The 288,358-nt window shown below is 41.4% G+C and overlaps 3 protein-coding genes, 1 long non-coding RNA gene, 1 other non-coding gene and 1 pseudogene across 18 annotated transcripts; 3 read left to right on the plus strand and 3 right to left on the minus strand.

The window, feature by feature from the left end:
* Nucleotides 1–2,686: 2,686 nt before the first annotated feature.
* On the minus strand, nt 2,687–128,550 carry SETD2 (SET domain containing 2, histone lysine methyltransferase). Of its 5 annotated transcripts, none has more exons than XM_041761325.1 (22): nt 128,307–128,546; nt 95,507–95,522; nt 89,249–93,609; nt 85,568–85,699; nt 84,078–84,206; nt 82,225–82,348; nt 81,104–81,181; nt 79,376–79,473; nt 76,261–76,387; nt 68,672–68,806; nt 67,701–67,820; nt 65,721–66,383; nt 43,256–43,304; nt 40,219–40,402; nt 33,863–34,532; nt 26,766–26,900; nt 24,383–24,522; nt 21,918–22,029; nt 5,740–5,820; nt 3,854–3,955; nt 3,337–3,524; nt 2,687–2,904 (listed from the first exon to the last, which is right to left on the minus strand). In XM_041761325.1, exons 1-21 carry the CDS (start codon nt 128,375–128,377, stop codon nt 3,363–3,365), a joined length of 7,689 nt encoding a protein of 2,562 aa, XP_041617259.1. In that variant the 5' UTR covers nt 128,378–128,546; the 3' UTR covers nt 2,687–2,904; nt 3,337–3,362. The 5 variants fall into 5 exon arrangements, 3 of the variants coding, with proteins under 3 accessions (XP_041617259.1, XP_041617260.1, XP_041617258.1); XM_041761326.1 differs by adding an exon at nt 127,475–127,657 and having other exon boundaries at nt 2,687–3,524; XM_041761324.1 differs by having other exon boundaries at nt 2,687–3,524.
* Nucleotides 56,198–59,543, plus strand: LOC121494654 (annotated as a pseudogene).
* Nucleotides 111,472–111,544, minus strand: TRNAK-CUU. Its single transcript has one exon. It is a non-coding gene; the product is annotated as a tRNA-Lys (tRNA).
* Nucleotides 127,642–136,980, plus strand: LOC121494655. The gene is made up of 4 exons (XR_005988837.1): nt 127,642–127,759; nt 128,984–129,180; nt 132,901–132,976; nt 136,607–136,980. It is a non-coding gene; the product is annotated as an uncharacterized LOC121494655 (long non-coding RNA).
* A 26,660-nt stretch (nt 136,981–163,640) lies between these two features.
* Nucleotides 163,641–218,196, minus strand: KIF9 (kinesin family member 9). 7 transcript variants are annotated; one of them, XM_041761330.1, is made up of 21 exons: nt 218,102–218,196; nt 212,796–212,893; nt 210,529–210,694; nt 208,253–208,359; nt 205,644–205,868; nt 199,498–199,581; nt 199,295–199,387; nt 198,191–198,338; nt 197,086–197,150; nt 194,507–194,584; nt 187,875–187,943; nt 187,019–187,123; nt 185,469–185,524; nt 184,636–184,726; nt 184,009–184,142; nt 182,496–182,687; nt 180,450–180,664; nt 176,700–176,876; nt 176,286–176,401; nt 175,780–175,884; nt 163,641–167,925 (listed from the first exon to the last, which is right to left on the minus strand). In XM_041761330.1, exons 2-21 carry the CDS (start codon nt 212,886–212,888, stop codon nt 167,875–167,877), a joined length of 2,370 nt encoding a protein of 789 aa, XP_041617264.1. In that variant the 5' UTR covers nt 212,889–212,893; nt 218,102–218,196; the 3' UTR covers nt 163,641–167,874. The 7 variants fall into 7 exon arrangements, with proteins under 7 accessions (XP_041617264.1, XP_041617262.1, XP_041617261.1 ...); XM_041761328.1 differs by lacking the exon at nt 218,102–218,196 and adding an exon at nt 217,329–217,450; XM_041761327.1 differs by lacking the exon at nt 218,102–218,196 and having other exon boundaries at nt 212,796–213,474.
* A 798-nt stretch (nt 218,197–218,994) lies between these two features.
* Nucleotides 218,995–272,826, plus strand: KLHL18 (kelch like family member 18). 4 transcript variants are annotated; one of them, XM_041761337.1, is made up of 11 exons: nt 219,003–219,137; nt 225,735–225,839; nt 251,471–251,601; nt 254,079–254,219; nt 258,458–258,656; nt 260,428–260,588; nt 261,799–261,935; nt 263,403–263,640; nt 267,009–267,113; nt 268,568–268,679; nt 269,635–272,826. In XM_041761337.1, exons 3-11 carry the CDS (start codon nt 251,537–251,539, stop codon nt 270,019–270,021), a joined length of 1,545 nt encoding a protein of 514 aa, XP_041617271.1. In that variant the 5' UTR covers nt 219,003–219,137; nt 225,735–225,839; nt 251,471–251,536; the 3' UTR covers nt 270,022–272,826. The 4 variants fall into 4 exon arrangements, with proteins under 4 accessions (XP_041617269.1, XP_041617270.1, XP_041617271.1 ...); XM_041761335.1 differs by lacking the exon at nt 225,735–225,839 and having other exon boundaries at nt 218,995–219,137; XM_041761336.1 differs by lacking the exon at nt 225,735–225,839 and having other exon boundaries at nt 218,995–219,137; nt 263,418–263,640.
* The last annotated feature ends 15,532 nt before the right edge of the window (nt 272,827–288,358 follow it).

Below are 288,358 nucleotides of genomic sequence, written 5' to 3' on the forward strand. Positions count from 1 at the left end.
ACTCATAGCTTCCTTAGCTGGAGAACGATAAATAGAATGGCACATTCAGTAGGTCCCCCACCCATTACACTTTCAGGCACTTTGGGGCCCTGGGATTGAGATCATTTTTGTGACTTCTGCTGTGACCAATGTCAAGGGGAGGCTGGAGGCAGACACCCCGGGGAGTTAGCTTCCAAGGGCCTTGGGACTCTAGATTAAAAAAAGGAAGAAAGGGGATCCCTGGGTGGCGCAGCGGTTTGGCGCCTGCCTTTGGCCCAGGGCGCGATCCGGGATCGAATCCCACATCAGGCTCCCGGTGCATGGAGCCTGCTTCTTCCTCTGCCTGTGTCTCTGCCCCTCTCTCTCTCTCTGTGACTATCATAAATAAATAAAAATTTAAAAAAAAAAAAAAAAAAGGAAGAAAGACTGTCCTTACAAGACTCACGTTCCAGACTCAGGAAGGAGTTCCAAACATGCTTCCACAGCTGCTTATGTGATTTCCACACAAGCCAAGGGCAAGTGGGCCATCCCACCCACCTGAGGGGCAGCTGAGGGCAGAGCAGCTGTAGCCAAACTACCCGTACCCCACGCATCTGTCCGCCCTGAAGGGAGAAGCAGGCAGGCTGGTTACCTCCTTTGGAAGGGGTTGCTACAGTGGACAGGCCCCTGTCCAGGAAGGAACAGTGGCCACCATCCAGGCATCCACGACAGGCAGAGCACTTCAGCAACATAGCCACCCAAACTCAGGAGTTGTGGGATCCAGTGCTGGCCCAGGGAGGCTTCAGGTAGACCCTGTCCTCCGCCAACAGATGTGACTGAGATTAGCTGCTCAGTGAGTGCCAGATGTCAGACTGCTGCTCCCCAGAAACTGTTTTGCCAGGACTGCTTAACCCTGGAAATCTTGTCCTGCAGGAAGGGCAGGTTTACAGCTCCCTCAATCTGGAGATGACTTTTGGGCAATAACCAAGGAGAAAGAGCAGGAGAGGCACAGCATTCAGTCAGCCAAAATCAGACCAGTACACTTGGTAGACCTCATAGCTGCCTGGGCAGCAAGTCAGCCACAGGGCAATCGAGGACTGGGCTGGCACAGAACGTAGAAGCGTGTGCTGAGTGGCACCCAACAGCTTCTGGATTGGCTGGCACCCCTATGACAACGGAGGGACTGGAGTCTGAAGATGTCAAGGGGTGTGTGGAATGGGAAAAGATTTTGAAAAAACTCCATAGGGAGCTGAGATAACACAATCCCTCTTCAAAGGTGTCCTGTCTGAAACTCTACAGCTCCCCGGTCACCACCTTTAATGGACCACCACCCTAAATTTCCTTGGAAAATCTGAAACCTGGAGCCTGGGGTCAAACCACGAGTTTGACTTGGTGGCAAGCAGAAGCAGAGCATGGGACCACATCCCTGCACCACAAACCCACCCAAAGAGAGACATTCCCTTTCAATGTGTACAGGAACGGAGATACTCTCTGTAACAACTCTCAAAAGTTAAGAGGGTGTAGTTAGTCCATTCATTTGATATAATGTATTTTAAAGTTTTGAAGGTTGCAGCAGCATGGGAAAACACTATGGCTACATTGTTAAATGGCATGTCCAATGAGTAGGACTTTAAAATAGGTGTTTTTCTCTTTTAACAATGAGGATATGAGTTCCTGAGCCTCTCTGAGCCTGAATTTCCTCATCCAACCCTGCCAACTCTGTCCCCAGGGTTGTAAGTATCAAATGAGCACTACTGGAGCTCTAGGTGCCCAGCGCAGCACCCAGCAGGCAAGCATTCTGCCATCCACCACCTGCCTAAGACTCAGTGGGCCACAGCTTCTTACCTGAGGGTGCTGCTGCAGGCAGCAAATTAGCCCTGGTGAGGAAGAAAGGGGACCAATCTCTTTGCTAGGATGGCTCCAGACTGGCCTAAAGCCTCACAGCCCAGACAACTGGTCCATCAAAGGGTGGTGGGGAGGAGGGTCACGCCACAGCCCTGCCTCTTCCAGGATATGTCCATTCTCTCTCTTTTTTTTTTTTTTAATTTTTATTTTATTCATGAGAGACACATAGAAAGAGAGAGGGAGAGACACAGAGGGAGAAGCAGGCTCTATGTAGGAAGCCTGACGTGGGACTCAATCCCGGGTCTCCAGGATCAGGCCCTGGGCTGAAGGTGGCGCTAAACCACTGAGCCACCCGGGCTGCTCAAGATGTCCATTCTCATGAGAGCCTGTGCACCGTACCCCTTTACAGGCATCCTCCCTCTAGTGTCCAAGCCCAGTGTCAGGGTAGGTAGTGGGAGGGGTCTTTTAACCTGCAAGTTAAAAGAGCAATCCAGGGAGCTTGGGGAACTCAAGTTCTGGAGGGAAGAGGGTCAGTGCCTCTCCCTACAGCCAGGAGATGTAAAGGGGAAGACTTGTACCTTTCTCCTGCCTGACCTATGAACCAAAGTACAGAGAAGCCCAGGGCCGACGAGGCCCTCAGGCTACTTTTTTTGCTCTGGAATACATGTAGTACAAGTTGACTCCACCCTGAACACAGGCATAAGATCCTAAGGCCACAAGTGTCAGTCGCAGTGGGACCTTCAGGAACAAGGCCTGTGATGAACTCCAAGTTCCAGGATTAACTCTGGACTTCCTACATCTGTGGCCATTTCTCCTTTCTCTTGCCGGTGACACCACTATATACAAACATGCTTGACTAGCTTTTAGGGAACACACATGCCAAGTTCTTTAATTGATTTTATTTTTTACATAAAAAGTTCAGTAAAAATTGGATAAAGTAAAGTGATTTTAAGCAGTAAATCAATCTTATCAACATAGCACAAGGCTGGCCAAAACCACAAGGCAGCCTGCTTTGGAATATTTACATGATAACAAATTAAACCTTGCAGGAGAACTTAAAACCGTCCTTACAAAGTCTTCCTGTGATCTAGCACGTAGAGGCTAAAAGCAAAACGAAAAACAAACAAAACCAGGAAAAAACAAATTATTTTCAATATATTCACATATACATTAAAATATAATACAGATCGTCAGGGTGAAGGGTTATGGGTGGGGATGCGCATGGGTCTGTGCGCTGACAGCACCGCCAAGGAGGAGACCCAGGTTTGGGAGTGGGGCTAGGCCTGGCCAGGATCTTAGCGGGGTCCTTCCCTAAGCCCTTGCCTCTGACGGGCCTCCAACCACACCCCAACAACTCCTGACCAGGGATCGCCTGTTGCAGATGGAGCTCGATTTCGTGGCTTTCAGTTGAAATCTGCAGGTCTGAAATCCCCAGGGCGATGTGTCACCAGTAGCACAGCCCTGACAGAGGGGGAGGGAAGGGGGCAGCGGGCCCACGGGGTTTCTTCTCCCGAGTCGGTCCTACCTGCTCACCTGTCCTCCCACCCTGGCCCCACAAGTCACTCTAATTCAGTGTCCTCTTTGGGTTTGTACACAGCCCCAAACTTCTGCATGTACTTCTTAATATACTCCTTGGTTTTGTGTTTCACATTCTCATTGCACTCCAGGTCCTCAGGGTTCTTACAGTACTTCAGCTCCTTATTCATAACGCCGTGCGTCAGCTGTCCAGGACACAGGAAGAGAGACCAGAGTGGAAAGGATTTCAGGGGTTAAGGCCAGCCTGGTGCCTCAGGGCTCTTCTCACCAAGACTGGGGTCTAATAGAGAGAGACTGGGGCAGGCTGGTGCTGGGGTCACCAGAAAGGGGAGGCTCAGCTCTGTAAGTCTTTTTAGAGGACCACCAACCCTACCCTCAAGTGGGGTGCCCTGCATTCCCTAACCTTCCCTCCCCCTCTTCCTGGGTCCCCAGCCAAGCCTGTGGCAAGGAAAACCCACTTTCTAGGATGAAAGGTACATGGTTTGCCCAGAACATCTTCAGAACAGAGGGATACCTTGCGAGCCAGGTGTTTGAAGTCTTCTGTTGTGGTGATTCTTCCCACCTTGCAGTCAGGTTTCCGGTAAGGGTTCAGGCACTGGACGATGAACTGGGACATCTGTAGGCGGGAGAAAGAGCACACACCACTCAGAAGTCCGGAGAGGGCAAAGGATTGCACTGAGGAAATAACGAGATAGCCAATCCTTCCCTTTTTGCCACTCAGGTTGGCTGGTTTGGATAAAAGAACACTACTAGGCCAGTGGGATAGGAGAGATAAGGATCTTAGGTCAGCTCCGAGGGGGGGGGGGGAGCTGTCTTGGGTAGACAAGCAAGCCTGACTTAGAGCAGAAGAGGAGACCCACCAGCAAGACTTCACTGCTGAGTCTCATGGCAGCCCATGTGTTCAGCTAACAAATCTCATGTTCTTGGCATGAAGAGCCTGTAGCCTTGGAGGCAGAGTAGAGAGAACATTCCAGTGCTACCAGGAGGCTCAGCAACCCCAGAAACACAGGCATTTTGTTATGGAAGATCACTTAGATTCTGTGTCACACTCCATTGGATCCATCCCACAGCAACGTGAAGCACATGCAGGCATGGTATGCTAGCTGGTGGGAGAAGCCCCAGGGTAGGACACTTTCTGATACACAACTTCCAGTGTCCTCCTAAACTGTCTCTGTAGTGCCTGTTCTACCAGTGGCTTTCAAGAGAGACTCCCCTGGCATGGAACCTCTGAAAGTATCTGTGGTGCTAAGGTCTAGGGTACAAAGGAAGCAAAGAGGTCAACAATCGCCATTTTGTCAAAAGACATTGAACAGAGTCTACCCATCCCTGAAACTCCAGGCAGCTCCCGACATTCAAAGGTCAAGTATCACAGGCAGGCACTCAAACAGCTGCTGGTTGGCTGAGCTGAAATACCAGTAATTTCAGAAGGAGAGAGCAAGAAACTAAGTTTCTTTTTTTTTTTAGAAACTAAGTTTCTTGATTTAAAGCTAAAGCCCTGGAAAGGGCATTTATTCAATTTTTCTATCTGGCCTTCATAGAGCCTCGTTACAATCTGCTTCCCCAAATACCGTCAGGGGATTCCTTCTACCTAGCTTCAAGTCCTTATCATGGCACCTGATAACTGCCAGACACACAACACTGTTTGGCCTCATCTTCCAACACCCCTCACATACCTTGTGCTACGTACGGCCAATGGACTACTTACAATTGCCTAGGAGGGATGAGGATTTCTTTTGCTTCTGTACATTCTACTGCCTGAAGTTATACCCCTCCTGATCTACCTGGCCCATTCCTACCCCCAACTCAACAGCCCTGCCTGACACCTTGAACAGTGGCCTCCAGCCCTAAGATGGCATATTCCACATACAGCTGCCATTACTCATTTACAGGTCTGTTTCTTCCAACAGTTGGTGAATCAAGACCGGAGTTTAGAATCTAGATGCCCTGAGGCAGACAAGGTCAGTGTCCTGACAGCTGGAAACACACTTCCAGCATCATGAAGAGGAGCTACTTTCTCCAATCCCGTGAGGATAAGGCTGCCACTGAATAAGACATCACCAAAACAGAACACTAGACTTTGAGCTAGGGGGCCTGAGTTCAGGCCTTCTGTCTAGAACTTCTGAACCTTAAGAGCACCTCCACCTACATAAGAAGAATGACAGTTCTGTCTTGCCTACCTCAAGAGCAGTTACAGGAATGAAGTGATAATGGATATGAAAGTGCTTATTACCCACCTGTAAAGGACCATTCCAATGGGCCCTCCTCACATGACAACTATACAGTCATAGCACAGAAGCAAAGGAACACCCAAAGGCAGGGCAGCCTACCACTTAGGACAAGAAAAGAAAGGGCTTAGGCTTGAGCCTGCAGAGCTTAGGGCCCATACCCACCAAACCTTACCTCTTTTCTGAATACTTCTTTGCTTTTCTTAGCCAGTTCACTGGAGGTGTCTGCTTCTGCTGTCTTAGGCTTTTTTGAGGTCTAGAAATGCAAAAGAAAACAAACAGTGCTGGCATGAGAGGTCAGGTCAGTGATGCCCTGCTCTTCCAAAACCTTCCTTTCTTTCCCCCAGATGGGACACCTGACTCCTAATACTTTAGGATCCATTAGGATTAGAGTAAGCCAATCCTAAGTGGGCATGGCTTAGATTCAGCTGGCTGCTGTTACCAGTCTCACCTCATGTTTCAATCCTGTCACCTCCTTCCTGTAAACCAAGTTCTATGCTTAAGTTAAAGTTACATCCTTGATGTACTAAACATTTCCAGTTGTTTCAGAGTCACCTTCCCTGCAGAGGAACACGCTGTGTGATGGACCACTGAGGTCCCTGTTCGGAGCTTCAGTACCCACACTGCCAAGTGAGGCCTGGACTCAGTGAGCTCCACCTCTCCTGACTCCTGACATTCTAGGATTCCAAGACAAAGGCGAAATGCTCTGTTCTCTAGACCTTTCACCACAAAACTGGAAGGTCAGACCACACCACAGTCCTTATCCAGGCCCCTCTACTCCCCTTGTGAACTCATCATCTTTTCTCTAAAGGCAGAACTGTCTGGACTGTACAAAACTGTCTCAATATACAGGAGAGGCTCCTTGGAGGTTGGTATCTCCAGCTCAGGAATGTAAAGACTAAAGACATGTCGCAGTATAGGGGGAAGGAGACGAGGGTCATCCAAGTAGTGAGCAGATGAATAGATGCTAAGACACAGAAGATATTCTGTCCCAAGCTGGTAAGATGATGACAAACCTAAAAATACTCCCTTCCAGCTGTGCTAGAGGGGAAGCTGCTAAGTTCCCCCTAGCCAGACACTGCCGAGAGGTAAGGGGCTTGCAGCCCTGGCATTCAGAGCACCTGCCCAAGGCCATTTCCCCAGACCTTTGTCCACCCCCAACCATCAAGCCCCTCAGGAGTAAACCTGCTTTTCCACAGAAAAGATTTATAAGCATTCTCTTCTGAAAGAGTTCAGACGGACGTAGAAACTGCAGTTGTTATTACAGATACTTCATATTTTTGCTAGCCGCTGAGAGCAGAGAATTTTTCTGTTCCCAACCCATCCCCCCAGTGCTGATTCCTCCATTTCCATAAACAGTCTGAAGGCGCTGGTGATGAAGGAGCTGTTCAACTCCCTTTGCTCTGGACTGGCTCCAAAGAAAGGTGGCACTCCCTTGGCTTTGGGCTGCTACAAATCTGCTTTCTCTGATTTGTTATAAAAGCTTTACATATTTTCCATTTTTCCACTTTCTGCTGCTGTGGGAGCAGGAGAGGGAGGGCAGAATAGAAAGAATATACAGAGTCAACCTGTTCTCAGGAAACAAGACCAAAAAGCACACTGAAACTCAAATTTCTGATGTTTTGCTTTGGGATCTTGCGGTTATTTTTCCAGCAGTAGAGTGTGTGGCTATGCTTCACAACAAGACCTCAGGCAGCAAGGGACCAAAGACGGTCTGAATAAGCCAGGGAGACTGCAACACACCCTCAGCTGTTCTCTCAGAGAACTCAGAAATGAGCAGCAACAGCAACAGCTACAAAAAGCCCCGTGAGGTATGGCAACCATCTCAAGGCTCCTGATCCTGCAGAAGAGGCCAGGCTCTCAGTGAGGGCACTGTGTAAAGAGGAATGTTCTGCTTCCCTCTGAATGGGGTATGTGTTCAGAAAGCTAAATAAATCTAGTGCATATTTAATTGCTTTCTAATTTAATCTCTGACTTGGTGAGGTTGGTAGGGCTTTAAAAACACAGTTACAGAGCACAGTCCACTGAGCTCTGTCTAGCAGCTTTCATGGTCCTTTTGAGTGCTGAGCAATTGGGATTGAGAAAGGAAATGTTAAAATGAAGGGTGCCTAGACTTGCATCATGGAAATCATAAACCAAAATGAAGCACTCTAGAGAGTACTAAAATTCATGTACCTCTCTTGGTCTGTGGTCCACAAATGGCATAACAAAGGATTTCAGAAACTGGTTAACGCTTACTCAGGTCCAATGCCAAACAATACCTGGAGCCGGAGTCAGAGCTGAGGACAGCACTTGATGGACACGGATATGAAAAACTTCTCTGATTCCAGAAAACTCCCATTTAAAATGTTAGCATCTCTACAATAGGTAAGGTGTTAAAACCAGGGTTAACCTTCTCAAATGCTGACTGCTAATTAAAAATCCTTTAGCACCACAAAAGATCATTAGCCTGGACCAATGGTCCTGAAAAATTAAGCTATTTCATGGGGTAGAGAATATCTACCTGTCCTGCAAGTGGTCTCACTGAGACCACTAGGAACCATCAGAGAGGTGGAAAGCACTCTGCTAGGTGAGAAAGCAATGTTTTCCTAGGGCCTCAGCAATCATCAGGTTGCCTTTTCCTGGGGCAGCATCAGCCAATGGAGGATTCTGGCGGGAACCTATGTGAACAGTGGCCGATGAGAGCACACAATGAAATGTGGGGAGAGGACTTAGTATATAGCCAGAGCTTACTGCCTTTAGCAGATCATCCTGCTGTCAGCCTTCATTTGGGGCATGTCTGGATTCCAGGGAGTCTGGTTAGAATATGATCAGATATAAATATAATAGAGAAGGCCTCAGTACCTTCACATTATCCAAGGTGAGGTTTCAAGTTTTTTGGCTTAGCAAAGGAATGACTTTAAGCTTATTGGATGGCTCTGGTAACCACACACTGGGTGTGTAACAAAACACATGCAAGCTCAATCCTTTATTATATAGGCAGAAATAACCAAAGCACAAAGCCCATGTGCCCTGGGACTCAGGATCAGAAGCTGGCTGAAAGGAGTCCTGACAAAGAGAGCAGGATATACCAGCCTAATGCTTCTCCCTGAATTTAATTAAATACCCTTTGGAACTGGAGATGTAAAATATTATTGAAGGAGGAACTTTATCTTTCAGGGCAGCATGAATCCAGAAGCAGAATTTGAGCTTATCAGAAACTACACAATTCAACCTAAATTCTGCAATGCACAAGACTGTATACATCAATTAAAAGGTTAAATGAGAAGGAGCCTTGAAAATAAAAGCTCAGTATATTGTGTTTTGGAGTTGTGACCCTTTGGTAGCAGAAAAAGCAAAAATATTTCAGTGTTTGGGTTCTAAATAAGGCACCACACTTTATTCTGTCAAGAAAAAAAAAAAAGGTGGAGATTGGGGAAGGAAGGACTGGACAGGAACAAAAAGATCTCATGGCGATTTCTAGAAATAGTGTTTCAAAAGCCTGACTAGATTACACACAGGCTCTATCTATTTCCCAGGGCTGATAAACCCGAACTGAGGTCCTAAAGATACTGCTAAGAACCAGAAGGCCTCCTCCTCTTCCCATCTGGCCTAGAGTGTAGTGCAGCCCTGGAAGTTTCTCTCTGGTCCCCCCTCTATCCATCAGGCCATGCTTACTGGGCAACTTCACCATCTGCTCTGCAGAGATCTGGGCTCTGGTTTCTGACAATACTCTCTCAAATCTGATTTCCTGGTTCTCTCCTCCATTTTTTTTTTTTTTTTAATAAATCTGGATTTTTTTTTTTTTAATTTTTATTTATTTATGATAGTCACAGAGAGAGAGAGAGGCAGAGACATAGGCAGAGGGAGAGAAGCAGGCTCCATGCGCTGGGAGCCCGACGTGGGATTCGATCCCAGGTCTCCAGGATCGCGCCCTGGGCCAAAGGCAGGCGCCAAACCGCTGCGCCACCCAGGGATCCCAGGTTCTCTCCTCCATTGCTGGGAAGTGATTTCATATGGAATCCTTTTGCAAATTACCCCAATGCCAAAGATGAGACCATCAATTGAAAAGACTCTTGGCCTCGGATCCCATCCTCCTCCAATTCCCTCAATACAACAAACACTTTACAACCACTATTTTAACACAACATAGTTACACTTAGGACATCTACTACACTTGTGTCTGAATGTTAATTAAAAGCCAAAAACCAGTAGTAAAAACTGCTGCCTTTCGATCACATAAGCAGTCAGGAATGATTCACGTCTGGGATCCTCAAAGGGAAGGCTTGACTTTACACTCACCACATGACGGATGATGGAAGAGAGCACAAGATGACCAAGAGGAGGGAACAACACTGGAGGAAAACAGAGAAGGAGGGCTCTCACAGATGCTTAGTCTCAGCATCAAAAACTTTCAAAACCACCCATCCAGCACCACATAGCACCTTCAAAGAATTCTCTGCCCATTACACACCTTCCCCGTGCAGGTACCATATCCCCCTAATGTTTCGAATAAAAAACCCACCAATTTAATGATGGCTCAAATCTAGATTTAACTGCCTACCAGTCATTCCTACCCTGAATCCTGTAAAGGAGCTCAAATTCCACACTGAATATATTTCCAAACCTCCTCCTGATCTTTCCTTCAACCCCTAGACTGAATAATGGGATCTTATCTCCCCCCAAACTACAAATGAGGATGGTGGGTCATCCCTGCCTCTTCCACACATACTTGTTTGTGAAGCCCTGATGATGATGCCTCTCAAATGTCTTTGCAGGAGTCCCTAACATCTCCACTCTTAGTTTCTCACTTTGCCTAAACTGTTATAATACTCTCCAACCTTATCTCCCTGCTACCAATCTCATTTTTTTCACCTGTTTTGCTTAAGGCAAACACATCTGATTCCTTTACTTTAAAAGCACTCACTGACTCCCAAGTACCTTTCATACAATAATCACATTAGTAGGACACCAAGATCTTAGACAATTTAAATATGACCTACATTTCCATATTTTTGTCTTGTTCACTACCCCATATGCACCAAACTCTCACTGTACCAAATTATATTATTTCCTATATACATTCTGTCTTATCCTGACTTTACACCTTTGCCAAAACTGTTTTATCTACCTAGAATGTTCTTTCCTGCCCACCTTGGCTATAGGTAAAATCATGTCTTCTGTGACATAGCACATCTTCTCAGACCATTAATCACTGTGCTCCCATAGAATTTTGTACATACTTCTAATATAGCAATTATCCCACTGGGTTCTTGATTTATAGATGGGGCTCACTCTTTCTTTCTTTCTCTCTCCCTCTCGTTCCTTTTTTCAGAGAGAGAGAATCTTAAGCAGGCTCCTCACCCAGCATAAAGTCTGACTCGGGGCTCCATCTTACAACCCTAAGATCATGACCTGAGCTGAAATCAAGAGTTGGACGCTTAACCAAGTCACCTAGGAGCCCTGATGTGGCTCTTTACTTAAAATGAACTTCATGAAGACTGTATTCAGTTTTATTTCTTTTTCTATCCCTAATACCTCATACAAGGCCTATAAATCAATGGTACAATCTGTACCCCCAAGGGGATTAAAACTTACATGAAAGCCTAAAGATGAAAAACAGCTGGACAAAAGGAATAAAAACATACTCCTCAGCATCCTTCTCCTGCCTTTTGAGATGCTAATGAGATGAGTACAGTCATAAAAACCGATTAGGAAGGCTGGACCCAAGTAAGTCCCTCACTATCCAAGTAAGAGTAGATATGGATATTAGAGACTATGTTCTGGAAAGGGATCCAAAGACTGACATCTCAAGCCTTTGACTTGTGCTTCAGGGCAAGTTTGGCTGGAAAATCAAAACTCATTTGTTCTTTCATTGGTTATATCCAGATCAAAGGGTTAATAACAGAATAGATGCCTTTTGTTTGGATTTTCTTTTTTTTTTAATTTTTTTTTTTTTAATTTATTTATGATAGTCACACAGAGAGAGAGAGAGAGGCAGAGACACAGGCAGAGGGAGAAGCAGGCTCCATGCACCGGGAGCCCGATGTGGGACTCGATCCTGGGTCTCCAGGATCGCGCCCTGGGCCAAAGGCAGGCGCCAAACCGCTGCGCCACCCAGGGATCCCTTGTTTGGATTTTCTCATAGAAATATAAGAAAAGGTAAAGCTGACAATCAGAGATAAAAGGCTAAGAAGCTAAATACAGAGTGAATGTCCAGAGTTTTTTGCTGGAAGCACATGACACTTAGCGGCCTTTCCCCTTGAATACCTGTTTCTACAAAAACTCCTACAGAACCTTCATACACTGCTGGAGTAGAAATGTACGATGATACAGCTACTTTTTTTTTTTTTTAGTATTTTATTTATTTATTTGAGAGAGAGTGAACAAGTGAGAGAGAGCACAAGTAGGGTGAGGAGGAGCAGAGGGAGAAGAACAAGCAGACTCCCCACTGAGCAGGGAGCCCGGCACAATCCCAGGACCCTGAGATCATGACCCAAGCCAAAGGCAGATGCTTAACTGACTAAGCCACCCAGGCACCCCTCATATAGCTACTTTAGAAAATCATTTGGCAGTTTCTTAAAAGTCAAACATAAATTAGTCCCATCATCCAGCAATTCATTCCTAAATATTCACCCAAGAGAACTGAAAATGCATGTCCAAAGACTCACAACACAAATGTCCATATACCCTTATACATAACAGCCAATGAGTGGAAACAACCCAAATGTCCATTAACTGGTGCTGGTAAATGGAGAAACAAAATATGGTTACATTTATTCAAGGGAGTATTATTCGGCCATAAAAATGAAATTTGAATATATGCTATAACAAGGATTATAGGGTATCCCTGGGTGGCTCAGCAGTTTGGTGCCTGCCTTTGGCCCAGGGCGTGATCCTGGAGACCCGGGATCGAGTCCCGCATCGGGCTCCCTGCAAGGAGCCTGCTTCTCCCTCTGCCTCTCTCTCTGGTGTCTGTCTCTCATGAATAAATAAATATTTTTTAAAAAGCCATTAAATTGTAAACATAAAAGAACTACAAATTTTATGGTAGGTATGTTATACTCAATAAAGTTCTTTTGTTTTTTCTTTTCTTTTTTATTTTTTTAAAGATTTTATTTATTTATTCATGAAAGACAACCGAGAGAGGCAGAGACATAAGCAAAGGGAGAAGCAAGCTCCCTGAGGGGAGCCTGATGCAGGACTCGATCCCAGGACCCTGGGATCACGAGCTGAGCCAAAGGCAGACGCTCAACCACTGAGCCACCCAGGCACCCCTGTTCTGTTTTTTTCAAAGCCCTTTCATAGACTTGTGCTTTTTGCCATGACAAGTTAACTGTTAACAAGCTATCTCTCTCACTGTAAACAACCAAAACACTAGACAAAATACATGAAACAACAGTTGCCATAGGACATTAAGCAGCACTGGATTACAATCCCAGAAACAAGGGGGGGAAAAGGTGGTATGCCCTGAGTATCCTGGCTCTCTTTGTGTGCCAAAACCCAGAGTAGGGAGGAAAACCTAAGTAGAACATAGCATGCTGGTATCAGTGAGCTAAAGAGATAAGACTGGAGTTCAAAGTGTCTGAGATGAGCTATAAACTAACAATTTCCAGAGCTCACAGAAGGCTGGGAAACATTCAAGTTTCTACCAGTTGGAGTGAAGAGACCTTGGTATTAACCCAAGGCATTCAGTGGAAATCCCAGGAAGACTAGGTAGTAGTAGTTGTTCCAAGAGAAAAGACTACTCTGGAACCAACCTAACAAAGATTAAGAAGAAATTTCTAAAGAATCAAACATCCATAGATTAACTGGCTGCCAGAACAAAACTTATCAGTCTTTAATGGAAAATAAAACTCTGAAACTCAATGACATAACAATCACAATGTCCAATGTTCAAATGACAATTAATGGATGCACATGAAGCAGGAAAATTTTAATCTGATAACCACAAGAAAAATTAATCACTAGAAACATGACCAGAAATGAAAGTGAAGCTGCACATTATAAACATTCAAAGATATAAAGGAATACATAAATAGCAAAGAAATCAGTAGTATTAAAAATAGCCAACTGAAACTTTAGAGCTGAAAAAATGTAACTGACATAAAATAATCTATTTCCATATTTAATGAAAAATACTAATCCATAGATCCAAAAAGCTCAAAAAACCACAGAAGTTGAACACAAGAGAACATCAAGGTATATCACAAACAAATTCTTCAAAACCAGTTATGAGGAGAAGATTAAGATTTCTCTCCATGCAGACAGAAAGGAAGAAAGACATATTTAGGGGAACAAAGATAAGTATAGTCTTATTAGAAATAATTTTAAGTAAGGAAAAAATGGAATAACACCCTTTAAAGTGGTGAAAGGGGGAAATAAAATATCAATTTAGAATTCTCTATCCAGTGAAAATATCCCTCAAAAATAAAGTTAGGTGGCTCAGCAGTTTAGTGCCACCTTCAGCCCGGGCCTGATACTGGGGTCCTGGGATTGAGTCCCGCATCGGGCTCCCTGCATGGAGCCTGCTTCTCACTCTGCCTATGTCTGTGTGTCTCCCTCCCTCCCTCTCTTTCTCTCTCTCATGAATAAATAAATAAAATCTTTAAAAATAAAAATAAAAATAAAAAAAAGTTAGGAGTCTGGCAGTTTCTTGCAAAACAAAACATACTCTGAGTGGAAAATTTATGCCCGTAAAGAACTTGCACAAACTTGGAAGCAACCAGGATGTCCTTTAGTAGCTAGAGGACAAATATTTCTGTGATTGATCCAAACATTGGAATATTATTCAGTGCTAAAAAGAAATGAGCTAGCAAGTCACGAAAAGGTATGAAGGTACCTTAAATGCAGAATGCTAAGTGAACGACGTCAATCTGAAAAGGACAAATACTACATGAATCCAACTACACGACATTTTGTAAAAAGCAAAACTACAGAGACAGTAAAAAGATCAGTGGTTGTCAGGGATAGGGATGAGGGAGGTAGAAAAGAAGGGAGGGACAAACGGGGAGCACAGAGGATATTTATGGCAGTGAAACTACTCTGTCTGATGCTATAATGGTGGCTACATACCATTACACATTTGTTAAACCCAAAGAGTATACAACATTAAGAATCCTAATGCAAACTATAGACTTAAGTAATAATGATAAGTCAGTGTAGGTCCACTGGACTGCTCTGGCAGGTTGTTGACAGTGGGGGTAAGCTATGCATGTGTGGTGACAGAGGGGCATATGGAAACTCTGCACTTTCTGCTCAATTTTGACATGAACCTAAAATTGCTTTTAAAAATAGTCTAGTAAAAAAAAAGAAAAGAGGAAAAAGACAAGGAACTTTTTTTCAGACAAACAAAAATTGAGAGAATTCATCACCATTAGACCTAAATAACTAAAAATGTTCAGTCTAAATTCTTCAGTCTAAAGGAAAATGAATTCAGAAAAAAAGCTCAAATCTACATCAAAGAATAAAGAATACAAGAAATGGTAAATATGCTAGTAAATATAAGATTCTGCTCCCAAGTTTAAAAACATTTCATTAACTTATAACAAACTGTTTAAAAAAAATAATACTGAATTCTGGGGTATGAAAGAATAAAAAAAAGTACGGCAGCACAATGGACAAGAGCAGACAAAATGTAAGTAGGTTCCTACTATTATCAATAAAATAGTATTTGATACAACAGAAGACTATAACAAGATAAATATTCATATTATAGCAAACTGTAGAGCAGTAGTTCTCAAACTTTTATGTCTCAATATTCCCTTTTGCTTTCCATATACTGAGGACCCCAGAGAGCTTTTGTTCATATGGGTTCTATCTATCCAAATTTACCATATTAGAAATTAAACAGGAAAAAAATATTAATTTATTTTAAAATTATTAACAAACTCATCATGTGAATATAATTTTTTTTGTGAAAAGATAACTTTCTTTTCCAAAACTGAAGAAATTAGTAAGAGTGGCATAGTTTTACATTTTGGAAATCTCTTTAATGTAAGGCTTAACAGAAGACAGCTGGATTCTTATTTCCTTCTTCATTCAATCATGCCATTGTATCCTTTGGAAAATTCCACAGTGTACTTGTGAATGGATGAGAGTGGCAAAAGCATATGATATTTTAGTATTACTATGAAAAAAGTTTTGACCTCATGGCTCCCTTGAAACAGTCTTAAAATCCCTAAGGTCCCCACACTACACTCGGATAACCACTCCTTAGGGCAACTACTAAAAACAAAGAGGAATGGCTAATAAGCCAATAGAAAAGCCAATGAAATACTTTAGGGAAAAATATAAATTAATCCAAAAGAAAGCAGGAAAATCCCCACAGAAGATAGATGAAAATGAGAAAATAGTAAGGGGATAGACCTTAAGCTCAATCTTATTGACACATTTACTAAATGTACACAGATTAAACATACCAATTAAAAGGCAGAGACTGTCAGAGTCATGGGTAATGAAAAGGTATGTTATAAAACCATCCATAAAAGTCTGAATTGCTTTGCAGTGGTGCTTACAAATTCCTCTTGTTGTAGCTCCATTACGAACTTTAGGGTTGTGACAGAAGCCTTGAGACATAAACACTGTAGAAATCAAGGAAGTCCTCAGCTACTTTCCTGACAGATTCATTCAATAAATATTTCATTCAGTACCTCTATGTCATAGATAGGCTGAATAAACCTCTTTCTTTTGTTCTTGATAAAGAACCTAAAACCAAAATCTGTACAAAACCGTAAATGTTTAACCTGTGAAAATGTCATATACAGTTACTTTTTCTCTGTGAGTAGATTTTGAAAATCTCTAAAGAACAGCTCTCCTACGTCACCAAAAGTGCCCTTCACCAAGTAATGCCAACGTTCCTAAAGTCAGGCAGTTCACCCCATCACTGCCAACAAGGGGTTTCCTGTGTGGAGGTGGCTGTTCTGCTGCAGGTGCTCATTAGCCTTCTCCCCAGCTTCCACCAGTCCACACCACTTGCATGGACTTAACAAGTACTCTCTTCTACCTTCTGTGATAACTGACCAAAACAATGCCAAAATCTTGCTTACTATTCACACTCAAAGATCATTAAAATCTTATTTCACAAGAGCTGAGGGTGACTCAGCTCCCAACTATCTAGAAACTAATCTATCTGTGAATCACTGACTGAAAATCAAGGACTGTTAACACAGGAGTCACTGTGATAACCCCATGACCAGGTAAGCTACTGGAGCATTGGGGTCTCAGATCATATCACTATCATCCCCTTACCCTCACCCACAGCACACGGTGCTTTATATAGGACTCCCAATAATTACTGAGCTGTTCTTCTTAAAAGAATTTCCAGATTTGATGCTTGCCATGTTTACACACAGAAGCAGAATCAAAGACTGTAATCTTTGACTCCCAAGTTATACAGGCCAACATGTCTCTTTTTATGTTTATGCTGGTTTGAGTTTCATTTTTGTTATTTACAGCTGAAAGAGCATTTGCAAATACAAGGATGTGATATTAAATATGCCACAAACAACAAAGTATTTTATGTGCAAGAATAAGGTAGAAAAAATTTAGACAAAAACAAATGGCCATAGAAAGTTTTGTTTTCCTCTCCTTCTGAATTACATAGCTAGAATGTTTCAAGCTGGTAACGGTATCATTTTCATAAAATTGAACATTAGGTGTAAAACCTCCCCAAATTGATTTTTGTTTTCTGCTCAAGTAGAAATGATACAACTACTTTACAGTCAAATGCACTCAAGGAACTGAAGTTGTAAAAGCCCTATTTTGGTTTGATTCTGATTCCATGTGGGAGAGAAGACACCTCTAACCTATCACTATTTATTCACAGTAAGAACTACATTTGGCAGCCTTATTACTCTGTGCATTCTCATCATTATAATTTGAATTCCAAGATAGAGCTATGTATTATGGCAAAGGAAGAAGAATGGAAAAGCTTCTCCTATTTTCTCTGAAAGATGACATCTTTGAATCTCCATTAGAAGTCTCATTCTGTAACCCCTCTCAGGCAATTAAGAGGTTCCCTCTTTATAACTTCCCAACTCCTCATCTTTACACGTGCAACAACCCCTTCTCCCTACATAGAGGAGCATAGTGACATAGGAGAGTTATTTTTGAGTTAAGCACTGGATTTATATTTGCTTTTGCAGACCCCTGAATAGACTCCTTGTTGTCTGTTGCTTAACATTCCTGGAATAATTTAATGATATAATTGAAACAAATGTCAGGAGGCTAGCCTTTAAGAAATGCTAAAGAATGCTACACTATGTGGATTGGAGAAAATTCTAGTACTCTTATAAATATACATTATAGTCCTTTAGTCAAACACCTCTCTAGTATAAATGCAAATGTGCTTATTTTTGAACTTTCCTGTCCATCCTTCCACAACAAATGAAGCAGACCTTGAGGGACGTAATACATGCTCATGTATTAAACAGAAAGGTAACAATATATAGTTAAAATATCTTATTCTTTCAGAAACCTATTACCAGGCTTCAAAAAAAAGTATTAAAAATACATAAAATTCTTTGTGGCCTCTTACATTGGTGTTAAATTTAAGCTAGCTTTTTAAATAATGCTAAATGAGTGTGTAGTACAGTTATTTGAAAACAGAAAATCTTCCCACTCATCGCTGGCATTTTATGTATGTATGCATGTAATTTAAAAGCGGGCAGCAGGCAGCCCGGGTGGTTCAGGGGTTTAGCGCCACCTTCGGCCCAGGGTGTGATCCTAGAGACCTGGGATGGAGTGCCATGTTGGGCTCCCTGCATGGAGCCTGCTTCTCCCTCTGCCTGTGTCTCTGCCTCTCTCTCTCTCTCTCTCTCTCTCTCTCATGAATAGATATATAAAATCTTATAAATAAATAAATAAATAAATAAATAAATAAATAATAAATAAATAAATAAATAAATAAATAAATAAATAAATAAATAAATAAATAAAAATTAAAAAATAAAAGCGGGCGGTGGGAGGCATGGGGAGAGTGAATCTTAAGTGGGTTCTATGCCCAGCCCTTACTCGGGCTCAATCTCACAACCCCAAGATCATGACCGGAGCTGAAATCAAGAGCCAGATGTTCAGCCAACTAAGCCACGCAGGTACCCCTATCGCTGACATTTTAGAAGAGCACCAAGGAACACTCTTCCATTAGACAGGGGAAATCCCACCATCTTCGTCATTCCCAAGTGGAATTTCATCTTGGGGTAATCTCATTATCTCACTACACAATGAAAACAAAAATTGTAATTTTTAGTTGGTTCTTTAAACCCCTAAGTAGAGACCCTGTGAGAAAACACTTCTCTGTAGCCACAGAAAACTTTTTTTTTTTTCCTTCTGAAGTTCCTTAATCATAGTCAAGTTATATCCACCATACTCTGACCAACTTCCTGGCTGAGGTTTAGCCCTTCAAATTTCACATATGCTTTCACAACGTAAGCAGGCAGTAAGAGCTTCATGTTCAGAATTCATGAAAAGGATATATGCATCCCTACACAGTCTACCTGTGGACTATTCTCTACCAACTTTTAAATCTGATCAAATTAACAGTGTGTTTACTTTGCCTTCCATTAAGAACAACTAGTATTAATTCTAGTCCTAATTTTGAACTGATACTCCAGTATTGTTTAGATTATAAATTAGGGGCAGCCCGGGTGGCTCAGCAGTTTACTGCTGCCTTCAGCCCAGGGCCTGATCCCAAACACCCGTGATCGAGTCCCACGTCAGGCTCCCTGCGTGGAGCCTGCTTCCCCCTCTGCCTATCTCTGTCTCATTCTCTCTCTCTCTCTCTCTCTCTCTCTCTCTCTCTCTCTGTGTCTCATGAATAAATAAATAAAATTAATTTTTAAAAATAAAAAATAAAAAAAATAGATTATAAATTAGTTTTCCACTACAACCTAATGATACACCCACATATTTTTCTACTGTTGTCACTGTGAATATCATGTGAATTTAGGGCATTGTAACTTTTCTGGAATTCAGTGTATGTATTTAGTGTAACTAATCTAGGGCAGGAGTTGAGAACCCACAGCCTTGACTAGAACATGTTACTTACTTTCTCTGTATGTTATCAGATACAACCTGATAAATATACTCATCTAGAGTAATATGTATACTTCATTTTGAGTAATGTGAGCTTTCAAGATTATACTTCTCCTACAGTCAATCAAACAGTATTCTACAGACCAAAAGACTGAATCATGATTAATGGTTAATGTGAGATGGTAAGATCTCTTGATATGCTTGATAAACTTGGGTCTCAGAGCTTACCTATATTCCTGCACCAGAGATCTCTTCTCAAACCTTCTGTTTATTTTTCAAAAGATATAACCAACATAGATACAGAAGTCTGGGAAGAGGGAGTTACTGTGGTTTTCGTGTGTTTGTAAGCTTCTGGATATTTTAAATGGCAGTTGCCTAACAATCCTGGGCACATTCTTACACTTAAGATTCAAGAAAATGTGACAATATCATAGCTACAGTGATGTGGTTAAGTAACTCAAATTATTCACTTGAAATTTAGCAAGCTCCATATGGATTTTAACTTAAGTGCATACTTTTTTGGCAAATGCCAAATATATGGTGAAAGAAGAAAAACGTTTCTCCCAAAGTGAATAAAACATGAAAAAGGTATGTTGTTTCTACTTTAATTCTCTCACTCCAGTTCCTTCCTTTCTGCCCTCTTCCCTCTCCTTACCTCTGCAATGACTTAACTAGTAAAATGACTTTTCCTGTTTAAGAAAAAAAAAAACAAAACTATTCAGATCTTAGGACATAGAAATATGGTCTTTTATTTCACTCAAGACACCTCACCCTAGGAGATAGCAAGTCCTATTACAAATAGCAACAAAAATGATTATAATTCAGTCACTGAGTATTTAATTTACTTGGATCTCTAATCCTAATTACTGTCTTGTCAGAGAGAGAGAATAGGCTTTTTGCCTTCTCTGTTCTAAAATATTATCTCCATAGTAAAATGTTTCTGTCCCAACTCTTTTTTTTTTTTAAGATTTTATTTATTTATTCATGAGAGATAGAGAGAGAGAGAGAGAGAGAGAGAGAGAGAGAGAGAGAGAGGCAAAGACATAGAGAGAGAAGCAGGCTTCATGCAGGGAGCCCGATGTGGGACTCGATCCTGAGACTCCAGGATCATGCCCTGGGCTGAAGGTAGACATTCAACCACTGAGCCACTCAGGTGTCCCTGTTCCAACTCTTTAAAAAAAAAAAGTGTGTATGTGGGGTGGAACACTCCTGGTAAGGTTTTTTTGTTTTAGTTTTTTTAAGATTTTTATTTATTCATTCATGACAGAGAGAGAGAGAGAGAGAGAGAGGCAGAGACACAGGCAGAGGGAGAGGGAGAGAAGCAGCCTCCACAAAGGGAGCCCAATGCGGGACCCGATCCCGGGTCTCCAGCATCACACCCCAGGGCCGAGGATGGCGTCAAACTGCTGGGCCACCGGGGCTGCCCTCCTGGTAAAGTTTTAATGTAAATAGTTTACTTTTTTCCAGACCCATCAATCCCAAAATGTTCATGGCAGGACAATGAACCACACCATCTATGTAAGATATCATTAATGAGCTAAAATACATTTTAAAAGAAAACATAGAGCATCAAGAAGAATGGAGCAGATCTACAAGGAAAGATCTAAGATAGGTATTTTTAAGATTTTATTTTTAAGTAAGTTCTATGCCCAATGTGGAGCTTGAATTCACAATCCTAAGATCAAGAGTTGCATGCTCCACTGACTGAGCCAGCCAAGTGCCCAAAGAGCTGAGATACATTAAAGGAGGTTATAATGGAGAATAAATACCATGATTGTATGTGCTTAAAATGAAAAAACAAAAAAAACAAACAAAAAAACCCACAACACTTTGTGCATTTTCCAGAAAGGCCTTGAAGAATGTATGCCAAAGAAAGGTTTCACAGCCTTGGCACTACTGACATTTTGGGCCAGTTCTTTGTTGTGGGGGACTGTTCTGTGAACTGTAAGATATTTCATGACTTCCCTGGCCTCTACCTACTAGAAGCCCATAGCATCCCCTAAGTTGTTAACAACCAAAAATGTCTCAGATATTATCAAATATCCTCTGGGGAGCAAAATTGCTCCCGGTTGAGAACTCCTGCATTAGTTAACAGTATTTATCTCCACAGAGGGAAGATGACAGGAGAGCAGCTGAAAAGAAAGGGCTTTTATTTTTTGCTCCTACATACCATACTTCTGTATTGTTTGGATGTCTCAGCCCTCTCCAGCATTTATTACATGTGTTAATTCTCTAGACAAGAAGATAAAGAGAATCACAAGACTACATGGCTACTGGCCCAGGAAAATGACAGAGCACAGAGTCCCAAATGATCAGGAAATACGTGTAAGCCACACTCACCTTCATGGGATTTTCATCATATGTTGGGGTTCCCAGGTCCATCTCAGCTTCATGCTCAAGGCTGGCATCATCTCCTGGGCTTTCCCAAGTAGGAGGATCCCACTGAGTCTGCCTAGAAGAAGGTTAAGAAGAGCCACACGGTCATGGCCAGAAAACAGAGAACTCTGGCACAGGTATCTCTGCTCAGATACACATAAAACACAGCTTACATAATGAGACATAGGATAAGTCAGCTTCATAAAAAAATTCTTTTGCTATCTTTCCAGCAGCATGATTCTATCCCAAAGACATACATCATTTTGCCCACTGTACTTCTCTAGCCAATGAGGTGGCAATGTCTACTGGGTGTTGAAGAGAGCAATAAAACCAAACATCCTATTTCTCACCTGGTTCTTAATATTCTGGAAAGAGGATTCAGCAAAATCTAAAAGTACACGGAGTCAGTGCTTGCCTCTGCCTTGCCTCTGCCTCCCCTCTGCAGATGAACAGATCAATAGTGATTGTACCTAGCATGTACTTGGAGCAAAACAAAATAAATCACAACACACTCCTTATAATCCTTGGCCATGTGAGAAAAACTGTTCCTTGTTTTAGGAGCCTTCTTGTCTGCGGCTTTGCCCCTTTAATGACTGATAGCATGGAAAAGACTTCAGGTCAAAAACTTGTCCCCTTGGCTCAAAATATTCTCAACTGACTGCAAGAAGGGGTCTACCACGTTAACTCAAAGCATGTTTATAGTTGCTTTGAAAATACACAAGCATAGATTTTTTTTTTTTTAAAGCTAGATCTTTTTTAAGCTAGATAACAACTAGAAGAAAGTTCATGTTCAAGAGTCTGAAGTCAGCTGCCACAGGGAATGCTATAGGGAAAGTCACTTAAGATGTCAAAAGCCTCAGAGAACTAGCAGCCTATCTGTCAGGCCAGTCCTCCTGCGGTCTTCTGCTCTCCTACCACACCATCTTTAGTTGGCAACATCACAGGCACTTGATAAAGCATAAAGGAAAATATGGGACTATATGAAATTCTTAAACATTACAAAGACATTTGCAATACTCTTGATAAAGAGATCTAACAATAATGGCAGAAAATGGGTAGATGTCCCTCCCAAACAAGCAATTCACAAAAGATGTAAGTGGCCAATAATTTAATGAAGACAGTTCACTTCAACCACAAAAGAATTAGAAATGAAAATAAAACTTTTCATCTATTAGACTTAAAAGATTAGAAGAAACTACATGAAGGCAATATTGTATGTATACTTTTTGTGGGAGTCTACATTGGTACAATTTTTTTTAACGGTTAAGCTGACAATAATTATCAGTTTAAAATGTTGATCTCTTTTGACCAACAACTTCACCTCTAGAAATCTACTCAAGAAGGTAGGAAGATTAGTGTCTCTAAGAATGTCCAGGGTTGGAGTTATATATAAAACAGTGAAAATCCAATAATGAGGGTGGGGTTAAATAAAATTTTGTACAGCCATACAAGATAGCAGGAGTTGGCAGATTTTTTTTTTCTATAAATGATCAGAGTTATGTATCTTTGACTTTGTCAGCCATATGGTTTCTGTCACAACTACTCTACTCTGCCACTTTGGTGTGAAAGCAGCCACAAACAACTTCTAAATAAACAGGGGTGGCTGTGTTCCCCAAAAAATTTTATTTACAAATACAAGAACCTATGGGCATAGTTTGCTAACCCCAGAAACAGTATAAGTATGAACTAAAAATATTGTAGTTCTATATTAACTGATAAAGTTCTATACATATTGGTAACAAGATTATAAAACATGTACCCCAACAACTCACGTAAGATTATACACCGATGAGTATACACATGCACACGCACGCAGACACAGAGAGAAAGCACATATACTCACATAAAGTCATCCATCTAAAAGATATATGTATTTTTTAAACTTCTAAGTAAAAGATAAATTGGGCTTCTTACATATAATAGGGGTCATCAAACCATGGCTCATAGACCAAATCTGGCCTACTGCCTATTTTGTAAATCAAGTTTTGCTGGAAAAAGACATGACCATTCATTTATGTATGGTCTATGGATTGTTTGCACAACAGTGGCAGAATTTAGTAGCTGTAATAGAGACTGTTTGGCTGGCAAAGCCTAAAATATTTATTATATCCGGGCTTGTACAGAAGAGGTTTGTTCATGACCTCTGATACCTACACAATGTTAGATGGAAGTCATTATCTTTTTAAATTCTAGTTTTCTCCAAAGAGTCTTACAGATTAAAAATACACCAAAATATATCTATCTAAAAAGGACTAAAATCTAAGGTATGACATAACATTTAAGATGTGATTCTGGAAATCTTAGCAGCCCTCAAGCACAGTGAACAACAGCCAGTGACACCAAGCCAATATTCAGAAATCTCCCCTTATGATGGCAGCTTCTTTGACCAACTGAAAGCTGACTTGGGATGCCCACACACCCCTTCTTACCTTGTGATCACATGGTAGTAATAAATCTTCCCTTCTGGATCTCGGGCTGTCTTCCAGTTGGGAGGTAAGACAATGGTTTTTGGTTTGGGAGGAGAAGGGGGTGGCAGATCCAGAAGATTATTTGTCACTACCATTTCAGGCTAAAAAGAAACACACAAATTCTTGTTCAGTGACTTCTAATCTAGCTGAAGAGGACAAAATAGCCTACTTAAGCAATATGTAAAAACATACATCCACCTCTTCTTTAAAAAAAAAAAAAAAAAAAAAAGATAAAGCAAATGTCCAATCTGGGAAATGATCAGAGGTGGCATATATGAAGAGCTATAGGGGACCTATCAGAAAATTGACAGTTGGCTCCATGTTCACCATCCAAGAGATCACACTGAAAAATATTCAGCAGCTCACTACCTAGCGCAGTATCTTTCAACCTTAATAAAACCAAAGCTAGGGGCACCTTGGTGGCTCAGTGGTTGCTTTGTCAGCTTGTGATCCTGGAATCCTGGGATTGAGCCCCACATCAGGATCCCCGCAGGGAGCCTCCTTCTCCCTCTGCCTATACCTATAAATAAAATCTTAAAAAACAACAACAAGAAAACAAAGCTAAATGGCATATACCAACTACAAGATACTGATTAGCTGAATTAGCTTTAGATTTTTTTTTTAAGAAAAAAATCTGAAAAGCAAGTATGACAGAATATTAACATTTATTCATTATCTATTTTTCTGTATGTTTGAAACTTGATATTTATATTTTTTAAATTTAACATCACATTTCAAAAAGCTTAAAAACTTTACAATCACTGTTAGGGACTGAATTGTTTCCCCCAAATTCATATGTTGGAGCCCTAACTCCCAATGTGACCATTTGAAGAGAGCATCTTTAAAGAGGGAATTAAAGTTAAATGAGGTCATAACCCAACAGGACTGATACCCTCATAAGAGGAAGAGACATTAAGGAACGGGGGCAGAGAAAAAGCCATGTTCTTCACAGTGAGAAGGAAGTCATTTGCAAGGCCAAGGAGAGGCCTCAGGAGACACAAAGTCTGCCAACACCTTGATCTTACAGACTTCCAGTCTCTAGAATGGTGAGAAAATAAATTGTTATGTAAGCTACTGGGTTTGTGGTATTTTGTAATAGTAGCTCTAGCAGACTATTAATTGATTGCTATAAGAATATATGCCCTTAACTGTTCATTCTATGTAAGCCAGTTAACATAGAATAATTTTTCAGCTTTACTAAATTTTGCTTGGGCAGTCAAAGAGGAACCCAAGATCCTAGGCTCAGATAAAATGTGACCACTTTCAAGCAAACACAGGCCTTTGAGCATCACTGCTTTGTGTATACCACTAATCCCTGTTTCATGTAGCTGCTTTTGGTGTCCTGCTTCAGTTCCACTTCATTCCTGTAGTCCTCTAGCCTAAAAAGTGACCTCTTTTCCCTAAGCTTCTGTGTTACTTTAGAATACTTCAAACCATTCAGAACTTACTAGATTACTAATCCTTCCCATTCTTGGGAATGATTCTTTCCGTACCTGCATCTTTTGTGACACTAATCTCTACTCTTAGTATTATTCACTGTGATTCTCAACTCTCTTAGTGGAATGTCAGCTTCTAAGGATAGGAATGGAAGCTTAGGTTTGTACTGAGAATTCCTAGAAGGGCCTAACTCACAGCAAGCCCTCAAATATCTGCTGAAAGTGTATAAGGTTTTAGCCCCCAACTGTTTCAGCACTGTCTTTACACCGCATCTCCACTAACTGTCCTACCTGTCTAAAGCCGCCATCACCCAATGGATTGCTGCAGGAGCCTTCTCCAGAACTGTCAGAGTTCCAAAGTGCTAATGTGGAAGTTATTCTGCTCGGAAGCTCAGCTGCTTCCAATGCCAGCCTCCTATTTCCCACTTCATCAAGACTGCACCACATCCTTCTTCATATGTGCCAGAATACCAAGGTTTCTCACACTACACACTGTACATGTATAGTGAGTGATGTATGTCATTCTATACCCCTAGTCCGTGACGTCTAGTGTAGGATCATGTTCTAGTGCTCCATAAGATAAAAACAGCTACTGGGAAAATTGTTACGTTAGAAATTCATAGCAAAGTATAAAAATACAAGATCAGTTAGTTGAAATTATAAATAAAAAGGATACCAGGTGCAAAATACCTATCAACACTGCTGTAAATTTCATAGAATTTTTTAAAAAATGGGTGAGTAATGCTTCCTCAGGGACATAAGGAAACTGAAACTGAAACTTGACTGAAACTGAGGACTACAAAAGTTAAAAAAACAAAGTGGAAAAAAAAAAAAAGCCCAAAACCAAAAGTAACCTTCTAAAGATGAGATACACAGCCAATGAACATTTTAACTGAAATATTTCTTACTGGCTGTAAGGGCTGAGGCTGCCCTGGCGCGACTATTGTCGTCACGGCCGTGGCTGGCTGGACCACCACTCCTTGTGGATGAGCTGTGAAAATCTGTTGTCCCTGGATGTACTGGAGACTTGGCTGGGCATAACTCTAAAAGATAAAATGAAAAAAATCCACAATTTAGGTTTTCTAGCTCTAATATAACAGTAATTGACTTCAAAGTTGGCACGATCTTATTGGAATACATTAATTTTTGAAAACTTTCAGTAAAGAATATTTGCATACAAATGTTTAAATTCTTTTGTTGCAAACACAGAAGTTTCTTTTTTAAAATAATTCCCTAGTCATTTATTTACTTTGTTTTTATTATTAAAAAAAAAAGACAGATAAAAATTAGGGGGCAGTGGGGGGTTCAGTTCCTAAGAGCTGTCCGAGGCTATAGTACCAACTGGAGTGCAGGACTTAGGATATCCAGGAGACCGCTCCCTAGGGCTCTTTGCAGAGAACCTTTTTACTACCAACTCCTATAAAAACTACCAGGTTGTTCTGACCAGAAAATATCAAAGAGAGTGAGGGATTTGTAGCAGGGAAGTAAGATGGGGATCAAATTTTAAACTTTTTTTGGAGGTAGCTTTTTGTAGTCTTCAATAATACAACTCCTTCCAAAGAAGAGAGCAGAATTCATTTCATCCAAAATTCTTACCACACATGGATTCATATACTGTGCTTTATGGAGCTTAGAAAACCCTTTCGCATACATTGTCTCATTTAGTCCTGGTCAACATCAGAGGTGGGTATCTCCCACACCTGGAGTTATCTAAGAAAGTAAATGCCATGGCCGCAACTCTGGAATTAGTTCTCATCGAGAGAAAAACTGCTTTTAAAAAAGGTAACAACAAGCCCCCAAAACAGCTCTGTCATCTTAAGAGGTGATGACTACCAAGAGATGAAAAACAGATATCCTGTACGTAACGACAGATTTTGATTCTACAGAGACTCTACCACATAAAATAACTTCAGAGGCATATATAGATAAATACCCCCAAATAGAAAATACAATCATTTCAAATGATACCAGTAAAAAACCAAGGAGTCTGAAGAGGCCAATGAAGCTAACAAGGAGATTTCTGGATGAGTAAGTACTGAGAGGGCACAGAGAAAAAGAGGAAGAATACAACAGAGCTGACCCTTGAACAACATGGATTTGAACTGCATGGGGCCATTTATAACATGGATTTTCAAGAGTATAGTACTTGTAAATGTATTTTCTCTTTTTTTAAAGATTTTATTCATTTATTTGACAGAGACAGAGCACAGGGAGTGGTGAAGGGAGAGGAAAAAGTGGGATCTCCAACGAGCAAAGACCCTGGGAACACGAACAGAGCCAAAGGCAGATCCCCAGTGACTGGGCCATGCAGGTGTCCCTATAAATGTATTTTCCTTATGATTTTCTTAATGTTATTTTTCTCTAGCTTACTTTACTATAAGAATATAAAACATAATACATGTAACACACAAAATATGTGTTAATCAAGCATTTATGTTATTGGTAAGGTTTTCACTCAACAGTAGTTAAGTTCTGAAAGAGTTAAAAGTCATATGCAAATTTTGACTGGGAGGGGGGGACTGGTGCCCCTAATGCCTGCATTGTTCAAATGTCAACAGTACTTGATTCAGTGTTCTAGAGCAGCTTAATCTACACAGATCATAAACCAGACTCAATGTTAATTGTCAAAGTAGAATTATCAGAATATCACAAAACAGAAATGCTTTCATCTTTAGATATTTGGATATAAGATGGGAAACTGGTGCAACATCAAAGATTTTGTAGAAACAATTTTTTTTTTTTTTTTTTTTTTTTTGTAGAAACAAATATCATCTCCCAGCCTAATTCTGGTCCCAAGCCTAAAATCTGGTTAAACTAAAAAGACTTTTTAATGCTGATGCATACCCAGACAATACTGAATCAGAGTTCATACAAAAGGATACCAGCAAAAAAGGTGATCAAATACTATTTAAGAAATTTAAAAGTATAATCTCAAAGGTGAAGTATAAATAATTCTTTAAGTTCAACTCCAACTTTGCTAAAAATAAGCCATAAAACAAAACATATCTGAGTTCTAGTGTATGATCACCCATTATTTGCAAAGTAAATTTCTAAGGGCCCTAATTACTAATTAGTAGGAAGTGCCCTGAAGAATGGATACAAGAGGCAAATTTACTGTGACACAAAGGGTTTATATGTGCTGGTAAATCTGATTTTTTTTAAGATTTTATTTATTTATTCATGAGAGACACACAGAGAGTGAAAGAGAGAGAGAGAGAGAGGCAGAGACACAGGCAGAGAGAGAAGAAGGCTCCATGCTGAGAGCCTGACGCGGAACTCGATCTCGGGTCTCCAGGATCACACCCTGGGCTGAAGGCGGTGCTAAACCGCTGAGCCACCCGGGCTGCCCTGGTAAATCTGATTCTGAGTAAAAACAGTTTCTGGGAGTTACCTGGGTGGCTCAGTAGGTTAAGGGTCTGTTCGACTCTTGGTTTTAGCTTAGGTCATGATCTCATGGGTGTTGAGATCAAGCCCACCTTGGGCTCTGTGTTCTGTGGGAGTCTGCTTAGGATTCTCTCCCTTTGCCCCTCCCCCTACTTGTGCATGTGCCTGTGCACCCATGCTCTCCTCTCAAATCAATCAATCTTAAAAAAAAAAAAAAAAAAAAAAAAAACAGTTTCTGGGAGGCTGAAGAGGCAGTAAATTGATAAACGTGTTATCTCCAGAGTGACCAGGAGGTTAAGCACCCAAATCTACACAGAAAAATGCTACTATTTCAGAGGCTAAAAATTCTTTTGACCATCAATGAAACTTTGCTCCTAGAGAATTTGACAAGATCAGAGTTAGTAAGGCTCATCAATGGAGATACTTTAAAGGACCTGATTAATGTGAAGTCAAGCTATAGATTCTTTAGCCTGGCTCCAAATGCTGGCTGTGTGTTAACTTCTGAACTGAAATGGCTTTATCTAGCTTGATTATTCCCTATATTTACCAGATGAGACTCCAGACAAATTTCACCTGTTTCTAAAATGCAAACATATATTTAAAGGATAATAACTGATCATCAGGAAAGAATGTAATAACACATACTGGAAAGAGCTTCCAAAGGAAACACCAAAAATATCTGAATAGTATCAGCCATGCTGGACTAAAAAAAAAAAAAAAGGTCATCCAATATAGCAATAATCATTTAGAAGTAAAGTGTTCAAAACTCAGACTGTCAAGAAGGAAGAGGAAAATGAACATTTTTCAGGGTTCTATAGAATCTATCCAAACCACCTGATAATCACATGCCAATGCCAAAACTAACAACAGCAATAAAAAGGGGAAATAGGTTTGCAGTACCACTGAGGTTCATATGAAAGATGTACACATTTGTGAAACAAACAGCATATGCCGATCAAATTCTCTATCTGCAGGGAGAAAATCTGTAGGAGATTGGCTCTCCCCTTCAAGAGACCTGAAATTACACAAAAGCTAATCTCTCAAACATAAATCCAGTCTACAAATGTCTTTAAAATGGAATTTCTCATGGAAATTACAAGAGAAATCTAAGAAGGTTGAAAATGTTACAGAATGGAAACAATTATTCTGCCTTCACTTCTAGAGAGGGGAAAAAAAATCCCTATTACTTTATATCTGAGTTACTTCACTCTGTGATGTGAAAAATTATAGTCCTTAACACTGCATTTTTCGAGATGTGACTTAGTATGACTTTGTAAGAATAGGTCACTTTGTAATGTCACAAAACCACTATAAATCACGTGGCCTCAGATGAAATTGAGCTTTTATGTTTAATAAGCAATTGTGGCAAAAAGTGAAAGTCACCTTCTGATCACACATCTGTTCCAAATGTCAAAGATATTGCATAAATACACACAAATCTGTATTGTATCACATCACATACTACCTTCACTGTCGAAGTTATCATATCTTGCAAACCTCTCAGTAGCCCAATTCTGGTACGATCAATACCACACTAGAACACAGACCTCAAGGCCTCATATCCTAGAGGTCAGATCTTTAGACCAAACATCAGAGACAGGACCATGAGTAGGAGCATTTCACACCCCACTAATGTCCATACTCTCTCAGTATCACTAAGGTAACTGAATATAATTAAACCTTCAAGGTACATTGTGCTTTAAATCTATCATTATTAGTATCCATTATCCATGCAAACTTCAACCACTCTGAGGCATTCAGCTGATTTCATAGATATGAAAACTAAAACCAAAGAATATAAACTAAGTGCCCATCTCCAAGACATACATTAAATGATGGACAGGGAGTCAAAACACATACACACTAACATGTTCTACGTTTCTCATCACCCAAAGCCCAGCATCATCTCTGATAACTAATCTCACAGAGAAGAAATGACAGTCTGGACCATCTGAGTCCATTTATCTACCACTCTAGCACACACAAAATAGATTAGGGAGCAGTAAATGACTCCTTGGTATGAACAGATGGAAAACTGTAAGCAAGCAAAATCGTGACGCTTGAGTCTTAAGGTTGTGACTAAACCTGAGAGAAATCTTTTTCTTGGTGGGATGGAAAAAATAAATCCCATTTTAGAAGGATGGCCAAATGACCAATGACCTTTCTCCTGGGAAGTCTTTAATAGGTATCCTCCACTGCTGTTGCTTTGTCTCTAAAACCTAGGTTAAGAACATACTTCAGAATAGAAATGGGACAGAAATAGACTATGTTTTGATATCTGATACACATTCTCAGGAAAAAAAAAAATCAAAATGAATGGCTTGGTCCAAGAAAGAATACAACAAGACAGCAGAAGTTAGAATATTAAGAAATTAGGGGATCCCTGGGTGGCGCAGCGGTTTGGCGCCTGCCTTTGACCCAGGGCGCGATCCTGGAGACCCGGGATCGAATCCCACGTCGGGCTCCCGGTGCATGGAGCCTGCTTCTCCCTCTGCCTGTGTCTCTGCTTCTCTCTCTCTCTGACTATCATAAACAAATTTAAAAAAAAAATAAAAAAAATAGAATATTAAGAAATTAGGGATCCCTGGGTGGCGCAGCGGTTTGGCGCCTGCCTTTGGCCCAGGGCGCGATCCTGGAGACCCGGGATCGAGTCCCACATCAGGCTCCCGGTGCATGGAGCCTGCTTCTCCCTCCGCCTGTGTCTCTGCCTCTCTCTCTCTCCCTCTGTGACTATCATAAATAAATAAAAAAAAAATTAAAAAAAAATTAAAAAAAAAAAAGAAGCAATGTGCATTTAAAAAAAAAAAAAAAAAGAAAAAAAAAAAAAAAGAAATTAAAGAGGGGCAGCCCTGGTGGCTCAGCAGTTTAGCGCTGCCTTTAGCCCAGGGCCTGATCCTGGAGACCCAGGATTGAGTCCCACGTCGGGCTCCCTGCATGGAGCCTGCACTCCCTCTGCTCTGCTTCTCTCTCTTTCTCTCTCTGTGTCTCATGAATAAATAAATAAAATCTTTTTTAAAAATGTTAAAAAAAAAAGAAATTAAAGATACTTAAAGCATTTTGTAGAAGGCAAAATTAAACACATAAAAAGAAAAACAATACTTAAAAAATTGATACTTGATGGCCAATAACACCCATTTTCTTTCTTAAGATTTTTAAGTAATCTCTACACCCAACATGGGGCTCGAACTCACAACCCCAAGATCAAGAGTCGCATGCTCTTACTAGCTTAATTTAGCACTGTAACATTCATTTTAAGCCAAACATGAAACAAAACAAAACAAATCTAAGGATGTTCAGTGCAGTGCTATTTATAATTACGAAAAGAACTTTTAAATGACTATCATCCCCTGGAAATGGTAAGCAATGATTTGATAAGCAAATGGGATATTATATAGCCATTAAAATGTGTAGGTACACACACACATAAAAATACAGAGTACTTTCGAAAAATGGTTAAGAATCATGTTAAGTAGAAACACATAGGATAGTTTCAAGTCTTCAAAACTATAAATACATAAACTATATAATCATGTGGATAAAGAGATCATACAAAATGAAAGTAGTTAACACAGTTAAAATTTTAGGAATTAAAAATGGATACTTTATCACAGCCTTGCAAACCTAATTTTGATGCAGTTTCATCACAAAAATAGTAACAGAAATAACATAACTGATCAGTACTAAGTAATGTGTGCAGGAAATATCCTTGGAAGTCTCCCCCATCCACAGTAATTCACCTTTAAGGAGTGATAAGGAGTGATGTGAGAGATGATGGGGAATGTAGTGAGGATGATGCTTTATACAGTCTTCTTTTTTTTTTTTTTTGTTCTTTTAAAGCTTAAAATGTATTGCTATATTCTACAGAAAAGAAACTTGATTAAAAAGCACAAAAATACACCTTGAAAAATAAGATCAGTACACTCAACTTTAAATTTAACATTACTATTTCCTACCATAGTGATATCCTTAGGCTCAGTGCATCAGAGACATTCTGGCAAATCTTGTGATGATAAACATATAGACGGTAAAAAAATAATATACACGCTGGGTCTAAGAAGAAAAGGATAAGCCCTCTCCTGACTCAATGACCATGACAAAGGGTTCTCCCATCATAGGGATATAAAAGCATAAACTGTATATTATTCACTGCCCATAAGCAAAAAGGAAAGGAGTACCAAAAGCCTCTCTCTGATCTTGCTTTGGGGGAAGTCAGCTGGAATGTTGTAAGACGTCCTGCTGAGAGGTCCATGTGATGATAGAAAACCAAATTAACAACCATGTGAGTGAGGCTGAAAGTGAATCTTCTTCCATCCTCTGCCTAACCTCAGATGACTACAGCTCTGGTTAACAGCTAGACTGTTATTTCATGAAAGACTCTGAGCCCAAACCAGCCAACCAGCCAACCTGCCTCTGAATTTCTGACTCACAAAGATTGTGAGATAGTAATTACTAGTTGTCTTCAGCTGCTAAGTTCTGGAGTAATCTGTTACACAATAGTAGATAGTTAATATATATACAATTGATTAATATATAAAAGCAAACAGTGGCAGGAATTCCCCTTTGCATCAGATTTAACAGACTCTCTTGTAAGACAGGCAAGAGAGATACCAAAATTAGTTACCTGTACAATTGGTGGAGTTGTCTGTGAATAGGGTGATGTCACACCATAGACAGTTGGACAAGTCTGTCCTTGATAATATATGGTTGCTTGAGACTGTGCAGGAGAATACTGCTGCTGGACACTGACAGACTGTTGGTTTGAATCCCAAACACCATAATTTTGTCCTTGGACTGGGCCTGGGGCTGGCACTGGCAAGACAGTGACGCTGGAGTCTTGGTGTACCACACCATCATTTTGGGCCACATACTGTGAACTGGAAACTTCCACAGGGGCTGCCACATGTGGCACCACTGGCACAGGTGGAGGGGCAGCAAGGGGTTCTGTAGAATGTCCCACCAAGGGTTGAGAATGATCGTAAGGAGCAGGAGAACACACAGGGTCCATGCTGGGTGTGGGGAGGAGCACCTTTCCAGCATTAGGGTTGCTGGGATCCACATAGGCCTGCATGGGATAACCTGGTGGGTAGCCAGCGAAGGGGTGATGAGGGGCATTGTAGCCAAGAGAGTCATAGGGCAGTGGAGACGTCATTCCCAGGGTCTGCATCTGCTGCTGTTGTTTCTGAGCCTCCCGCTGAGCCACCTCTTGCTCAAACAACTTCCGACGCTCCTCTGTAGAAAGTTTATTGCGGTCTTTAATTCGTACTTTCTTTTTAGAAGTTGGTGTATCATATCTAGAAAGAAAATAGGAAGAGCATCACAAATGTTCTTCCCTAAATCAAGAACACAATAATAAATCTTATGTCACTCAATACTAAGTCATTAATCACACCAACTCTAATTTGATATTGGTTAAAAATCAGTCAAAATTACTTAAGGAGTCTTGCAGATAAAAGAGAATCCCAAGGAAATATTTAGATGAAAATAATAACTTTATCTTTATTTCAGATTCTAGAACTTCAAATTAAAGATATGTATAATATTCTAAACAGATTCTTCTTTATAGTTTTATAGTCTTCTATACAGTTCTAAGTCCACATATTCTGAAATTAAAACAAAATACACTAATAAAAGCTATAGAATTTGAGTCTGTCTGACCACATACATTTATGACAAATTCAACAGAGGGCAGTTAAGTGAAGGATGAGAATGCACACATAAAAGTATGGGGAGTTATATTCACCTCCTCTTCTCTGTGTAATACCAAACATAATATTTTACTGCTAAGCCTAATGCCCTGTGATGCTTCTGACAAGGCCCACTGGAATCCATCAGCTCTAACATTCACAAGAAGAGAATAGAGGGCTTAAAAGAGTCTGTTGTGAAGTTCTACGGAGTGAATCAAACTTAGGAGAAAGTGCTCTTGGCAAAAATTTTAAAATGACAACTAATTTCAAGAAGTCTCATTGCAAAGAAATATCTAAGAACAGCTTCACAGACAACGACATAACATTTATCCAAACTACAAAAAACATATGGTCTAAAAAACTCTTAAGCTGAAAATTTCCCTTGAAGTGTTAATGGGATGGTAGTATCCTTAGTTGCCTGGCAGAAACAAATGCAAACAGTCTATAGAACAAAACACCTTAAATCCAAGCTTCAGGGAATTCCCACAGATCAAATTTTAAGGAGCATGATGAGTTCATCAGAAAATAAAATTATACATGTATACATATAAACAAATGAGAGGAAGAAACCCACAAAAACTACTGGTACTGGAACTGTCTAATACAGACTACAAGAGACATTTAGTATGTTTAAAAAAAATAAGAGTCTATTAAAAATATCACTAAGGAAAAAAAAAATATCATTAAGGAATGGGACCATAAAAAACAATCAGGTAGATTTGAAAAAGAACCCCATGAAACACCTAGAAAGGAAAAAGAATGGAAATTAAAACCCAATTATCATATAAAATTGAGCATGCACATATCTGCCAATCCAACAATTCTACTCATATGCCCAAGAGACTCTGCTGCATATGTACATCATAATTAGATAATAGCACTATGCTTATTAGAAAAAGCTTTACAATAAATGTTACACACAGCCATGAAAACGAATAAACTGACACATACAATTGTGGATAAATCTTAACAATATCAAGTGAAAACAAAGTACCCTCAGATTAAATGCAAAAGAGCAGCCTTTTTCATAAAGTTAAAAACTAATATATTATTCTAAAGTATATATTAGATGACATAAAATGCTATTTTTTAAAAGGCCAGGGTATATTGAAGACAGGATGCAAGGTAGTGTCATGTCAAGTAGTGAAGACAAGGGATAGTATAGAAAGAAACGGCTTAGCTAGATTTATAGGATGGCTAAAATCACAGCACAAAAGCATTGTATCATACGGAGAAGTTGATGCACAGAAATGATAAGTGTTATAAACCAAGAAATAATCCAATATTCAATTCAAAGTCCCTAAGATCCATGGTATGGTTAAGCAAGAGATCAGCTCTGAAGAGAATTAGTACCAGAGAAGATGATCTTCAAATTCAAAAAGCCCAACGAATTTCAATCAATGAAAAAGAAATCCTCATATAAACATAGGGTAGGGATACTACAGAACACCGAAATATGAAGAGAACATCTAAAAGCAGACCAAGAGAAAAAAAGCTAGATTACTTAAAGAATGACAACTGGACCAAGAAATTTCACAAAAGCAATAAGGGAAGTCAGACGACAGAAGAATAACAGCTTCAAAGTGTTCAGAAAAACTTGTAAATTCAGCGAACCTTCCTTTTAAGAATGAGAGTTCACGTTCACATAAAGACTCATGCCGGGATGCCTGGGTGGCTCAGCGGTTTGGCACCTGCCTTCGGCCCAGGGTGTGATCCTGAAGACCCAGGATCGAGTCCCACGTTAGGCTCCCTGCATGGAGCCTGCTTCTCTCTCTGCCTGTGTCTCTGCCTTTCTCTGTTTCTCATGAATAAATAAATAAAATTTAAAAAAAAAAAAAAAAGACTCATACACATACAAGTCTTACAAGTTGCAGCAGTTACCTGGAAACAATCTAAATGCCTATCATAATGAATCCATAAACAAACTCTGGTATACCTATCCAATGGACTCAATAATAAAGAGGAACTATGGGGACACATAATACCATGAATGGCTCTCAAATGCAATCTGCTAAGTGAAAGACACATCAAATCCTATCTAGAGTACAATGCCATATAGATATCTATCTATCTACATAGCATTCTGGAAAAGACAAAATCAGAGGGTCAGAAAGCAGAGCAGAGGCTGACTGCCAGGAACTAGGGGTAATAGAAGAAAGGGACCACCTACAAAGAGCTCAAGAGAATTTTCTGAGATGACAGAACTATACATATATCATGACTGTGGTGGTGGTTACTTAACTGCATGCATTTGACAAAACACATTGAATTATATACTTAAAATTGACTATTTCTGTAAGTAATTTATATCTATTGATTAAATAAAACTGATTTTTAAAACTGAGGGTGAGGGCAGCCCCTGTGGCGCAGCGGTTTGGCGCCGCTTGCAGCCCGGGGCATGATCCTGGAGACCCGAGATCGAGTCCCACGTCGGGCTCCCTGCATGGAGCCTGCTTGTGTCTCTGCCTCTCTGTCTCTCTGTGTTGCTCATGAATAAATAAATAAAATCTTTAAAAAAAATAAAAATAAAAAAAAAATAAAACTGAGGGTGAGCAACGCAAACAAAAAAAGATTTTTTAGATAAAAACTGAAAAATAAGATGAACAAAACGTCACCAAATGAAATCTTTTAAAGGAAGGTCTGAGGAGAAAGAAGAACAAAGAAACTGATAAATGTAAACAAATTTGTAAGTCAGTTTGTGTACATATAAAAAATTGACAGTAACTGATGGGTAAGAAGGAGCAACAAGAAATTATAATACTGGACAGTAACAGCATATAAATTGGGAAGGCTGAATGATTAAAGTATCCTAAAGTACCTATGTTGTTCAGGATATTGATAGGCTTTAGATTTTATTAAAGTGAAACAACCAGTTAAAGAAATGCCACAAAGAATTTTTAAAAATCAATCAGCTATGAGCTATTTATCAGATGCAGAAAAGTTGAAAGTAAAAGGAAGGAAAAAATACATATTGGTTAAATCCCACCAACAGGAAAATAGCGTACTTCTACTAACATCAAATGAAATAGACTCTAAAGAAAGTCTCAATAAAATTCTAAGAACTGGTATAATACAAACTGATTAACAGCAATTAAATTTGAAATTAAAAAAAAGAAATTTAATGAAACCATAATAGTATTTAGAACCAGATTATGATAAAACTGCACTAGTTCAAATAGTACTTATCGAGAAATTTAAATCCTTACTTTCCTTTGAAGGGAAAAATGCTAAAAATTAATGAGCTAAGTATCCAACTATTCTAATTAAAAAATGTAAAGCAATGTATAATAAGCCCAAAAAAAGAAGAAAATAAAACATGACCAGAAATCAATTTCCAAAATAAAAAACTGTTATTCTGTGATTTATACTGAAGGAACTGCTAGGTACTGCTAGCAAAATAGCAAGACTAAGGCAAAAGGATTAGAAAGGAAGGAAAAACAAAAATTTACATGATGTGGACTACTGACAAAGAAAAAAAGATAAAGGGCAAAACTCCCTATACTTTTTAAGTATCAGTGAAGGGTTCTGTATGGTCACCGAACACGAGATCAATATACAAAAGTCAACTGCATATCTACACACCAGCAACAAGCTGAAAATGTAACAAAAATTAAGGCTTTCAGAAATGAATATATCAAGATACCAATGTCTTTCTGGAGGAAACTATAAACAAGGAGATAATGAAAAACTTAATCTCTATTTAAAATATAATATTTTATATATATATTTATGTATAAATATATATTTATATAAAATATAAAAACCTAATTAGAGAATGTCTGAATACTCAATTTGAACATAGGAACAGGAATACTCAACACTGTAAGGATGTCAAGTCTCCTCAGAATCATCTTGGGGCAGGCAGGTGGAGGGAGTGGGAGAAACCTAACAAGCAGATCCTAAGGAGAACAAGTCTGAGAAAAGAGAGGACATCCCAGAAGACTAAGTAGGGGTTTGCCCTACTTGCTATATCAAGACTTAATATAAGCTATAGTCACATTATGAGCCCCAAAACAGATCCTCCCACATATGAAAACTTACTGGAGATGGTACTGCAGATCAAGGAGAAAGGATGCATTTTCAAGTAAATGGTGCAGACAACTGGGTATTCACTCAGAAAAAAAAAAAAAATGAAACCATATCTCTATCTCACAACACATACAAAAATTAAGTCCCAATAAATTAAGGACAAGGAAAAAATAAGTATCATCACCTCAAGGATAGGGAAGACTTTCTTAAAACAGCACTAACCATGAGGAAACATACCATGCATGTGATATATTCAATTACACCGTAATTAATAAATTCTGTATATCAAAAGACACAGAAGAGTCAAAATACAAGTCACAAACTGGGAAAAGATACTTGCAAAAAATACTGCCCAAGCAGAATTATATTTAGAATATAAAGAATCCCTAAAAAATAAATACTAAATGAACAGCACATATAAAAAGACACTTCACAGAAGAGAAAACAGGACTGGCCAATAAAAAATGACAAGATTATTAAATAATCTATTTAGCAATTAGGGTAATACAATTTAAAATTACAAAGAATTTACTATTATAAACCCTGACAACTCCAAATAAAAAATTCTGATAACTCCATTATATGAATGCAACATTTCATTTTTTTCAAAAAATGAATTTAACTTCAATTTTTTAAAGATTTTTTTGAGAGTGAGAGAGGGAGCACATGAGCAGGGGGAGTCACAGAGGGAAAAGCAGGGAGCCTGACATAGGACTTGATCCCAGGACCCTAGAACCATGATCTGAGCTGAAAGTAGACACTTAATCGAATAAGCGACCCAGGTGCCCTCAAAAATAATGTTAAAAGAACTTCTCTGGATAAATGTTTTCTAGTCCCCAGTGGGTGATCATGTGGCTTATTTTTCTACAAGTACTGACAAAGACAGCCTCTGACACAGGAATCAATTAGCATTTTGACTGGTGTGGCACAAGATTCACTAGAAAACAACGTACTGGCTTTAGAAGATTTACCATTATCTTTGAAGAGTTGTCTCCCACCAACCTCTACTCCCCTTTAAAGAACATACCTTTGGCTCCTCAAATAGTATTTAAATGTTATCAAGTAGAAAACATTCAAGTACTAAAAATCCCCTAGTCTTCACTGTCAAAAGAGATTCTATCTCAATATTTATCAGTAAAACTTTATACTCATTCATTAAGAGAATATATTTACTCCAAAACCCTTTGGTGTCCAAAATCAGAATAATTGACTTGGGAACTTTCTGATTGGCTCAGAAAAGAGATAACTCACACAGGCCACTTACCTGTCATCTGGCCTTTTTGTTCCCCTCTCATAGGCAGAAGAAGGTGGTGAGAGAGAGCCCCTTCGTTTCCTTTTCTCTTTATTTTGAGTTTGCTTGTCTGGGTCTCTCTCTCTTGACCTGTTAGGAGTCTTTGGGGCAGCTGTTTGATCTCTGAAGCCAACAGCATCCCTTCCTCGTTCAGTTACTAAGGGAAAAGGGTTTTTAAAAATTTACTTGGCAGACTCTTCTCCATCATGATAGCATGTCAACTGTATAATACAATTTCTATCCAACAAATGGATCTATGGACTCCTCCCTCATAGACCCATCCTGAATTTGGATGAGACACAAGGTTTTATGTGTATGTGCACTCTACTTCCTGAAAGTCTCTGCCATGAATTCTCTTTTCCACCTTTCCCAACCAACTGTCAAGCCTTCAATGCTTCTAACAAGTTCTATGGAACACACATACGCAAAATATTCCCATTACCTTTAACAAGGCAGTCTGCTTGCAGTTCAAAATATAAAAGCCTTCTATTGCCCCTGTAACTCTGTATATTTACAATTTATAGAAGAGCAACATGGCATGCTAAGCTTAAAAATCTCAAAGGGAAACAGTCTCTTTAATTTAAAAAAGGTGGGGGGAGGAATTAGACAATATTTTAAGAACTATCATTTCAAAAGGAAAATATTTCAAACACAGATGATAATAGGTAATAATTCAGGAAGTTATTAAGGCCAGAGAGCTCCATCTTAAAAAAAAAAAAATAAGAATGCCATCTTCCTACTGAAAGAAAATACTATTAACTTTTTCTATTCAGCCTCTTTACTTAGACTGGTCCTCACCCAATTCCATTGTCACTGCTCCCAAAAGCTGTGTTAGGTATCACTTTTCAATGACCACACCTCCTACTTTCTCATCTCCATAAGAAGTCTAAATCTCACCACTGAATATTTCAACATAAATTAACTGGTACTACATGCTGCTTTGTGTTTGTTAGCACTGCTACCTGATTAATCAGATTGCTCTCTTCTAGAAAGTATTTCTTATAAAATATCTCTCGTAGCACAAAGCAGATTCATGATAAATATTAATGGCTTTTTCTTTTTCTCACCTCAGAAAAACATGCTATTAATTGTTTTCTTCCCTAGTAGCAGGATTAGGTTTACATATACCATTCTTGGTGTTCTTCTGTTAGTAGGTCAAAAACTCCATTTATTTGCAAAATGGTTGATCAATGGCCATGTCCGAGCATTTGTCAGTGAGATGCTAACAGAACTCATCTATTCCACAAACTGGTAGAAAATGCTATACAATTAAAACAACTGTTCCAGCTCATAAGGAATTAGCACAACATCCTTTTGTGAAATACTACTACCTAGTTTCATCTGAGTCTGCCCATGACTATTCTATTTCCTTCTTAAAACAAGGTTCCTTGCACTGGTATTAACTTCCTTAAAATGTAGCTATTTCTTCACTATATCCTGGTAAAACAAGAAAAGGAATCATACTATTAGTTCATATTCTGACTCTGCATCTTAGAATATGTGAGGTACAGAAGTTATATCTCATTTATTCAGGCCAATTTTTCTCCTATTATAAAATGACAGTAACGCTAGACTATATATTTCCCAAAATATTTTACAGTTCTTAGGAATTTTAAAAGTTCTAAGTTCTTTAATTGCTTGACATTGAGGGGTAACATAGAAGCCAGGCTTTAACTCTAAGTATTTCTTTAAAAAGCCTAACTACTGTGGGGAGGGGGGCACATAAAGGGAGAGGGAGGGACTAAAGTTAGCACACAAAAGATTCCTGAAAAGATTCCTGTTTCCTGAGAAGATTACAGTCACCCATTATAAACAATTTTCAGAAGGCATCTCTCAGAGGGCATACCAGACTAGGTATTTGCAATACACAGGGGTGGGGGGGGCACCCTTATAGGTATTTAAGTTTTGCCCATGATGGCTAATGCTTTCAACCCACTGAACCCAGAAAAGCTAGCCTCTGATTATCAAGTTTACAGTGGTGCCACTGGTTTTGACAACCTGCACTACTCAACACTGCCTTCTTTCTTATGGGAAAAATTCTCTGCACTGAATGGATGTTTGGCTATGAAAAGACTAAACCAAATAGAGTTAAAAATATTCAAAACAAAAATAAAACCCGAACAATGATGCAAAGTACACCTCACAGGGCTTTAACCTATAAGATTATTTAACCAATAAGATTTAAGATTATGAAAAGCTCATGTCAAAAATACAGAAAAAAGACCAAAAACAAAACAAAGAAATAAAAAGGAAAAAAAAAAAAAAAAAGCCAAAAATATGACCACACTGGCTCCTTCCCTCTATTTATATTGGGTCAATACTGGAGGGCTCAAGAGATTGATAATAGCCACAATAATTGACCTATTGTTTTCATCTTTAAAGAAGCATATTGATATTGGAAACATAACTAAGTGGTAAAAAAACAGAAACCAGACTACCATGGCCTCCCTGTTATCTTTTCTGTAATGATTCTTTTTCTTTTTTTTTTCCTCCAAGATCTTTAAGTAATCTCTACACCCAATGTGGGACTCAAATCCACAGCCCTGAGATCAAAAGTCACACGTTCTACCAATCTACCCAGTCAGGTACCCCTGTAATAATGATTCTTAACTTTGTGAGGGATCAATGACTTCCTGAGAATCTGATGAAAGTTTTGTATTTTCCCCATAATGTAAATAAAGGATTTTGCATATAAACATCTACAAGTAAAGACACAAACATCTAAGAATACAGGTTTAACAATGCCTGCTCTAGAGAAACAAATAAATGGAAGAAAAGCTACTAAAAGCCATGACTTCAAGGAAAGCAACAACACAGGTAGTATAAAGGGACATCTCCTTTGGCAAAAATTCACTAAGAAAGTATAAAAAAGCAAGTTTCCAAACTTTTACACCAAATATTTCATTTACCTAATTACATACTGTCTGCTAAAGTTCTTATCATTTACCTCTGCATATTTCCAAAAGAGTATTTGTAAAGCCATATACACAGAGTACCTCTGAATACCTACTTGTGTTCTCCTTTTCAGTTTGACTTTTCTTTGGAATTCGATACACCTCCTGGAAAAATAAACCAAGAGAAGGGTTATTGGTGTGGAGTAGAAGCAGAGATTGTGTTGAAGCTGCTTAATTTCACATGGCAACAAAGGAATAGGAATGGGCTGGTATTTAATTATTCTCCAAAATTTGACTTACATCTAGCTTTAAATAAGAATAGATTCTGATTTAAAAAAAAGAAAAGATGGATTTCTTAAAAATAAGTAAAAATTTGTAGCATAGAGGTTACACACACACACACTTTTATCATGTATATTTATGTTTTTTTAAATATTTATTTATTTATTTATTTATGATAGAGAGAGAGACAGAGGCAGAGACACAGGAGGAGGGAGAAGCAGGCTCCATGCCATGAGCCTGACGTGGGACTCGAGACCCGAACTCCAGGATCGCGCCCTGGGCCAAAGGCAGGCGCCAAACCACTGAGCCAACCAGGGATCCTCATGTTTTGTTTTTTAAACATCAAAAGACTTGTATGATTTCATTAGCCAAATAGAATAAATAACTGGGACATTATATTTCTAGCAGAAATATACTTCCTGATAATCTTCACTTCTGTATGCTTTCTGCCTATAAAATGAAGTCATCTATAGTTTCTTTACTGAGAGTATTCATAAGAACAATTCTAATTTCTCACTTGCCATCCCTACTTAAGGGAAGAAGGGTTAGTAATACTCAGCTATATAAAAAACATCTCAGAAAAACTGTATGTGTAAAGACAATGCCTCTTATTTATATTTTTCTATAAATGCAAAACCAACTTGGCTAATGACCAAATGTAACATTTACTTTCATTTTTTTTTTTTAATTTTTTTTTTTTTTTTTTTTTTATTTATGATAGTCACAGAGAGAGAGAGAGGCAGAGACACAGGCGGAGGGAGAAGCAGGCTCCATGCACCGGGAGCCTGATGTGGGATTCGATCCCGGGTCTCCAGGATCGCGCCCCGGGCCAAAGGCAGGCGCCAAACCGCTGCGCCACCCAGGGATCCCCTACTTTCATATTTTTAAAAAAGAAAAGCATTAGATCATCATTGCTCTTGAAACAGCCATCTAATAGTATACCAAAATTGTTCTTGACAAATGTAAACTACGTTTTTAAACCCTGACTACCTTTTCTCATGTATAAAATCTAAGGCTTAGAACATGTTCTGTTTCCTGACAATTCCTCACTGTTCTAGTCATCAAGTAGCTCAACATTTACTTATCCAGTCACTTTAGTAAGTGGGCAAATGGCAAATCCACACATCCTCAACAGTATCTATCACGATACTCCTCCTTTAGAGTAATCTCATAATATAGACCATACCTGTATGATTTGGTAATTCCATTTTTTTAGCAATTGTACTCCAAGAAAATCAAAGAATTCCTCTTTCCACATGATTGTTGGCTCTAGCATATTTGTGGAAAATAAATAATCCACATGCCATACAACTGACGAAGGGTCAAGATTTAATATTCAGTTGCAATTACAGATGACAAATACAAACCAGATACTGGGGCAATCTATATGAATATAGGTTTTTTTTTTTTTAATTTTTTTTTTTAATTTTTATTTATTTATGATAGTCACAGAGAGATAGAGAGAGAGGCAGAGACACAGGCAGAGGGAGAAGCAGGCTCCATGCACCGGGAGCCCGACGTGGGACTCGATCCCGGGTCTCCAGGATTGCGCCCTGGGCCAAAGGCAGGCGCCAAACCGCTACGCCACCCAGGGATCCCATGAATATAGGTTTTTAAGAAAAAAATCCTTCAACTCTGCAGGCATGCTTATAAATCACCTAATAAAGATGATTATCGTAACTAGATGTGCACCTGTGTGCTAGGTATCATATTAAGCATTTCAAAGCATTACCTTTTCTGAGCTTCAAAACACCTCTATGAGGTAAGTACTATTATCTCCATTTTACAAATGGGAAAACCTACTTAAAAAACTTGGCAAAAAAAAAAAAAAAAAACTTGGCAATCTGTCCAAGGTTATGAGGCTATCAGATAGTATGACTCCACAACAATTTTATCTTCTGTACAAGATGACACAGGATATGGTGAACAGTCAGCACTATTTGGGAAGAAGTACTACTTAAGGAAATTATGCATAAATGTAGGTGGCATCCTCTATTCCCCTAGCCCCTCTTTCCTATGCAGGACTTCCATTAGAACTGTGATTCTCAACTCTGGGTGCACAATTAGATCATTCCAGGAAACTTTCATAGAAATACTGTCCCTGACAAATAAACTCTAAAATTCCGGGCATGAGTCCCAGGCATCTCTAATTTTTTTTGAAGCTCTCCAGATGATTCTGATGCCTACAGAAGGTTGAGAACCATTGAACTACTAGCTTCTCTTAGCAGCCTTCACTCATTCCTCGTTACAGAGGAGAATGAGAATGAATTGTGTATGCCTGTCCTCAGCTCAAAGACACCTGGGGGCGCTCCTTAGAGGGATGTCTGAAGTGGTCCAGCTATCAGTGTTCAGCTGTGGGTCATACTGAATCATGGATAAATACAGTAAGGAAAAGCTGACACTCTTAGTTAGCTCTGACTCCTCTGTTCACCCCCCAGAGAGGTTACCAAACTTGGGGAAAAAGTAAGAATGCCACTTATCAGCACCTACCCACACCGTAACAAAAAAAACAGTATTCTATTAATTTTTAAAGGCTGTTGCATTAGGTGCACTGTAAATCTAGGTACTCCAAAAGGTAACACGTTCATTCATAAAGAGTACTTAGAACATATAGATACACAGTTGACATGTCTGTGTCAAACAACGATTACACAATTTTTACCTAGTTTCTTTGGTCTAAGTTCATTACAAGTGTTTATTACAATAATTTATTACACAGATCTCAAGTTGGGACCCATTCTATGGTGGCAACTAATGTACCAGCTGAAATGTTTCTCAAAAATATATTCTTAACTCCATTCAAAAGTTTAGAGCAACTGGGGGCTCCTGGATGGCTCAATCAGGCATCCAAGTCTTGATTTCGGCTCAGGTCATGATCTCAGGGTCATGGGATTGTGGAGGCTACTTGAGATTCTCTCTTCTCCTCTTCTTCCCTTCCCCCACTGCCCCCTCTAAAAATAAAGTTTAGAGCAAGTGCTAAGTAGAAAATGTATTCTGATGTTCATAAAATGGATGACTGGGCAGCCCCGGTGGCCCAGTGGTTTTAGTGCAGCCTTCGGCCCGGGGCATGATCCTGGAGACTCGGGATCGAGTCCCACATCAGGCTCCCTGCACAGAGCCTGCTTCTCCCTCTGCCTCTCTCTCTCTGTCATGAATAAATAAAATCTTTAAAAAACTAAAAAACTAAAAAATAAATAAAATGGATGATTATTACTGACTTGTGACCAAGAGCTCTTGACTTTTACTCTGTGTCTAACACTATGGGGAACAAGTTCCATCAACATGCACCCAAGTGCTTGGGAGCTACTAACTTGATCCTCCTCTTCATACAGTTAAAAGCTATTTATAAAATTTAAACTGGAGGGATGCCTGGGTGGCTCAGTGGTTGAGTGCCTGCCTTTGGCCCAGGGCATGATCCTGGAATCCCGGGATTGAGTCCCACATCGGGCTCCCTGCCTGGAGCCTGCTTCTCTCTCTGCTTATGTCTCTGCCTCTCTCTCACTCTCTCTGTCTCACATGAATAAATAAAATCTTTAAAAAAAAATTTTAAACTGGAAACTCAGATAATCTACTTTGAGGTCCTGAATTTCTCCAAAGTTCCACAATAACGCAAACTGAGAAGGAAACAGTCATGCGAAGATTACTATAATATTTCTTAAAATCATTCTATCCTGTGAATAAATAGCAATAAGGTTAACTTACATGATATGGAACTCTGGAATACTGTCAGATCTCCAGACCATTACAGAAAAATGTTTATCTGAATCGGCTTCACTTATATTTACCCTCCATGTAAAATCACTTTAGTCTGCTAAAAATTTTACTCAAGAGACTGGTATGTTATGAAAGAACTCTAAAACTGTGAGTCAGGAGGCCTGGGTTTGGGGACTATCCTTACCCTCAGAGGGGTCTAAAAGAGTCTGACCCTAGGTCACTCCACCTAATATTTTTTACCTAACACCCTGTTTTTACTTCTTTGGTGTCTAGGTGCTGATCCTAAGTAACACACATTCACATGCACTCAAAGCTATAATTCATAAGGGCCAAGACTGTCTTCTTACTCTTTGCTGTATCTCTAGCACCAAGAAAATGTCTGGCACACAGGCAATACCCAATCACTGTTGCATGGACCAATAAGTGAAATTCTACTCATAATTTGCAGAAATCAAAACCACACAGTGCTAAATAACTTCAAGTATTGCACAAGCTCATTTAAAAAAAAATCACTAAATTTATACCTTCACTCTCTTTCATCGCTGGTAAGAATGCTGTTTATAGGCCTCACATATAGCCACAAACATATTTGCGGGGTTGTATTTCCAGGGTCAGATTAATAAGCATGCATCTGCAACATTTTGAACTCTTATCAATGCTTAGAACAGCCTATGCTTGGGTCAATTAATCATTACTCTTCAGTCAAAGGCTCAGAATCAATCTTCAGAAATTGTTTGATAATCACTGATAAGCTCATGCGCAAACACTGCATCCAACATCCCTTTATAAAAGTACATAAATATGCATGTTGTTTTTAATTTGTAGACACAAAGATAGCACGAGTTCTTTGATAGCTATATGTGGAAATCTGGTTTGCTCATTTATATAACAAGTCTTCAGGTAGAAACTAGGTATAAAAAGCACATATCAAAGGTCTCCTATGTTTAAAGGGTACTGAAGATACACAGTACCAGTCACCAAGAGATTCACAGGCTAACAATCGTGGCTGACAATTCTTATTATGTGCCATGTCCTTTAACTGCATTCTCATATATTCTTACACTGCTATAAGAAGTACCTCTGCTGTATCTACATCACATAGAAAACAGGTTCAGAGAGGCTAAATATACTAGGGTCATATGGTGCCACAGTGAGCTATATATTAGACCCAGGATCTAGGCCTAGATTTGTCTCTGTCCAAAGCATACACTTAACCACTACTGCTACCTCCTGACCATTCAAGGAAAAGAGAAAGTAAATGTACACTATCTTATACTAAAACTGGCCTTAAGGGGATCCCTGGGTGGCACACCGGTTTAGCGCCTGCCTTTGGCCCAGGGCGCGATCCTGGAGACCCGGGATCGAATCCCACGTCGGGCTCCCGGTGCATGGAGCCTGCTCCTCCCTCTGCCTGTGTCTCTGCCTCTCTCTCTCTCTCTCTCTCTGTGACTATAATACATAAATAAATAAAAATTTAAAAAAAATAAAAAAATAAAACTGGCCTTAAGAGAGAGGACTGGAAAAAGCATCCTGAAGGAAATAAGTATTTGAATTATACTGAAGAATGATGACTAGGAGTTGTATATAGAAAAAAAGAGGCAGAGAATAAAAACATGGTATACTGAACACATGTGTTTATTCCAACTCCATCCTGAAGTCCTAGAAAGTGACAGTGGAAGAACAAAAAAGGTATAAACTCATCTGTATTATCTTTTCTTTCTAAGAAATCAGTACTGAATGAACATGTATACTTAAATTTCTTTCTACTCCATACATTCTCTTTCATGTTCTTTCATTTGATGATTCACAAAGAAAAAAAATACCGTACCCATGAAATAAGATGCTCTTTAAAAAGAAAAGAAAACATAAGAATAAGAACTATGCTAGAAAAAAGAGTTGAATGTTACCCAGAAGGCAGAACCAAAGTCAAGAAAGAAAATGGGAGATCAAAAAATAAAATTAGAGGGTAAGTGCTATATAGATAACTTACATCTTATAGGTATACCAGAAAGCAAGGAGAAAGAAAACTGAGGGAAGTAGTAAAAAAAGAAAAAAGGGGAAAAAATAAAAAGAAAAAAAAAGAAAATTTTTTAGAACTTAAAGATATGGCGCAGCCCGGGTAGCTCAGCAGTTTAGCGCCACTTTCAGCCCAGAATGTGATCCTGGAGACCCAGGATCGAGTCCCACGTGAGGCTCCCTGTGGAGCCTGCTTCTCCCTCTGCCTATATCTCTGCCTCTCTCTGTGTCTCTCATGAATAAATAAATAAAATCTTTAAAAAAAAAAAAAAAAAAGGAAACTTAAAGATATGAGTCACCAGATGGTTATCAAGGCACCTACAAAGGAACTGAAATGGCATCAGACTTCAATAGATAGCAACATTATAAGTAGAAAATGATACGTCTTAAACATTTTAAAGAAAGATTTATTCCCAAATGATAGTTATATGATCTCCCAAACATGCAAGAATAAAATAAAGGCATTTTTCAGATCTATAGGCCTCAAAATTTTATTTCCCAGAAGAGAATGTTGAAAATAAAGACCTTGGGGGGTCTAAAATTCACGATTCTCAGTTCAGTGTCACACATTTCATAAATTATCTACAGTGCAAATAGTACCATACTAGAACTTTAAAAAAATTCCTGATAGGAAAACGCTGGAAAGTTAATGTAAATGAATTATTTAGCATATAGAATATGACACAGACATATTAATACATATTATATATAAATTCAACAACTAGGCATTCAATTATCCAAGCTCTACTTTTGCACAAATAACCAGGAAGTAGTGGCTACTTAAAATAACACTTGCAAAAGACCTAAAGATGTCATTCAAATCCATCATAATTTTATAAAAAGTTCTCTTCCAACAATACAGTCCCTAACAGAAAATTTTAGTTACTTAGAAACTGCATTTTTAGAATGACTGCTATAATTAGAAATTGCAATTTTTGAAAGATTTTGAGAGAATGTGAGAACATGTGCACGTGCCGTGCTCACTCACCTGAGCAGAGGGGAGGGGAAGAGGGGGAGAGGGATAGGCAGACTCTATACCCCACAAGGGGGCTCAATCCCACCACCAGGAGACCATAATCCAAGGCAAAATCAAGAGTTCCACGCCCAACTGACTGAGTCACACAGGCACCCTGATCATTTTTTTTTATTTAATAAAGAGAGATGGAGGTTTTGGATATGGGTTACTGAGAAAATGATGATGCTATTAATAAAAACGTACAACAGAGAATGATGAATCAGCTTGCAAGAGAAGATTATGTACTTGCGTCTGAAAGGCAAAGAGTCAACAGCTGAAAAATACAGATTAGAAATTTAGGAAAGAGGCTAAGGAAAGAGATCCACATTTTGGGAAAATCTTAAGAGATAACTTATATTGATTGTGGTACGCAGGAGATTGCCAAGAGAGAAAGTACATACAGAAAAATAGGATGACTTGAAAGAAAATAAAACTTAAAGGTGGAAGGTCTTTCTACTTGATTCATACAGTATTTTCCTATTTTTTAATGAACACTTGCCAACCATCCTGTTCTGAGCATATATCCAAAGAGAATGAAAGCAGGATCTCTGAAAGAGCTGCACTCCCATATTCACAGCCGCATCACTCACACTAGCCAAGATACGGAAACAATCTAAGTGTCTGTCAATAGTTGAATAGAGAAGATATAGCGTACAATTACATGATACAATATTATTCAGTCATGAGAAAAAAAAGATACCTTGCCATTTATGACAACATGGATGAACGCTGAGGATATTATGCAAAGTGAAATAGAATGTAGAAAAATTGAAAACTTTATGCATTGCTGGTAGGAATGTGAAACGGTACAGCTATCATGGAAAAGTGACTGGCAATTCCTTAAAAGTTAAATATAGAGTTACCATGACTCAAACTCTCCACTTCTAGGTATATACCCAAGAGAAATGAAAACCAGTGTTCACATAAATATTCACAAAATAAACCAGGGCTGTACATAAATATTCATTGTTAACTGTATTCCTAACAGGCAAAAAGTAGAAACAACACAAAGGTCCATAAGCTGATAAATGGATAACAAAAATATCCATACAAGGGAATATTATTCACCTATAAAATGGAATTAAGTATTGATAAATGCCACAACATGGATGAATCCTAAAAATGTTACGCTAAGTAAAAACCAAACACAAAAAGCATTATATGATTCCATTTATCCTTGTTCACAGATTGTGCAAATTCACCAACTCACTAAAATTTATTTGTAATCTTCAAATTAGTAAGTTAGAGAAAACATCACTAATTCTTCCCCAAGAAGTTAAGACCACCACTGATGTTTTTTGGTATACTTTTCCCAAATAATGGACTGATAACATGATGCTGCACTATTCCTTTTTTTTTTTTTTTGCACTATTCCTTAGTCTCTCAGAATCCTTTCATTACTCTTTCTGAAAATCAATGCATTTTTTATTTTGTAACAGGTCTGCATTGTATTTGTACTGCATTGCCCAATTCTTAATAACAACGTGACTTTAGCTAAGACAGACAACAACCCTTTAGACAAAGACAGATGCTAATGTCAGCAGAGATGGGATGTTTGGATGAATATTAACGTTTTTTTGTCATAATGTTTTGTTTCTCTAAGCAATTTTGAAAATGTGAAGATTAAGATACTGAGAACACCATATATTTGTGTATCTGCTTGTATATATATAAATGAATGTAGTTTTATGTATTTAATTAACTGTGAGAAGTTTTTCCAAGGTAATTGAATGTATTTGAAAATGATTTCAAAAAACCCCATCATATCCCAGGATTTTAAGGCATTTGTGAAGTTTTAGTATCAAAAGCAAACATACTAAATACTTATCTGGATTTACTGAATACTGAAAACTTAGAAAAAGAGATAAGAACTCAGAGAAACACACAACAACTTTGGGTAAGATATGACCAGTGACGGAACCTGATCCACAGGTTCTATACACTAGTTCAAAGATTAAAAATCGAGGCACCTGGGTGACCAAGTCCACTGAGCATCTGATTCTTGGTTTTGGCTCAGGTCAAGATCTTGGAGTCATGGAACTGAGCCCTGCATTGGGCTCTGCACTTAGCCAGCAGTCTGGTTGGTATTGTCTCTCTCCTCCTCTCTCCGCCCCTCCCCCTGGCTCATGTGAGCTCTCATAAATAAATGAATGAATGAATAAATGAGTGAATGAATAGAAAATAAACATCCATTTTCTTAATTAACAGCAAAATAAAAAATGAACATATAACCTCAATATCTATGGCCCTACACTACCCCAAGGCCCAATCAAAGAAAAAAAAATTACTGGACAAATACTGCTATGTACCCTAGTTCCTCTTCCCTCAGCACAAATTCTGTGAAATACCTTCGATGGTAATGGTTCTGTGAGCTCCCTTTAACAGAAGGAAGAATTGTTAACTCCTATCAGCATGTCCTGGTACAGCACAAGAGTGTGGTTTTTACCTCACAAACTGTATTACAAATAGTGGGAATAGAGGGATCTCCATTAGGTCACAGAAGTCTTAAGATCTGACTACAAAGAAAATTTAAGGAGAGCATAAATGTCTGGAGAGTTCATAAAATCACACACATAAGAGGGGCAGAGGAAGAGAGTGAGGAAAAAGGGGAGTAGAATAATTTTATTTATTCTTTTAAGCCCCTGAAGATACTCTTCTAATTTCAGACAACTGGGTCCCCACAAAATGGGAGGTAATAAAATTGAATTTCAGTTTTCAGCCACTCAGACAAATGGGCAACACATATGGTCATAGTTCTCAAAATAGAAACTACAAATGTAAAGATGCTCAATACTTCATGCATAAGAGACATGCAAATTAAAACTACAATAACATTCTATTTTTGCCTATCAGTTCAACCAAGATAAAGTCAGACAATAATTGTGTTGGCCAAGGTGTATGAAATAGACACCCTTATGCATATACTTTGCTGATGAGCGTTAAATTGATATAACTGTAAAGATCAATTTGGCAAGACCTATTAAAATTACAGATAACACAGGACTCAGATATACTACTCTTAGTAATTTATCCAACAGGTATATGTGAATGTGCTTGAAATGACTTCTATAAAAAGTCCATGCTAAGCTAAAGAAAGGAATCAACTTGGGACGCCTGGGTGGCATAGTGGTTTAGCGCCTGCCTTTGGCCTAGGGCGTGATCCTGGAGTCCTAGGATGGAGTCCCACATGGGGCTTCCTGCCTGGAGTCTGCTTCTCCCTCTGCTTATGTCTCTGCCTCTCTCTCTGCCTTATTCTCTCATGAATAAATAAAATCTTAAAAAAAAAAAAACAAGGAGCTAAATAGTGCTACCAGCTTTATAAAAAAGAAGATACATGCACATAATAGACACAAATTATCCCTGGAAGGATACACAAGAAGTTGATTGTGCTGACTGCCTTCAGGAAACAGGACAGGGGGCAAGGGTAGGAGCAAAACATTTCACTGTATGCCTTTTGAACTTTGTATCATGTACTGGAATGGCCTATTTAAAAATTAAAATGAAAAGAAGAGAAAAAGATAATATGCCTCAGAAGAAGCCCTCAACAAAGTACCAAAAGACTTTTGGGACATTATGGCTATATTCATAGGAAAGATGACCACCTGAGGGTCGTGAAGTCTCAGGCAGAGGCCTAAGGAACCAACGACTCTCAGGGCAACTTCTAAATGTTGCTTGCTCTTCAGCAAGTGTCAATACCTTAAAAAAAAAAAAAAAAAAAACCCTAGTTCACTGCTGTTCACTTTAAACATGTCCCCCAGCCCTTCCTTCTTCTCCAGTCTTACCCAGCTCGACTTTAATTCAAAGAATCTTAGCAATGCTCAGTTTTATTCAACACAGACCTAAATGTGCTGGGTTTACGCTAAGTACTAAAGCACAAGTAAGGACAGCAGACACAGGGATCCCTGGGTGGCGCAGCGGTTTGGCGCCTGCCTTTGGCCCAGGGCGCGATCCTGGAGACCCGGGATCGAATCCCACATCAGGCTTCCGGTGCATGGGGCCTGCTTCTCCCTCCGCCTGTGTCTCTGCCTCTCTCTCTCTCTCTCTCTCTCTCTGTGACTATCATAAAAAAAAAAAAAAAAAAAAAAAAAAAAAAAGGACAGCAGACACAAGTCCTTACTTTCAAGGCCTCTCTAGCCCAATAGTAAATATGTGTGTAGAAAAGTAATTGTTTTCATGCTGGTAAATAAATTGAAGAATAATCAAGGTCATGATGATTAAATGTTTCTTAATTTCAGAGTTCTGTTTTCAAGGCAAATTAATTCCAAATCTAAGATTTTGTTTCCTTATACCTTTCAAATTTAACTACTTCATGATTTTTCTAATCAAAACTTAAAAATCACCACAGCCCCCCAGGTGATTGTACTGAAGTTATATGTTGCACTGATCAACCCAGCGCTGCAGGGGGTCATTATTTAACACAGTACTGGAAGTCCTAGTCACAATAATCAGACAAGAGGAATAAGTAAAAGGCATCCAAATTGGTAAAGAAGAATTAAAACTTTCACTATTTATAGATGACATGGTACTATATATAGAAAACCCTGAAGACTCCACCAAAAAACTACTAGAATGATAAATGAATTCAGTAAGGTTGCAGGATACAAGATCAACATACAGAAATCCATGGCATTTTTTATATACTAATAACGAAACAACAGAAAGAGAAATTAAGAAAGCAATTTCATTTATAATTGCACCAAAGATAATAAAATATCCAGTGATAAACTTACTAACCAAGGAAGTCAAAGACCTGTACTCTGAACACTATAAAAACATCAATGAAAGATACTGAAGACAACACAAACAATAGCAGGAACCCTCTTGGGGTCCAAATCATCTAGATAATACTATCTGGACCACAGTTCATTCCTTTCCTAACTCACACATAGACACATCCTTGAGAAGCGGTTCATATTTATGGACATTTGCCCCACAAAAATCCCAGTTTTGCATATGATTTCAGGGGTTCTGAAAACCCCCTTAAGTTCAATCAGAGATCACAGGTTGAAAATCTCTTCATCATTAAGGGAAAAAAGATACTTGAACACACTAAAATGGTAGCTCCTATGATTTCAGAATGAATTTGGACTTATTACAGTTTCTAAATCAGAAGGAAATTAAGAGAACTCTGAAGTATTCACCAAAGGTACATAATTATATATGAACTGCCTAGCAACGATACAGAAATCACTATTAACTGGAACAGAAAAAGGAATGAAGAGAATAGGGGATTTAAATCAAAAGATTTGAATTGATTTTCAGCTCTGTCACTTAAAAGCTAAGTCACAAGCTCACAGGCCTGGTTCTTTACATTTTACAGGGGATAAAAACACCACCACTTACTTCACAGAGTTGTAAAGATTATATGACACTGAAATATTTTCTGATAATCTACCAAATAAAATATACACACCACAGATTCAATAAGCAGCATCATACAGTGGAAAAAGATGGATATTCTTCACGTCTTCATTCAAAGATTTATGAAATGCCAAAGGCCATACCAGGCCCTCATGGTACCCTGGGGAGACCTGAGTGACCAAGACAGAAGTACTCCCTGCTCTCACACTGTACAAGCATGAAATGTTATGGGCTATGGCTGGAAAGGATGTTATAAGGCATATAGAAAGGGCAGAGTACTGTCTCAGAGGAATGAGAATGGCTTTCCCAGGGAAAGGATGAAACTTAAACAAGAAGGGACATCTAAACAAGACAGTGTTTTCAGGAATGAGTGAAAGTGTGTTTGTGTGTATATGGACCTTAGTAGCACAGACCCATTGGTGAACCAGAATGGCTTGAGGTGACACAGCATAAAGGATTAAAGACCGGACTATGCCACGGTATGCAAGCCTCATGAAGAAAAACGGATTTCACTCTAACAGTGTAATGAGGAACCATTTAGAAGTTTTGTTTGTTTATTTATTTATTTAAAGATTGTACTTATTTATTCATGAAAGACAGAAAAATAGAGACAGACACAGGCAGAGGGAGAAGCAGGCTCCCTGCAAGGAGCCCCATGCGGGACTCAATCCTGGGACTCCAGGATCACGCCCTGGGCTGAAGGCAGATGCTCAACCACTGAGCCACACAGGCGTCCCCATTTAAAAGTTTTAAAAAGGACAGTGACATGAACAGATCTGCAGTTCCAAAAGGTCACTCTGGCTACTGGTTGTAGGGGGCACATACTAGTCATTCACTATTATTAAGAGGTATTATTATAACCACTATTTAAAGATACCATAATAAAAGTAACCCTTACTATATAAAAATCAAGAAATGGTCCTTGCTCTGGAAGATGTCATGTGATGGGAAATAAGCATCTAAGCAACTAATTTTAGTAATCTGTTAAGAGTTCTATCACTGTATAGAAATACAGAAAAGGACAAGCATCACAAAGGATAAACTGCAACTGCAATTCCAGATAAAGGACGATTTTAAAAGGAAAGAAAAAAAGACGACATTCCAACCAAAGTGAACATCATGTACAAGGACATGTAAGAGCGTGTATGTATGAATAGGCTGATGTGACTCATGCACTAAATGTGTAAGAAACACTGCTGGGCAAGAGAGTTACATAAACACAGAAGTACTTCCCATGCCATACCCTAAAGGCTCTATTCTTAAATTAATGGAAATCTCTGTGATGCTACTAGAGGTTCCTGTTGATCACATGTGTTTTTAAAAAGAGAACACCAAAGTGTAATAAAGGATAACATGAAGGGGGAAAGAATGGGAGCAACATGGACAAACAGGAGGTTGTTGCAACAGTCCTAGCAAGAAATGACAGGAGCCTAAATTAAAAACAGCAAAGAGGAGACAACGTGACCTATTTAACATGCAGGACAAAAGAAATCTCAGGCGCTCCAAGAAATACCACCTTTCAAGGGACAGGCGTAATAAGAACCATCAGTGAGAGTCACAGGGAAATTCAAATGATTCAAAAGAGGGTGTGGTCTCAGACTAAAAGAAGGAAAGACAAGGAAATGACAGGCCAAGTACATTATGTATTCACACATTTACTCATCTAGAAACACACATATATGTGTATATATGTAAATATATTCCTATGTATATGCATGTATTTATAAATATGTGTATTTTTAATGTGTATATATTTATATACATACAAGTATATAAATATGGATATGTTTACAGTCTGCTGACAGCTCCAACAAGCAATGCCCCAGTAGCAAGGACTTCATCTAAAGCCCAGATCTTGGTTTCTAAATATCATTTCCCATTACAAGAGAACCAGAGCTTCTTAGACAAATGGCCAGTTCCAGGGCTGGGTAAAGGGAAAGTACAGAGAAACCTGAAATAGCATATTGTACCAGGTTAAAAAAGTAATGCTGACATGTTAAAATCACATAGAAGGGGAACTGAAAAGGTCTCACACTGGCCAAACAAGGGACAATTTATGCAAATAAATGAACTTAATGGGTCATAATTTAGTGTATAAACCAAGAATCCATGAGGCTCTGCAGCATAATTTAGTATTGGGGCAAGAGTGGTTGTCACATCTACAAGATGGGTTTCCCTGAAGCTGCCAGTTCTTTTAGAATTCATCAAATTGAGGCTGCTCCAGCCAGAGCTGTAGTTAGTAGATTTAAGGCAAAGGAGACAGAGAAGAAGTCTGAAGAGGAATGGGAAAAGTTTGTGAAGTAATTAGTAATATTTTTGCCTTCAAGGTGAAGGATGGCCCGGGGGTAAAAAAGCCACCAGGGTGGTGGATATGAAGAACAGTAAAGGATCAGTGTTTCTTAACTTGAATAAGAAGGCTGAATATACTCACAATGGCTGGCCCAGACTTGCTGGCTTTAAAGACCAGCAGAATGAATACTCAGTGGGCCTTCTTTGAAGACAAATTGAAAATCACTTGCAACATGACTCTGGCTATGAAGTTACAAAGTCTTCAGCTTCAGCCAGGCAAAGCTAGGCTATGAAGAATTCATTTTGTCTACCTTTGAAAATTAAGATGAGGTATGTACATATGTACCCATATATTTGATTGTCAGAACTTAGAAACTACACATTGACAAACAATATGAAATTTGTTTTTAATTTTTTTTTCTAAGTAGGCTCCACTCCTAACATGGGGCCTGAGTTCACGACCCTGAGATTAAGAGTTGCATGCTCCACCAACTGAGTCAGCCAGGTGTCCTGAGATTTGTTTTTAAACAGTTGTGACCAATTCTGTTCTTCCTAAACTCTAGGTGAAAAGAGCCTGCTGGCATACTACTTGCTTTGTTGAACTGCATACAAGAGTGCATTACAATGCTAATATGGTAATTACGGTTTGGGGTAAAATTGAGTTTCAGAATAAAACTAGGAAAAGCAAAATCTAAAAGCTATGTAAACAAAAGCTCTCATTTTGCTTCTAAAGTATAAAGATCATTCTGCTGATGATTCAATTTAACTTCTCCTTGAAAGAACTAGGGAAGAAACAGAACACCCATAGCTGGTCAGTAATTAGTACAGTGCACTTAATATTCTTCATCTACTTTCCACTAATAGTCTTAAAAATTCTGTACTGGGATGTTTAAAAAAAAAAAAAAAAAAGCTTTTAAATTTTGCATTTCATGCCATCAAATGGTATTTTCTTCCCAAATCAAAATAAATCTCACTGCAGTTTGGGGAAAAATATCTACAGCTGAATGCAGGCCTATTTTTAAAATAAAAATAGTTTCTAAATGAGTTTCCTTATTGAAAAATAAGTGTATTTTTGTTGTTAAAAATAAATGAACAGGGGCGCCTGAGTGGCTCAGTCAGTTGAGCGTCCAACTCCTGATCTCAACTCAGGTCTTGATGTCAGGGTTGTGGGTTTGAGCCCCCATGCTGGGCTCCACGCTGTGCACAGAGCCTACTAAAAAAACATGAACTGAACAAATGAAGTTTGCTCTCAGATGCAGTTTACAAATTATAATTTCATATTTAATTAAATGTGTAGAGCTCTCAGTCCTTTGTTATAATTTTCTTTCTTCGTATAAGTTTAATTATCCACATTTATCTCCCCTTTTTAAAAAAAAATTTTTTAAGAGACTTTAAAAAATATTTTATTTATTTGAGAGAGAGTAGTGAAAGATAAAGCACAAACAGGGGGAGGAGCAAAGGGAGAGGGAGAAACAGGCTCCCCAGTGAGCAGAGAGCCTGAAGTGGGGCTCAATCCCAGGACCCTGGGATCATAACCTGAGCTGAAGGCAGACGCCCAACCAACCCAGCCAAGCAGGTACCCCCCTTCCGAGTTTTTCTAATGTTAATATAATACTTAATAACTCAGTAAAATATAGGGTAAAATAATGCTTTTGGAAGAAATAGAATAGAATAATAGAAAAGTAAAATAGAAAAAAACAAAAAAAAAAAAACCAAAAAACTAAGAACCATGAATCTCAAGAATCCAGGAGTCTAAAGTGATATTAATCAATGAATACAGAACTACATGAGAAAGCAGGGAAAGCTCTTGCTTACAAGGTCAACCAAAACACACAAGTAAAAGGAATGATGGGTTAGAAAATCACCACTTGGCAACCATAGTCGTTAGTGATTCAGGCAAATTTGCCAGATGTTGAAACGAATAAATAAATTGATAAAAAACAGAGTATTTTCATATGTCCAAAGGTGCTCCTCTATGATTTTTATTTTAAAGACTTCATTCATTCATGAGACCCAGAGAGAGAGAGAGGCAGAGACAGGCAGAGGGAGAAGCAGGCTCCCTATGGGGAACCTGATGCAGGACTCGATCCCAGGACCCCAGGATCACCACTTGAGGCAAAGGCAGACACTCAACCACTGAGCCACCCAGGAACCCCTATGACACTTTTTAATTGTAAGGAGACAACAGTAACTTTACAGCAGAAAAACCTGGCAGACACCTCCATAACCAAGTGATCAAACTTGGTGATACCAGTAACAGGACAAATCACCATCAAATAAAGGACACTAATAATCTTGACAAAATGTATAACCTGAATCCAAAAGAAAACTTCAGACAAGCCCAAACTGAGGAAAATTTTAATAACTTCAAAAATATTTTAAAAACTGGAAGTTTATAAAAGGCAAAGAAAGACTGAGGAATTATTCCAGATTAAAGGATACTAATGAGATACAACTCAATGTAACATTTAGCTCAGATTCTACATCAGATTTTTTTTTCCCATAGAGGACATTATGTGTATAACTGGCAAAATCTGAATGAGATCTGCTGCTCAGATAATCAACAGTATTATGTCATTGTACCTTGCTGGGTTTGATAAATATACTGCAGTCATACAGAAGAATGTCCTTGTTTTTACCAAATATATACTAAAATATCTTAGGGGCAATAGGCATCTTATCTGTAACTTACTCCTTCAAAGTAAAAAAAAATTAAGAGAAAATGACTAAGCAAATTTGGTAAAATGTTAACTTTGGGGAATCTGGGTGAAGGGATAAGAGGAACTTTTAGCTGACTTTTTTCTGTGTTTGTCACTAGAATGTATCACATGCAGAATGCACAGAATAGTATTCTTGCAGTTTTCCTATAAGTCTGGAATTACCTCAGAAGTAAGAGTTAACAGTATTAAGAAGAAAAACTTATTATGCATTTTTTATGGTTATTTTTTTATTGTTTTTTTTTATTTTGGTTATGGTTATTATTTTGGTTACATATTTTTTATTTTTTATTATGGTTACATATAAGACTAGATTATACCAATTTATTTATATTCAAAAAATCCTTAAGTTTCCAACTAACCTGATCATGGTCCTGAGGGGAAAAACGACATTCCTTAAAGGTCTTTTCTAGCCCAGCAGTTCTATCATGGATATCCTCTCCCACTTCTCAGTCTTACATCCAAATTATTTAAAGTGGCTTTTCCAAGACACCTGAGTGGCTCAGTGGTTGAGCATCTGCCTTTGGCGCAGGTCATGATCCCAGGATCCTGGGGGGAGCCTACTTTTCCTTCTGCCTATGTCTCTCCCTCTGTCTCTCATGAATAAATAAATAAAATCTTAAAAAAAAAAAAGTAACTTTTCCTAACCAGAGTCAAGCCTTTTTTTTTTTTTTTTTTAACTTCATGAGCTATTGAAACATGATCATTATGTCTTTAGGGAAACAAATTAAGAGTACATCTAAAAGAATAAAGTGTCAAAAAGACTTCACTCAAAATCAGACTGTTTGAAGCAGCCAGCATCTGAACTTTACCATTTAGATCAATTACTGGCAAACTTTTTCTGTAAAGGACAAGACAGTAAATATCTTAAGGCTTTGCCGGCCATTCAGACTCTGAAGCAACTACTCAACTCTACCCTTGCAGTGCAGAAGCAGCCATTCTGTAAACGAATGAGTATGGTTCTGTTCCAAAAAAACTTTACAAAAACAAGCAATGGGGCAGATGTGGCCCCTATTTAGATGAAAGGATTTATCTGATAATAACAAAAGGGACTACCAGTAAGTTGTAGATGAGGTTTATCTTTTACCAAGTCTGATACTTATAAAAAAAAAAAAATTTCAACATAGCAGTATTTGAGACCAATTTTAGGGGCAATTCTGAATTTTAAAGAAAAGGATAAAAAAAAATTAAAAAAAAAATAAAGAAAAGGATAATATTGATCCTTATGGATACAGAATCATCTCAATGAAGGATTTGGAAATTTATCACAGAAATCCAGGGCACATAATTTCATTTTGAAATGTTGCATAGCATATTCCACATACAGTATTGGTTACAGACCAAAACTCATGTAGTGACTCAAAACCTCAGTTGGGTAACTGTGTTTTCTTTAAACTTTCTATAAAGACTTTAACACTTAACTGTCCAGGCAAATAATATGTTTGTCGAATTAAAGAAAACGTCTTGAGATAAACATGGAAAAGATAAGAATAAGAATACCATTAAAGAATAGTCCTACTTATCACATGTACAGAATGTTGCCCCTAAATCACCTAATCCAGGTATAACTGTATCTACCCAGATTTCTCTGGAGAGAGAAATCTCCAGAGAGATGCACATCCTATAATCTAAGTATTTAAAAGAGAGGCTCTGGAATCACTAGCCATCACAGTCTACTGGGTATTGAACTGAAACGAAAACTGCCAAATTCACGGGAACCTTACCTCTTCTCATGATCCAAATGAAGACTTTTCCAAATTATAATTAATCACCACTTACAACCAGCTGTTTTGCCCTGTGAAGTCTAGGGTAGATTTTCAGCATGAGGGGTGATGTACAATAATTCCTTTTGCAAACAGAAATATATGTACATGTCCCTGCCCCTGTCCCTGCAAATGTAGCCTGGCAAATTTGCATGTGAAAATGAATACACGCTTATGTGTAGCAATGTGTTAGGAGATGTTTCCTGTTGAGGTCTACTTTAGGAGTCAAAATGTGTAAGCCCTGTGAAGCCAAGGCAGCAGTCCTGTGTATAGAGGTATAGAAAAAGTAGCTCACTTAATCCTTTCTCGCCAGGAGTCGGGATTTTCCCAGAACGACATCCATTGTCGGCAATGGACGCACCAAAATAACGCCGGCGCCAGTGAGTTAACCACCTCTGTCCTCTTTTCACCTATTATATTTTTCATGCATCATCCAACTTCCCAACCATCTTCCTGTTTCTTCACAGAATGCACGCTAGGTTCTTGTTTTTCTTCAGCACGAAGTTGAAAATGGAGTTGAGAAAAGGAGACACATGGTCAGCTGGTGATGTTAACAAGCTCCTTGCTGCCCTGAGAAGCTAGATGGAAATGGTTCAAGTTACAAGGGGGATCATCATCAGATCTGGGAGGACAAAGAGTAATTCATGAAGCTTCATTCCCTTCCCTCCCACCCTCTCTCATTTACTGATGATCCCTATGGTCTGCCTTCACAGTAAAATCAAGATTAAGGATCTGAAGCAACCTCTTTCAATTCTTCACTTCATCCAGTATGTAGAAAGGCCAAGTGGAACACATGTCCAACAATGTTACAGTGGCCCCAGAAGGTCAGGGAAGCTTGAAGTGGCTAACATAACCACAATCTTAGATCAATGTTTTTTTAGTATTATCTCAGAATTAACATCAGCAACTAAAACAATGCTTGGCAACAGGTGCTTAATAAAGGTTGGATGAGTAAGACATTTTCTTTTCTGCTAATGTCTACTTGAACACATAGGTGGAAGTCAGACAGAAGTAGTTAACTCTTTCAATGCCGGGAAAGTAGGAGTATACAATAATCACATCAAGTCCACGTGTTCACCTAAAACATGTTCATATTATGGGTTCTGATTTCAGTGTTCTGGTTAGATGCTAGCTAAAATATTTTATTTAAGGACAACCACAATCAGAGTTTTGGAATTAGAACCATGATAAATGTTAATTAGAATGACAGATGAATTAAGAGCCCCAGCATCAATGTGTAACAAAACATCAGAATTCAGTCAAGTTACATTTCTCAGTAATGCAATTCTAGATGGGTAATGATTCCAGAGCAAACTAAAGTTTGAAGAAGGAAAATCTTAATTAATGGCTTCCTTGATGCTAAGAATTAGGATAAATCCAAAGTATGAAGGTTAAGAAGGATATATTTTAAATATGAATAAAATTTTAAACCTCAAGTCAAGAGGATCATCAAACTACATAGTACTATGCAACTGCTTTGATCTTTCAGATAGGAGGAGGGAGGACAACAAGCAGAAGAAATAATTTTGTAGGACTCAAAAATATCTCAACTGTGAGCATAATTGACCAGTTTAGCTAATTAAGAATATCTCAGAGAGTAATTTAAACCACTACCATTACAATAAAAAAAAAAACTATAGAGAAATAAAAGTATTTACTTTTTCCAGATTTTAAGAGACGGGTTTTTAAGAAATTCTAACTATGTCTCATTTTTAAAAATGTCAACCAGAGACGTAGCAGGCAAAAGTGAACTACTAGATCTGCCCCCCGCCCCTGCTCTATAAAACAACGTGTGTGAGGCTCTATGTCCACCCGTGTACACGTCTCCATTCCCATCTTCCTTAAGAAGCCAGTTGTGGTACAGGCTCTACTAGCAGTCTCCAAACACAAGAGGGACTTCTTCCAGACTCCTGAGCCCTTACAAAGCAGGCCTTAAATGAAGGTTCACAAGTGATCGTCCCCAGCATCTTTTTCAATTAACTGGAATTCTGGTTCCTGTATTTCCCATGTTGTATCATAACCGGATTTACTATGAATCCTTTCTTTTATTAAAGTTTATAAAAAGGAAGGATTTCATAAGGTTTAATAAGGTTGAGTTCATGATAAACTCTAAGTGGTGAAAGAATAGTATGAGTAGGAGCTCAAATAGGTCGAGAGCTGAAACCACACACTACTTAAAGAAGGGTCTCAACACAGCAAATTACAAATGCCAAAAGTAAGTACAGTGAACAACCAACCAACTACTCATTTTGCTCAGTGTGAGGCCAGTTCCATAGGGGTCAAATCACAGGATCTAATGAGTGTGCTTTGTAGTCATAATTGGGGACAAGGAGGATTCAGATGTCCATCTTGCTGCAAATAAACCTGTACTGCTGGTTTATCTGGCTCCTTCACTTCTGGCAGAAGAGAGGAACAGAAAAATAGAAGCTAGGAAGTAACCTGTTCCCACAGAGTCCTCAAGACCTGAATCCCAGATCCAGAACACTTAGAATCGAAATGTATTACCTCTTTCCTAGGCTCATCCTGTTATTCACTTCTGTGTTTATCTAAGACCCAGCCTGGGTTTTCTGCAAAGCACACCCTGCACATATTGCTACATTAACAAGAGATTATGCATGTATTAAGCATAAGGGTTCCAGATCTCTCTATTTTTCCTCTAGATAACATCTTTTATCCAAAGAAATAGGCATTTAAAGGCAAGCCTATTTCAAAAACAGTAATGGAACTGAATATCAACTAGCTCCATATAAAGTTGTTTTACTGGAATAGAAATTTATGCGCAATCATTTTTGATGAGAAGTTGCTAAATTAAACCAAATCCTTGGTTTTCCGATTTTTAATTTTAATTTCTAGTTAATCTAATACAAATTTCCAATTAATTTCAACATTCTTTTTCTTACATAGAATCTTACAAAAACTTTTTAAATGTATGGGCACCTGGGTCCTCTGCCTTTGGCTCAGGTCATGATCCCAGGGTCCTGGGATCGAGTCCCGCATTGGGCTCCCTTCAGGAAGCCTGCTTCTCCCTCTGCCTGTGTCTCTGCCTCTTTCTCTGTGTCTCTCATGATTAAATAAATAAAATCTTAAAAAAAAAAAAAAAAAAAAGAATTTTCAAATGTAGAATCATACGTTATTCAAAGGATTTGTTTTTGTTTTTTAATGTAAAGAGCACTTGAATAACTAAATTCACTGCCGTGATATGCTTTTCTAAATGAAGAAAAGGGGACATCTGTGTATTAGTTTGGCTGCTATATCTCTTGCCAAAGTTTAAAAGATGTTGAGACATTTATAATCAGCTGTCAGTAAGAGAGATGGTATTCCATTTTTCAAATACATGTATAGTTAGGAAAGTAGGTAATTCAACTTAAGATTCGTTGAACTCTAGACCTGAGTAATTCAGGTTAAAACAAAAATGTTTTCTTACCTTTAGGTCTTTCCAACTATCCAGGAGCTTGGTGGCCAAATCACTTATATCTACTGTTTTATCTGGCTGTTCCTGGCTCCTCTCACTTTCCACATCAGATACACCCTCCTCTTCATCTTGGGACGGGGTTTCCTCAGCAATGGTTTCTTCCAGTTTCGTGCCATTGCCCTCTTTGGGCTCTATTTCAGTGTCAGCCTCTGGTTCAGTTGTGGGTAGCTTACTGGCTTCCACAGTGATTTCACTCTCAACTTTAGATTCAGGTAGCTGTTGTGTGAGTAGCTGTTGTGACTGTAACTCTTCCTCTTCCTCTATAGGGACGTTTTCTAACTGGTCAAGGTCCTCCTTGCCATCTTTGCCTTCCAGCTCACTGGTAGCATCAGAGATTGCACTGTCCATGCTATTTTCACTTATAATTTTAAGTCTGCGAAACATGAGCTTCTTGGGGGTGTCTGTGTCAGCTTCTGTGCTCAGCTTGGTGGAAGGATCAGGTGTGTTGAGTGGTGTGTGAGCACGTGACGTATTCTCACTTGAATACCCATCTCCTTCACTCAACTGAGGAATGGCAGTTTTGGTCTGAGACCAGCGTTGAATAATTGGAAGTACTTTGCTTTCTTCCAACATATTTTTAGTAGGAATGGGTAAGTGTTCCAAAGTCTTTATAATCTGATTAAACAAAATTAAAAAAAAAATAATCACATCACTTTACAAAGTTAACTTTTCAAGTCTCTGGTTGGGACTCAGATCATTCCTGTAAGAGCAGCGGGTTTTCTTAAATGTCTTAAGACCTAAGTCTCTATAACTACAGAAGGATTTAAATGTCATAATATTATTTTCCTCTAGAAAGGAAGGAAAACTTTTTAAAGACTGACCAGCAAAAATAAGATGTGGAGAAAGTAACTGCTCACAAGATCAAATAGGACCAATTAATAACCTCTACTGGTAGTTCTCAAACCTGTGCAATTTTTAAAATATATATAGTAGTGGACCTCATCCTGGCTATGTTTTTCTAAAAAGTTTTCTAAGTGACTGCGATATAAGCTTGGGAACTATGCAACAACCTATATTTAAATGATGTTTTACCCACAAAAAATGCAGATAGTACTTACCTCTTTTAGCCTCTGAGAAACAGCTAACAAAAAAGACTTTTCTTCAGAGATAACCACCCCTCCACTCTGAAATCCAAGAATTTCTTCCAAAGTACTCCCTAATGCAGTTCTACAGAAACTCCAAGGTAGGCTGTTCCCTTCTACTTCCTAGATGGGATGCTGCTAAATTCATAAATCATTTAATAAAGCCAAGAAGACCCTTACAAAAAAGGGAGGGAGAAATCCCAGGTCTTCCTCAACTTCTACTTATTGACAAATCTCCTGCGAGAAGAATGGAGGCAAGACAACCACTTATTTGCTCATTCCCATTTTTATTTTTATTTTTAGAAGTGATTAAATGCCTTTGGTATTATATCAGAAACTATGATCAAAAAGAAGTACATTTAAACTAGGTTTAAAAATAATTTCATGAGAAGGTATAAATATCAACTCCACTAACAACACTGCCAATGAACATTTAATTTAGATCTTTAAAACACTTACTGACTCCTCAAAAACGTTCTTACTCTTGCCATTCCAGAATTTGGCTCTTCACTAATTTTTTAGAGTCCCAGAATATAAGTTTCTTATCTGTTTAAAACTATGGCTTTAGCAACAAACTGGATCTTTCACTTAACTATGATAGGATATTTTGCTCTTAAATTCCCAACTATGCAGTATCAACTATAGGGACACAAAAGGAAAAACCATGGGGCAAACTTGCCACTAGCAAGGTGTATGTAAAAAGTTATAGTTACAGGAAGGATACCAAGGTGATAATATTTATTTAATAGTGGTAAACATAGTGCTAAATTCATTATTACTGATACTATCACTCAACCTAAGCAATCTATATAGCAGTTTTAGGAAATAAGCAAGTTGAATATGAACTAACCTCTTCCTGAAGCTTTTGGTTACTTTCCCGGCCATCACCTAGTTCTGCCATCCAAATCCATAACAATGAGAGCCCATGACGTTCCAGAAAAGACTTCAGGCAAGATTGTGAATGTGTATTCTTCCATGCAGGAAGGGAAGCAGGATGCAGGATATCGGGGTGGGGGTCGGGTGGGCAATACCAGACAGAGCATTAAAAAGGGTCAACAAAGGGGAATAAAAAGTTTGTTTATATTCACAAAACACTTAGAAACTATTGTGATTAATGCAACTAAAAGATACAAATAATAAATGCTTTAAAGTAAAAGATTATAATCTTTTTTGATACCTAAATTGCATTCAGTCAACTTGGTCTTTATGTAAACAGATTTTACAGAAGAACATATAAATATCAATATGTCATTTACAATGAAATTCAATTCTGAAGGACTAAGAACCAAATTACATTCAGCATTCTTACTGAAAAAGCTAAAACTGTAACAATTAGTCGAAATCATTTTCATTTCTCTCTTCCTTTCAGATGCTTGTTCAAAAGGCGTTTTTCTCTTTGTTTTCTTTTAAATCATTCATTTTTATTGTTCAACTTCTTGTGGCATACTTAATAAACTGGAGTAAATTAAATTGCTCTTAAAATTCCTTGCTTCAAGACCATGTGGTAAAAATGGCCTTGGGATACTAATAATCAAAAGGGGAGGACTGTATCAAATGTCATGAATTATTACACAGAAAAATCCCACAGTGTTCTTTGACTAGAAATACAAACAAGATCTACTAACAGATTAAATAATGCTGAACTCTTAAGATATTTTTAAGAGTACAAACTTTCAAAGTCATATAGAATTCACAAACCATTTTAAAAATAAGAGTAACTCTCCTCAGAAGTAACCTTCTGTCATCATCATTCTAGATTGTACTTTCAATGCCCCACCTCAAATTCAGAAATCAAAAATAAATTAACATCAAAGAGCTCACCTGTATAAGTTCAAGACACGTAAGTTTCTGTTCCAAAGTTTCAATTCTAACCATTAGCCGGGATAAGCTGAGCACCTGGTTTTTATCAGAGAGACCCTCACCATTCTCCATCAGAGCTTCTAGCTCCCCATCTACCTGCCATAGCAAAGAAATACATCTGGTTAAAAAACCACAAACACGCCACTAGTCTAAGAATCAACCCACCTAAAAAGATGTTCAACCTTGCCAGTAATAAGGAAAACAGAGTTAGACCCAAAGTAAGAAACCATGTCACATTTACTAGATTAATCTAGGGAAAAATGAAGTCTGATAATATCAAGTCTAGGCAAAGATGTGGATCAAAAGGAACTTTATATACTGTTAATGAAAGTAATAAGTGGTATGATCAATTTGAAAAGCATTTCATTCACTCATCAAATATTTACCAAGTATTTATTATATGTCAGGTATAATCTCAGGTGCAAAAGTCATTGCAATGAACCAAAATAAACAAAAATCTGCCTTTATAGGAGACAACAAATTAATATTACATGAAAAGTATGCCAGGGGAAAAACAAAACACACTGGCTTCAAAAATAAAATATTTGTATCCCGTATGCCTACCATTGCACACCTAAGAATAAACCCCAGAGAAACTTCTACACATGTGTACTCACAGAATTATAATAATGTTCATTATTGAATGACCATTGTAATAGCAAAAAACCACTAACAAACATCTGTAACCAGGTTGTATAAACTAGCATTTGCATACAATGGATTATTATACCACAGTGAAAGGAATCAAGAAGCAGCCAAATGCAACAACATTCATCAATCTTATATTATTACAAGAAAAAAATTCCAGAAGATTACATACTGAATGACTCTGTTTTTATAAACCTCAAAAACAAAATTTTCATAGGTGCAGGTCTGAAGAAAACTCAATTTTAAAAAGGCAATGGATGTAAAACAAAATTTAGAACAGTGGTATCCTCTGGGGCTAAGCAGGGCACTGGAAGTAGAGAAGTGCTCACAAGTGGTTCTTTTATAATTATTCCTTATAACTTTTACATATATACTCTGGATGTTTCAAATATCACATTTAAATAATGGGGAAACAACAACAAAAAAATCTACCAGTGGTTGTTTTCCAGCTATGTTATAAAAAATATAAAGATGTCTTACAGAACTTACTATTGGGGATGCCTTAAGAACTTACTATTCAGGAGATAAAAAATAATTCATATGAAAACAAACAATGAAGCATTAACATTAACTGTAAATGCTTAAAAACTAAGAAGGAAGGGAGTTAGAATAAGTCACCAGAAGTGAATTCACAGAAACAGGGTTAATAATAGGTAAGATACTGGAGGGAGAGGGTAAAGGGAAAATCTTAAACACAGGGAAATGGAAAATTCTGACAGTGCCTCGCTTGGCCTGGCCGGAGTGGATAAGGTATGGTATGGAAGTGAGAAAAACCTCATCAAAAGAAAGGCTGGTGTTAGATCAGATGGAGGTGATATGTAAAAGAATCTAGATCTGATGTGACTGAGCAAGAGAGCTCTATTACTGAATCGAAAATGGGGAATAATCTGATCAAAATGGAATTTGAGAGTGGCATTAGTGTGGCAATACAGAATAAAATATACACAAGATAGCAACCAACACAGAAGAGACAGATATAAAGACAGCATTAAACCAACATGGCCTGAAATGATATAAGTCTAAAATGCGCTGATAATAAATTAGAGGAAAGGAAATCTGAAAGAATCTTTTTTTTTTAAGACTTTTATTCATTTATTCATGAGAGATAATAAAGAGAGAGAGAGGCAGAGACACAGGCAGAGGGAGAAGCAGGCTTCATGCAGGGAGCCCTATGTGGGACTCACGCCCTGAGCCAAAGGAAGACCAAAGGGAGACGCTCAACCACTGAGCCACCCAGGCATCCCAGAAAGACAAGAATCTTAAGGAAAATTTCTGTTACTTAACTTTTTATCATCTCAATATAATTTTAGGCAAGGCACTGAACATTTCTATTTTATATTGAACCACAAAACTCACTTAACAGTAAAGAACAAAAATATGAAAACATGAAATGCTACTTGCAAGAAGCTGAAGAAATGTAAACTCATTTTTTCACTTCTAAAACGTACATTTAAGGTTCATTTCTTTTTCATTTCCAGTATCATTTCTTACGTTTTATATAGATTAAGAACATATACAGAAAAACCAATTCAGATATTAACCCAATATAATTTCCTCGAAGATGTTGTTTCCCTGCATATCCTAAATGTGTAACTTCCTGTCTCAAATACTAGAGGATTAGAATAGGAAAGACCAAGGGCTTTAAAATTCCACCTTCCCCCCAAAATGTACCAGCCAGAACCTCACTTTGGACTGTTTCAATATACAAATACTACTGGGTTAAGAGATGAGGTTTTCTGGGGTACCTGCGTGGCTCAGTTAGGCCTCCACAGATTCTTGATTTCAGCTCAGGTCATGATCTCAGGTCATGAGACTGAGCCTGCATGGGGCTCTGCAGTCAGCACAGTCTGCTTTGTCCCTCTCCATCCCCCTCTGTCCGTCCCCTTCCAATCAATCAATCAATCTTTAAAAAAAGGGAGAGATAAAAAAAAAAGAGGGAGGGAGGGAGAGGTGGAAAAGATTTCTTTTCATAATTAGGCAGGAAAAGACTCTCTAACTCTGAACATTTAAGAGATAAAACTGAGTTCCTTTTCATTTAACAGACACTCATTCAATAGATACTAGAGTATATAAAGCTCTGCTGGTATATAAAAACAGTAGCATTCTTTTTTTTTTTTTTTTTTTACTTATGATAGTCATACAGAGAGAGAGAGAGAGAGGCAGAGACATAGGCAGAGGGAGAAGCAGGGTCCATGCACCGGGAGCCTGATGTGGGATTCGATCCTGGGTCTCCAAGATTGCGCCCTGGGCCAAAGGCAGGCGCCAAACCGCTGCGCCCGGGATCCCTCATTCTCTGATTTTTAAAATAGGTTTACCATCTGTGTATAAACTCCTAAATATTATAACTTAATTTTGTCTATTTTTTATCTTTACGAAATCATACTGGACAAAACTTCTGTGTCATGCTTGTTTTTCATTCATCCTTACATTTTAGGAGTCCTCCATGCTGTTGCACACAGCCACAGTTCCTTCACTTTAATGACTAGTTTTTCATGACTAGTTTTTCATTCTAGGATTACATTATAATTTGTCTATATTAGTGTTAACGGATATTTGAGTTGTTTCTACTTTTTCTACATAAGCAATGCTGCTGTGACTCCTGATACACATACTTACACTTTCAGTAAATAATTCCAAGGTGTTTTCAATTTAAAGATTTACGTATTTATTAATTTGAGAGAGAGAGAGACGAAGAGAGAGAGTAAGAGACAAAGAGCGAGAGAAAGTGCTCTTGCACACTGAAGTACATGCGCAGAGGGGGAGGAAGCAGCAGACTCCCTGCTGAGCAGGGAGGTCCGACACAGGGCCTTGAGATCATGACCTGAGCCAAAGGCAGATACTTAACTGACCGAGCCACCCACGTACCCCTCCAAAGTGTTTTCAAAAGTGGTTGTATCCACTTACACCCCCACCAGCACTGTAGGAGATCTCCTGTTCTTATGAGTTATCAGACTTTTTATCAAGTCTGAGCATATAAATGACATCTGACATCTGATATTTTTGATATTCCCTCATCACTAATGAGGCAGAACATCTTTTTATTGGCTTTTTGAATTTTTAAAATTTTTTATTATTTTATTTTTATTTAAAAAAATTTTTTAGGCTTTTTGGATTAATGAAGTGTCTGGATGTTCTCTGTTATTTTTCTTTTGTGTTGGATTTTTTCTTATTGATTAGTAGGAGCTCTCTATATATTTTGGATATTAATACTTGTTTGTTCTGTGTTGAAAGCCAAGTGTTTCCTCTGTGTTTTTTCATCCTTATTGTGTAAATTAGTTATCATTAATTTGTTTCACAAACTCAAAAGAGACTAAGGGAAGTTTCAGACTATTCCATGTTTGTACTTTACAAACTACAAATATCATCACATAACAGGGACTTAATATACCTCCATCAGCTAAGTATTTAGTTAGCCAGTAATTACATTAGGTAATTAATTACCTGGTTTGTGACGTCCCCAAAAAAGACAACCACCTTTGATTGGAAGAGCTTCTAGATTTGTTAAGCAGATAAGCTATAGATAAATACAATCATAAGAGTAAGAAATAAAAAAATGTTTACCAATTAAGGGTTAATATGGGAGATGCAGGCTATAGTACTATTAACATATTTTTAATAGTTAAAATATGCAAAACTATATTTTAAACTGTGCTATCAGAGGACCTGGGTGGCTCAATTGGTTAAGCGTCTGCCTTTGGCTTAGGTCATGATCCCAGGATCCTGAGATCTAACCCAACTGGGCTCCCTGATCACTGGGAAGCCTGCTTCTCCCTTTCCCATTTCCATTCCCTCAACTTGTGCTCTCTGGTTTTATCTGTCAAATAAAATCTTTAAAAAATAAACAAACAGGGATCCCTGGGTGGCGCAGCGGTTTGGCGCCTGCCTTTGGCCCAGGGCGCGATCCTGGAGACCCGGGATCGAATCCCACATCGGGCTCCCGGTGCGTGGAGCCTGCTTCTCCCTCTGCCTGTGTCTCTGCCTCTCTCTCTCTGTGTGACTATCATAAATAAATAAAAAAAAAAAAATTAAAAAATAAACAAACAAACCGTGCTATCTTGTCCTTTCTGTGGTATCCTCTACCCAAAAGTATTCCCAAGACTCTAACTGTAGCTGACTAGAATTCAGAATCTAGGTATGCAGAAGGGAATTTCAGTAGGAGACAATCTAAGTAAAACTAAAGCTCAACTCTTCATTACTAAAGTCAGGGGAAATAACCCTCCTAGAAACCTAGAATCATTCTAGGTCATTCCTCTATCTGTGCAAAGTTTTATCCAAATCATTCTCATTCTGGAATAACTTCAAATTCACAACCAGAGTAACCCATGATGACTGGATTCATGTTATACCTAATTCAGTCTATAAAAACCAAAGCCTATACTGATACAAACCATTACCAGAATAAATACAAGCAAACAAAGAAAAGGAATGCCTACACTCTAGTGCCTTCGAATGTTCTTGAATCTTACCAGATAGAAAGTCATCTGATATTGGTATGATGGAGATGTAACGCCGCCTAAAAACCATCATATTTTAAGGACACCCCCTACCAATAATACAATTTTTTAAAAATGCTTGTTCTATAAGTTTTGAGAACAGGAAATAGCCAAAGGGAAGTTTTTATGTGGATTTTAAGCACAAATCATGTTTAATAACTATTCTGTGGCTGTTCTGATAACTATCAATTATAAAACAATGAAAGTTAAAAATGAAAGCAATCTTAATGAAGGTTAGAGAATAATTTCCTGCAACAGGCAAGTCAAGAAGGCTAATAGGCTTTGACCCAAGGACTCCACTTCCATGGACACACCTTTAAGAAACATGTGTAGAAGAGACATGTACAGGGCAGCCCGGGTGGCTTAATGGTTTAGCGCCACCTTCAGCCCAGGGCCTGATCCTGGAGACCTGGGATCAAGTCCCACATCAGGCTCCCTGCATGGAGCCTGCTTCTTCCTCTGCCTGTGTCTCTGCCTCTTTCTCTCTCTCCTTCTCTGTGTCTCTCATGAATAAATAAATAAAATCTTAAAAAAAAGAGAGAGAAAGAGACATGTACAGATACTATGACATTACCAGCCAAAGCTTAAGAACACTAGCGTCCATTACTAGGATTACATATAAATAAACTTAAAGGATGAAAAACCTTTTAACAGTTAAAAATATGTTTAATATAAATCAGCGTGGATCAGATTTTAGAACAAGAATAAAAAAATTAGGGCAGCCCAGGTGGCTCAGCGGTTTAGTGCCGCCTTCAGCCCACGGTATGATCCTGGAGATCCAGGATCAAGTCCAATGTCAGGCTCCCTGTATGGAGCCTGCTTCTCCCTCTGCCTGTGTCTCTGCCTCTCTCTGTGTGTCTCTCATGAATAAATATATCTTTAAAAAAAAAGTTAAAAAATTACAGAAATAAACATATCATTTCTAAAACTCTATACAAAACAATATAAGAAAAATCCCTGTACCCAATTGCAGAGTTTATTGTGAGAATTATGTGAGTTAATGTGTCAAGTGCTTAGCAGAGTGTCTGGCACACCATTACAATCTATATGCTCTCCAAAAAGAGAGCTGAAGCACACACAATACTCTAATGAACATGTTCATCTTGAGTGGTCTACCAACACAGGTATTTGTTGAAATTTTCCTTTTTGGCACTTTTTAAAAGGCCTTTTATATTTTTCAACTGCCCTTTCCAACAGTTTTTGCTATCTATGGCTTCTTATGGAGCTCAGATTTTCCATATTAATTCTCCCCAATTAATTTGGGTTTCCTGACCTCACCTTTTAACCATTATACTTTTATCCCCTTGTCCCATTACGTCTTCTATCTCATCTAAATAGTAATTTAAACTTTTTTTTTATTAAAGATTTTATTTTTTTGAGAGAGAGAAAGAGAGCATATGCACATGCACACAGCAGGGGGAACATGAGAGGGAGAAGCAGGTTCCTTGCTGAGCAGGGCGCTCGATCCTAGCACCCTGAGATCATGACCTGAGCCAAAGGTAGACGCTTAACTGACTGAGCCACCCAAGTGCTCCTGAATAGTAATTTATACTTAATTTATGCAGCCATTTATAATTCTTACTGTAGGAGTTCCTGAAAATCCCAGGCATGAGGTAACTGCTAAAGAATCATAAGGGAATTTGCTGACTAATCCCTTTAGCCCCCTAGCCCCTGCTCCTAGCCCTCCACTAAGATTCATAGGTCTGGGGATAGACCCGAAAATGTGCATTTTCACTGTGGGCTCTGTCAGGTGGTTCTGAGGCTGAGAAATACCGTTCTGGTGAAGGGATCCTCAGAAAAAGGAAAAGGGAATTTTAAAAAACAACATGAAGTCCTTGTCTCAGTTAGGAGTCCCTTTATTAACAAGCTAGCTCCTTCCTCCAGTAGTAGTAACTGAGGTGACTGGGGGTAGAAAAAAGGCTACTAATTACTGTGCTAATGTGGTAATTGAAAAGACCCACTTTCACCATTCCATTCTCACTCCTGGGTTGCCTGTTACTTCTCAAAACTCACTTTATACTCCAAAGAGGATTTTCAGATATTATAGGAACACGTGTAAACTTTTAAGAGTTCCACACAAAAAAACCCAAACCAATATGAAAAGATTAGAACTGTAGATCAGACTTAAGTAAGCTAGTAAACATTTTATTTGTATTTAGGATAAGAAGTTTTACAGGCTCCAAAAAACTATTAGCCCATGTGTTTATAAGATGGCTTCAATAATTCTCAATACCTAAATCTAATTTCTATGAACTGGAAATAAAAATAGCAACCATACTTTTCCTGATTATTTCATCTGATCCTGACTTTCTCTGGCTGTAGTCTGACTTTTCAAATTTCAGTAAGAAAAGCTACTTTCCTTCTTAAAACATTTATGGTAAAAGTTGAAAGAAAAGATGAAACACTTACTGAATCCTTCTTACGGGATCGCTCCTTCTTCATTTTTCCTCCTGCTGCTCTGATACTGACTCTGTTCTCTCCTCCCAGGTAACCTCGGCAGTTAGCTGACCCACAGAAACATTTCTGAGCTTCTTTTCTGTTTAAGGAGCATAGGAAAGATGTCAGCTATGTGAAAGTAAACCATATAAAAATGTCAACAATATAACAATCACATACAAGACAGAAATCAATTCAGCCTAAAAACAAGTAACTATTTTAAGAGACTCCAACAAACCTGATACTATTTAAGGGAAATGCCTGAAAACTGCTATTAAAAAAATAGTCATTCTTTTCCCAGTTTTCCTTCATTAGCTAGACAAAATCAGTCAAGAAACCAATGAGTAACTCCTCCACTTTATGAGTACCTACTAATGTATAAAAATAAAACCTCATTTACATATTTGAGCTAAGAACAAAACTGCTTAAATAATTCAACTTTTTTTTTTTTTTTTTTTTTTTTTTTTTAAGTACATGAGAGACACAGAGCAACAGGCAGAGACATAGGCAGAGGGAGAACCAGACTCCCTGTGGGGAGCCTGATGTAGAACTAGATCCCAGGACCCCAGGATGATGCTCTGAGCTGAAGGCATATGTTCATCCACTGAGCCACCCATGGGTTCCAGCTCAACATCTCTTACATGTAAATGTTTAACTGAACAAACAAAATGTATTGTTATAAATACATATACAGATACAAAATTCAACATGTACAGGATACTTAAAGGAAACACAGGATTATTAAAAGTTACCACATAAAAATGAAATACTAATAAGAAACATAGTAATAAGTCAATATAACCATGGAGTCAAGAAAAATGGTGGAAAGAACACAAACCTAACTTTACAAGCCTGGGTACAAACCATCACAGCCATTTATTTACTCTGTGACTAGAGCTGCCTGAGAAAAGCATGAAGAACTGTACCAAACGGAAACTGACAGATTTGGTTTGACACCAGTAATTAGAGGCCTAAAAATAAATAATTCAATAAGTAGAGCAAGAAATCACAAACACTTGATTTCTAGTTCCCCTTCCTTCAAAGAGGACAGTGCAAACATAAGAGAAAAAAAATATAAAGCCCTACATACAACCTGGTCTGCATTCATTCCCTGAATGCTACACCAATTGCCTACAAGTCCACAAGGTGCTGCAAAATGGAGATACCATTACTACTTCATTTATTAGCTGAAATGACCTCCAAAGAACTTCCTCTCATCAATTATTTGGTTTAAACTAGAGAAGAAAAATAAAAAGTAAAAAAATAAATAAACTAGAGAAGAATTAACTTAGGGAAGGCAGGATAAAAGTTTGATTTTTTTTCTCTTTTTTAAACTTTTAAACCACTTTTTAAAAATCATGAATTGGGGGTGCCTGGATGGCTCAGTGATTGAGCATCTGCCTTCGGTTCAGGTCATGATCCTGGGGTCCTGATAATGACAGCCTGCTTCTTCCTCTGCCTATGTTTTTCTGTCTTTCTCTCTCTCACGAATAATTTTTTTTAAAAATCTTTTAAAAAAGAAATTAAAAAAATAAAAATCATGAATTGATTTATTCACCAATGCTCACTGCAGCATTATTTACAATAGCCAAAAGGTGGAAACAACCCAAATGCCCACTGACAGATGAATGGATAAAACAAAATATGGTTTGTGTTTGTATATACATATATACACACGAGTACATACACACGCACACACACACTGGAATATTATTTAGCCTTAAAAAAGGAATGAAATATTGGTACATGCTACAACATGAACCTTAAAAACATTATGCTAAAAAAGTCACAAAGTATCACATTTGTATGATTCAATTTATGTGAAACATACAGAATAATCCATAGATATAGAAGTAGATCAGTGTTTGCCAGGGCCTAGGAAAAGGGAGAAATGGGGCCTGATAGCTTAATACATACAGAGGCTGCTTTTGGGATAAAAATATTCTGGAACTAGAGAGTGATGTTGGCTATACAAAATGTGACTGTAGGGATACCTGGGTGGCTCAGCAGTTAAGCATCTGCCTTTGGGTCAGGGTGTGATCCTGGTCCGGGGATCAAGTCCCACATCAGGCTCCCTGTGGAGAGCCTGCTTCTCCCTCTATGTCTCTGCTTCTCTCTGTGTCTCTCAGGAATAAATAAATTTAAAAATCTTTTAAAAAAATATGACTGTATTAAATGCCACTAAATTGTACACCTTAAAAATGGTTAAAAAGGTGAATTTTATGTTATGCGACATTTTCAACAAAAAATAGCTAAAACATGAAAAGAAAATCACGAATTGGTTCCCTTCTATTATGACTCAAGCACTTTTATTTTTAAAGTATCATTAAATCTCATGGATTTTACATTAATAGGTTTCAAACCACTATAGTTATTATCCTTATTGGTGCTTAAGTGTTAATAAGAAGTTTCCCACTTATTGTGAGAACCTATTCAAGCTAGCTCCAAGTCCCTTTGACAAGACTGTCATCTCAAAAAAAAAAAAAAAGACTGTCATCTTTTATACATGGGTTTTCTGGCATGACAAAATAATCCAAGATCACCTGGTTCAATTTCTGTCTTAACTTGAAATCAGTCACTTCTCCAAGGAACCCTATTCCTTTTAGTGGGGTTCTATGAAACCACAACATAGATGCTGGGGGTATTCATTGCTACTACATCAGTTGTTATTTTGGTTAGAGAGATTAAGTAAATTATTTTTCAATAATGTGGTATGGATCAAAAAGATTAGTCATGAGCTGATAACTAATGGATGATGGATACACAGGGATTTATTACACTATTCTCTTTACATGTACATGCACACACATACACTGTAGACATTTATGTAATAAAAAGGGCTTTTTAGTTACATAAGAAGCATAATTATACAAATAAGCATGAAATTCAGAGGAAAATTATGTAGTTCATGTACAAATCCCTTTATGGCCACAAGTGTCATACAGTAGGAAAAATACACAAAACTAAGAGTAAAGAGTTGTGGGTACATATTACTTTCTAGTAATTCACATCAAAGTCTTAAATCTTTATATCTGAACAGTCCATTTCCCCATTAGAAGCAGCAAAACAGAATAAAAACAAAACTCACCCATATCTTTGGAACTGATAGTCAAATGTTAACTCTGAGCCTGAAGGAACCAGTTTGGTGGTAAAAAACCCGACTCTCAGTTGTCCGTTCACAGTCCACTGAGATGTTGTTTTTAAAAGAAAAGAAATTAGTAACTGATTAATCTGTGTGTTTTTCTTTAAAGATCATCATCTGCCTTAATTACACATGTGCCTCTTTACACTATAAAAGCTTTTCCAAATAGCAAGGACATTTTTCTTTAAATAAACTAACATATTTAAGTGTTACTCTTATTTAATACTACCAGATTGAGTATTGCCTTTAATTTGTCTCTAATAAAAGTAACTGCTACTTTAACTTGTCTAATATACATTTCCACACAATAAAAATTCCCTTATACTAAAAATACGCAAATAGGAAATGCTTGTCACTATCATAGGCAAACTGGTATTGCCTTGTATTATGTTAAAAGTAACTATTCTAAGATGAGATGGAACATGGAACTAGGTAAACAATGATGACCAATGTTTAATTTCATGAAGCAGTGGTCATATGACTGACTGTAGTGAAAGGAGAAGAAAGCATGAAAACAGTTGCATGTAACTCAAGAATTAAAATGGGAGTAAATATACAGGTGTTAGAACTGGTAGCTCCAGAATATGATGTAAGATATAAGTCAACCGTAGAGCTCCTGTCCAGACCATGTGAATATGTTACTGATGAAAAAAACCCAGACTTAAAAAGATGAAGGGACCCAGTACAATTGGAGTCTCATAGTTAAACATATGGCTTAGCAGGTATAAGCAAAAACTATAACCAGAGCTTAGGTTAAATGATTATGGACTTGGTTCTCCTATTTATTATATGGCTTGGCTCTTAGAAGAACCATATCTAATATATTAGTACACAGATCAAAGGACAAAAATATCTAGGAGTCAAAAGCACTATTTTAATATTAGAGAGAATCATTGATATTAGTTCTCTAAGAAGTGGGTCCATTGCTTTCTTAGCCTAAAAAAGAACCAATGTTCTAACATATACATATTTTTCTAAGCTCAAAACACAAATTAGAACACTAAAATCATTATTTCAAAATGTTTTATCAAATTCAATAAATGAATTTACCAAGTGTCAACTATGTGCCAGGCATAGAGATAAGCAAGACCCAGAGCCGAGCCTTGTTGAAAAGCAGTGTAACTACTTTATGTACATCGCATATAATCCCTCTCATCTGTGGCCATTCAGTCCATTATTAAAACAGCCAAATAGGGCAGCTGATAAAAATCTGAATATAAGAGTATACACTGGACTTCATCAAAATTAAATTTTAGTTTTGCATTTTGGTACCTCTGAAATAACAGTCAAAAGTTATGGGCAACGAGAGGTGACAATAAAATTCAATAGGAGTTCCTGGGTTGGATCCTAGTCCAGAAAAATGACAGATGGCAAAATCTGCATAAAGACTTTAGATTAGTTAACAGTTAATAGTATTTCCTGGATTGGGTAATTATGTAATAGGTCTGTACACTGTGAACATTTGGGCAAACTAGGTGAAGTATATGGAACTCTATACTGTTTCTGTACTATTTTATAAACATCTAAACTTAAAGTATGATTTTTAATAAGAGTAGGAAAAAATTAAAATGATTAAAAAATAAAATCCACAGGTACCCTTGATATAGAATTTAAAATTAAAAGAACAGCAATCTTGAACAAGGTATCCCAAACTCTAAATGTACCTCAACTTACTTTTTGAGTCTCACAGTTTGGTTCACAGCTGTGATTCATGAAACGAGAGCAGTTTCCTTTCTGGGTGGCATCTATTATCTGGGGAAAAGGACCATTTAAGAATTAAAAATGAGATCTCAAAATACATGTATGTTTTGCAAAGGAGAAGCATTAGGCAAATGTATGACCTACATCCTCAAATCCCCTCCTCTTTCATGTATAGACACATCCAAGTGACAAATAATTGACTGCTTCCTCTGGCAGATCCGCAAACTATAAACATCTTAGTTACAGGAAAAACTATTTCCATATCTAACAATGTCTCTTTGATTTACTTTTAGATACTTCTTACATTCTTTTATTCCAATTTCAATTCATGTGTATAAAACTCCATTTTAAGGTGCACCATAGTGCAGTAGCTCTCAAACTGGAGTGTGTATCCAAATTCCCTGAAGAGCCTGTTAAAACTCCTTCTGGGCCCACCTCAAGAGTTAGATTCAGCAGGTCCAGGGGTAAGACCTAGAATTAGGTTTTTCAGGACTGGATATAGAGACAGATATGAGAATCTACCTAAATTTTATTATACCAGACATTAGAGGTATTTATAAAAATGTAAAATAATGGCATTCCTCAGTTTAAAACAAAAACTGAAAACACTTTATTTTTATAAAAACATGTTATTTATGTCAATATATTATGGGCTTGTTACTTTCCAGTGGTATAATAAGTATTTTTCAATTTCTGGCTTTAATTTTTATGTAAGTAGTGACAAATATAACCCTCATCAAAAATAAAAAAAAACAAAAAACCTCTGGGGGTATCAGTTAATGCCCCTCTTTTTTGTCATCACTTAATGTCTTTTAAAGACTGGTCCAAAAAAAAAAAAAAAGACCAGTCCATATCAATGACGCCTTCACACTCAACAATTTCCAGATCTGTTATTTTTTTTTCTTTTTTTATGATAGAGAGAGAGAGAGACATAGGCAGAGGGAGAAGCAGGCTCCATGCACCGGGAGCTCAATGTGGGATTCGATCCCAGGTCTCCAGGATCGCGCCCTGGGCCAAAGGCAGGTGCCAAACCGCTGCGCCACCCAGGGATCCCTCCAGATCTGTTTCAAAGCAAACACATTCACACTGCTCACCTCATCATTCTTCAGGGCCATGAAATAGTAGTGGATGTTTTTGTTTCGTGCATACTCCTTTACCCGGGCTTTAAACTCTTTATGATCAAGTACTTCTCCACAATATTCTAGGACGAAGGTGTTCCTAGCAAAACAAAAGGGAAACAATAGCACTTCCTGCCTAGGAGCTATACAGAAAATACATACATCCATGCAAAAAATAGTAGATTCAACAAAATACTGCAAAGTGGATAAATTTAGTATTATACAAGATATAATTAAAATATATGTAAAGTACCTAGCATCTGAGGTTTTCTCGTTCTTTCTAAGACACTTTTACATTTATACATACTACCAAAATATATATCCCTGATCTAACTGGATATTAAGCACTCAAATCTGGTTTACATTATCATGAAAACAGTGATTTAGAGCTGAGAAACAGCTCTGAAGAAATCAAGAGGCACTGAAATATTAGAGACTTTATGTTCTGAGAAAAAAGATGGTAATTTAAATATAGCAGCCCTTCTATTGCCTTTACTCAAAGGTCTCTGATGATGTTAAAAGTCAAATAGACCTTTTCTCTCACTGCATTCTCTGTGAGTTTTCTCTAGCATTTATCAGTGATTATGATTAATCTCTCTCCTTGAATTCTTTCAGTTATCTTCCACCCCTGATTGGTCTTTCCTTGTTTATTTAGTACCTTCAATAGAAAAGAAATAGGTGTAATATATAGAGAGAATGTCATGGTATTTAACCCTAACTAGCAGATTAGCTCCAAAGCCCTCCTCATCCTGTGTAGATCTGACAATATGTCCTTTTCAATGAGAATACCAATCAATATTTAAATAGCCTGGAACTAAAACATGAAACTGACACTATCATCAGAATATGGAAGCTATACGAGCAGGAAAATGTGGGAAACATGGAAATATTCAGTCCTAGTTTATTTTACGAAAGCAGAGTTTTTTGTGAGAAGCTTAGAAAAGCTAAAGAGCTTTAGGGAACAGTTTAAAATGTTTTCTTTATTCCTTTTACATATATAGAAGAGTTTTCTAATCGTAAATACATGTAATTTAACTTTAAAGAAAAAGGTATTCATTTTTCCTAATACTTAAATATGCTATAAATAAAAAATTTAGGAGCACCTGGGTAGCTCGGTTAGTTAAATGTCTGATTTGATTTCTGTTCTGGTCATGATCTTAGGGTTGTAATATCGAGCATCAGGCTCTGCACAGGGTGTGAAGCCTTCTTAGAATTTTCTCTCTCTTCTTCTGTCCCTCCCTACCATTAAAAAAATTAGTGTTTAAAGGAAATACTGAATATGGTAGAAAATAAAATGAATCTTTTATTGCATTACGTATAAAAAGGTTACATGAGTTAGATGGAAGGTAACATTTATTCATTCAATAAATGTTTACTGATTGTGTATCAAGTATGCTTTAATTCCCTACCTTGATAATCTCAGATACTCTCCTTCCACTGTTATCTCAACACAGTTTAATATAGACTTATAGATTCTATCCCAAATCCTTACAGAGTTTCATAGGGATTCTGGGGGTCTACAGCAAGTACTTGGTAATTGCTTGGAATTAAAGGAAAAGTAACTACCAGACAAAGAAGGACCTATCTGGTCTAAATGTCACAATGACAAAATTCCCTTCATATATAGAAAGAGATAGAGGAAATTTTTTCTTTTTAATTTCCTCAAAGATATGGGAAAAAATATTTTTACAAACTAACTACCAAGTGGTCATTCTGCATAATAATCATTATTAAACTTCAGTATAACAGACACATTATTTTCCTACAAAGTAGCTAACCAACTTCAACAACACAAAAATGAAGTGAAAGATGATTAAAACGTAACTTACGAAGGAAGGTCTTTGGCAGCTCTCAAGCCCCAGCCTTTCTTTTCTGTGAGTATGACTTCCACATCTGCGTGCTGCTTTCTCTGAAATCGTCTATTGGAACAATAATCCCCATTTGGACACCGAGAAGAACTGAAATGGGAAATGGAGAAAATTAATTCTTCAAAGTAGAATCTCTAATGACACACAGGATGTAGACAGATGAAAAAATTAAAAAAAAAAAACAAGAGACACTCAGCAGGGCCTGCCTGTATGCAGAAACAGGAAACAACGAATGGAATGGAAAACAAAACAACAGAGGATGACTGATAAGATAGGTGGGCTGCTAGAAGATGGAAAGGCAGGTTGACCTACTATGAAGAGCTCTGAACACCAAGCTTAAATTTGAACCTGATGTTGACAACTACTCTAAGTTTGACTGTGGGAAACACATGAAGAAAGGTATCCTATACTTCCTATTTCTTAAAGCAAGGTTGGCAGGAAAAGTCAGAAAAATGCAGAGACCAGAGCAACAAGGTCAAGTTAGGAGAATAGTGCTAACTCGTGTCTTCTCTTCTTATATGTGCACTGTCATCTCTACTTTTAGTTTAGATAAAGGAATACCAAAGTGCTTTCTCTTTATTTTTCTGAGGTATAGGTTTATTCTCAAAATACTAGAATGTGAGCAAAACCAAAAACTGAGTTTGAAAGAAAACATTTTATTAACATTAAAAACAAGGTATCTACACTATAAACCACCCTAATATTCTCCCCATGTTAAAAATGATACAATTTTTCATCAAACTGATAAAAAAATAATCACACATTTTTTAACATAAAGATGTTTATTGTTTATAAGAAAAATATAGAAGCAAATAATGTCTCTCAGTAGAATATGAATAATTTTGAGTTAACTAAATAGACTAATAAAGTAATCTAGGGAAGATTTATGTAGGTCTGTATGTGTAGCTCTGAATAGGTCTCCAAAACATATTTAAGAGAGTGTGTTTGGCCCGGGGTGAGAGGATAAAATTCAAAAAAGCATGTGGAAAAGAATTCATTTCTATACATAAAAAATTGAAGTATCTATGAATGCTGGTATAGGCAAAAAAATTATCTGAAAAGACCAGAACTAGAGAGGAATTGGGGTTTGGAAGACAGTTTACTGTATGTACTTTTGAAATGCTAGAGTTATATCTCATTTTACAGTAAAAGCTAAAAAATACCAACATTTACCTCTCAGGACATGAACTTTTCAAGAGATAAAAGGCTACTATTATGTTAGTAATAAAGCTACTTTACAGAGCACTGACTATGAATACTATAACACACAATGCAAGGGAAATTTGTCTCCTTATAAACACTATTATACATTGGAGATTTCAGGGCTTATAAATACTTGACATTAGGTAGAAGGAGAAAAGTTAAATTCTGACCCATTACTAATTCTTTTTACTATTTTCAGACATTTAATAGAACAATTGAGCAAAATGAGAGCATTTTAATTTACTTACCATTCAATCATGAGGAGACGATTAAGACAATCTTCCCCACATGCTATTTCACCTTGAGCTCTTTCATCTTTAGAAAGAGGTGTACACTCACACTGCATTCGCTTAATATCCCGATGGGATTTATTCTTCTTTCTAGTAGGTAAAATTTCATAAGAATTGGTTTAAGAAATCTGCCAATGATACAACATACACAATCAATTATGTGCTAAATCTCATTAGTTTCACATTTAATGATTCTGGTTAAGTCAAATATTCAAAAGGAGGAAAACCTCTCTTCACTAGCATCTGTGAGACTGAAAACACTAAGACTTATCATGGCACAATAAGAATAAAAAGCAACCTGTAGCCCTGGCAAAAGGGAAGATAGGGTACATTCAAGTTTAACATTTTGGACTCAGCCCTCATTTCCTAGTCCAGGTCAGCTAAGCCACAAATTCTGAGCAATCTAAGATGTAATTGTCACAATGTAATTGTCACATTTGGCTCAGGAAAAAAATAGGAAAACTCATGACAATCAAAAAGTGACACAGCTGATTAAAGTGAAGAATCAGTCATCCTGGATGAAGAAATGGTTGAGGAAGAAAATATATAAAAAATATACTTATTTTTTTTTTTTAGAGAGCAGAGAGAGCACACATGCACACACAAGGGGGGAGGGGCAGAGGGAGAGACAATCTTAAGTAGGCTCCACGCTTAGCACAGAGCTCAAAGCGAGGCTCAATCTCACAACCCTGAGATTATGACCTGAGCTGATACCAAGTCAGACACCTAACAGACTGAGCCACATAGGCACTCATAAAAAATAGTTTTTAACTCAGTAAATCTTTCAGAGAATCTTTCAGTAACACTGTGTTTCTAAAATATTGTTTAAAGAAAAACTGAATAATAGTGAAAGGGAATATAAAGGAAGGGAGAAGAAATGTTGGGAAATATCAGGAAGGGAGACAGAACATAAGACTCCTAACTCGGGGAAACGAACTAGGGGTGGTGGAAGGGGGGAAGAGGGCGGGTGTTGGAGGGGAATGGGTGACGGGCACTGAGGTGGACACTTGACGGGATGAGCACTGGGTGTTTTTCTGTATGTTGGTAAATTGAACACCAATAAAAATTAATTTAAAAAAAAAAGAAAAACTGAATGATTAAAAAAAAAAAGTATAATTTACAGAACTGCATTACAGATAACCAGGTGTTACAGAGAATATCAGAGGGCTAAACTTTCTCAACACAGACTGATTTGGTGGTAAAAAGGGAAACTGTTCAAAACTGAATGGGTTCATAAATACCTACGCCACAGTTTGCAAGGAAAATCAAAATGTGGGATCCCTGGGTGGCTCAGCGGTTTAGCACCTGCCTTCAGCCCAGGGTATGACCCTGGAGACCCAGGATCGAGTCCCATGTCGGGCTCCCTGCATGAAGTGTGGATCGAGTTCCACATCAGGCTCCCTGCGAGGAGCCTGCTTCTCTCACTGCCTGTGTCTCTGCTTCTGTGTGTGTGTGTGTGTGTGTGTGTGTGTGTCTCATGAATAAATAAATTAAAAAAAAAATAAAAATGTGATTATTTCCTGGCCTTTATGTTGAAACGTTGAACTCTCTTTCTAACCCTTGTCAAAAAGAAAAATAAAGATCTTTTTTTTTTAAAGACTTTATTTATTCACAAGAAACGCAGAGAAATAGACACTGAGACACAGGCAGATGGAGAAGCAGGCTCCTCGCAGGGAGCCTGATGTGGAACTCAATCCCCAGACCATGGGATCACGCCCTGAGCCGAAGGCAGATGCTCAACCACTGAGCCACCCAGGCATCCCAGAGCTCCTTCTTAAGATTACGGCAGTCTGACTTACTTCCCAACTACCAGACAGTGAAGAGCACAGAGGCTCTATGTGGCTATCTTAATACTCTAACTAATCTGCTTTCATCTTCAACATATGTTCTATTATAGTCCCAGTTTATAAAGTACCTGAAGAGTTTCCAGATAGCCTCAATTAAGTTTGAGTAACAAGAATGACTCATCTGGATCAATTCAAGGTACCATTCATTAATGAGTGTATGAATATTCCTAGCCTGAAGAAACAGAACTAAGATAAACCAAATATCTATTTCTAAATATGTAAGAACTGTAATTTGGAAAAATCAGCAGCTTTATTATTTATTGCTCCGTAAGGCCAGATTAGGACTAATGGGCACAGATTTAGGTAACCCTATTTTCATCAGACATAACAAAAAGAATTTTCTCACTGTACTCAAAACTATTTTACAATAATTTGTCTTCTTGGTGGCTCCTAACTGCCCAGCATATAACAATAGGTACTTTAAAAATGTTGAATATATATAAATGCTCCCCACTCCAAAAAGGCTCTCCAATGTTCCCATCTACCATATCTATATGTATGGTCTTATATGTATCTGGATCTCACTGCTGAGTAAATCCCAGAGGACGGGGTTAATTAGTTTTACTTCTAGTCTTTTACAAAGACTCTGGAGATTGTATCAATGTACTCACACAATTCCTAAAAACTACTACTTAACATATTCAATATTTTAAATTTAAACCTAATTTTACTATATACAAATGAGTATGAGGCTTTCTATATCACAAAGAGGGTTTTATTTTTAAAGATGTGTTTTTTGAGAAAGAAAGAATGCACACACGCAGAGGGAGAGGGAGAGGGAATCTTAAACAGACTCCATGCCCACTGCAGAGCCTGACACGGGGCTCTATCTCACAACCCTGAAGATCATGACCTGAGTTGAAACCAAGAGTCAGACCCTCAACAGACTGAGCCACCCAGCACCCCAAAAAAGTTTTTTTGTTTAAATATGAAAAACTTCTCATGTGACCTAACTTCAACTTTACCTTAACCACAGTGAAAAACTTTCATTATAAAAAAAAATTTTTAACACTGAAAGGGATGATGGCTAGGTAGATACTTAGAGAAATTTCCAAAAGGAAAAGGTAAAGGGTTCAAATACTACAGATTTTTTTTTTTAAAGGCACATTCAACACATATTTATATTGGGAAAATGAGAAGACTGCCAAGAACAGGTGAAGGAAAGCAGGCTGTGGAGCTCTGCTCTGGAGGAATATGTTTTCATTACTTCTATTCTCCTTATACCTATTTCATGTTAGAAAACTGTAGTAAACTGTTTTACCATTTATTTCTAAAATAGTGGCTATGCTATTGCCAAATTTAATCTATTAGCAATAGATTTAAAAACTAGACAGAAAACGGTGTTCTAATCTAGTTCCAGCTTTATAAAGTACCTTTCAAAGACACTTAATTCTGAGCATTTTTGAAAAGAAAAAAAAATCCAGCACAACTACTTTTTCCTTCTCTAAGAACAGACTATTTTGCTGGGATTTTGTTTCATTTTTTTTTAATCACAGTTTCACATGTAAAAGGAATTTAAGAAAAATAGGGCTGGCCTACATCATACTTTCAGAACCAAAGAGGTAATGAGACTCCCCCCACCCTAAAAAAACCTTCTGAGGGGAAGGATATACCGAGGGAAGAACTCTATGACATGATCTAAATAGGTAAATACTTTTTAGATTTTTTTTAATGTATATCTTATCACAAAACTAATATGAACTATTGACTTCATATATTCCAAACTGTTGAAAGCTAATTTTCTTAACAAAAAGAGGTTAAAATTTGTTGGAAAAGTATTAGGCAAACTTACCTTTCTGTTAAATAAACATTTTCTTCAATCAGATCAAAGTAACAAGGCATCTTCCCTTGCTTGGCACATTCTTTCCATCGCTGTGGGTCCCTGAAGTCCTCCATGACACAAGAAGGCCCAACCAGTGCTGAGCCTAGGGGCACTGCCGTTTCCCCCTGCTCCACCGCCACTCGAACTTTCTTTCTGTCCTGAAGTTCACCATCACTTTCAGAATCACTCTCCAATTCCTGTCTCCTTTTTTTAGGAGGCCCTCTATCTTTCATATCATTTTTTTCTAAGTTTTTTGAAAGATCCTTCTTTTCGTTCATAGATAAAGAGTCCTTAATGGAATTGCTGCTTATTTCAGGTGCTTGCACTGACCCTTTGTCCTTCTGAAGAGATAGAAAAAATTTATTGGACTGGCTTGAAAAATGAGATCCTCCACGTTGATCCCAATTCTCCTCCTCTTCACGATCATCTGTTAAGGAATCTGGTACCTGCCCTTGAATTCGATCATATACAACCCCAGTTCCAGGAGGTCTACTTGCTGATCTTGGATCCCAGTAGCCATTGCCTTGCCAGTAATTCCGTGTCCCACCATAATGTTCTGCACTTTGCTGATACTTGTGTCCACCGCAGGCTCCATAGCTGCTGTCAGGTTGCTGATATGTGGTAGTAGGCTTTTCTTGTTGAGAGAATTCCCACCCTAGGTTTCTGAGCTCTTCTGATGAGCGGAAACCATCCACTCGGGAGATCTCACAAGAGGAAGAAAAACTCAACTCTGTTTTTCCCAGTCTACTATCTGGCCTGTTAGGGAAAGTGATTTGTTGCCGAGACTTATTTGGGACATCTTCAAAATCATCAGAAGAATAAACTGGCAGCTCTTCTTGCTGCCTAGAAACTATTTTGGCTTTTGTGGTTTCCTCAGAATTTGGATGACCTAGAAAGTCAGATTTCACATCTGTATGACTTGTACTATCAACCCCATCACTCTGAGGATGAGCCATTTCAGACAGGTGGTTATCTATTTGTTTTCTGCTGGGCTGTGTGAAAGGAACTTCCAGATTTTTCTCTGTCCCTTTATGATGGAAGAACTTCTCAGTTTGAGAACAGGGTTTACTTGCTACACTCTCAAATTTTTCCTCATATGAATGTCTCCTTGACTCCAATCTCTCATCTTCCCAGTGGTCAGAATAGTGTCTGTAACTCTGACTGCTCCGAGAAGAACAAGGACTGGTTTCTTCCATGGGCAAAGTAGAATTCTTTGGCACTACCACAACAGACTGAAGACGGTTTCTTGGAATACTGCTATCATCAGAATCTGTATCTTCAGAGTCACTTTCATCACTTGAGCTTTCAGAAGAACCAGAATAATCTTCATGGACAGTAGATACAATCTCTGAGGCATGACCACTACTGTCACATTTTAAGGTATATGTTACACCATCACTGTCTTCCATGGTTAAATTCAAGTCACAAGAAGAAAATACAACTTCTGAATCATCAGAAGTATGTGCATGTCCTCTTCCTCCTTCTTCATCTAAAGAGATTTCTGATCTTCCTCTTCTATCAGGTAATAAGGAATTCCCTTCCTGAACCTCTTGCACACCTTTCCCAGATAACCCATTATTATGCCTATTTTCCCAAGAAGCAAATCCCCTTCCTGAATCAGGAAGGCCGCTACCTACTTCTACTACTGTTTCTTTCTCTGCAAGCTTTAAAAACTCTGAACTTTTACTCTTCAGCACAGCATCCAAAACTGGAGAGGTGTTCTCTCCACATTGGAGGAGAGTCAAACTGTCCACTTTTATTCCTGGTGGAAGACTCTGAAGAGATGAAGCAATGCCTGAACTCTCTATAGGTTGATATAAATTATCGAAATGATTAACAGAAGCTGAACTAGTGCTACCAACACTCTGTTTATATTCTTCACATGCAAATTTTGAGTGCTGATCTGTCAGAGTTCTGTTATCACATATTACTGTTTTTGATTTCAAATGCACATTCATAAAGCTATTTGAAGAAATCTTCATAACTGAAGGCTCAATCTTTTCAGCTTCAGAATGATGCAAAGAAGGGTTGTCATTTGAAGTACAGTATATATCTGAATCTTTGGTTTTACAGCAAGAAACTGTCATATCAACTGGTTCTTTAATTACGGTTTTGGAATAATCTATAGTCATAACTGGCAAAGACATGAGTTTATCTTGGTGTGGCGATACCGGAGGTTCTGCTTCTCTAAATGGGCTTCCTGACTTACTATGCAGCATGCAAGTATCATCCAAGTCTTTCTCTTTACATCTACTGATATTCTGAAATCCATTTGATGGAAGCATGCATGCTTTGACCAAAGGGGATACCTCCGATCCAGTCACACTGTCATCAGAAGACATCAAAACAGTATCAGTTTTAGAAGTGCAAAATGTTGCCAAATCAGATTCTGCCCCAGGAGATCCATTTATATTTAATTCTATGGGACAATAACTTCTTAATTGATCATTCTTCACTTTAGATAAAGAGTCTAATTCCTTAATACTATCATGGCTATCATGTCCTATAAATTCAGATTTAAAAATAAGGGATTCATCTAGCTTTTTAAAAGTAGGTGAATCATTTAATCGATTTGATGGAGATGGAGATCCAGTCTTTTCTCTTTCAGGAATTTTACTAATCATTCTTAATTCACCACCTTTTGAACAAGGAGCCTGTAAATTAAAAGAATGAGACGGTTTGATTTCCTCATTTAATTCTGTACAACAGAAAGAATTTTTAAATTTATCAGACTTGGATATAGATTTTGAAAGGGCAGATTTATAACGGGAAGCACTGTTATCATGCTTGGAATAGGACGACCCCCGTCGGAATCCCAGTTCATTAGGGGGAGTACAACATCTTTTCATTGCTTCACTTTCTGAAGTCCTTTTGGATTCTCTTTCTAGTTTAGAAGAATACTTTCCTCTCTTCTCCATCTCCAAGTAGGAGGACTCAGTTTTGCAGTCCCGATCAGATTTAGAATAGGATGATGATGTCCTTAGGTCTCTGTAAGAGAAAGAATGAGAGGAGGTACGCCTTGAATAGGTCTTCTTATACTCCTCTTCTGAGTCAGAACTCTCTCGAGCTCTGTTATCTGTATATGGCCGGGAATAGCGTGCCCTCTCTCGATAAGGGGAACTCCTATGGTAGCGACGATCAGAGTCGTAATAATGGGATCGTTCCGACCGGGAATAGGATAAACTAGTTCTGGAGCCTCTGTCAGATCTAGAACGAGATCTGCTCCGCCTTCGCTCTCTCTCTGATCTACATCGAGAAGATATATATCGAGTATCTCTTTCAAGTTTTGAGTAGCTAAAATATTTATCATCTCTCTCTGTTTTAGATCGTGAAGATTTCCCTAAATCCTCACTTTTTAAAGGTGCTAAGCTCTTTTTTGAATCTCTTTCCTTTTCAATGCCTGTTGAAAATTTTAAATCATGTGATCTTTGACTTGAGGAAGTCCGTACAGAATCTTCATCAGATTCTGAAGCAAGAAAGGTGCCTTCAGATTGTGAGGATTTCTTCTTAGAACCTGTTTTTTTAGAGCCCAGATTACTCTTAGAACTATCTGGAATTTCTTCTTCCTTCCCAATATGGGAATCTTCTTTTTGTGAGGGAGTATCTACTTGCTCATTCAAATTTTGAGTTACGTGTTCTTCTGAACTATTAGATATAGCATCCTGCTTAGTGTCCACTTCTGAAGATTCTGATACAGTTGTAATGGGTGGTTCCTTCAGTGCTCTAGCTGCTACATCTACTGGTGCTGTCATCAGAACTGGGATTGATGCGTGTGGCAAGGCCACTGGCTCTGTTATTGGTGCTGGTGGTGAGGGTATTGTGGCCTGGGGAGGTGGAGGTGGTGGAGGTGGAGATGAGGGTGGTGAGTCTACAGTTGTTGATTCTGCTATGACTGCTGGTAACGGTACTACGGGAGGTGATGGAGATGCCACTGCTGTGGCAGTAGTCAGCAGTGGTCTGGATGTCACATGAAGCAGATGTTTCTTAAAATGAATTTTGCCCAATTCTACCCTTGATTTTGGTGGGGGAGATTCTTCTGTAGTAGATAAGGTATCTCCAATGTCCATTTTAATTTTAGGGGTCAAGTCTACTTGAAGAGGTCCAGCGGGGGAGTTTGGAGTATCATTTTGCTTTTCATTGCCAAGTGCAGTCAGAAACCTGTTCTGCAAAGTTTTCTTTGTAAGGCTGAAGCTGAAAGACACCTTCTGTCGTCCCTGTTCCTCCAAGTTAACTTTTGTCTTGGTGCCTTTGGGTAAAAATCGACTAGAAGCAACACCTTTGAACATTGGTCCTTTGATGAAACCTGTTTTCTGCACATTTTCAATCTTTGCCTATAAAAGAACAAAACAAGAAGTTACTACAATAACAAAGTTATTTTCAAATGACTAGCACCATAGTTTAAAATGTCAGGAAAATGAAAAGTTCTTTTAAAGGATGGTATGAATTTCACTAAGCTAGATAAGCACTTCTTTATTATAGAAAATTTCATACTCAAAAGTATAAAGAATAGTATAATAAACCCCTAAGTAACCACCCCCAGTTTCAACAATTACCCATATTTTTATATTCTTGTCTCATATAAAGAATTCATCTTTTTAACTTTTCAGGCAGAATTTTTAATAATAAAAAAAAATCCTATGTACTTCAAGATACAACACAAAAAAGACATGTAAAAAGAGCAATGGCTAGCATCTCAGTGAGGAAAACAGTTTGTTTCTATGTTCTGAGAAGAAACATCAGAAGTCATTATAACCGGTGGTCTCCCAGCATCATATAGAATTACTTAGGTAACTGGTAAAATGTGGATCTGCAACAAAACTCCAAAGAATTCTCCAGATCTAAGGTAAACCAAGAAGTATGTTTTGTTTGGTTTTTTGGAAAGCAAGCACACGAGGCAGTTTCAATGGACTTTCCAGATTTGAAAACCACTGGTATAGAGCAGTCTCCCATCTCATTTTATAGATGAGGTAAGCAAATGAAGACCAGATCTTTTTGCCTTCCTGTAAATTACTCTGCCCTAGCACACCATCCCACTGTCTTTGCCTGGGCCCTATACACTTAGGCCATGCTGATTTATAGTCCAATCCTACTGTATGAGCAACAATTACAAAGTATACATCTAAGAAGACTTTCCCCTCCATTATTTGCCAAACCACCAAAGGAAATAGTGGGCTTTAGAAGTTAAAGGCATAACCTAGGTGGTAGAGAGTATCAGAAAAATCTATAGGAGGGACGCCTAGGTGACTCAGCGGTTGAGTGTCTGCCTTCAGCTCAGGGCATGATGCTGGAGTACCGGGATTGAGTCCACAACAGGCTCCCTGCAGGGAGCCTGCTGCTCTTTGCCTATGTCTCTGTCTCTATGTCTCTCATGAATAAATAAAAAAATCTAAAAAAAAAAATCTATAGCAAAACACTCAAGCCTAAATTAAAGATGGTACACTGGCTATCTGCAACATTTTTCTAATTGATATTCTTTAACCAATTCTGGCCATTTAAGGGACAGTTTTCCCCTTCATACAGTAACAATTCAAGTGGGAAAGTAAATGTTTCCTCATGTATTATCATAGAGCAGTGGTCTTCAAATGCTTTTAAGAAACAGAATCCACTTGTCAAATGAAATCTTACATGGTAGCTCAAAATATAAAAACAGGTAAAATGCTGTCTCCAAAGCTTCCAGCTTCCTATACCTTGCCTAAAGCTTTTGAAGCTCCAAAGTTTAAAAATCATTTCCTTGAAATATAAAACATTCCTCACTGGAATGATTTACTATAGATCTAAAAATTCAGCAAAAACTATTACTTCATTTCACATTCAAAATGATAGCTAGGAGTGCCTGGCTGGCAATCAGTGGAATGTACAAGTCCTGGTCTCAGGGTTGTTGAATCTGAGCCCCACACTAGGTGTAGAGATTACTTAAAAAACAAAATCTTAAAAAAGAAAAAAAAAGATATTAAATTTTGAGTTATTGTGAGGTTTTTGGTTTTTGTTTCAGAGAGAGAACACACACATGAAAGTGGGGAGGGACAGAGGGAGAGGGAGAGAGAGAATCTTAAGCAGGCTTCTTGCCCAGCTTAAAGCCCGACTCGGGGCTCAACCTCACTCAAAACCCTGAGATCATGACCTGAGCCAAAATCAAGTGCTGGACACTTAACCAACTGAGCCACCCACCCCAACAATTTTGAGTTTTTAGTCCAATAATTACTGAAAAACTAGTTAAGTGATACTTACCTCATTTTCTTCTTCTCTATTGCCATCCAGCCAAGAAAGCATGCAAAAGAGTAAACAGAAATCATAAATACTTAAAACCAATTGAAATCAAGGTTGTTTTTATTAAAATCTAGGATGCCTACAACCTATCTGATAAAGTATTTGATTATGAGCTGTCTATTCTTCAAGTTTCAATTACATTTAGTATAGCAAATATTTATTGAAGATAGTACCATAAACTGTGAAATAAAAGGTGAATAAAGCAGAGTCTCCACCCTTAAGAAGTTTACAGTATCCTGTAAATACAAAATATAATTTTGTTACAAAAGTAAATCCAACATAATAAATACAAGGATAGAAATATGCACAGTGTAACAGCAAAGAGGGAGATAACTCAGTTTAGTAGAAAGACAGGAAAGTAAATGAATCCTCCCTAAAAGAAGAGTAGTTTCTGAAGAATACACCTGTAGGGAGATCCAAGGCAGAGGGAGATTCTCCACAAAGGCACAGAGATTAAATCATAGAACAACATATTCAAGGAAACTATAAACAGTTCAATATTACCTCATTATAAAGTGTAGGGCAGAAAGACGCCAATAATTAGGTGAAGCAGGGGGCAGCAGCCAGGTCCAAAGGCCAGTTTCTCATGAGAAATATATTTTATCTTATGCATTAGGTGTTCTCAATCCTTTGTGGTGTCAATAGTCCCTTTGCTGATTACAAGGTATACACTCTGCTCCACATCACAGCTTATGGCTCACTGAGCACATAGTTATGTCCTAACCACACTTGTGTCCTAAGACTAAGGAATCAAAAGCCAAAAATCTGGTGTATACCAGTGCACCAAGGCATACTGGGGAAAGGGAAGCGACAAAAAGGCTTTAGGTTATGACAACCAGATCAGTATTTTAAGCAGAACACTCTATAGGCTGTATGGCAAGACTGGAATAATTTGTTTTAAAAGCTCCTTTAAAGGAATGTACAAAACCCTGTCTCAAAATATAGGCCTGATTCCATCATAATTCAGTCCATTAACCAGTGTTTATGTAGCCATACAAAAACCAAGTAATGAAGGAGAAAAAAGTTGCCAATATATGGATGAGATCTGAATCAGGGTCAAGGTTAAACACTATTCTACCCCCAAACCACTAAAATCTTCATAAATGCAATCTTAGAACAACTGTATTTCATTAATTCTATGATGTACATTTTCCCCACATACAACATCTCTGCATCACACTATCAATAACATCATAGTTTGATTGGCAGCATTTTTTCCTTTCTTAATGGTTCATAAGACAGCTGTGTCTTACAACCTATAACATACTAGATTTGACTTAAATTAGTACCACAGGAATTTTTTCAAGAACATAAAAGGTACTTAGACACATCCAAGCATTTGGAATGTCATTCATTTTATTTGTACTCTCCTTTTCAGTAGACATTTAAGAATGTTCATACTCGTCTACATGGTATCCATACACATGAAGTGCTGGAAATACTGAGGTCACCAGAACTCTTTCCTAAGCTTCAGCATCTCTACTTCAGACAGCAAATGAAGAGGATAATCCTGACAAACTATAATGAAAGTCATCACATTATTAAAAAGCTGATGAAACATTATAGAGGTGGGGAGCAAATAATGCTCCATTTCAGAAATCAGAGAACTCCTTGAGAGAGATGGCAAGACATTTCCCAAAACATAACAAAATGTTTATAATATATGCCCATACAGAAAATATGGGGGACAATATAAAATTTTCTCATAGTAAAAGCATGTCATGTTAATAGAGAAAAAGACCAGGGATTCCTGGGTGGCTCAGGGGTTAAAGTGTCTGTCTTCGGCTCAGGGTGTGATCCTGGGGTCCCAGGATTGAGTCCCACATCAGGCTCTCTGCATGGATCCTGCTTCTCCCTCTGCCTGTGTCTCTGCCTCTCTCTCTGTCTCTCTCATGAATAAATAAATAAAATCTTTAAAAAGAAAGAAGAGAAGAGAAAAGAAAAGAAAAGAGAAAGAAAGAAAGAAAGAAAGAAAAAGAAAGAAAGACAGACAGACAGACTAATTTACACAAAAGCAAAAGGAAAAGTCCACAATCCAATATCCAGAGACAACTGTTGTTAACACCTTGGTCTAAGAAGTCTTTTAATACTTCTGTGTACATGGCAGTGATACAGAGGACAGGGGTAAACAAAGATCTTCCTTTTTAAGTATAGCAATCATATTATACAAACCATTCTGTATCTTGCTTTCCTTTCTCATCATAAATAGAACAGGTAAGCAAACAAGGTGTTTAGTACAAAAAAATATGGAATCACTATAACAGATTGAAGAGAATGATCTTGAGAAAAGGGAATATAGAGGAGTGAAGACACAGTTAAGTTTCAAAACAAGGAAAGCATATCCTTTTGGTTTCTCTTTCTCTCTCACATCCTCATTTGAAAGTTGAGAGAAATACTTAAAATTTCTTTTTAAGTTCAGGGTAAAATACTTAAAATTCAAGTGTAAATTCAGGGTAAAATACTTAACAAATACACAATTCAGGGTAAAATACTTAAAATTCAAGTGTAAGGAACAGAAATGGAAGCAGACTATAATCCTCAATGTTGCTGCCCAAAGTTGGACATTACTAATTTATAATAGAGCTTGTCAGCACAGTTATTCTGCTTTTGCTGGCAGCATTAAACTATCTAGAAGCAAATGAAGTTAACAACTGGTGAGTTACTCCCACAAGTTGGATGGGACAAAAGGGGTAGAAGGCAAGGAGAACTGAAAGCATTCTCAAGAATATGTAAATGACTGAACTAGTAATCCACAGATAACAGAGAAGAGTGAAATCTGAAAGAAGCTGATAAACTGAAAGAAAAGGGTAGGGGCAAGATACTAGAAGCTTCGAAGAATAAATCTACTGGAAACCAGAAAGAGAGGGAGAAGGGTAAGGTGAAAGAATCTGAATTATGGTCAGAGTACCAGAATTGGGGTACATTTCCAGGAAACGACAACACCCAGCTGTGGCCATGGAAGCAGACTGCTGCTGCAGTAAGAGGACAAGACCTTTTTGAAGAAACAAAATCGTGAGGCCACAATTCATAGCAAGAATCAGCCACAAGTGTTTTTCAATTAAAGAACACTTTTGGTAAATAGCAGAAAATAATATTGAAGGAAGGTTGACAGAACAAGGGTATGGAATACAGCTAGGAGTACAGAGTCCCCAGTATCCTTGCCATGAAAAATACTGAAGCATGAGAAAACAGCCATTTAACTCTCTAGCATAAGATCACACTAGAATGGCCTTATTTCTTCTTTTGAAAAGCTACTACAGAAGGAAAAACAGAAGACTGAAGCCAGTTGTCTGTCAAAAATGTATAGAATAAGTATCTGCAGACTGCTGAAGAACTATATTTAAAGAATGTTGATTAATCTATGTCAGCATAGTGACAAATCTCGAATAGGTCACAGGGCACATGTAGAAAACGACTTAATTAAGAGATTTAGTCATAGCAAGTTCAAAGAACCAAAGAATGACATGACTATTAAATTCAGCCAATTAACTATCCAGTATCTCCGGTTAGGACACACAAAAACTAAAGCTTCCACAAGGAAGCCTAGTATGAGAGAGATTTGGCCATATCAAAAATATTCATAAATATAAATAGATGGACAGTAAGGGAATCTATTCTGGATACCATGTCATACAATAAATGGTACAGTTATTTACACTGGAAGAAAGACCACTTACAAGGCCATAGCGATTTATTTTAAAATATCAGAAAACCTAGAAGATAAAATATTCTTATTCTGCACAATTCCTGAAGTTGGATCTGTGACCAACAGAAGTATGGAATGAGAGATTTTAGCTCATTTTAAGTTTGAACATTTTTAAATAGATTATTTATTCATGAAAGACAGAGAGAGAGAGGAACGCCTGGGTGGCTCAGTGGTTGAGTGTCTGCCTTTGGCCCAGGGCATGATCCTGGGGTGCCCGGATCGAGTCCAGCATCGGGGTCCCTGCATGGAGCCTGCTTCTCTCTCTGCCTGTGTCTCTCATGAATAAATAAAATCTTTAAAAAAAAAGAAAGAAGGAAGGAAAGAAAGAAAGAAAGAAAAAAGAAAAGAAAAACAAAGAAAAAGAAAAGAAAAAGAAAAAAGAAAAAGAAAGGCAGGCAGAGACATAGGCAGAGGGAGAAGCAGCCTCCCTGTGGGGTGCCTGATGTGGGACTCGATCCCAGGACCCGGGGATCACGACCCAAGCCGAAGGCAGACATGCTACTGCTGAGCCATCTAGGCATCCCAGTTTGAACATTTTAAATTTATTTTCTTTATTTGAAAAATATATGTACCTGGGGAAAATTCATTATATAAGAGATATACAACTCAAATTAGATCTCTTTCTCTAATGACAACAACTATTAAGTTCTTTATATCCTTCCAGAATTTCTAGAAGAGAAATTCTATACCTTGTTTTTCTCCATTTAAAGCCTGGGTACCATTATATATCAGTATATACATGAGTAGCTTCATTTTTTAGTTCTACTTTTTTTTTTTAAAAGATTTATTTATTCATGAGAGATGGAGAGAGAGAGAGAGAGAGAGAGAGAGGCAGAGACACAGGCAGAGGGAGAAGCAGGCTCCATGCAGGGAGTCCGACATGGGACTCGATCCCAGGACTCCCAGGATCATGCCCTGGGTCAAAGGCAGGCGCTAAACTGCTGAGCCACCCAGGGATCCCTCTACATGTTTTTTATGTAGAATAGCTTTTCACGTTTGTAAGTCATTGCTATTTTCTTTTTGCTGGGAAGTGCTTTTTCAGGTCCTTTGCCAATCATCTGAGTGGTTGGTCTTTCTGATATGTAAAAATAATATGTGAGGCATCTGCAAGTGGAATGTGACATTGTATAGGGCACTGAAGTTTCCTTGTCACCAAAAATGTTTAAGAAGAATCTGGATGGAAAAAAAAAAAAAAAAAAGAAGAATCTGGATGAGAACCTACTTCAAATGAGATAGAATTCCTGTTCTAGATGTAAAGCTAAAAATAATGTCCTAGAAGTTCTCATTCTAGGCCTACAAGTTCACTTAATTTCCTGAACCACAAATCAGAAACAGCAATTATTACTCTATCTTGATTTTAATAAGACTTTAAAGATGAAGTGGGAATGAATCTTTATAAAGATTTCTTATTAAAACTCACACTCCTCAAATGCTCAAAGTCAGTGTTCCTCACATCTGAGTGATATATGGGCCTTTTTCAAAGAGACCAAAAATTGTCAGATATCAAAGGATAGTTCTCAATTGAAGAATACTGACTTAATCTAAAATTAGTATACTAAAATTTATTTTACTTGAAAATTACCACTGAAAAAGTCAATTTTCAAGTGAAATGCATTTTAAAACTTCAAACTGGTCAAAATAACTTTTAAGGTGTGTGAGTTAGAAAACACTATTATGTCAATGTTAAATTCTCAAAATTGATAACTGCACAATGATTATAAGAGAATGCCTTTGGGCAGCCCCAGTGGCCTTGCGGTTTAGGGCCGCCTGCAGTCCAGGGTCTGATCCTGGAGATCCAGGATCGAGTTACACATCGGGCTCCCTGCATGGAGCCTGCTTCTCCCTCTGCCTGTATGTCTGCCTCTCACTCTCTGGGTCTGTCATGAATAAATAAATAAAATCGTAAAAAAAAAATAAGAGAATGCCTTTGTTTTTAGAAAATACACACTGGACAATATGGGAGTAAAAAGGCATAATTCTAACTAACAAACATTTCAGAAAAAATGTAATTTGTGTATGTATGTGTGTAGAAAAAAATGATAAATGGTAAAACGTTCACATGGGGTGAAGGCGATATATAGGAAACTATTATTTTTGATCATTCTGTAAGTCTGAAATTATTTCAAAGCTAATCAAATATGGAAAAACTCTTAAATACCCTTACAAAATGTCCATCCCTTAAGAAATTGTTAAGAAAAAGGCTATGTGGACTCTTAGAGAGTCATAGAGCCTCAGCCAGAGAAACACTACCTCCAATTTTTCAAATTCATATTCTGGAAGGCAGTGATGAGAATAAGCTACATAAAAACTAGACCCTAAACTGAAATTATAGATGCAGGGTATTGTGAAGAGCTGAAAACTCAAAAGATAAGAGAACTGTTGGTAACAAAGGAAGGAAGCCACCAATGACAACCTGAAGAGTATTTCCCAACATTGCTTGTAACATATCCTCGCCAAGAGGTATACTCAAGTTGTACTCTGAACTCTCTGGAAGAAAGGTAACTTGCTGTGTGTACTCAGTCCCAAGGAAAGGTCATGAAGAAATACTGGCAGAGAGCCCTTCTCAAATACTTAAGTGATTATCTCCACTATTAGGAAAGAAATGGAATTTCATAGCTTTAGCTACACTCCCCCCATTTGTTTCCATTTTAGGTTGCTAAATCTGTGACCTGCTCCCCAACAAGTACAAACAAAAACATCTGTCCTGGAAAAAGAAGTCAGAATGAATGCACTGAATGAAGAAGTCAGAAGTCATGCATGTTTTGACATTTACACTTTTAGGCACTTATAATATCATACATGTAAAACCTTAAATGCCTCTGATATTCAATGATACAGAAAAGTGGCACATCAGGGAGAAAGCCTTCATAAGTAAAACTTTTATTACAAAAGATCAAATCTACTTAGTTCACAGCTTGACCCAAGATCATACACATTTGCAAACTTCTTCTCAACAAACAAACTCTGTTAATCCTTCTGAAGGTCAAGGTTTTTGTAGGAAATAGGTATCCTAGCTAACTACCATGAGTTAGGTAAACTTACGGCAAAAGTGGAGACCACATCACGTTTTTCAACAGCTTACAACCACATTGATGGATTGCCCAATGACTTATTTTAGAAAGGCAACAGTATTAATAACATATATCAGAACTTGTATCAATCACAAGACCATTTGTTCAACAATTATTTAAGTATTAACTCTACTAGGGCAAGATGTCAAGTTCACTGAATTTCTCCCTTTGCTTGAGGTAAGATGGCACAGAGGTATACCAAATAACCACAATACAAGGTAATAATAATTGCCATAAATGAGAAAGCTAATGAGGGTCTTTCTTTTTAAATTTTTTTTTTTTTTTGGTTCAACCTCATCCTACTTTCCTGTCCATGAAAGCACACCTTTAGCATTTATAATTTTATTAGGATGGCAATATAACACAGCAAAAAGATCAAACTTCGATGATTTCTACACTGAAATCCTGCCATGTCTCTACTACTCACTCACTCTATGACTTGTGCCACTCAATTCCCTTTCTTACTCTCCGAGATGCCTGTTTCACAAATCTTCCTACCCATAATCTTTAATGCTATCATCACCCTGACCAATCTCAATTGATCCCATCACTTTACTCAGTGCCCTATCCTCTTGCCTTCTCAGACTTCCATTTCCTATTTCTTTCCTTTCCTCTATTATCAGTCTGTTTCTCTTTTTCTTCATTCTCAAACAGCTTTAAAGATACTTTATCTTTAAAAAAAAAAAAAAAAAAAAAAAAAAAAAAAAAAGGCCGGAGTAGAGGTGGGCTGTTATTAGGGACTAACATCTTTTTTTTTTTTTTTAAGATGTTATTTATTCATTCATGAAAGACACAGAGAGGCAGAGACATGGGCAGAGGGAGAACCCTCCTTCTTTCCCACAGGAAGCCTGATGTAGGTGGGACTCCACTCCAAGACCCCAGGATCACGACCTGAGCCAAAGGCAGATACTCAACCACTGAGCCACCCAGGCGTCCCACTAGGGACCAATATCTTAAAAGCCAAAATTTCATTCCAGGGACCACATTCTCCTGTTTTCCTCCTACCCTTACTGGGTATTCCCTCCTTAATCTTATTGCTCTTTCTATTCTACTGGATGTCTTCAAGTTGGAATACCCCAAAATCTGATCCCTGCTTGGCTCTCCTTCTCTTCTCCATCTTATCTTTTCCCTCTTCCCTTATCCAGATTCATGGCTTTCAGTATCATCTATACTGGTAACTCCCCCATCTCCAAATCCAACCACTATGTACATACTTACCCAAGTACTCAATGGACAAATGGACATCTCTACTTGAATATCTCCTATATATCTCAAATATAACATGGTCAAAATGGAGCTAATGATGATTATTACATACATGTGTATACACCAATTATAATGATCATTATACACATTATAAATTTACTGAACAGCCAGATGATCTTTCAAAACCATAAATCAGATCATGGCACATACCTGCCTACTCTCTCTCTCTCTAACCTCTTTTCACAGTCCTTCCTCATTCCCTAGGTTCTAGCCCACATAAGCCCTCTTTCTGTACCTCAAACATTCCAAACTAATTTCTGACCTTTTCACCTGAAGGTGTCTTCTTAGAATACCATTTTCTCTAGATCTTCAACAGATTGCTCCTTCTCAGTAACAGGATGACAGCTCAAATGTTATCTCCAAGATTCTCCCATCACTCTATCGCATTTTAGTCCTTAGTTTATTCCTAGTATTAACAATATGGGATTTTTTTTACTTTCCTTTTTCTTCTTAATCTTTTTTTATAATGTAGTGCTATTTCCTTTCACTAGAAACAAGCTCCTTTTGAGCACAAGTTTGTTTTATCTTGCTGCCAGCGGCATTTAAGTGCCAAAAACAGGCACACCTAGCTGGCTCAGAGGTTGTACATCTATCTGCCTTTGGATCAGGTTGTGATCCCAGATTCCTGGGATCAAGTCCCGCAGAGAGTCTGCTTTTCCCTCTGCCTAGGTCTCTGCCTTTTATCTTATGAATAAATAAAATCTTTTACAAAAAAAAAATGCCAAAAACACTACTCAGAACAAAGGGAAGTACTCAGTAAATGTCTGACACCATCATTCCCACTTCCTATCTAGCTAAACTTGCTTTACACTACTCCCCAGAAGAATTTCAATGGTTAAGATGGTCTCCAAATTCAAACATAGATCAGTCTCAACCTCAAGTCATTTTTCATACTGTTTTAAAAAAGATTTATTTATTTATTCATGAGAAACACACAGAGAGAAAGGCAGAGGTATAGGCAGAGGGAGAAGCAGGCTCCCCACAACGACCTCAATGTGGGACTCAATCCTAGAACCTGGGATCATGCCCTGGGCTGAAGGCAGAAGCTCAACCGCTGAGCCACCCAGGCGTCCCCATACTGCTCTTCATTCTACCATCCTCCTCCCTCTCTCCCAGCCTCCTCCATACACACATATCATCCCCCCTAAACCCATCTTAATCTCCTCAGCTACTTTGGTCTTTCATTTATTTGGCAATTACCTAGTATGCACTCAGTACCATATTGTCTTTTCCTATCCCTTTCCTTACCATTCCAGGCACTACTACTAAACTCAACCCCTACACCATGTACTTTCCAGACTGACAATCACTTACAACCTTGACCTTTTATTTACTGTTTCAGCCTCCCAGCTAGGGTTTCAGTACAAAGAGACAAAGGCAACATTTAGCCCTTATATTTACCCTGGCTTTACCATTTCCATTCCTAGCATAAATTCTCATCACTTTTTGAATTAAAAAGAAATCCTTAATAATAGTACCATGTTTTAACTTTCTCATTTCAAGCAATTCTCAAAGAAAAAGACACACCTAAAAAGTGACTTGAGAAAAAAAAAAAAGCCATTCAGAATGACCATAAATTAATTTATAACATCTGCCATACTTTCTCATCCAAAACATAGGACCCAGGAGGACAAGTGAATTAAAACATCCATGAGAAATATATGTGATTTATGTAGACAATGAAGCCATGAATACCACCCCGCTTTTTATGAAAGGCCTGGAAACTTTAGGCAAAGCACTTTGAATGAATTCGCTAACCTGAACTAGTGCCAATGGACCTGATAAACAGAAGCACTGTTACTCATTTGCTTTAAGTCCACATCTTCAACTAGCATAGTATCTAAAATATACAGAGAGCTCTTAATAGAGGCTCATATATACAGATTAAATCTAGAAAAAAAATTAATGAAATGTTATTAAATTTCAGGCAAGAATATTCTCACAGGAAATAATCTGATCCAAACACTATCTTATATATGTATATATACACATACATACATATATATATGTATATATATAGTGTTTATACATACATACATATATATATGTATATATAGTGTATATATATACATATATATATAGTGTATACACATACATACATATATATATGTATATATATAGTGTATATATATATACACACACACACACACATGAAAATAACAGCTCTCTCCCCCAACATCACATCCATCAACCATTCTCAGGCCCCAAGAGTTGAAACTTTATTTTAACATAGTATCTACATATGATAGTGAGTAAAACTAAGAAGTTATTTTCTTTAAACAAGCAATCACTTTGTAAACAAACACAGATGATCTCAAAATGTATCCCTGTAGAGTTCCACAGTCAGTGAGGAAAGGTAAGAATATCATTCCAAATGTTAACAATTGTATATTTACCTGAAATGGCTAAATTTGTCTTCTAACCTGGTTTGCAGGAACACCTACATGAAGTGAATTACGTTCTCCTCTTCAAGCAATCTGCTTTTTCCAAAAGTATGTGATGATCTAATTTGAACATTTTAGGGCCTGTTATATACAAATGAGTTTCACTACTTTTATTCACTATTTTAAGTCTCTTAAGTTATCTGTTTTATTTTCCTCATTAGGTAGATGTGGGAGGGGGATCCCCATAAACAAATAACCTTAAAAAGACAGAAATGTGTTAATGCTGAAATCCAATTTTAGTACCAGCCAATGAATCACCACAGAAGGAATTGAGGATAAGTTCTTAGTGAGCTGGTCACATTATACTACTGTCGTATAGCCCCCATTACTAGACTACCATTCCCACTATAAGCAGCTACCAGAATATTTTCTATTTGTGGGTTACTAGAATAAATGCTTTACATACAACTAGTCCTTCTGCAATCCTCAAACCTATAAAGGTTATACTATTTGTATTCCCATTTTGTAAATGAAGAAACCTAACATCATTGCTAACAAAGTGACAGAGCCAAGTATCCAGGCTTTTTGATTGCAGAGCCCTTGCTCTTTAAATCAAATATTTATTAGCTATTACACAGAACTAGGAGCAAAGGGCAAAAAAGTTCCAGAGAAACATATTTTGACTCAGTGTACTAGTAAATTATCTGCTTAGCAACAGAAGGGGCTGTATAATGAAATAAAGAGTAATTGTCCTGATGGTCATGTGTCTCAAGAAACTCCTAGTCTGTATGCAAGAAATCTAGTCCACTGCGTATCTAAAGAAACTCCTAAACTGTATGCAAGAAATCACTAGGTTTTTTGGTCTCCCTCACTGCCACAACTTCAGAATAGACTCTTCCATGAGGAAATACTCTACTGAAATCAGTGAGGAATACTGAGTCTGAGGGAGATGGCTTGCTACAGATAGATTGTAGGATATAAAGTAGTGAGTGTTTAAAAGCTGCACCTACCCTGTATTTTACCAGACTGAATACTTATACCAACCAGCCTTCTAGTCCTACTCTTAACCACATTAAACAGAAACATGAAAATAGATGGTGGTCACTTCCTTCGTGTGGTTATAGATTCTGATGCAAATTAGCTCTTTAAAACTCACCTTCAAAATTAAAACAATGAAAGTAAAACACGTGATGTGATTAAACCTACACACATGAGATAGAAGACGATTCTCTTTTTATACGCAAAGATAATAATTCAGAATCTTTCTTTTTCATAAATACCTGCTTTCTTTGGTGTTAATATTAAAAATGCTTCTGAAAATAATTTCATTCTTTCATGTTTCACAAGCAATATTTTTTAAAAATCTACATGGGCTGCATTTAAATTTTGGTAACACAATGAATACAGCAACTCAGAATGTTCCTAGAATAAATCACCTCCAGACCCAAATCAAAACACACAGAAAAGGAATGAAACTCAGTTTAAAAAGAGAGAGAGAAAGAGAAAGAAAAATTCAGTTTTCTTCAGGAGCAAAAGCTAAAACACAATAGCCATCATTTACTTTCTAGTTATTAAGCATTTTCCAAAAATAGCAAATTAATGTTTGAGGTGTGAAACAGAAAGGTTTCAAGTCAACTAATAAAAGGACAAGTATGATAAAGATAACCATGCCTCAAAACAAACCAACCCTGAAACACTTATTCTTACAAGGCAGAGCCAATAATAATATAAGATCACTGTGAATTACAATGCACTGAACACACCACCCCTCACCATTTCGTGCATGGAAAAATGAAGGTTAAAATAAAATGCAAAGGTTATCCACGTAATAGCAAAAGACTGGAACTAGCCTAAATGTTCATCAAAAGAGTGGCTGAATAACTCTGGTACATCCATTCAATAAAGCAGTATACAGCATAATAAAGCAATGATGAGGAGCTCTGTATACTGCTCTGGTAGGATCTCCAGAATATATTGATAAGTGAAACAGCAAGACACAAAACAGTGGAAAATAGAAGACTCAACCAAAATTAAACATAATGAGTATATATTAACGGAAATGATGAGAGGAGATCAAGGATGTAAAGTTATTCCTCTTCCCTCAACCACTGAGCCACCCAGGCATCCCAAAGTTACTCCTCTTCGAACATTCTTTTATTCCAATAACTTTTTTTTAAAATGAGAAAGTAAAAAAAAATAATTTCTAGAAATTCAAACTATAAAAACTATACCAAATTGATGATTGGCATAAACACAAAAACTAAAGTATTTTGACTACAAATACCTTACTGAACTATATCCTGAGGGGGGGGAAAAAAACAAATCTTAAACTGTTGGTGGTCTTACTATAATAATACTGGCATCATTACCGAAACTGTCACATATAAATAGATTAAGTTATTCCATGAATGTCATTAGGAACTAAGATTTTCTACATAAAAGTAATAATAAGTTTCAACACAGGGATGCCTGGGTGGCTCAGCGGTTGAGCGCCTGCCTTTGGCTCAAGGTGTGATCCTGGATTCCCAGGTTCAAGTCCCACATCAGGCTCCTTGCATGCAGCCTGCTTCTCTGTCTGCCTGTGTCTCTGCCTCTCTCTCATGAATAAATAAAATCTTAAAAAAAAAAAAAATAGTTTCAACATAAAAACTCTTAAATAGGGCAGCCCGGGTGGTTCAGCAGTTAAGTACTGCCTTCAGCCCAGGGCCTGATCCTGGAGACCAAGGATCAAGCCCTGCTTGGGGCTCCCTGCATGGAGCCTCCTTCTCCCTCTGCCTGTGTCTCTGCCTCTGTGTATGTGTGTGTCTCTCTAATAAATAAATAAAATCTTAAAAAAAAAAAAAAAACCTTAAATACGAATTGGAAAAATCAGTATGATTTTCTTTTTCTAAAAAATACATATATCTTAACTATCCAATGAAAAGGCCTAAGCATTGACAACCCAGTAGCCATGAGTACCATGACTAGTATATAGATTATGGTATCTAAATACTATTTTCATTAAAAGGAACCAAGACTCACAGAAGAAATGGCTGACTCTAGACTGCGATAAAAAGTGTATAAATGAGCTGGGGCCAAGGAAGTTATCAAAGATTACCAGGATCATACAAAAGATCACAGAAGCCAATCTGAAAAGGCTTCCACCGGACAACAATGAGGCAATCTGAGCAACAATAAGAACAAAAAATGAGTGCAATGTACTAAAGTACAACAAATAAAGATAAACTCATAAAAAAATAAGTCCCCATTGATCATCTTTGGAGATTAGATTACCAATAAGATACCCACTCATTACCTGAAAATTGACAAAGAATTCCGTATTTTTCCTATCTTTCCATATGAACTGTATTTCAGCACAGTCAGTAGGAGAATTCGATCTAGTAAACTCAACAATCATCAACAGCAACTAAAATCAGTAGGTGAAAGGCTGATGGGGAACTTTGTAACAGATGGATCAGGATGACTATACCAAAATCCACTGGTTAATTTTGCCATCACTAAAATAAGTGATACAATAGGTAATCAATAAAAAGCTGGGGTGGGGAGTCTGATGTAACTACCAGTCTCTAAAAAATACAGGTAATAGAAAAACATGTTAAAGGATACCACAAGGACGCACAGAGCCAATAAACGTAACAGGCTACTATTACTTATTGAGAGATCTGAAATCTGGTAATCACATGCTTATTTAGATCCTAACTTCAAAAAAAAATGAAATTAAGTAACATTAAAGAATTACTGCCAATTGTACTAGGCATGATAATGCTATTGTGGTTACTTTTTTTTTTTAAGATTTTATTTATTTGAGAGAGAGGAGGAGAGCAAACACAAAACAGTGCAAGCACCAGTGAGGACAGAGGCAGAGGTAGAAGGAGAAGGAGGCTCCCCACTGAGCAGGGAGCCCAACGCAGAACTTGATCCCAGGACCCTGAGAAATCAGATGCCCAGGTGGTTACTTTTTAAAAAGCCTTTATCTCAGGGTGCCTGGGTAGCTCAGTCAGTTAAGCACCCAGCTCTTGGTTTCAGCTCAGGTCATTATCTCATGGTTGTAGGACTGAGCCCTGGGTAGGGCTCTACACTCAGAGCAGAGTCTGCTTCAGAGACTCTCTCCCTATCCTCCTCCTTCCTGCTCATTCACACACATTCTCTCTCTCTCAAATAAATAACATCTTTAAAAATAAATAAAAATAAAAAGGCTTTATCTCTTAAAGATACAAAAGCATGAAAAAAAAAATACCTGGAGTGCTTCAAAGTATTCCAATAACAACAACAACAAAAATGGGAGACAGATAAAAACCAAAATGGCAAAGTATTAGTAACTGTTAAAGCTGGATGAGTATACTGGGCAGGGAGGGCATTCATTGTACTATATATTCTCTCCCGTATGAATATTTGAAATTTTTCATAATAAAAAAGTTAATGTTTAATTGCAATACAAGGGAGGATAACCAATCCCCAAACAAGTAAACCTCAAGGGACCATGTGTCCACATGAAGCAAGTGAAGGTGGGTGGTTAGAAGTGTTCTGGCAAAACTTATATATTCCGGTTACCATTCAATCACGCATCTACCCACAATCAGAGCTCATTCACCTGGCTATGGCTGAGCATTAATCCATTTACCCAAGCAGAAACAATCCAAGATTTACCCATCTGATTTAAACTTTATTTAGAATTTCACTCCCCAACGGTAATAAAAAACACACAGATCACAAATATGTAACGACAGTGAACATTATGCCATGATGGGAAATATTTTCTATAAATTAACTTCTGATAAGTAGCATCAACACACAGTTCTACTTTAGGGATCATTTAATTAAAAAAGACTCATGGTTGAGAAAATTTTTTAAAAAAGCAAAAATTCAGTAACAGTAGATATTTTGTTTGGGAAGGAGATTATTAATATTCTTAATACCTAAATCTATTTTTTACCAATCTGCCAATCTTTTAGGGTAAGTCACCAGAGTGCTGTATTTCCATTTCTTGAGAAAAATCTTGTGTTCTTAAGGTAAACATAAAAACAACAGGGTATTTTGTACATCATTTTGCAAATTAGAAATCTGGTTACAATTTACTTCCAGATACCAAATTCCAGATGTGTAAGATTTATAAAATAATGCAGAATATAAAGTTGGTTCATCTATAAAACAGAAATGTATCAAAACTCCTATCCTATGGGATTTTTTGTCTATGTCTCAAATGTCAAGTTATACTACACAAGAATTTAAGAAAATGCAGTTGGTCCACAGACCTAGCCAACAAGCCCCTAGCCACTTAAAAATATTCCAGTAATCACAAAGAGATATGAAGTACCATCAAAGCTCACTATAAGAGGTCAAATCTTATCCTCTATGACAGAAAAATATTACAAACTGACAAGGTAGATGCACCCCTCATGGAAACAACCAAGGGTAAAATAAAATGATAGGGCTAGGACTTGAAATTAACAACACTAGCCAGTATCTTTTTATTTTATTTATTTTTTTAAATATGCTCTATGCCCAACATGGGGTTTGAACTCATGACCATGAGATCAAGAGTCACATGCTCTACCAACTAAGCCAGCCAGGCACCCCAACAACAGCTAATATCATAAAGAAGAGTCAAAGTAGGCAGTTGGTTTTCATATCTACATCTATACTGATGAGAGCACTGAAAACCAAAATGGACACTTGTAAACACCGTAACTAGTATGATGAAAAAGATGTAAGAATGCCTGGGCAGCTCAGTCCATTGCGCATCTGACTCTTGGTTCTGGCTCAGGGTCCTGTGATCAAGACCCACTCAGGCTCCACACTCAGCAGTCTGCTTGCCCCTCCCCCTCCGTTCCCCTTCCCCCCTGCTCACTTGGTTCACTCTAATAAAATCTTAAATAGATAAAATCAGGAAAGGGAAAGGGAAAGGGAAAGGAACCTACATAGTTTAGCGTAAGTTTTCCACTCTAGGGCCTTTCTAGTGCCTACCAATTAAAAGGCATGCCCCTATCTCTTTATTCCTCCCATTATGTGTTTTCAAAATACGAGATGGAGAGGCATTTTTTTTTAATTTTTATTTATTTATGATAGTCACACACAGAGAGAGAGAGGCAGAGACACAGGTAGAGGGAGAAGCAGGCTCCATGTACCGGGAGCCCGACATGGGATTCGATCCCGGGTCTCCAGGATCGCGCCCTGGGCCAAAGGCAGGCGCCAAACCCCTGCGCCACCCAGGGATCCCTAGAGAGGCATTTTAGTATAAAAGGTTAAAGCAGGGGATCCCTGGGTGGCCCAGCGGTTTGGCGCCTGCCTTTGGCCCAGGGCGTGATCCTGGAGACCCGGGGTCGAATCCCACATCGGGCTCCCGGTGCATGGAGCCTGCTTCTGTCTCTGCCTCTCTCTCTCTCTCTCTCTGTGACTATCATAAATAAATAAAGATGAAAAAAAAGTTTAAAAAAAATAAAAATAAAAAAATAAAAGGTTAAAGCAAAACCCTGAAAGTCAGTCAACCTGGATTTGAATATCAACTGCAGTACTTTTTAACACTTAAGAAAAATAGTGGCCAGAGAGTTTATCTATAAAACTGAAATAGTAGTACTATATTTACTTCAAAGAGAGGATCAAAGGAGAGTATCTATTTAAAATCCTCCATATAGTGCCTGGCACATAGTACTCAATATATGGGAACTGTAAGCAATATGAATTACATATTTGTAAGATTCTTTCACTAGCAACAGTCTTTACTCATAATGTATAAAAATATGAATCACTATGAAATACCTAAAACACTTAGTAAGATATTGTGTATCGATTATACCTCAATTTTAAAAAGTCTCCACTTCTAGAAAATAAGCATAAATAGTGAGGACTTTGCTCATTTTTATATCCCCAGGTCTTGGCACTAAAAAGGTGCACAATAAAAAATTTTGAACAGGGACACCTGGGTGGCTCAGCAGTTGAACATCTGCGTTCAGCTCAGGGTGTGGTCCCGCGGTTCCGGGATCAAGTCCCGCATCGGGCTCCCTAAATGGAACCTGCTTCCCTCTGTCTATGTCTCTGCCTCTCTTTGTGTCACTCATGAATAAATAAAATATTTAAAAAGAAAAATTTTTTGAACAAATGAGTACAGAAGTAGAGGTAGAAGATGAAAGGTAGAGATTGAAGAAAATGGTAAAAATACAGAGTAGCTGCAGAAGGAAAAGGGAGTTAACACTTATGTGTAGTCTTTTGGCCAGCGCCAATTGGCTAAGTATGTTACATATCCACAAGTACAGAAATTGAGACTAGAGTTTGCAAACTTTTATAGCAATTTGACCTTGATCAGTAATCAGTGGGCTTATAGTTTTTTAAGCTTTTTATTTTGAAATAATTACAGATTGACAGGAAGTTGTAAAAATAGTACAAAGAGTCTCTGTACACCTCACCCAGCCCCTTCCGCTGGTGACATCTCATGTAGCTGGGAGTCCCAATATCAAAATCAGGAAATTCACATTGGTACATTACTATTAAACAGACTAGACCTAATTCACTTTTCACCATTCTTCTCAACCTGCATTCATATTCATTTATGTGCGCATGTAGTTCTAGGCAAAATTATTCCATACATAGATTCACATAACTACTACCACAATGAATATATGTAACTGTTTAACCAGTGGTATTGGATTCTGAATGTCTAGTTTTTCACTTCATTTTTCTAGGACTTAATTTTTAGTGTATGTTTAAAATATATCAATCCATGACAGACTAGCAGGTAGTTTAAAAAGAACTAGAAGAGGGATCCCTGGGTGGCTCCGTGGTTGAGTGTCTGCCTTTGGCCCAGGGTGTGATCCTGGAGTCTGGGATCGAGTTCCACACCAGGCTCTCTGCATGGAGCCTGGTTCTCCCTCTGCCTGTGTCTCTGTCTGTCTCTCTGTGTGTATCTCTCATGAATAAATATTTTTTTAAAAAGGAACTAGAAGTTCAAATTTGCTTTCTCCTATTTGGAACCCCTTATTTCCTAAATAACGGATAACTGGATTTATTTTTCTCCTGTTGGATAGTAGAAAATCCAAAATGGAAACATATAAAGTCCCCACTTTTTATATATTGGGGTTTTACTGCTATCTAACATAGTTCAGATATTCTTCACTTCTCAACCTTTTACTCTAATTGGTCTGTTGGATACAAGGTAAACAAAAGCCAGGATCTCACCTTAAAACAATTCCTCCAAAAGAATGCAACATATAGGAAACAGACATTATGAACTAAAAAAAAAAAAAGAAGAAGAAGAAAGGTCTCCAGACGCTTCACAATGCTCATCCAAAAATCTTCCTTTTGAATTTTTTTACCTTCCCAGATTCCTGAAAATACACTAGAATCATTTCCTATCTAGAGCTTAGAGAAATATTTCAGTATGTTTAGACCACCAGTCCTTTATTAAGATACTTTCCTTCAGCTCCCAGCATACACTTTCTACACTCTCTTGTTTGTGACAGTATGATTAGGACCCTGTAAACTACTTTTTCCTTTGGCACAAATAGCATGTGCTATGGCACAAATAGCATGTGCTAGCCAGAAGACTAAAAGGCTGGAAGACTAAGAGGGAATCTGTTCCTTCCTGTTGGTCGCAGTTCCTACACATACTGACCCACCAATACATTTCACCCTGGTGATTCCAGTTTCCACCTCCCCCCCCCCCACCCCGCAATCCCAGACGTCTGACTGCAATGCAACCCCTCAGACACCAGCACCAGTTGTCAGATACCCCTTCCTCAGAGGTCTCAGCTCCAGAGGGCCTCTACTCTAAGGTCCTAGGTTGTGGGAACCACATCCTCTTCCCTTTTTCCTCCAGCCCTAGGATGGGCAGCCACTTCCTGCCTTCCCGTTGCTGTTACCTTCAGCATCCCCTTTTCATTTTCTTAATTCTCCAGGAGCCCTTTCAACCCATTGTTTACATTTAATTTTACCTTCTGATAGAGAAAAACAGCCTGAAAGCTTAAGCTCCTTTCTTAAAAGTTAATAAAATAAAGTAATTATTCTAATGTAACTGTGAGATTCACCAAATGCCAGACTGGGGTACAGTGAGCTTCTTACCAAGAAACTCTAAAAAGCATGAAACTAGGATGCGCCATGCCTTCCTGAAAATTTAACACATTTTAAAACTGTACATAAGCAATCTTGGAAATTAGACAATATATTTTTCATCAGTGCCCTGGGGCAAGCACAGGCAAATTTCTTTTCTATCAAGAGCCACAAAATAAATATTTCAGGCTTCCAGGCCATGCAGTCTGTTAGAACTACTCAACACCAATGTTTTTGTGTGAAAGCAGCCATATACAATAAATATGTCTGTGCTCCAGTAACTATCTACAGACACAAAAACTTCAATGTCATATCATTTTCACATGTCACAAAATACTATTCTTTCAATTTTTTTAACCATTTAAAGGATATAAAATCATACTTAATTCACAGGCTATACTAAAACATCCAAGCACGCTGGGTCTGACCCATTGGCTAGTTTGCCAATCCCAACCCTACACGATACCTATTACAAAAATCAAAGTATGTTATTCATTGATAGGCTCAAAAAAAGTTCAGTTTAAACCTAGGTTTAAACCATAACCAACCTGAAAACTTCAATGAGACAAAACAATGTTACACTCTTCAAACTTTCTTTTGATGAAGACAAAAAAATTAGGAAATTTACTAACCAGGAAATTTCAAAGTATGAACTAGGCTCAATTTAAGCATTCATCAATCTTCTACATCTTTCTACTTCTATAATACTATAAAAATAAGCATTAGTTTTTATTTTTGTTTGGTTTGTGTTCCAATAAAACTTCACTTATGAGTAGTGAAATTTCAATTTCATATAATTTTCATGTCATGAAGTAGTCTTCTTCTGATTTTATCCCCCACCATTAAAAAATGTAAAAACCACTCTTAGCTCATAGGTACAAAACAGGTGGTCAGTCAGATTTGGCCTGTAGGCCATAGTTAACCAACCCATTTTATTTGTTTATTTTTTACTATTCATCTCCAAGACTTAAGCATTGTGGTTGGTTGTTGTTTTCTGAGACAGGAGCTTGAGGAAGAAGTAGGGGAAGAATCTTAAGCAGGTTCCATGCCCAGTGCAAGCCAGACACAGGGCTCAATTCTGATGACCCTGAGATCATGACCTGAATCAAAATCGAGTCTTATGCTTAAGCAACTGAGCCACCCAGGCACCCTCAAGCATTGGTTTTTAAATTAACATTGAGGGGATCCCTGGGTGGCTCAGCGGTTTGGCGCCTGCCTTTGGCCCAGGGCACGATCCTGTAGTCCTGGGATTGAATCCCACATCGGGCTCCAGGCATGAAGCCTGCTTTGCTTCTCCCTCCTCCTGTGTCTCTGCCTCTCTCTCTCTCTCTCTCTCTCTCTCTATCATAAATAAATAAGTAAATAAATCTTAAAAAAAAAAAAACTTAAGATAAAATAAAAAATAAATTAACATTGAGTAATATAAATTTCCGAATCAGAGAATCATTAAGTTAGGGTCTTGATGTTCAACTTAGAACAAGTTAGAGCAATAATGATCTCATTTCCCAAACAATTCAAATAGGAAAAATATCTACAGACATCCAAGCAAGTTAGGTACAAGTTTATTTCAAAGTAACCATGATTACATAGCCTTTCTTATTAATGTACAACTACTTTGATTCCCTAGTATCAGTATGGAGGAGTGATGTCTCTGGCATCTTATGCTCTCACACATTATGTTCATTATTACTTGTGAGCTCTGTCCATTTGTCCAAAATCCAGGATTAGAACCCTTGAACTAGAACTACTTCATCATGTGGACAGAACATGAACTGGTAAGACAGAAGGAACACAAGCAGCAATGCAATTTTATGCAGGACATGAATTAAAGCAAAAATAAACATTAGCCCTCCTAACAAAAGGCAAGTTATCTACCTATGTACCTCTCCTGGTTTTCCTTAATATATGGAATTACAACAAACCAAGGCTGGAGTCTCATATGGGATTAAAAATTCCTAGAAGTTCATTTCCAATGAAGATTTCAGACTATTTAAGGTATCTGGCCAAAGGAGCAGATCTGGATGCTCCACACATCCAGGGTAGCTTTTGCTGCAATGATGTTCAGCCATCTAATCCTCTAGCATACATATATGCAAAGTCAGAGAAAAGAGTTTTCTCTGCATCCTCCAAATTAAACTATGGTAAGCAACTCAAAACTAATCCAGAAGATCCCTAGGAAAACAAGTTAACTCAGAATACAGGAATCCAGTTGATTATAAATGGCAGCTATCATGTTATTCCTTAGTATCATTAAAAAGTTAGTCCTGGGCCACTCGAGTGGCTCAGTTGGTTAAGTGCCTGCCTCTTGATTTCAGCTCAGGTCATGATCTCAGGGTCATGAAAGAGAGCTCCTCCTACGGCTCCATGCTGGGCATGGGGCGTACTTGAGATTCTCTTCCTCTGCCCCACCCCCACCCCACTTTTTTTTTTTTTTTTTAAAGGTAGTCTTTCACAAATTGGGTACTCAAAAGACCCTTGGCTCAAGTTGTGGTACTGTCACTAAACTAGCTAGTGAGCATAGCTTGAACTTCTCTGGGTCTTCTTTTCCTCCCTTATTCATAAAATCAGAGGCACTATCTTCCATTCCCTATAAATCACAGCCATGGTAAACCATGGTAATGATTGAGAGGAAAGAAAGTGGGAAGCCACAGGAATGAGAAGTCATTAGGTAAGGTAATAAGGCCTTCCTCCATGAAATACATCTTATGCTGCTCAGCAATTCACACTGGAGCAAATACAGGGGAATCTAACTGGAAATGGACATAGGGACAATTTTCCCTATGTACCCTACCCTTCAGTGTGGCCCTTGAGTATCCTCTATCCACCCTTTCTGCCTAACTCCCATTCTTTTAGGCTAAGTATACATCCTCCGGACAGCCCTCCCTGACTCCCCACCCCTCTACTCCACCAGTCTGGGTTAAGTGCCCCTGCTATAGCTCCCTGTACTTACTTCTGTATCCTTATCACAAGGCAGGAATTCAACAAATGTTAATTGATTAGTCAAAAGTTCAATTCAGCTAGTTTTTCTTAACATCAGGTTTAAAAGTTTCGATTATGAAAAAAAACTTTGAATATAACTTTATAATTGCTTCATAGAGTTTAAGGTTTAGTATGTAAGTTTTTTTTAAGTTTCCTAGGTATAAAAAGCATCAGCTACCTAGAGAACAAAAGCCTCAATTTTAGAATATCAAGTTTTCTACCATTTTTCAGTGTCACAGCCTTATGGTATACCTCCAAACATCCCTTGATTTACCACTGCATCTGTATTTGCCTTACTTCCTTTTGGCCCTTAATATCCATAAAGAGATAAATGAAGCTACTGATTGAAGGATCTGAACAGAAAGACAATTAACAAGGGTGAAAGGGTATAATTTAAAGAGGATTCTGGAAAAAACACAAATACAAAGCAACTAAAAACTGGTCTAGCACTAGGGGAAAACTGGTCTAGCACAAAATACTTCCTACCTTAGGAAGCACTCATGTTCTCTCTCAGACCACTATCATGAGGTCTCCAATTTTCATCAGTTTGTCTCCAGAAGGACCAACAGAAGAAGCATAAAAACTTTTCTCAGCACCAATCACATTCATTAGCCCAATTCATATCACTCAATTCTTTCTCTATCCTAATGTAATATTTAAGAATGTCTTATGATAGATGCCAATAATTATTAATGCTGCTATTCACTATAAAAAAATCAAAATGACAGTTAAGAAGGATCAAGTCAACTTAAACATTTCTTAAGCACGTACTACTATGTACCCAACTGCTAGTGACTGGGATTCCTCCATCTCAAAGAATAAGGCTCTATAAAATATTCATCATGTTCCTTGGATTTGCTAGTACATGGAACAAAATCCCTTAGGTCCTAGCAATAGATAGAACCAAACAAGTTTAAATGGTGCAAGATGATGATGGATAAAGGCTCAGACAGACAGGGTCCAAGGAAATGGTTAGCCATTCTTCAATACTTCATATTAGTAACCACCTAAGGGATCTTAGAAGTTGGAGAATTATAAAAATACACATGCATGCAAATATATCTTATAAAATAATAATGTGGAAAAATAGTAATGATGGAAATAAAAGTTTTAAGCAACAGGTACATTTCACAAAAGCAGAGGTAACAAATTTTACAGCTATCATATGCACAGACAAAAAAAAAAAAAAATGTCCTATCACAGCCAGGTTCCAACTCCTGTCCCAATTTTTTATCTTCTAACACTATCATTATCTTATCTAATAAATAAGAAAAGTAATCAAAGAAAGATAGATGGACATCAAGTATTTCTTGGTAGTCTGTCTCTTTTTTTTTTTTTTTAGTCTGTCTCTCTAATGACATAAACAACATTATAAATGGGGAGAACGATTTTATATTTAACTACCATTGTTTCAATGTGTTGATATTTAGTTATTAACATTACTTTCTTAGACAAATCGCTATCAATATGCCAGAAAGACTATATTTTTCATGATTCCGGCAACTGGTTTTTATTTCTTAATGGACATGGTAAATTTAACCTAAAGAGTGTACCTGCTAAGGTTGTCTTGGTGAAAACTTCAGTAGTACATATTCACCTATTTCTAACAAAACGAATTTTGTTGAGGTACAATAAAACATCTCTCTACAGTTAATTTTTAGCACAGAAGCAGTACCATAAGGCAGCGCTTCTCCCTCTGTGTGTCTCTCTGTCTCTCATAAGCAAATAAATAAAATCTTAAAAAGAAAGCAGTACCATAAAACGTGTAGCTTGTGTTTTAGAGTTGATACAGATCTAAAATTGATAAAATAATGGAAGAGGTAGATCTTTACCCAAGTAAGTTTAGAAAATCTGTGTGTGCTCCAGGATCAGAATAGACAGACTTCCATAAAAAGGGTCTGCAGGGACGCCTGGGTGGCTCAGCAGTTGGGCGCCTGCCTTCGGCCCAGGGCGTGATCCTGGAGTCCCGGGATCGAATCCCACATCGGGCTCCCTGCATGGAGCCTGCTTCTTTCTCTGCCTGTGTCTCTGCCTCTCTCTCTGTCTCTCATGAAAAAATAAAATCTTTAAAAAAAGGGGGGGGGGGCTGCAGCCAAATATGTAATTTATGAAAAACAATGTTAGCTCTACTTTACATTCACACAAAATTCATAAAAATTTTAAGCTTGACATCATCTGCCTACTACAGTAGACAGTATGTAATTAATAACTATTCACTAAGAGGCCAAATATCAAAGACTCAAAGTACAAGTTACTCCATGAGCTAATCATGAAGCAAATATTGGTGATTACTATACAACCAACCCTCCCCAAAGAGAAGATTTAAATGCATATGGCAGGAAGTGGGCAGCAGGAAGAGCTACTGTCAGAAACCACCACTTGCTCCAGGATCTTGCAAGCCCATAAGCAATGCTCCCAGTATGCAGACCTCCCAGCAGCCTGCCAACATGATCACACTCCTATCAACTCCCACACCATCCCAAGGATATTTTCACTTGTGAGATGTTAGCATCTGACAGAAAAAGCACTCTAAAATAAAAAGCATCTACAAGAATTTAGACCAACTTTAAACTTCCAGCTCAATGACCAATATATTCACTTAGCTGAAAAAGACACTGAAGTAACCACAAGTTTGATTTAAAAAACCCAAAACTATCAAATTAAAATACATTTTACTTGAGGGGTGGTGCCTGGGTGGCTTAGTCGGTTGGATATCTGCCTTCAGCTCAGGTCATGATTCCAGGGTCCTGAAATGGAGTCCAGCACTGGGCTCTGTGCCCGGTAGGGAGCCTGCTTTTCCCTCTCATTCTGCTGCTGTTGTCTCTTGGTATTTCTGTCACTATCTCTCTCAATAATAAATAAAACCTTTAAAAAAAAAAATACATTACACTTGAATTCCAAACCTAAAAGACTCAAATACAACAATTTTACTAGCATATAATAACCAAAAGTTACATAAGGTAAACTGCTTCCCATCTAAATTCATGAAAGTAAACTTCCAAATATAGATCTTATTATGAAAAACAACAAACCTATTGAATTTTCACTTGGCCAGCTTGTTGGCCAGCGTCAAACCAAGTATTTTCAAAAAAAAAAACTATACTTAAATGCTGTGAGTTTTCTTTTCAAAATAACTAAGCAACTAATCAAAGTAGGGCAGGAATAAAAACTACTTAATCCAGGGTGCCTGACTGGCTCAGTCAATGGAGCATGTGATTGAGTCTTGATCTCTGGGTTGTAAGTTCAAGTCCCATGCTGGGTGTAGAAATTACTTAAAATCTTAAAGAAAAAAAAAACAAAAACTTACTTAATCCACCAGACAGGACAAACAGAAATAGATACATATACATATATTTTTAAAAGGAAAAAAAAGTACAGGAGTCAAAGTCCAAACAAAATCGTGAAAACACGATCATAAATTACCAAATATACTCACCCTTGTGTGGAAACATATTTGTAAAGAGACACCTTCCACACAGCACATGTCCTAAGGTCTGTTTAAACTGTTTAACATGACAACCAGACACCTTAAGAAAATAAAGCAACTCAATAGTGTCTGTTAAAAAAGATGAGTACTGGGATCCCTGGGTGGCGCAGCGGTTGGGCGCCTGCCTTTGGCCCAGGGCGCGATCCTGGAGACCCGGGATCGAATCCCATGTCAGGCTCCCGGTGCATGGAGCCTGCTTCTCCCTCTGCCTGTGTCTCTGCCTCTCTCTCTCTCTCTCTCTCTGTGTGTGACTATCATAAATAAATAAATAAAAATTAAAAAAAAAAAAAAGATGAGTACTCATATAATATATATATGCAAATAGGCAGAGAACACAATTTATAGAAAAAAGGTAGAATGATATATGTAGTATGACTCCACTTATATAAAAACAAAAAAGGAAAAGTTCTGGAAGGTCTACACTGAATTGTTAGTAGTAGTTACCCTCTTGGATGTGGGATTTAGAGAGGTAGAGCAGGGAAAAGATGTTAAGGGTGGATTACTTTTAATTCTATAAATATCTGCATTATCTTACCCTTCTGCAATAAGCATTTATTGTTTTGGTAATTAAAAAAAGAAACCATTTAAAACATACTACCAGACACTTATCATTCTTAAAATATCACAATTGTGGTAAATCCAAAGACAATAGTAAAGTAATGATCCAACACTTGAATTTAAAGCTCTATCTTCAGGGACTAAAGAGGTCTAAGAGACATCACAATTAAATGCAACGTGTAATCCTAGACCAAAAAGAGGACATTTTTGAGACAACTGGCAAAATTTAAATATGACAGTCTAAGAGTTAACAGTACCGTTACAAATGTTAAATTGCCTGAATTTTATTATTATACGTTGGTTATCCAACAGAATGCCTTCTCTTAGGTAATACTATGAAATATTTAGGGGTAAAGGGGTAAAGTTGATGTCTGCAACTTGATTCAGTCAAAAATAAAAGATGTATTTTTTTTTTATATAGAAAGATAAACCAAATGTGACAAAATTTCAATTAAGTGGTTAATGTGGATAAATAGTATTGTGGACATTCTATTATACTATTCTTGCAAATTCTCTGCAAGTTATTTTTTCAAAATAAAATGCCTCCCCTGCCCCTACTCTGGCTCCCCACCCCTGGCTCTCTCAAAGGAAGGAAGGAGTCTAAACCTAATGTTTGGTGACTCCAGATGTAATGGTTCAGTTTCTAATATGAATGGTCTCTCAGGGCCTTACAATAGCTCTTAGTACATTACAAAATAAGGTACTCTACAGTACTCTGGAAAAATTAGCAGAAATTAAGCTGGATGCTGATCACCTTTTGATTCTGTAACCTAGGCTAGTCATCCTTTACCATCTCGCATATGACTATTCTAGCTTCTCTGCAAAAACTGACAATACTCACAGAATACCATCAATTATCAAGTCAAGAAAAATTATAAATCTGTCAAAGAGTACATTATAATACATTTCAATTTTTTAAAAAAAGGAATAGATTAAATCAATTAGTCAGTACAGTAAAAAGTGGCAGAAAAGATTTGGGAATACCAAAGTTCCACTGAGGAAACTAAGTAGGTATGACTAATAGATAATCTTACATATAAAAGTATGTCTTAGCAGTTTAAAGGTTTCTTAGTAAAACACAACGTATCAACAGTTGCTTGATACCTTTCTAAAGACATAATGTGTCAGTAGAGGAATGCTCGGCCTGAAATCTAGAAAAGAGCAAAGAGAAATATGAATACTGGAAAGGTATACTCTCTCTTAAGTACTAGGATAGTCCATTATGCTTTCTAGTCAGGAAACCCTCCCAGCAGTATTTTTCTCTTAGTTGGCTTCATATGGCATCTCTATTCCCACTGTAACTAAGGTGAATTATGAGAATTTTATGAGAACTCGACTAACATCACTGCTTTATATTTTACTAGAATATGTACAAATATTTTTTCCCAGTCAATAAACTTTATTTTGGCCAAATTCACTGCCTTTCCTATCATGGTGCCTTGTACTCTCCTAACTGTGGCTTTCCAACCAATACTAATAATAAAAGAGCTAACACAGTCCTAATTCTTAAATCCTCATAAAACTCTTTGCAGAAAATACTATTATGATCCCCACTTTATAAATAATGACACAAAAGCACATCGTAATTACAAAACCTGCTCAGGTTCATAAAGCTATTAAGTAAAAAAGAGGTGAGATTCTAAACCCTAGCTACAGAGCCCAGGATTTAACTTTTATGTGTGTGTGTGTGCTTTGGACAAAAAATTTTTGACATTCTGATGAAGCCTGTAGATTTCTTCTCAGCTTAATATTTTTAAATGCATAAAATACAAAGATTACAAATGAGACCAATTATATTGAGGACAAAAATACCAAATGTGTGATACAGTAATACATATGCTTAACAATGTGGTGGTAGATCTCTTCTGTACTATAATTTTGATGTAATGATACACATAAATAATATTTTGAGGGCAGCCCCGGTGGCTCAGTGGTTTAGCGCCGCCTACAGCCTAGGGTGTGATCCTGGAGACCCAAGATCGAGTCCCATGTCGGGCTCCCTGCATGGAGCCTGTTTCTCCCTCTGCCTGTTTCTCTGCCTCTGTTTGTGTCTCTCATGAATAAATAAATAAAAAATCTTTAAAAAAAATATTTTGAGATATCTACAAGCACAGCATATTATAAAAAATATTTGACTTGTACTAATAGTAAAATCACAATTACTGTTAGTAGTACTATAGTCTGCTATTTACATTGGTAATTAAAATAAATGCTAACTTACAATTAGAAAATAGTGAAGAAGTTATTTTCCCCTCTAAGTTTATGGATACCATCCATGTTAAGACCCCTACACTGCACACTATAATAAAAGCCTCTTAATACTGTAATTTAAAGGGACCACTCCCAAGTCCTTATCTCTTTCTACACAGGCTCCCTTGGTGATCTCTTCCAATGATGTGGTTCTAATACTAAGATGATGACCACAAAATGTATCTCTAGTCCAGACCTTTCCCCTGAACTCCAGAGGATTGAATTAGATATCAATTTAACCTGAATGTCTAACAAGCATCTCAAATTTAACCATGTCTAAAACTGAACTCCTAATCTATTTCTCAAATTTGCTCTTGTCACAGTCATACCTACTACCTTGGTTGATGGCAACTCCACGTTTCTAATTACTCAGACAAAAAACCTTGGACTTCTCCTTGGCTCCTCTTACATGGCAATTTGACCTATCAACAAATCATATTGGTTTATTCTTCAGTGTATATCCAGAATCCAATCATTTCTCACCATTTCCTGGTTACCACCTTTACAAGTCACCAGCAACTCTCTCCCAGATTGTTAATTTCCTTTTAAGTCTCCCTGCTTCTTTCTGTCCTCCCCTGCAAAGAAGGTGATCCTTCTGAAGCTAAAAGAGTATCATGTCATTCCTCTATTGAAAACTCTGAGCAAGGTCCTTATAATGACTCTACAAAGCACTGTGAAATCTGCACCCCATTCCTACCCAAGTTACTATTTATTGCTCTTTTTTGTTCATTCCATTTTAGCCATAACAGGCAGAATTCACTAGGTCTGCCTCGGCACCTTGGAACTATTCCCTCTACTTGGACAGCTTTCACCTCAGATATTAAAATGGCTAACTCCCTCCCCTTTAAGTCTTTATATCTACATGTAAGTCTAAATATCATTCTCAGAAAGGTTCACTCAGTCTATTTTAAATTGTCACACCATCCCCAGAAATTCTGGATCCCCCTTACCTTGCTCCATTTTTCAAAGCACGTACCTTTGAACATTCTATATTATTCATTACTACCCATTACTAGGAGGAGTACCCTGAAGGGCAAATTTTGTTTATTTTGTACACCACTTACCTCTAGTGCAACTATGTTTGCCACAAAATAGACGTGCATATGTTCAAAGAACAGCACTTCTATGGCTGTTAAGTACTTCTCTCATTAGAAGAGTTCCTTAAAGACTTTAACTGGATCTAATTTGCAGTGTCCTCAACACCTGGCCCCAATAGCAGACACCTAATGCACAGATACTCAGGTGATTACAGCTATTTTCACCTGAAACACAACCCTATATGCCACAGGAAAAAAGCCAGGTCTCACAGCTGTGACTCATTAGAAGAGTGAGTACAAGACAAACAGAACATCAGGTTCAAACTGTTACTTCAATCAAACTGAATTTATGTTTCGTGCCTCAGTTTCTTCATGTGTCTAAGAACCATTCCAAAGTACCTAAAGTCTAAAAGGGCACTTGGTCATTCCTTCCCCCAGTCTCGTCGCCCTCTCAAGCCCACCTAATCTTTCCAAGCTTCACTTAAAAGCCTACCTCTTAAGTTTTCCCTGATGACTCCAGCTAGAAGCATTTATATATGCTACATTCTGTGCCAAGTGCTTTTTACCCATTCTCATTCAATCCTCCCCCAAAGCCCTATGAGGTTGCTACCATCACAATCCCTATTTCCAAGATGTTTGGAAAACCCAGGCTTAGAGAGATGAAAAAGACACTTGTCCAAGGTTCAACTAGTGTTCAAACCTTGGGATGTCTGACTCTGAAATCCAAGTTCTTTAAATCCTACACTGTACTGCTTTTCCTTCTCCAGTAGTATAATGACTAGCATCTACATAGTACCTCAGAGTGTCTCCTGTCACTTCATTTCTCTTGGCTTCAGTTTCTGCACTGAAAAACTGGTGATGTTGTCCAGGATGCCTACTAAATTCCTTCTAGTTCTTACAGTATTATCAGAAAATATTTCATAATTCTATACTCCATGCAGGTTAATATACACACAACACACACACACATACTTTGGAACTTAGTCACTTAGAATGCAAAGCAGTGGTGACAGAAAAGCAGTAGAAATAACTTCAAGACCTTGTGTAAAACAACAAGCATTCTTAATTCCTCTCCACTCCGTCCCATCAAAGATGCACTTCTGAGTCCATTTTCCCACAATATGAAAAATTATGTTTTCCCCAAGAAGTGTGATCCTTAAGGCTCTGGACTTCACCAAACAACCTGGTAAAAAGAATCGTATGCAAGCACTTAGTCCAGCCAGGGGGCTAGCTTGTTATTTTGTACAGGACAACTGTTCAGTGTTCATTGGATCAGGATACAGAATTGTCTGAGGTTCTCCAAGTCTCTCACCAAAACCCTACACAACATGAGCTTTCTAACTGCACTGATGATTGTGCAGTAAATCAAAACAATCTAATCAAGGTAATGTAAACTTAAAAGCAAAGAACCTATGAAAGGATAAAGCCATGTTGAGAGAACTTACATCAAAAATAAGAGTCAGGTTTTGTCTACAAGGGTAGAATAACTATTTCTCTTTGTGTGCGGAAACAACCATCAATACCCCCAATGGAATCCTTCTGTCTTGCAACTGAATCTAATAACTATCAAAAAAGATCCAGATATTTCTGGACCAAGTTGAAAAGCTTTGCCAAAGGGCTTAAAAAAAAAAAAAAAAAGCAATAGCAAAGCTAAGGTAAAATGTATCAAAAGAGCAAATCCTTGGAATCATTCTGCTCATAAAAAGTGACAGTTTCATCTGAAATCCCTACCAACCGTTAAGTTTGAATTGAGTCGTGTATTCGGAGGTCTAGACTTCAACCAACACCAGCAAATGGAGTTTCAGAATAGCTTTTTAAAACAATAGTCTTGTGAGGGCATAGGGAAAGAAGTGAATCCAGGCTCTGGAGTGGAAGCTCTCGGAGGTAGCAGATACAGGTCTCTCCACAGAAATGTTAAAAAAAAAAAAAAAAAAAAGAAAGAAAAAAAGAAAGAAAGAAAGAAAGAAAGAAAAAGAAAAAAGAAAAAAAAGAAAAAAAAATGTCCAAGGCTGAAAAAAATACTACCGGGAAAAACTCTTTCACTTTTCTAGAATGCTGTCTCTTTAGAGAATCCTCAAACGATCCTTGATTTTTAAGTAAGTCTTTATGAGAAGTAGAAAGTCATCCATTTAGGGTAAAAGGTTCCTGTTACCAAGGAAGTAGTGTCCGAAAGTGTGCAAATCCCACAATCTGGAAGAGAACGTCTGCCCCTCCGAAGGCTTTCATTTTCAGGCGTTAAAACAAACCCGGTGTCACCTCAACATCAGGGCCACACAAACCTCGCCACCATTACAAAACCGAAGTGCCAAAGGTGCAGAATCTGAAGCCGGAAGCACTACGAGGCCAGGATCGAGTTCCAGGAGAAAAGAAAAAAGAAAAAAAAAAAAAAAATCAAACCCGAGAGTGCAGCGCGGACCCAACGCGGCCCCGGGCTGAGGTAGGCACGCTAGGCCCTTCCGGTCCGAGCCGCCGTCGCCGGGAAGCCGGGCGACAGGCCGGGCGACGGGCCGGGCGACGGGCCGGGCTTTCACCCGAGCCCGGGGATTCGCGGCCTACCCTCGCCGGTGCCGTCTCGCTAACTCCGACACCAGCAGCTCCTCCGCTTCGGCCCCTTCGCCTGCGACGCGGACTCCGCGGGCCGCGGGGAGCCGGAGGAGCTGGCCGAGCCTCGGGCGGGCCGGGTCGGTGCGGACGCGGCGGCGGCGGCGGCGGAGGCCGTGGCCGCCCCTCCCCCACCGGCCCGGCCCAACCGCCGCTGCGACGCGAGCGGCCGCGCCAACGCCGGGCCCAACCGCCGACCGGCCGCGGCCCCGGCGAAGCGGCGGCGGCGGCGCGGGCCTGCTCCTCACGCCGCCCGCGCGAGTCCACCGCGGGCCCGTTACTCCTCGCGCCGGCCCGCGCCGCCGCCCGTCAGGACGCGCCACCCTCGGGGCTCCGGGCTCGGGCCGAGGGCGGCCGCGGGAGGCCGCGGAGCAGATACTTACTCAGGGGTCGGGTGCTCGGGGTCGTAGAAATCCCCCATTTTCGGAGGTGGCTGCGGCGGCAGCTGCTTCATCGGGAGCGGCTGGAGGCGGCGACGCGAGCCCCCTCCCCGCGGCAGGGCGACGCGCGCGGGAGGGGAGGGGAGGGGAGGAGGCCGCTGGTCCGACCGCGGCGGCGGCGGCGGCGGCGGCGGCAGGGGCGGCCCGCGTCGCTCGCTCGCTCGCTCGCTCGCTGGTTCCCTCCCTCCCTCCCTCCGGCGCCCGCCCGCCCGCCGCTCTCTCCCCCACACACTCACACGGGGAGCGACGCGCACCCCGCCAGCCCCTCCGCCGCACAGGCCCGGCCCCTTAAAGGGACACGCACGGGCCGCGCGTCCGCCGCCAGTCGGCGCTCCCGCAGCTGCGGGGCGACCCCAGGCGGGGGCGAGCCGGCTGGCCCTAGTCCGCCCGCCGCCTCCCGGAACAATGAGCGCGGGACCCCGAGCCGCGGCGCCGCCGGGACCCCCCGTCGGGCCCACCCGGGCGGCCGGGGGCCGTGGGCTGGCGACGTCGGGGAGCGGCCCGAGCCCGCGGGGACTCTACCCTCCCGGCGGGCAGCGGCGTCCCGGGCCTCGGAGCTCGGAGGTGCCGCGGCCGCCCGTCTTTATTTCGACTCCTCGCTGTCTCTCCCCCCTCGGCAGGTACGGAGACGGAGCCGGGCCGGGGAACCGCCGGGACGCCCCCTCCTCCCCTCCTCCCCCGCCTCCCTCGGGGTCTAGTGCCCCCGCCCCCCCCCCCCCCCCCAGGCTGCCAGGCGCCGGCCTTCCGCGGGGCTCCTAAGGCCTGGGAGCAGGCGTCCTTGTCGCAAGGCTGTGAATCCCTCTCCGGAGAAAATGAGGTGAGAGTAAATAGGACGACCCGAAAGGGCTACGGTTTTTAGTTATCTTTGGAAGGAGAAACGAGAATGCCTAAGGCCTTTTTGCTAAACGCTCAGGACGTTTAAGGTGTTTATAGCAATTGATCGTTTCGAAACTGGGAGTCCACAGGATCAGCTTGGGGACCGAGGTGGGGGGGGGGTGTCACTATAATTTTAAAGAGGATTTTACCAGCCAACAGTGGCATATTAGTCTGTGTTGCGGACTGGATGTTTGTGTGCCTCCGACCCACCCGGTTTAGGTTAAAAATCCTTACCTCCCGGGTATTAGAAGGTAGGGCCTTAGGGTGATTAAGTCATGAGGGTGGAGCCCTCCTGAATGGGATTAGTGCCCTTATAAAAGAGACCCCTTTGAGGAAGAGACCTAGAGAAAAGGGCGGGCTACGCTCCAGAAGAGCTCTCCCACCAGATCCCAGTCTTGCCTGCACCCTGCTCTCGGATTTCCAGCCTCCAGAACTGTCAGAAATAAATTTCAGTTGTTTATAGCCACCCAGTCTACATGGTATTCTGTTACAGCAGCCTAAACCAAGACAGTATGTGTCCTGATTACTGAAATGTGATCTAAGTGAGCAGACGTCCTTTACTAGCTATTTTTTATATCCTGTAAGTGTATATGTGTGTGTGCATGCACATATGCTTCCGCCTGCAGTGTCTATTAGCATTTTATCATCATTGTTTCTCATTTGGGGAATTTTTTTTTTGGCGGGGGGGGGGATTTTTTTTCTGTTGCCTTTAGGCATAGAAGCTAGGTACAGGGCCCATCTGATTCCCTAGGTTCAAGTCTCCTTTGATGGCTTCTTTACGGACCATGAATGTTACATAATTTCTCTGTGCTTTTTTTCTCATTGTAAGATGAGGATATTAATGTGGATGGGACCTCTCACTGTTGTAAGGATTAAAAGAGAGAATATCTGTAAAGCTCTAAACTTTGACTAAATGTCAGCAGTTAATCAGACATTTTAGAGCAGTGGTTAAGAGCTGTCTCTACTAGCTCTGCCACTTTCTAGTATGTGACACTGGGCATGGTTACTTTTCATGAAATGAAAGTTGGAAGATTGAATACTACTAAATGCCCTCATCCGTTATTGTACTAGGATTTCTTGTGCACATATTTTAAAGTCAAAGAGAATGCATCCTCCAAACATATTCTTGGGCCTGGCCTCTTGAGCAAAGCTGTGGAATAATTTGGCCTTTAGCATTATTGGATATTGGCTTTCTCCTACTTTGTTACATAAGCTTCTTGCAAATGTGTATGGAGTCAGAAAGTCTTGAGGTGAAACATAAGAGGCATTCATTCCTACCTAGAGTGCCGAAAACCATAAAAACCTTCATAATTGCTCCTGCCACTACTGCTTCCTGTGGACCCACACCACCCCATTTCATGGGACCCCAGAGTAGCCTTTAGTGACTTTGAAACAAAGTTGATTCGGGCATCTCTTGCCTTAGGGGAGATAAAAGGCCAAAAGCTGGAGAGTTGATCTCTTGAGCACAATCTCCAAACTACTCTTTGTAAAAATTTTTAAGGTAATATATTGGCAAGACAGTTTCTAGAACTGACACACACAAAAGCAATACAATCAATAGTGAGATACTCTAAAGTGCCACTGGATGGTATCTTTTTTTTTTCTTTTTTCTTTTTTTTTTTTTTTTTTTTCCTTTTTTCTAATGTACCCCGGCCAAGGCTCTGCTACCTCATATGGGAACCTGGCAAAAGCGCTAGGAGAGAGGGAAATGGTCATTCCTCCTTGAACCCAAACCTGGAGATGAATGGGGAAGCGACTCCTACCCACTTACTCTTGCCTCTTCCCATTCCACTCCTCCCTAACCAAATCTCTTCTCCACATGAGGATTATCAGAGGACTGGCTGTACTCCTCAAGACATGCCAATTTGTTTTGTTTGTTTGTTTGTTTGTTTTGTTTTTTTAAGATTTTTTTTAAATTTATTTATTCATGAGAATACACAGAGAGGAGAGAGAGAGAGAGGCAGAGACACAGGCAGAGGGAGAAGCAGGCTCCATGCAGGGAGCCTGACGTGGCACTCGATCCCTGGTCTCCAGGATCACGCCCCGGGCTGTAGGCAGCGCTAAACCGCTGTGCCACCTGGGCTGCCCAAGACATGCCAATTTGGAAGAGACAAGCAAGCTCTAGGCCTCTAGTGCTAGGACTCCTCAAAGTTCCTTGCTTTGCTAAGCAGGCGCAGAGTAGCAACAAGGCCAATGTTGGAAGTGTGAGCATGAGTGGGGCAGCGTGGGAAATTGTATCTCTACCCATATACTCCCACAAAAACTCTCACCTTGGCAGAGTCAGGCCTTTTCCTGGCAGCCATAGCCTGGAATTAATAGTCATCTGCTGATATATGAAAGGTTGAATACAGTATCAGAGAACCAGTTTGGGAGTACAAGTGAATAATATACTGCAAGGCTGGGTTATATCAGGATCAAATGTTTTAAAGTTCAAGCTTGCCAGTACAAGACTCATATAAATCACAACAGTTTGTGAGATACTTACTCAATCTACTTGATTATTTAAACACTATCTTAAATCTATTCCCACCTGTCAATGATCCTTAACAGCTATTTGTTCTTTTCTCTCCTAGTGTAGTTTTGAATAGAGCAATGGTCTGTATTACATATTCCAAAAATGTATTTTTCTTTATTTGGTCTCTCTAGGAACCCAAAATTGCCTGTTGCTATAACTGTATATTAACCATAAAATCATAAATACATGCAAGTCCATTCTAGCATTAGAATAGAAACATGATTAGTCACAGAGCCTACTTAAGATTCTCTTTCTCCCTCTGCTCCTCCTCATCCTCACACTTGTGTGCACGCTCAAAAAACAAAAGAAAGAAAGAACAAAAGAAAGATAAACGATTTAGGTATTTAAAAGCTGTTTATATACAGTTTTTAATGGTGATTTACTGCTTAGTTTTAAGAGATCAACAAATTATTCTAACTAAAATGAATTTCTTTCCATTAATTAAAAATACAAGATAGTTTTTAGAACAGTGTGTATTACTCTACAAATGAAAAACTTGGATCTAGTGGTTTAAATATGTATTTACTTCTTTGTAGGATAGAAATATATCCAACCAACATATTAGCATTTAGGAAACATGACATGTGATAATGTCTGAGAAAGTACCTAGTACATGTAAACTAATAGTCATGCACTAAAAAATTAGCTACCTTACAAATATGTAGCTACATGTGGCACAATATACTTGAAAGCTATTTTAGATTTAATCAGTATACAAAAGAATGGTAGTATCATTTAGAATAATGGTTATTGTAATTGTTTTACACTAATCTGTTACACTCTTTGGCTCTGGAATACCTTAGAGAAAAAAAAAGTATAATTACAATTGATTTCTAATCATGTTCAATCTGCAGACCTCAACACAAGTTAAGAAAAATCTAGAAAACAATGACCAAATTGAACCCCATCACATATATTATTTGTAGAGTAGTAATATACTCTGTAGTTGTCTTTTCTCTTTCACACTTCTTTGTTAACTGACTTTCATTAGTTAAGTCTATCTTCCCAACTCTAAGTTCATTGTAGGCAGAAGCATTATTGTCTTTAATATTTTATAGTGTTTGGCCCTGTATGTGCCAGGTGTTTAATGAATACTTACTTTGCTACTCTTTTGAAAACCTTTTCTTTTTATGCCTTTTCTTTTAGAAACTCTAAAGAATTCACATTGGATTTTTCTGTCAAGACTAGATGATTGAGCAGCTAATAAGCTACTGACATCCAGGTAAGCCCTATCTTCTGTGAGGACTCCTTCATAAGCTACTAGGAGCCAAACATTTCATTGGGCTTGAAATGCTGACTCAAAAGAACCATACACTTAACCCTCAAGTACACAGGAATATTATTAATTTATTTTCAATATGTGTTAATCTTGTCTTCCCTATGAGAGTATCAAACACTCAGGGGAGTGATTATAGGGTTGGTTTTGTTGTGTTTTGGATCTTGGCATCCTTCCAGACAATTCATCTCAGGAGCTGCTTATTGCATCTTCCTTCCAAGCTTTGGCTCTCCCAGCAAAGGATGAAACTCCGTTTTACAGATTAATAAACCAAAGATCCCAGAGGTCAAAGTACTTATTTAGAGTCACATGACTAAGGAAAGGTAGAGTCAGGATTTGAACCTGGCTATCTGATTCAGGACATTTCAGATAAAAAAATATGGAGTTTACCACCAACAGAAAATATTCTCTGATACAAGAAGGAACAATGAGCGATGAAATTGGTAAATAGGTGGTTAAAACTAAAAGAAGTAATAAAGTACTAATACATAATTTGTTGGTTAATAAAATAATGCAAGAAAGAACTAATATCTTGGATTTAAAAAAATCATAATTTGGAGTGGGAAGGATGGGGTGATGACTGGAGTTAAATTTTCCAACATCCTTGTATTATTTGGAAGAGGGTAAAAATATAGATTAAGCTTTATTCTTTTAAGTATCTGAGTTAAAATATATCAGGTAACTACTAAGAGATTTTTAATTTCTAAGTTCATAGGAGAAAATAAAATAAAATTACAAAAAAATCAACATATGGAATAGAAAAAAGACAAAGCAATAGTGAAACAAATAGAAATTACAAATAATATGGTAAAAAATAAATGCAAATATTTCAGTAACTACAGTAAGTATAAATTAAAGTCTCCAGTTTTAAAAAAGAATGTAAGAAAAAAAAATAAAATAAAAAATAAAAATAAAAAAGAATGTAAGATAGACAAGGAAACAAAATCCAACCATATACTATTTTTGAGACATTCTTAAAACCAAGAACATAAAAAAATGTAAAAGGATAGAAAAACATGTCAGGCTAATATATCAGTAGAAAGCTGGTAACATCAGAAGGTTACTAAATAATGGTAAGTTCAGATCCCTAGGACTTCAGAATTCTAAACATGTATGCACATAATCACATGTCCTTAAAATACAGAAAACAAAATAAAATTTGACAGAACTATAAGAAAAATGTATAAATTTCCCACTATAGTGCAGATTTTAACACACCTCAAAATAATGGATAGATCTTATATACAAGAATCAGAAGATATGAACAACATAATTTAAAAGATTGAATTAATAAACATATATAGGGATGCCTGGTGGCTCAGCGGTTAAGCGTCTACCTTCAGCCCAGGGCATGATCCTGGAGTCCCGGGATCGAGTCTCAAGTTGGGCTTCCTGCATGGAGCCTGCTTCTCTCTTTGCCTGTGTCTCTGCCTCTCTCTGTCTCTCATGAATAAATAAATAAAATCTTTAAAAAAAATAGACATATATAAAGTGTTGCACTCAACACAGCACTCATAGCCTTCTAATGTGCATGTGTGGAATATTTATGAAAATGAACCATATGTATGTGCATGTGGTAATTTTCTTCCTTTTTTTTTTGCATGTAGTAATTTTCAACAAATTTCAGATGATTTGATGTTGCTCTCTGACAAATATGCAAATTTTTTTATAAATATGCAATTAAGTTAGAAATTGCTAAGGGGGGGAACATTTTATTTATTTATTTATTTATTTTATTTATTAAAGATTTTATTTATTCATGAGAAACACAGAAAGAGAGAGAGAGAGGCAGAGACACAGGCAGAGGGAGAAGCAGGCTCCATGTAGGGAGCCTGACATGGGACTCGATCCCGGGTCTCCAGGATCAGGCCCTGGACTGAATGCAGCGCTAAACCTCTGAGCCACCCAGGCAGCCAGGGGGTGGGGGTGGGGGGGGTGGACAACATTTTAATATTCAAAAGCACGCTTATAAATAACTCCTTGGTCAGAAAAAAAAATAATGTCAATCTCAAAATAATTGGAACTAAAGAAAAATGAAATGTAAATCCTAGGTTCTCATGACTAGGAAAAATTTTTTTCCTTTTTTGTATCTATATGAGAAGATGAATGTTAGCAGAACCTACTGTGGTAATCACAATATATGTAAATGAAACCATCATGCTATATGCCTTAAACTCGTACAGTGAGTTATATCAATTATTTCTTAATAAAACTGGAGAAAAATAGTGAAATAACTACCAAAATTGTAGAATATAGCTAAAGCAGTAAGTAGAGGGAGTTAGGATTTTTTTTTAAATTTTACCTATTTATTCATGAGAGACACAGAGAGAGAGAGAGAGGCAGAGACATAGGCAGAGTGAGAAGCAGGCTCCCCCTGGGGAGCCTGATGCAGGACTCTGATCCCAGGACCCCAGGATCACAACCTGAGCCAAAGGCATACACTCAACCACTGAGCCTAACCAGGTGCCCCAGAAATTAGGAATTTAAGCATGTATGCACATAATTATGTTACAGGGGGGAAAAAAAGACAAAATTAACAGATGATATGTCAAACTTAAAAACTAAAGTAGAGGTAAAGAAAAAGACCAGAATATAATATTAATGAAAGAAAAAGCATGCAATGGAGAAGAAACACAAAGCCAACAATTATTTTATTTAAAAAAATCTATCGACCAACTTAAGACAAACTGGGGAAAAAATAGAAGATACAAATGAATAATGTAAAGAAAATACAAATAAGGAAAAGAGGGACAGAATTATGGATTATGGAAACTACAAAGATTATAAAATTAACCTAAAAAACGAACAGTTTGATACCAACAAATTTGAAAATTTAGATCAACTTGGACAACTTTCTAAGACAATAAAAATTAGCAAAACTGAAAAAAAATTAGCAAAACTGACTCAATGAGAAATGGAAAACCTGTCTGGTCCATTGAAAAAATGAATCAGTAGTCAATTTTCCCTCAAAAAGAAAGGAAGGATGAACAGATGGACAGACAGACCCAGACAGTCAAGGGTAAGCTAAGAAAGGAAAAGTTACAAGCTGTTTTCCTTCTTGAACAAAGATGGAATAATCCTGAACAAAAAATCCAGCAATTTGCTAAAAAGATAAAAATCAGGGTCAAGTTGAATTTATTTCAGAAATGAAAGTTAGAGTTCAATATTGCAAACTTTTTAAAGTAACTCACTGTATTAAATTATGATGGTGTGGTAAGCAGAATAGCTTCCCAAAGATGTCCACTTCCTAATCCCTGGAACCTGCGAATGTTTCTTTGTGTGGCAAAGACCTTGGGAGGGAGAGGTTATCTTGGATTATCTGGGCCCAGTCTAATCACAAATCCTTAAAAAAATGGAAGAGGAAGGCAAAAGACTTGGTCAGGGAGATGCTAAAGGAAAAAGACTCAGGGCACTTTGATGGCTCAGTGGTTGAGAGACTGCCTTTGGCTTGGGTCATGATTCCAGGGTTGTGGGATCCCAGGCTCCCTGTGGGAGCCTGCTTCTCCCTTTGCCTATGTCTCTGCCTCTCTCTGTGTGTCTCTCATGAAAAAATTAATAAAATCTTTTTTAAAAAAGTCTCTAGCTGCCTGTTGCTGGCTTTGAAAATGAAGGAAAAGGGCCATGAGCCAAGGAACGTGGCTGCCTCTGCAAGATGAGAATGACCCTCTCTCATTTTACAGCCAGCAAGAAAACAGGGACTGTAGTCCTACAACTTCTAGGAACTGAATCCTGCTAGTAACCCAAATGACTAGGAAATAGATTTTCTCCCAGAGCCTCCAGAATGGAATGCGGCCTGCCAACACTGTTTTTAGTTCAATTAGACCCATACTGGACTTCTGATGTGCAGAACTGTAAAAAATAAATGTGCTGTGGGTACATTACTAAGGTTGTAGTAATTTGTTACAGCAGCAATTGAAAACTAATACAGGGGCACCTGGGTGGCCGGGTGGTTGTGCATCTGCATTTGGCTCAGGTTGTAATCCCAGGTCCTGGGATCAAGTCCTGCATTGGGTTCCCCTCAGGGAGCCTGCTTCTGCCTATTCTCTGCGTGTGTCTCTCTCATGAATAAATAAATAAAATCTTAAAAAAAAAAAAAGCAAGCAAGCAAGCTAATACAGATGATACAACCAAATACTTTAGATGCAGGCAAAAGTATTTGTTAAAATTCAGTAACCAGGGAATCCCTGGGTGGCTCAGGTGTTTAGTGCCTGCCTTTGGCCCAGGGTGTGATCCTGGAGTCCTGGGATCAAGTCCCACATCAGGCTCCCTGCATGGTGCCTGCTTCTTTCTCTGCCTGTGTCTCTGCCTCTCTCTCTCTCTCTCTCTCTCTCTCTGTGTGTGTGTGTCTCATGAATAAATAAATAAAATCTTAAAAAAATAAATAAATAAAATAAAATTCAGTAACCAGGGGCACCTGGGTGACTCAGTCAGTTGAGTGTCTACCTTTAGGTCAGGTGGTCCTGGAATTGTGCCCTGTAGCAGGCTCCCTGCTCAGTGGGGAGTCTGCTTCTCTCTCTCTGTCTGCCCCTCATGCTGGCTCTCTCTCCTTCTCTCTCATAAATAAAAATATTTTAAAAAATAAAATTCAGGGCAGCCCTGGTGGCTCAGCGCTTTAGCACTGCCTTCAGTCCAGGGTGTGATCCTGGAGACCTGGGATCGAGTCCCACGTTGGGCTCCCTGCATGGAGCCTGCTTCTCCCTCTGCCTGTGTTTCTGCCTCTCTCTCTCTCTCTCTGTCTCTATGAATAAATAAATAAAATGTTTAAAAAAATAAAATAAAAATAAAATTCAGTAACCATTCTTAATTTAAAAAAAAAAGAAGAAAACCTTTAACAAATCAGGAATAGAAGAAAACTTCTTTAATCTGATAAAGACCTAGAGCAAACATTATATACAAGTGTGAAATAAAGCATTTCTTTTGAAATTATAAATAAAACAAAATATTTGCTATCACCATTTCTATTCAACATCGTATTTGAATCCTCCCCAGCAAAATAAAACAATGAAAGAAATAAAACATGTAACGGGCTACTGGGTGGCTCAATCAGTTAAGCCTCCAACTCTTGGTTTGCTCAGGTCATGACCTCAGGTCATAAGATTGAGCCCAGCTCTGTGCTCAGTGTGGAGTCTGCTGGAGATTATCTCCCTCTCCCTCCCCCTCTGCGGCTCCTCTCTTCCTTTTCTCAAATAAGTAAATAATAAAATCTTACAAAAAAAAAAAAAAAAAGGGCAGCCCTGGTGGCACAGCGGTTTAGCGCCGCCTTCAGCCCGGGTGTGATCCTGGGGACTTGGGATCGAGTCCGGCATCAGGCTCCCTGCATGGAGCCTGCTTCTCCCTCTGCCTGTTTCTCTGCCTCTCTCTCTCTCTCTCTTTCTGAATAAATAAATAAATAAATCTTAAAAAAAGAAGAAGAAGAAGAAGAGGAGGAGGAGGAAGAAGAAATGTAAGGAATAAAAGGACAGTTGTTATTTACAGGTAATGTGATTGTCTATTTAGAAAACCCAAAATAATTTACAAAATAATACAACTAATGACAATTCTTCAAGTTTTTCAGATAAAAAATCAACTGCATTTCTATAATACAGCAGTTAGAATGCACAAACAAATAAAACATACCATTTACAGAAACAACATCAACACCAAACTATTATAGGTGGGTTATCTTATCCATCTGGAGAGAAAGTAAAAATGGATCCTTATTTCATATTTAACTGAAAAGTCAATTCCAGATGGATTAACGACTTCAATATAAAAGGCAAAACATGAAAATATTTAGAATAAAATATAGAGGGCAGCCCGGGTGGCTCGGCAGTTTAGCTCCACCTTCAGCCCAGGGCCTGATCCTGGAGACCCGGGATCGAGTCCCATGTCAGGCTCCCTGCATGGAGCCTGCTTCTCCCTCTGCCTGTGTCTCTGCTTCTCTCTCTCTCTGTGTGTCTCTCATGAATAAATAAATAAAATCTTAAAAAAAGAATAAGGGCAGCCGGGATGGCTCAGTGGTTTAGCACCACCTTCAGCCCAGGCGTGATCCTGGAGACCCGGGATCAAGTCTCACGTCGGGCTCCTGCATGAAGCCTACTTCTCCCTCTGCCTGTATCCCTGCCTCTCTCTCTCTCTCAGTGTGTCTCTCATGAATAAATAAATCTTTTTTAAAAGCTAAAACAAATAAAATATAGAATAATACAATATCTTTGGGACATGCCCATGTGATAGAAAAAAATGTTCTTAAATTCAAACTGCAAACCAAAGAAGTCAAAATTCAGCTTCCTTGAAACTTTGTAATCAAAAGACAAAAAGTGAAAGGAAGAATCATAAATTAGAAGGAAAGATGTGCAACACACATAACTAAAAACAATGGCAAAAGTATCTAGAGCTATATACCCCAGTACAGTAGGTACTAAACACCTGTGTCTGTTGAGTACTTAAAATGTAACTAGGCCAGGGCAGCCCGGGTGGCTCAAAGGTTTAGCTCCACCTTCAGCCCAGGGCATGATCCTGGTGACCCGGGATCAAGTCCTGTGTCGGGCTCCCTGCATGAAGCCGCCTTCTCTCTCTGCCTGTGTCTCTGCCTCTCTCTCTCTGTGTATCTCATGAATAAATAAATAAAATCTTTTAAAAAAAAAGTAGCTAAGCCAAATTAAGATGTGCTACAAGTATGAAATAGATGCCAGATTTCAAAGAGTTGGTACAAAAATTTTTTTATGTATTACATCTTGAAATAATATGTTAGTAACTTCATTTTTTTAGTTATTAAGTAAAAAAATTATTTAAATTAATTTTGCTCAGGGGTACCTGGGTGGCTTAGTCAGTTAAGCAGCTGATTCTTGATTTCAGCTGTGGTGAAATCAGATTAATTAATTAATTAAGTAATCAGTCAGGGTACTGAAATCAAGCCCTGCATCGGGCTCCCCACTGGGAGAGAGGAGACTGCTTAAGATTTTCTCCCTCGCTCTGCCCCTCCCCCCTACTCATTCTCTCTCTCTCTCTCTCTCTCTCTCTCTCTCTCTCAGTGTGTCTCTCATGAATAAATAAATAAAATTTAAAAAAATAAAACTAAATTAATTTTGCCTGTTTCTTATAACTTTTTTTTTTTTTAAGATTTTATTTATTTATTCATGAGACACACAAGGAGAGAGAGAGAGAGAGGCAGAGGGAGAAGCAGGCTCCATGCAGGGAGCCCGATGTGGGACTGGATCCCAGGACCCCAGGATCATGCCCTGGGGTGAAGGCGGCGCTAAGCCGCTGAGCCACCCAGGCTGCCCCTCTTATAGCTTTTTAAAACATGGCTACTAGGGGATCCCTGGGTGGCTCAGCGGTTTAGCACCTGCTTTCCGCCCAGGGTGTGATCCTGGACATCTGGGATCAAGTCCCACATTGGGCTCCCTGCATGGAGCCTGCTTCTCTCTCTCTCTCTGTCTTTCATGAATAAATAAATTTTTCAAAAAATCTTTAAAAAAATATGGCTACTAGAACATTTTAAATCACATCTGTGACTTGCATTTTATTTCTTTTTATTTTTTTATTTTTATTTTTTTATTTTATTTTTATTTTGTTTATTCATGACTGACACAGAGAGAGAGAGAGAGAGAGAGAGAGGCAGAAGGAGAAGCAGGCTCCATTCAGGGAGCCCGATGCTGGACTCCATCCCAGGACTCCAGGATCACACCCTGGCCCGAAAGCAGGTGCCAAACCATTGAGCCACCCAGGAATCCCCTTGCATTTTATTTCTATTGGACAGCACTGGTCTAGAATATATGAAGAACTGGTGCAAATCAGAAAAAGTCAACCCAATTTCTTACATTGGCAAATACCACCAAAGGGGAAAAATTAACAGCTAAGAAACATACGAAAATTTGTTTCAGGGAAATCAGGCACAATGCAGTGTTAGTGTGAATGTTAATTGATATAATGGCTTTGGAAGACAATTTAGCATTACCTTGTGAAGTCGAGTATGGGCATACCATACAACCCAGCAATCACATTTTTAGATATACAAACTACAGAAACTTGCACATGTACACCAAAGGCCATGTTCAGGGGCAGTCCCGGTGGCTCAGCGGTTTAGTGCTGCCTTTGGCCCAGGGTGGGATCGAGTCCCACGTCGGGCTCCCTGCATGGAGCCCGCTTCTCCCTCTGCCTGTCTCTCTCTCTCTCTCTCTCTCTCTCTCTCTCTCTCTCAAGCATAAATAAATAAAATCTTTAAAAAAAAAAAAAAAAGCAAAGGCCATGTTCAGGAATGTTCTAGCAATATTGGCAAATGTCCATCTACTGTAGTGTATTTATATAATGAATTATTAAACAGCATTAGAAATGAATGAACCTTTCAGCTACACATATCAAAATGGTTAACTCTTAGGAACATAGGGATCCCTGGGTGGCGCAGTGGTTTGGCGCTTGCCTTTGGCCCAGGGCGCGATCCTGGAGACCCGGGATCGAATCCCACATCAGGCTCCCGGTGCATGGAGCCTGCTTCTCCCTCTGCCTATGTCTCTGCCTCTCTCTCTCTCTCTCTCTCTGTGACTATCATAAATAAATAAATAAATAAATAAATAAAAAAAACTCTTAGGAACATAATGATCGGGGGGAAAAGGACATAAAAGAATATATAATTGTTTTCCATTTATGTGAAGTTTTATAAGTCTCTCTGAGTTTCTATTTATGTGAAGTTTTAGAAGTCTCTCTCAGCAAATTAACAGATTATGCAGGGAATTAAGCATGACAAAACTCAAAGGGAGAAGTAAAAAAAAATCAGGATATTTTTTCTAAAGGGGGAAAGGAATCATGTGGAAGCACCGAGGAGGCTTCAGAGGATCACTAAAGCTCTATTTCTTAAACTAGGTGGTAAGTCCACAGGTATTTGTTTTATTGTTATTTTGTCTACCCTCTATTTGATTAATAATTGTATGTATTTACTATTTAATAAAAACTTGTGTGTATCCTTTGACAAGCAAATTCTATTTCTCAAATTCTAGTTTATAGAAATAAAAGTACTTGTACAGGGACTCCTGGGTGGCTCAGCAGTTGAATGTCTGTCTGCCTTTGGCTCAGGAAGTGATCCCAGAGTCCCAGGATCAAGTCCTGCATCGGGCTCCCTGCATGGAGCCTACTTCTCCCTCTGCCTGTGTCTCTGCCTCTCTCTCTCTCCCTCTCCCTCTCCCTGTCTCTTATGAATAAATAAATCTTTAAAAAAAATAAAAGTACATGTACATAGAATAAATATACAAAGATATTAATTGTATCATTACCTTTACCTGTGTGGGGGAAATAATGAGAATTCTGCTCATAAATGAATGGAGGAAGGCATTTTATAATATCCATAGGAATATTACACTGTCATTTAAAATAATGAATTTTCACTATACTAAAAGTTCTGGAGGACTTCCCATGAAATTTTGGGTTTTGTTGAATGGGAAAAGCAAGACACTTAAACTTGTATGTACATGCATATATTTGTTTGACTTTAGGAATATGGGGCAAGATATGAGTGGGTATACGCCATTTAGTTGAGTTATCATCTAAATGATTTGAGAGTGGGGAGAAATGAAGGAAGAAGTGACAGAAAAAAAGAAGGGTGGGGACACCTTGGCTCATCCGTTAAGCATCCAACTTTGGCTCAAGTCATGATGTCAGGTCCTGGAATTGAGCCCCTTGTCAGGCTCCGCCCTCATTGGGGAGTCTGCCTCTTACCCTCTACCTCTCCCTCTGCCCTCCTCCCAACTCATGTGTACATATCCACACTCTCTCTCAAATAAATCTTTTTTTTTTTTTTTTTTAATGATTCTTGGGACACCTTGGTGGCTCAGCGGTTGAGCATCTGCCTTCAGCTCAGGGCACGATCCCGGTCGGGGGATTGAGTCCCACATCGGGCTCTCTGTGAGGAGTCTGCTTTTCCCTCTGTCTATGTCTCTGCCTCTTTGTGTCTTTCATGAATAAATAAATAAATCTGGTTTGAACATATTAAGTTAGAGTATGCTGTGGTGCCTGAGTGGCTCAGTTGGTTAAGTGTCTCCCTTTGACTCAGGTCATGCTCTCCAGGTCCTGGGATCAAGCCCCATGTCAGGCTCCCTGCTCCATGGGAAGTTGGCAGGATTAAGCATTTGGGAACATTAGTATTTACAGGTCATAAAGAATGATAAGCCAGCAAAGGTACAAAGGTGAAGTTGAAAACAAACAAGAGAGTGTGGTCTGTAGAAGGCATGAGAAGAAAGCTTTTAAATGAATGGAGAAATTCAGAAGCAGTATGCTTCCCACTCAACTACTTTTCAGATTTATCTTTGTATCAGTTAACAATTGCTGCATAACAAAACAGTGACTTAGAACAGAAATAGTCATTTATTGTGCTCACAAATTTTCAGTCTGGTCAGGACTCAGGCAGGAAGGTTCATCTCTGTTCCACATGGAATCAACTGGGACACCTCTACTGAGAGCCAGCAGATTTGTTTTCAAGGTGGCTCACACATATTTCTGGAAAGTTGCTATAGGTTGTTGGCTGGCAGCTCAGCCAGGGCTGAGGACTAAGGTCCTTAGTTCTTCCTGTTAGACCTCTTCATGTGGCCTGGGCTTTTTCATAGTATAGTGGTTATTCCTATTAGAAATAGCCAGTAAGCCTCCTAGGAAAGAGCCAAGTGAAAACTGCATTGCCTTTTATGACCTAGCCTTTGAAGTCACATTGCATTTACTTCCACTGTACTCTATTGTTTGAAGCAATCACAAGGCCCACCAATGCTCAAGGGGAAGGAACATAACTCCACCTCTTAATGGGAGAGTGGCAAGATTTTGGAAGAGCACTTTGGATAGGAAAAACTGTTGTTACCATTTTGGGAAAATATCTACCTAAACTTGGTCAGACTTGATAGCTAAAAAGCAAAGCCTAGAGATGTCTGCACAGATGGGTACCAAATTTATGGACAGAGTATGTTAGAAAGAAATGTTGCAACCAAGTATATAAGAATCACATTTAATGCAGTACCTCAGAGTTCTGTGCAATATATATTTCATAATTGAGGAAAAGCCTGGATAGAAGAGGAGACATAGATGGAACTTTGACCAACACCCAGCAATAATGAGCTACAATTACTATTATGTAATTGTCGTACCTAACTAGTCACCCCCACCTTCCCAACCAAGATACTGTCAAGCATAGTAGGAGGCAAGATATCCAACTTTCATACAAAGGAACAAGGCACCAATGTATTGCTTCCCTCTGAAGTGTCAAGAAGGTCAAATGGAAAGTCCAGAATTTCACACTCATCTGGTAGAAAGGAGGTGAATATCCCATTCCTCTTTGGCATGGTGTCAGAAAGAATGTGCTAAAGTAGAAGACTTATATATAAGACCCAGAGTCTTGTGTCTCTTAAGTGTTCAGGATACAATTTTAACATTTTATTTACTTATTTATTTGTTTGTTTATTTAAGAGAGCTAGTGCAAGAGCAAGCAAGGGGAGAGAGAAAGACAAGCAGACTGCACTGAGCATATAGCCTAATGCAGAACTTTGATCTTAGGACCCTGAAATCATGACCTGAGCTGAAATCAAGAGTCAGACACTAAACCAACTGAGCCACCCAGGCACCCTTGTCTGGGATACAATTAAAAAAAAAAATCACTCATCATACCAAGAACCAGGAAAATTTCAACTTGAATGACAAAATACATTTTTAATAATGCTGACGCTGAAATGAATTAGATATCAGAATTATCTGAGAAGGATTTTAAAACAACCATCATAAAACTGCTTCACCAAGCATTTATGAGCACATTTGAAACATACATAAAGTATCAGCAAAGAAATAGAATATAAAGTAAAACTAAAAAGAAATGTTCTTTTCAGTGGGTGAGTTCAACAACTGAATGGAGAAGACAGAGGAAAGAACCAGTGAACATGAAGATAAGACAATTAAAGTTACCCAATCTGAACCACAAAGAGAAAATAAACTGAAAAAAATAATGAACTGGTCCTCAGGAACTAGTGGAACTATAACAAAAGATATCCATTTATGTAATCAGAGCCCCAAAAGAAGAGAAAGAGTGAGGTGGAAAAAGTATTCAAAGAAATGATGGCTGAAATATTTCAAATTTGTCAAAATACATAAACCTATAGAGTCAAGAAGCTGGACAAATCACAAATAGGAGAGACCCAAAGAAATCACTCCAAGGTACATCATAATTCTTAAAACTAAAAGAAAACAATATTGAAAGCAATGACAGAAATAACACCTATAGGGGAATTTTTTTTTAATGACATCAGATTTCTCATGAAAAACCATGGATTTCAAAAGAAAGTGGCATGTTTTCCAAGTACTCAAGGGAAAGAACTATCTATCCCAAATTCTACATCTAGTGAAATTATCCTTCAAAAATGAAGGGAAACTACAGAAAACTTAGAAGAACTAAGAATTTGTCACCACTAGACCTATTCTAAAAATTGCTAAAGAATGTTCTTAAAATATAAAGAAGATGATAAAAGATGAAAACTTAGAATATCAGGAAGAATTAAAACATAACAAATAGTGAAAATGTTGGCAAATTCTTTCTAGTTTTTAAAATTATGTTTGACAGTTGAAGCTCAAAATGCAACATTGTCTGATGTGGTTCTCAGTGTATATAGGAGAAACATTTAAGACAATTATAAATAGGGGAGAGTAAAGGAGTTAAAGGGAGGTAACATTTTTATATTTCACTTGAACTAGCAAAATATTAAAACCAGTAGACTGTAGGGGCACTTGGGTGCCTCAGTGGTTGAGCATCTGCCTTTGGCTCAGGTCCTGGTCCCAAGGTCTGGGATCGAGTCCCATATCAGGCTCTTTTCAGGGAGCCTGGTTCTCCCTCTGCCTATGTTTTTGCCTCTCTCTCTGTGTCTCTCATGAATAAAAACATTGTTTTAAATGAGGGAATCCCACCACAACTACATATTATATGATCATATTCATGTGAAATCTGTGAATAGACAATCTATGGAGACACAACAGAGTAGTGGTTGCCTATCGCTGACAGAGGTGGGGTGGAGAAGTGGGAAGAGACTGGTAATAAACATGAGGTTTGGGGGGAGGTGACAAATGTTCTCAAATTGTGATGGTCTGTGGATATACTAAAGTCCGTTGTACTACATTTTTTAAGTGGGTGATTTTTATTGTGTATGAATTATATTGTAATAAAGCTTTTTATAGGGACACTTGGGTGGCTCAGTGGTTGAACGTCTGCCTTTGGCTGAGGCTGTGATCCTGGGGTCCTGGGATCAAGACCCACATCAGGCTCCCCACAGGGAGCCTGATTCTCCCTCTGCTTACATTTCTGCCTCTATGTGTCTCATGAAAAAATCAATAAAATCTTTTTTAAAAAATGTTTTTTATAGAAGAAGCCACAGGGGAAAATGTCAATTGTATTTTTATATGTTAGCAATGAATAATTGGATATTGAAATTTAAAATATAATTTCACTAATAACATAAAAATATGAACTACTTAGGAATAAACTTACAAAGGATATGAAAGATCTGCTGAGAAAAAGAAAACCTTATAAATGGAAAGATATACCTTCTTTATGGTTAAAAGACTCAATATTGTTAAGGTGTCAATTTTTTTCCAAACTTATCTATAGAGTCAGTGCAATACCAATCAAAATCCCAGCAAGCTTTTTGGAAAACGTTGACTTACCAATTCTAAAATTCACATGGAAATTCAAAGAAATAGAACCATCAAAACAACTCAGAAAAAGAAAAAACAATGTTGGAAGGCTAATACTATGTAAAATCACAACAGTTATTATAAAGACACAATAATCAAAACAGTTGGTCTTATCATAAAGCTAAGAACACATATATCAAAGGAATAGAGGAATCCTTGCTCTTCAAATGACATTGTTAAGAAAATGAAAAGACAAAGCATGAACTAGGAGAAAATCTTTGCAAGGCGTTTGTCTGATAAAGGACTTGAATCCAGAATATGTCAACAACTCTCAAAAATCAATAAGAAAACAACACAATTTTAATCATTAAAAGATTTGAACAGGCACTTCATCAAAGAAGATATCTAGATGACAAGTGAGAACATGAAAAGATGTTCAACGTCATGCAAATTAATTATTGCAAATTCAAAATGGAACAAAAAACCACTACACAACTATTACAATAAGTGAAGTTAAAGAGACCATACTAAATATTGGCAAGGATGTATTCTGCTTTCTTATTGGTGGTAGGAGGTACAAGATGCAATAATTTGTCTTTCATTCTAGAGGTGATGGCCCAGACTACTAGACTCCTAAAAAAATTACTGAATGTGATGGACCCCTGAATCGTCATAGGATTTATCCCTCAGCCAGTGTAGCACATGAGTCTTACCAAGGACTTTACAATGCTATCCATTTATTGCTTATTTGGTTCAATTAGCATGATGTCATCAACATGGCAGACCACTGTGATATTCTAGCAGATATCTAGATTGTTTCATCTCTCCATTTTGTAATTCATCAGAAGTCAGGAGAGTTAAGACAGCTTTGGGCCAAACTATAAGTGTATACTGTTGTCCGTTCCAAATGAATGTGAATTATTTTTGAGATTAGAGATTAGTTAATATTTATAAATGCTACCTTTTAACACTATTGTAATATGCACAGCTTTTGTCTGTTTAGTTCACATTATGTAACCCTAGCATATGACTGAACATAATTCAAGTCCCCCACATGGTAGGGACAATTTTGTGTCCTTTTATCCCTCTGATACTCTAATGTCTGCCTCTGTAGACAGAGGAAACTATTTGTATCTCAGAATGAAAAATGATATGTATACTCTAAGGAAGTACAGTAATGTCCCATACTTTTTTTTTTAATTGAGAAATTGGTTTCTCTAGATGAATGGTGCTCAGATCTTACTGAAAGTTTGAGGCTAATTTTCATTGTTACATAATGTTACCTTTTTTTTTTTTTTTTTTTACTCTTTTATCTAATGCAGGCTCTTTCATCCTTACCATGAAAACCCCAAGCAAATCCCAAGCTTGGAGCAGTAAATTAGTAGATTTCTGCTTCTCTCAGTGAACATCTTTTATTTTTATTTTTTGGTTTGCCTATTATAGTACCTGCCAGTAGAACTTTTCCAAAAAATTGTTCTCTCACAGCAATTTATTGAACACTTTATACATGCCAACTCCTGTGGGTAGAAATAGAGGATATGGAGATAAATGAGGTCATCTCTGCCTTTGGGAAGCTCTCAAACATTGGGGAAAACACTTTTAAACAGCTAACATTTCCAGGCAGTGAATGTTAGCCCCAGTGAGTTTGTTAGTAACTGGACCATACTTGAAGCCAAGAGGGTTGTTCTCTCCTTTCCTACAGACAACCAAAACAGTAGTCAGTTTTATGTGCTAAGTTACAAGCATCTGATTGTCTTAACATGGACTTTCAACAATGGAGCAGCAGGTAGCCCAGGCAGGGGCCAAGATGCAATATTGCCTAAAATCATTCTTAGACACGTGCTTATGTGAGAATGTCTGGCTTTCTGGCATGTCAGGTCCCCTAGGGTTTGTACTATGATGTAATGTTACAGCCATCAGGAAAGAGCCTCCCATTCCCTTGGAATACATTTTTTTTTTCATATTTTCACTTAATCCTTTACAAACCCACAGAGAATGAGGACTCCAATGACAATTTAGAGTTGAACTCATTGTTGCAGTGAGGGCTGATTTTTTTTCCTCAGAGGACACTTAACAACTCTTGGTCAGAGAGTCACCACAGTTGAATCCTGACAAAGTATGATTTTCAAAAAATTGAAAATGTGACTTACACAAATATAAAGGAGCTAGTAAGATATTAAAGCTGGTTCAAAGAGCATGTTGAGGAACTGGGTATTCACAGACATTTATAAAGGAATATTGGGAGAAAAAAAAGGACTGTTAGAATTAAAATGTTGGATAAAATGTAAAACTGGTTTGTGTCAAGCAGAGCAATCAAACTGTAAGCTTTAGGGTTATCTTTTCCACTGGATAATATTTAGCATATAACTTTAGAGTAATTGATAGTAGGGATCCCTGGGTGGCGCAGCGGTTTGGCACCTGCCTTTGGCCCAGGGCGCGATCCTGGAGACCCGGGATCGAATCCCACATCAGGCTCCCGGTGCATGGAGCCTGCTTCTCCCTCTGCCTGTGTCTCTGCCTCTCTCTCTTTCTCTCTGTATGACTATCATAAATAAATTTTAAAAAAATAGAGTAATTGATAGTAAATAACAAAGGCATATTCCTTTAAGATAGGTAATTAAATAATTATTGGATGAAACCATCATCCTCCTGAATTCCCTAATTCCCAGTATAACACTGAAAGTAAATGCTAACTACCTTTTTGCCTTTTTTGCAAGTAATTTTCTCTTTTTTAAAAGATTTTATTTATTTGAGAGAGGTTCGAGCACAAGTAGGGGAAGGGCAGGGAGAGAGGGAGAAGCAGACTCCCCACTGAGCAGGGAGCCCAACTGGAGGCTCAATCCCAGGACCTCAGCCAGGATCATGACCTGAGTCAAAGGCAGATGCTTAACTAAGCCACCCAGATGTCCCCCCAAGTAATGTTTCTTAACATCTTCATATTTCTTCAGCCAAGTATCTGAACCCTCTCTCAGCCATCTATCCATCCCAGCATGCCTTTATAAGTCCAATTTCCCTCTACACTTTTCCCACACTCACCTATACTGCCCACCTTCCTATGTATCTGAGACCCCATGGTTCATTTCCAGAGGTCAGGCACCACTTAATCTTCAAAGGCAATGCAGCTGGCACACCCCTCCCCCTCAAGCTGAATCAGTGCTATAAGAAATTGAGTCCTCCTTCTTGGCTGATATAAAAAAGAAAGAAAGAAAGAAAAAGAAAAGAAAAGAAAAAAGAAAAGAAAAAGAAAGAAGAAAGAAGAAAGAAAGAAAGAAAGAAAGAAAGAAAGAAAGAAAGAAAGAAAGAAAGAAAGAAAAAGAAAAAAGAAGGAAAGAAAAAAGGGTTCATGGGATTTTACTATCTTATTTGCTTGGAACCTCTCTAGAGCTAGCCTGATGAAAAACTAAGTCTTCAACTATTAGGCATTTGATCCTATTAAATTGGATTTGACAGCTTGGGCACACCTGCACAAAAGCTTTCAAATGAAATGTGCATTTTGTTGCATGAGCCTAATTTAGAACTAATCCAGGGGGATATTTTGTACAGTTCGTGGGAAATTTGTAATATCATGTTGAACTTAACGAGACTAAATTCAGCTTTAACAGTTTTGATGAAAAAATAAATCACAATACCTTGGAAACTGGATCACAAAAAGAAGGATATAGACTGCTAACTCTGGCAGTCAGTAATAAGACAATCACATATCGACATGCAAAAGAATGAATCTGGACTACTACTTTACAAAATCAACTCAAAAGAATGAAAACTGTAAAACTCTTGGAAGAAAACATAGGGGTTGGGGATTCTTGGGTGGCTCAGTGGTTTAGCGCCTGCCTTTGGCCATCGGCATGGTCCTGGAGTCCCAGGATCGAGTCCCACATCGAACTCCCTGCATGGAGCCTGCTTCTCCCTCTGCCGTGTCTCTGCCTCTCTCTCTGTGCCTCTCATGAATAAATAAATAAAAATCTTTTAGAAAAAAAAACACGTAGGGGTAAATCTCCATGAGTATGGATATGGTAATGGTTTCTTAGATACGATACCAAAAGCTCAAGTAACAAAAGAAAAAACAAGTGAATTGGACTTCATCAAAATAAAAAACTTTTGTGGTTTAAAGGACAACATGAAGAAAGTGAGCCCACATATGGGAGAAAATATTTGCAAATTATGTATCTGACAAGGAACATAGAAAGAACTCTTAGGGGATGCCTGGGTGGTTCAGCAGTTGATCATCTGCCTTTGACTCAGGGCATGATCCCAGGGTCCTGGGATTGAGTCCAGCATCCGGGTTCTGCGGGGAGCCTGCTTCTCCCTCTGCCAATGTCACTGCCTCTCTCGGAGTCTCTCATGAATAAATAAAATATTTTTTAAAAAAAGAACTCTTACAACTCAATAATAAAAAGTTAAATAACCCATTAAAAATGGACAAAGGATGAGATAGATATTTCTCCAAAGAAATATAAAAATGGCCAATAAGCAATGAAAAGATGCTCAACATCATTCGTCATCGAGATGCAAATCAAAACCGCATTGAGATAGCACTTCACACACACTGGGATGGCTATAATAAAAAAGACAGATAATAAGTGTTGTTTAACATGTAAAGAAATTGGAAACATTAAACACTGCTTGGGAAAAATAAAATGGTACAGCCACTTTAAGAAAAACTGGCAAATACTCAGAAGGTTAAACAGAGCTACAATATGGGGATCCCTGGGTGGCTCAGCAGTTTAGCGCCTGCCTTCCGACCAGGGCATGATCTTGGAGTCCCAGTATAGAGGCCCACATCAGGCTCCCTGCATGGAGCCTGCTTCTTCCTCTGCCTGTGTCTCTACCTCTCTGTCTCTGTGTCTCTCATGAATAAATAAATAAATCTTAAAAAAAAAAAAAAAAGAGCTACAATATGAACCAGCAGTTCAACTCCTAGGTATATAACCAAAAGAAACGAAAACATACGTCCACACAAAAACTTGTACTTGATTCATAACAGCACAATTCATAATACCTCACAAATGTAAACAATCCAGATATCCATCACCTGAAGAGTAGATAAGCAATTGTGGTATGTTCATACAATGGACTATAATTCAGCTATAAAAACGAATGAAATACTGACACACGCTACAACATAGATTAACCTTGAAACATAATGCTAAGTGAAAGAAGCCATCATATATTATGTAATTCCATTTATTTGAAATGTCACAAACAGGCAAATCTATAGGCAGAACATAGATTGAGTGGCTGCAAAGGTGACATGAGAAAATGAGAAGTGATTGTTAATAGATACAAGTTTTTTTAAGATGTGACAAAATGTTCTAAAATTAGATTGTGAGGATGATTGCACAACACTCAATATACTAAAAACGGAGTTGATAGTTGTGACAGTGTACAGTCCACAAAGCCTAACATACTTACTGTCTAGCCCTTTACAGAAAAGTTTGCCAATCTCTTCATTTTAGTAAGTTTTAGATTAGGACATGTGGGTCCTCCAACTTTTTGCAAATTGTTTTGGCTATCCTGGGTGCTTGCATCTCCATATAAATTTTAGGACTGGCTTGTCAATTTTTGCAAAAAAAAACAAAAACCAAATGCCGCTGGATTTTGATAGTAATTGTGTTAAATTTACAAATCAAATTAGGAAACCATTTTTTTAAATTTATTTACGATAGTCATACAGAGAGAGAGAGAGAGGCGCAGAGACAGAGGCAGAGGGAGAAGCAGGCTCCATGCACCGGGAGCCCGACGTGGGATTCGATCCAGGGTCTCCAGGATCGTGCCCTGGGCCAAAGGCAGGCACCAAACCGCTGTGCCACCCAGGGATCCCAGGAAACCATTTTTAAAAATTACTCTCAAATTGTCTCAGATTTAACTAGTAAGAGCCTCTTCAACTATCTTCTAAGTCCTTTGGATCAAACCATATCATTCTTTGAGCATTTCCTTGTTTTCTGGCATAAATTATTCCAACCTCATCTCATAATTTTTCTTGTCACGGCCAAGGAATTCTGGTTCTTTGAGTGGAAGGTGGTATTTAGAAGCCAAGATCTTGGTAATTGGTATTAGATTGGTACATTGCTATTGAAGGTGTTACTGCTCCAAGGCCTCTCAGTGCCCAGAGCTAAGGAATATTTGCATGTGAATACATACATACATACATACTATATTAGTCTGTATTATGTATATATATGGTAGGATTGGACTTTGCACCACCTCTATGACTAGCAGAGACAGCTTGTCTTCTTTCCTCATGTACTAATTAGGAACTCAAGAGGTCAAGGAGCACTCCCAAGATCACCCTAATAGTGATGGACACAGGCCTGGCTGAACACCAACCTCTCCACCCTCTGATGGGTTTGCTTGTTTCCTGTGACTTTACAACAAGCATAGTCCCAACTCCCAGTAGGTGGATATCTTACATTGGCTTCCCTTTAAACAGAGTCTAAGCTGCAGAGAATCTGTTCAGCAAACTTGTACAGCCAGTTTGTTAGAGAATGTAGTCAGTAGACAACTGTAAGGAGGTGAGGGAGGCAGAACTGGGCAAAGGGAGAAGCTGACCCCCAATGAGGTTGCAAATAGGGCCTTAGATAATCCAACAAACAGATAAGAAGCTGGAAAAGTCCCTCAGAGTTGACATTGTAAGATGAGGAGCAGGCTTTTAAATTTTCGACATCCTTGCCTAAGAGCCTGGAAGGGGGCATAGCCTGTACAGGCAGTTCCCTATAGCTGAGGGCAGTTTCTGGTGAGGAGTGTAACAATGAACCATCAGCAACTATTATTTCCAGCAGGGGAGGGGTGGGTGCATCAGTTCTGAAGAGGAAATGGAACAGACCCCCCCCCCCCCCCCAATCCACTAGAGGGAAAGCGGTCCAGCCTGTAGGCAGAAATGTCAGACAAGCATCCAGCATTGTGGGTAGAGCTCAAAGAGCTGAATTAAAACAGGCCAGAGCTGCTGGCATTTTGGCTCTCAAGATGGACTGGGCATGAAGAGGCCACACAGTGTGAGGAAGCTCTAAGCTAGAACTTTTACCTTTGGCCTGTATGTTCAGGGGCTGGATGGTCTAAGTTTAAAAAAAAAAAAATCATCAGTGTAGCCCCCCGTGGCTCAGCAGTTTAGCGCCGCCTTCAGCCCGGGCATGATCCTGGGGACCGAGGATCAAGTCCCATGTCGGGCTCCCTGCGTGGAGCCTGCTTCTCCCTCCACCTGTGTCTCTGCCCCTCTCTCTCTCTCTGTCTCTCATGAATAAATAAATAAAATCTTTAAAAAAAATTCACAGGATCTCTGAATTCCTTCATTCTAATCCACCAACTTCAAGTGGCAGTTGTGATTTAGTGTTCAGTGTTGCCTTCCTCCTTTTGTAATCAAACAGAAGACAATTGATAAATTGACCTCATAAAACATAAGAATCATCAGAAAAATCCTGATTCTTACAATGGAGTCTTAGTCTGAGATGGGTTATGACCCTTGGATACTCCTACCAGCCATGTAATGATAGCCTAAAATTGTCCTGATGCTGCCCTGTGGTCGGCTCAGCCCACAGGGAAAGCCTGGAAGGAGGTACTTTTTGCTCCAGCCCAGAGACTGGGGTCTGGGACTATGGGATTTGTGCCTGTTCTCCCCCTCCTACTGTTAGCCCCTACCTACAAAGCCCAGTCACCACCACGCTTTCTGCATGCTTACTGAGTGCTGCTCAGGCTTTCTAAATGGCTGCTCCAGAGAACCCAGGATTAACTGCCCACTCTGGGATTTCTTACCCAACCCCAGAACTCTGGGTCCTTAAAGCACATTGTCCTCTCAAGTTCAACCCTGAGAAAAGTGTAGAAGAGTTTCACATTGGATTTCTTTTCTTCCTTTTCCTCTCTTCCAAAAACTCATAAGCAAGTAAAAGTCACCCATTACCCCCACCCTATAGAAATAGCTACTGATGATATTTGCATTATTTTTATTTGTATATGCATGTGTATTTGAAATGGAACACATAATATATGTTTTATGATATTTTAATTCAATAGCATATTTGTTTCTCTTATTTTTAATAGCTGCATACTCTTTCAGAGTATAAATGTATAACTCATTTCATCCATTCCCTTCTCATTTTGGGTGCTCTAACAATTGTTCATTCTTAAACAATGGTACCTATCTTTGCAGATAAATTTCTGTTTATTGCCATGAGGTTTTCCTTAGTAAATTCCTAGAATTAGAATTTCTGAGTCAAGGGATAAACAAAAGGGATGCATCTTCATCATAAAAATTTAGACAACACAGTAGTTTATGTTGCTAACAGGTGTGCATCCTTCCAGCCCTTTTTCTCTGCATGTTCATTCATGTTTGTGCATATACAGACACACCTTTATAAAAGATAAAGTGGTTTCATACTATGCATTTTGTTTAACAGCTTGGTCTTTTATAAAAACTATAGCACATGGGACACCTGGGTGACTCAGTGGTTGAGCATCTGCCTCTGGCTCAGGTTGTGATCCCGGGGTCCTGGGATTGAGTCCTGCATCAGGAGCCTGCTTCTCCCTCTGCCTGTGTCTCTGTCTCTGTCTCTGTCTCTCTCTCTGTGTGTCTCTCATGAATAAATAAATAAAATCTTAAAAAAAAAAAAAAACTACAGCACACCATGAACATTCTCTTATCTTAGTCTGTAATTGTAATTTTACCTCATTTTATGTAAGTTGCAAAGTATTCCAGAATAAAGGTGTACTATATTTCATAAACTTTTCCCCAATGGACAATTATCTATAGCTTTTCTCTCAACCTAATCATGCCACAGTAAGTATACTTGTTTGTATAAATTTGCACAGTTGTATGAGTAATTTGGTAGGATAAATTTCTAGAAGTGGATTGCTGGGTCAAAGGGTGTTGGAAATGTAATAAAGTTCAGTCTCAGCCTTGGTATCCTATCAAAATCTAATATTTGAAAAAAAAATCTAATATTTGAGATTGGCTTTACCCAAATAGCAAAGTGACTACCTCATAATTACTTCTGACTTCCTTGACCCTGTCACCAGTGATCACATGGTAGCCCTGGACATCAGCAAGTCCATCTAGTCAGCCAAGCTCCTTCTTCCCGTGATAACTGTGGTAGGTAGAATAATGCCCCTCTCCCTAAAGACGTCCATGTCCTAAGTCCTACCTAATACCTGGAACCTGTGAAGATGTTAGATTAATGGCAAAGGTGAATTAAGGTTCCAGATAGAATCAAGTTTGCTAATCAGCTGGTTTTAAATTAAAGAAATTATCCTAGATTACCCAGATGGGGACAATGTAATAACAATGGTCCTTAAAAGTGGAAGGAGAGTCAGGGTGAGGGCAGCCCCAGTGGTGCAGCGGTTTAGCGCCGCCTGCAGCCCAGGGCGTGATCCTGGAGACCCTGAATCGAGTCCCACGTCGGGCTCCCTGCATGGAGCCTGCCTGTGTCTCTGCCTCCGCCTCTCTCTCTCTCTCTCTCTCTGTATCTCTGTGAATAAATAAAATCTTTATTTTTTAATTTTTATTTATTTATGATAGTCACACACAGAGAGAGAGAGGCAGAGACAGAAGCAGGCTCCATGCACCGGGAGCCCGACGTGGGATTCGATCCCAGGTCTCCAGGACCGCACCCTGGGCCAAAGGCAGGTGCCAAACCACTGCGCCACCCAGGGATTCCCCAAATAAAATCTTTAAAAAGAAAAAAAAAGGAGAGTCAGGGTGAGACATGACTATGAGGAACTGTCAGAGAGATGATTTTGAAGATGAAAGGAAGAGGGGCTGTAAAAATTAATAAGTGTAAACTTCCTTTACAATGGAGTCAAGAGGCAGGCAGAGGAGCTTTTCATGCTGAGTCGCTCGTTGGCCATTGCAGACCAACAGGAAGAGATGTACCTTGCAAGTACATACTACCATAGCTACTACTTTATTACCCCAGAAGAACGGCTTTCCTCCTCACCTGACAACAGTCCAGCCAATGAGTGAGTGTCACAACTCAGCCAATGAAAAGCCACTTTACTTTGGACTCTTAGTTTAGTCCAGTGGACTTTCTGTTTAAAACATCTTTCCCAGGACACATGGGTGGCTCAGTGGTTGAGGGTCTACTTTCAGCTCAGGGAGGGATCCCTGGTCCAGGGATGGAGTCCTGCATCAGGCTTCCCGTGAGGAGCCTGCTTCTCCCTCTGCCTAGGACTCTGCCTCTCTCTGTCTCTCATGAATAAATAAAATCTTTAAAAAATAAAATAAAACAGCTTTCCCAAATTCCCTCTTTCCTCTATAAAAGAGAATTCCCCTCCTTTTTTCTGCAGGAATTGCCTAGGGTTTTGCCTACAGCCTGCCTGTGCCAGATTGAAATTCTCTTGTCATTTTTGCCAGTAAAATAACTGGCCATTTTATTTTTTTTTAAAGATTTATTTATTCATTCAGAGAGAGAGAGAGAGAGAGAGGCAGAGACACAGGCAGAGGGAGAAGCGGGCTCCATGCAGGGAGCCCGACGTGGGCCCGACCTCAATCCCAGGTCTCCAGGATCCCACCCCAGGCTGCAGGCAACACTAAACCGCTGCGCCACTGGGGCTGCCCTGGCCATTTTATTTTTAAGGTTAATAGGGCCATGAGCCAAGGAAAGTAGGCACCCTGCAGAATCTGGAAAAGGCAAGGAATTGGATTCTTCCCTATAATCACTTTGACTTCAGCCCCATGTCAGACTTCAAACTGTAAAATAGTAAATTTGTATTGTTTCAAGCTACATTTGTGGTGATATGTAATAGCAACAATAGAAAACTAATACAGTCACAAGGTATTTCCAGGTCTAACAACAGAGTGAATCTGGCTAAGTATTTAGGGGATAGAAAAATCATGGTAAAGACCGTGAGTGTTTTGGAATCATACAAAGTTTTGTTCACACCTTTCACATGTTTGTTCAGACAGTCCCTTTGGTGCAGCAGGCTGTAACAGAATTACTGGTCAAAGGCAGAGAGTGGGCTGCTTTCACCATTTTTCTTCAGGCAAAGACATTACCGGACTTGTCAGAGATTTGGGAACTGCCTGTCAAGATTATACAAGTTCCTCAAGCAAGATGAAATGGTGGCCATTAGGTGTTAAGTATAAGACTTGTCACTATTTTTTAATAATAACACCAGCATAGGACTTACTAGCAATCAATGGTTGCTTACAACAAAAGTAGTTTGCAGGAACCTGATAAAGAGAACTAAAACCAACTTAGTTTCCTGTCTCTGGGTCAAAAAATACCAGGCATGCTTTCCTGTCTGTATATTAAATAATATTGGGAATAAGCAAAAATGGCTTAGCTATGTTTTCCAAGAAATACTTGATCCCAGAAGACTATGAACTAACAAAAAGAGCTTACTTATTGAAACTAGCATTTTACTCAAGATTTGCTTAAAGATTGTTGCCTCACCAGGTGTTGTATGGAAGTGTAGAATCACTGAACTCTGCACATAAAACTAATATACTGTATGTTAACTGGAATTTAAAAAAAAATTGTTGCCTCTCTGTACCTACCAATCCAAAATTGTTGCTTTGCAAGACCCCCCTTAAAAATCACCCAGTTTAGGCCCTAAAACCCTATTAATATCCTCCCCTGAATTTCCCCTTCTGAGAAATTATTATGACTTTGTCCAGTTGGCATTCTTAATGCAGCAAGTTTAATAAATTTAGCTCTACTTGATAAATAGCTTTTCAGGCAGTCTTTTGAGTCTATACTCAATAGAAATAACCTTGAGAGTGCTAGTATATCTCCTGTGAAAACTTCTGTAGAGATTCTCCTATATTCCCACTCCAGAGAAGATGCTAAAATTGGTGTGTATGCACTGGAAGCTGAGTACCACATGGATACTCAAGGACAATTTTCTTACCTTAAAAATGTCTTACCCTGCTCCACAGCCACAGTTCGAGGTCCAAGGTCAAAGGATGGTATCATGGGAAACTATTAGAAATAAAAATACGTAAGCGGAAGTAGCAATGTTGCACCTGATATTCAGTATGTGACCTCTCCAAGTAAAGCAAAACTCTGCAGTTTGTGTGTTTGCTTCAAAGAAATTGTATCCTCACCCTAAACTCAAATCCGAGAATTATAGAGGAAATAAATCTGCCCAAATACTATTAGAGAGGAAGGAAACTTTAGTACTTTGATGGCATCACTGTTAGCTGAACCTATGGAAATAAATCTGGCTCCTCCACTCACCTTTGCTGAAAGCTGTGAAAAACAATATTCGGCTGCATAAATTTGAATATCTCATTGGCTTTATTCATTGATTCATGAATCAGGCAGCAGTACATTCAGTAAGTAGAAAGGCACTCCAAGGAGCTGTGTAAAATGGAAGGCTTTTGTTGACAGAGGGACTGGAAAGGAAGTTTACTAACAAAGAGTGGCTTGTCTCAGACAAGGTTTCTTCGGGGGGTTTTCATGCAGATGACCTCACTGGTGCTGACCAGGTAATCCCAGATGGATTGGTTACAGGTCACATTCTGGCAGTGGCTGAAACTGCAATTCAGTCTTGGTTTGCTCTTGGAGGCAAGTGACTGGGTTTCTGTTGTTCCTTTTTGAACAACATGAATGGGGCAGCCCCGGTGGTGCAGTGGTTTAGCACTGCCTGAAGCCCAGGGTGTGATTCTGGAGACCCTGGATCGAGTCCCACATCAGGCTCTCCGTATGATGCCTGCTTCTCCCTCTGCCTGTGTCTCTTCTTCTCTCTCTGTCTCTATGAATAAATTAAAAAAAAAATCTTAGAAAAAAAAAAAAAGAACAACGTGAGTGTCTTTTTAGTATCTCGGAAGTATACACAGGAGTTGAGCAGCCAAAGGTGCTTGGAAATTATAATGCCCATAAGTATTAAAATGTTAAATTTTTAAAATTTGGGAAGAAGTCTTGGTGGCTCAGTGGTTTAGTGCCGCCTTCAGCCCAGGGCATGATCCTGGAGTTCCCAGGGTTGAGTCCCACATTGGGCTCCCTGCATGGAGCCTGCTTCTCCCTCAGCCCGTGTCTCTGCCTCTCTCTGTTTCTCTCCTGAATAAATAAATAAAATCTTTTAAAAAGAGTAAATCTTTAATACTTGGTTACTAAAATAAAATAATTATAATTATTATGTAGTATAATTAAACTATACAATTAATTATATAATATTTAATCACATAATCTATATTATATATTATTATATAATATGCTATATGCAAGTATATATAATATACACTTATATATAAGTATATTAAGTTGTGGGCAGCCCGGGTGGCTCAGCGGTTTAGCGCAGCCTTCAGCCCAGGGCCTGATCCTGGAGACCTGGGATCAAGTCCCACGTCAGGCTCCCTGCATGAAGCCTGCTTCTCCCTCTGCCCGTGTCTCTGCGTCTCTCTCTCTCTGTCTCTCATAAATAAATAAATAAATATTTTTAAAAAAGCATTCTAGGTGATTATAACATGCAGCCAGGGATAAGAACAGCTGTGTCAGAATTCAAAAAAAGGCACTCCTCTCTCTTTATTGGCTAATTTTTTTTTTGCAGGTACATAACATGTTTTTTTCTTTTGCAGTTTAGAGTCCAATCTTAAAATAATGTTTGAGGTAATAATTTGCATCTTTTTTTGCCCTTGGATTCTTGGTTTGCTTTATTTATTGTGTGTGTGTAGGACTGACCTAGAATCACAGGCCCCCAGGACCGCAGTATTGCCAACCATTAAGGGAAGGGCTCTTAATCCATCTTCTGCCTCTAGAGCTTTTCAAGAAAGTGGCATTGGCAGAAGACCACAAGGCTTGATACAGGAGCTAATTATACATTTTGACTAATATTAGAATATTCAAACAGATGGTAACAAAATTTAGATGAAAAGATTTAAAGGAATGGAAACACCTAAATACCATTTAGATGTTCCTCTCACTAACATCCAGTCATCCATCCATGCTTCAGGAGATCCTGGTTTCTTGTCAGGCTTGAATAAACTCACAATTCGAGTCCAAAATATTTCTTAGATTTGGACACCACTGCCACGACAGTGGCATTTTTATAAGATATTTATGGGGCACCTGGGTGGCTTAGTCAGTTGAGCGTCTGCCTCAGCGGCTCAGGTCGTGATCTCGGGGTCCTGGGATTGAGCCCTACATGGAGCTCCCTGCTCAGTGGGGAGTCTGCTTCTCCCTCTCCCTGTGACCCTCCCTGCTTGTGCTTTCTCTCTCTCTCAAATAAATAAAATCTTTTAAAAAAGATATTTATGTAAGGCTTTAGATATTGTGAGGTCTTCATTGACATTTTCTCCTGTGATCCTTTTCGCATCCCTGTGGTAGAGAAGGCAGTGATAGCTGCTGCCTCCACTTTACAGATGCAGAGATTGAGACTCAAAGAAGAGCAGCATCTGGACTTGGGAGTTCTCAGATCCTGTGTTCCTTTCTCATATATACCTGTCCACATATATGGCTGTGTTCTCTGTCCTCTTCCAGGTCCCTCCTTTAGCTTTCCCACCTTCTGCAGAAAGCCAGAGCACAGCCCCACAGCAAATCTCCAAATTTAAGAATAGCAGTTGTCTACTACACACACACACACACACACACACACACACACACACACACACAGCCTCATAATCCGTTTTACAGCTTTTCTGGACAGAGTAGATTCTCCTTCAGGGGACTTATAACAGGAAAATCCCACCTGCATTCAAACATCCCTTCCTTCCTTCCTTCCTATCCTCCCTTCCCTCCCTCCTTTCTTTTTATATTTTTAAAGGTTTGTTTGTTTATGAGAGAGAGAGAGAGAGAGGCAGAGACACAGGAGGAGGAAGAAGCAGGAGCCCTACGCGGGACTTGATCCCGGGACTTGATCCCGGGACTCTAGGATCATGCCCTGGGCCAAAGTCAGGGGCTAAACCGCTGAGCCACCCAGGGATCCCCTCTTCCTTTCTTTTTAAAAATGCATTTCTGGGCAGCCCTGGTGGCTCAGTGGTTTAGCGCTGCCTTCAGCCTGGGGTGTGATCCTGGAGACCTGGAATTGACTCCCATGTCAGGTTCCCTGCATGGAGCCTGCTTCTCCCTCTGCCTGTGTCTCTGCCTCTCTCTCTGTATCTCTCAGGAATAAATAAATAAATAAAATCTTTTTTAAAAAATGCATTTCTTAGCAAGGCACTTAGTCATCAGATCACACAATCATGGCCAGCCTCGAAGTAAATCCCTTCCCTACTTGTAAGACCCCTGTCTTCCTTCCAGCCTCTATGGATACATTTATGCCAACATGAACTAGCAGAAGGGTCTTTCACCTGCTCACAGAAAGACTCTTTTTTCTACATTATAATACTTTCTAAATTTGATATTTTTGTTAATAAAAGCAATTAATATTTAATAAATTAAAAATTCAAAAGGGAAAAAATCACCTCTAGTTTTATCCAGAAACTACTGACCTTTTGACATTTTAGTCTTTATTATTCAAATATAAATATATCTACGTATATGGCATGATTTTTTTTTAAAGATCTTATTTATTTAGAAAGTGAGAGCATAAGAGCAGGGGGAGGGAGAGAGGGAGAAACAGCCTCCCCGCTAAATACAGATTGATGCAGGGCTCGATCCTGGGATTCCAGGGTCATGACCCAAGCCACAGGCAGATGCCCAACTGACTGAGCCATCCAGGCACTCCTGTGGTGTGATTTTCAACTGATATATTAAATATATTAAATAACTTTCCACTGTTACTTTTCTAGAATCACTGAATTTAGATTTAGAAGGAACCTGGGGACTTCAAAGTCCTCATGTCCTAGCTTGAGGATTTCTTTCACATGAACCTTGACTGGGGCTGCCCAGACACTGCTTGCCTCCTCCAGGGACTAGGGGCCCGGTTTGCACCAAGACCATCCATTCCAGGTTCGAAAAACTCATCTGCCCCCCCGCTTGGACTTCACTTCTCACATTAAATGTCTCTAATTTCTGTGGCTATTCCTTGCTTGACAGTCTCTTCAGAGCCTCTCATGATGCTGGTCACTTCTCCCAGGGCAGTCTGTCCAGCTAGAACGCTGTCCCCAGCCCCCAGCATGAAGTTCCAACGGCAGCCTGGCCCTGTGGTATAGTGGGACTACTACTTCCCTGACCCAAGACACTTGACCTCCAGTAACCCGCCCAGGATGACACTGGGGATATTTTTAGCAGCTACTTCTCTGTACTCCAGCTTTTGGATCGGTCTTTAAAAGCCATTGCAGTCAGGATTAACTAGAGAAAGATAATGCCAGTCTGAATGCTGCCTTTTCAAATTCAAAATCCATTCTGGGGAATGGAAAGGGAGTCTAACATTGGGGTGTGTGTGTGTATGTTTACCATCTATCAGACATAATGCTGGGCACTTTATTATTGTTAAAGTTATTGTTAATATTGTGGCAGTTTCAGTTGGTTGAGGCCCTGCTGTGCACCAGACATACACAGTCCCAGGGTTATTAATCATTGTCTTATGGGATCCCTGGGTGGCGCAGCGGTTTAGCGCCTGCCTTTGGCTCAGGGCACGATCCTGGAGACCCGGGATCGAAACCCACGTTGGGCTCCCGGTGCATGGAGCCTGCTTCTCCCTCTGCCTATGTCTCTGCCTCTATCTCTCTCTCTGTGTGACTATCATAAATAAATAAAAATTAAAAAAAATCATTGTCTTATACATGAAAAAAGGCTGAGGAAATGGACAACTTGCCCAAAGTCCCACGCCAGGTAAGATATGGAGTCCAAATTTAAACTATGGAGTCCAAATTTAAACTGTGTTGGGGCACCTGGGTGGCTCAGTGGTTGAGCGTCTGCCTTTGGCTGGTCGTGGTCCCAGGGTCCTAGGATCGAGTCCTACATCACGCACCCAGCAGGGAGCCTGCTCCTCCCTCCGCCTATGTCTCTGCCTCTCTCAAATAAAAAAAATCTTGGGCAGCCCAGGTGGCTCAGCGGTTTAGCGCCACCTTCAGCCCAGGGCGTGGTCCTGGAGACCCCGGATGGAGTCCCACATCAGGCTCTCTGCATGGAGCCTGCTTCTCCCTCTGCTTCTCCTTCTGCCTGTGTCTCTGCCTCTCTCTCTCTCTCATAAATAAAATCTAAAAAAATAAAAATAAATAAAATCTTAAAATAAACTCCTGTGTCTTGGCCCAAAGCCTGTGCTCTACCACTACATCGTATTGCCTAAGGAAAATGTAGCCCACTATCAAGAGTCAAGTCCAGAGGAGACTCTTCAGCCCTAGCTGACAGCAGTGGGGGGGTGGGGAGGGTGGTGGCCCATAAGTGGATTGGAATCTCCATAGGATGCCAGAGGAAATAGTAACAGAGGTGTCTGAACCCTCCAGATTAAATATCAGGACTACCCAGTTCTTTGTCTTATCTTGAATCTCTGAACTTTAGAAAGAAACCTTGGATGCTATATTGGTCCAATCTTATCATTATATTGTTATTATATGATTAAAAATTATACCATTAACCACTTTAGATATTTTGTGATATTATTTTACTGATAATTTCACTAATTACACCAACCATCTTTTTTTTATATTGGTTCCATTTATCTATGTGTGCATTTGTATTCTTTCGGGGAAGCCCCAGGATATAGTGGACAACATGCCTCAGAGATGTCCCATCCAAGGGAAAGGAGGTTAGGGTACTCAACCACCAACTCATACATTGAAGGTTGCTCCTCAGTGTGTTAACTCCCTGGCGTTTGGGCCCCCTTTGCAGCAAATAAGCACCTACAGTTGAGAAAGCCTTTATGTAAAAAGTGGCAGATGCTTTTGGTAGGAACCCACTAGCAGGAATGGCAAGTGCAAGGTCTATGATCGAGGCATGACAATATCTGCTCCAGAAGGTGACATTTAAGCAGACTTGAAGGAAGTCAGAGTGAGCCATGTGGACGTCTGGGAGATTTCAGGTAGAAGCAGCCAATATGTCTCAGGAACAGTGAGGAGGCCCACATGGCTGGAGCAGAGTGAGCAAGCGGGCAGAAGAGAGAAAAGAGTAAAGTCACAGGAGGCAAGATCATGTAGGACCTTCCAGCTGTTTTTAAGGAATTGGATGGGATTCACTCGAGAGAAACAGGAACCATTTCAGGTTTGAAAAGACGAGTGATGTGGTCGACTTTCAAAAGGATCGACCAGGCAGCTGTTTTGGAAATGGACTATAGAAGAGCAGAGGAGGGAGAGGACAAAGGAAGTTGCCGCAGTATCCAGGCAAGACAGGACGGTGGCTTAGATCAGAGTCAGGGCAATAGAAGTAGAGAGGAGTGGTCAGATTTTTAATGCAGTAGGAAGATAAAGTCTATTGAATTTCTTGACAGATTTGATGGGGACTATGAGAGGAAAAGAGGAGTTTAGTATAAAACTAAGGATTTAGCCTGAGCAATTGAGCTGAGATAAGGGAGGTTGCGAGTGGGGCATATTTGGGGGACAATTAGGCATTTAGCTTTAAACATGCTGATTTGTAGATGTCTTAATATTCAAATGGAGATGCCAAATTAGCTGTTGGCTGTAGAGGTTTGGAAGTTCCAGAGAGCAGTCTAGGCTAGATGTATAAGATTGAGAATTAGTATATGAATGATGCCTAAAGCCAGGAGACTGGATGTGCTCACCAAGACAGTAATCATCCTGGGATCTCCTCTGGATCTGTGATTGCATGTATACTGGAGCTTCTCATTCTACCACATCTCTTAGCCACACTTTCAGTTTTAATCTTGCCATCCCTCTGTTTCATTCCAAGCAAATTCTTCAGAATTTGATTCCAACATCCAGGTCACTGATTCTCTCTTTTGCTGTTTCTAGTCTGCCATTTTAACTTTTAAAACATTTTTTCACTTCTAAAAGTTCTGCTTTTTATTTTTTATTTTATTTTAAAGTTATGCTTTTTTTTTAAAAAAAATCTGTGACCTATTTGGAGAGACTTTATCATATTGATTCCTACTTTTGTCTTTATTTAAAACATACATATATGTTGTATAATCTTTATTCAATAATTTGTTATCTGATCACACTCTCATTTTGCCTCCGCTATGACAGGTTGTTTCTGCACGTGCATGGGCACACATGTGCATGCACATGTGTGTGTGTTTAGTCTTTGGAACTCGAGTTTACTAGGGAATGCTGTGTGGCTTGGTAAAGGGCAGGTGTAGATTTTTTTGATTCTACTAGGTGTTTCAGCCTTGGGCTAATTTTTATGCTAATCTCTCAGCCTAGTGGTTCCTGGACCACACTGTGTAAATCTGAATCTAAACCTATACATGGTTGCAAATTCTCATAGGACCTGTTCCCCCTCATCTCTGGGAACATCTTCCCCCAAAGTGGGAAAATTTTTTCTAGTTTACCTCTTCATCAAAGATGAAGCCTTCAAGGTGCCAGCTTTATGCAGAGGGTCTCACTTCCAACTTCCTATGGGGCATGGGCCAAAGTCTTACTTCTCATGCTTTTGTGGACATTACATCATGGGCAACAATCCACTCACACATTTCTATCACCAGCGGCCACATCCAGTTCACATGCTGACCACTCTGAGTTTTCAGTTCTCCAGCTCCTAGCAGTTCCCTTTCTTTCCTTCAAATTTAGCTTTGCGTTTAAAAGAATTTCTACTTGAGCCAGAATTTGTTTGTAGTAGGAGTGTTCTCAGGTTATCTTATCTGTTATATGATGGAATTGGAAGTCCCCTCGGGTGATTTTGTGGTTAGATTAGGTCGGCAGGAACTATTTTCTAGAACAACAGGCCCATTTGAGTGGACATGATGCCCCCTAGCTCCCTATCATATTGGAAGCATCTGCTCCTGCAAGGAGTTTGTGTGGAGTGATCTACCAAGCACCATCCTGGCTTATTCCTGTGGCCCTGCCCACGTTGATGATTACTTGTTTCACATTGTGCCAGAGAGGCCTCTGTGGTAATGAATTAGCTAAAGATAAATGTGCCCAACTGCCATGACAGAGGCCCAGCTTGCCCTGGCCAGCAGGCCCCACGACTGGCTGTCCAGGAATCCTGTGGAGCAATGTCCTGCAGGGCCATGCCATTCCAGCCTGTGGCAGGGAATGAAGGAAAGGGGGATTGGTAATGCCACAAACAGTTTCTCCTGTGGCTCCAACATGATGATAACCTGTTTGCTATGCCCTATTTCCTGAGGTGTCCCAAAGACCTAGGAACCCCAAACAAGTCTTGGTAAGAGCAGGAGCAGCCAAGAAAGGAAGGAATCAGAACTCTCTGCCTAAGGTCTCCACTAACTGGGAGGGTAGACAGAGCTTAGGCAGGCTTGTCTATTTGGCCACAATCACAGGAAACACCAGGACTGACCAACAGGGCTATGTGCACATCGTTAGTGCTGATCAGTGACAGTCCCTGTGTGTGGCAGCCAGGGGGGTGAAGTTGGGGGCACTTCAAATCTGCTCTGCAAAGCCTTGGCAAGGTCGGAGTCTCTAAAAGCTGTTTTAGAATCATTGTCAGTCAGTGAAAGAGAAAGCAGCTGAAAAGGAAGAAGATAGGGACCCCACGGATGCCTTTCTACTTTCTCTTTTCCACAAACCCCCATCCATTTGCTCACTGATGGGCTGAAGGTCAGAATCACTGAAGTCATCCAGTCCAACCTTCTATCCAGTGCATGTTCTGCAGCCTCCTTGCCAGGGAGCCTCCCATTATGGGGCTCTTCTGCTAACTTCATGGCAGGACTGCTCTCATTTTAAGCCTCTTATTTTGAAATAAAAATCTGCCTTTCAGCCATTTCCACCTAGACTCATTCCTCTTCTGGTTGCTGAGGAAGGAGGGCCTCCAGTGAACTGGCTTAGGAGCACAGGATGCCCTAACAGAACCTAAAGTCTGAACGAGCTGCGAGAACCAGGGCTCCTCAGACCCAGTTCACCCCCAGGATGTCCATCTGGGGAAGGGAAGGGGCTGACCAGTGGGACAAAGCTGTTCCAGGAGTGTGGCTGAGCTGCTTTCTCACTTTCTTGTGGGAGACTCCATTCTGACCCTACCTGAACAAAGGGAAGACATCCTTCTGAACAGGAAATAAAAAGCAAGTTCTTGAGTGAGCATCAAAAGTCCAGACTAGGAAGTTATTTTATCCTGTCTCTGCATATAAGACAATGGGTTGAAACCCAAAGTGTTCTGTGAAGGTGAGCAAGGGTATCCTGTGAAGGATGTTCCTGTTGGGAGGGATGCAGGTCACTGTGAGTTCCCCGGACTGGGCCCCAGCCTTGGAGCAGAGGGCCTGGAACTCTGGGCAGGTGGTGTAGCAGCTCCACTAAGCAGGTGGGAGTTACTGGGGGTCTTGTCCTTCAAGGCACTGATGATGAAGCCTTATTTTCTGTGTGCCTGCTGGAAGCCCATCATAGTTTTCAAGTAATTGTGCTGGACACAGAAAAGGAGAGAAAACAGGAATTGATTAGGAGGTATGGACTTAAGACTCAGAAGTCTTGCCACTTATATCCACCCCATTAATTCTTCCTGCAAACATCACAGTTTGAGGATAAGAATGCCCTCTGACCAGCCCCAATTCTGTGAGAAATAATGTTCCATCCCCTTTCATTTTTTTGTCCTAAAGAAAGTGTGTAAAACTGTTTTAAAATGGTGTGGCAAGTATGTCTGTTTTTTTTTTTTAAGATTTTATTTATTAGAGAGAGAGAGAGAATGAGGTGAGGGGAAGGGCAGAGGGAGAGGGAGAAGAAGACTCCCTGCTGAGCAGAGAGCCCAATGTGGGGCTTGATCCCAGGACCCTGGGATCTGCCCAAAGGTAGATGCTTAACTAACTGACTGAGCCACCCAGGGGCCCCCAAAAATGGTGTTGAAGGCATGTTTAAAAGGAAGCATGTATGTTTCAAGGGCCCAATTGAAAGTTTTTGGCAAGAATTAGATACAAAAAGTAGAGGTTTCTATCTTCAGAGGGGTGGGCACACATGTACCCTGAAGGGACCTCCCTCCACAAACCAACTCAGGGTTCATAAATTCTTCCCTTCTAAGGCACTGCTTGGCTCTCAGAAAGCAGGTTGGACTAGAAACACTGGGCAGTAGGCAAGTGAATGCGAAATCCAATCTGAAATGTGGGTATGAATTCAGACCCCCCACACCATAGGGAACTGAAACTGAAGCTTCCATATTAAACTGGAACTCTTGGGATGCCTGGGTAGCTCAGTGGTTGAGCATCTGCCTTTGGCCCAGGATGTGATCCCGGGATCCAGGATCAAGTCCCACATCAGGCTCAGGATCAAGTTCCACATCAGGCTCCTTGCAGGGAGCCTGCTTCTCCCTCAGCCTATGTCTCTGCCTCTCTCTCTTGCTGTATCTCTCATGAATAAATAAATACAAATCTTTAAAAAAATAAAAAATAAACTGGAATTCTTTTTCTCCCTCCAGTGGTAAAATAGATATTACATAAAACTTACAAAAAACAAACAAACAAACAAACAAACAACTTACCATCTTAGGGAGCCCCTAGGTGGCTCAGTTGGGTCAGGCTCCCTGCTTAGCAGGAGTCGGCTTTTCCCTCCCCCTGCTCTTATACTCTTGCTCACTTGGTCTCCCTCTCAAATAAACAAAATCTTAAAACAAAACAAAACAAAAAAACCACAACCCTTACCATCTTAAATGTTTTAAGTGTACAGCCCAGTGGTATTAGATACATTCCTTTTTTTTTTTTTTTTTTTTAAGATTTTTTTTTATTCATGAGAGACAGAGACAGGCAGAAGGAGAAGCAGGCTCCCTGCAGGGAGCTCAATGTAGGACTTGATCCCGGGACTCCAGGATCACACAGACGCTCAACCACTGAGCCACCTAGGGATCCCTATTAGATACATCCCTAATGTGCAACCATCACCACCATCCATCCCCCTCTTTTCATTTTGCAACACTGAAACTCTGTACCCATTAAGCACTAACTCCCTACTCCCTCCTTCCCCCAGCCTTGGCAACCACTATTCTCCTTCAGGTCTCTGATTTTGGCTACTCCAAGTACCTCATCTCATGTAAGTGGATCCTATAGTGTTTGCCTTTTGGTGACTGGTGTGTTTCACTTAATGGCTGTACCATTTTACATTCCCACCCATAGCACACACACAAGGGCTCCAATGTCTCCACGTCCTCTCCAACACTTTTTATTCTCTGGTTTTTGGATAGTTGCCATCCTAATGGTATGAAGTGGTATCTTGTAGTTTTGATTTGCCTTTCCCTAATGATTCGTGATGGTGAGCATCTTTTCATGTGCATACCGTCCATCTATATATTTTCTTTTGAAAAATGTCTATTCTTTGCCCATTTTTGAGTTTTAAAAGTTCTCTATATATTCTGGATATTAATCACTTCTCAAGTTGTCATTTTTTTAAAGTAAATTGTACACCACACATGGGGCTCAAACTCATGACCCCAAGATCAAGAGTTGCATACTATACCGACTGATCCAGCTTCTAGCTAGGCACCCGTCAAGTTGGAATTTTTTTTTAAGATTTTATTTATTTATTCATGAGAGACAGAGAGAGAGAGAGAGAGAGAGAGAAAGAGAGAGAGAGAGATAGGCAGAGACACGGCAGAGGGAGAAGCAGGCTCCATGCAGGGAACCCGACTTGGGACTCGATCCTGGGTCTTCAGGATCACACCCTGGACTAAAGGCGGTGCTAAACCACTGAGTCACCTGGGCTGCCCTCAAGTTGGAATTTTTGAAGGAGGATAAAATGGTCCTGTGTTGGCAATGCCCCATGGCTAACTGCAAAAGCAAGGGCAAACACTGTCAGGAGGAGAGAATGTACTTATGCACTCAGGACTCCTACAGCCTCAGTTCAATCAAATATGAGCTTATTATTTAAACACACACAATGGATAAAAGCCACTGTGACAGAAATTCAGCAAAATGGAAAACATTTTGACCTTAAAAAATCCAATCCTATGTATTTTAGGTATATATGTGAAAAGTTTAAATAAATGTAAGATGGAATGGCTCAAGTGTGACACCTACATATAAAGCGTGTGCATGGGCATGTCGTAAACATGAAATATCTAATGCAAAGAGTTCTCCTAGAGATTCCAGGGGAGTGGGAGAATATAACATTGACCTATAGAAATGCAAGATTCCTCTGTTGAATGATTTAGAATTTAAATGTTTATCTGACCCCCAAAAAAAAAAAAAATGTTTATCTGAGACTTTGGAAGTAATTAAAGAAAATACAAGCTTTGTCTGGAATATCAAGAGAGAAATTCATGATGGCAACCACGCAAATCACTTTAGTTCACCTTTTCTATGATCTTGAAATAATTTATGCCAGTCAAAACAAGTTTACAACAATATATAATAATGAATAAAATTTTGTAAGTTCTTTCTCCAATACCAAAGACCTATTTTTGATCCTCTTATTCAACATACAGGGTGACTTTAACCAACTGATCAAAATTAACTTCATCAATAATGGAAGAAAGCAACATCTTATGCCTTCTGTTATAGACTGCATGTTTATATTCTCTCAAAATACAGTTGTTGAAGCCTTAATCCCCACTGTAATGGTATTAAGGAATGGGAAATTTGGGTAGGTAATTAAATTTAGGTGAAATCATAAGGGTAGAGGTCCTCATGATGGTTTAGTGTCCTTATAAAAAGAGGAAGAGAGAGGGGCACTTAGATGGCTCAGTGGTTGAAAATCTGCCTTTGGCTTAGGTTGTGATCCTGGGGTTCTGGGATTGAGTCCCACAGCAGGATCCCTGAGGGGGGCCTGCTTCTGTCTCTGCCTCTCTCATGAATAAATAAAATCTTAAAAAAAAATACAAAACTTATACTCTGAAAAGTACAAAATTCCACTGAAAGAAATGAATAGAATAATAGAATATTATTTAGAATACTAATCTAAATAAATAGAAAGACAGCCTATGTTCATAGATTTGAAAACTTAATATTGTGGGTTTTTTTTTTTTTTTAATTTTATTCAGAGATCCCTGGGTGGCGCAGCGGTTTGGCGCCTGCCTTTGGCCCAGGGCGCGATCCTGGAGACCCGGGATTGAATCCCACATCGGGCTCCCGGTGCATGGAGCCTGCTTCTCCCTCTGCCTGTGTCTCTGTCTCTCTTTCTCTCTCTCTCTGTGTGACTATCATAAATAAAAATTAAAAAAAAAAAAAGATTTTATTCATTTATTCATGAGAGACAGAGACAGAGAGAGAGAGAGAGAGAGAGAGAGAGAGGCAGAGACACAGGCAGAGGGAGAAGCAGACTCCATGCAGGGAGCCCGATGTGGGACTCAATCCCAGGACTCCAGGATCACACCCTAGGCTGAAGGCAGGTGCTTAAACCGCTGAGTCATCCAGGGATCCCAATTGTGGGGCTTTTATTTTATTTTATTTTTTTTTGTGGGGCTTTTAAAAAAGATTTTATTTATTTATTCAGGAGAGACACACAGAGAGGCAAAGACACAGGCAGAAAGAGAAGCAGGCTCTTCGCAGGGAGCCCAATGTGGGACTTGATCCCAGGACTCCAGGATCACACCCTGAATCGAAGGCAGACGCTCAACCACTGAGCCACCCAGGTGTCCCGAAAACTTAATATTGTTAAGATGGCAATGTTCCCCAAAGCAATCTCTATATTCAACACATTCCCTGTCCCAGGTGGCTTTTTTGCATGGATATAACAAGGAGCCTAGAATAGTCAAAACAATCTTGAAAAAGAAGAATAAAGATGAGGAATTTGTACTTTGTAATTTCAAAACTAACTACAAATCTACAGTAACCAAGACATTATAGTACTAGAATAAAGACAGACATAAAAATCAATGGAATAAAACTGAGAGTCCAAAAATTAAACCCTCACATTTATGGCTAATTGAATTTCAATAAGGGTAACAAGAAAATTCAATGAAGTATCTTTTTTTTTTTTCAATAATTAGTACTGGGAAAACAGGATATCTATCTGCAAAAGAATAAAGTTGGACCACTACCTTATACCATGTGCTTCCTCCACTGAGCCCAGCAGGCACAGGCCTCTTTGTAGGCAGAGAAGGAAGCCCTACATGGCAGTCACAGTCAAATGATTTCTGAGGCTGGGCTATCTAGGCCTACTTGCCCCTACTCCATTCTTTCCCAAATGCTCTGGAAGAGCTCTGTCTTCCCACAGAGGGATTTTCACGTACAACTCTGAGCAAGCTCTTCGGAGTCAGCCAGTAGGGTCCATGGGAGCAGCTTGGCCAGGGTTGCCTTCTCCAGCCAAAGTGATTGGGGTCCAGCAAACCTTTCCAGAGAGACTGGCAGGGCCTTATCCACTGATCTGGGTCTCCCTCCAGCCACTAGGTTTAATAAAGCTTGATGCTTGCAGCATAAGGCTAATGGCTGCCTGGTAAAGCCATCCTCTCTCCTGCTGAAGGGCCAGGTAGCTGGGGTGGGCAGGTGCTCTTGCTTTGTGCCACCACATATTGGACCAGGAATGCACACTTAATCCAAGAAGAGTTAACTAGGCTTTCCCTCTGGAGAGACACAAAGTAGTCAAATGATAATAGGCATTGGGGCTGGGAAGTCTTGGAAAATAGGAACATGCCAGGGCCAAGACTGGGGCAAAAAATTGAGAAGTGAGGTGAGTAGAATAGGGGAAGGAGCAGACCTCAGGGGGAAGCTAAGTCAATGTCTGGAAGGAAAAAAGCCTGAAGGGAAAAGAACTCTGTGGCCTGCTACTCAAAGTGTGGTCCTGGATGAGCACCATGAGCATCATCTAAGCCTAATTAAAAATGCAGAATCTTGGGGTGTGAGTGGCTCAGTAAGTAAAATCCGAATCTTGATTTCAACTCAGGTCATGATCTTGGGGTCCTCAGGGCTTGCCCTGAGTCAGGCTCCCTGGTGAGTGTGGAGCTACCTAAGATTCCCTCTCTCCGTTTCCTTCTGTCCCTCTCCTTCCACTCTCATGCAAGTGCGGCATGCATGCACACACCTTCTCTCAAATAAATACATAAATACACACATACATAGGAAATGAAGAATCTCAGGCTCCCTAGACCTGCTATACCTGAATATGCAATCTAACAAGTCATTAAAGATGTCAGCTTAACTATACATGTAAGGAAGAATGAATTCAGTCAGGGGAAGGTCTTTCTAATTATGACACACAATCCATAAGCCAAGAGAGAAAAGACTATTACACTTGATTTCACAAAAATCAAAATGGGGCACCAGGGTGGCTCAAGTCAGTTAAGCATCTGCCTTCTACTAGGTCGTGATCCCAGAGTCCTGGGATCTAGGTCCCAGTTGGAAATCCCTGCTCAGCAGGGAGCCTGCTTCTCCTTCTCCCTCTCCACTCATTCATGCATGCTCGCTCTCTCTCTCTCAAATATAATCTTTTTTAAAAAATCAACAGAATAACTACAAAAACCAGAAGTGAATACAAAAAACAAATGACAAACAGGGAAAAATACCTGCAACTCATATCATAAAGAGCCAGTCTCCCCAGTATATCAAGACTTCCTATAAATTAATAATAAAGACCAAAAAATAATAGAAAAATAGGCAAAAATACAAATAGGCAATTTACAGGAAAAGAAGTTAAAATGGCACTTAAACATATGAGAAGCTCAACTTCAATCCTAAGAGAAATGCAAATTAAAGCTCCCCTGAGAGACCATTTTTCACCTTTCAGATTGGAAAAAAAAAAAAAAAAACAAAAAACAAAAAGCAGGTAATACATCTTGTGGTGAGGCTGTGGGAGTATAGATGGGTTCAGCTCTATGCAGGCAATTTAGTACCATCCATTAAAAATACACTATCCATTAGTCCTGGTCACCAAGAATTCACTTCTACAAAACTTAACTTTCACATATATTCATTCATGTGTGAATTCACATTTGTACAAGGTTAATTATCACAATATTTGTACTGTAAACAAATGGAACCGACCAAATGTTTCTCATTATGAGATGGGTTAAGCACATTTTGATACACCTCACAATGGAGTGCTGATATACAGCTATAACAAAAAAGAAAATAGCAGCAACTATGGGTTGACATGGAATGACCTTCAGGATACACCGTTTAGTGGGAAAAGCAAGATACAGCCAATACGCAATGGGTTCCCCATCAGGGAGGTTGGGGCCTGGGTATTTGTAATTTATATTTATATTTTGTATTTATATTTTTAAATGATGTGCTCTCTTGGGCAGTCTCCCCATGTGCACCTGCTACCTGCTGTATAAGAACAGCCTGTGGAGTATGCCTGGGTGGCTCAGTTAAGCGTCTGCCTTCAGCTCAGGTCATGATCTCAGGGTCCTGGGACTGAGTCCCACTGGGCTCCCTGCTCAGTGGGGAGTCTGCTTCTCCTTCTCCCTCCCACCCCGCCCCCATCCCCACTTGTGCTTGCTCATGCTCTCTCTCTCTCTCTCTCTAATAAATAAAATCTTTAAAAAAAAAGGAAAGAAAAGAAAGAAAGAAAAGAAAGAAAGAAAGAAAGAAAGAAAGAAAGAAAGAAAGAAAGAAAGAAAGAAAGAAAGAAAGAAAGGAAAGAAAGAAAGAAAGGGCAGCCCCTGTGGCCCAGCAGTTTAGCGCTTTCAGCCTGGGGTGTGATCCTGGAAGCCTGGGATCGAGTCCCACGTTGGGCTCCCTGCATGGAGCCGGCTTCTCCCTCTGCCTGTGTCTCTGCCTCTCTCTCTCTCTCTTTCTCTGTCATGAATAAATAAATAAAATCTTAAAAAAAAAAAAAAAAGAAGAATAGCCTATGGGTACAGAGAGGTTCATACCACAGGCCCTGTGTGTCTTGGCTCCAGATTGAGCCTCAGCAGAGTGAGCCCCTCTGCTCCAGCCCAACCCACTCAGGGAGGAGAGTACAGGCCCAGCCCATGGCCAACACCCTGTCTAGCTTTGCCTCAACTGCAAGTGGTACAAGTGGTCCTCTGTCCCCTGCCTCTTGGTCATGGTGGCCCCCATTGGAGAGGTTGTCCCCAACAGGCAGTGGTCTCAGAAGATTCCCAGACCCCACCCTGGGCTGTGAACCACACATGGGCCAGCTTAGCTCCCAATAACCGTCTCCAGGCCTGGCCATGGCCTGTGGGACCCCTGCTGGGTTTCACAGAATCCAGGACTCTAGAGTTTACAGAAGATACCCACTGACTCTGGGTGCCTCTGTGTTTCCCTTGGCTCACATGTTCCTTCTTGGCTTGTCCAAAATGGGAAGTGTGATCTTGGGTGTCCTAATAATGTGGTCCCTGAAGCCCCCCTTTCCTGGAGACCTAAACCCGCCCACCACCGCCCCCCTCCCAAGCTACCTTCTGTTCTGTCTTGACTTTGGCATTGTAGAAGGAGATAGAGTCAGGGCCCTCAGGCAGCTCCGTCTGTTGCAGCTGGCTGAACTTGTCCTGGTCATCTTCTCCCTAGGGGAGGCTCAACTCAGCACAGTCCCTTCAGTCTGGCATTGTTAGGTCTACCCTGACAAGACCTGTGGGGGGCATCAGGGCAGCCCCTCGCAGGGTTTGCAAACCTCACGCAGGGTAGTTCAGAACCCCCGGCCCTGTATTTGCCAGACACCCTGTAGCTGCCACCTGGGCAGGATGAGCCACCCCAAAAAGGTGGCAGCAGCAAGTGATGTTTTCTGTGTCCCCATCCTCCATAACAGGGGAGAGACCTGTACCTGTCCATTTGCCTCAGCCAACCGTGGGAGAGGCTGGGAGCAGCCTATACACTGCCATGTTTGTGGAGAAGATAGAGAACAAGAGGTACTGCCCACCACCCCGTGTTCATCCGCTGTCCCCACTCCTGCTCTCATGCCACTCACCAGAGACACGATCCTGCTGATAGGCACCATGCCCGGTCGGATGCTACTACCTGGTTTCAGTGACACTTGTATGTCCTCGGGGATGAAGAAGGACTCATTGTACCAGATATCAAATTCTGCAGGGAGGCAGGAAGACAGCACTGTGAAGTGTTGTTGGGGAGTCCAGGGGGAAGCAGGTAAAGCCTGAGTGGGCCTGGCACAGGCTTACCCTCTGGTCACTTCCTGCTCTGGGGTCTCACCCTTTCCTGTCTCCCTCTTCTGCTCTGAGAGTCCTGGAAACACCCCTGAAGCCCCAGTCCAGACCCAGCCTCTGTCAGAGAGAAGCTCTGAAGCCATTTTTAGAACCCAGATGGCAGCCTTGCCCTCTGCCTCTCGGGACCTCAGGGGGCCAGCCAACTTTCCCGAATGGCACACCCATGAGCAGACGGTGACGACACTGATCCACCAGGTGCTGGCAGTACTGGATCTCAGCCTTGAGGTCACGCAGGTCTTGATACTCAGTACGGTACTGCTTCTTGAGGTCTTTGAGCTTCAGGATCAGCAGGAATTCTTCCTCATCGATGATCATCAGCCCCTTGTTCTCGTACTCGCCTGCAGGAACAGAGGAGGCCAGAGAATGAGGTGCTCACTGGGGGTGCGGGGAGGAAGGCATTCTGGAAAGAGGAACAAAGTGCTGGCAAAGCTCGAAGACGGGGGAATAGAGGAAGGGCAGGGGTGTGGGGCAGGGGTGGGCAAAGCACAAGGAGGCCAAGCCACCAGAACACGTCTCACCATAAGAGGGAGTTCAGCTCAGAGGGACCTTACGAACAGGACTGGGGGGAGGGAGGGTGTCAGGGGAGAGGGTAGAGATGGCACATACTTCACACTTATTTTGTTTGTTTTTTAAAGATTTTATTTATTTATTCATGAGAGGCAGAGAGAGAGAGAGAGAGAGAGAGAGAGAGAGAGAGGCAGAGACACACACAGAGGGAGAAGCAGGCTCCAAGCAGGGAGCCCGATGTGGGACTCAATCCCAGGACCCCAGGATCATGTCCCGGACCGAAGGCAGGCGCTAAACTGCTGAGCCACCCAGGGATCCCCCTTCACACTTATTTTGATCTTAAACCTCACTAGCCAGAGATAGTTCAGCAGTCACCTCAATTAGACGGATGTTTACCTTTTTTGTAAGTTATATACACAAACTGCCACCACTGGCTAGTACCACAAGGTACTTGGGCAAAGTTCCTTTTTCAGAACAGTGTGCGTAAATCTGTGTCATGTCAAGAGGATGTCAGAGGCTCCAGGAGGACAGGGGTCAGTTGTGCTATTTCTCATCTCACTTACAGTCTCTGCATGAGCTTTTAAGATCTGTCAGTTGAGGGTTGCTGGATTAAGACAAAATAACATGGTCTGTGGAGCCATTTACTCAGCCAGCCACTGCCCACAGCACCTTAAAAGCTAAGCATAGGTATCATGTCAACCCAACCAGAGGTGTGTGAGGCAGTCTCCAGGTGCCCTTCCACTGACATTTACTGGGGGAAAATTAAGGTGCATTGTCACTGACACCATTTATGGAGAGGCAATTAGGAATATTGAATTGGTCCCAATTCAAGAAATCTGGAGTGTGTGTGTGTGGGGGGGGGCGGTGGAGTGGCCTTTATCAGGTCCCTCTCCTTCAGTGCTGTGTGAGCTGGTCTGTGTGCTATGGGCAATCTCCACTGTGATCACTGTGACAGACACAAGTCCTTCACAGGGTAGTCTTTCCAGTATTCTGTTGACACGGGAAGGGACTGTGAATACCTTGTATCCTACCTGGTGGGGTGTAGGGGGGGCAGTTTCTTTGATTATTGCCAAGGAAAAAACTTCAAACAGTTTAACCTAAAATGATTTTTCATTTTTCTTTCACAAAACACTAATTAACATGCTAAATTTGCTGACTTTACTGGGCTGGTAAGTGGCTATCAATTAAAATGAACCAAAAAATGAATTTACTTGATCTATTTCCTCAAGAAAGAAGTATTTTATTTGGTATTTTAACAACCAATTGGAAAACAACTGATTTTAAAGGGAAAGAGAAAAAAAAAATTTTTTTTTTAAAGATTTTTATCTACCATTCATGAGAGACACAGAGAGAGGCAGAGACAGAGGCAGAGGGAGAAGCAGGCTCCTCACAGGGAGCCCGATGCAGGACTCAATCCCAGGACCCTGGGATCACGCCCTGAATCAAAGGCAGATGCTTAACCACTGAGCCACCTGGGTGCCCTGAGCAAAAAAGTTTTAGGGCACCTGAGTGGCTCAGTTTAACCATCTGCCTTCGGCTCCGGTCATAATCCCAGGGTCCTGGGATCTAATCCAGCATCAGGTCCCTGCTCCGTGCTTCTTTCTGTGCGTGCTCTCTCCCTCAAACAAAATATTTTTAAATGTTTTTTATACTGAGAGATAAAATTTTATATATTTTACTTTACGTTTTTATTTGAGTAATTTCTACACTGAACATGGGGCTTGAACTCATAGCCCTGAGATCAATAATCATGCTTTTCCAACTGAGCCAGCCGGGCATCCCCAAATGTTAACTATTTTATTTTTTATTTTTTAATTTTTTAAAAAAGATTTTATTTATTTATTCATGAGAGACACACACACACACAGAGGCAGAGACACAGGCAGAGAGAGAAGCAGGCTCCATGCAGAGAGCCCGATGTGGAACTCGATCCCAGGACTCCAGGATCACACTCTGGACCGAAGGCAGGCGTGCAACTGCTGAGCCACCTAGGCGTCCCAAATGTTAGTTATTTTAAAAACAGTATTTAATCTTCATCTCATCCTTTAAAATACCCATTTTCAGGTATATTTTGGCATAACTGATATGTTAGCATAGTATAAATATATATTGCTTAAGACATACAGATATGTAGGGGATCCCTGGGTGGCTCAGCGGTTTAGCACCTGCCTTTGGCCCAGGGCGCAATCCTGGAGTCCCGGGATCGAGTCCCACGTCAGGCTCCCGGCATGGAGCCTGCTTCTCCCTCCTCCTGTGTCTCTGCCTCTCTCTCTCTCTCTATGATAAATAAATAAATAAATCTTTAAAAAAAAGACATACAGATATGTAATAAGTTGCATATTCAAAGAAGGTATGGGTAGGAGAGATAAAGAAATCCTTGGTCCTGTAAGATCTTCACCCTGGAGGTTCTGGGTGGGGGCATGTTTGGAGCTACCATCACCAGCCCTCCTCCATGCCGAGACCCTGGAGGCTTAGCCGTCCGAATAGTGAGTCACGGTGGGTCTGTAGGGTATGAAGAGAGTGGTCTCAAGAATTTGGAGTTGCCCTATGAGAAGTAAATGAATAAAGTGCACATCTCTGACATATCCACCTGGCCAGCAGAAATAAAACAAATGACATCCGGAGATTCCCCAACGGATCGCTGTCTGGAAAGCCTGCCTGAACAGGGCTGTGATTTAGCAGGGGAAAGCCTAGTAACCTCCAGTGTCCAGTCGGGAGAAGGACAGTGGGACCAGGAATGTGAACAAGATTGTGGCCTCTGAACCTCTGGCCTCAGAGTTGGGATAGTTACTCATTAAAATGCAGGTTCTGGGCCTTGCTCCCAATCTCCTGAGTTAGAGCCAGTAGTCAAGGCCTGGAATCTGTGTTTGGCCAGCCCTCCCAGATGAGTCCTCTGCATACTCAAGCTTGAGGGTCCTTAGCCCACAGGGCAGGTGTGAGCACTGTCTGCTACTGGGACAAGGACACCAGGATCAGGGTAACCAGATGAGTACCTTCCCCACACTGAGGTCCCCACTTTCTGAGCCTGAGGGCCCTCACACCACCTGCCTTAGAAGACAAGACTTTGCCAGGCCAGCAGTTGTTGAGGGTTTGGCATAAGGAATGGTCTCAGTGACAATGATTACCGAGGCCCTCTGGTACCCATATTCTCTTTCCCTCCTCCAGCAGCTAGGTCTGAGATAACAAAATAATGGGGGATCCACAGCCAAAGGCTGACTTACAGGGAAGGACCCTGTGGCTCCCCAGGGCTGACTAGAGCCACATGATGACCCAGGTGTGAAGACCACACCCCAACAGGCCCTGCCAGCCTCTTCCATCTCAGTACTCCAAGGCCCAAGACTGCCCCCTTTAGAGCAAGGTGACTCAGCTGGCACAGCCCCAGGCTGCCTTCCCAATGCATTCACCTTGCTTCTCACGGAGTGACTTCTGGAAATTTAGTGCCTCCTTGGTCATGTCCATCTCCCGCTTGATGGCATTGATGCGTTGTGTGGTCTCGCTGGCCCTCTTCCTCCGCTCATTCAAGATGGATTTGTTCTCTTTGAAGATGCGGTTGATCTCACTGCCCCGCTCGTTCTTAAAGTCTTCGAAAGCCACAGGTTTGGGGGGTGGGGTACTGGGCCTAAAGCCAGAGGGGGAGGGGAAAATAGGGCAGCACTTCACTGACCTTCCATCTCCCATGAGCAGAAGGCCAGAACTCCCAGGCACCACCCATCCTGCACTGGAGCCACCCTGTGCATGAACCACTCCCCCCTTTCTGTCTGTCTGTCTCTATTTCTCTCTCTCTCTCTCTCTTTCTCTCGGCATGCAGAGGGCATGTGACCATTGCAGAAAGAGAGGACAGCAAGGAAAAGTGTAAAAAAACAGAAAAAAAAAGCAAAAAAAACCCCACTCGCTACCTATTGGCAACCATACTTCGGCGAATCTCCTTCAGGTATTTCTTTGATAAATTTTTTAATGTTTGAGGTCATGCAGTAGGTATAATTTTGCATCTTAGTTTTTCACAGAGGCATTCCTTCATGCTATAAGGAGCTCAGAACTCTGGTTAAGGAGATGTAAGATGAAGTGTAGGGCAGGGGAACGTGGCCTGTCTGCAACTTCCTTTGAAATGCATCAAAGGGTGCCTGGGTGGCTCAGACTGTTGAGCAGCTGGCTCTTGGTTTTGGCCCAGGTCATGATCTCAGGGTCATGGGATCAAGCCCTCTGCTCAGTGGGGAGTCTGCTTCAGGATTCTTTCTCTCCATCTCCCACCTCCCACTCACTCATGAGCACGCTCTCTCTAAAATAAATGAATCTTAAAAAAAAAAAAGAAAAAAGAAATGCATCAAAAAAAACTAAAAAAGAGGGATGGAGAGAAAGATGGATGTGTGATGAAGTAAGCATAGTAATGTGCTAAATGTAGAATCAGGTATTTGAAGGTATTTGCTGGGCAGCCCCGGTGGCTCAGCGGTTTAGCGCCGCCTGAAGCCCGGGGTGCGATCCTGGAGACCCGGGATCGAGTCCCACATCGGGCTCCCTGCATGGAGCCTGCTTCTCCCTCTGCCTGTGTCTCTGCCTCTCTCTGTGTGTGTGTGTCTCTCACTAATAAATAAATAAAATTCTTAAAAAAAAAAAAAAAAAGGAAGGTGTTTGCTGTACAGTACTTTCAACTTCTCTTGAGTGCTTGGAAATGTTCACTTGCTGGAGAAAAAAATTCTTCATGTACATCCTTGTACATCCCAAGGGCGGAGATGATAATTCACTTAGTGCCTTTTCCGTAATGTTAGCTACTGAAGGTGTTTCCAAAAAATCATTCTTGGCTTTTTAAATTAATGATGGAATGAACATCTGTTTGCATAAATCTCTGTCCACATCTCTAATTATTTCCTCGGGATACATTACTGAACACTCAGTTACTGGCTCATCAGGGAGAGGAAGGGAGTAGCTAGAGGAAGGGGTATCATACTTTGAGAATTTAGGGCCTTTTGAATCTGTTAGTTATTTTTTAAAATGTAAATGTAATTATTTAAATAATTGCTATTTGAAGGGTCTAAAAACAATTCCATGTATAGCTGCATATCTTGGAGGACTCCTGAGGTGGGACTATTTTACATGTGTATAAGCCATCCTGTTGCTTCTTTTTGGATTGTGTTCCTCATCTTTGCCTATTATCCCCTACTTTATTTATTTTTTTAAAAGATTTTATTTATTTACCCATGAGAGACACAGAAAGAGAGAGAGAGAGAGGCAGAGACAGGCAGAGGGAGAAGCAGGCTCCATGCAGGGAGCCTGATGTGGGACTTGATCTTAGGTCTCCAGGATCACACCCTGGGCTGAAGGAGGCGCTAAACCGCTGAGCCACCTGAGCTGTCCCTATCCCTACTTTATTTCTCATCTCTCTGTAGGCACTCTTGACATGTTGAGGATCCCACTCTGGTTTTGAATGATCTGGTGAACTAGCATTAGCTGGTTACCTGGGTGGGCGTAGTTCCTCCTTTGGGGAGTCTAAGGGAAGCGGCTCAGTGCTGGAGGTCTCCCGGTCCCGCATAAGCATGTCTTTGACATCCCCTTCCTTGGAGGATGGGGTCAGCTGGGTCTTAGAGGTGGAGAAATCCAAATCCTTGCCACCCACAGGGCTGCTGGCACCTTCCTTTCTTGCTGAGGTGCTGGGAGGAGAAGGCAGGGAGGCCCCAGGGCTCAGTTATGAGCAGTGAGGTGTCTCTGGTACTTAGGATAGTGACATTTCCAAACCGTGGTACATCAGAAGCCCTACCCCACTCAGTCCGACCTGGCTCACACACCTAGGCCAAAGGCCAAAGAATATGACCGTAAGCCATGCAGATTGGGAAGGAAAAGAAGAGCATTCTTCTTCCCTGCATCAGAATAAGGAGCTCTCCTTCTGCAGTCCCTGGCAGGAGACACCTGGGAAAACCTGGCAGTCTCTAGGTCTGAAAGTGGGTAGACCTGTGGGGTGGGCCACAGGCTCCGGGAGTATCCAGGCTGAGGGGGGCCTTCATCACACAGGCATCCCCGGGAACGAGTGGCAGAGTCCCCACCCAGCAAGACATGTCTGCCCTGCTGCCTTGACCAGCTCCATGAGTGCCCACACCAGCTCCCAGGAAAGTAGATGTCCTCTCTCTCCATGTGACGGCACCCAGGTTCCTCCTTCTCAGAGAGGCAGATTGGACCAGGCCTGAACCATCAGGAGGAGGCCAGGGGCCTTGGCAACCCCTGCTACCTGACTCCTGTCCCTCATGGGATAGTTTTGGCCTGTGTCCTTTAACAAACGATAATAACAGCAACACCACATTCCTATTGCATACTTTCTAGATAGAGGAATGGCATTCACCCGTTTATTTTCCCAATACCCCCCCAACTTTGATGCTACTATTATGATTCCCAATTTAGGGAGGTGGAAATAGAAGCACAGCGAGGCTGTCATGCCTCATACAAGGTGACCCCTTTGATGAAAGGAGCATCTTAGAGCCTGTGTTCTAGTCCACTGCTACCAGCACCTCCCAGGAAGGGTGTCGTATTAAGCGAGCCTTGACACTCCTCTCACCTGGCACACACAAATGATTCTTGCCTGCATGGTGAACTGGGGGTTTTAGGTGACATGAGTACCAGGCAGCTGGGTCACAGAAGGACTCTGGTTAGGGGTGGTTTCCACATGAAGTACCAGAGGGGGAGTGCTAGCCTGGTTTCTCTCTTCTACTCTACCATTCGTCAGTGGTGTGACCTTGGAAATAACTTCCCCTCTCTGAACCTTGGTTTCTATGTCAGTAAAATAGAGACCTCCTATCTCATGGGGTTGCTGTGTGGTTAAGAGGTAACCAGCACAGCCTGGACACCACAAATGTTGCCAGTATTGACAGCAATATGATCAATTGGAACCACCCAGTAGCTAAGATGCTAGGTTGTGTCCTCTCTTTCACCAGCCTAGGAGGGCCAGGACTGAGCAGGTAAAGCAACAGGAAGGTCACTCACCTTAGCTGTTCTTTGAACATCTTCTTGGACTTGGCTTTCTTCCCAGGTTTGGCAGAGAAAGGGGTGACCCCAAGTCCAAAGCCTTGTCCATCAGGCTCACCCACTAGGTGGCCGTCAACATCCATAAGCCCTGCCTGGATAGAGGCCAGCCACAGGGTCAAGGGTTAGATTAAGGGTTTTAGCCTATGGGGGACCCAAGTATACATGTACTCAGGTGGGCATGTTCATCCCGTACACCAGGATGGCAGGCCCAGGCTGCTGGCCTCAGGCTGTCCCCAGCAGCATTATCTCTGACCACCCTACCAAATGCCCACTTTGCACATCAACTCCATCAATGGTCTGATGTCTTGTCTCATGCCATACCCTGAAGATCTTAAGACCTGTTTCCAACCTAACTCCAGGAATTGGTCTTGTTTATGGTCATGTTTATGGTCATGCCTCCAATTTTGGAGATCATTTTGAATTTATATACGGTTTACTCTTGCATGGGCCACACTCATCCTGATGTTACCTTTATCTGTTGCAATCCTGGATCTGCTTTAATGTGGAACACCTGCTGCTTCTGGAAAGGTCTGGGGATGGAAAAATCTGACATGAATGCTGTCAACAAGAAGCAACCATACATACCTTCTGGACTGCAGAAATGGCTGCAAAGTCATTCTTGTCTATAAGGGTGTACTTCCTGCGCAAAGTCAATTCCACTTCCTGTTCCTGTTGGCTTGAGAGAGAGAATGAGAGAACACCTCACACCTGATGCTACACTGAACCCTCCAGAGCAAGAACCAAGTATGGGAGTTAGAAGTCATTTGGGTGTGGCCCCGTGTGATGGAGCCACACCCTCATTATGAACCAAACCAGACAAAACAAGCCCATTGCACACCCCAATTCCTCAGTGTACACACCCACTGTCGAGCCATAAAATCTGCAGTGGCCTCCCTCAGGTGCCAGGCACTTCTGCTCTAAGATAACTTTAACGAGGATTATAAGCCTCATTATAAGCCTTAGGACCATGCTTTCCCACCTAGGTTCCATCATGTGACCCACTTCTGTGATATCACACAGCATGAGCCACTCAGTCTACAGGTATGTCTGTACCCAGCTAAACTACAAATGCCTCCTGAGGTTGGGGTGGGGAGTAGGGAGTAGTCAGGATGCACTGCTCTGGCCATGCTCAGGGCTGGCACTCCACAAGGACCTCTTGTCTAATCAATGAACTCAGGAAATATCTACCATGGACCACTTCCCGAGTTGTCCTTGAATGGAGGGCTATCCAGTTCCCCCAGGGGAGAGGAAGGGCTGGAGGATCTGAGAGCTCAGGGGCCTGGGAAGACCCCAAGGACTCTGATCTGGCTTCTCACCCACAAGAGACAAGGTGTGCGCTGAGAGGTCACACCCTGACCATGAGAAATGAAAATGGCAGCCTGTTGTAGGAGTTAGATTGGGCAGGGAGGGTCCCTCACCTCAGAACCACCCGGAACTGGTTGAACACCTCCTGAATCTGTCTGAGGTTGATGATCTGGAGAGAAGAGAATAAGGCAGAGGTAGGGCCTCAGGCAGCACAGGACTGACGGTGTGTCTATGTGAGTAGAGAAACCAGACTCCATGGCTAACCCTTTGATCATCTGTCTTGAGAATGGAACATCTGAAACCTCCTCAAGAACAGAGAAACAACTGATTGAGTTTTCAGACCAAGTATTTACTGAAGGCTCTAAAAATGGCCTTTCCTAGGGTGCCTGGATGGTCAGTTAAGCTGCCGACTCTTGGTTTTGGGTCAGATCTGATCTCAGTCATGAGATTGAGCCTTGAATCAGGCTCCGTGCTCAATGGGGAGTCTGCTTGAGGCTTCTCTCTCCTTCTCCCTCTGCCCCTCCCTCCACCATGCCTGCATGCTCACACTCTCTCTCTCTCAAATAAATCTTTAAAAATTAACTTTTCTAAGTGAAAATCTCTATAAAATTAAAATGACTCTAGTTCTTGAAAACACTAAGGAAAAATTTTAATAAAATTTACTGTGTTCAGCTCTCCTATTTCTACAAAGTTCCGTTATGAACTTTCACATCTGTGGCCATTGGCTTCCCTCCTGGCCCTATAGACACAAGCATTACCCTTGATGGAGGGTCAGTCTGGGACTAACCCTACTACAAGGCCAGAAGAGCCCACCCCTCAGCTGTTGCAGGCCTGCCAGTTATAGCTGCCATAGTGACAGGCCCAGATGGGGTTCTGCAATCCGGATGAGGGGTTTGCTGGCCTACACTGTAAAAACAGAATGCATCCTCACCCTTCCCTGTACGGCTCCTGTCTTCCTCCTTGGCTTACTCCAACACAGGCCATGGGTATCTGCCTTGTAAACCAGCATGACTATCATCCTTGAATGGCCTTACTCCCCTTGGCACCACTGAGTCCCTGAGTTGCCACAGCTCAGTTAATTCCAGTCTGGTTGAACCTGGGTGGCTCAGTGGTTGAGCATCTGCCTTTGGCTCAAATCATGATCCCAGGGCCCTGGGATTGAGTTCTGCATCAGGCACCTTGCAGGGAGCCTGCTTCTCTCTCTGCCTATGTCTCTGCCTCTTTGTGTCTCTCATGAACAAATAAAATCTTTTTTAAAAAATTCAGTTTGGTTTCCCTCCTCACTATACAGGTGTGGGCACCAAAGTACATGAGGTTGAGCATTTCGCTGAAGTAGCTCAGCAAGGAGACAAGTGAGCTAGGATATGATCTAGGGCAGCCTGGCTCCAGGGCCTGCACTTACACCTGCAGTGATGGACCACTCCCTGTGTGGCCAAGGCTGTTCAAGACTGCTGGCCACTCTCTGGGGGCACACTCATCCTTATAACCCTAAACATGGATGTTGAGGCCTCAATGGGCTGCAGGGCTTGAGGCCAGGGGCCCAGCACCACCCACCCCACACCCACTGCACCCACTCATTGTGAGGTTCCAAGGCCGGCACAGCACAAGTGAAAGTATGCCCAGGATAGGGAGGGGATGTTGGTCCCCAGGAGAGGCTCCTTACGTCAATCTCGTCCAGTGTCCCCTCCAGGTACCTCCGCACCTGGGAGTTGATCTCAGCAATCTGGATTTCATCCATGGGATCGTAGTTCACAAGGGTGCGGTTGGCCTTGGAGGAGGATGAGTAACAGGTCAATAAGCTCCAAACACCTGAGCCCAACAGGGGCAGCAGGGGTCATTCTGAGAGCCAAGGTGGGAAGGTTGGACACAGGCCCTGGCCACCTAAGCCAGCTCCATTCTCTTCACCACTGGGGCTTGGCCAGGTGCTCGAGTCAAAGAGGGACAACTGGGTCTTGAGAGCCACCTGACATGGGCTTGCCACTCTGAGCAAGGGGGCTCTGATGGCTGAGTCTCAGCAGACCCGGTAGCATTAGGGTCATGGGAGAGAGGTGGTTGCCTCTGCCTTGAGACCTCACCCCACCTGCCAGACCATGAGCAGACCCAGGCAAGCCACCAGAGGCCTCCTGTTCCCACCTTCTGCCCTCAGGGCCCTCTGCTGCTTCCCCTTCTTCACTATCCAATCTGCCCCACCTCCCCTGACCTTGACCATCCTCATGCCGTCTGCCCCTGCCCTAACTACCTGGCACCTGGCCCCTTGACCCTCATTCTCCTATCAACTGCCTGCCTCCCCTCCCTGATATTGCACACCCCTGTTCACATCCTCCTACTCTTCCAGTATTCCTGCCCACCCAGTATCCCTGCTCCCCAGCCCCTCTGACCCCCAAGTCTCCCTGCCTACTTGGCCCTCCTACTCATCTGGCCCCTGTCCACCGAGTCCCTCTGCCCACCTGGTACTTTTACCCCAGTCCCTCTAGCAGTCTGGCCAGCCCTCACCCAGACTCCTGCCTCTAGCCTCTTACCAAGCTGTCATGGATAGCCAGCTCCTGCTTGAGCAATGCCAGCTCCTTCTCCAGGTTCTTGACCATTCGCTGTCAGGACACAGAGTTTGGGGTAAGGCAGAGAGGCCACCCTGCCTCTTCCACATCAAGCCTACAATTCCCCAAACTATGGCTGGACATCCAGCCCCCACCCCCCAGGGGAAATCCAGGTGGTGTGATGCCAGCATCTGGACACAGTTCCCTCCCCACTAGTGACTTTGCTCTAACTGGGGTGAATTTAGGGTCACTGGGGGCCTCAATGGTCCCCTGGCCTCTGCCTCTTATAGCAGAGGAAATAGAACAAAGTAAGCACAGGCACCCAGAAGGCACACACCACCAATTCCCAGGAGCTTCAGGATATTTCCAGTCTACCAGGGTGATGGTCTCCTCTGCCTCCAGGATGTTTTCCGTGCACAGGTGTACCTTTTACCCTCCTTCCCAACTGCTGCACAAACACATTACTGTTCCCCGCTGATGATCATGTACATCACCTCCAATTTTTTTGATGCTACAAACAACACTGCACAGCACTTTTGTCCTTATACTTTGTTGTCTTTCTAGGTTTATGTAGGATAACACAGCCCTTTGTGATCTGCTCCTACTCTTCCCCCTCAGCTCATTCTAGTCCTATCAAATTGGCACACGCCCACCTCTGCACAGCCTGTCCCCTCTGCCTGGGATACTCTTCCCCCAGGTATTGCCTTGGCTTATCTCCTGAACCTCCTTCAAGTCTTTGTTCAGAAGCTTCTAAATCAGGCACATTTCAGTCACCCCAGGTAAAACTGCAATCCCCTCCCCACCCCCACACCACTCTTTTCTCAAATCTTGCTCTAATTTTTTCATGGCACCTATCACCAACATCCCCTAGAGCAGTGCTATTTCATAGAACTTCCTGCAATGATGGAAATATTCTGTATCTGTGCCATGAGTTACATGTAGCTACTGAACGCTTGGAATGTCACTGGTGTGACCAAGGAAGTGAACTTTTAATTTCATTTAACTAATTTAAATAGCCCCAAGCAAGTAGCAGCTACTGTACTAGACAGTGGAGCTCTAGAACTTAACCCATTTCTTTATCTTTTTCTTTAATTAAAAAATATTTTATGTATTTATTCATGAGAGGTACAGAGAGAGGCAGAGACACAGGCAGAGGGAGGAGAAGCAGGCTCCATGCAGGAGATCAATGCGGGACTCGATCCTGGAACTCCGGGACCAAGACCCAAGCCGAAGGTAGACGCTCAACCGCTGTGCCACCCAGGTGTCCCATTTTTCTTTAATGTTTTTTTTTTTTTTTTTTTATGATAGTCACAGACAGAGAGAGAGAGGCAGAGACACAGGCAGAGGGAGAAGCAGGCTCCATGCACCGGGAGCCCGATGTGGGATTCGATCCCGGGTCTCCAGGATCGCGCCCTGGGCCAAAGGCAGGCGCCAAACCGTTGCGCCACCCAGGGATCCCTTCTTTAATGTTTTAAAAAAATCTTTCAAGTGAAGTTATGCAGGCATACCTCATTTCATTGCACTTTGCTTTACTGAACTTCCCAGATACTGCTTTTTTTTTTTTTTTTTTTTTTACAAGTTAAAGTTTTATGGCAACCCTGTGTCAGGCAAGTCTGTTGGTACCATTTTTCCAACAGCATTTGCTCACCTCATGTCTCTGCATCATATCTGGGTCATTCTTGCAATATTTCAAACTTTTTTGTTATTATATTTGTTATGTAATCTGTGATCAGTGATTACAACTTGCTGAAAGCTCAGGTGACAGCATTTTTTTAGCGCTAAAGTATTATTTAAGCTTTTTATTCATTATTGTTATTTTTTGGCTCCCCAGTGTGGAGCACAACGTGGGGCTTGATCTCATGACCCTGAGACCAAGACTGGAGCTGAGATCAAGAATTGTTGGATGGTCAACCAACTGAGCCACCCAAGTGCTCCACTGATATTTTTTAAATTAAGGTATATACTTGTTTTTTTTAGATACAATGCTATTGCACACTTCATAGACCACAGTATAGAGTAAATAGAACTTTTATAGGCACTGGGAAACCACAAAATTAATTTGACTCACATTATTGTGATAGTCACTATATTCTAGTGGTCTGGAACCGAATCCACAATATCTCTGGAGGTATGTATGCCTGGATATTTAAAGTGCACAACACGATAATATATATATATAGTGAAATGATTCAGTCAAGTTAATTAACATAGCTATCGCCTCACCTAGTAACCGTTTTTTTTTATGTATGGTAAGAGTCGCTGAGATCTACTCTCTTAGCTATGTTATTAACTATAGTCACCATGTTGTACATTAGATCCCCAGAATTTATCTATCCTATAAATGAGAATTTGTACCCTTTGATCAACATCTCCCTTTCCTCAGTCCCTGTCCCCTCTCCTGGTAACCATGGCTCTACTCCCTGCTTCTATGATCTTTCAGTTTCCATGTATAAGTGAGATCATGTGGTATTTTTCTTTCTCTATCTGGTTCATTTCACTTGGCGTAATGTCCCCCAGGTTCATTCATGTTGTTGCAAATAGCAAGATCTAGACTCACTTTTTTTTAAATTTATTTATTTAAATAACCTCTACCCAAAGTGGGCCTTGAACTCACAACCCCAAGATCAAGAGTCACATGCTTTCCCGACTAAGCCAGCCAGGTGCCCTAGACTCACTTATTTCTCATATTCATTCTCTCTCTCTCTGTCTCTCTCTCTGTGTCTCTCTCTCTCCCCCCAGCAGACCGTCAGCTCTTCGAGGACAGAAATGTTTATTTCTATACTAACACTCCAAGTGCTTCAAAAAGTGTCCAGCACATGATAAGTGCTCTATAGACATTAGGTGAATGGATAAATGATATATTTCTAGAAACAGAATTGCTGAGTCATTTTACAGTTGAGAGATACTGCCCTAGAGTCTTTGAGATGAGAGGCACAAGGGATTTTATGTCGAGAACCTCTGTGAACAGGGCTTCCTTCAGGTGTCCAAAAATGGCCACTGGAGGGAGCCCCTGACAATTGGATCCTGGAACTGGTGACCAAAGCTGTGACCAGTCTGCAGCAAAGATTGACAGAGAACCCTGGCAAACCGGTGGCTCTGTGGCAATTCAGGAACTAGGCCTGAGACTCAGATGACCAGGGTCCAAATCCTGGTTCTACCACTCTGGAAGCCCCTATGGTCTCTTTCAGATAGGCCTCCTATGAAGTCTAAGGGAGAGGCTTGGTGGCTGGCCCCTCCTCCTCTCAGCTGAAGTATTTCCACTTTGAAAAATACATCATGCCCCAGATAAAAAAAAGTCTGGTTGCACTGTTGAGGACCTCTGGCTAGATGACTGTCCAGTGTGGTGCGGAGAGCCAGGCTGAGATTTCTGTGCCAGTCAAGTGATGTGGGGAAACGTGCCATCAGCTCCCAGGGTAACCAGCCTCCATATCAGTAGGAGCTGCTTCTCCTAATGCCTGGCAGACTTAGTGGCCTCCAACTTGCTCCCCTGTACTGACTGGAGAGAAGCTGCTCAGAAACAAAGGGCTGGAGTAGCAGACCTTCCCACCCACACACCCCCCCCCCCCACCCTGCCCCGCCCCGCCACACACACAGAACAATCCTGCCTTATGGAGTCTTTTTCAGGGATAGGGGCACCTGGTGGCTCAGTGGTTGAGTGTCTGCCTTTGGCTCTGGTCATGATCCCACGGTCCTGGGATTGAGACCCACATCACGCTCCCTGTGGGAAGCCTGCTTTTCCCTCTGCCTATGTCTCTGCTTCTCTGTCTCTCATGAATAAGTAAATCTAAAAAATAAAATAAAGATCAGAGACATTTCCTGGATGGAACCAATGCCTTGGAAATAGCACAGACTCAGGTCTAAGTTCCCTGATGGTCAGAGGTCTTCAGCATAAACAAAATGAGGATAATTCAGAAAGTTCTGTTTAAGAAGCCCACCAGGCTAAAAGCAGCTCTCCATCCAGGAAGCTTCTCTAGTTGACACCCCCACACCCCACCCTGTGGCCTGTAGGTGATATCTTCTCTCAGCAGAGAAGAATATCAAGTGTCTCTCTCTGCTGCCTGTTTGGGCACTAGGCTTGCAACTTTCACACCCCCTCACAGAATCGCAGACCACAGAGCAGGAGGTGCACTGGAGTTCATCAGTCCAACTTCCTAGTTCAAAGGTAAAAACTTCAAGAGTCTAAGGCTCAGAGTCTGAACAACTCACTACAGATAGCTGGTGGCAGAGGCGGATGGGAACCCAGTCTCCCCATCTTACAGTCAGCCCCACTGCCAAGGAAATTCCATGGAAGCTACCCCACTGCCTTGAACACAGGCATCTAGGCTGAAGATGACACTAGAAATAACAGAGGCGGCCTGGCTGTAGTCTAGGGAAGGGGGCAACCAAAGTAATTTCTCAGGTCTCTCTCAAGAACACACATTCATAAATGCTTATCATAAAGATAAACACAGTCTCATCGGATGTCGTGGAGACTTGTTTGGCCAGGACTGACAATGCAGATTTCAGAAGAAAAATTACATGGAAGAGCATGGAAATCCTTGCTGTTTGGCACAATTCCTACCCAGCCTGGTTCGCATATGGCAATATGGTGGTCCCGAGCTCAGAGAACACCGAATAAGAAAATTATTTTTTTAAAAAGATTTTATTTATTTATTCATAGAGATGCAGAGAGAGAGGCAGAGGGAGAAGCAGGCTCCATACAGAGAGCCTGAGGTGGGACTCGATCCAGGGTCCCCAGGATCACGCCCTGGGCTGCAGGCGGTGCTAAGCCACTGCGCCACCGGGGCTGCCCCGAATAAGAAAATTAACAAAAATAAATAAAAGCTCCAAGCTACAGAAAAGCATAGCAAATAATGCCATGAAACCTGGGAAGACCACCCCCAAATCCAACTTTAAAAGCATGCTGCTATATTGGCTTCAGGGTTTTTTTGTTTGTTTTCTGTTTTAAGAAAAAAAACACAGTAGATAAACATGAAGCCCCACTTTACTTCACTCCAAGTCCATTCCCCCTGACATCCCAGAGGGAACTCCCAGATTTGGTTTGGTCTTTTTTTTTTTTTTTAACTGTACTCCCATATATCCATTAATAATATTCAGCTTTGCTTTGCACTGTTTTAGACTCAGTGTAAATGACAGAGGCTATCATTTGGCCGGCTACAATCCCACTGGAGATCATCCATGCCCGCAGCTCGAGCCCTGGCTCCTGCCCTCCGTAACTCACTCAGCTACTCTCCTGTTAAAGGCTATTCATCACGGTTCCAACTTCTCACTACATACTAAGCAGTGTGAGCCCTGTTCTGCCCCAGGGGTGTTCACATACAAATATGAAGAATGCCTCCAAGCCGTCCATCCAGAAAGGGACACTGCTGACCTATACAAGTGAGTAAAGGACTAGCTAACATTTACTGAGCATTTACTCCATGACAGCACTGTGTTAAGGGGTTTCTCTCCATTATCTTATTCTTCATGACATCTCTTTGAGAGTAGCTTCTGCTACTTCCCCAATTTATAGGCAAAGAAACAGGCTTAGAAAGAATAAGCATCTGGCTGAGGCTAGACAGCAGATGGAAGGAAAGAGCAGGTTTCCAGGACAGCCTAATGTGGGGACCATAGCCCGTAACTACTGTGCCAGTGGTTCTCAGTATGGCCCCAGCACAGCAGCAGCAGTAGCACTGGGGAACTTATTAGAAATGTCAATCCTTAAGCTTCACCACTCAACCAATGGAATCAGGAACTCTGCAAATGTTCCAGTGACCTTTTCGAGAAGCCCACTTGTGGTTCTGATACCTGCTCATGTTTGAGAGCCACGGCTCTAACTTACTCCCCTCCTCAGGCTCCAAGCCATGGGTTAGCTCCATGGAGCCATAGGGACCATTAATTTTCCTCCAGGATTTAGAATCCAGAAGGTTTAACTGCTTTATCGTGAGCTTAAGACACACATATGCTCCTATCTCTGGTAACCGTGATTCTACAAGCATCCTAAAGGAAAGCCAAATTATTGGTAAATGAGTTTTGATTTTGTAAGATGTTGCCAAAATGCTCTCCAAACCAATTGTATCGATGGCACTCTGGCCAGAAACAGACAAGTGCTCCCGTCTCTGCACATTCTCACCGTAATTCTCCATTGTCGGAACAATTCTAATTTTTGCCAGTCTGAGGGTGGAATTTCACTAAGGGTTCAACTGCATTTCCCTGGTTGATGGTGATGCTAAGCATGCCTTCTGATTCAGCAGCTGTGCTTGCTTAGAGGGATCACACAGGCTGGGAGGAAAGAGGTTTTGTAGTGATAAAACCAGATGAATATGAGAGGTGGCCCTTACTTGCATCTGGAACAGTTAGCTCTAAGAACTCTCATATAGAAGCCCTGGGTAGTCAGAAGCCCTGAAGCCTCACACATGAACTGGGTGGTAACCTGACCCAGCCCTCTCACCTGGGTGGCCCCCTAGGGAGTCTTCAGGGACCCTGAAGACTCTGGCCTGTCCAGGGCTAAAAGGACTGACCCAGGATTGCATGCGTATCTTTAGTTGAGGTGGCAAGGGAAGCCAGTCTTGTGTCCTCGGCAGCAAACCCACACACTTTCTCTACAGTGAGACTCTTGCCCACAAGCCCCTAAGTACCTCAGCATCGTACTTCTCATTGATGGCAGGCTCAGTGGTGACCAACTTCATCCTGCTGGCGAACCGCAGTGAAGACAGCTGAAAAACAGATCACAGACCTCTATGTCTTTGGCCAATTGCTGCAAATAGAGACATTTGCAAAGCAGGTCAAAGGAGTCTACCGGGAAAGATAAATCTCTGCATGTAGACATATTCCAAAGTGAAGTATGGGGTCTCCTTCTTGGGGGTTCCTCCCAAGTCCCTCTGGAGGGGCAGCCAGGCAGGGGTAATTATGGCTAGAAGCCCATGAGGCAGTCACATGAGGAGGCACTTGAGAAACAGCCCCAATGCTGTGCCCCTCCGCACTGTTGTTACATGAGAGGTGGAGGGCTGCTCCCTGGCAGTGGGGAACAGCCGGTGGTAGCACAAGGGGGCCCTGAGATCCCAGCCTCACATCATACTGGGCTGGCTTGGGGCCCTGAAAGGACTCTTCCTTCAAGCAGTCTGGTTTAGTGGTTAAGAACTCTGCTGTTGACCAACTTCTTCTAACTCCTCTGTAAGATTGGGGAAACCTGCCTCCCAGAGCCTGGGAGGCTAATGAAGAGGTCTGTGACATGTTTTTTTTTTTTTTCCTTAAAGATTGTATTTATTTGACAGAGAGAGAAAGAGAGCACAAGCAGGGGTTGCAGGAGAGGGGGAGGTAGGTACCCCGCTGAGCAGGGAGCACAATATAGGGCTCAATCCCAGGTCCCTGGGATCATGATATGAGCAGAAGGCAGACGATTAGCCGACTGAGCCACCCGGGCGCCCCAGTCTGTGACATGTTCTATACAGAAGTGGCTCACAGCAAGCCCTCAGGAGGAGAGAGCTGCTTCTGTATGGGACTGGAATCAAGCTGTCTTGCTCCACACTCAACAGAAGTGTGGCCAGGACTCCCTCACTGTGTTTACTCCCACATATACATGCACTGTCAAGGAGTAAAGCAATATGATCCTTTGACAGGAACAGTGTTAACGGTTTAAAGCATTTGAAAAAGAGAAGCATTAGCTTCCACACTCCATTATGCCTTTGTCTCAAACCCCTGCGGCAACTCTGGGCTCTGTGGGCTCCTTCCTGGGTCACAAACCCCCCAGGAAGGCAGGTACCAGGAGACCTGCTTCCTGTGCGGTGATGACCTCAGAGGTAGGGACAAGGAGGGGGGGGCCTTCCACTGTCTTGGAGGACATTTTTCAACAAGGCAGTCGGAGGCCCAATTTTCATATGGTTCCTCTTGGGGTTCACATGTGCTTTGTTATGCTATGAGACTGGGAGGTTCCTGGAGCCTCCCTCTGGGGATGTTGCCTGTGCGTCAGCAGGAGCTCCCTCCTTGGCCTTCCAAGTCCCAGGACACACTCTCTGGACACAGGGATGGTCCCTAATGCAAGAAACTGGGAGGCCCTGCAGGAACATCTTGCCTTGCAGTGTGCCTGGAAAGGACCTATTTCACCTAAGTGGATTCTCCTGATGACTGCAGCTTGCCCTGAACATCTGCACTTGACAAAACAAAATATCTATGGAGAGCTTTCCAAATCTGCTTTATATATGATGTGTGGCCCTTCAGAGGAAGAAGGGAACCACTGCCAGGGTGCCAAGCTGTGTGAGCTCATGTGTGTCACTGCCTTGGCCATTAGCGCCAATCTGATTGCCTCTGATTCTCATAAGCTTGTACCCTCCCAGGTCACCTGGGTCCTGCAGCTTGGTTAATCGCCCTGAGTCATAACTCTGGCCATAACCCTCTCCTATCCAAACCCCAGGACACCCCAGCAACCAGCCAGAGCCAACCAGAGCCAAGGCGTCAGCCTGGCCACCGGGGCCCACGCAGCCTCCACAGTTTTTCTCTCCCCTTTTTTCCCGTGGCCTCCCCTGTGGTGGCCAGAGATTCCTGGCAGGGCTCACACCTTCAGGCCCACAGTCCCCTCTGCCAGGAGCATCTTTGCTTTCTGTACCGCCTTTAACCCCAGATGGTTCAGGGCCCACCCTCCTCACCCCAGTTTGAGGAAGAGTCCCTCTTCCTCTGAAGGACTCCTTCATCTGGGCCGCTCACGTTCCTTAGGGCCATGGCAAGGAACCCTGAAGCCTAGGGCCACAGATAACTCACCTCTACTGAGCTGCTCTTCCCACCACCCCTCACCACCCTATACACAGCACATGCTTAGCACCTGTCAGCTCCTACTGGCCTTATAACCACAGCCTGGAACTCTGGTGCTTCTAAGATTTTTAATTGTATAATTATGAAGGACAAGAAATCAGCTGTCCTTGGGCCCAATTCACAGGAACAGCACCCCAGGAAGCCTGGCCCTTGCCCTCACACAGGCCCCCACACTGTGCCTGCTTCCTGCCTTGTCTTTTCCTCAACACAGCCTCTGCCCCTTAGTACTTGGTATTTGGATTCTGCCCAGGCCTCCAGCAGCAAGTTTGGCTGATTCATCCCCTGGATCCTTTTCCTCCTGACAATGTCTATGGCTGGTATGCCAGCTTAGCCAGCCTGCAGCCAGCCTTACCCAGCCCTGGAACATATGAGAAGGGATTCCAACTAGGTTGCATGGGCTGTCTTGACGTACCGTCTCTTCTAATTGGGAGGCTTCTCCATAGATGTTCGTCAAGAGGACCATATTGCAATTTCCCCCTGTGGAAAGCAGGACATGGAAAGGCCATAAACCATGTGGGTTTTCTGCCAAGAGATTGCTTTGAGGCTGGTGGAGGTCTGTTATAGATTGAGTGTTTGTGTCCTGTCAAACTTCTTACGTTGAAGTTCTACCCTCCTAAGTGATGGTATCTGGAGATGAGGCTTGGGGGAGGTAATCATGTTTAGATGAGGTCCTGAGAGGGTGAAGCCCCCATAATGGGATTAGTGGCCCTAGAAAAGAGAGAGAGAGAGAGAGAGACCAGAACTCTCTGGTCCCTCTCTCTTTCGTTTCTTTCTCTCTGCTGTGTGAAAGCACCGCAGGAAAGCAGCCATCTATGAGCCAGAGTCTTCACCAGGAACCATCCATGCTGAACTCCGATCTGGGGTCTCCAGCCTCCAGGGCTATGAGAGATAAATGTCTCTTGTTCAAGCCCCCCCATCAATGGTGCTTTGTTCTGGCCACTTGAGCTGACTCAGACAGGGTCAGAGGAGACACACCCCAGCATGTATAAGGCTGGAGGAGGGAAGGGAAGGGGAAAGGCCACTGGACATACCTAAAAGAGAAGCGAGGGCAAGAGCATGGAGTAGGGAGGGGCAGGGCTGTGGGCCAGGGCTTTGCTACTGGCAGCACTCAATTAATAAGCAGACACCCACGACTGTGCCATCAGGCCCAACATGAAAGCCTGGAGATACAAGGATGAAAAGACACAGCCTGCTCCTCTGTCAGAGAGGCTACAGGAGAAGAGAAGGCGGCATGGGTGAGGCCGTGAAGGGTTCTGCCAGGTTTAGGGATGGGGGAAATAAGAAGGTATTCCCAGCAGTGGCAAAAGTTTAAGCAAATGTTCTGAAGGACCAGCATAGCAGGCCGTGGGTGATGGAAGAGGGTACCACACATGCTTCTGCCTCTCCAGCTGTGTCTGGCATCACTGTGAAAAGGCCGCTGGGAAGTGCATGCAACTGGAAGGGAGCCATTCTGTGATCACCAGCAGCAGCTATGCCAGGCCTGTCCCTCCTCCCTGGGGAACCAACCGCACCCTCACCTAACGAGTCCTTTAGGGCGTGGGTGAGCTTGCACTGCCGGAAGGGGATGTGGTCCCGCTTCTGGTCCCCGAGGGCAATGATGGCCTGCTCCAGGAATGACAGCGACTTGTTGATGTAGGTGGCTTCCTTCAGGACTCGGCCCTCAGACTACAAACCAAAGGTCAGTTCCACTCATCACATGGGGAAGCTGCCCCGCCGAGAACACTGCAGGTGGGTGGCCAGGCCAGAACCTCCTAGAGCCAGCTCTTCTTCTCAGTGTCATGGAACTATATTCCATGTCCCGCTAATACTAATACTCCCAGGAATGCCCATGCAAATATTCATGGGAGTGTTCACGTGAACATGAATACTTATGTGACTATTCGTATGAATGCTCACTTAAGAGTGAATATGCATAGGAATATTTGTGCAGATACTTGATAAATCATCCTGTGACTATCATACAGTTAAAAACACTTATATAAATGTACATAGGAGGGATGCCTGGGTGGCTCAGACACTTACGTGTCTGACTCTTGATTTCAGCTCAGGTCATGATCTCAGGGGGGTGGGATCAAGCCCCTTGTTGGGCTCTGTGCTCAATAAGGAGTCTGCTTGTCCCTCTCCCTCTGTTCCTCCCCACCTTGCTTCTCCCTCTCTCTCTAAAATAAATAACATCCTTTTTAAAAATGCACATAGGAATGCTCACTGCATACTCCTGTGACTATGCTACTACTTACACTCATATGAATATCTGAGATGAAATACTCACCAAAAGACTCATGTGAACACTCACCTGCATACACAGAGAAAGGTTAATACTAGCACAAAGCATTTCCTGAGCACTTACTGAGGGTCGAGTACCTTGCTAAGAATTTAGGGGCCATCATCTCATTTAATGTTTACAAAACACCCATTAGGTAGGAACTGCAACTGTGTTGCTGCTGGTTCATCTCTACAAATTCCATCCCTCTAGCTCCACAGAGTCAAGCCTGTGTGCTCTACTGTGCTGAGCTGAGGACTGGGCTCTCAAATGCCCCACGAGGTACAGCCCATGTACACAGGCGCTATGCTGGCAACAGGGTTATGACTTGTTAAGGAGAATCCTCCTGCTACCCACTTACCCCGGACTTCTTTAGCCTTTCTGAGCCTGCTAGATCCACCAGGTTAATTTTGGAAGTGATATACTTTTCATCTGATAAAGTCCGTGAATGGGCCTATGAAACATTCAAACAGAGGTCAGATGTCACAGGGAGAAACTTCTGACAGAGCAGGCCCCATGGAATTTGGCCGCCTCTCCCAGGCTATTCAAGGAGCTCACACTCACCTCCACATAGATGGTAAAAATGCAGTGTGACCTGGATGAGTTTTTGTTCATCGTGTGGGAGGCTATAATCCTGTTGGTCTCTCCCTAAAGAGGAGGGAAAACATAGACATTTTGAAAAATTAAAATGAGGTGTTTGGTTGATTTTCATTTTTTAAAAAAGATTTTATTTATTTATTTGAGACAGAGAGAGAAAAGCACAAACAGGGGGAGGGGCAGAAAGAGAGGGAGAAGCTGCTCCCCTCTGAGCAGGGAGCCTAATGTGAGGCTCGATCCCAGGACTCTGGAATCATGACCTGAACTAAAGGCAGACGTTTAACCAACTGAACCACCCAGGCGCCCATGTTTGGTCATTTTCAACTACACCCAAAAGCTACACAAGTGATCTCATGTTACTGCAATCAGACCTTCCAGAGAAATCTCATTTATAAATTAGTAGAGGGGATCCCTGGGTGGCTCAGCGGTTTGACGCTTGCCTTCGGCCCAGGGCACAATCCTGGAGACCCGGGATCGAGTCCAGCGTTGGGCTCCCTGCATGGAGCCTGCTTCTCCCTCTGCCTGTGTCTCTGCCTCTCTCTCTCTGTGTTTCTCATGAATAAATAAATAAAATCTTTTTAAAAAATTGTTTATAAATTAGTAGAATGGCAGACCAACTGGGGGTCCAGACCTAGACCATCACCCTCCGCTATAGATATGAGAATTTATAGATCTTTCTGCAAAGCGAAGTAGCAGTAAGAATGAAGAGTTCTAGAAATGTTCATGAATACCAATTCACAATCAATCTACATATTCAGTGATTAGGGGATGGTCTGTCTATACAATGGAATGTTATACAGCCAGGAAAATGTTGACAAATATTTTTTAATAATAGAGAAACACAGAATCCAAAATCATAGCAAACTAACTTCGACAGCACATTAAAAGGATCATATACCAGGGTGATGTGGGACTAACCCCTGGGATGCAAAGACGGTGCACCATTTGCAAATCAATCGATGTGGTGGGTAAAATCATATGATAGGACCACCTAAGGAATGCAAAAGCATTCACATAAGAAAGCATTCATACACAAGATGCTCAGAATGGTCACCTCTAGGTTGGGGCTTAGAGGTCATTTCTTTATTTTTTTCATTTTTAAAAAACATTATATTTTTAAGTAATTTCCACACCCAATGTGGGGCTGAACTCACAATCCGGAGATCAAGAGCCCTGTGCTCCACCAACTGACCCTGCCAGGTGCCATTTGTTCTTTTTATATAGGTGTATGTTTTCATATTTTTACAGTGAACATGTTATTACTTTTTAAAAAATATTTTATTTATTTGAGAGAGAATGCATGTGTATGCATGGTAGTAGGGGGAGGGGCAGAGGGAGAAGGAGAAGCAGACTCCCCACTGAGCAGGGAGTCCAACATGGGGCTTGATCCCAGGACCCCGAGATGATGACCAGAGCCAAAGGCAGATGCTTAACTGACTGAGCCACCTAGACATTCCAGTGAACATGTTATTACTTTTAAAATTTATGAAAAATGAATAATTTGTAGTTTTTTTTTAAGATTTTATTTATTTATTCATGAGAGACAGAAAGAGAGAGAGAGAGAGAGAGAGAAAGAAAGAGGCAGAGACACAGGCAGAGGCAGAAGCAGGCTCCATGCAGGGAGCCGAATATGGGACTCAATCTGGGTCTCCAGGATCAGGCCCTGGGCTGAAGGCTGCACTAAAACTGCTGAGTCACCCAGGCTGCCCAATTATTTGTAGTTTTAAAGGGACAGCAGGCCCTGGTCTCTAATTCACAGGATTGGGTGCTATGACCAAAATACACTTTAAAATGGTGGAAATGGCTGTTCTTAAGAGAAAAAGGTCCTTGTGGGAGGGACTCCAGTCTCCTTAAAGGCACCAGAGAAATGCTCTGAACAAGTCCCAAAGTGGTGACAACAGGGCCCACTGGGGAGAGTGGAACACCTGAAGAGGAGGGAAAGCCCTAAGCTGTGGAGCAGACCTGGCTGCCCCCCTTGCTCACCCCTGTGGCCATGTCTCCTACAGCTTCTCACTATCACTTGTCCTATAAATTCAGTGACATTGGCGAAGGGTATAAGGGTCCCCTCTTTGTGAACTGCCCTCTCCCCTTGTCTTTTTGGCTTCCACTAGGCAACCTCTGGTGGCCTGAGAAGTGCAATCCCCTCCACGAAGAGTTCTTTGCTAACTCATCTTACGTGGCATAGCAGTCTAGGAGACATCTATGTGACCTTTCTTCCCTTTACCTGAGGTAGGACTTGCATGGTGGCTTGACAGCTATGCAGCCTACCCCAGATCCCTTCCTGCTTTGTTGACACAGGAACTTCCCTTCATAAAATCTTTGCACATTTAATCCCATCTCGGCATCTGCTTCTTAGACAATGCAGACTAACATACATTGAAAAGCCTGCTGAATAACAGACTGACGGTTGACTTCTCACTAACAATGGAAACCGTAACTTTGCAGTAATATCTTTAATATGGTAGAAGCAAATGCCAAAATAGAATTTTACACCCAGCAAAAATATCTCAATAAACAAGAAACTTGTTATCACCAGTATGTTCACTATAAAGAATGTATAACAGAAAAAAAGAAAAACATTCTCCAGAGGAAGGTTATGGAGAAAAGAAAAAGCAATGAAAGTGGTAAATATGAGGGTACATATAAAAGAATATAGACTATATAAAACAATAATGATGCCTCTGTGGAGTCAAAAACCAAAAACATAACAGACAAGGCAACAATCCTAAGATTCCTATGGGATCCAGGAGGAGGGGAAAGGTTTTTATGAACTTTAGATTTTGAGAAGTCTTATTTTTAAATATTTGACTTTATTCTTAAAAAGATTTTATTTATTTATTCATGAGAGACACAGAGAGGGTCAGAGACACAGGCAGAGGGAGAAGCAGGCTCTATGCAGGAAGCTCAATGTGGGACTCGATCCCAGGACTCCAGGATCACACCCTGAGCCAAAGGCAGACACTCAACCACTGAGCCACCCAGGTGCCCTGTGTTATAATTATTTTAAAATCAAATATTTAGGGACACCTAAATAGTGGCGTCCCAAGTGGAAGGAAAGGTTTCAGGTAAAAAATAAATACTCTCAGATCACCAAGACTGAGTTATGATGAAATAGAAAATATGTACAGAACAATTATTAGTATGGAGATTGAATCAGTAATCAAAAATCTTACAACAAAGTCCAGGATCGGATGACTTCGATGATGAATTCTATCCATGGATTTTTAAAAGAAAATTCTTTTATATACTCTTTACATGAAAAGGCAAAACAAGGGCACCTGGGTGGCTCAGTCCATTAAGTATCTGCCTTTGGCTCAGTTGTGATTCCAGGGTCCTGGGATGGAGCTCCGCATCAGGCTCCCTGCTCAGCCAGGAGTCTGCTTGCCCCTCTGCTCCTTCCCCTCTCCCTCCCTGCTGCTTGTGCTCTCTCTCATTCTCACTCCCTCTCTTGCTCTCAAATAAATAAAATTTATTTTTTTTAAAAAGCCAAAACAAAAAATTTACACAGTTAACCCAAAATCTAGAATTTTTGTTCATCATATAACACAGAGAGAAAAAAAAGCCACAAGAAATATAAGATATTTGCAATAGATATAATTGAAAAATAATTAGTCTTCGGAGTATATAAAGAATTCACGCAGACAGGTAAGAGAAAGAAAGAAAGGACATCTGTAAAGAAAACAAAAGACAGGAAATGGGAAACCCAAATGGTCAATAAACACACGAAAAGGTCCTTAATTCGATTAGTAATCAAAGATGATAACAGAAGACCATAGTGGGAAATACCACACACCAGACCCAGACAGATTGGTCAAAATTTTAAGGTCAAAATACTCAGGATTCTGATAACCTGCTGTGGGAATGTACTGTTATGGAAAAGAGTTGGCATTACCTGAGAAAACTTAAGACACACATACTCAACCACCCAAAATTTCAGTCCTAGAAAAATTTGTGCTGTGTGCACCAAAAGATAAACAAGAATCTTCCCAGTGGCATTGTTTGAAATATCCCCCAAATTAGGAAAACACAAATGTCCATCAGTAGTAGGGAGGATAACTAACTCGTGGTATATTCACCCAATGTAATACAATGATGATGACAATTAAAAATATACAGCAAGAATGCAGTGAATTTCACATAAAAAGTAGATAAAAGGAAAAAGTAATAAGACAATTCATCCTATGTGATTTCTTTCATATAACGAATTTCAAAAAAAATAAATAAAGCTGTTGGAGGAAACAAAGGTGGTAAAGCTAGAAAGAAAACCAATGAAATGATCACAAGTCAAGAGAGTGGTTACTACTAAGAGTATGAATATTAATTCAGGATAAAAATTCTTCCCAAACTTGGACCTTCTTTAACCTGAAGCCACCAAAAGTCTATAGCAAACATCATTAGTCATGGTGAAATGTTAGGAGCAACAATAAAACAAGAATACCCTACTGCTGCCTCCTGGGACACTCTCCTGCCTGCACATGCAAGGGTTCTGGGTGTAAATCACTCCTGCGGACATTTACGTGACTTTTCTTTTTTTATGATCTTATTTATTTATTCAAGAGAGAGAGAGAGAAAGAGAGGCAGAGACATAGGCAGAGGGAGAAGCAGCCTCCCTGTGGGGAACCCAATGTGGGACTCAATCCTAGGACCCTGAGATCACACACTGAGCCAAAGGCAGATGCTCAACCACTGTGCCCCCATGTGACTTTTTAAAAAAAGTTTTATAGGGACGCCTGGGTGGCTCAGCGGTTGAGCATCTGCCTTTGGCTCAGGGTGTGATCCCGCAGTCCCGGGATCAGGTCCCACATCGGGCTCCCTGCATGAAGCCTGCTTCTCCCTCTACCTCTGTCTCTGCCTGCCTCTCTGTGTCTCTCATGAATAAATAAATAAATGCTTTAAAATAAAAATAAAAATAAAAAAGTTTTATTGACATATAATTTAAATAGCATAAAATTCTCTGCTTTAAGTATACAATTCAGTAAAAAAAAAAAAAGTATAATTCAGTGATTGTTTTTAGTAGATGTATAGATTAGTGCAACCATCACCACAATCCTTTTTTTTTTTAAATTGTATTCATTCATTCATGAGAGACACACAGAGAGAGAAGCAAAAGTCAGCCGTTCAACTGCTGAGCCAGCCAGGTGTCCCCATCACCACAATCCTATTTTAGAAATGTGGAAACATCACTCCAAGAAGTTCCCTGGGCCCAACTACAACCATTTCCCATTCCTTCCCCTGGGCAACCACTAACCTGCTTTCTCTAAAGATGTACCTACTGGGACATTTCAAATAAATGGAATCATACGTATGGATCTTTTGTGTTTCTTTTACTTAGCCTTTTAAAGATTCATCCATATTGTAGCATATATCAGTACTCCATTTGTTTTTATTGCTGAATAGTTTTCTATTGTATGGATGTACATTTTGTTTATCCATTCACTAGGTGATTTTCTTTTCACTAGGTGATTGATATTTTGATTATTTCCAGTCTGGCTATTATGAATAATGCTGCTATATTTGCCTAGAAGTCTTTGTGTCAACCTATGCTTTTGTTTCTCTTGGGTAAATAGGGATAGAATTGCTAGGTCCTATGATAAAATTAGTATTTAACTTGTTAGGAAACTGCCAAAATGGCTGCACCATTGTACATTTCAGCAACAATGTGTAAGAGTTCCAACCTATATAACTTTTAAAAGAATAGCATATGCTGGGGAATTTTTGGATTTGTAAGAGCTCTTATACACTAAGGATGTTAATCCTTATTTTTTCCTATACTACACATGTTTACAATTTCATGTTAACTGAAAAAAAGGACAATTTCAACTATGTTAAAAAATTGTGTAGATGGGGGTGGTGGTGGTAAGACAGGAAGGAAATAAGCCAAGATATACATTATTGTTGCTGTTTGTAGGAAACAGGCAAGTGAATTCTTTTTTTGTTTCTGTATTTTTTTCTTTACTATCTGAACTTGCTAAATGAGGAAATATTAATATTCATTCTGATTATCAAAGTAAGTAAAAAACTAAGAAAGAAGAAGGGAGGAAAAGAAAAAAGAGAAGGAAGGAGGGAGCATAGGAGAGAAAGAAGGAAGGAGCCCTTAGACTTGCTCATCTCACCTCAAAAAGGAGGCTGAAGGCATCTTCCTCCTGACTTGTAAGGTGGACTGATAAGCCCTTAATGAAGACCCCTTGAGGGTTTTCCACAATGGTCATTGGTGTGACTGATGGTCCAACACAGGGCAGAGTAGACAGGAGATCAAATAGACTTTCGTTGTAGATTTCCAGGTAGGAAACACGCACAGTGATGGCATGTGTGGGGCGTTCTTCGATCATCCTAAAAACCTAGATGGGATATTGGATGGCAGTCACCAAGAGCAAAACTCCAATGACCAGCCAATGTTAGGAGAGTTCTGACTTCAGCAGAGAACAAGATGTACAATGAAAAAAATCTTTGTCCTGGGACATCACCTGGGTGGCTTAGTCAGTTAACTGTCTGACTCTGGCTCAAGTCATGATCTTGGGGCCCTGGGATGAGCTCCACATCAGGCTCCTTGCTCAGTGGGGCATCTGCTTCTCCCTCTCCCCCTGGCTCTCCCGGCCCCTGCTCACGTTTTCTCTCTCTCTCTCTCTCTCTCTCTCTCAAATAAATAAACGAAATCTTAAAAAAGAAAAAAATCGGGACACCTGGGTGGCTCAGTGGTTGAGCATCTGCCTTTGGCTCAGTGCATGATCCCGCAGTCCTGGGATTGAGTCCCACATCAGGCTTCCTGCATGGAGCCTGCTTCTCCCTCTGCCTGTGTCTCTGTCTGCCTCTCTCTGTTTCTCATGAATAAATAAAATCTTAAAAAAATCTTTGTCATAAAAGAATTTGTAGTCTAGCTGGCATGATGGTCATCATCAACAATTACTAGTATTAAGTCCATTGAGTGATACTTATGGTCATGTAGTTTTTTAAGGCCTAACTTAACAGGTTGCACAGTCCCATGACATGATGAATGGAAAGGACTCTGGAGTGCAGATCCCTTATTTTATGGGGTCTCACTATATATAAGCCTCTTTCACAACTATTATTTAATTCCATTCTCAAAACTCCTCTGTGATTGAAGCAGGGCAGGGGGCTATGCCCATCTGTTAGAAAGCTCCATGAAATGAAATTGTTTGTCTGTGGTCACTCAGCTAGTAAGAGAAGCCAAGACCAAACTCAGCCTTCCCAACTGTTAATACCCTCCCTGGTACTTATGGCCAGGTGACTTTGGACTGGTCTTTCCCCTTCTCTGGACCTTAACTTTCTTAACTGTCAAATGCAGGGGAAGGTTGGGCTGGATGATCCCCTGAGGCTCCCACCTGGCTCTAACAGTCCAGGTATGTGCTGTCCAACATGGTAGACACTAGCCACAGGTGGCTGCAGAGCACTTGAAATGTGGCTGATGCAATTGAGGAACTGGATTTTAAATTTTATTTAATTGTAATTAATTTGAATTTAAATTTCAAAGTGGCTCCAAAATTCAGTTACTGTTGAACTTTTCAGAATGTTTGGAACAACTTGGGTTTATACTTTTTCAATGGTAAATTTTATGAAATCTTTTTTTTTTAAAGATTTTATTTATTTATTCATAGACACAGAGAGAGGCAGAGACACAGGGAGAGGGAGAAGCAGGTTCCATGCAGGGAGCCCGATGTGGGACTTGATCCCAGGTCTCCAGGATCACATCCCAGGCTGTAGGCGGCGCCAAACCGTTGCGCCACCGGGGCTGCCCAATTTTATGAAATCTAAATACAAATCCAGTATGCCTGGTATGTATTTAGTGTCTAACTTGAAATGGGCCATAAGTGTAAAATATACACTGCAAAGACTTAGTATGAGAAAAATAATGTAAAATACCTCAAGAATTTTCATATTGACCACATGTGGAAATTATATTTTACATATATGGAGTTACATAAAATACATTCTTAAAATCAACTTAACCTGTTTTTCTTTTTAAACTGTGGTCATGAGAAAACTCAAAATTGCAAGTCTGACTTCCATTATATTTCTACTGGGCAGCACTGGGCTTGACTACTGAAGTCTAAGATGCTGAGATCCTGAAGCTCTGACAGTGGGGCACAAAGGATATTGCTTCACAAATTAGAGCATGAGTGGTTTATTCACTAGAGGGTTATCTCAATTTCTTATAAGACACAACTCTAAAATCTCAAGATGCTTTTGGGGAAAAGCCCTTTGCCTCCTACATCCTAAAAAAGGGTCCTCCCAGAACTCCAAAGGAAGGCCCCTCTGTCCTGTCTTCAGAGTTCCCAGACCCCCAGGACTGACAGCCCTGAAAGCTCACGTTGTGCCCTGCTTCTTCCCTTTGCTCTTTCTGGGGCTGAGGTGGTAGAAGAAGCCAGAGCAGGCCAGTAGGGAAATTCTGCAGGAGTCTATATCCCCCTCATTAAAACAAGGAAGGAACATGATTAGGACCTCCAAATTCTCTGTGATCCAAACTATAGGATCACAGATCAGCGCAGCAGCAAGAGGTCAGTTGGCGTGTCCAAATCTCTCCTTCACAAATGAAGAAACTGGCTCCACATGAGCTTGGGTCAGACTTTGAAACCTCGGTTTCCTGAGGCCCCTGCACCCTCACCCCTGCAATGCTTATCCTGTCTTCAGTAGCAGGCCTGAGGTCGGCAGCAGCTGTGGTAGAGAGGGGACCTTCTGTGGCACCCCACCTGTGGGCCCGCTCTACCTGCTGTAGGGCACGAGGAAGGATCCCCCGGTGCTTGTAATTCTCGGTTGTCCCTGTCATGGTGTATGTCTTGCCAGCTCCTGTCTGCCCGTAACACATGATGGTACCTGCAAATATTTGGAAGCACGTCTTGGTGATGTCCAGGAAAATAGCTCCAAGGATAGCTCTCTTATTCCCCAGTATGTCTGGTGCCAGCCTGACTCCTGGTGTGAAGGTGGCCATCAGGAGCAGCCATGGACCTGAGGAATTCCTGCCATTGGAGGTGGGTGGGCAGGGAAACAGACATAAGTGGTCAAAACAGAGACTGCTGCTCTGAATCTATGCCCCATGTAATGCTCTACTGCTCCCTGTGCCAAGAGAAGATCTGACCCTAGAGCTTCCGAGCAGAGCAGGGAATCCCAGGGAGCAGAACTGGCAATTTTCCTAATCAGGTGAGGTGGGAGATAGGAACACTGAACTGCAGCTCTTCTTTAGCAAAGCCATGAACTGCCAGAGTCTCAGGTGGAAGCCTCATTGGAGCTGGCCAGGCAGGAGGCCAGAAGAGCTTTCAAAATCCCTGGGGGCGGGGGGGGGGGGGGAATCCCTGGGGAAGAAATGGGCATGGGAAGGAAATTTCCTGTTAATGGGGAGAATCCTCTGTAGAATGCAAGCTCCCACAGGATTAAACAGGGCTGCTAGTTGGTCCCATGCCACTTTTGAAACATCATCATGATAGGTCCTGATCTGGTCCCACCACCCTCTTCAGGAAGACTTCCTCTTGCACCTCTAACATCTATGGGGTCTACTCTACCATCACCAGTAGGCTCTGGGACATGAACTATGCTATCATCCTGGGCTCCCATTCCCCTCTGCCCTTCCTCCTGGTTTGGCCATCCTGAGCCAGACCCATCCCAAACGCTGCTGCGGGGCAATGCTGGACCGTGGAAATCAGCATTTGCCTTCACCACACCAATCCTCTAGTTCCTGGGGTTGGTTGGTAGGTTTTACACAAGGGGCTCTAACTCAGCATGTAAGCTGAGGTCAGAAACAGTGTCTAGTGGGGTGCCTGGGTGGCTCAGTTGGTTAAGTGCCTGCCTTCAGCTCAGATCATGGATCTTAGAGTTAGCCCTGTGTTGGGCTCTCTGCTCAGCAGGGAGTCTGCTTCTCCCTTTTCTGCTGCCCCTCCCCCAGCCCTTGTTCGCAAGCATGCTCTCTCTCAAATAAGTAAATAAAATATTTTTTTCAAAAAGAAAGTGTCCACTAACACAAATGTGTAGGAAGAAATCACTGCATTTGGGACTCAAAGCCCATTTATGATTCCACAGCACCCAGGACCCAAGACTCTCAACCTTCTAGGCCTTCTCAGTTGCTCTGTCTCTACCTCCTCGGGGACATAGGCCTTCAGGGTCAATGAAGACCACAGCTATGTATCTCAAGCGGGATACATTACAATGTGTGGGCATCAACCCTAAACAGACTTTTTCTTTTTTTTTTTTTCTTTTTAAAGATTTCATTCATTTGAGAAAGAGCGCAAGTAGGGGGAGCAGCAGAGGGAGAGGGAGAAGCAGGCTCCCCACTGAGTAGGAAACCTGATGCGGGGCTCAATCTTGGGACTGCCTTCTGCCAACCTGACTGAGCCACCCAGGTGCCTCCCTACACAGACTTTTTAACAGAAGACCTAAAACTTGCAGATAGGGAGCATTCTAGTCACATTGGCAAAGTTTACAAATTGTGATATATCCTTTCTACAGACTTTCAAATTTTCAAGCAATCTTAGACTGAATTAGTTTGTAAAAATTTCCCAATAAAGCTGCTTGTAATTTGTTAAGGCAATCCAACTCTACTCCATTTTTCTGTGCTATATGTAAATAACCCCATACTGGAATAGGAAGAGTGACTGACTTCGCCAGTAGAATGAATGAAGTAGCTCCTACCAGGTAGCCAAGAGAAAACTATTGGAATTCAATCAAATTCATAAGGACATTATCCTCAAAGCTAATATTTGAGAGATTTGGAACAGGATAATAGTTCAATCCCCATGACCTATGGAGAGCCACAGCCTTCCTATCTTCCTAAGAAGGCAGGATCCCAGAACTTTGGATCAAGTCATGGCCACAATATCACCAAGCAAATAATCAGTTTTCCACCATAAGAATATGGAGATAGACAAATAAGCAATCAGAAGTTAGCATGTGAGGTTATCTTTTATTCTAGTCACCATAAAACACTTGCATCTCTTCCTCCAGGAAGGGTTCTGCGGGTTCTTACGTAAAACAACTGTCAATTAACTACATTACCATTGTATCCATCGAGGGCCTGAGCAACCACGTCCTTTGCCACTGTCTCATACACCAAGTCCTGGGAGGCATTGTGGAGAACTCCATCCAGCTTGAACGACCAGTCTGTCTGCTTGTTATTGACAACTCCTTTCTGAAGATCTTTTTTTATATGAATATCAATGCTCTAAAAAGAGAGGAAAAGAGAGAGTGAGCTAGTTTTTAGGAAACCAGTATGAAAAACTCACTGCCAGCTGAGGCCTGACTTGGAAAAGAGAGAGGAAGTGAACTTTAGGAAGAACAGGTATTTCCACAAATGGGCCAATAGTCTAATGATTTCTTTGAGATGGGAGAGGGAAGATCCTGCAGGGAAGCCACACAACCCTCAAGGCGGAAGGATCAGGAGACCGAAGCACCTCCTAGTTTCAGGACTTGACACCTTAGGTTAGAGGGTACTATTTGTCTCTGTTCCCCTATGTATGAAATGGAGGGAGGGGGCGTCAAGAACATTCACCATGTTTCTATTAAACAAGCTTTAGACACATTCATTAAGCACAGTGAGGTCTTGGATTAGGCCAGAGATAACAGTGGGGACACAGGTCTGGGCTTGAGCCACATCTTTTACATGCTATAGCCCACTGTGAATAATGATGAATTAATAGCCACAGAAGAGGCTTTTCTTGGCTTCTCAGACTTAGTTCCTCACTGGTACTACAGCAAATTAAGGGTGCCTGCACATTTGTAATTTAGATGAACAGATTAAAAAAAAAATTTAGGGATCCCTGGGTGGCTCAGCAGTTTGGCACCTGCCTTTGGCCCAGGGCACGATCCTGGAGTCCCGGGATCGAGTCCCACGCCGTGCTTCTGGCATGGAGCCTGCTTCTCACTCCTCCTGTGTCTCTGCCTCTCTCTCTATGTCTATCACAAATAAATAAATAAATCTTTAAAAATAATTTTTTTTAGAACCCTCAAGAGCAAGCCACTATGGCAGTAGCTGGTTTAGGAACACATTATGTTAGGTAAGTGGTAGGTTTCAGTCTTCACAATGGGGACTTCTTATGTAAAGAGAGTCTTGTTGGAACTTTATACTAGATGCCCTAATTCAGGAGCCAAGACACAGCCATATGCAGAAAAAGTAAGATCAAGAAAAAGAGGCTTGGTCCATCCACACATTAAATGCTCTGTGCTTCTGTGTTCACTGAAAATGTGTCCAGCAAGATATACTTCACAGGGCTATACATGAGTTTTTTTCTGACTGCCAGGACTTGCAAAGCCTGGGTAGTTTGCTCTTGAATTCTTCCCTTAAAGAATGTCTCCATGTTGCCCGGAGGAGATTCACAGCTGTTTGCTGAATGAAAACATAGGGCTTTCTCAACCTGTCCCAAGCCTGTCATGGGCTTCAAAAAGTTTGTCAGGATAGTGATAAAGGCAAGGGGATGGATCAATCTTCCCAGTTTTTCAGATAAGAGTTTCTCCCACTGGTTTGGTAACTTTACCAGTTATCAACTTAGGACATTCTTACTGGATGCCCCACCCCGCCCCGCCCCAGGGGAGTGGTGGTTATAAAAGCAGATCTGATCACCAGAAAGTTTTGTGTGGACAAATGTCAGTTTTTATGTATCAGATACGAGGATGAAGGTAAATCTATTAATCAAAAATACAATTAAAAACGGGAACTTCAGGAGTTTCCTCATCAGAAGCAATTCAGAGGGAGGGTTTGGACTTGTTGGACTCTGGAGTCCATCTCAACTTTTATCAATTCTGTCTCGGTTCTTTTTTTTTTTTTTTTTTTAGATTTTACTTATTTATTCATGAGAGGCACAGAGAGAGAGAGAGAGAGAGAGAGAGAGAGAGAGGCAGAGACACAGGCAGAGGGAGAAGCAGACTCCATGCAGGGAGCCCAATGTGGGACTCGATCCTGGGTCTCCAGAATCATGCCCTGGGCCTAAGGCAGGTGGTAAACCGCTGAGCCACCCAGGGATCCCCGTCTTGGTTCTTTTTTTTTTTTTAGATTTATTTATTGATTGATTGATTTATTTATTTATTTATTTATTTATGATAGACATAGAGAGAGAGAGAGAGAAGCAGGCTCCATGCCGGAAGCCCGACGGGGGACTCAATCCTGGGACTCCAGGATCGTGCCCTGGGCCAAAGGCAGGCGCTAAACCGCTGAGCCACCCAGGGATCTCCCTGTCTTGGTTCCTAAAGGATGTTTAGAGACAAGGTCAAGCTGTAGCAAGGTGGGACAGAGAGGGGCAGGCCAGTGAAGACAAGCATGCTCCACTTACTTTGTTGTCATCTCCGTATTTGATCATCTCATGAGCAAAGTCGTCGGTGGGTTTGACACGGACGAATGCGTGAACTTTTTTCCTAGTACCCATTCTAGCTAAAAAGAAGAGAACAGTGCAACTTTCAGTGGTCATCATCAAGTGACAAGGGGAGGTATCATACATTAAGATCAGAACAGAGTGAGATACAGTCTGTGTTTTCCTATCCCACTAACAGCCAGTCTTCCTTTTTACCTCTTAGCATATCAGTGCTCTATCCACAGGACACTGCTCTCAACATGTATAGGCACTTCCTACTTTACAGGCTGACTCATCAATTCCCACCAATGGCTCCCTAAGAGACAGATATACAAGACAAAAAGAATGCTCCCTTTAGTGGTCTATCTAATCTTAGATGTATTATTCCCTAAAAATGTTCTGTAACTGAGTCCATTCATGCTTTGCCTCATTCGTTATATTTTCCTCAAAAATTTTAAAAATTGGAGGTGCCTGGGCAGCTCAGTCAGTTAAAGGTCTGACTCTTGGTTTTGGCTCAGGTCATGATTTCAGGGTCATGAGGAGCCCCATGACTGCCTCCACACTCAGCCCAGAGTCTGCTTGAAATTCTTTCCCTCTCCCTCTGCTTGCGTGCTCACTCACTCTCTCAAATAAAATCAGGGCAGCCCGGTGAATAAATAAATTCAGGGGTTAGCACCACATTTGGTCCAGGGCGTGGTCCTAGGGACCCGGGATCGAGTCCCACATCGGGCTCCCTGTATGGACCCTGCTCCTCCCTCTCTGTCTGTGTCTCTCATGAGTAAATAAATAAAATATTTTTTAAAAAATCATTTAACAGGGGATCCCTGGGTGGCTCAGCAGTTTGGCGCCTGCCTTTGGTCCAGGGCGCGATCCTGGAGTCCTGGGATCGAGTCCGGCGTGGGGCTCCCGGCGTGGAGCCTGCTTCTCCCTCCTCCTGTGTCTCTGCCTCTTTCTCTCTCTCTCTTTTTTTCTTTTTTTAATTTTTTTATTATTTATTTATGATAGTCATACAGAGAGAGAGAGAGAGAGAGAGAGGCAGAGACACAGGCAGAGGGAGAAGCAGGCTCCATGCACCGGGAGCCCGACGTGGGATTCGATCCCGGGTCTCCAGGATCGCGCCCTGGGCCAAAGGCAGGCGCCAAACCGCTGCGCCACCCAGGGATCCCTTTTTCTTTTGCTTTTTCTTTTTTTTTTTTTCTCTCTCTCTATGTCTATCATAAATAAATAAATCTTAAAAAAAATCATTTAACATTTTTTTAAAAAATTGAATTGCATAACCAAATGATAATAAATCTCATATTTTATTGGATATTAGTCTCATTGGTGAAATTACAAGAGGCCCTCTCCTAAGAGAGCCTGTGTAAAAATATTTAATACTAATTAGACAGAAAATTTTGGTTCCAGCATTGACATAGAGTGGAGAAGCAAAGAGGGTTATTAAACAGAAGGAATGACTATGCTATATTTATTGCTTTGAGGGGAACTTAAAGCTAAGTTCTTCAGGTGCCTTTTATACACTGAGAATAAAAAAATTAAGTATTGAGAGAATGTCAAGAGCTCTAAGGAAAGCTAAGGAAAAAAATCAATCTGTAATAATCATCAATTGTACTAAACCTATTTAAGTATACTAGAAAACAAGATAAAGTCTATGAAAATATATTTAACCTCATTGTTTGAAATTATTGGGGAAATACAAAATGTATTTGTATTTAACAAAATACAATTTTAAATTGTTCAGAGAGGAAACATTTCTAATTTTACATATAAGTTTCCTTAATATCCCATATGTTGGCAAATTGAATTTAAATAAAATATTTTTAAAAATAAGTTCCCATTATATCAGTCTAATATTTTTTCTTTCCTTCTTTTTTCTTTTTTTAAGATTTTATTTATTTATTCATAAGAGACACAGAGAGAGAGAGAGAGAGAGAGAGAGACAGAGACAGAGACACAAGGTAGACGGGGAAGCAGGCTCCATGCAGGGGGCCTGACGTGGGACTCCGGGATCATGCCCTGGGCTGAAGGCGGCGCTAAACCACTGAGCCACCTGGGCTGCTCACTTTCTTTTTTTTTCAAATAACATGAACAATATTAAGTAGTCTATGATCATGTAGTCCTAACACTAGGCTCTCACATTCAATGATTTCACTTTTATGGAGCTATACATATAAAGAAAGAATGTTAAAAACTCATTTAGAGTTCAAGCTCTAAATGTACAAAACGCACTTGGAATAGAGACAAGGCCCAAGGGTTTGGAGTGTGCTTCACGGTACACTTCTCTTCTGACCTCCCTTCTCATGGTTAAACCACTTCAGTAAGAAACCAGGCATTTGCCACTAAAATAACCTGTACCTTCATAGGGCAGGAGAGAGGAGTTGAAACCAAAGAACTCTCCTGGATATTATTGAAAAACAAAATAAACAAAACACAAAAAACCACCAACAAAGGAATTTGTTGAATTTATGAGTAGTTAAGGAAACATGAGACATAGGGCACTGATTCAATTCCTATTCAAATTGGAAAACAAGCAACAATATAGTTATTAAGGAAAAAATAGCTTGCTTGAGCTACTGCTCAAGAACTTTAACAAATAAGCTGCTATGATGCAAAATATTTTTAAAAAACTAATTGTTGGGATCTCTGGGTGGCGCAGTGGTTTGGCGCCTGTCTTTGTCCCAGGGCGCGATCCTGGAGACCCGGGATCGAATCCCACATCGGGCTCCCGGTGCATGGAGCCTGCTTCTCCCTCTGCCTATGTCTCTGCCTCTCTCTCTCACTGTGTGCCTATCATAAATAAATAAAAAAAAAAAAAAAAAAAAAAAAAAAAAAAAAACTAATTGTTAAGACATTTACTGTAAAGAAAAAGTCATGGATGACAGGGATTTCTTCTCCGAATTACAGTTAATTATTTTACTTTTTAAAAAAGCACATTAAACAAAGAATATTAACATTTTACGTGTTATTATCTAACAACATTACATGAATGTTACCTCATAAAAATGATTGCAGATTTCAAAAATATTAATGTTCCTCTACGTTTCTAAACACAACTTGCAATGACCATTAGATTTCTTATTATAATCATATTGTCATCAATCGTATTAAGTATCTCTATAGAAACAAATTAAATAGACAGTTCCTGCCCTTTATTTACAGTTTCAATGACATTGACAAGTGAAACCCTAACCATTACAAGCCCTTCAGATATCAAATCAAATAAGCAAACATGTCACTTTCATATTTGTTTACTGTAGAGCTGTGTCCACTTGATACATTCCTTAAGTAATTATTTCACGAAGTCTTTTCACAGCCATTATGGGACCATTCAGACTTTTTGATTTTTAGAAAAATGAGTCTGAAAGGTATTCAGGTGATCAAGGATGATGGCTTATCCAATTTCAGTTCTAAAATTTTTGTCTGCAAAATTGAACTTAAGGAATACAAAGCCACAGATAGCTCTAACATGGATCCCAAATTGAGGAAATTGAAGAGAAAATCTTAATTCCAAATTCACTTTGATCTAGGCTATTGGGAAGTTGTGAGTGGAGGAAGGTGTGTTTTGACTCAAGCAAACTTACCATCAATCTCTAAAGTTCTGGGAACCATTGCTTACACCAGTCTGAAGGCCCAACCTCCCACCCTAGATGCCCTCCAAAAGGAATCAGCCCAGATGGCAGGTGCCCAGGCCTCATTCCTGGAAGCCCCCATCCACTCAGCACAGGAACGGTACAGAAAAGCTCAAGCATTGCCCTCCCCTCAAGAGCGGGGCCTGCAATTTGCCAGCACGCACATGCAGACCCCTATCTTCCCAAGGCGCACCCCATGCTCACATCCATGGCTCCAAGTATGCCAGGAGCTATACCCACTAAGGCAAGCCTTCTCTACTTTTTTAAAGATTTTTTTAAAAAGATTTTATGTATTTATTCATGATAGAGAGAGAGAGAGAGAGAGAGAGAGAGAGAGAGGCAGAGACACAGGCAGAGGGAGAAAGAAGCAGGTTCCATGCAGGGAGTCCGATGAGAGACTCGACCCTGGGACTCCAGGATCGCACCCTGGGCCAAAGGTAGGCGCCAAACTGCTGAGCCACCCAGGGATCCCCAAGATTTTATTTTTTTAAGTAATCTCTACACCCAACATGGGGCTTGAGCTCACAAATCTAATATCAAAAGTCACACACTCTACCAACTGAGCAAGCCAGGCACCCCCCACAAGCCTTCACTATTAACTCCTCTTGCAAGGCTGCGATTCAGCAGGCACTAAACACCCAGACATTTAGAGACCCCATACCAGGGGATCCCTGGGTGGTGCAGCGGTTTGGCGCCTGCCTTTGGCCCGGGGCACAATCCTGGAGACCTGGGATCGAGTCCCACGTCGGGCTCCTGGTGCATGGAGCCTGTTTCTCCCTCTGCCTGTGTCTCTGCCTCTCTCTCTCTCTGTGTGTGTGACTATCATAAATAAATAAAACAAAAACAAATTAAAAAAAAAAAGAGAGACCCCATGCCATCTTGCACTTACTGAAATAACGCTTGTTATCATTCTTACGCCGCATCATTTGAGTGGGTTTCCGCTCCCAAATTAAATTACAAGTTGCTTGAGGGATACAACTGTGCTTTATCTCTTTTGAATCCCCGCTCAATGTCAAGAACAGTGCCCAGCACAGAGCAGGAACTCTGGAAATGGTGGTTGGTAGTGATGGTCATGGCTGGAAGTCAGAGGGTGGCTGAATCTCCACATGTGGGTCCATCTTCGGTCACTACTGAGAGAGTCCCAAGGGGCATATGTCACTCCCTGTCACATCACCTCCAGTCCCTGAGTCCACAGCCCTTCCAAGAGGACACTAAGTTTCCAGGCACCACTTGCAAAAAAGCCATATTCAGTCCCTCACCATGCCCTCTCTTTTAGCACGGTTTTTCCCTGCCAGGACCTTGGGGGGAATGCTCTTCTCTCATGGCCGCCGCCCTTATATAGTTCTGCTGTAAGTAAGTGAACGTCTGAGTGGCCACCAGGAGACTTCTCTGAGAGGCTCGTGGTTTCCTTATTGTTTGAAGGGTGAGAATGAACAGAATTGCTACCAAGTACCTCTGAGGGCTGGATAAAAGGAGAAGGAGCATCTGCTGGGACAAGTCCCTCCCTACCTTGCAGCGCTCCTGCCCAGGCCAGGTGCTCTCATAGGGAATCCTCACAGCTATCAGAGCGGCGGCAGCGTCTGAACCCCAAACAGAGTTCAAACGCAGCCGGCCTCGATTCCAGGCAGAACTGGCCTTCTCCCCTTTCCTCACCCAACATACCGGACCCTTGCGTGGAGCGCGGGAGGCAACGGGCCTTGGGGCCATTCTTGTCCTTCTCTGGTGCGGTTTCTTCATCTGCAAAGCGAGTGGCTCGACCTGGCGATCCCGAAGCCCCCTCCAGTTCGAAAACTGACGAGTACGGAAGGGTCCAGAAGACCTCTGGTCCCCCACTTCGCGCCCTCTCAACCTCCGCACCGACGCAGAGCCCTCGTGGGACCGAAGAACGTTAGATTCGAAGACCCTATGCCCCAGGCAGCCCGCAAGCGCGCCCACGATGCCGCGCCCTCTCCTCCGCTCCAGTTTCCCGGGTCAGCGAGCCAAGCAGGGGGACTTGATGGAGCGGTGTTCGGATGGCAGCCGCTGCCCGCCGCCTCGGCGTAAACTCCCTCTCCAGCCTCGCTTCTCCCCACCCGGGCGGCGCGTGGCCCCTGATCCCCGGTGTGGAGGCAGTGGCCCGCCAGCTGCTGGACCGCTACCAGTGCAGCCACCGCAACCCCGCACTCGCGGCTGCAGAACTGTGTACAGAGGCGCCATGGCAACCGGACGTTTCCGCCGATGCCGGAAGTATCAGGGTAGTGGCGGAAATGAATTCCGCAGCCCTGAGTCGGGATAGGAGTACGGTCAGGTCCGGATCGGGAAGACGGGAGATGGGACCGGCTAATCCAGAAAGACTGAGGCAGCTGCAGGCGCGAAAGCACGGTCGGGAAAGCGAGGGAACGAAGGCTGCGCTCGCACCAGGAAGCGGGGCAGTGGCGCTTCCGGCGCAGAGCGGTAGGAGACTACGGCGGCCGCGCAGGGCCCCCTGCGTCCAGCCGGGCGTTCCTGGCGCGCTCCGCGCGGCCTCGCCCCGCCCCGTTTAGTATCGAGCCGGCCGGCCACGCCTGCGCAGTCGCGGCGGCCGGGGAAGATGGTGGAGGACGGCGCGGAGGAGCTGGAGGACCTGGTGCACTTCTCCGTGTCCGAGTTGCCTAGTCGCGGCTACGGCGTCATGGAGGAGATCCGGCGGCAAGGCAAGCTGTGCGACGTGACGCTCAAGGTACGGAGCGCTGGGCAGCGTGGGGCTGAGGGATAAGGAAAGAGGGGCGGGGGTAGAGGGGGGGAGAGAGGTCTAGCGGGCAGAGCGATGGGGCGAGGAGGTTGGAGGGAGACCAAGTAGGGGAGAGACAGGTGCCAATGGGAGCGGGGGATTGGGGCTGAGTGGGGCGACGGGCAGGGACAGCCTCTCCGCCCTTAGGAGGATAGGCTGGGAGGTGCGCGGCTCAGGCCCTCGGGGTGGGAGACATCGAGGTGCCCGCCTGCCTTTCCTATCACACAGACGGTAGAAAATGGACTTACAGCCCCTCTGGAGAGGAGGGGACGGTGGCCGCCTCTACATTCTGAAGGGCACCCGTGAAGCACCTTCTCTTGTCACCGTAGACATTTCTTTGTGCCCCTCCAAGTTAGCTGTGCCGTTGTAAGGCGTAGGCTTCTCCTTAGGAGTCATTGCTTGCCCTTGCTTGTTAGATTACTACCTTGTCTCTTAAGAGCTTTTAAAATCAGACCTGGACGTCTCTGCAGGTGGGCATCCACTCTGCCCCGCAGTGGAAGGTGCACCACCCTCACTACCTCCGCAAAGGTCTTCTGCGTGGGGAGAGGCATCCCTTAACCACCTGTTCCCTACTGGCATCCTGGGCCCAGGAGCCAGCCTTGCTCCCCTGCTTTGCATCCATTCCTGCCGGAGAGACATGCTGTGCTGCTCCTTGGCCCAACTCTTGAGCCCTCAGGGGCCCTCCAGGTGGAAAGGTGCTGCTGTGAACTGTGTGTTGCCTATTGGGCTTTGGCTGGAAGGCTCTCAGCATCTGTGGAGGACCACATATAATATATGTGCACATGCAGAGATCTTTTTGCCCTGCTTATTTTCTACAGAATTAAGGAAACACCCCCCCCCCCCGCCCCCGGACTTGAGTCAGACCTCTGGATACAGGAGAGTAGAATGGTTAAGAGTGTGAAGATAGAAGGATTTGGATTAAAATCCTAGTTGTAACCTTGGGCAAGTTACTTAATCTCTCTAAGCATCAGTCCTCCAAAGGTAAAAACAGGGATGATTTCTAACTCCTGGTATTAGTGTGAGAATTCAGTGAGGAAATTTGTGGTATTCTTTGCATGATGCCTGGCTTAGGTTTTTCATCCTCCGAAGGAGGTTGGGTTTTCCAAGAGAGGAATGAAGTGGCCTGAGAGGAAAAAGGATGGAAAAAAGGATCTTTAGCGGGGGACCAAGGGGTTTGAGATAGATGAACTAAATAAAGGACGCAGAGGAGGTAAATGTAAATGAGAGATTTTCGTCCATGTTGATTACATGGTAGAAGATGTCGAGGCTGCTAGAGGTTTGTAAGAAGAATGATCTGCTTGTGGCAATAAGACTTGGGGTGAGTAGAGACTGGTGAAAAGCAGTAATAGGGGAGAATTTGGAGGTTAAGATTTAGGCTGTAAGGGTGAGCCGGGTAAAGCTCGTGAGACACAGAAGCAAGAGGGTTTAATGGAGTGGGACAGGTACAGATATCGCTATGTAAATTGAAGCAATGTGTTTTGTCTCTGCATTTAATGCAATACAGAATATAACAACTCTTCATCATAACAGTGCTTTTTTTTCATTCATAGGGACAAGAAAGTTATCAGAGGTAGTTCCAATCGATAACGTCAATCTAAATTGCTGTGTTAGTTTCAAGCATCTGGGACATAAGGACTAGTACGAAGGCACAGGGAAGAGCTGGAGAGGACCTAGAGTGTTTGTTTCATTGGTTTTCTAGCTCTTTCAAGGTACAGCCTGAGGAGTAGCTCATGGCCGTGTGATGGTGAGGGCTGGGGAGAAGCCCAACAAACCAGACTTTCCTTCATTTCACTCCCCTGCACTAGAGCTGCTCTGTGATATCTGTTTTGGTCTTTCTCTTTCTCAGGATGGAGTCTTTTCCTGAAACTTATGATGTTTCTGGACTGTCTTCCAAATACATACTGAAAAATCATTTGGAAGCTTTTTGTTGTGGGATGGATTTATTGACTAGTGGGCCTCCTTGCAGGGCAGTGCTTCTCAGTCTTAAGCAGCTATTAAAATTACCTGGTGGCCTGTTCGCACACCAGGTAATGGTGGACCTCACCCCAGAATTTTTTTATTCAGTGCGTCTGGCATGGGCCCGAGAATTTACATTTCTGACAAATTTTCCAGGGGTGCTACTACTCCTGGCCTTGCGTTACATTCTGAGAGCCAAAGCTGTAGGGTGATGGACCTGCCCTTTTCAATGCAATATGTGCAGAGTCCATGGACCTTCATTCAGGCTTCTGCGTGAGTAGAATGAGCTTGGCTGTTATCCTAGGAACCTCCTGATGGGAGGAGCCTGGGGGCTCTTGCTTCCACATGCAGACTTTCACTTAATTCCCCAAAATGGTGCCACTTCTTTGTCTTCAGCGGTTGGTTCCCTTTCTACCCAAGTCTGGAGTCTCTAATTCATCCTGTCCAGATGATAAACCTCCAGTCTTCTGCTGGAGTGGTGACAGAAGAGTTGCCTACCTAGGGGAGGGGGCCAGTACTGCTTGATTTCAGCCTCCCTTATGTTCACATCTTCAGAGGAAACCCGAATCTCCAGCAGTTGAGATTTAGCAGAGACTCTGCAGTGGCTTGCCATGTTCAGCACTCGGTGTTCAGTTGAGCCAGTTTATTCATCTTCCAAAGTTTGCTGATATTTTTTATCTGCTCTCTCTCTCTTTCAGCTTTTTTTTCCTTGGGAGCTTTGCTGTTCCTTGATTGTCAGTTTGAGAGATGATATAGCACAGATTCAAGCCAGACTGCCTGGGTTTGAATCCTGACTCTGCCACTTACTAGTTTTGGAAACTTGGGCAAGTTCCTTAAACTAGCTGGGGACTCAGTTCCTTCATCTGTAAAATGGACATCATCACCTACCTAATAAGAGTGTTAGGGATTCCATTAGTTAATGCGCTTAAAATAATCATGTTGTAAATGCTCAGCACACAGCAGAGATTTATGAACAGTGATGTCATTATGAATGATAATGATGGGGTTTCTAGAGAGGAGAAATAAATGAGTATGTTTAACCTGCCATTTTGAATTTGTTTTAGCTTCTAATGAATTCTGGATGATTTTATCTAAACATAATGTTCATTGTCTTAACAGAGTTTGCAGACCACTACTCTGCTTCAGTAGCCTGCATTTTCCCAGAGGACGGGACTTGTTCAAAGTCACAGATTGAGTTAGGCAGAGCTAGAATTAGAGACTGGACTTCTGGTTTCTGTTTTCCTGGTTAAAATGTTCTTTTGTGCTCTCCTGGTGCCTCTTCTATCACTGACAGTGACGCACCCGATTCTATCTGCTACCATGTGATTTAATCTACCTCAAGTCACTTGTACTCATTCTTAACAACAGGTCATCTTTTCTATCTTCCCGAGCTTTAGGGAGTGTGTGATAGTGTTAGCAGGTATGATGCATTCTCAAAATTCACTTCCAACTCTCCAACCTTTCTTAATTTTGTTTTGGAAATAATTGAAATTTAAATTTCTTGGGCACCTATGGGATTATTAAGAAGAGGTAGAACAGAAAGGGTAATGATATTGGACTTTTAAAATCCTATTCTATGTCTGTATTGACTGGAACCTTTTTTTAAAAACTGAAAATGATGAACCCCCTCCCCAGAAAAATGCAACATATTTAACATACACACAAAATTTTGCACTCAGGCAATTCCCCTGGGGCCCATCTCTGGCTCATAGGTTATGAATCCAGCTGGGTATTGTTCTTCTAACAGAAAAAGCCCATGGTCCATCTACGTGACAAATCATTTTATCTTAAAGGTTAGGAGGACAGTAGTGCAAGACTTCTTGGCAACGTGTAGCATCAGGCTTGGTCTGGGTAGAGAGGTTTGCATCTGTTGAGGCTCTCATCCCCTTTTGCCAACAGCCAGTTTCCTCTCCTTTCCTGTGGGCTACCAGTTGCCCAGTCCTCAGGCCGCATCTGTCAGGTTCCCCTGGGTCCAGTGAGTTGAGCAGACTCCCCAGATTCAGTGAGTGTTCACCATAGTTTGTTATTCATAAGATCTAGACCCAGCACTTAAACATTGTTCTGTTCTCTCCTCACCTACTCCTTTTTCTTTATTTGTGAGAGCAAAATGGGATCACCAGACTTGCATATTATTCACTGACCCATAAGCTTAGGAGAGGAGCTTCCTTCTCGCTCTGTTTCGCAACCACTAATGAATGGTTTTTCATTGATTTGCTGGCATCAATCTTCTACCATTTCCCTAAGGCCCCTGCTAAGGTTTGAACCCAGATCTGAGAATTTATCCTCCAGAAGGAAACATCTTTTCCATGGGTAAAAGGCACAGTATTCGAATATTTCCTTTTGACCCACTAAATCCAGGTACACAGTTCTCATTGAAGCTGGCTTCAAGAGCCACACATTTGAGTCTGAAATATTGCCTCATTTGCTCCCACACTGATTTGGTGACGAAAGAGTATGTGGAAAGGATATCAGGAAGTGAAGTAAGGACTTGTTGATGCATGCCATTTTTATGTTATATGTGGCATAGTGAGTTACACAGGTTAATTATAGAGCTAGGAGAATACTATGAAAAGGAGCCATAGAGGTTGTCTATCAGAGCGATTCATTTTAAATATTAAAAAAAACCTGAGGCTTAGGGATATTAAGGGATTGCCCAAGGCACAAAGCTATATTTTCTGGGATCCAGCATTGCTTTTTATTGGTGGTGGAAGGAATGCTTTTGCATCCTCTTTCAGATTACTCACCTGCTCTGCTGCTGTTATGAAGCAGAATAGGGAATGCCATCTGCAGTCTCATTTTCTTTTTCTTTTTAAAGATTTTATTTATTTATATGATAGCAGCACGCAAGCCCAAGCAGGGGGAGCAGTAGAGAGAGGGGGGAAAAGCAGAGTCCCTGCTGAGCAGGGAGCTAAGCGTGGGGCTCAATCCCAGGATCCTGGGATCATGACCTGAGCTGAAGGCAGATGCTTAGTGGACTGAGCCACCCAGGTGCCCCCGCAGTGTCATTTTCAAGTATGGAGGACAGCGATGTATATGTCCAGTTGCAACACCATTGCTCTATTTCAGGAGAGAAAAAAGATACGGGTTTAAAATTAAAAAAAAAAAGATGCCAGTTTTATTTGCTAGCCTTTTGAATTCTGGACTCTTGATTTTGAAATGGCACTGCATTGAAAAACTTGTGCTTCTGAATATTGTTCGTTCTCAGAATTTTCTACTGACTTTTCTGAGGCATTTGTGTTTGTTTCCAGCCTTGCCTCTTTTGAGTGAACAATTAGACCCAAGAGGAAGAATGTGCTTCTTGAGAGCACGTGAGCACTTGCACTTAGGATATGAATTCATGTTCATCAAACAGTTAGTTTTGCTCTTTCTTCTTCAAGTTATGTTGTGGGTAATGCTGTTACATTTGAACACCAGTCAGAGGATGAAAGAGCTTGTGGCTGCCCGATGTGTGGGTAGGGAAAGGGAGTTGGGAGCGTCCTGAAAAATCAGTTACCACCCAAGCAGCATTCATGGGGTTCACCGTGAGGCTTCTGCATGAGTTTAAGAAGCCTGTGTTCAGGGATGATTCCTACAGCAGGCAGTTCGATGGAAAATGGGATCACATTTGTCTAAAGGTGTGTTCCTCGCCCCTTCTAAATTATCAGTCTGGTACCTCCCATCCTACTTTTGATTTGTTGAGTGTGGGCATTCCTATTGTCTCTTTGGTAGAGAGCCAGCCGGTTTCCCCACAGTTTAGGAAGGCCTCTTCCACATGAACAGCTGACCACATCACCACTCATTTCCAGCTTGGGAGAAGAGAAGGAACCAAGATGTGTGAACCAGGAGTTGGCAAGCATTTTCTGTAAAGAGCCAGATAGTAAATATTTTAGGGTTTGTGGGTCATACAGTTTCAGTTGCAACTGCTCAACTCTGATATTGTGGCACCAAAGCAGCCGTACATAACTCATACGTGAATGAGTATGGCTTTGTCCCATTAAAACTTGATCTACAAAAACAAGTGTAGGCCAAACCCGTTGGCTGTGGCTGGCAGACCCCTGTTGTATAGTGATATGGCCTTTGTAAAGTTCAAGGCTTTTGTTGTAGGTTACACTTCTTTTACAGCCCCAGCATATACTTCTGTTGTTCCAATACAGTATCTAGCAGGTGGAAGCATCTCTTGTTAAAGAGTACAGATGGACCAGAAGTGAAGAACTTTCTTTTTCCAGCTCACTGCAGGTGATCATAGGACTATCCTGGTTGATGACTGAATAACTGACATAGGAGAAGTTACTGTTAAATTTTGCATCTCATCTTTAAAGTCTTTTGGCTCTGGGATCCCTGGGTGGCGCAGTGGTTTGGCGCTTGCCTTTGGCCCAGGGCGCGATCCTGGAGACCCGGGATCGAATCCCACATCAGGCTCCCGGTGCATGGAGCCTGCTTCTCCCTCTGCCTATGTCTCTGCCTCTCTCTCTCTCTCTGTCTCTCTGTGACTATCATAAATAAATAAAAATTAAAAAAAAATTTTAAAGTCTTTTGGCTCTGCTGGAGCTTGAAGGAGACTATTTCCAAAACGTTAACTAAAGACACCATCATGCTCCCTTTCTGTCTCAGTTGAAGCTGAGGATGCTTAGCTGCTTGCAGAATGGCAGGCCAGAGGAGACCGTGTTGGCTCCTGTGTTCCAGTGGACCTGACTGGCTGTGTTCAGGGCCGTGAAGGTAAGGGCCAGAATTGGGGCTTATGGCAGGCACGGTAGATAGTTCACAAATGGCCCAATATCTCTGGGCAGAGTGTACAGCAGTTCTGATCAGAACACAAAAATGTTTTTCAAAAAATGAGTTCAAGGGTAGATATTTATATATATTCATAGGAGAATTACAATAGCCAAAAGATGGAAGCAACCCAAGGTGTACCAATGTTGACTGGATGAACAAAATAGTACCCCATTTTGTTGAAATACATATAATAGAATATTATGCAGTCTTAAAAATGAAAGAAATTTGGGGTGCCTGGCTGGCTCAGTCAGTAGAACATGTGACACTTGATCTCAGGGTCATGAGTTCAAGCCCCGCATTGGGTGAGGAGCCTACTTAATTGAAAAAAAAAAAGAAAAGGAAAAGGAAATTCTGACACCTGCCACAACATGGATAAACCTTAAAGACTTTATATATTGAGTGAAATAAGCCAGTCACAAAGGAACAGATGGTATGTGATTCCACTGAAATGAAGTAACCAGAGTACACAAAGAAAGTAGAATGGTGGTTACTCAGGGACTGGGAGGAGGAGGGAATGGGCAGTTAGTGTTTAGTGGGGATGGAGTTTTAGTTTGGGAAGATAAAAAAGTTCTGGAGATAGATAGTGGGGATAATGGTACAGCAATGTGAATATACTTAATGCCACTGAACTATACACTTAAAAATGGTTAAAATGGTAAATTTTATGTTACATAGTTACCACAATTTTTTTAAAAAGCTAATAAGCTCAAGATGGGCAAGCGAGATTGCTCATAGTGCTTTGATTGCAAAGACCCTAAAAACAGAAGCTGGCTCTGTGTCCAAACCCACTGATGAGAAACATGGGATACCAAGGAGTAATCTTCCCCTGTTCTTTTGCTTTTGTAGTGTGCTGCTTCAGCTGTTGAGAGCCAAATTTTGTCAGCTTAGCCCTGTAGCCGCACTTCTAATGATCACTTAAAAGGAATTGATTTCTAAGAGTTACATAATATTTAAACGATGGACACATGTCATGAGCTTATTTTTCCTGTGCTGATTTGTAAAATCTAAACGTCCTGTAACCTTGACAGACCTGTCCTGAGGACCAACAAAACACACTAATGCTAAAATGTCTTTCAAATAAAAGTTTGTTGGTGTAGTCTGTGAATTATAAATGGCTTTCAAAAATCTATTTGTTTTGCTTATTTTGCTCCTAAATACTAGACCTGCATTTCATGTTGATCCTTATGCTAAATAGTGTCTCAAATGAAAGCTCTTTCCCTCCTAAACCATCACTGCTTTTGTTCATAGATGGCACACCATCCATGTATTCAGGATTGAAACTCTGGAATTGGCTTCAGCTCATCCTGTATTTTTTTTTTTTTCATCCTGTATTTTGTGACATTTATCACAATGACAATGATGTAATTATTTACACTACCATAACTCCATGAGAGCAGGAACTATGACTGATTTATTCACTGACATGTCTATATAACAGGCACTTATTTAGTAAGCCGCTGTTGTAATTTGGATCCTCTTAATCTTTTTCCTAACTCAGGATTTCTTGAGTAGTATATTGAGAGAATTCTTATAGACACTTGAGGGGATGGTCCTTGTACAGCTATTGGACTGTTTTTCCCCAGGCTCAGCTCCGATCCTGTAGTTCTCTGGCTCTGAGTGGCTTCCCATTTCATGCTTATTCAACAGTATCCTCAGCAGATAGGTCAGCACCTTCCTCATGCCAAGCACTATTCCATGTGCTGGACACACGGCCGTGAGCAGGGTAAGGCACCCCCTCTGAGTAGAGGGGTAGGGGGTACAGAGGCAGACAATAAACAAATATGTATAAAATGTCCAGTGATGATAAGTGCTAGGAAGGAAGATAAAGCAGGACAAGAAGACTGATAAAGTGTTGTTTTTGTTAGACCAGAACCAGCCTCTGTACATAGAGATCTGAATGAAATGAGAGAGTGACCCATGAGTGTATCTGAAGGAAAGTATTGTAGGTAGAGGGAATAGTAAGCACAGAACCTTGAGGCAGAAGCATGCTTGGTATTTTGGGAAGCACCACGCAGCTGGGGTGATAAGAACAGAGTGACCTGGGAGAAAAATGGAAGGACATGAGGTTGGAGGGATCCACCCCCAGGCCCAGCACAGTTTGAGTGGCTCAGTGAATACTTGTTGAATGAGTGAATGAATGAATGAATGAATGAAGGTAGACAGTCATTACTCGTGTATTTGTTTATGAGTGGACAATCAGGGCAAGTGTTCAGGACACACATGAGAAAGGTAGGGTGCGTTTTCCGGAGTTTGTGAAGAGAGCACAGGATTTCACCTGGACTTTTCACAGGAGACATGATGCCCAGAGCAAGAGAGGCCAGTTCTGGCTTGTCCTTGAAATGACTTTTATTTTTCTGCACCACAGAGGGTAGAGACTTGCCAGGGGAGCAGGAAGTAGACCGGGGCTGTTCAGCTCTTGGTGGTTTAAGAGGTGCTCCTACTCGTGTTCAGGAAAGCTTGTCTTTTTTCCCCGTTTGTAGGCTCTCCCTTTAAGTCAGCAAGACATCTGGGGAGAGCCACCTGAGTGGTGGGAGTGCAGGAGCAGCAGCAGGTGGTGGCTGGTTTTCAGGAAGGATTAAAGGAAAGGCCGATGATTTAACTGCATCTCTGATTATTCTAAGCTGCTCACAGAAATCCGTCACTGCATCTGTGAGACGTGAGACAGAGAAGCTTAAGCCTGTCCTGGTGGTGCTGACTACCAGTCCTGTTGGACTTTTCTAGGACCACCGGCGGTGTTCTTGATAATCAGGATCCTGCAGACGAGGCCCCTCTCTCTTCTCCCCTAGTTGCCTCCAGGATCCTCCTGCTGGCTGTCTTCATGACCTGTGTTCTCTTTTGAGCCTTTGCTGTAGTATTCCTTTGGCTTGGAGTATTGCTCACATCTGCCAGCAGTCTTACCCGTGCTCCAAGGCTCCTTTCATATATATTTGTTTTCTCAGAGGGAAAGAAGTGGCCAGACACTCCTTCCTCTGTTCTCCTAAGGCACTTTGCACTGTGTCTGTTCAGCATTGTCTTGTCACAAGCTGCACGCCTGTATGTTTCTACAAAGCAGACCTGAGCCATCTTCTTTTGCTGCCCTGTTAACGAATGGTGTGTGTTGAGGTGTGTGAAATCCATCTCTCTGAGTCTTCTCATATCCCTCCAGGTTTAGTCAATCTTTCCCTCTTCCTTTGTACCTTACCCCTCATTACTGAGAATTACTTAGAATATTGTCCTTAAAAAAAAAAAAAGAATATTGTCCTTGCTTCCATGTAGCCTGAGAGCCTGTTTGGAATACAGACTCTCTGGACCCACCTTAGACCCACTGAACCAGCATCTGTTGATTTTTACACTTTGTGCACATGAAGATTCCAGAAACATTGCCTTCACACTTTGCACCTACTCCCCTTACCATACTGAACACAGTATAGATAGCTTGCGTGTTCATTCTTCCCATCCAGATGTTAATCTCCTATGACTTGTGAAGCATCCATTCATTATCCAGCACAGTTCTTGGCGTATTTCAGGTGTTCAAAAGTGCTTGCTGTATTGTCCAAAAGGGCCCCTGATATTGTGTGTGAGACGCTCTTTCAGTCAGCATAATAATGAGGTGTATAACTGTGCGTGGAGCATTGCTAGGTCATGAGGCACCCTGTTGTGCAGTAGGGATTAGCCCCTATCTTTGGCCTTTAAAGATCGGTGGAGGAGATGGATACCCATAATTAATTATGAGAGAAAGCAGGGTGTGATAAATTCTGTAACAGCACAGCTATGACCAGAGGTCTAAGGGAACACTAGAGGAATGGCAGTTATTTCCAGTTCACAGGATTTGTGATGGTTTCATGGAGAGGCTAGTGTCTGATTGGTGCCTTGAAGGATGAATAGGACTTTGACAGGCAGACACTGTGGGAGGAGGCATTCCAGGCTGAGGAGAGCCTGTTCAAGGGCCCAAGCATGAAAGTGCACAGATAGGATGTTTCTGGAACAAGTAAGAGATTGAGGTGGGAGGTATGACTGGAGAGGTGGGTAAATGTACCCTGAACTCTCTGAGTTCTCATGGTGTGGAGTCTGGACTGGTAAGGAACATCTGAAAGTCACATGTTGTTGGTACAGTTAGATGTTCAGTGGTTTCGGTGGAATCTGCCCTCCTGTCGTCTTCCTCTCTTCTCACATTCTACCTTGCTGGACATGGATGAGAGGTAGGGGGAGGCCTTAGTGTGGGGTGGGACAGGCCTTGAATGTTCTCGCTGGCTCTTCACTGGCTCTTTATGAGACCATGACCCACATCTTTTTTTAGTCCTGGCTGGTCAGCCACTTCCTCCCTCTCCCCCTTCCGGAGTCACTTACCCAGCAGGGCCCCCTAAAGCAGAGAGATCTAAAGCTCCATCAATAGAAGGTTTCACACAGCGTGCTTTAAAATGCCATCAAAACTCCAGACTGAACCCAGTATGTTTTATTATACTTGCTGTCTGCTTCTCAACCCCATGGGTTTGTGAGACTAATCATTTCTGCTTTTGGAGGGATGGACTAGCTTTCCTCAGCCCACGTTGTGGGCCGGGGGCAGGCCATCCAAAATTCAAGATGAAAGAACACTCCACTTTCCTTACATGCCATCTTGATGGAAATGCACCTTGAACAAGGCAACCACAATGTGGCTTGTTTATTTCTTCTGCTGTTGGGAATGCACAGTTAGCCTGGACACCAAGTCCTTCTCAAGACATCCCTAAGCCTTACCATCTTTTTATTGAGTCTCTTACTTCAGCTAACGGAATTTCCAAAGAAGGTTAGATAGTAGCTCTCTTGATGCTTTCAGTGTCTTCCCCCTACCAGCTCTAGCAGTACTGAGCCAGAAGATCAAGCTTAAAAAAAAAAGAGATGGAACTCATCAGAAATTGTTAATTTGTTTGTATCTCAGATGAAAGACTGAGAGCTATCTCTTAGATGAAATGGGCTCTAGGTTTCATTAAATAGACTTGGCAATGACGTACTGTGTTAAGTGCTAGGACATATCCTTTCCTTTTTGTAGGAAAAACATACATTCTGGTTGGGGAGGCATTCATTAGGGACAGTATAATATATGCTACAAAGTATGCTGGAGTCTTGTACCAGGTGCTACAGGATGGCAAGCAGACTGCCTGGAAGTCTGGGAAGCCCCTCAGAAGAGGAGCACTTGAGCTGGGTTTACATGGATAAGCAGTAAATCACCAGGCAGAAAAATAAGATATAAGGATCCAAGGAGAGGAAATAGGGTGATTTGGGGGAATTGACCAACAACCAAAAAGAAAGGCATGGTAGGGGATAAAGCTAATTGGGGTAGATAGAAGCCAGTTTAGGTTTTGGATCTGACTTGTAGGCAGTGGGGAGCCCATCAAGGTGGGGACTGATGTGAGAGACTCAATTATATTTTGGGTTGATTCATTCAACAAATACTGTTTATTGCTCGACTACTGGGGATCCCTGGGTGGCTCAGCGGTTTAGCACCTGCTTCAGCCCAGGGCGTGATCCTGGAGTCCTGGGATCAAGATCCACATTAGGCTCCCTGCATGAAGCCTACTTCTCCCTCTGCTTGTGTTTCTGCCTCTCTCTGTGTGTGTCTCTCATGAATGAATAAATAAAATCTTAAAAAAAAAAAAGTTATTGCTCGACTATTCCAGGAAACATACAAAGGTGGCTCCCTTGGCAGAACTCCTGTTTTAGTAAGATAGGTAAATTAGTTATGTCAGGCTGCCACCCTTTGCACTTTTCAAGGTTACCCGTGACCTCCACACCCAGAATGACCTCTGTAATATAGAACTATTCCATAACCGTGAAGATTTCCCTTATGCTGTCCCTTTATAGTCACACCCATCCCCCTCCCACCCTCCGTCCTTCCTCTCTGGCAGCTACTGATTTTTTCTCCATCTCTCATTTCAAGAATGCTATATAAATGGAATCGTAAAGTATGTGACCTTTTGAGATTAACTTTCTCTACTCAGCATAATGCCTTTGAGAGCCATCCAAGTTATTAAATGTTACTGATAATTTTTCCTTAATATTCCCGACTAGTATGCTGTGGTATGGATGTACCACATTTTGTTTAACCATTAAATCATTGAAAGACATTAAGGTTCTTGCCAGTCTGGGGCTACAAATAAGACTGCTATGAACATTCATTTACTGAATTTTGCATGAAGGTAGGTTTTCCTTTTTTGGGATAAATGCCCAAGAGTACAATTGCTAAGTCGTCCAGTAAATTGATATTTAGTTTTAGCAGACAGTGCCAAACTGGTTTCTAGAGTGGCAGTCCCATTTTACTTTCCTACCAACATGTATAAATACAATGGTTAATTTTAGGGATCAAGTTGACTAAGCAGTGGTGCCCAGTTGTTTGGTCAAACACCAATCTGGAAGTTGATTGTGAAGGTATTTTTCAGATGTGGTTAACATTTAAATTAGTATACTTTGGGCAGAGTAGATTACCTTTCATAATGTGGGTGGGCCTCATATAATTATTGAAGGCCTCACCCGCAAAAATGGAGGTGTCTTGAAGAAACAATTCTTCGAGATTGTAACACAGACACCCTGTCTGATTTTTCCACCTGGGGAGGCCTGCTTGCAGATTTCAGACTCTAGAATGCAACATCAAATCTTACCTATATCTCCATCCTGTAAGCCCACTCTAGATATTGAACTTGCCAGCCCCCATGATTGTGTGAGCCTGTTCCTTAAAATCAGTCTCCCTTCTTCTCCCTCCTTTCCTCCTTTCTCTCACTCCCTCCCCATATATGCACACACATGCACACACAACACTTCTGTTTATCTGGAGAACCCTGATATAATGAGTGACTCAGTTCTGCATCCTCACCAGCAATTGCTGTTACCACTATTTTTTATTGTAGCCATTTTGTTGAATGTATAGTGATACCTAAGTGTGATTTTAATTTGCATTTCCCTAGTGGGTAGTGTTGTTGAACATCCTGTGTGTTTATTTACCATCTGTATATCCTTTATTTATTTTTTTAAAGAGATTTTATTTATTTATTCATGAGAGAGAGAGAGAGACACATAGGCAGAGGGAGAAGCAGGCTACCCGCAAGGAGCCTGATATGGGACTCCATCCCAGACCCCGGGATCATGCCCTGAGCCAAAGGCGGACGCTCAACCACTGCACCACCCAGGTGTCCCTGTATATCCTTTGGAAGTCCTTTGTCAAATGGACTCATATTTAGCAAATAAGAATATAGTACTGATTAGTATCAAGTCCTGTTACTAAATAATATTATTTGCAAGAAATAGTACAAATATACAAGTGTAATTTGCAAATAATACTTTCGTTTTTATTTCATCATACACCTCTCAGAGTGTGTAATGGAGGATTTCTATGCCAGCATGGTTTTCCATTGTGATGGATCTGGGAATCTGACACTTACTCAGTTCTGGAGAAGCCTGTTCCTACTATAGAGAAAACATACTCTGCTGATCCCCCGTCCTTGGATTCCTGCAGAGAAGGGATAAGATCTAAGATCTGAGCTCTAGAGATCCTGCTGAGTGTCTCGTTAGTTTAAAAGACCTTTTCATTTCTTTTGTATCATTTAATCTTGAAAAAAATATTTTCTTTTTTTTCTTTTGAAAAAAAGATTTTCTTAAAGTCAATATAATCCTCCCCATTTCACAGCAAATATGATTGAAAGCCCAGGGAAATCGCACCTGTATTTAATTTGAAAATAAAATTTAATTATTTATATTGCAAGTTTGCAAATATTTCTCCTAGTCTGTGGATTGTCTTTTAATTCCCTTAACAGGGTCTTTTACCAAGCAAAAGTCTTAAATTGTGATTTAGTTGAATTGATCAAATCTTTTCCTTATAGACTATAGTTTTGATCTCGTATCTGAGAACTCTTTACCAAGCCCTGGGTCTTAAAGATTTTCTCCTGTGTTTTCTTGTAAAAGTTCTATTTTTAAAAAAGATTTATTTATTCATGAGAGAGAGTGCATGCATATGTGTGGGAGGGGGGAGAGACGAAAGGAGAAAATCCCCCAGCAGACTCCACACTGAGTGTGGAATCCAAGGTGGGGCTGGATTCCACAGCCCTGAGATCATGACCTGAGCTGAAACAGAGAGTTGGACGATCAACCTACCAAGTCACCCAGGCACCCCTCAAAGTTCTATATTTTTAATTTTTACACTTAAAAATCATTGATCCCTGTTGAGTTAATTTTTATATAAACTGAAGTGTAAGTTGAACTTCTTTTCTTTTACCTGTGGATATGCAGTTTCTCCAGCCCCATTTGCTCAAAAGACTTCCCCTTTCCTCCATTTGAGGTACAGATGCTTTTATATCTTTGTCAAGAATCAGTTGGCCATGCTTGTGTAGGGTTACTTCTGGATCCTTGGTTCTATTCTTTTGGTCAAGGTACCTGTCCCTACACCAGTACCATGCAGTTTTGCTTATTCTGGCCATGTAGTAAATCTTGAAATGAGGAGAGTGATTCCTCCCACTTTATTCTTCCATTACACTGTTTGTTTGTTTTTTTTAAAGATTTTATTTATTCATGAAAGACACACAGAGAAGCAGGCTCCATGCAGGGAGCCTGACGTGGGACTCGATACCGGGTCCCTAGGATCACACCCCGGGCTAAAGGTGGCACTAAACTGCTGGGCCACCGGTGTTGCCCCGCATTACACTATTTTTATTATTATGATTTTTACTTTTTAAACCATTTTTTAAAAGATTTTATTTATTTATTTATTTATTTATTTATTTATTTATTTATTTATGAGAGCGCACAAGCAGGGGGAACAGCAGAGGGTGAGGGAAAGCAGACTCCCTGCTGACCAGGGAGCCCAAAGCAGGGCTGGATCCCAGGACCCCAGGATCATGACCCAAAGTGAAGGCAGATGCTTAACTTAATGAGCCACCCAGGCACCCCCCTTTTAAACCATTTTAAGTGTATAATTCAGTTGTCATTATGATGCCATTGGGACCCAGAGGATGGATGGAAATCAAATGCAAGCTAGCAAGAGGTGAAAGCAGAGTTTATAGAAGATACAAAGAGAATACAGGTACAGATAGAGTATCTGGGAAACCGATATTTGTTTGGAGTCTAGGGGTTTTTATTGAAGAAGGTGGTCTCATGTATGTGTCCCCTCAGGCATCTAGGAACTGGTTGGAACAAGGATGAGGGTCCAGGTGTTGTTCCTTGGAGCCATAGCTGCCTATTATTAATCTATTAATCTATTCTTTAGAATATTCTAAAAAAAATTGTTTTAGGTTCACAGTAAAATTGAGCAGAAGATGCAGATTTCCCATATCCCCCTACCCCTGCAACATACAGAGCACCCCCCACTATCAATTCCTGAACCAGAGTGGTACATTTGTTATAATCAAACCCATATGAACACCTCATTATCACCCAAAGATTATAATTTACATTAAGGTTCACTCGTAGTGTCATATGTTCTGTAGTTCTTCACATGTATAATGACATATATGCACCATTAAAGTATCATACAGAATAGTTTCCCTGCTTTAAAACTCATCTGTGTTCCACCTATTCATCCCTCCTTCCCCACAACCTCTGGCAACCACTGATCTTTTCATTGTCTTCATAGTTTGCCTTTTCTCGAATGTCGGGATCATTTTGTATGTAGCCTATTCATACTGGCTTCTTTCCCTTAGTAATATACATTTAAAGTTTCTCTATGTCTTCAAGGCTTAATAGCTCATTTCTTTTAGTGCTGAATAATATTCCATTGTCTGATGGACCACAGCTTATTTTTCCGCTCAGCTCCTGAAGGACATCTTGGTTGCTTTTAACTTTTGGCAATTACAGATATAGCTGCTATAAACATTCATGTGCAGGTTTTTGTGTGGACATAGGTTTTTAGCTCCTTTGGGAAAAATCTCAGGGAGTGTGATTGCTAGATTATATGGTAAGAATATGTTTAGTTTGGGCAGCCGCCCCGGTGGCTCAGTGGTTTAGCACCGCCTTCATCCCGGGGTGTGATCCTGGAGACCGGGGATCAAGTCCCATGTTGGGCTCCCTGCATGGAGCCTGCTTCTGTCTCTGCCTGTGTCTCTGCATCTCTCTCTCTCTCTTTCTCTCTCATAAATAAATAATTTTTTTTTTTTAAAAAAAGAATATGTTTAGTTTTATTTTTTTTTAAATGCCAAACTGTCTTCCAAAGTGGCTGTACCATTTTGCATTCCAACTAGCAGTCAATGGGAGTTCCCGATGCTGCACATCTTTGTCAGCATTTGATGTTATCGGTGTTCTGGATTTTCGCCATTCTAATGGATACATGGAGATAACTTGTTTTAATTTGCATTTCCCCATGACACGGTGTGGAACACCTTTTCATATACTTATTTGCCATCTGTGTATCTTTGATGAAATGGCTGTTATTAGCCTTTTGCCCATTTTAAAAATTCACTTGTCTTCTTATTGTTAGGTTTTAAGAGTTATTTGTATGTTTTGAGTAGCCCTTTATCAGATATGTCTTTTGCAAACGTTTCCTCCCCCTGCCTGTGGCTTATCTTCTCATTCTCTTGATTTCATTCCTTTTTTTTTTTATTTCATTCCTTTTGAAGACTACATTATATTCTGTTGTATGCATATATCACATTTTGTATATCCATTCATCTATTGATGGGCATCTGGGTTGTTTGCACATTTTGGTGATTGTGAATAATGCAGCTGTGAACATGTGAACACACGAATCTCTTTGAGACTCTGCTTTCAGTTCTTTTGGATATATACCTAGGAACAGAATTGCTGTGTCATGTTATTATTCTATGTTTAACTTTTTGAGGAGCCTCCAGACTTAGCTGTAGTGGCTGCACCATTTTATATTCCTACCAGCAGTAGGAAGTACACAAGACTTCTAATTTCTTTTTTTTTTTTAAGATTTTATTTATTTATTAATGAGAGACACAGAGAAGGAGAGAGAGAGAGAGAGAGAGAGAGAGAGAGAGAGAGAGGCAGAGACACAGGCAGAGGGAGAAGCAGGCTCCATGCAGGGAACCTGGCGTGGGACGCGATCCTGGGTCTCCAGAATCAGGCCCTGGGCTGAAAGCGGCGCTAAATTGCTGAGCCACCTGGCTGCCCAAGACTTCTAGTTTCTCCACATCTTCATCAACATTTATTATCTGGATTTTTTTGTTTTGTTTTTTTGTATTGGTTTGGTTTTTTCGGTAGCCAGCTATCGTTTGTATATAAGTAGTATCTTATGGTAGTTTTGATTTGCATTTCCCTGATGACTAATGATGTTGAACATCTTTTCATGTGCTTAGAGGCCATTTACACTTTATTACTCAAAATTGTTTCAGCTATTTTAGTTCCTTTGCCTGAAGAATCTTGTCTATATCTATAAATATAATCTTGCTGTGGTTTTGATAGGAGTTGCATCAGATCCGCACATCAGTTTGGGAAGAAATTGCATTTATTGTATAAGTGTTATAATCCTTTAAGACCTGACTGGTGAGTAGAATGGGGGCCTTGAGGCACCACAGAGACCTATTCAGAGCTAAAGCCACCTTTAGGTATAACCATCTACTAAATCCAGGAAGGTCCCCCTTTTCTGCTTTCCCCCAGGGCTTTCTCTGAACTGCCTTGCTCAGAACTCTGGCTCTTAATAGCAGAATTACCCTCAGCAAGACCAGCCATTTATTGGTTCATGTAATCAAGCTGGAAAAAAGGACAGTGTTGATGATGGGCCAGGGACTGAATGCTGCCAAGACACTTCCCTCAATGGTCAACACCCTCCTCCCACTGCACAGTGGTTTCTCATACATGGAGGTGTTGGACCATCTGATGACTCCTTGCCTATCCTGGGAGGATTGTCCCTCTTCTTTCTCATTTGAGAAGTCCCAAGGCAGGGTCTCATTCATTGATAGGGCTTAGATCATATGCTATGTAGTGTGATTGGAATGAAGATAGAAGATCCCAGAAGAAGGTAAGGAGCACTGGACAGAGCCGACATGTGATGGAGTCTATAGCTAGTCATGTTTTTGGAAGGTTTTTAGTTGCATGTGTTGAACCACGAATATTTTCTGCTAACTTTCAAGTAACCTAAAATAGTTCAGTAATAGACTATTTTAATCATCATTATATTATGGATAATTAATAGTTAACATACTATATATTATTAACATTATAGTTAATAGCTTTATATTATATAGCTATTTAGATATCTGTAGTTAATGGTAAATAATAGATAATTGTCATGATAGTAGCCCTCAAGTGCTACAATTACATGCAGATTTACTGTATCTATTTATATAAGTAAGAACAATTTGAAGGACATGAGTGGAAAATCATAAGGGTCCCTGCCTCATCTCCAATATGCTTTTCTAAATTTTTTTTTTTTTTTTTTTTTATTTATGATAGAGAGAGAGAGAGAGAGGCAGAGACACAGGCAGAGGGAGAAGCAGGCTCCATGCACCGGGAGCCCGACGTGGGATTCGATCCCGGGTCTCCAGGATCGCGCCCCGGGCCAAAGGCAGGCGCCAAACCACTGCGCCACCCAGGGATCCCTGCTTTTCTAAATTTAACTGAGAGAACCTGCTGTCCACTTTGACTATGACCTTCAGTGAAAGTGCTATGTCTTCTGTGGGGTTAATTTATTTTCACAGGGAATTGTTGACTTTCTGGGCTGCTGTTGAAGATAGAGTCAGTATTTTAATTTTAGTGACTATTTACCAAGCTATAAAAGTGATGTACAAGACCCTCAGGGAGTCTGAAGTCTACTACTGGAATGGGTAAGAACAGAAAAATACAGTGCCTGTGACTGAGGCTTGACATCTCCAATATGGAATAGCCCTACTCATCTAACATCTGAATAAGACTTTGTTTGGTGGCAGAGTGCCGCCCTGAGCTGGCTTTGTGCTTTGCAGTTGCTGAATAAGGTGGGAACTTGGTTGACACCTGAGGTAGGAAAGCAGATGCTTCAAAGCCTCTCCATGCAGGCTGCCTCCCTCTTATATTTCTGATGGACAAGGCTACTTGATTGCTGAGCCTAATTAGCATTTACACTCCATGGGGGCAAGGGGCGGAAAGAATAATTGTATAACTATGGTTAAAAAACTGAAGTTAAAAAAAAAATGACATTGGTGGTAGGCAGGCCCATACAGGTCATTAATGGCTCCAGGGTGAATGCCTTTATTTCAGGCTTAGCTCATTTCCTTTAAAAAGGAGCATTTTGTATAAGACACTATTGGATTCCACAAAGTTCATACTAGTTCAGCAAGAGGAGTCGTGACTACTAGCATATCAGGTGTGATGTGGGGTGAGGGGTCTTAAATAAGTGATCAGTATCTTCTTTCTAAAGAATGTATTCAATCCCTCTTTGTAATATATGTTCCCTATGACTCTAGAGCAGAAGGTAGCAAACTTTTTCTGTAAAGAGGCAGATAGTAAATATTTTTTACTTTGCAGGCCATTGAATCACTGTCACAGCTATTCAACTTTGCCATGGTATGGACATGTCTGTGTTCCAATAAAATTTTGTATGTGGACACTGAAATTTGGATTTCATATAATTTTGACATGTCATGAAATACTAGTCTTTTTTCAATATTTTTCCCCCAAATAAATAAAAATGTGAAAACTAGACTCAGGTTATGGGCCACATAAAAACAAGGCAGGGCAGATTTGGGTCCATAGACTATAGTTTGCTGACCCCTTCTCTAAAGGTCTTAAAAATAATATCTATAACGTTTTAAATTTGAGGACATTTTATTCATTTAACAAGCTATTGTATCACACTTAATATATGCCATGCACTATTTTAAATGCCTTATAGATGTTAGCTAACTTAATCCTCACAGTAACCCCGTGAGGGAGGTACTTTTTAGCCTTATCTTGCAGTTGTGTGAATTGAGGCACAGAGAGGTTGAATAAATAGCCCATAATCACGCAGCTAGCATACAGCAGAACCTAGTTTTGAACCCAGGTGATTTAGCTCCAGATACTTGTTCTTATCTACCATGATATGCTGTCTTAAAGGATTTATAATTACTGATTTTCTAGGCTAAAGGAATTTTAGAGATTAATCCATCCTTACTACATCTCTATTTCTTAAACACATTCTTACCAGCTTCATGGCCTTTATGATTCAAATTTGTGCCTCAATAAAATTATGGATTACCATTATGCACTTTCAGCATCTCATGTGACTGCCTGAAAGCTTAGTCTTAAATCCCACTTATCCCAAGTGTAATCTGTCTGCACAGGCTGGGCACTTAAGTGTTTACTTCGTGTTTTATTTATGTTCATTGTGAGATGCTTGAAGGTAGGAGCAATAACATCAAAATGTTTTCCATCAAAGAGAAATCTATTCTGGGCATATCTTTTGCTTCCTTTGTCTCAGATTACTCCAAACTCAGATTTTGCCATGCTGCTTTTCCTGCTTGAATAAGCAGCTGGTTGAATCTTGAGCCCCACCTGCCTTTTGATAGGGAACAGAATTTGTGGTATCATGCTACACTATCCCTGTTGATCTAAAGATACCACCAAAGCAGGGCTGTGAATGGAAAATTTCCCAGTCTTTCCAAGGAAAAACACGGAAGCTAGGTGTGCATGCATGTGTGCACATGTGTGTAAGTGTTAAAGCAAGTCAAAACTTAAGTGGATGATGAGATGCTCAGGATTTCTCATTCCTTTTGCTTATGGTCTCGGACTCTACTAACCAGGAGGGACCTTGGAGAACCTCTGGTACAGAGTTTTCTGTGCCCCAGGGCTTCTGCAGGGTTATCGCCAGGGGCCCTCATCGACACGTGCTCCAATCTGTTGGGCAGAGAAATGATGTCTTTAAGATGTGTGTATAATTACTTTTCAGATGTGTGTAGATACCATGATGATCAAAAAGAAAAGCTTTACCGAATTCATGTTAGGCTAGTGTTTTGTTTTTTGGTTTTGTTTTGTTTTTTTAAGATTTTATAAATTTATTCATGAGAGACACAGAGACAGGCAGAGACATAGGCAGAAGGAGGAGAAGCAGGCTTGGGACTCAATCCCGGAACTCCAGGATCACATCCCAAGTGGAAGGCATACACTCAACCACTGAGCCACATAGGCGTCCCAGGCTAGTGTTATTAATACAATTACTACCAGTTGAGAAACCTGATCTAGTTAGAGCCCCTTATTTACAGATGAAGAAACTGAGGCTCAGGGGTGGAGGGAAGAGATTTGCCTATATCATTACAGAAAGAATAGCTGCCCTGGAAGCTGGCACGATTTATATGTACCATATGGCTTGTACTCTCTGTCACCCCTGAGATGAGCAGATAAAGGAGATGGGCACATATTTTGACCTTTAATGCTGTGTTTTCTTATATTGTCTAATAGCATGGTGGATCACAGTGACTTTACCAGTATTTATAGTGCTTTTCTTGAGAATCTTACTTTTTTTTTTTTTTTTTAAGCTATATTCCTTGCTATACTACCATAAGTAATAATTCTACCTGGAAATCCAAGCCAACCTGGAACAAAGTATAGTAAAATTGGGTAGCTAGCTTATATCTGTAGTAGAGCGTGGGCTCTGAAACTCAAGAGTTTTAATCTCTCTAAATCAGACTGGACTTGTGAGGATTTCAGTTAGTTATATCTTAGTCTTCTATGACTGTGGCTCTCAACTGGGTGCAAAACAATAACTTTTGTTAAATCTTTGCTAAATGCCTGACACTGTGCTAGGGTATTTTTCTGTGTATCATATATCACTTAATTTAATAAGCCCAACTTTGCAATTCTGAGGCCCTGCTCAGAAAAAGCTAACTAGCTTCAGTCTCTTCCAGAGCCCATCCATCCAGTTATTTATTCATCTTGTGGAGATTATATCCTTGTGGAGAACCTCTGACAGGTTTGTAAATGTGCCCTTAAGTCCCACCCCATTGGTGGCCAAGCTGGGACAAATTAGTGCAGATGCATCCATCCAAATGACCCAGGATTGGCAGCAACATCAGCATGGTCTGCACAGGACAACACTTATTTCCCCGCGGGAACTTCAGGAATTTGGAGTGGCTGAGGTGATTTGGTCAAATGACATGTCAACTATTTTCTTACACCTTTATATTTTTTTTTTATTTTTTTAAAAATTTATTTAGGATAGTCACACACACACACACACACAGAGAGAGAGAGAGAGAGAGAGAGAGAGGCAGAGACATAGGCAGAGGGAGAAGCAGGCTCCATGCACCAGGAGCCCGATGTGGGATTCGATCCCGGGTCTCCAGGATCGCGCCCTGGGCCAAAGGCAGGCGCTAAACCGCTGCACCACCCAGGGATCCCACACCTTTATATTTGATCTTAAAAACTCTTGAGGGGCACCTGGATGGCTCAGTCAGTTGCCTTGGCTCAGGTCGTGATCTCAGGGTCCTGGGATCAAGCCCTGTGTCAGGCTCCCTGCTCAGCGTGGATTTTGCTTCTCTCTCTCCCTCTGCCCTTTCCTCCTGCTCATGGTGTCTGTCTGTCTGTCTCTCTAAAATAAATAAGATCTTAAAAAAAAAAAAAAGCCTCTTGAGAAGTCAGAGGAATGGGAATGATCTCATAAGTTGGGAAGCCAAGGGTGGAGGAAGCCTGCATGAGGTGACCTTGCTGGTGAGGGCCTTCTAGCTTCTGTGTTTACCATACGGCCTGTCTGGTGGCATTGACGCCACCGCTGCTCCCACGCTCTTCTCTTCCTCTAGGCGTGTCCTTGCTTCTCTTCTCCTTTTCTCTTCCTTTCTGTACTTTCCTTCTATTGCCTTGTAGATGCATCCTCTACTAGGTGAGCTTTAAATGTTAGACTTCCTCCAGGCTGTCTTAAACCCTCTTTGTGCTCCAAGTTCTCTCCCTCAGTGACCGCTTCTCATCTCTACACTGACACATCCTGAATGTGTCATTTGAGCCTAGACTCCATCTCTTTGTGTTCCAGACATACCATCCACTTCCTACACAGCATCTCTGCTTGGATGCCTCCCAGGCACTCAGTGACAACTTGTCTAAAACTTGACTTGATCTTCTACCCCCCAACATAGCCCCTCTCTCTTGTTTCTGATTTAAGTGAATGGCAACTCCCAGCTCATGCTCTCCCTGCAGAGTGGCCCTGTTGCCTTAGAGACTCTTCCTGGTTTCCTAATGCTCTTAAAGCAAAATGTAGAATTCCTAAGTACCGTATCTACTTTTCCAGCTTCATATCATATCGTTTTCCTATGTATACTTGCAGCATGGAGGCCACTTTGATTTTTAATATTTATCAAAGGAATAGTGTGTTCCATGATTTTTAAAACTGAGTAGAGGAGTTGCAGCACATGTGGATTTAAGTTACCCATTGACTTGTTTTTAAACTTTATCTTCCTCCCCTTATAGCTCTATTAGCTCTTAATTTTCCAAACAAAATTGTTAATGGGCATTAAAGCTACAGGGGCTTCATAATTTAAAAAATACATGGAGGAACCCTATAGGTGAGGAGAAATGCTTCAGTCTCCTCTTCAGATCGTACTGCGCCAAGCTCAGACAGAGGTTATACATCCACTCTTTGTAGAAGCCAAGTGGCACAAGTGCTAAGTCTTTGCTGCAGTTTTAGTGGAAGTTGTTTGAGCTCTCAGTTGGAATTTCTTTCTTTTTTCTTCGAAGTAAATTTGGAGATGTTTATGTACCCAGGAGGTCCTGTGATTGCCCCTAATTTGTTTTTTAGATGCTAGTCATTGTATATCATCCCACAGTGGTTACGTGGCTGGTGCTCATACACGTGCTTATTAAGTGGTAGTGTGAGTGGTAGTGCATTAGGTGTGTGCTGTGTGCACAGAGACCTGATATCATATCCTGAACCAGCCCAGGCAGCTTCCATATGTGATCATGAGTTTAATTATTTCAGTTCAGAGTGTTTCATTATCCCACAGATTCACTTCTTTCTTCTGCCCTTGCCCTGACTCTTTCCAATACCTTAAATTAAGTCTTATTCCATTCTATTGGTATATTTTTATAACAAGTATTGCCTGAGAGTGGGCATTGCAAAATGTGATTAAAAGTAGGGATGTATACCAAATAGTATTGCCCTTTCTGACCAACCAATTATATGTTGCTCACTGATTATTTTTTTGTAAATTCTGTTCTACCATTTCACATTTCTTTGCCATCTTAGGAATGGATAGGTGGGAAAGATTTGAGGTAACAGTGTAATTGCAGATCAGTGGAGAAAGTGGCCTTTGCATGGGCCTGAATAATTCAAGATGTTAAAATAGGAAACATACTTGTCCTCCCATGTAGGCCATAGCTTATCAATAATAAAAGAATATTTTTATTTCCCATTTGCTTTGTCCTTTTTTAATTGATTATGTTTTTTTTTATAAAAAGATGTATTTATTTATTTTAGAGAGAGAGCATGCACGAGTGGGAGGGGCAGAAGGAGAGGGAGAGAGAGACTCAAGCAGACTCTGTGCTGATTGCAGAGCCTGATGCAGGGCTCAATGTTAAGACCCTAAAATCGCTACCTGAGCTTAAACCAAAAGGCTGGACACTTAACTGCACCACCCAGGTGCCCTGTCCCCTTTTTTAAATGAACTTTTTATTTTGAGATAATTGTAGATTCACATGTAGTTATTTGAAATAATAGCAGTGAGATCCTATATACCCTTTGCCCAATTTCCCATATGGTCATAACTTACAAAACTGGTACAACAGCACAACTAGGATATTGATAGTGATATAATCTACCACTCTTACTTAGATTTCCCCAGCTTTACTTTTATTCACTGGTGTGTATGTGTGTGTTTAATTTGATATAATTTTTATCACTTGTAGGCTTTTTATTATTTCAAAAATTTCCCAGTTGGCTGAGAACTTGAGCTGGGAGGAAGTGTGTTATTTACTGGATCCCTCTCAAGCTCCACTAATAAACAGCTCGAGCATAATTCTTTCTCTTTTATATACTTAATTTGGGGGCAAGTTACGTGACTTCTAAATCTTGGTTTTTCTCTTCTACAAAATGAAATTTGCAGCAGCTACTTAATGTAGAAGGTTGCCATGAGGACTAAAATGAGAAAAGAATGTATAGTGGGTACTTAGCAAAAAGGAACTCAATAAATGATCATCTCTTTTTTTGAGTGACTTTTTTCAACTGAGATTATAAATGAGAGTATTTGCATTTTTTAAAGCTTTTCACAAAAATGAAGTGTCCTAGGATTGTAGTATTGAAAGGTCCCTTAATAATTCTGGAACTAGTGAAGGACTCCCCTAAACATTCTTAGGTGATAGGCTCTTATTCTTTATAATAAACTAAAATCTGTCTCCCTGTCACTTTTAGATCTGCCTTCATCCATGTGATGACCCTTCTAGGGCTTGAGGACAGCTACTGTATCCCACCTCTCTCCCCGAATTATCTTTTACAAATGAGCTATCCGTAACCATTCCTCTTAAGGTGCAACTTCCAGACCCTTTCCCATCTTGGTCTCCCTCTTGTAGATAAAGACAAATTTGTTCTTCCCTTTAATTAACAGACCACAGAATTCAGTTGTAATCTGGCTAGCATATCCCAAGATAGGCCTGCCTTCTCTTTAGTTGAGCTTTTGGGGGGAATCCAGGTCACCTTGTTTATGCACGTACAGTTTGTTCTTTTGTCTTCTATTTACTTTCCAGATGAAAAATAAATGCATGGCAATTTAACACAAGTAATTGAACATATATTTTAACCCCTCTGCCCTGCTATAATACCATTAATATAATAGAGATATCAGCCAATGAGAGATCAATGGAATATTGAAGCCAGAAAGTATGAAGTGTGCTGAACTTGACCAGAGGAACTGAAAGTGCCTGCTGGAGGAGAAATTAGGAAGAAAGAGGATTTGTAATGCAGAACTCTGGAATAGTTCCAAAATTGGAGAAGCAAAATACTGAAAACAGGAAGATTAGTTGAAAGTCTGTGTGAAAAACAATTAGTTGCCTACAGCTCCTCCTCTACTCTCCCAGGAGACAGGAGTTTTAGTCTTACATATTGAACCTGAGGCATACCAAGCATAGAAGAGGGGATGGAATATGGAGCAAAACTGAAAATAAGGGCTATAAGGCAAAGGTCTAAGCAGTGCATGATAGAACCATCCCCCTCTCTCACTCAGATTCAGAATACCTGCAGGCAGGCACTCTCATGCAGGAGATTGGAAGATCCATCTCTGATAAAGTTTGCCCCAGAGGAAAAAGTCATAAAGGTACTTCTTTTAGGAGGCCTCAGTAAAATTGTAGGTTCTTGCTTGATCTCCCTGATAAGAAGTCCACAAGTTATTGAGCCTAGCCACCCCCACACAGAACTTTAAAACAGCTTCTAAAAGTATGAGCAGAGAGCCAAGTGTCAGGAGGCATTTAAAGCAAGCCTCTAGCATAAAAAACAGAGACCAAAACCCCTTTTCCCCAAATGGGGGGGAAAGAACTCAGAGGAAACAGTAAAAGCGGAGAGGAGGAAGAGAAAGAGAAGAAAAAATGTAACTATATTTTGAGAGAGGTTAGAGAAAATACTGCATTCATGAAAGATGAATAAGATTCTTTCAATAAGGGACGCCTGGGTGGCTTAGCGGTTGAGCATCTGCCTTCGGCCCAGGGTGTGATCCTGGAGTCCAGAGATCCAGTCCCACATCGGGCTCCCTGCATGGAGCCTGCTTCTCCCTCTGCCTGTGTCTCTGCCTCTCTCTCTCTCTCTCTCTCTCCCTCTCCCTCTCTCCCTGTCTCTCATGAATAAGTAAATAAAATATTTTTTTGGGCAACCCGGGTGGCTCAGCGGTTTAATGCCACCTTTGGCCCAGGGCGTGATCCTGGAGACCCGGGATCAAGTCCCATGTCAGGCTCCATGCATGGAGCCTGCGTCTGCGTCTCTCTCTCTCTATGTCTCTCATGAATAAATAAATAAAATCTTTTTTAAAAAATCTTTTTTTAAAAGAAGATTCTTTCAATAAAAAGTGGGGCAGGGAACCTTCAGAAAACAAGAAAGACCTCTTGGAAATTAAAAATACCATAACCACAGAAATATTGAAAGATAAAATTGAAGAAGATTCCTAAGAGAAAGACCAAATGAAAGAGGTGCAAAATGAGGAACAGGTGAAAAAATGCAGGATCATTCCAAGAGACCTAACACCTGACTCATGGAAATCTCATGAGAGAAAAAAAATAGGCAGTAGAGAGGAGGAAATTATCAAAGAAATAGAATGGAAAGATATTTCCAGAACTAAAATAAAGTCTGTAGATTGAGATAGCACTATGAATGAAAGGACCCAACACCAAGGTGTAACCGAGATAGCACTATGAATGAAAGGACCCAACACCAAGGTATAACCCTGTAAGAGTTCAGAACTCTGAGGATAAAGAGAAAGTACTAAAAGCTTCTAGAGAAAATAGTTATGTACTAAGGGTTAGTGTTGAGAAGGGCATTAAATTTCTCAAAAGCGACAAAAGTATAAGACAATGGAGCAATACCTTCAGAATTCTAATAGGAAAAAAAATATTCCCAACTTAGAATTTTATAGCCAGCTGAACTATCACCCAGGTTGAAGGCTAGTAAAGACATTTTCAGACATTTTGTGCATATGCCCTATGATATTGTGATATAATAAGAATATGAATTTGGGCGGGTACCTGGGTGGCTCCATCAGTTAAACCCTGCCATTAGCTCAGGTCATGATCCCAGGGTTGTGGGTTGAGTCTCATATCTGGCTCCCTGCTCAGGGGGGAGCCTGCTTCTCCCTCTGCCCCCTCACCTCTAATATACTCAGTCTCTCTCTCTCAAATAAATAAAATCTCTTTTAAAAAAACACAGTTCTTTAAAAAAAAAAAAAAAAAAGAATGCATATTTGGTCTTTTTCCCTGGTTCCTGGCACAGAGCTCCTAAAACCCTTGGAATTTCCTGAGTGGTAGGGGTGATAAGAGCGTCCTTTATTATAATATTTGCTCTTCCATTCCCAGTTCCTGACACAAAAGCTTCTAAACCCTTCGAATTTCCTGAGTGAGGGAGTGTCCATTGTTATTTATAGCAAACCTCTTTCAACCACACCTGAGTTTATGCTAATAAGGTGACTCTCTGTGGACCCCTGGATGGCTTCAGGATGAGGCTGGTTGCCAGAGAGGGCAGCCATATGATTAGAGGGTTTGAACTTCCAGTCCCACCCTTTGACCATTGGGGAGCTTCCAGATTGGTGAACATAGCCACGTGTGGGGAAGGTGGCACCCCTCAATTCCCCAGGGACAGAAGCTCCTGTGCTCAGGACCTTTCTAGACCTTGCCCTCTGTACCTCTTCAACAGGCTGTTCTTTGCATCCTTTGTGATAAACCAGTAATAGTAAATTGTTTTCCCTGAGTTCAGTGAGCCATTTTAGCAAATTATCACACCTGAGGAGAAGGTTGTAGGGAACATTCCCACCCCCCACTCCCACCCCAACTTTATAGCCAGTTGCCCAGAAGTACAAGGGGGCCAGACTTGCAGTTGGCATCTGAAGCAGAGGTCGTCTTGTGGGACTCAGCCCTTAACCTGCACCAGCCCTAGGGAGTTCATGTCAGGTTTGAAGTATATTAGAGGATACCAGTTGGTGTCTGGAGAGTTGGAAAATTGGTTTGTGTGAGGGGAAAAAAAAAAAAACCCACACATTTGGTGTCAGAGTGCTATGAGTAAAAAAAAAAACAAAAACAAAAAACAGTTTATAGAATACCCTTTCTTAAGCAACTCTGCTAGAAGATGCTTTTCATCAGAACAAGGGGATAAATCAGGAATAGGACTCAATGGACTTCAGGAAATGGATTCCAATGTAGGTGAAGTGAAAGGGATTCCTGTGAGGACAGAGTTCCAGTAGGGAATACCCTAGGAGCAAGCTGCTAGGGTACCTGATTGAACATATTAAAAGGAGTTTTACACTTTATTGTTATCACGGGGTGGGGGGGGGCGGTGATTCTGTAAGAAAGGAAATGTAATCATAGCATACATCATGGCTTGGCTGCAAGTAATATTCACATAGACCTAATAATGCAACTCTTAATTTAACTAAAAGTGGACATAATTATATTGGAAAGATGGGGAGACTAAGTGGGGTTGTATGTGAAGAGAATGTCAGAACAAAATCCTGCTCTTCCATCACAGGGCTTAAGTAGGTAATGTAATAGTTCTCTTTTGCTGCCTAACAAATTACCCCAAAACTTAGTGACTTAAAATAATAAATACGTATTATCACACAGCTTCTGTGGGTCAGGAATTCAGAAGCAGTTCAGAGATCTCTCATGAGGTTGCAGGCATCTGAAGGCTTGACTGGAGCTGGAGGCTCCTCTCCCAGGCTCATTCAGATAGCGGTAGAAAGAAGCCTTAGTTCTTTTTGTACAGCTCTCCCCAGGATATGTCGTTCCTTTACTCAGCTCCCAAGAGCAAGTGATCCGGGAGAGACAGTAAAAGGAGTGTACAGTGCTTTTTATGACCCAGCAATGAATGTGGCATGCATTCAGATGACACCGTCACTTCTGTTGTACTGTGTCAGCCACACAGACCAGTCCTGAGACAGTGTGGGAGAGGGCTGCACAAGGGTATGAATGCCAGGAAGCAGGGATTGTGGGTGGCTGTTGGGAGATATGATATTACAAGTAATAACTAGAAATGAAAATTCAAGAACTATTACTAGAGGCACATTACTTAGGAGGGTGGAAAATAGGACGCCTGGGTAGTTCAATCGGTTAAGAATGCAATTCTTGATGTTGGCTCAGGTCCTGATCTCAGGATCATGGGATCAAGCCCTGCATCCTCAGGTGCCCCACTCAGCAGGGAGTCTGCTTGAGGATTCTCTCCCTCTGCCCTTCCCCCCATGCCCACTCACTCATCTTCACTGTCTCTCTCTAAAATAATCAAATGAATCTTAAAAAGAAGGAAAGATAGAGATAAGTACCAGAAGAAAGAGATGGCTCCTGAGAGCAGGAATAAGGGAACCAGAAACTGCCAGTTTAAAAACTTTATAGGCAGCCCCGGTGGCGCAGTGGTTTGGCGCCGCATGCAGCCCGGGGTGTGATCCTGGGAGACACAGGATCGAGTCCTACATCGGGCTCCCTGCATGGAGCCTGCTTCTCCCTCTGCCTGTGTCTCTACCTCTGCCTCTCTCTCTCTCTCTCTCCATGAATAAATAAAAAATGAAATCTTTAAAAAAAAAAAACTATATAGAACAACTTTAAGAAATACTTCCATGTTGGGATCCCTGGGTGGCTCAGCAGTTTAGCGCCTGCCTTTGGCCCAGGGTGTGATCCTGGAGTCCCGGGATCGAGTCCCGCATCAGGCTCCCGGCATGGAGTCTGCTTCTCCCTCTGCCTGTGTCTCTGCCTCTCTCTATGTCTATCATGAATAAATAAATAAATCTTTAAAAAAATAAAAAAGAAATACTTCCATGTTTTACTGATATATATGTTTTTTAAGTATGAAAACCCCCAAAGCACACAGCCACTTACCGTCCTCAACACCAATAGCAGAGCCACATGTGGATTAGGTGAGAAGCTCATAGCCTCTGAATCAATCCTCATCAATCCTTTGGTATTTGGAAGATTATATGATCTTTTTTTTTTAAGCAGTTTTTTTTTTTTTTAAAGATTGTATGATCTTGAAGGACAGCTTACAGATAATAAATCTAAAGTGGCAAAGAGGCTGAAGTGACAGAACCTGAACTAGAATATCTAAATAAATGTGAAAGAAAAGAGCATCAGGTAGTGAGATCACTCTGGCATTTCACTATTATGGAATTTAGGGGGTGGGATGGGGAGACTATTTTGTTCTTTCTGAAGACTAGAAAGTTCTTAAGTGGAAATGTTTATGGCTAGAAGCTATAAATGGCAAGGCTTGTTAAAAGGACTATCCTTTTGGCAGATAGTTGGAAAGCACTTTATAGGACTCCCCAGGCTAAGGATGTGTCTGTCGAGAGGGTGCAATACAAGTTGGAGAGAGTTGGCCTCTGTCCCCGTGTGGCCTGAGCCCTGTGCGCCCTGCAGGGCACCAGCCAGTACACAGTACCAGTTGTTTGATCTGGTTGCTGCCAGGGTCATTTTCCTGAGAGGAGCTCTGGGCTCCATGTGGCCTACCACAGCCCGGTTGTTGCCCCAGGACCACCCCCCATCTGTACCCCCATCCCTGCTCTGTCCTTCCACCCTACATGAGCCCCTGTTCAAGTCTGGTATTGTTTCTCCCTATCTCTTCCTGCCACTGTGTGTGTATTCTTCTTGAGGAGCCTACTATCAGGAGTTCCAGGGTTCTTGGACAGTTTGTCTCTTCTAATCTGCCTTTAATAAAACTGGGATTAGGAGAACATGTTAAAGAAATCAGGTGTCTGAGTTGGCGAGGAGTTAGGAGCAGTGCACTGAGACTGCCATAGAAGTAAAAACTACTACTAGAAGCATTCGGGCTTTTTTTTTTTTTAAACCATTTTAATGCCTCATGAAAATGTATTGTTTACATTCTTCTACCGCAACTAAGTATGTGGAATTGAAAATCTCTGGGTCTCTGTGATAAGCTCAGCTGTCATGTACTGGGATGCCTTCAGTACCTGTGCAATGGGCAGAGGCTGAAGCCAGGGAAGGGACCAGTTGGCCAGCTGTGTTTTGTATTGGCATTCCTCAGAGTCTCTCTTTGTATTTCACTTTGTCTGCAGATTGGGGACCACAAATTCAGTGCCCACCGGATCGTCTTAGCAGCCTCAATCCCGTACTTCCACGCTATGTTTACAAATGACATGATGGAATGCAAGCAGGATGAGATTGTAATGCAAGGAATGGACCCCAGGTACAATTTCTCCCCTAGGTCTCTCAGTCCGTAGCTTCCCAGGCACAGCTTCAGCCCTTGTATGTGGCGCCATTGGGGAGCCCACGGTGGGACACAGCATCTCGCACAGCTCCATGCACACAGTGGGTGATTAGGAAACCAGTTAGAACCTCAGTCGGTGGCCTGAGACAGGGTTAAATCAAGGAGCAATTTCAATGTGTTTTTACTCTATTAGAGAACCACATTTAATAGGATACCTGTCATGTGTGCTACTGGAAGCATTGAGATATAGCATCCAAGATACTTGTTATAATTAGAATTGGGTATAAAGCTGGTTGAATGTTCTATGCACTTTGCTGTGCTAACCATTATAGCTGGCAAAATAGTTTTTCAACTAAGTGTCTTCATTCAGTGCTCTTCCCATCAATCTAGAACAGTGTTGTCTGTTAGAACTCCCTACACTGATGGAAACATTGTATTTGTACCCTCTAGAATGGTAGCCACTAGCCATATGTATATGTAGCTGCTGAGTACCAGAATTTTAACTAGTGGGACTAAGGAACTGAATTCTAAATTTTGCTTAATTTAAAAATAATTTCAAATAGCCATGTGTGGCTGGTGGCTATTATATGTATATGGGACAACACAGACTCAGAAGATGGCAAAATCATGGTTATTTGATGGATGAGAAAAATGGAAGCCCAAAGAGATCAAGCCCAAAAGTTATCCCACCTAAATGCCTTTCAGTGTCCAAGACAGCCCTCCCTAACAAATTGTTATTGGCCACAAATATTAGTCCTGCCAAGACTAAGAAATTCTGCTCTAGATGAATTTTAGGGGCAAGAGGGAGTACCATAACCACTGAAATCATGTCATTTAGGTATTTACTTAAAGTTGTCCTGACATGTAGAGTCGCTTACTACTGAACCCTCTTCATGGAAATACTTTCCTGATTACTGTATGAAGACTTTATATAAACATATTTCATAGTATGCCTTTTGGGGCTTTGAAAAGGAGAAGGATGTTTATGTGACTGATTCTGTGTTTGATTTTCCTGCAAGTATGAACTGAGGCTGTATGTTTATAACATAAGCTATATCCAAGGCTCCACTGTGCACCTACTATGTGTGTGGCACTGTTCTGAAGTCTGGGAATGCAGTAGCAAACAAGACACACAGGGTGATTCGGAGCAATGACATTCTTGTTAGAGGAGAAACAATAAACCAGTGACTCTAAAACATCAGCCAATAACCTGTCATCTGTTGCTTACCTTCTTAATGTCATAGTGGTGGAAACTAGGGGTAAAGGAGCCAAGAAACTGTAGTACCCTCTGGATGATTGAAAGTGATCTGCCCCAGCACATGGAGAAGATTTATATACCCACTCCAAGGCCAGCTACTTATAAGGAAAGACACAGAAGTGGGTCTGCAAGGGCAGTTGTACACGCTCTGAGGTCTGTATCTGAAGGAGCTATGCTCCTCGCCATGCACAGTCCAAGTGCTTCATTTAGCAGAAGTAGACTGGACACCTGTCATGTGTGCTACTGTAAGCACTGAGATATAGCCCTGAGAAAACTGTGCCTCTAATTGTGCCAACTTTCTAGTTGGGGGGATCTGGCAATAACTGCACACATGCACAATAAGGGAGGCAAGTAAAAGTGATGCAAGAAAAGTAAAGTGAGTGATGGTGGGGGTTTTTGCTGTTCTAGGGTGATCAGGGAAGGTGTCTGTGATGAGGTGACGTTTGAGCCAAGACCATAATCAAAGTGAGAGTGAGCTGTCTGGTGACAGAGCCCTCCAAACAGAGGGAGCAGGCAGTGCAAAGGCCCTGCGGTGAGAATGTGTTTGGCATGTTGGGATAGAGCAAGGGCTAAAAATGGAAGATAACAAGGTCAGAGAGCCGGAGAGGGGCCAGGCCACATACAGCCCTGAGATGGAACTTGGAGTTCTTTCCTGGTGGAGTGCCTTTCCCAGAATTTTAAGGCAGAAAAATTTGTCGGCATCTCATTCTAGAAATATATCCCCCCAAAATAATAAATACATTATTTATGAAGACAATATTATTAGTTATTAGGTCTACCAATAAAGGAAATAAATTATAGCATATTTATGTGTTAAAATACTTTATAGCAACCCCTAAAAATGATAAACATGACGACATTATAGCAACATAGGAAAGGACTTGGTAAGTATTTTGTGATTATTTCCATACTATTTATGCATGCAGGAAAATAGGAAGAAAGTGAACCCTCAAAAGTAACCACTGTTTGGCTCATTCAGTAGTGAGATTGTGGGTACTTGCTTTCTCTTTTTAGAAATTTCTATAATAAAATTATTTGGGCAATAAAGACAGCTTAAGAAGTAGAATGAGTCTTCGCCTCTGGTGAAGTCATTATTCCTATCAGATTCTTGAAGGGTATGGGCTAAATGCGTTTTAGAGCATTCCCCAGGTGTGTCAACTGGCCAGTCTCTGAAGCAAATCTTTCCTCCTTTCTCTAGTGCCCTGGAGGCTCTTATCAACTTTGCCTACAACGGCCACCTTGCCATTGACCAGCAGAACGTGCAGTCACTGCTGATGGGGGCGAGCTTCCTGCAGCTACAGAGCATCAAGGACGCCTGCTGCACGTTCCTCCGAGAACGGTGAGGCCATGAACCTGGCCCGTGGTGGGGCGTGCGCCGCTGTCATTCATGGAACCCCCTGCCAGTTTGCTCAGTCTTTCAGGCACACAGAGTTTTATGAAGGGAGTGAGCCAGGGGGCTGACTCTGCAGAAATTACCTTTCTTCAAATTGTGGTCAAGCAGTGGCCAGGTTTTTGGGAGTGAACCTTTGAGGAACGTATTCATGGACCCATACCTGTGTTCTCTCCTGGCCTGACATGTACCTCTTCTTCTTGTCTTCCAGTTTGACCAGTTACTGATTTAGCTGACTGTTCTCACCAAACCAACAGATTCCATGCTGCCTCACTATTCCATAGCCTGTCTCCATCTTGTGTATATCCTTCTCCTGCCTTGATGTCTTGACTTCTTTTTCCTTTAGCTCTTTAGGGCCCTCCTCCCCAAATTTCAGCTCCTGGAATGCTCTTTCCCCTTTAGTCTCCTAGAAGCAATCACTGTATTCTGTCTTAGGGTAAGGACCATGAAGTATATCCCTCCCTAGGTCTGGCATTCAGCAATGACTTATTGATGACTGAGCAGATAACAAGGCTCTTTCTCCCCCTCAAGAGGAAGAACTCTTAGCCATAATGTAAAAGCTGCCTGTTACCCACTAGGGACTTGCGGGTGCAGGTTATAATGTGCAGGGCTCCACACAGTCTTTGTCTGTGGTACTCTCCAAGGCCTGGACTCCACCTGAGCTACTGTGATCACAAGGTCCATGGCCTGAAGAACAGCATTCTTTCCCATCTCAAATCTGCTCTCCTGAACCTCATTGCCTTTTAGAGTGATCTTTCCCTCTCCCATTGCTGTCCCACCAATCCACTTCACTCAGCACCTCTCTGGACCCCACCTGCTCTTCCCATCCTGCCCCTGTGATGATCATGGACATCACTGATGACTGCTGTGAGTGCAGCTAGTCTTAATAACCATGATAATGATGTTCAGCACACAGGGCACTCTTTGCTGGGTGCAGGGTGAGTGGTTTCATTGTGAGGCAGGTGGTCCTGTTTCAGGTTTTATAGATGAAGGCCACATAATGACAGTGTAGTCGCAGAGCCTGGTTTGACCCTGCCCTGGGATGCCTTCTGGTCAGGCTGGAGGGATGTGTGTGGCGGGTATGAGGCGCACTGTCTTTCCTCCTCATTTGTGAGCCGCTTAAGGACACAGACCAGACTCAGTTTATCTCTCTCCCTACAGAGCCCAGAATGATTAAGTAGGCATTCTGGAAAGGATTAAGTTGGCCACTTTCACAAGGGGACAACAGCTCCACCTAGGGGCTTTTGAGGTCATCACTCTCAATACTGTTTCAAAGCAGTTCTCATCCAAAAGATGCTTGGAAAAGTGGTTTTTAGACCTGTGGAGTTTTTACATGCACCAATGACATTTTAGGAAGACATACTAACACAAAGCCTGATATTATGAGTCTTTCATTAACATTTTTCCATGCAGTCCTGGAAAATCCCTTCTGAAGCCTCACTTCACACCTGATACCTGTCTTTATACCTTCCCACAGGCCCCGGAGGCTTGACCTGCTTCTGTTTTCATTCCAGTAGTTACCATCACTGCCTGTATTCCTTGGGGTGGCTTCTCCTTGAGCCTGGCTGCAGAGTTTTAGGGCGTCCCACCTGCTCCCTGCCCACTTACCCATATTTGAAGACAAGCACATGGGCCCTTGATTTTCAAGGTGTGATCACTAATGACTTGAGAGAACCCATTCTGAGCAGTAGTGGAAAAGACATGATTTTCCAGAGCACAGAGAAGTTGTAAAGCTGTCAGTTTTCCATGAGGTAGGGGTTGATTTTTTTTTTTTTTCTTGTGGCCCCTTTCTAGCCTTCAGATGTATGGGCTTCCTTGTTTTTAGGTGAGCACTGGCACTGTGTATTTTCCAAAACTCTTTTCTCAGAATTGAATCAGAACATTGGATGCATCCATGAACCAAGTCAGTAACTTATTTAATTCAAGTCACTGCTTCCTGCCTCTAATAAAGCATTACATCTTCACTATGGCCTCCTTGCACAGCGTCCAGCTGTGCTGGCAAGAAAGGTGGTTGCCCATTGGGGAGTGGCTACAGCTGTGTGTCTGTCTCTGCTCTCTGGGTTCATTTTCCCTCTTCCTCCTGTTCCTAAATGGGGCCCTCTCCTGCATGGCAGCTCTCCCTTCTCCTTCCTCACCAGTTGCCTCACAAGCAGCCTTCCCATATCCCATCCTCTTCTATACAAAAGCCCAGTTCGCTTGAAGGTGTGTTTTGCCCTCCTTGTTATTCCATGCCAGTGAAAGATGGCCAAAGGTGAGGTACAGGAGTCCTAACCTGAGAGGGAGTGGGTGGAAGTGTGTGCCAGGCACACACATATTGATCATCCTTTCCCATGTCTTTGGCTTCTAATTCCCAGTCCATGGCACTGACTCCTCTTGAGTTGATGTCACAGCAGTCAGTATCAGTGAGGCACCAGGTGTAGAGGCTCAGGGAAGGTGTAGCCTCCTCACTGCCACATGTACGTAGAGGCCTTTTAACAAATCTTATTCGGTCATTGTAAATGCTCCAGGAAGAAGGTGGTATTTGAGAACTGAGCTGGCATTCTGACCTTGAGCCTGGTGTTCCTCACTGGCCACGCTGCCTTGCCTCATTGTTGGTGCTCATGCTTCCCTGTCCTTAGTGGAAATGCATGTAGGTCTCCAAGGCAATGGACAAAGCCAGTTCAGGCTAGAAGGGAAGCAACAACTTGTGGAATTTAGATTATCCCAAAGCCAGGCTCCTGAGAGACTCTGCCCTTTGGCTGTGCTGCTGGGGGACAATGGGTAGTGAGTATAACTCTGTAACTGTAAGCAACCTGTAACCTGTAACTTTAAGCAACACAGCGTGGGAAAGAAAGCAAGCATTCTAGTAAAACCTAGGCAGTTTCCATCTGATAAATACCCTCTCCCTCCAAGGAGTATCAGTCACAAAATCAAAATAAGAAAAGGAAAAAGGATCTCCTGCTGTCGCCAAGATTTCAGAACCACATTGGGCTCACCTGAGATTTTGTCAGATGCAGTAGTAGTAAAAAAAAAAAAAACCTGTGATAAAAATTAAGACAGCAACCAACTTCATGCCAGGCATCATGCTGAGTGCTTTTGCTACATTCTTGCTTACACATGGCCACAGCTGTAGGAGCTGGATAGCTGTTTTCCTCACCTTTTTCCAGGTGAGACTGTTACAGACTCCCGAGGAACCCTCCTGCCTCACCTAGTGCGATGCAGGGCCTGATTTACTCAGAGGGCCCCAGCGAGGGCTGATCTGCCTCTGGGTAATGGGAACACACACAGGGTTCAGTCTTGGCACCACCACTTGCTTGTTGAGGGCTGTGAGCACATTGCTTCATTTCTCTGAGCCTCAGTTTTCCATCTAAAAATGGAAGTAGGGGATCCCTGGGTGGCTCAGCGGTTTGGTGCCTGCCTTTGGCCCAGGGCGTGATCCTGGAGTCCCGGGATCGAGTCCTGCATCGGGCTCCCGGCATGGAGCCTGCTTCTCCCTCTGCCTGTGTCTCTGCCTCTCTCTGTCTCTCTCTGTGTCTATCATAAATAAATAAATAAATAAATAAATAAATAAATAAATAAATAAATAAATAAATAAATCTTTTTAAAAAATAAAAATGGAAATAATGATTGCTTTGCAGTGCTGTTGAAAAGATCCTGGCCTGGCAAAGTACTGGACACTGAACAAGTGGTAGCTAGTTGCCGTCATTCCTGGGTGTCTGAACAATTAGACTCAGAGCTTTTTACTGTTTAAAAAAGAAGTGTAAGGGTCCTGATGTTAAGAAGTCATCTCTGCATGGTTTAAACTCTCATTCTACAACTTCAGTGCCCTCCTAGGGACCAGGTAGATGTCCCACCAGGAATGTCAATGGCTGAAGGCAAGCAAACAAGTTTTCTAGCACGTGTTCTATGCTTCTGTCCTCAGAGCTGTTTCCTAGGACTTCCCAGAAAGCTCATTCCACCTAGATGCACTGAGCCATAGGCCCAAGAGGCAGGGACCTCTGAGGATAAACTGTCTTCATTTTAAACCTTTGTCTTTGAGTCCCTAAGCAGCGTATCTGGGATCACGCAGTGATTTTGCAGCCAAGCCAAGAGCAAAGCTGGGTTTTCTCCATTCTGTAACTTTCCCCAGCACTAACCTGAGAATGACCAAAGATAACATACTTACTTCCTCTACATTTTTTTCTTTTCATCTTTTCTCATGCCAAAAGTCTTCACCCAAAAAATTGCCTGGGTGTCCGCCAGTTTGCTGAGACAATGATGTGTGCCGTGCTTTACGACGCAGCCAACAGCTTCATTCACCAGCACTTCGTGGATGTGTCCATGTCAGAAGAGTTCCTGGCCCTGCCCTTGGAAGACGTGCTGGAGCTGGTGTCTCGGGATGAGCTTAATGTGAAGTCAGAGGAGCAGGTCTGTAGAGTGTGGTAGCCATCTGCTGTTCTTTCTAATCTTTGTTTTCTATTAATATTTCTTTCACGAAGACCATGATACGTGTGCAGCTTTCATTATACTACGTGCATTTTTCACAAGAACTTTGTATTCATTTTATTTTTTTTTAAGATTTTATTTATTTATTAGAGAGAGAGACAGCACAAGCAGGGGGAGTGACAGAGGGTGAAGGAGAAGCTCCCCACTGAGCAGGGAGCCCAATGCGGTGCTTGATCCCAGGACTCTGGGATCATGACCTGAGCCAAAGGCAGACACTTAACCAACTGAGCCACCCAGGCACCTGCTTTGTATCCATTTTAGTGTCTAACATTCAATTGATTTTATCAGCATCACACCCCTTATTCATAAATGTTCGGGTTATTTCTAGTATTGAATATGAAGTTGGGAAGGGTTGGTTGGTTTGTTTTTGACGGTGAGAGAAATGGCAGTACATTTGACTCCTAGTGGGAATTTTCCAGGAGAGAGGGAAGAGTTGGTGATGAATAAGGAAAGGGAGAATGGCTGCTGGCACATGTCCCTGGAGTAAATGAGAAGAGACTGAGTCAAGGTCACAAGGGGTGTCCCTGCTGGGAGCACCAGCCATGCCCATCCACCCCCACAGGAGGAGTACAGGAAGGCCAGGGTGGGAAGGGAGATGCTGGCCAATTCTGTTGATGTTCTCTTCTGGCATGTTTCTATTTTCTTAGCTGAGAATGAGGATCAGGAGGAGGGTGAGAAATGTGAGGAGAGATGAAACGGCATGAGCCATCCTTCTGGGAGCAGGAGAGGAAATAGATATGCCAGGGAAAGGAAGAGGGCTTGGTGGAAAGCAGGCCCTGATGAGATCAGCAGTCAAAAATTTAGAATAGACCTGCCAGGGGGTGGTTGGCTGGCTCAGTCAGAGGAGCAGGTGATTCTTGATCTCCGGGTTGTGAGTTTGAACCCCACATTAGGTATAGAAATTACTAAAAAGAATAGATAAAAAAAAAGATGGGACCAAAACCCCAGGCAGAGCACCTTGGGATGTTTGCAGTGTGGAATCCTGGCCTGTCACAAAACTCTGGTTAGGAGCCCGAGGCTCCAAGAGGCAAGCTGTTGGGAGGTTAGTCCCAACTCAGCTTGTTTCCCTAATGTCCAAAGAGCAGTAGAAAAGTGGGCCCTGAGTGTGGCAGTGTGGGTGCTGTGATGTGCAGGAAAGAACCCCATCCCAAGAGCAAGCCCTGTCCCAAGCTCTTCCACCAATGAGTTCAACCTGGTGCAGCTCAGTCATCACTGATACATTTGATCGGGGTTTTAGAGGGACATACCCCTGTGGCTGGAGCTGTTAGGGAAAGCTCGGAAAACATTTATCTGGAACCCGGCCTTAAGGAAAGTCGGGGTGGGGTGGGGTGAGTTTAGACAAAGAGGAGGAGAAGAGGGGCCTTCGAGGTAAAGGGGACAGTGTGAACAGAGAACCAGCCAGCCTGGGAAAACAGAGGGTGGAGGCCACTGAGGTGAGATGCAGAAAGGAGTAAGGAACCATTGGCAACTTTTCTTTAGGAAGACAGAATAAAAGCCAGGAAGCTGTTACAGTCACTGAGGCTTGCCTTTCAAAAGACTGGGCCAAATAGGGCAGCTTGGGGAAGTAGAAAGCAGTGACTTCAGGAGACAAGTAGGAGGAAAGATGGATGGGCCCAAAGAGACTGGGGGGCCTGGGGATGTGGCCCCTAGGAGAGAGGAGTGACTACACAGGTTGAACTTTGTACCATGGCAGGTCTTTGAAGCTGCATTGGCCTGGGTCAGATATGACCGGGAGCAGAGGGGGCCCTGCCTGCCTGAGCTGCTGTCCAACATCCGCCTGCCCCTGTGCCGGCCCCAGTTCCTGTCAGACCGCGTGCAGCAGGATGACCTGGTGCGTTGCTGCCACAAGTGCAGGTGAGCGAGGGCCAGCCTGCACAGGATACTGCGGGGGTCTGGGCAGAGAAGAGACTTGGCCACCTAAGCTATTTGTATCCAGCTCAGGGGAGGAAGGATTTGGAGTTGTCAGCCCCAATTCACAGCACCTGCTCTGCCTTCCTTGTCTAGAGCCTGGAAGAGCCCAAGTCTGAACCCTCAGTCAAAGAAATGTGCCAGGAGGGAGCATCAAGGCAGAAGGGGCTTCCTTCTCTATGCTCCCTGAGGATTTCCTAGCATCTCCAGGAACTGACTCAGTGGTGACTCCCTGGGGCTTCTCATCCTCTCCAAGAAACATTAGTGCTCTGGTCTCAGATGGGCTTGGACCTGTCTACAGTGATGGGCAAGCAGGGGGCATGTTTACCAGCACGTGAAACTTTTACTCAGGGTAAATCGGTGATGACATGATGCAGCAGAGCTCCCAAAACACCTCAGAAGGCAGTAGCCATATAAGAGGATCATTATAAAAGTAGAGCAGCAAAGGAAAATGTTCACCTTCCTCCAAATGGCTTGTCATATTCACAGCGGGTTCAGAGGAAGCCAGTGGCTGTGTGCAATTGGTATGAAGGTGTGTGGCAGGAGGGAGTAGAGGTGTGGCTGCCAGCAGGTGGGGCCCCGTGACAAGCACTCTCAAGTATGCTGTTGAATTTGAACTTTATTCTGTAGGCCATGGGTAGCTCTTGAAGGTTTTTAGTGTGGGCTATAGTGTGGAGGGTGGAATGGAGAGGCAGGACTGGAGGCAGAGAAATCCATCAGGAGCAGTTGGCTCCTGCTACCAGTGTAGGTGAGAAATGGCACATTGCAAGGGTGCAAGCGATAGGGATAGGAAGGAAGAGCTGGGTCTCAGTAGTTCAGTGGTGACAGGATGCAGCCTGCTTATTGACCCTTTCCAACGCCAGCTCTTGTAGCCCCACCCTGCTCTTCTTCTGCCAGCTGTGTGCCTGTTAGAAGATGCTTGTTCCGATTACATTAGCTGAGGTGGGTGCTGCTCATCCCGCCCCTCTGATTTTGAGCATGTTTCAGTAGCTGTGTGTGGTTCCCCCTGGACTCACTTGGGTTCAAGACCAAACCTTCCAGAAGGCTTCTCCCAGGTTTCCCCTCCAGTTGGGGTGGGGCAACTAGGCTTGGAAATACAAATATAGACCACATGGGGGAAATACCTCTTGTCATAACATCCTGCACCTTATTCCAGGGACCTGGTAGACGAAGCAAAGGACTATCATCTCATGCCAGAGCGCCGGCCCCACCTGCCGGCTTTCAGAACTCGGCCTCGCTGCTGCACGTCCATCACAGGCCTTATCTATGCCGTGGGGGGCCTCAATTCAGCAGGTATCTTGCAGCTCCCCCTTGCAGGGCCCTGTCTTGCACCAAAAAACCTGGCTTGGCCCTCTGGTTCCCCTCCTTTGTGTGTCACCACACGGGTCCTTCTTGATTTTATGCAGCTTTTAGATTACACAGTTATGTTAATGTTATGCAGTGAAAGCACGGCAGGTATGAATACCATCAAATCAGAATATCAGCTAAATACCAGCCCTGGATAGAATGCAGACCCATCTCTTTTACCAGGCTAATCACATTTGGTCATATGGATCTCTGGGATTAGACTGTGAGTCAGTCACCATGAGAAGGAAAATTCTGCAAATACACAGGGTCTGCCACTATCTGTAATATGTAATAATGCTTTCTCTCTACCTGCTGCCTCCCATGCAGTGCACACATGCTTTAGAGCTGCTGTGTTACTGGCAGCTCTCATCCAGCCAAGTTTTCAGGCAAACTCCTGAGGCCCCTGGCCCTCCTGCCCACCCAAGGCACCACTGCAGGGCAGTGGAGATTTCATAGGAAGGGGAGTGTGGGCTCCTAAATCTTTGCAGCACAGAGGCAAAGGGAGGTGGCATCTCCCATGTAAAGACCAGACCTCTTCTCAGTGACAGCCTAGGCTCATGGAGGGGTGCAGATGGTGGGCAGTCCTGGGGAGTTTTGTTTTTAATTGAAGGTTAATGACAGGTGGGTGTCAGTCTGTTTACCATATGACTGTTAACCGTGTGTTCTGGAAGAGAGAAGTCCTCAACTAGTAAATGCTGGAGTGTAGTAGGTGTGAGGTGCCCCACAGTAGAATAAGACAAGGAGGGGGGATTATTTTATTTGATTAAAAAAAAAAAGACCCTGTTGTAAATGGTAGGGTTGGAATCATCATTCCTGGCTACTATAACTACTATGTATTCAGCACTTAGTGTGTTCTAGAACTATGTAAGCTAGGTGCTTTGCCTATTCTGTCCTTTAATCCTGACAACATCCCTGCCATAGAGATGATCTCCATTTCACACGTGAAAACAGAAGATGGGGATACAAAGCACCTTGCCGAGGGTCGCATGCTAGTAAGTGAAAGTCAGCAGGGGAACCCATGCCCTTCTCTCTGGGCATCACTACTGCACTGGGGAAGTAGTATGTCCATCTCCCTTCCACTTTGGCCTCAAGCAGGTGGAATACCTCGTTGCAGTTTAAAACTGTCCTCTCTAAAAATAATAATAATAATAATAATAAAACTGTCCTCTCTAAAAATAATAATAATAATAATAATAAAACTGTCCTCTCTAGAAAGTACGTGCTTCCTGTCTGATTCTGATTTTCCTTGAAGAATTAGGTTTGAGGTTAGCACGGCTGAGGTGTCTTAGTGGGCCCATCTGGCTTGAGTATTTCTGTGGGAAGAACCGATAGAGTCAAGTCAAACATTCCGTGTAATCAATGCCCAACAGCTGTGATCTAAACACATGGTCTCATTTGTTTTAATTTGAGTAGCAAATTTTTATGCAGGTGATTCCCTGAATGTGGTGGAAGTGTTTGACCCCATCGCCAATCGCTGGGAGAAGTGCCATCCCATGACAACGGCCCGCAGCCGCGTTGGTGTGGCTGTGGTAAATGGGCTTCTCTATGCCATCGGGGGGTATGATGGCCAGCTCCGGCTGAGCACCGTGGAAGTCTACAACCCAGAGATGGACACATGGACCAGAGTGAGGAGCATGAATAGCAAGAGAAGGTATTGTGCAAGAGAAGGTAGCGCTGTGCTAGACAAGCAGGGGCACATAATAATAATATAATAATAAAATAAAGCCCGAGCTGGCCTGGGAGTTTCCTGCCGCCAGGCCAGCCACTGCCAGCACATCCTGGGAGCTAGCCTTATTCTGCTCAAAGTAAAATCCCTGCCCTATACTCTGAGGAGCTTGGGGAGATGAGGCAGAGATGTGTGGAAGTTGTATTGTTATTTGAGTGTGTCAGATAAGGACCAAAAGTGTATGTTATGGAAGATTCAAGAAGGGAAAAAAACTTGATGGAAACATCTGAAAGATTTCAGGGAAGAGGTTGAAACTTGAATAATAAGGAGGATTTAACTTTATTAGTGATAAAAGGACGGGAGAGGTATCGTCCTCTATACTCTCTTCCCCCTGCTACCCCCTAGATCTCTGCCACACAGGTGCTTCTGCCACCCTGGGAGTATGTGAGCCATAGCAATGCATTTCACTTCAGGGCTACCCACTTGCCCCCCAGGTGTGAGCACCTAGGTAGACCAAGTTTATATCTCTCTTTTTTTTTTAAGATTTTATTTATTTATTCATGAGAGACACACAGAGAGAGGCAGAGACACAAGCAAAAGCAGGCTGTATGCAGGGAGCCTGACGCAGGATCCATGCAGGGAGCCTGACGCAGGATCCGATCCCAGGACTCCAGGATCACGCCCTGGGCTGAAGGCAGGCGCTAAACTGCTGAGCCACCCAGGGATCCCCCAAGTTTGTATCTCTTAAGACACTCTGGATATTTGTCTCCTCCATCACTTGCCTGCCCCAATTTCCTGAAGAGTTAGAGAGCATCCGAGTAGCACCTCTGTCCCACCACCTTAGTGCTCAAGGGGAGGGCGGCCTCTTCCCTTACACCAGGCATGTGTGGAGCATGTGCACGGCTGAGCTGTGGAGGAGGGATAACTAGACAGGTTCTTCTGTTCTTCTGCCCTCAGTGGGGCCACCCTGGATCAGTGGTTTCAAGAGACACTCAGCTTTCTCTTCCGGGACTGACAGGAGAGGAAGTAGTCCCTACCCATATAACCAGAATACTTCTGCATTTCTTTCTCATGAATTGAGCTTCCCTGACAGATGCCCAACGTTAGGGAGAAAGTTACATGAATTATTTTCGAAAGGGCTAGTTTGAAAGCCACCGGGCAGATGTTCTCTAAGGGCTTCTCAGCTTTGTAAATTCTGTGGTTTATACATTTGCCCTACAGACCTCTTTATCTGGCCCCGCCCTGGGTTTTCTGTGTGTAAGATCAAGAGACTGCATGTGTGGTGAGGAAGAAGAATCAGAGTGACCTTTGCCACAAAGAAGTGTCAGGCCCAGAGACATATGTACCACGTTCTGTAGTGTTAGTGTGTGGCCTCAAGCCCGGAGAAATCTGCCTTTGTACCAACAAGACCAGGTTCACAAAGGGTCAAAATGGGTTCATTTGGGAAAAAGAAAATTTGTATAAGCCATCTGCTCCTCTGAAGGCCCTGAGCTAACACTCTTGTGGTTCCTTCCTCTCCCTTTCCCTACCTTGGGGCTTCCCTTTTCTGCTTCTTGGGTGCCTACCAGCCTTCTGGCCTTGAGTGATTCATTGCTCCGTTTCCCCAGCCATGAGTGCCTTTTTTGCTTTCACTACAATCAGTTGCTCTTGCTTGTGTGTCTGCTCTGGGCAGCTTGCTTGCTTTGATGTCACAGAGTTTGGAGTGTTGTGTGGGAGGAAAGTCCTCTGGGCATCCCCTTCCCTGACTGTGGTTAATGCCCTGTTATTAGTAGCATGGACCCAGCTCCATTATATCCCTTTTAAATTATAGGCTGCCTAAAAATGTTCTGAGTCTCCTTTCTCCTGCCGTCCCACACGGCTTTCTTGTCTTGCCTGTTGGTGACAACCTCCTTTCTGCCGTCCTCCTTCCCCTCGCCTGCAGTGTTCCACAGTGTTTCCTCTGGTGGACCGTTCCGGTCCTCTTCCCTCTTCACACTGGCCTCTACCACTTGATTGATAGTTAATATTGCTCAATTTATGACACCTCTCATGTTGTTGTTGAATTCCTGTGTTGTTACTTCTGTCCTCTTCTGGAAGGATAGTGACACATCTAGTGAATTTGTGGTCTTCCCACAGTCCTTGCCTGAGGCAAAAGTCTTTTCCTGTTTTGGGCAGGTTTGGGGGATCTGTTACAGTGTCCCTCAAAGGGACATTGCGTGGATCAGTTTGATTTGCTGTGTACATTTGAAAGATGGCAGTAAACTTGATATATTTTATTTTCCTGTTTCTCAGCCACCCAGATTCATTCTTAATCTTCTCCAGCATCAGATTTGAAAACAGTGAATTGGCCAGCTTCGCACTAATGTTTAATTTCTCACAAGGCATTGTATAGAACAGAAGATTTTATGATTATGCCAGACCACTGGGTCTCTGATCTGAGGAGAGTGGGGCATGGGAGTGGGCTTGTCTCATTTAAATCCAAGGCATGCCTTTCACTGGGCAGCCCGGAGAAGGCCCAACCTCCCCAGCTGTGGCTGCTCATTTGTACAATGAAGATCATGCTACTTCCTTGTAGGGTGTGGTGAGGTGGGGGACAAATGGCAAAGCATAGAGTACATGCCACATGTCATCAGTGCACAATGGGAGCAGAGTGTCACCCACTGAGACAAAAGTAGAGGCTGCCATGGCCATATCTGTCATGAAAAGACATCTGTCAAACTTCACAGGGAACTAAATAGGAAAATCAGGCTAACGCAACAAACACATATTGAAGGCCTTTCCTGTACAAAGCACTGCACTAAGCACTGTCAGAGTCACACAGAGGAAGACCCCTGTCTTCCAGGAGGTCCCCACTTATTAAGAGGTGACAGATGGCTTCCCATAACCCCAGGTGCCAGAATAAGCACCTGTGGGCAGGAGCTTTGACTTGGTCAGCACTGTGAATCTAGGGCCTGGGACAGCAAGCCTCCTGAGTGCCTCATGGGATCTGAGGGGTGAATGAGTGACCATACAGTGGTGTGGTAAAGGAGCTACTCCGGCAGCATGGGGCCAGGAGGGCTAGATTCTTGCTGAGGGGTCCAGGATGGCTTTTTGAGCAGAAGAAAGAGGCCTGGGCCTTAAATGTAACTAGACCTTGATTGAACACAGCAGGGTGGAAGGTAAGCCTTTCAGACACATCCAGGGCTGAGAAGGGACCCCAGCAAGGGCCCCTGCAGGGCAGCTGCTTCCCCCTCAATTTTGCACTTAATCAAGCACATGGGGTTTGGGTCTGCTCTAGAAAGAGGCAGTTGGTGTTAGGTGGATCTCCCAGGGAGTGTGAAAGGCTGGCCCAGGATGTCTGAGGCCCTTCTGCATGACAGCTCTGTCTTTTTCAGTGCCATGGGGACAGTCGTGCTGGATGGGCAGATCTACGTCTGTGGGGGCTATGATGGCAACTCTTCTCTCAACTCTGTGGAGACCTACTCACCTGAGACAGACAAGTAAGGACTCCAGCTCCCCTGGGAAAACTGGAACTGGTTAAACAGAGAGTTTGAAGAATTATGCAGTTTTTGATTTAAGCTTCTCAAGGATGGGAATATCTTACCATTTCAGCTTCTCTGGTACCTTGCATATAATAGGTATTTAATAACTTTTAGTTAAATGAATGAAGGATTGAATACATTTTAAAAACAAATGGTCTGCCTAGGTTGTTGGAGATGTTTATTTAATGACCTGCACCTCTTTGTTAACTCAGCCCATTTTAATGAAAATGCAGGTGAAAGGGGGTGAGAAAGAAGTGAACAACACTTTCCAAAGTAAGATAGGTATGATTTGGGTAGGACGTGATTCAGAGAAGCAAAAAATGTTACCTGGTCAGATAAGCTTGGAAGACATTGATGTCTGTATCACTAGAATGCTTAATCTTTTCATAAAACATAGTAACATTTTAAAGATTGAAAAATTCTGTAGTAAAGACATCTGTTTAATTTCATCTTACATAATGCCTGTCACCATCTTATTTTGTGGAATATACTCTTTGGAAAAGAGTTGGCAAGGTTAGCCTGAATTTTTCATTTCGGTATTTGAATCTTCTCATAAGCCAGTTAGTTGAATGGATTCATCAGAATGCTTTTCAGCCAATATTCCATTCACTTCACCAGCTTACTGTGTATTAAGCTGGGTGTCTAAGATCCTTAAGCAGCAGCCAGTCTGCTGGGGCAGACTGATTATCGTGATTATCCTATCCTGGAGACCTCTCTGGAGCTCTTGGGTGAAGGGTGGGGAGTACCTTCATCTTTACCATGGCTGGCAGGGATGACCTCTGAGAGCAGACCCATTGTGAATAGCAGTAGATGAGCATTATAGGCAGGGGGACAGCAAGAGGAGAGGTCCAGAGGAAGGAAAGTGCTCGATGTGGATGAGGACTCAGCATGGGTGGCACATGGCAGGATGTAAAAGTGAAGTGAGGCCTGAGAGATAAAGAACTGCATAGGGAACTCAGACTGCCTTGAGGAACCCGTGAGGAGCCACCCGAGGGGCGTGCTGCATGGGGTCGGTATATAAGCCAGGCCTGCGATAGGTTGTCCCAGGAAGAGGCCAGAGCTGGGGCAGCAATAGTGGGGATAGGGACAAGCAATGACTAGAATACAGATCACTGGGGACTTGGTGACCACAAGAATGTTGAGGATGAGGGGGGAGAGAAGCCATGTAAACAATCTGAGTAGGACTAGGTGGTTAGTGGTCCCATTAACAAGACTGGGCAGTGCAGGGGAGGAGCACTTCTGTAAGAGAGGGGCCTGGTGTGGGACATGCTAATTTTGAATGCCTCCAGAAGTGGGGAGGTAGTCCAGTGTGAGAGGAAATGCTACTCCATTTGCCCCAACCCTAGTGAGCTGTCCTGGGAGGACAGCAACGCTAAATCTCATGGCTCCCCTCATCTGGCTCTCTCCTGAAGGTGGACGGTGGTGACCCCAATGAGCTCAAGTCGCAGCGCTGCTGGGGTGACCGTGTTTGAGGGCAGGATATATGTGTCGGGCGGCCACGACGGTCTGCAGATCTTCAACAGTGTGAGTCTGGGCTCCCCTGGGCTAAGAGCACTCACTCCTTCCATCTTTGAGAATAATTTATTTTTAAAGATACATTTATTTTGGGGAGAGGGGCAGAGGGAAAGAGAAAAGGAGACAAGCAGACTCCCTGCTGAGCATGGATCCTTGACACAAAGCTCAATATCACAACCCTAAGATCATGCCATGAGCCAAAATTAAGAGTTGGACTCAACCAACTGAGCCACCCAGGCGCCCCCCACCTTTGAGTATAATTTTGAAAGGCAGTTCTTTGGAAGAAACTTCAGCCTTGCTATAGCTGGGCAAAGCATCATCTAGTGAGGTTTCAGGCCATCTGCCACGTGCTCTGAGATTCTTCCAAGAATGGAGCCAGTGTGCACAAAGGAGGGGTAGAGGCTAGCCATGCCACCACCCCCACCCCCCGTTCAGTTATCCACTGAATCCTGCATGAGAGCTGGCTAAATCCCTATTCACAGTAAGCTCAATAATAGACAATGTGAATTTGCAAAGAGTTGTATTCTGGATACATTGTTTGAAATTGCATTTATTCTGTAAGGAAAAAACAAACAAAAAAACCTTTAACTGCCATCTAGTGGTTGATCCGTGGAGTGAGTCAGTGCTGTGATGGAATGCACTCTGGACAAATTGCAGGAGACTCTGTTCTCCTCCTGGCTCTGTTCCTACATAGCAGTGCATCCTTGGCCACACCCTTTGTTTCCTGAGATGTAAAATAGGAGGGGTCAGAGCAGGAGATCTCTCTCTATAAGCCCAAGAGCAGGTGTACAGTTGAGGGGACTGGGCATTGCAGCCAGAGCACATGCTGGCCTTTCACTGGACTCTGCCACCACGTGGGTCACTATGCCCCAAGAGGCTCCCCCCCCAACCCGCCCATGGACTGAGCTTTGGCTCTGACGCCTGGATCTGTGCCCCTCTCTCCCTGGTTCTCTCCCTGATGCAGGTGGAGCACTATAACCACCACACGGCTACCTGGCACCCAGCAGCCGGCATGCTCAACAAGCGCTGTCGGCATGGAGCCGCCTCCTTGGGAAGCAAGATGTTTGTTTGTGGGGGCTACGATGGCTCTGGCTTCCTCAGTATCGCTGAGGTGTACAGTTCTGTGGCGGACCAGTGGTGTCTGATTGTCCCCATGCTCACACGCCGGAGTCGCGTCTCCCTGGTGGCCAGCTGTGGGCGTCTCTATGCCGTGGGGGGCTACGATGGACAATCAAACCTCAGCTCAGTAGAGATGTATGACCCGGAGACGGACCGCTGGACATTCATGGCCCCCATGGCATGTCACGAGGGTGGGGTCGGTGTGGGCTGCATCCCGCTCCTCACCATCTAAGGCGGAGAGGGGGATGTGGTGGGGTAGGGATCTGGTACAAACATAGGCACTCCCTTCCGGGGACAGGCCCTCTTGGGAGAGGTGATAGGCCAGAGGATGTGGTGAATGTGAGCTCACTGGAGGTGCAGCCTTTCCAGGTGCTTACATCCTCCCTCTCTGCGCTGCCCTTGGGACCTTCATGCCCAGGTCACCAAGGTGCACCACGTGGAACAGAGCCCCTCTTGGTTCCGCAGCTGGTGACCACGGGACTGCTTTGCTGGTCCACATGTCCACAGGCTTCATCCAAGCCCAGCTCCCACCTGCCACTTGCAGAAGGCCTGCCATCAGACGCTCCTCCTCACCCGCTGTTCTCCAGCCATGCATGTTGTGGCCTGTCTGCAGTGGGGTGACTGTAGTGCTGAGCCTGTTGGAAGCTAGGATACAGATGGGGGTGTCTTGGTTGCCTGTGGTGGTGCAGCCACAGTTATGTGCAGGTTGCATACAAACACCTCCCTCTTCCATCTGGGAGCACAGAGGACTTAGTCCTCATTGCTAGGTAATCAGGGAGAACAGAAGCTTTTCCTCTGGAGTTTTGGGATTTCAGCGAGGTTTTTTCATCTTGTTGAGGAGTAACAGCAGAGGGGGAAAAAGAGATACTTGAAAGAAACCAGAAGAAACGGAAACAAACACTTGAAAGAAAACTGGAAAGAAAAGTACTTTTTTTTTTTAAGGGAACATTCTTTGGGAGAAGAAACTGTTAAAAGACATTAAAGGCGATAATGTGTTTCAGTGGAAAGCTGCCCACCACAAAAAAGGTGGCATCCGCTCCCATGTTCGGGTCCCAGGGTCCTGAGACCTCGCACAGCACTCGGGGTCACCTCTGAGCCCTCTCGTGTCCGGGATCAGTGTGCTCTCGACTGGTCCTCTGGCAAGGTGCTCACGGGGTTTATATTCACACCCACCATCAGAGGACTTTTTTTAACCGTAGGTTTAGCGAGTGGGCTGAATTACGGCCAGCCGCTCTTCTAGGTGGGAGTTCCCAGCCGGTTGCCGGAGGCTCGAGGTGCCCCTGGGTTACCTCCCATGGCCACCATGGCGTTCACTCAGATTTCTCGCCCCCACTTTCATTCCTCATTCGACCAGCAAGGAAGAAAGCAGGTCTGGCCAGATTCTCGCCCATCTATCATTCTTGGATCATTTTCCTTGTTGTGATGCTTCTAGGGCACATTGACCATTTGTACCTCTAGAACCTAACCAGGGACTTGGTCCTTCCACCAGCCATGGCTGGCTTGGTCCAGTAACCTCGTCTGCCCTGCCAGTCTACTGCTTCTCCATCCACTCGCCAATTCCAGGGGCCTGGCCTCCCTCCAGCCCTTGGCAGACCGACCAGCAAGGTGGACCTTTACATTCAAGCAAAGCTGACTTTATAGCAAAGAGCTAAAGGCCTAAAGAATCTCTTGCTGCTGCAAAGAACCAATTTTATATTTCTTCCTCTGATCTCAGCAAATGACCTCTTGAAGAGACTCCATGCTCCTTCCTCCTCCTCCCTGGACGGGACCTCAATGTCGCACAGCAGGACCCGAACAGGAGGACACTTCTGTTACCAGTGCACTGGGCAGTGGGGCTGTCTGTCAACTGCTGCTGCCAAAATCTGGTTTTCTAAAAATGCTTCCAGTACAGACTAAAAAAGGATGCAGTCCCTTTAATGCAAGACTGGGTCTGAGGGCCCCATTCTCCACCTGGCTGGTCTCCTGTCCCTTGCTGCCTGCCTGGGGTGGCCTGGAAGCGTGTTCAGAAAGGCCCAGCGTGGAGCCTGAGACATCTTTCCCACCCCGGCACTACAAGGTTTATGAGTTTGTGCAATCGCCATGTATCCAGAGGGAAGTACCTTAGGCCACTTAGGAGCTGGGCCTCTGCTGCAAGCACTTGAAAATGATGTTTTTATTTTAAAAGCCCCAACAACCTGATATAGCTTAGCCCCAGCATTTCTCCCTCCCTCTTGGTTTGCCTACAGAGGTAGACTCAGAAGGCAGTGGGTGGGTCTGTGTTTCCTGCTAGAGAGGAGTGTGTCAGTACCCATCTTGTTATAACCCCTTTTGTGAACTAGAAGCAGACCTCGCCAGCCCAGATTGTGAAGGGGTTAAGGATCAGTCAGTGGGCTAACAAGTGGGCTTTCCAGATCCTCAGGACGGTGGCATACATTTTGCCATTGAGGCTGATAGGTCATTTCCCCATGATCTTCTGCTCTTGTATTAACTTTCCTAAGTCCACTCCCACCTCCTGGCGCAGAAGTTACACTGCTGCACCTGAGGCCAGTGTTTTGATCTGGGTGGGCTCTGAGCACAAGGGAGCCAACACCAACATTTTCACACTCTTCAGCAGTCAGCTCCTCAGTCTGAGGGGATGTTTGCAAATGGCTGGGCTGGCTCTTTGGTGTTGGAGCCTTTCCAGGAGCCCATGAAGAGAAGTCATCACCCCAGGATATTGTGAAAAGGGTGTAACCAGCAGGTGGGAGAGATGCCGTGCTCAGTAGACCTAGGAATCTAGCCCAGCTCTGAGCATGGGACTGTGGCATCACTGTCCTTGGGCATTTCCCCTTCCCAGATAACATACAGAGCCTTGTCTTCCACATTTCACCTGAGATCAAAGCCAGGATGGGAGCTGAAGACCAGCCTTTTGACTCAGCCACAGAGATAGGAGTGGGTAGAAATTCTGCTCCCCCCCCCATTGTCTCCCAGCAAATCTTATTCCTTTTATTTATAGAACGCATGTCTTTTGTGTTAAAAAAAAAAACCAAAGAGAAATAAAGAGTACACTCCTCTAATACCTTCTTGTTCTTTCTTGTCTTATTTTTTAAATATTAGAAGTAAATCATATTTTTATTGCATTTCAGTGAAAAACTACATTAGACAAAGTAAAAATATTCCTGTGAAAATAAGAGAAGAGCCAGATATATAGCAAAAGCAGTCTTTGGAGAGGCGTGTGTGTATTTTATAAGCATGGGTTCGGGTGAAAAATAACGCATGTTATATACTTACTGCTGTTCAGATCAGCACTCGTAGATTTCCCCGTTTCTTACTCAGTGCCATAAAACACAAGTCCCCTGATGGAATGCGGCTGGCCTGTTGACTGTCTCGAACCAAAATATCCAGCTCCTTTTTAAAACTCTTGGCCAGAGGTGCTTAACTTTGGTGCACATAAAAGTCACTAGCGAACTCTTAAACCACACGTTCACTCATAGGTCCCTCCTCAGGGACCTATGGCTAGGGTGCAGTGCGGGCACTCCAGTGCAGGCAAATTTCTCTGGTGGTTTGCTTCTCAAAGTGTGAGAGAACTGGACTCCTGTGTTTAGTTTCTACTTCTCCAAATGCAGCTGCATTCCAGAGCTGCCTTCTTGAGATTACACCCTGGTTACTGTGGTTGTGGATGTCAGGAAACTCTTCGTTCACACTTTTCCAAAAGTCAGCTACTGACTATCCATCAGGTAATGATTATTTGTGAATGACAACATTATTTTTTCAAGTCTTTGGAAGAGTAGGTCTCTCCCACATACATCCCACCAGCGCATGTTTCACACATAAGTGCTATTGATTCTCACCGGGACTTCGCAGGTAGTGTGGCTCATTTTAGTATAAGGAAACAGCCTCAGAAGGGCTGAATAACTGACCTATTCATCAGTTAACTGGTGGTGGTGTCAAGAATTAAGACCAGATTTCCACACTCAGTCTAGCTCACTGGATGGGAGCAGTGTCTGACCTTTGGAAGCAGCTGTTCCATCCAGCCTCATGCCCAGTGTGAAGGGGGCTGCTGCCTGGTACTATGCAGACCTTAGATTATAGAAGCAATATCTCTATGCTGAAGCAGAGGGAGCCAGGGTTATCTGGGGGCTCAGTGCTGCAGGAGAAAGATCACTGGCAGTGCAGCCTGGGTGGCTCAGCAGTTTAGTGCCACCTTCGGCCCAGGGCCTGATCCTGGAGACCTGGGATTGAGTCCCACGTCGGGCTCCCTGCATGGAGCCTGCTTCTCCCTCGGCCTGTGTCTCTGCCTCTCTCTCTCTCTCTCTCTCTCTCTCTCATGAATAAATAAATCTTAAAAAAAAAAAAAAAAAAAAAAAAAAAGAAAAGAAAAAGAAAGATCACTGGCCCCTAAAGTAAGAACAGTGCTTTCCATGGCATCTATACTCTTGCTCAGAACCAAAGAGCCTATGGATGAAAAGTGGACTGTGAGCTTTATTCCTCTGCTTGACTTCCCAAGTCCTTTTGTTGTAGTTCCGTGGACTCTTCCCCTCACAAGAAACAGCAGAAACCACTCCTCTTTGCTCCAAAGGTGAGCACTGCTGTTTTCTGTTACTGCTCATGATCACATAACATTGTACAACCAGGAACTGACCAAGGGATCACACAGTTCTCGTGGTAATTAGCCCAGACTTGCTGTTCCCAATTTAATCTTTTGTGGTACACAGATGTTTTTCTCTCTAATGGAGCTGAGCCCCGTTCCGTATTCTCTTTTTCCAGCTTTGCAGTTAGGATAAAAACCCAAACTCCATAGCATGGCATAGAAGGCCGCTGTGACCTGGCACTTTTCCCCACTTGGCCTCCCTGAAATAGTCCTTCAGGGTGTCCATTTGGATATAACCCCTGCAGGAAAGCAACTCTGGTCAGCCTGGTGTGCCTTCTCTATGTATGCTCCCCATTCTTTATGCCATCAGGGCCATGACCTCTTTGCCTATCTTAACCTGGTAGATTGTGTCTTTTGTTGTGTACCCAGCAACTGGGCACATAGAGGAGGCCTAACAACTATGTTTCTTGAACTTGAGGACACTTGGGTGTATCAGATCAGAAGGTTGCCTAATCATGCTTCTCTCCTCTTCCTCCATTTCACATCACTGGCTTTTCAATAGTTTTATTGAGGCATAGTTTGCAGACCTTAACATTCACCTGTTTGAAGTGCTCAAAAGATTTTTGGTAAATAGAATTGTGCAGCCACCGCTATCCCATCTTAGAATATTCTCACCATTTAAAAAAATTCCCTCATGCCTGTGGGCAGTTAAATCCCCTCTCTCACCCTCATCCTCAGGCCTTCTGTCTCTAGATTTGCCTGTTTTTGACATTTCATGTAAATGGAATCCTATAAAATGTGGTCTTTTGTGTCTGGCTTCTTAAGAATGTTTTTTAGGTTCATCTATGCTGTGGCATGTTTTGTTCTTTCTGAATAGTATTCCACTGCATGGATATGCCACATTTTGTTTATCCAATTTTTTTCACTAACTGATGAATATTTAGATTGTTTCCAGTTCGTTTGTGGCTGTTACAAATAACACTGCTATGATGTACAAGCCTTTGTGGACATGTATCTTCATTCCTCTTGAGTAGATTCCTAGAAGGTTGCTATCACATGGTAAATGTTTGTCCAACTTTTTAAGGAACAGAAAAGCTTTCCCAAAGAAGCTGTACCATTCTACATTTCCATCAGAAGCAGGTGAGGGTGAGGGTTTCTCCACAGCCTTGCCAAACAATGCAATTGTCTCTATTTGAATATAGCCATTCTAGTGGATATGACGTGGCATCTCCCTGTAGTTTTAATTTGTGTTTTCCTGACCACTAAAGATTTTGAGCATCTCTTCATGTCCTTGTTAGCTATATCTTTGATGAAATATCTTTTCAATTCTGGCCCATTTGGGGGGCCTGGTGGCTCAGTCTATTGAGTGTCTGCCTTCGGCTGAGGTCATGATCCTAGGGTCCTGGGATTGAGCCCTGTGTCAGGCTCTCTACTTGGCGGGGAGCCTGCTTATTACTCTCCCTCTGCCTGCCACTCCTCCTGCTTTTGTTCTTTCTCTGTGTCAAATAAATAAGTAAAATCTTAAAAAAAAAAAATCTGGCCTTTTCTTTTTTTAAGATTTTATTTGTTTATTCATGAGAGAGAGAGAAAGGCAGAGACACAGGCAGAGGGAGAAGCAGGTTCCATGAAAGGATCCCAACGTGGGACTCGATCCCGGGACTCTGGGATCACACCCTGAGCCAAAGGCAGATGCTCAACCGCTGAGCCACCCAGGTGTCCCGAATCTGGCCATTTTTAATTTGGGTCATATGTCTTATGAATAAACTGTAAGAATTCTTTACATTTTCTGGATACCAATCCTTTATCAGATACAGGATTTGTAAATATTTTCTCCTAGTATATGGTGTTTCTTCATTTTGTCAGTGGTGTCTCTTGAATTGTACAAGTTTTTAATTTTTTTTAATTAATTTTTATTGGTGTTCAATTTACCAACATACAGAAAAACACCCAGTGCTCATCCCGTCAAGTGTCCACCTCAGTGCCCGTCACCCATTCCCCTCCAGCACCCGCCCTCCTCCCCTTCCACCACCCCTAGTTCGTTTCCCCGAGTTAGGAGTCTTTATGTTCTGTCTCCCGTCCTGATATTTCCCAACATTTCTTTTCCCTTCCTTTATATTCCCTTTCACTATTATTCATATTCCCCAAATGAATGAGAACATACACTGTTTGTCCTTCTCCGATTGACTTATTTCACTCAGCATAATACCCTCCAGTTCCATCCACGTTGAAGCAAATGGTGGGTATTTGTCGTTTCTAATTGCTGAGTAATATTCCATTGTATACATAAACCACATCTTCTTTATCCATTCATCTTTCGATGGACACCGAGGCTCCTTCCACAGTTTGGCTATTATGGCCATTGCTGATAGAAACATCGGGGTGCAGGTGTTCCGACGTTTCATTGCATCTGAATCTTTGGGGTAAATCCCCAACAGTGCAATTGCTGGGTCGTAGGGCAGGTCTATCTTTAACTCTTTGAGGAACCTCCACACAGTTTTCCAGAGTGGCTGCACCAGTTCACATTCCCACCAACAGTGTAAGAGGGTTCCCTTTTCTCCGCATCCTCTCCAACATTTGTTGTTTCCTGCCTTGTTAATTTTCCCCATTCTCACTGGTGTGAGGTGGTATCTCATTGTGGTTTTGATTTGTATTTCCCTGATGGCAAGTGATGCAGAGCATTTTCTCATGTGCATGTTGGCCATGTCCATGTCTTCCTCTGTGAGATTTCTCTTCTTTTTTATTTTCTTTTTTTATTTTCTTTTTTTTTTTAATTTTTTTATTTATGATAGTCACAGAGAGAGAGAGAGAGGCAGAGACACAGGCAGAGGGAGAAGCAGGCTCCATGCACCAGGAGCCCGATGTGGGATTCGATCCCGGGTCTCCAGGATCGCGCCCTGGGCCAAAGGCAGGCGCCAAACCGCTGCGCCACCCAGGGATCCCGAGATTTCTCTTCATGTCTCTTCATGTCTTTTGATTGGATTGTTTGTTTCTTTGGTGTTGAGTTTAATAAGTTCTTTATAGATTTTGGAAACTAGCCCTTTATCTGATATGTCATTTGCAAATATCTTCTCCCATTCTGTAGGTTGCCTTTTAGTTTTGTTGACTGTATCCTTTGCTGTGCAAAAGCTTCTTATCTTGATGAAGTCCCAATAGTTCATTTTTGCTTTTGTTTCTTTTGCCTTTGTGGATGTATCTTGCAAGAAGTTACTGTGGCCGAGTTCAAAGAGGGTGTTGCCTGTGTTCTCTTCTATGATTTTGATGGACTCTTGTCTCACATTTAGATCTCTCATCCATTTTGAGTTTATCTTTGTGTATGGTGAAAGAGAGTGGTCCAGTTTCATTCTTCTGCATGTGGATGTCCAATTTTCCCAGCACCATTTATTGAAGAGACTGTCTTTCTTCCAATGGATAGTCTTTCCTCCTTTATCGAATATTAGATGACCGTACATTTCAGGGTCCACTTCTGGGTTCTCTATTCTGTTCCATTGATCTATGTGTCTGTTTTTGTGCCAGTACCACACTGTCTTGATGACCACAGCTTTGTAGTACAACCTGAAATCTGGCATTGTGATGCCCCCAGCTATGGTTTTCTTTTTTAAAATTCCCCTGGCTATTCGGGGTCTTTTCTGATTTCACACAAATCTTAAAATAATTTGTTCTAACTCTCTGAAGAAAGTCCATGGTATTTTGATAGGGATTGCATTAAACGTGTAAATTGCCCTGGGTAACATTGACATTTTTACAATATTAATTCTGCCAATCCATGAGCATGGAATATTTTTCCATCTCTTTGTGTCTTCCTCAATTTCTTTCAGAAGTGTTCTATAGTTTTTAGGGTATAGATCTTTTACCTCTTTGGTTAGGTTTATTCCTAGGTATCTTATGCTTTTGGGTGCAATTGTAAATGGGATTGACTCCTTAATTTCTCTTTCTTCAGTCTCATTGTTAGTGTATAGAAATGCCATTGATTTCTGGGCATTGATTTTGTATCCTGCCACGCTACCAAATTGCTGTATGAGTTCTAGCAATCTTGGGGTGGAGGCTTTTGGGTTTTCTATGTAGAGTATCATGTCATCAGCGAAGAGGGAGAGTTTGACTTCTTCTTTGCCAATTTGAATGCCTTTAATGTCTTTTTGTTGTTTGATTGCTGAGGCGAGGACTTCCAGAACTATGTTGAACAGCAGTGGTGAGAGTGGACATCCCTGTTTTGTTCCTGATCTTAGGGGAAAGGCTCCCAGTGCTTCCCCATTGAGAATGATATTTGCTGTGGGCTTTTCGTAGATGGCTTTTAAGATGTCGAGGAAAGTTCCCTCTATCCCAACACTCTGAAGGGTTTTGATCAGGAATGGATGCTGTATTTTGTCAAATGCTTTCTCTGCATCTAATGAGAGTATCATATGGTTCTTGGTTTTTCTCTTGCTGATATGATGAATCACATTGATTGTTTTACGAGTGTTGAACCAGCCTTGTGTCCCGGGGACAAATCCTACTTGGTCATGGTGAATAATTTTCTTAATGTGTTGTTGGATCCTATTGGCTAGTATCTTGTTGAGAATTTTTGCATCCATGTTCATCAGGGATATTGGTCTGTAATTCTCCTTTTTGGTGGGGTCTTTGTCTGGTTTCGGAATTAAGGTGATGCTGGCCTCATAGAACGAATTTGGAAGTACTCCATCTCTTTCTATCTTTCCAAACAGCTTTAGTAGAATAGGTATGATTTCTTCTTTAAACGTTTGATAGAATTCCCCTGGGAAGCCATCTGGCCCTGGACTCTTGTGTCTCGGGAGGTTTTTGATGACTGCTTCAATTTCCTCCCTGGTTATTGGCCTGTTCAGGTTTCCTATTTCTTCCTGCTCCAGTTTTGGTAGTTTGTGGCTTTCCAGGAATGCGTCCATTTCTTCTAGATTTCCTAATTTATTGGCGTACAGCTGTTCATAATATGTTTTTAAAATCGTTTGTATTTCCTTGGTGTTGGTAGTGATCTCTCCTTTCTCATTCATGATTTTATTAATTTGAGTCTTCTCTCTCTTCTTTTTAATAAGGTTGGCTAATGGTTTATCTATCTTATTAATTCTTTCAAAGAACCAACTCCTGGTTCTGTTGATCTGTTCCACAGTTCTTTTGGTCTCGATATCATTGAGTTCTGCTCGAATTTTAATTAACTGTCTTCTTCTGCTGGGGGTGGGGTCTATTTGTTGCTTTTTCTCTAGTTCCTTTATGTGTAAGGTGAGCTTTTGAATTTGAGATCTTTCCAGTTTTTGAATGGATGCTTGTATTGCGATGTATTTCCCCCTCAGGACTGCTTTTGCTGCATCCCAAAGATTTTGAACGGTTGTATCTTCATTCTCATTAGTTTACATGAATCTTTTTAATTCTTCCTTAATTTCCTGGTTGACCTTTTCATCTTTTAGCAGGATGGTCCTTAACCTCCACGTGTTTGTGGTCCTTCCAAACTTCTTGTTGTGATTAAGTTCTAATTTCAAGGCATTATGGTCTGAGAATATACAGGGGACTATCCCGATCTTTTGGTATCGGTTCAGACCCGATTTGTGACCCAGTATGTGGTCTATTCTGGAGAAAGATCCATGTGCACTTGAGAAGAATGTGTATTCAGTTGAGTTTGGATGTAAAGTTCTGTAGATATCTGTGAAATCCATCTGGTCCAGTATATCATTTAAAGCTCTCGTTTCTTTGGATATGTTGTGCTTAGAAGACCTATCTAGTATAGAGAGAGCTAGATTGAAGTCACCAAGTATAAGTGTATTATTATCAAAGTATTTCTTCAGTTTGGTTATTAATTGGTTTAAATATTTGGCAGCTCCCACATTCGGGGCATATATATTGAGGATTGTTAAGTCCTCTTGTTGGATAGATCCTTTGAGTATGAGATAGTGTCCCTCTTCATCTCTCACTATAGTCTTCGGGGTAAATTTTAATTTATCTGATATAAGGATGGCAACCCCTGCTTTCTTTTGAGGACCATTTGAATGGTAAATGGTTCTCCAACCTTTTATTTTCAGGTTGTAGGTGTCCTTCTGTCTAAAATGAGTCTCTTGTAGACAGCAAATAGATGGGTCCTGCTTTTTTATCCAGTCTGAAACCCTGCGCCTTTTGATGGGGTCATTAAGCCCGTTCACGTTCAGAGTTACTATTGATAGATATGAGTTTAGTGTCATCATATCTATTCAGTCCTTGTTTTTGTGGATTGTTCCACTGAACTTCTTCTTAAAGGGGAATTTTAAGAGTCCCCCTTAAAATTTCTTGCAGAGCTGGTTTGGAGGTTACATATTCTTTCAGTTCCTGCCTGTCTTGGAAGCTCTTTATCTCTCCTTCCATTTTGAATGAAAGCCTTGCTGGATAAAGTATTCTTGGTTGCATGTTCTTTTCATTTAGGACCCTGAATATATCCTGCCAGCCCTTTCTGGCCTGCCAGGTCTCTGTGGAGAGGTCTGCTGTTACCCTAATATTCCTCCCCATAAAAGTCAGGGATTTTTTTTTCTCTTGCTGCTTTAAGGATCTTCTCCTTATCTTTGGAATTTGCAAGCTTCACTATTAAATGTCGAGGTGTTGAACGGTTTTTGTTGATTTTAGGGGGGGATCTCTCTATTTCCTGGATCTGAATGCCTGTTTCCCTTCCCAGATTAGGAAAGTTTTCAGCTAGGATTTGTTCAAAAACATATTCTGGCCCTCTGTCCCTTTCCGCGCCCTCAGGAACCCCAATTAAACGTAGGTTTTTCTTCCTCAGGCTGTCATTTATTTCCCTTAATCTATCTTCATGATCTTTTAATTGCTTGTCTCTTTTTTCCTCAGTTTCCCTCTTTGCCATCAACTTGTCTTCTATGTCACTCACTCATTCTTCCACCTCCTTAAGCCTCGTCGTTAGGACTTCTAGCTTGGATTGCATCTCATTTAATTGATTTTTAATTTCTGCCTGATTGGATCTAAATTCTGCAGTCATGAAGTCTCTTGAGTCCTTTATGGTTTTTTCTAGAGCCACCAGTAGCTGTAAAATAGTGCTTCTGAATTGGCTTTCTGACATTGAATTGTAATCCATATTTTGTAACTCTGTGGGAGAGAGGGCTGTTTCTGATTCTTTTTTTTGAGGTGAGGTTTTCCTTCTAGTCATTTTGCTCAGTGCAGAGTGGCCAAAAACAAGTTGTATTGGGAAAAGGAGAAAAAGAGAGAGAAGGAAAGAAAAGAGAAAAAGAAAAAAGAGAAAGAAGAAAAAGGGAAAAAGAGAAGAAAAAGAAAGAAAAAGAAAGGAGAAAAAAGAAAGAAAAAAAGGGGGGTGGGGTGGGGGAAGCAATCAGAAATCAAGAAGAAAGAAAAAAAAGCACAAAACAAAACAAAAACAAAAACAAAAACAAAAAACAAACAAACAAAAAAACCACGGGGGAGTATCTTCCGATTCTGTATACTTTAAGTCCCTTGACTTCCCTTGGAACTGGTCCGTCTCGCTGGTCTTCTGGGGGAGGGGCCTGCTGTGCTGATTCTCAGGTGTTGGCACTTGGGGGAGCTGCTCTGCCCCTGCCTGGTGCAGGGCTCAGTGGGGGTTGTTCACCCCGTGAGGCCCCGGGAGGAAGCCACAGTGGCGGGGGCAGCTCTGGGACCCTGGAGTCAGCCCCCGCAGTAGCTCCGGGGCTCTCCGTCTGCAGGGCCTGGAGGCTCCGGGGCGGGGCCGCTGATCTGCTCAGTTCCAGGCAGGAGCGTCCTCGCTGTCCTGGGCCCTCCCGGCCTCTGCCTGTCCCGGGGGGAGGCCGGATCCTGGGCTGTGTCCCGGCGCCCTGTGCTCCGGAGCCTGCGCTGTTGGATTCGCGCTCCCGCCCCGCAGCCCCCTCCGCGGAGCCGCCGCCCGAGCCCCTCCGAGCTGTTCCCGGGGCCGCGCCGCCCCCTCCGCGCGGAGCTTCTTCCTCTGCGCGAGCCGCCGCCGCCGAGCTGTTCCCGGAGCCGCGCAGCCCCCTCCGCGGAGCCGCCGCCCGAGCACCTCCGAGCTGCTCCGAGTCCCGCCGCGCGCTGCAGCCCTTAGGGAGCTCGGCGCACTCTCCCGGGGCGCAGTTCCTTCTGTTACTGTCCCAGGGAGCCCGAGGGCATCCCCGCCTTTCTGGGGATCCTGCTCCAATTCCCCGGGAGGCCTTTCCGCGGGGAAGGTCGGTGCAGCTCCTGCTCCTCCGGGACGGGGCTCTCCTGTCCTGGGGACACTCGCCCCGGCCTCAGCCCGGCTCCTCGCGGGGCCCCTCCCCCTCGGAGGCCTTTTGTTCCTTTATTTCTTTTTTCCCCGTCTTCCTACCTTGATAGAAGCGCAAACTCTTCTCACTGTAGCGTTCCAGCTGGTCTCTCTTTAAATCTCAGGCCGAATTCGTAGATTTTCAGGATGATTGGAAGGTTTTCTAGGTAATTTGTTGAGGACAGGTGACCTGGAGACCCTACTCTGCCGCCATCTTGCCCCTCCCCAAGTTTTTAATTTTGATGAAGTTTGGCTCATCAGTTATTTGTTTTATGGATTAGGCTTGGAGTCATGTCTTACGAACTTTTTGCATAAGCAAAAATCATGAAGAAATTCTAGAAGTTTTATAGTTTTAGCTCTTAGGTAGCTATAGGAACCATCTTGAGTTAATCTTTAAAATTTCATTATTGAGGGGCACCTGGGTAGCTCAGTCAGTTGAGCATCCGACTTGATATCAGTTCAGGTTGTGATTGCAGAGTCATGAGGTCAAGCCTTGCATTGGGCTCCATGCTCAGCAGTGTGTCTGCTTGAGATTCTCTCTCCTCCCTCTGCCCTCCTCCTGTCCATGCTCTCTCTCAAATAAATCTTGTTTTAAAATTCCGTTTTTTTGTGTATATGGATATCCATTTGTCTGAGTACATTTGTGGTAAAGACTATTCCTCCATTGAATTGCTTTGGCATCTTTGTTAGTCAGTTGACCATAAATAGAAGAGTTTATTTCTAGCTTTTCAGTTCTGTTCCGTTGATCTTATATACTTGTCCATGAGCCAATACCACACTGATTGTATGGTATTGATTTCTTCATCTTTAAAGTAAGTCTTAAATAAGTCCTTAACCTTGTCTGCTCAAAATTCTTTTGACTATTTTAGATACTTTGCACTCTCATACCTTTTATAATCAGTTTCATCAGTTTATACAGAAAAGCCTTCTGGGGATTTAATGGATATTTTTTTATTTATGATAGTCACAGAGAGAGAGAGAGAGGCAGAGACACAGGCAGAGGGAGAAGCAGGCTCCATGCACCAGGAGCCCGATGTGGGATTCGATCCCGGGTCTCCAGGATCGCGCCCTGGGCCAAAGGCAGGCGCCAAACCGCTGCGCCACCCAGGGATCCCGAGATTTCTCTTCATGTCTCTTCATGTCTTTTGATTGGATTGTTTGTTTCTTTGGTGTTGAGTTTAATAAGTTCTTTATAGATTTTGGAAACTAGCCCTTTATCTGATATGTCATTTGCAAATATCTTCTCCCATTCTGTAGGTTGCCTTTTAGTTTTGTTGACTGTATCCTTTGCTGTGCAAAAGCTTCTTATCTTGATGAAGTCCCAATAGTTCATTTTTGCTTTTGTTTCTTTTGCCTTTGTGGATGTATCTTGCAAGAAGTTACTGTGGCCGAGTTCAAAGAGGGTGTTGCCTGTGTTCTCTTCTATGATTTTGATGGACTCTTGTCTCACATTTAGATCTCTCATCCATTTTGAGTTTATCTTTGTGTATGGTGAAAGAGAGTGGTCCAGTTTCATTCTTCTGCATGTGGATGTCCAATTTTCCCAGCACCATTTATTGAAGAGACTGTCTTTCTTCCAATGGATAGTCTTTCCTCCTTTATCGAATATTAGATGACCGTACATTTCAGGGTCCACTTCTGGGTTCTCTATTCTGTTCCATTGATCTATGTGTCTGTTTTTGTGCCAGTACCACACTGTCTTGATGACCACAGCTTTGTAGTACAACCTGAAATCTGGCATTGTGATGCCCCCAGCTATGGTTTTCTTTTTTAAAATTCCCCTGGCTATTCGGGGTCTTTTCTGATTTCACACAAATCTTAAAATAATTTGTTCTAACTCTCTGAAGAAAGTCCATGGTATTTTGATAGGGATTGCATTAAACGTGTAAATTGCCCTGGGTAACATTGACATTTTTACAATATTAATTCTGCCAATCCATGAGCATGGAATATTTTTCCATCTCTTTGTGTCTTCCTCAATTTCTTTCAGAAGTGTTCTATAGTTTTTAGGGTATAGATCTTTTACCTCTTTGGTTAGGTTTATTCCTAGGTATCTTATGCTTTTGGGTGCAATTGTAAATGGGATTGACTCCTTAATTTCTCTTTCTTCAGTCTCATTGTTAGTGTATAGAAATGCCATTGATTTCTGGGCATTGATTTTGTATCCTGCCACGCTACCAAATTGCTGTATGAGTTCTAGCAATCTTGGGGTGGAGGCTTTTGGGTTTTCTATGTAGAGTATCATGTCATCAGCGAAGAGGGAGAGTTTGACTTCTTCTTTGCCAATTTGAATGCCTTTAATGTCTTTTTGTTGTTTGATTGCTGAGGCGAGGACTTCCAGAACTATGTTGAACAGCAGTGGTGAGAGTGGACATCCCTGTTTTGTTCCTGATCTTAGGGGAAAGGCTCCCAGTGCTTCCCCATTGAGAATGATATTTGCTGTGGGCTTTTCGTAGATGGCTTTTAAGATGTCGAGGAAAGTTCCCTCTATCCCAACACTCTGAAGGGTTTTGATCAGGAATGGATGCTGTATTTTGTCAAATGCTTTCTCTGCATCTAATGAGAGTATCATATGGTTCTTGGTTTTTCTCTTGCTGATATGATGAATCACATTGATTGTTTTACGAGTGTTGAACCAGCCTTGTGTCCCGGGGACAAATCCTACTTGGTCATGGTGAATAATTTTCTTAATGTGTTGTTGGATCCTATTGGCTAGTATCTTGTTGAGAATTTTTGCATCCATGTTCATCAGGGATATTGGTCTGTAATTCTCCTTTTTGGTGGGGTCTTTGTCTGGTTTCGGAATTAAGGTGATGCTGGCCTCATAGAACGAATTTGGAAGTACTCCATCTCTTTCTATCTTTCCAAACAGCTTTAGTAGAATAGGTATGATTTCTTCTTTAAACGTTTGATAGAATTCCCCTGGGAAGCCATCTGGCCCTGGACTCTTGTGTCTCGGGAGGTTTTTGATGACTGCTTCAATTTCCTCCCTGGTTATTGGCCTGTTCAGGTTTCCTATTTCTTCCTGCTCCAGTTTTGGTAGTTTGTGGCTTTCCAGGAATGCGTCCATTTCTTCTAGATTTCCTAATTTATTGGCGTACAGCTGTTCATAATATGTTTTTAAAATCGTTTGTATTTCCTTGGTGTTGGTAGTGATCTCTCCTTTCTCATTCATGATTTTATTAATTTGAGTCTTCTCTCTCTTCTTTTTAATAAGGTTGGCTAATGGTTTATCTATCTTATTAATTCTTTCAAAGAACCAACTCCTGGTTCTGTTGATCTGTTCCACAGTTCTTTTGGTCTCGATATCATTGAGTTCTGCTCGAATTTTAATTAACTGTCTTCTTCTGCTGGGGGTGGGGTCTATTTGTTGCTTTTTCTCTAGTTCCTTTATGTGTAAGGTGAGCTTTTGAATTTGAGATCTTTCCAGTTTTTGAATGGATGCTTGTATTGCGATGTATTTCCCCCTCAGGACTGCTTTTGCTGCATCCCAAAGATTTTGAACGGTTGTATCTTCATTCTCATTAGTTTACATGAATCTTTTTAATTCTTCCTTAATTTCCTGGTTGACCTTTTCATCTTTTAGCAGGATGGTCCTTAACCTCCACGTGTTTGTGGTCCTTCCAAACTTCTTGTTGTGATTAAGTTCTAATTTCAAGGCATTATGGTCTGAGAATATACAGGGGACTATCCCGATCTTTTGGTATCGGTTCAGACCCGATTTGTGACCCAGTATGTGGTCTATTCTGGAGAAAGATCCATGTGCACTTGAGAAGAATGTGTATTCAGTTGAGTTTGGATGTAAAGTTCTGTAGATATCTGTGAAATCCATCTGGTCCAGTATATCATTTAAAGCTCTCGTTTCTTTGGATATGTTGTGCTTAGAAGACCTATCTAGTATAGAGAGAGCTAGATTGAAGTCACCAAGTATAAGTGTATTATTATCAAAGTATTTCTTCAGTTTGGTTATTAATTGGTTTAAATATTTGGCAGCTCCCACATTCGGGGCATATATATTGAGGATTGTTAAGTCCTCTTGTTGGATAGATCCTTTGAGTATGAGATAGTGTCCCTCTTCATCTCTCACTATAGTCTTCGGGGTAAATTTTAATTTATCTGATATAAGGATGGCAACCCCTGCTTTCTTTTGAGGACCATTTGAATGGTAAATGGTTCTCCAACCTTTTATTTTCAGGTTGTAGGTGTCCTTCTGTCTAAAATGAGTCTCTTGTAGACAGCAAATAGATGGGTCCTGCTTTTTTATCCAGTCTGAAACCCTGCGCCTTTTGATGGGGTCATTAAGCCCGTTCACGTTCAGAGTTACTATTGATAGATATGAGTTTAGTGTCATCATATCTATTCAGTCCTTGTTTTTGTGGATTGTTCCACTGAACTTCTTCTTAAAGGGGAATTTTAAGAGTCCCCCTTAAAATTTCTTGCAGAGCTGGTTTGGAGGTTACATATTCTTTCAGTTCCTGCCTGTCTTGGAAGCTCTTTATCTCTCCTTCCATTTTGAATGAAAGCCTTGCTGGATAAAGTATTCTTGGTTGCATGTTCTTTTCATTTAGGACCCTGAATATATCCTGCCAGCCCTTTCTGGCCTGCCAGGTCTCTGTGGAGAGGTCTGCTGTTACCCTAATATTCCTCCCCATAAAAGTCAGGGATTTTTTTTTCTCTTGCTGCTTTAAGGATCTTCTCCTTATCTTTGGAATTTGCAAGCTTCACTATTAAATGTCGAGGTGTTGAACGGTTTTTGTTGATTTTAGGGGGGGATCTCTCTATTTCCTGGATCTGAATGCCTGTTTCCCTTCCCAGATTAGGAAAGTTTTCAGCTAGGATTTGTTCAAAAACATATTCTGGCCCTCTGTCCCTTTCCGCGCCCTCAGGAACCCCAATTAAACGTAGGTTTTTCTTCCTCAGGCTGTCATTTATTTCCCTTAATCTATCTTCATGATCTTTTAATTGCTTGTCTCTTTTTTCCTCAGTTTCCCTCTTTGCCATCAACTTGTCTTCTATGTCACTCACTCATTCTTCCACCTCCTTAAGCCTCGTCGTTAGGACTTCTAGCTTGGATTGCATCTCATTTAATTGATTTTTAATTTCTGCCTGATTGGATCTAAATTCTGCAGTCATGAAGTCTCTTGAGTCCTTTATGGTTTTTTCTAGAGCCACCAGTAGCTGTAAAATAGTGCTTCTGAATTGGCTTTCTGACATTGAATTGTAATCCATATTTTGTAACTCTGTGGGAGAGAGGGCTGTTTCTGATTCTTTTTTTTGAGGTGAGGTTTTCCTTCTAGTCATTTTGCTCAGTGCAGAGTGGCCAAAAACAAGTTGTATTGGGAAAAGGAGAAAAAGAGAGAGAAGGAAAGAAAAGAGAAAAAGAAAAAAGAGAAAGAAGAAAAAGGGAAAAAGAGAAGAAAAAGAAAGAAAAAGAAAGGAGAAAAAAGAAAGAAAAAAAGGGGGGTGGGGTGGGGGAAGCAATCAGAAATCAAGAAGAAAGAAAAAAAAGCACAAAACAAAACAAAAACAAAAACAAAAACAAAAAACAAACAAACAAAAAAACCACGGGGGAGTATCTTCCGATTCTGTATACTTTAAGTCCCTTGACTTCCCTTGGAACTGGTCCGTCTCGCTGGTCTTCTGGGGGAGGGGCCTGCTGTGCTGATTCTCAGGTGTTGGCACTTGGGGGAGCTGCTCTGCCCCTGCCTGGTGCAGGGCTCAGTGGGGGTTGTTCACCCCGTGAGGCCCCGGGAGGAAGCCACAGTGGCGGGGGCAGCTCTGGGACCCTGGAGTCAG

This window comes from Vulpes lagopus, chromosome 7, assembly GCF_018345385.1.
Source record: "Vulpes lagopus strain Blue_001 chromosome 7, ASM1834538v1, whole genome shotgun sequence".
Taxonomy (NCBI): Eukaryota; Metazoa; Chordata; class Mammalia; order Carnivora; family Canidae; genus Vulpes; species Vulpes lagopus.

Coding starts and splice junctions, on each gene's coding strand:
- SETD2 (XM_041761325.1), bottom strand. CDS start 128,377: ATGAAGCAGCTGCCGCCGCAGCCACCTCCGAAAATGGGGGATTTCTAC. Junction 76,388..79,375: donor TATCAGTTCCAAAGATATGG/GTGAGTTTTGTT, acceptor CTCCTTAAACAG/AAAAGAAGCTCAGAAATGTT. Junction 40,403..43,255: donor AACTGAAAAGGAGAACACAA/GTAGGTATTCAG, acceptor CTTTTCCCTTAG/TAACTGAACGAGGAAGGGAT.
- KIF9 (XM_041761327.1), bottom strand. CDS start 212,960: ATGTATGATACCTCCCCTTGTCACTTGATGATGACCACTGAAAGTTGC. Junction 210,695..212,795: donor AATACGGAGATGACAACAAA/GTAAGTGGAGCA, acceptor CTCTCTTTTTAG/AGCATTGATATTCATATAAA. Junction 176,877..180,449: donor GTCACTCCGTGAGAAGCAAG/GTGAATGCATTG, acceptor CTGTTCCTGCAG/GCGAGTACGAGAACAAGGGG.
- KLHL18 (XM_041761335.1), top strand. CDS start 219,009: ATGGTGGAGGACGGCGCGGAGGAGCTGGAGGACCTGGTGCACTTCTCC. Junction 219,138..251,470: donor TGTGCGACGTGACGCTCAAG/GTACGGAGCGCT, acceptor CTTTGTCTGCAG/ATTGGGGACCACAAATTCAG. Junction 268,680..269,634: donor GTCTGCAGATCTTCAACAGT/GTGAGTCTGGGC, acceptor TCCCTGATGCAG/GTGGAGCACTATAACCACCA.